This window comes from Arctopsyche grandis, chromosome 1, assembly GCF_051622035.1.
Source record: "Arctopsyche grandis isolate Sample6627 chromosome 1, ASM5162203v2, whole genome shotgun sequence".
NCBI lineage: Eukaryota > Metazoa > Arthropoda > Insecta > Trichoptera > Hydropsychidae > Arctopsyche > Arctopsyche grandis.
Window position 1 is genome coordinate 31408462 of NC_135355.1, and position 267200 is coordinate 31675661.

The 267200-nt window shown below is 32.7% G+C and overlaps 10 protein-coding genes across 11 annotated transcripts; 7 read left to right on the top strand and 3 right to left on the bottom strand.

The window, feature by feature from the left end:
- The first annotated feature begins 1322 nt into the window (after positions 1-1322).
- Positions 1323-4284, top strand: LOC143910676 (uncharacterized). The gene is made up of 5 exons (XM_077429260.1): positions 1323-1361; positions 3428-3615; positions 3720-3911; positions 3981-4163; positions 4250-4284. Exons 2-5 carry the CDS (start codon positions 3435-3437, stop codon positions 4282-4284), a joined length of 591 nt encoding a protein of 196 aa, XP_077285386.1. The 5' UTR covers positions 1323-1361; positions 3428-3434.
- LOC143910406 (uncharacterized) lies at positions 4219-5268 on the bottom strand. Its single transcript, XM_077428860.1, has 4 exons — positions 5020-5268; positions 4761-4946; positions 4510-4692; positions 4219-4433 (listed from the first exon to the last, which is right to left on the bottom strand). The coding sequence occupies exons 1-4, from the start codon at positions 5186-5188 to the stop codon at positions 4405-4407; spliced, it is 567 nt and encodes a 188-aa protein (XP_077284986.1). The 5' UTR covers positions 5189-5268; the 3' UTR covers positions 4219-4404.
- Positions 5269-14695: 9427 nt separating this feature from the next.
- Positions 14696-22340, top strand: LOC143910043 (L-dopachrome tautomerase yellow-f2-like). The gene is made up of 8 exons (XM_077428394.1): positions 14696-14821; positions 20177-20675; positions 21084-21205; positions 21280-21506; positions 21592-21706; positions 21789-21869; positions 21945-22055; positions 22126-22340. Exons 2-8 carry the CDS (start codon positions 20180-20182, stop codon positions 22261-22263), a joined length of 1290 nt encoding a protein of 429 aa, XP_077284520.1. The 5' UTR covers positions 14696-14821; positions 20177-20179; the 3' UTR covers positions 22264-22340.
- Positions 22341-22437: 97 nt separating this feature from the next.
- LOC143919686 (dopaminechrome tautomerase-like) lies at positions 22438-26468 on the top strand. Its single transcript, XM_077442127.1, has 7 exons — positions 22438-22518; positions 24473-25030; positions 25107-25333; positions 25411-25525; positions 25609-25689; positions 25776-25886; positions 25962-26468. The coding sequence occupies exons 2-7, from the start codon at positions 24476-24478 to the stop codon at positions 26097-26099; spliced, it is 1227 nt and encodes a 408-aa protein (XP_077298253.1). The 5' UTR covers positions 22438-22518; positions 24473-24475; the 3' UTR covers positions 26100-26468.
- Positions 26391-28671, top strand: LOC143910700 (protein yellow-like). The gene is made up of 8 exons (XM_077429293.1): positions 26391-26468; positions 26986-27430; positions 27497-27617; positions 27691-27918; positions 27999-28113; positions 28187-28267; positions 28351-28461; positions 28537-28671. Exons 2-8 carry the CDS (start codon positions 26989-26991, stop codon positions 28669-28671), a joined length of 1233 nt encoding a protein of 410 aa, XP_077285419.1. The 5' UTR covers positions 26391-26468; positions 26986-26988.
- A 1946-nt stretch (positions 28672-30617) lies between these two features.
- Positions 30618-31503, top strand: LOC143910508 (uncharacterized). Its single transcript, XM_077429403.1, has 2 exons — positions 30618-31000; positions 31089-31503. Exons 1-2 carry the CDS (start codon positions 30716-30718, stop codon positions 31269-31271), a joined length of 468 nt encoding a protein of 155 aa, XP_077285529.1. The 5' UTR covers positions 30618-30715; the 3' UTR covers positions 31272-31503.
- On the bottom strand, positions 31391-40545 carry LOC143909725 (pancreatic lipase-related protein 2). Its single transcript, XM_077428264.1, has 11 exons — positions 39992-40545; positions 36105-36222; positions 35526-35673; positions 35284-35445; positions 33761-33856; positions 33535-33682; positions 33218-33447; positions 32691-32859; positions 32464-32605; positions 32206-32391; positions 31391-32129 (listed from the first exon to the last, which is right to left on the bottom strand). Exons 1-11 carry the CDS (start codon positions 40086-40088, stop codon positions 32006-32008), a joined length of 1620 nt encoding a protein of 539 aa, XP_077284390.1. The 5' UTR covers positions 40089-40545; the 3' UTR covers positions 31391-32005.
- Positions 40546-43074: 2529 nt separating this feature from the next.
- bora (aurora kinase A activator-like protein bora) lies at positions 43075-51372 on the bottom strand. Its single transcript, XM_077429304.1, has 8 exons — positions 51212-51372; positions 50502-50660; positions 45696-45799; positions 45514-45599; positions 45310-45432; positions 45008-45226; positions 44576-44936; positions 43075-43978 (listed from the first exon to the last, which is right to left on the bottom strand). Exons 1-8 carry the CDS (start codon positions 51370-51372, stop codon positions 43149-43151), a joined length of 2043 nt encoding a protein of 680 aa, XP_077285430.1. The 3' UTR covers positions 43075-43148.
- Positions 51373-61153: 9781 nt separating this feature from the next.
- Positions 61154-121070, top strand: LOC143910249 (very long chain fatty acid elongase AAEL008004-like). 2 transcript variants are annotated; one of them, XM_077428642.1, is made up of 10 exons: positions 61154-61375; positions 76063-76124; positions 105541-105699; positions 105780-105887; positions 107781-107861; positions 107939-107995; positions 108070-108175; positions 111894-112030; positions 118595-118765; positions 119430-121070. In XM_077428642.1, exons 3-10 carry the CDS (start codon positions 105556-105558, stop codon positions 119574-119576), a joined length of 951 nt encoding a protein of 316 aa, XP_077284768.1. In that variant the 5' UTR covers positions 61154-61375; positions 76063-76124; positions 105541-105555; the 3' UTR covers positions 119577-121070. The 2 variants fall into 2 exon arrangements, with proteins under 2 accessions (XP_077284768.1, XP_077284776.1); XM_077428650.1 differs by lacking the exon at positions 76063-76124.
- Positions 121071-145612: 24542 nt separating this feature from the next.
- On the top strand, positions 145613-227388 carry LOC143910200 (very long chain fatty acid elongase 7-like). The gene is made up of 9 exons (XM_077428577.1): positions 145613-146013; positions 169034-169113; positions 214075-214159; positions 221728-221918; positions 226060-226140; positions 226211-226373; positions 226446-226582; positions 226693-226884; positions 227064-227388. Exons 3-9 carry the CDS (start codon positions 214099-214101, stop codon positions 227322-227324), a joined length of 1086 nt encoding a protein of 361 aa, XP_077284703.1. The 5' UTR covers positions 145613-146013; positions 169034-169113; positions 214075-214098; the 3' UTR covers positions 227325-227388.
- Positions 227389-267200: the final 39812 nt, after the last annotated feature.

The following is a 267200-nucleotide window of genomic DNA, read 5'->3' on the forward strand; positions in this document are numbered from 1 at the left end:
CTATACATACGTACATTTTGTATTAAATATTATCTTTTTCTCTATACATAATATTCTCCATAAAGTTCTCTATGTATAATAAAATGAATATTAAAAAAATACATCCAATTGTTTAATTTGATTTGCAACATAACGAATTTGATTTGCAAAATGACGAACTTGATTTGTAAAACGACGAATTTGATTTGTAAAACGACAAATTTGATTTGTAAAATGACGAATTTGAAGTGTAAAAACTGTATAAACCGCTTAATAGTTAACATGGCCAATATAATAGTCAACATTTTATTAAATTTATTCGAATAGTTCTATTTTATTTCAATGTATTTGAATATTTATTTGTTTTTCTAAGAACCAACAATAGTTTTAACTCTTTCGAAATTATATATTATATGGTTTTATGTTAGTATTAATATATTTGAAGGTTTTTAATCTTTCAATGAAACAATTAACACTTTTGCATTTAATCCCATTAGCAAAAAAAAATGGCTAAATGGGAAAAACCTTTGTTATTATTATCATTGGAAATAATTAAAGACCTTTTTCTAATATATATGTATATATGTATATATATGTATTTACATCTTGGGTAGAAATAATATAGCTTTATATAATAAACTTTCTTGGGGCGTCTGACAGCAGTGTGTTAACTATAGTTAAAACACAGCATTTTACGTACATCCATAACAAATATTACACGACAACGACGTGCTAATATGTACAAAAATCGGTGAGAACGATGAACTTGACGAACAACCATCTGTTTCGAAGATGGCTCATCTTGTCCTTGTCCAGCTTTTCAGTCTCATTTGAATATCGTGGGTCCGACTCGCCTTGGCATTAAAACCGTCCTCTCATCGGCAACATTTTACATACTTTTAAAGTGTGTGATTTGCTATAAGGTGGTCTGGTCACCACTCAGTGACCTCACACTGCGATTGCCCATCGAACCAGCTGTAACTCACCATTAGGTTTGTAATCCACTGATTATTCAAATCAAAATAGACCCTTAACATTCGATTCGAACTTCCAATTCGCGCCACACTGCGAAACCGACTGCAATTACGTACTCTGGTCAAATACGACTGGTTTAAAAATACGATATGGTTTTTATATTGAGAATCTATGATTTTTTTGTATTTGGATTAGCAATTTGGACACGGCTAGTTGAATTTGCATTTTAATGATTATTTTATTCAAAGTGTTTTTTATTTGTTGCATCAAAGTGCAATTTTATTTATATTATTAGGAAATTATAGAAACACGTTTTTCTTCTTTAAATTGTTAAAAAAAGCGAGTATTGTATGGAAAAATTTAGTGTTTATAGTGGCGTCTATCGTTACGGTTGAACTATACACCGTGTATGTATGCAATTTAATATATTATGTATTTAAATTAATTCTGACCTTTAAAGACGAATTCAAGCCAGATAACATATAATAATATATACTTACATAGTAAATGTACGCGAAATTCCATTTATAATATGTAGAATTGCTTTCTTTGTATTGAATCTATTTTGTTCTTTAAAGCTTTTCATTTGATTTTCATTAAAAACAACATTGGAGAACCAAATTGTGCATGAATATAACAATTAAATAGTGAGCAATCTATCTAATATATAATTTCAAAGAGACTTTGTATTTATATATGTTTATAAGTAACTTTGGTTGGGATTCGTAAATAAGGCAACATTTCTATGACGAGTCGATTTTCTTTTTTCGATTCAAATAAATTTAATAAAAAAACAAATGAACCATGTTTACGCTGTTTATATTACAAATACTGAGCGAAGCCGGGTAAAACAACTAGCGTTGAATAATTTTGATTAGTATATTTATTATATACTAGTCTTGTGCCCGTTGATATTTCAAAGGGTGGTTTCGGAAAAGTAATTGATACAGGAATTAAAATAAAGTTATATTACATTGCAATTGTAATATGACACCAATTCTGTATTTTTTTATTCATGTCCATCACTATCACTTTAACTGTGACGTACATATGTCGAATCGAAACAACTATTATACTACGACGAGCGTTATCGCAGACACATAGGATTTACCCGACTTCGCTCGGTATTTATAATATAAACAGCTTAAACATGGCTAATCTGATAGTAAACATTCATTTGTTTTTTTATTAAATTTATGTGAATCGGAAAAAAAATAATATTCAATGATATCAATAACATCGTCCTTTTAAATATATTTAATTTAAAATAATATTTATATTTAATTTTTTAATATGAAAAAAATGGTAAAAACTACCTACCTACCTACATACATATGTATAAAAAATATAAAACACCAATAGAAAAAATAATTAATTAATTAATTAAATAAATTTTCAATAGATGGTGCTAAATGCTTAGAGAATTAACGCCGTCTATTAGCCTAGAGAAAACATTGGTAGAAAACAGTATATATAGAAGTTTTTTATTTTGTTATTATATTCGTACGTTTTGTTGGCATCGTTTTAGCTGTGAAGTACATATATATGTATATATGTATGATCGATATATGTATATGTATCGAATCGAAACGACTATTATACATAGTACGGCAAGCATTATCGCAGACAGAAACACAAAATAGCGATATTATATAAATGTATATGTGTCACAGTGAAATTATATTTCAAGTGAAAATATATTTTCACTGACGTTTCGGTGAAACCATAACCAGTTACATTTTCTGAGTTGGTTTTATTCATTTAAGATTAGATTGTTAGGGTTGGTATTATTTAAGAGTTAGGGGTCTACCTCACGGCACCGAAAGTCTAAAGATCGAAAGAGCAAATATCGGAAGGCAAAGATCGGAAATCGAAAGATCCTAAGTCGAAAGATCAAAAAAAAGGGCGCATGGTAAACGGTACTATGTATATATATAATATATGTATATATGAAATTATCTCTCTTTTTGTCAAACAGCCTTGTTTAATGTGCGCGCGCAGGATACGGGAGGAAAAGCCTGTTCCTCTTGTTCCTGTTGTACCCTGCTCGCGCAAATTAAGTGAGGATGTACGACGGGGGAGAGAGAGAGTTTTACCGCACGCTATTGATATATCTGTATACTAACCGTTTTTCATATGTATGCATGGTAAACGAACATTTTCGATTTTTTAACATTCGGTGCGGTGACTGTCACCCGATTAGTAGATAAAGTCGCCAAATTTAGAACACAGCATTGGTTATGTTAAGAACATAATACAAACATAAAATTGTCAATTGGTAAATTTCTAGCATTCCGCTGAATCAGTCTGTTTGTAAAGGTGACAACACTTTTCATTTTTTAACATGTATATAAATGTGTACATGAACAAGATTCATTTGGTTTTTTTTTCACAAAAATACTACATTATATTATAAAAGATTCCGTGCACTTAAATCTTGATGATTTGATTACAGATAACTTTTCCATTTCAGATTAAAAATGAAAATTTTGTGTGCAGTTTGCATTTTTGTTGCAATAGTTTGCACGATTTTGCCGTCAGAGGCGCTAGAGTGCGGAGAAGTCGACTGTCCTCCAGAAGCGACAACTTGCTCAGTCAAATACACTATTGCCAATAAACCAAGAAGAAAAATTAACACTGTCAAGTGCTTTAATCCCTTTCGTGAGTAATAGTAAAATTATGAACCCCCGCTCGTCTTCACAGATTAAATTGTATATGTAATATAAAAACTAGATTTAAATTATTAGACATTTAACTGATTACAGATAAAAACGTATACACAAAAACGTACGAAACGCCATTGGACGTTTTGTCGACTGCAGCACCATTGCCAGTGGTAGAGTGTGGTGGATATCAATGTAAAGAAGGAGCGTACAATTGTACTACGATAACGACGCCATCTTTAAAAAAAAATCCTCCTCAAGAGACTACTCATCTGGTGTGTCGAGATGATGAAGGTAGTGCAATTTTCTCAAGTTTCATTTCAAAAAACTGACATGAATTTAATTTTAACGGCTTTTTTCTAGGTGAAATAATAGAGGAGAGGGATATAGTGCGCACTCTATCAGTACCAGAGGCGAATGGTTCAACCCCTCCAACTTGTGAAGGACATAAATGTCCTCCAGGATCAAGAAGTTGCACGTACGACACTAAGATTCATTTAGATCCGTTCAAAAAAACGTCGCATGTAACCTGTTTCGATATAAAAAGTAAGATGTCAAAAGTATCAAGCATCAAACAAAAAAAAAATTAAACAAAAAAAGTGTACTAAATTTATATATATTTTTTTTTATAGAAAAGAAAACATCAGAAGTAACATTGGTATTATAACGAGAACAAAATAACTCAATTACATCACATTTTTATAAATATTTATAATTATTATAATTTTATGACATATTTTGTTACCAAAAATAATTGCTTGTATGATTTTTTTACGATGCCAATAAATTATACTACTGTTTGAATGAGTGTTGCATCTGAAATTTTTTTTAAAAAATTAGTCACAATGTACGGAAAAATTCAACAATAAATAAAGAAAACAATACTACTCACTTTTAAAATCATAACAAGTCACTACTGTGGACTTTTTATATGGGTCCAGTTGAATAGTGGTATCGAATGTACATCTAAGAGAACCATGTGGACAGGTGTAACCTTCGCATATAAGTGGAGGAACTTCTATCGTCAAATTTGGTTCGATTTCATTTATAAAATTGCGTTCTTCAATAGTTGCACCTTTAAAAAACATTTTTTTTTTGGTTGATTTTGCACTTTTTTCGAACGAAAAAAATATTAAAACGTACCATCTGCGTCTTTGCACAGCAACTGCAAAGTTTCATTGGAGTGGAAGTTTTCAAATTGGAACTTTCGAAGAGACAAGCAACTGACCGACCCCTGCTTACACTTGTAGCCTCCGCATTCGATAATCGGCAAGGCAAATGGTAAATTGTCCAAAATAGTTTCGTAATTGTCTTGTAATATCTTTACATCTAAAACGATTCAAATCGGTAAGTACTTCCGGCTTGATACTTATAATACGTAAATTTTTCAAAATGTACTCACTGCTAAAATCGTAGCAAGCGACATTGGTGTACTTCTTTTTGAAATCTTTAATCGCAAAATTAACAGAACAGGTCGCCGTTTCTTTGGGACACTCCAATCTATCACATTTCAAAGCCTCCGAAATTATAAAGTTAGCACACAAAGTGAAAACAAGTGCAAAACACTTCATTTTGAAATTACAAAATGATGCTATTATAGAAAATAACACTAACAATACTGAAGATCGATCGACACTAAGTGAACGTTTTTCGCACTGCGTCAATTTATAATATTCATATTTTCCAGTTTTATATGTAAGCTAATTATAGCAATTCAAATTCGTCGTTAATTGAATGAAAAACTGGAAATGTCACTATGTAAATATCAAGTAATCCTTATTGTATATTCATACAATATGGTGAACGTTATCCAAGGCTAAGAAGAAGACGAATAAAAAAAATATTTCAGAGAATAAATGTTTTTGAATTCTCATTTATTTTATTTTATTTTATTCTAAACAGAACATTGTGGCATTACAGTAATTCCTAAAGCGCCACAATGGTCAATAAATATAACACAAAAAAAAAACAAAATAACAATAAAACATAAATTAATACATAACGAAAATAATATACTAATCAATTATACATAAAAAAAATACATTTGAACATAAACATAAATACATCCATACATAAACATAAAAAATAGCATTTAATAATAACAGATATTTAAATATCAAAAAAATATATATAGCATAAGGAATGCCTTGCACCTACAGCCAGTTCCAATAAATATGTAAGAAACAACTACAAATACAAAACAGTTAATCAAAATTTCACTCATAAATCATAATCAATCATGAAAACAATGATGAGCGCAGACTACCAGATAAATGGGTTAGAGTAATATCCGACAATTTACGCTCACTAAGATGGAAAATATATATGTACATACATATGTGTACCTATTGGTAACATTATGTTAAATTTCAAGCTGTCCTTTAATTTACCTTTAGAAAATATTGCAAATGGCTACCGATATGTCAATGTCAATTTTGGCCATAAACATAAAAAAGTAAAAAAAACAATTCAAATGCATGACTGGAAATTTTATTAATGCATATATGAAAAAAGTATCAATAGAGATTGTGAAGATAAAAATTAAATTGAGAAATATTGCCAAAAAATATATACTGTACATATAGTATAATATAATCAACGAGGCATGGATTAAAATAATAATAAATATATAGTTATTGACGCTCGACTGATCTATAGGTATATTGATATCTTATATTATTCTACAAAAAATACATATATTTCTTTAATGTTTATTATTTTTCGATCCGCACATTCTTTGTGTCCATATTAGTCTGGTAAAATTAGACCAAAAAATAATAGTGAAGGTACATAAATTTACAACAAGCTGAAATTGAGTAAAATTGTAAAACATAATTATAAATGACATTTCAAAACTTTGAAATGAACCAAGACTTGTTGTGAGTATTTGCAAGAAATTTCTGTTGACTGGTATGAACTGTCAGAAGTCCATCAAATAAAATATCAGAAGATGAAGATGTTGCTAAAGTTCGACGACGTTGTTCTGCAGCTTTAATATTTTATATTTTAAGTGTTTGTTACAATCACCGATGGAAAAATATTTTTACTTATATTACAGCTTCAGAGATGTATATACGTGGCGTACTTATGCATATTATGACGATAACTCTTACAACTTTTTGAATCTTTATAACTCAGAAACGGTGGCTCTTAGAAAAAAAGTATTGATACATTTTTTATAGATAATTTTATGATCTACAATTTTTGTCTGAAGTAATTTTATGATAAATCTTACCGTTTTGCTGAAAATCGTGAAAAACCCATATTTTTGTCCTTTGACCTCGAGTAAATTTTTTTCCAAGTTTCAGAACGATGAGTAGGTTTGACATGTCATTTATAATTAAGCTTAATGGTAGCGTATATAATAAGCACCACTGAGACCGAAGGTTCGAGTCATCGTCAAACTGCTGGTTAGGTTTGGGGGTTTTGTGACTCCAAATCGATCGCTTCTCTATTAGAGTTTGCCAATTTTATCTGATCATTGCTGAAACGGTTCCTGAAAAATTGGTATTAGATAATTTCCTGTTGTCACAAAAATCTGTCTGTGTATAATTTGTAAAAATTATGCACAGTAATCTGAAATCTATAGATATCTCTATAGACATCTCTATAATTTCGTATTTATTATATGTATAAAAATTGTATATAAAATCTAAAAATAATCCATAGATGTCTCTATGATTATTATTTCTGATTAATTGTTATATGCTATGTATTCTGATTGTATATGTATATTGTATTTCTGACCGTTAAACGTACACTCGTCGCATTTAAGCAATCTGTAATGACGAGTGTATATTGATTGTAACAATAAAATAAAAAAAATAATAATTATGTTTTGAACAATTTTACTCAGCTTGTTGTAAATTTATGTATCTTTGAATGTCTAAATTGACCGAACTATATGAAATCGTACATGTTATATCATACTTTCTTATTCGATTATTTCAAAAAATAGCATTCAACATATAAGTATTTTTCTTATAGTTCTGATAGATTTTTCGCATATTAAAAATATATCTATAAGACTATTTTTTTTTTTTTGGTTTTTCATATGGTATTGAAATAATTTTCTAGGGCTCGGGAATCCTCTCGGCGACCCTGCATGTATGTATTATAATACCTTTAATATACGAGACATATTGTGATCATTTATTTTTTATTTTATTTTAATCCAAATTTAATATATTTAAACTATAGAGTTTCCCCTATACAACGCAAATTATGATAATAATTGAATAATGCTATTGCCGATATTCGACCAAAGATGGCGCCATATTAACTAATTGAAAAACAAACGAATTTGAAAACGGTTGAAGTCATAATTAAAATAAAGCCAAAATGCAAACTGGAACATAAACATGCCTACCGTTATATTGACAATATCTCTATTGTCGCTTTCAACAGCTAATGGCGCCATTGAGCATCAAAATAAACAAAAGGTTAACGCTTTCCTCATTGTCGTTCCAATTGGAGACAGCTTTCGAAGGTCGATTATGCAATAATAACCCTTTGCGTTCCGCTGAAGCGTATCTCCACGTACACAAAATTGCCATATATGTAATAATAATAGTTTCTATACCATTTTTGTGTGTGTGTGAGTGTGTTTTTGTCCAATATACTTGAACCGTAAAAAACGGCACGGTTTTTACTCGCAAACGTGACACAACCGGTTCGTGTGAACCGGTCATTATTTATCACATCTCCTATGTACATACTAGCTAGGTATCCATTCAGTAATGTGTTTTATTTTTATTTTTTGTCGTCGTGATTTGACAACTTGTACGTGTGTGTGGTATTATACACATTTTTTTGTGATTCGATGGTTTTCAAATGTTTTTTTTATCGGAGTCGATGCGAAGTGCATCTTAAATGGAAACCGCTGTGCAATTCGTGCCGATTGCAAGAGTTCGTGATTGTGAGAAGAATTTGCAACTTGCAAACAATACGTTTCGCAATTTTCGATCGATCGCAAAAGGTTTTCTATGTTTGATACTTACTGTTTCGTGCGGAAGTTTTGTTCTATTGCCAGTGCACGTTCACTTTTTCATTGGAGGGTTAAATTTTTTCAAACATAGAGCGATCGTAATTTCCGTCAAAAATGACGGCAAGCAATATTTGATATTGGGCATGTCGAAAATATAGATAATATATATTATATACTAGTCGTTTTACCCGGCTTCGCTCGGTATTTGTAATATAAACTGCTTAAACATGGCTAATCCAATAGTAAACATTCTGAAACCAAACTGAAAAAGGAATTGGGATCCGCAATTGAAACAGGAATTTGGATCCGGAAATGAACAAAGAATCTGGAACCGCAACTGAAAAAGAAATCCTGAATCGGAATTGAAATCAGAAGAATCGGAATCGGAAATCGGAATCCAAATCGAAATCGGAATCGTAATCTGAATCGAAAACGTAATTGAAATCGATATCAATATCGTCGTCATATAAAATTTAATTTTTTCGATAACGTCACGGATTCTACGAACCAAAACTTACATACATACAAAGTATATATTAGATATATAAAAACAACAACATCAACGATACAAGAAATTAAATTTATATTACATTTCATAGGGACTTGAAATTGTGTTTGTATATTTTCTCTGTATTAATTTTATTATATCACATATTGATATTAAATTTTACATAAATGTATGCAGATGCTTTTCGAGTTTTTGTATTTGAAAGATTTTATAATTTTATTACTTGATAATTTACACTATTATTATTGTGATCATGGCAATGACAATTCACAATACACGTTCGAACAGTGTTGAATGCAATAGACCTAATACAAAAAGGTTTTCTACAATGTTAGCGATAACCATAACACTCCAAAAACATTTAACCCGAATCATCATCCGCTGTCTAGTTATTATATTAAACTAAATAAAAATAATTTATTACATTCTACATATTATTACTTTTAACGATTCGTTGAATTGTTTTTGTATTACATTGTGAGATTACTACATGTACCTATTTTCTTGGTATACATATGTATGTATGTACATATTATAGTAGTAGCATCATAGGGTTACCTTAGTCAAAATCAATGTGGCACAAAATAAAAATAAAATAAAATATACTCGCGCAATTTAAGCTGTTTCTTTTGAGAAATAAAAGAAAAATATATATATTTGCATTGAAATTTTCATTGTCTCAACTATAAAGTGCTTTTAAAGGTCTTTATATATATATATATATATATATATATATATATATATATATATATATATATATATATATATATATATATATATATATATATATATATATATATATATATATATATATATATATATATATATATATATACATATATACATATATATTAGAAAAAGGTCTTTAATTATTTCCAATGATAAAAATAACAAAGGTTTATACCATTTAGCCATTTTTTTTGCTAATGGGATTAAATGCAAAAGTGTTAATTGTTCCATTGAAAGATTAAAAACCTTCAAATATATTAATACTACCATAAAACCATATATATATGTATATATATATATATATATATATATATATATATATATATATATATATATATATATATATATATATAAATAAATATATATATATATATATATATAAATACATATATATATATATATATATATATATATATATATATATATATATATATATATATATATATGTATATATTATATAAAGTGCTAATTTGAATATATAGAACATTTAAGAATCACCGATATTTCAAGTTAATGACTGCAACAAACATCACGTTTTCATGGAAATATATGTAAATGCATTTATATGATGAAAGTTAGAAAATTTAGACTTTTAACTTTCAATGAAAATCAGTTTTTACAATGAAAAAATCTTCTCAAAAGTACAGATGTTGTAGAAGACGTGGTGATGAAATGTATGTATACTTTGAAAATGAATATATTTGCTAAATAAATTCATTTTCAAAACAGTCTATTTTGGTTTACTGAAATGTAAAATATCAATGCATGACTTATCTAGAAACTTCAACCGTACTTAAAAGTCAATGAATTCAATCTACGAACTATAAACTGTGAATCAATGAGCTAGAGGCTATCATTTCATATTACAAATTAAGCTAAAGAGATAAGCTGGAGCAACAGTACAGACTTTCAACCACTGAACTGTATTCCAATAATTTCAAACATAAAAAATATACATACCTTGATATAATTAAATCCTCCACGTCTCCACGTCTTAGTACAAATAGTTTTCTCTACAGCTCCAAATCACACTATACATATGTACATTTAAAGCAGTGGTTCTTAACCTTTTCAGTGAGCCGCACCCCTTTGAATCTGAAAATATGTTCCCGCACCCCCTTGAAAAATGAGTTTTGGAATCTTTAATTTAGAAAAATACATTTATTGCAAGATTTTTTCTTAGCGCACATATGTATGTATATTCCACTTGATAGGATACTTTTAACAAGGGCTTTTGAATTGATGCGCCCATAGATATATAATACACATAGATGGGCCCTGACGTGTGATTTTGGTCGGATATCTTGTCTTCACTAACTGAGGGGTGCGGGGGTTTAACTAGCGGGGAAGTTGGGAAAAAAAGGTTTTTTCCCTACGACGCAGCGGTACCTACCTACCTACTGAGAGAAACTGTGCATGCGCCATGTATTATGCATGCGCCAAAAGGGAGACCAGTATAAAGCGTGAGAGCGGATCTAGTGTATTATACATCAATGGTTGCGCCACATAATTTTGTGATTGTACCACTGGCATCAAATCGAGCCTTCTTTGACTTCAAGATGTTCAGACTATGAGCTGCACCTTCACCACCATGCACATTGTTGAAATGTTCTAATAACTTTGATGGTTTAATATTGGAGTTTGAAAACATCTTGGAACATAAGATGCATTGAGTTCGTTGTTCGCCATATTTTTCTGATGAACAAGTGAATCCGTAACCAACACAATCGTCTTTTCGTAACCAACATAATCGTCAGATAATAATTAATAAATAATAATTAGAAAGAATGTAAAACCAGCGGCGTGGTCTAGTGGTAAGTGTTGTATTCTGTCGTGAGGTGCTGATTTCGCTTCCCACTGGAGTCTCGTTGCTGGCCAGACCTTAGTTTGTCGAGGTCGGTCGTTTCATATCGGAATTTGTCAATTTTTCTGATTTGAAACGATTCCTGTAAAATTGGCTTTCTTACCCAATTTTCTATTACGAAAAACCTAGAGATATTATTATCTCTTAGGTTTCGCCTGATTTTCTCCTCAGATGTCTCTATGGATGATTGTTGAAATATATGTAAATATTTCGTATTGTTACAAAAACTTAATAATGTTATAATTCGTATTTGTTTACGACGTTTATATTAGTGTCTGACCATAGATGTCATATGTTATTTCGATTTGTTTGTATGTTGATTTGTATGTATAATAATATATGTATTGTATGATGTATCGATTCTTAATCTGTTTGACACATTCGCCGCTTTGGAGCGATCTGTAAGGTGAATGTGCATGATTAATTGAAAAATGAAAATAAAATAAAATAATAATGATGTATACTTCAAAATTTATATAATATCCTATTCGGGCTTTAATCACTGAACAATAAAGTATGTATTTGTTTCTGCTTTAAAATGGTAGATAATGTTTGCAATCGAACTTTCGTGTGTGTACACATGCTAGTCTCAAGAAGTTTTTTGCTATCTATGTATCTATCTATAGTTTTTTTGCTATCGCCACTGTCGTAAAAACAATTGTAAACAGTATACCAGTAGAGACGACGGTGTGCAAATTCTGAGAAAACTGTCGTTATTGTTTGCGAGAAATGAGGAGAGAGCTTGACGCGATATCCTGCTATAAATGAAATTATTTTAGTTAAAGCTACCAAAGCGTCACGAGAAAAATTGGCCGTCGAATATTAAAATAGTTTTCAAATACCACAACTAAATTTATATTGTTAAATACGCCTCCCGCACCCCCCGAGATGCCTTCTCGCACCCCATGGAGTGCACGCACTCCCCGTTAAGAACCAGTGATTTAAAGGAAATCATAAAAAATATTATCTTTATATTAGACTAAAGAATGTAATCGGGAAATTGTAGTTTTTCCAGCATCTCTTCGTGAGAAATGAAAGGCATTGCGGTGTCCTTGCGCATGCGCAAGACACGATCGAGTATAATTACCCCACGTTTCCTGTCGTCGTTTAGAACTTCATTTGACTGGTTTTGAATTTATTGTAAGTGCATTTTTTGTACTCGTTTCAGATCTACATAAAGACATACACACAAGCTTGGGTACCGAAGATCTTGATAACCTTCAACAGGTTTACAAAAAAAAATTACTACATCTAGTTATGCAATTTTTTTGACGATTGAAAAAAATGTTATGTTTGGGGGACTCTGGCGATGGTCAAATATGCGAATAGATTATCAATAACACTGATTGACAGGACATGATAAGACTATCTGAAAAACGATGTATTAAGCTTGACGTTTCTAGAAGACGATAGCGCTTTCGGCGACCGGTTCAGATATCATCGTATTAAAGAAGATGGTTTCAAAATTGGTTCAACCGGTTTATACGTGTATTATATTATATATTCAATTATTTATTTTTATTTTTTGCTCTTATCTACACAGTGATAAATGATCCTTTAAATATAATAGGTTTTATATATAACATTAAGTATCAGTGCAATATTATATGTATGTATAATATATTTTTTATAAGATTATATGTACATACACACATAAGAGTTCCCAATAAACTATTTAACTAATCGCAACCAAATTTGCAGAAGCAATCTCCATAAATTAGCAACTTTATTCTTCTGATTATGCATTTTTTATTGTGTTTATTTCTTTTGTTTTTTTTAAGTAAATTACTTGAAAGGAAAATCATCGTTTTAATACTATTTTTTTAGTTTTTAAATATTTTAAAAACTGTACTGAAATTTAAATATATACTATACAGGTGCTATGAATCTAAGTCCAAGGCCTTAAAGGGTTGATAGCTCATATAATTTAGAACATTTTGAGCCATACATACATTCCTCAGTCAAAAGTCTCATTTTTTTTTTTTTTGATTTTTAGTAAAAACACCAAAATCTCACAGTCAATTGCTAATACTAATACTAAGTTAAAAGTGGTATGTTGGTTAGTTAGTATTTTTTTTATTTTTCTAATGTTTATCAATCAAATAAAAACAAATGAAATCGTCAGAAAAAATAATAGGCGAAATAAGTTTGCAAAAATTTGTCAAGTAGGAAAAAACTGATACTTTTTTTGTATTTAAAAAAATACCAAAATTTTCATTAATAGGTAAAACTTATGCATAACCGTAGATTTAATAAAAACAAATATATATTAGTACATTGCTGCTGATTTTGATTTCATTACAAATATATTTCGAAAAATCATGAAAAATACAGTCAAAATTCATAAGAAAAATCGAACTTCATTTTTCATATGCAAATACAACAACTGGTGGAAAACGTGATTTTCCGCTACGTATTCTAGTTGTTTCCGTTTTCCATGTATTATTTTTACGGCATTACGGTTACTATAATAATATTTGACAGAATCGTCCAATAAAATCTATGAAAGAAAATTAAATTAAATGTCTGGAAACGTATTTTAGTTGATTTTTGAGTTGATGGAAACTTAGGTAGATTAGGTACTTGCCTTAAATGGTTTTAAAGTTTATGTAAATCTGGCCAACGCATGGTACACATAATCAATTGGGTATACAGTCTTATATTATAAACTAATTGAATTGAATTTGGTTAGTGTTTGAAATTAAATTGAAAAACTACAATATTTTGTCGTATAAAAAATATGGCAAAATATAAATGCAACTTGGAATGGTAATTGTTGTGGGTATTTTCAGTTTTAATCATTATTTTCAATTAAATTATTATTTTTCATACGTTTATATGATATTTCTACATATAATAATAAATATAATACCGAGAAAATTCTACAAACAGGAAGTGAATGTTTAACGTTTTCTAAAAAAAATTGGGGTTTTTGCCATGGACTCAATTATTTCTATATTTTTTTTTATAATTCTTAATTTTAATTATTTAACAACGACGCTGGTTCAAATATGAACGTGTTTATCACTTTGGAGAAGATAAAAGTTTATATAAACCTGACCGGTTGACCGATTCGCGCACAGTACCCGTCTGACCATCAAACTGCACACACTTCAGTAAGTTTTTTTTCACACGCTTTCATTAACTGAAAGTACTGTAATATCAATTGAAAATATTTTATAAACCAACTTGCTCGCATTTAAATTCCATTCTCGTACATATTTCATCGATCGCGTTGCAAAAAAACAATAAATAGCTTCATCATCGGCGTTGTTTCTGGTACCATTGTGTTGTATGCACTTTCTTCGAACAACCAACCATAAGTAAATATTATATGTAATACACAAGGCCATACTTTAAAATATTTACATATGCAGTAATTAATAGTTGATCGACTTTGTATCAATATTGAGCATTTTAAAATTAATTTAACATATTCGTAAATGCGATCCCCCAATAAATATGAAAAACTTTCATAAATTATACAAACCATAAATGAGGCAATATAATATAAAATTTATGAAATAATAGTGGCGCTACCCGGCATCGCTCGGTAAATCTTCATTTGATTTTTTATTAAATTTATTTGATTCGAAAAAAATTAATATTATTTAACGACTGGCCAATCACGAACGTCTTTGACCAATCTAGCCAGTCAGAAACGACTTTGACGACAGCCAATCAGAAACGGCTTTGACGACAGCCAATCAGAAATGAATTACAGACGCTGTTTCGGTTTTATATATAATTCTTATTACATACATATATGTACATATTATTTTTATCCACTAACTAATATTATATTTTGTAGTTTCATATTAAAAACATTCTCAATATTGAAACTTATATAAATACATATACCGTTTTTAATTATTTGAAAAATAATTTAACAATTAATAATTGTTAAAATTATACTTTTAATATCTCCTAAAGTTAATTAATATTTGTCTACTTTTTATATGCATTACAACAGGCTAAATATCGAAATAAAATGGTAGCTTTGTTTAAATGACTCATCTACTATATAATTTCGAAAGAGACTTTGTATCTACATATGTATGTAAGGTTTGGGTGGAAGCATCAAAAATAAATTGAAGTTTCTATGACGACGATATCGATATCGTTGAATGTTTTTTTCGATTCAAATAAATTTAATAAAAAAACAAATTAATGTTTACTCTTACGTTAGCCATGTTTAAGCGGTTTATATTACAAATACCGAGCGAAGCCGGGTAAAGCCACTAGTAATAAATAAAATTTAACACTAAAAACTTTCGACTATAATAAATAGCATTATAAAGGTCTTTATATTTAAAATATCTATAAAATCGAACTGACAATACTTTCTCTTTACATACAATATATTTTATGATTTATTTATGGTTGTGGCTATTTGCAACTACTATATCTGCAAATTATTGGCTATTTGCAGGTACTATATCTGCGAATTATTGGCTATTTGCAGGTACTATATATAAGACAGGCGAAAAGCCTTCTGCGCATGCGCGTGAACTGTCACTGTCAGCGTGTTTACTGTTAAAATTTGGTTTTAAACCTATTAATATTTAGTTCGAACTCGTAAAATGACGTAGAGTAAAAAATATAATTCAAATTAGTTAATATTATTAATTGTTAGAAAATTATTATCATATACAACGTATAATACCTACATACAAGTATTATACAAGCCGCGAACTAGCTAAAAGATATAAATCTATTATAATGACGTGCGAAATTTATTTGCCTCTTGTATAATTTTATTATTATTTTTTATTATTTTTATTTTACATATATACCAGGAAGGCCTTACAGGTAAATCCCAATGCGCCTTCCTGGCCAATTACAAATACAAATACAGCATTTTTATTATAAGTCGTTGAATTGCGAGACACTGAAAAAACTCGCAAATTAACGAGACATCTATGAATTGTACATAAATTTTTATTGTACATCAATCAAATTTTTCAAATAGTGGTGACATAGTAGGTAGGAAGGATTTTTAGCCAATTTTTTTTCCGGGAACCGTTTCAACAATGAAATCAGAGAAAATTGGCAAACTCTGATAGGAAACGATCAACCTGGAGTCACAAATCCAGGTCTGACCAACAGCATACTCTGAAAAATTCATTTTCATTCAGGGATAGAACCCGGCACCTTCTTGACGGTAAGCAGAAGCATAACGTCCGAGCTATGCTGCTGAACGATTGATTAAAAAAGTCTAGCATACATTAAATGTAAGAAATTATAATCGGATTATTCGAGTTCACGCGCATGCGCAGAAGGCTTTGCGCCTGTCGCAGAAATAGTACCTGCAAATAGCCAATAATTCGCAAATATAGTACCTCCAAATAGCCAATAATTCGCAGATATTGTACCTGCAAATAGCCACAACCTTTATTTATAGTCGATTTTGCATAGTTGAAATTTCACGTATTAGTCATGCGTATAACAGTTTTATTTAATTAAAAAAAAAACTTTTGACTGTGATAAATCGTATAATTGATATCTTGATATACTTTTACACTTCCTATATATTTAAATCACGCCCCATATTCGTCACTAATAGTCAGTTCCACAACGAGAAATATACTAAAAGTTTCTAATTTACAAATTTTCGCATTAGTCAAAATCGAAATCGCAAATAAAACTACTATCCCCAAACTTTCTCATTTTTTTTATGTTGTTGTTGTTATTGTGCCAAGTATTGCAAAGCCATCATCTTAGTATGCACCGGTTAAATGTTGCCCAACGATTCACTTACATACATACAATTAATCAACGTCTGTTGCACGCATAACCAATTTCTAGTGGCAGGTATGAAAAGGTTAAAGAGCTAACGAACGAAAATCGAGGATAATTGCACGTTATATTTTATTATTAAATGAACGACTTCGCCTCCATATTGCATAGTATCATGAGCTTTCACATTCTCGAGTTGAATTTGAACATTATAGAAAGGTGTATTTTGGCACAGGAGGCTTACACCGATATAGTATATGCATTATACATATCGAATGTTGATTTATACGCAAACTTTTTTAATTGAATTATTTAAATTACATCTCGAATACATTGTGAACGATTTCTAACCACACTGTGCTAAAAATTTCATACATATGTATGTCAATCAGGACTTTTTTGTCATTTTATTTTCACCAACGTTCAAGGGAAGCCAAAGAATGACATCTGAACGACCTCGCTTTAAAAAAAATACTTGCAAGGTCTACTTAGTCGTGCTGCATCCTTGCTATGCACGTTCAGATGCAATTTATAATTACACTGAATTTTATTTATCATCAATGGGTCAACGAAGCCTTCTATTCGATGGGAATTTATTTGTTATTATTATTTAAAGCGAAACTAATACGTACCAGTCATAGTTTGCTCGAATAATTAGTACTGTTTTTTTTTTAGTGAGTAAAACAAGTTTTCCGTGTAGTTTTTAGCTATTTTTTTGTGCTAAATATTTAAACAGTTATTTGTCGAAAAAAACAAATCAAGCTATACAATGAATATAATTCATATTGAAACTCTGTTTAAATAATCAATGAATTGAAGCGAAACATTTTTTTTTTGGATTTGGATAATATTTCAATTTTTTTTGGAAACGTTTTTTGGAAGCAGTTTTTCTACTTAATTGAAAAGTGTTGTACCCGATGAAATATCATCACATGGATGTTGGCATATTAAGTTATTAAATTAATAGAAATGTGTCGGTTCTGTGTTCGATCCGCACGCGGTCGAACTTTTTTCAAATACCTTTTAAATATGTATATTTAATTTAATATTTATATTTCATTTTAAAAAATGGTAAAAACTACCTACCTACCTATATGTAAACAATATAAAACACCAATAGAAAAATTAATTAATCAAATAAATTTTCAATAGATGGCGGTAGAAACTCAAAGACTTAGCACAGTCTATTTGCCTAGAGAAAACAGTATATATAGATTTTTTTTTCTTTTGTAATTATATTCGAATTATATTCGTACGTTTTGTTGGCATTGTTTTAGCTGTGACGTACATACATATGTATATAGGATCCACGAATGTGTGCGGGATGATATTCAAAGTCAAAATCTTTACGCAACTCGTTTAATGTCTTCGCTTCTGGCTCGACCCAGCGAGTGACGCGCAAAGCGACGCCACAGGCCTGCCAAATTAAAATATTCTCATTCATACCAACCTACATGCATTTCGAATCGAAAAGTTTTTTACATATGTACATATGTATGTCAAATCGAAGTTTTTTTTTCTTTTGTTATTATATTCGTATACGTTTGAGCAGTAGTTTAGCTGTGACATACATATGTATGTCGAATCGGAACGACTATTATAATACGTATTGTGTACATAAAACACTGATGCACTGAGCAAATTTGTATCCACTCATGCAAATATAATAATGGGGCTTGCAATTTGCTCTACAATCACGAATTTGATTTGCATTTCAATTATACTCGCTAATATATACAAACAAAAAAATCAAAGTCTTTCATCTACTTGTAAAGCTGAATGTTTATTTCTTCCCCTGTTATGTATATTTACAATTTTCAATTAGGAATCACCAAAACACTTGGTATTTTATCTCATGGTACTTGGAATTTTCACATTAAATTTTCTTATATTTGCAAATTTTGCCTACATACGCCGGGCAATTCGACTAAAATAATTAAATATTTTGTTTTTTAACTATTTCAACAAATACTGGATATTTTTTCCAGATCTTAAAAGGAATTTGCATATTTTTATTTATATTTTGACCATTAAAATTTAATTAAACGAAATAATAACCAGCAGCGTGGACTAGTGATTAGCATATATGCTTTCGAACATAGTGATCATGGTTCGAGTCCCACTGGTTGCTGCTGGCCAGACCAGGGTTTGTGACTCCAGGTCGATCGTTTCCTATCAGAGTTTGCCAATTTATCTGATTTTCATTGAAACGGTTCCAACAAATTAGCAACCTTTACCCATTCCTGGCGATTTCGAGTTTTCAGCGTCTCGAATTTCGCTGATTCGTATAAAAATGCTGCAAATTTTCCAAAATCATATATAAAAAAGCTCCGAAATGTAAGTTTATCAAAAATTTGTCAAAATTAATCCGTAGATGTCTATGATGCGTTGTTAAAATTATTCTAAAAATTGTATATCGATATTTGTAATTGGCCAGGTATTTGCATTGGGGTTACCTGTTAGGCCTTCCTGGTCTATATATGTGTGTATCTATGTATGTAAAATTATAAAACTATATACATAGGTACACACATTTCACAATAAGAATATCACAGCAGTTTTTTAAACCTTTCTCCATTGCTGCAACTTAAATTAGATCACTTATCCCTTCTGTATTGAAATATAAGTCTGTTGAGGAATCATTATTTTAAAATAGTTTATAAATATGTATGTTTATAAACACAAGATATACTACAATATATTATTTAAAATTATATTTAATTCTTCTTTAGATCATGTTGCACATAATATTATTATGTGCATTAGCTGCAACATCTCTTGGAGCAGAGCTCAAGGAAGCTTTTTCCTGGAAGGAGCTGGACTACAACTGGCCCAATGCCGAGTTTAAAGAAAATGCCCTCAAAACTGGAGCTTATGACCCAGAGAACAATCTTCCATTAGGATTAGCAGTCTGGAAGGATAAATTGTTCATCACTGTACCAAGATGGAAGGCCGGTGTAGCCTCTTCCCTCAACTACGTCAAGATCGGTTCAGACAAGTCACCTAAACTGACTCCGTATCCATCATGGGACTCAAATTACCTTCCTTCTGAAAAGGAAACTACCTCTCAAGACCCACAGGTCACAGCCAAGGGTAGAGACAACGCCCCCAAGGCTGAAGTAACCACTGAAACACTTAAGGATAATTCTACAGTAGTATCCGTCTTCAGGCTATGGGTCGACAAATGCGATAGACTTTGGGTTATGGATACTGGTCTCGCTGATATTCTCGGTAAGAGCCTCAAAGTAACTAATACTAAAAGGACATTTAGAATTAAAATATGCTCATACAGCTAGCCTTGATACATATGTACTTAACTATAGTTTGCTCTTATGGTCAGCAACAGCTCGCCATGTCTGTAAATTAATTAATTTAACAACATAACAAGCAAGATCTCTCATCCTCAAGCAAAATATTGTGCCCCAGATACAATTAAACAATATGTTATGAAATAAATATTGAAGTTTAATAAGAAATGTATTCCCTTACAATAAATCATTCAATAAAAATTAATATCCTATTTACTCTCAATTCAATTAAAATATTAATATTATTTTAAACAATTAAAATATAAGAAGTATATACATAGAAGTAAGTTTTAAGTATATTTAATTAATTTCATTTTCATATTTATAATAGGCTCTCCTAAAGTATACGCCAAGCCTTCTTTGGTGATATTCGATCTGATGACTGATAAACTCATCAGAAGGTACTTCTTCAAAGACTCGGATGTGAAAGAAAACTCATTTTTGGCCAATGTTGTAAGTGAATAAATATATTTTAATATTGTTTTATTTAATACATCGATGTATTAATTATATTAATATAATTTCAGGTGGTAGATGTCAATCCTCAATACTGCGACAATGCATACGCTTACGTGCCCGATCTAGGAGGATATGGTTTGGTCGTGTACAGCTTCAAAGACGACGACTCTTGGCGCATTAAGCATCACTACTTCCACTTTGACCCTCTTGCCGGACAATACAAAGTTGGTGGAGTTGACTTCCAATGGACTGATGGAGTATTCGGCATCGCCCTCTCCAAAATTGAATCTGACGGGTACACTTTTCTGCTAATCTGAAAGACTATTTTATAATATAATGAATTTCCAGACTAGTTTAATGCTTTTTTGTTTTAATTTTAGTTTGAGAAGAGTTTTCTTCCACGCACTTTCCAGTACTAAAGAATTTGAAGTGTCAAATAAGGTATTGCAAAACGAAACTTGGGCTACCAGCGCACATAATTTCCACGATTTCAAGGTATGTATTGTTCTGGTAATGAACTATATACTAATGACAGAGAATTGAAGTGACAGTTGAAATGAATTATATTGCATTGCAGCTGGTCGGTGAACGCGGACCCAACAGCCAAGCTTCGGCCAATTATTTCGATGAAAGAACTGGCGTATTATTCTACACACAAGTGAAAATTAAATAATTTAAACCATATTCGATAGGTTAATGAAACCGCTTATAAACAAATGTTCCAAAATTTTAGGTCAACCGTGATGGAATCGCTTGCTGGAACTCGGCTAAGCCTATGAATCCAGACAATACTGATTTAATTGCAAGCAGCAAAGATGTTCTCGAATTCCCCAATGATCTTAAGGTACTTATTTGCAGTTCTCTGTTGAATATTTATTAAAATAATTAATTAAAATTTGATATATGGTTCACAGATAGCCGATGATACACTATGGGTACTGTCCGATAAGCTTCCAAAGTTTATTTACAAATCGTTGAGCTCCAACGAGGTCAATTACAGAATTTTGAACATTCGCGTTGATGATGCTATCCGAGGAACCATCTGTGGTTAATTTTCCAGTGTGTTTGTACTAGATTTATACATTTTTTTTCATGATTAATAAACAATGTGATACAAAAGATGGAGGTTATTTGATTTTATTTTCTTCTGATTCCTTCTTCAATTGCTATGATAAAATAAGTGATCGAGTTTATATACATTGAGCTGGATATAAATGGTCAAATTATTTAGAATTGATGTGGTAGGTGGGCTTAAGCGTTCAGTCTCTTTGAGACGACCCAACCTTACACTCGTCTTGTGGATTTCAGTAAGTCTAGTTTATAATATGTAGATTGAATATTTTGATTAGAGTTGAATGTCTAATATCTATCAAAAGTCATATAAAGTTGTTATATTGAAAATATTTAAATGATTATCATTACCCACCTTTCTCCAGTCGTAAAAGGATTAAAAGTTTTCAATTCATTTTTGTTGCTATTAATTTAGCATAACTTTTATTTATTACATATTGCTTAATTTGTCAGTATAACTTTCCTTTGATGTTCTGAAGTTTTATTCAGGAACATTTCTTACCCATGTTTCTCACATACTAATTCTTCATTCGTTCTCAATAATTCCAAGCAAGCATATGCATATAAATATGAATGTTTTGTTTATTTGTCTTCTATACAAATTTCGTTTTCAATTTAAAACCACCTAATTTGGTACTCTAACGTACACTGTAGACTGTATAGTTATTATTATTTAAATTTTTTTCCAACTCTCTGATTTAAACGATATGAATTCAATTTAAATTTCTATATCAAATTTCATGTATTATGAGTAATTTACTGACAAATGTGTATAAACAGTATATATATATATATATATATATATATATATATATATATATATATATATATATATATATATATATATATATATATATGTATATATATATTTATTTACTTATTTATACGGTCAAAAAAATCACTATTTTACACAAAACAAAAGAAAACTAGATATGAAATTTCAGTTCAATAAACCAAAAGGTTTCTGAGAAAAACATAAAAAACCTTGATTCTCTAGAGTAAAAGTACTACTTTCAGTTCAGATAAAAATATTTAAAAAATATAAGGTTATAAAAATTATTATTTCTATTACATGTAAAAAAATTTCAGTCTAATTTAGTTAGCGGTTTGGGAGATAATGGAATTCAAAAACTTAAAAAAAAAAGAGGACACCTATAAGGGGAGGTACCATTTCCAGTCAACTTAAAAATTTGAAAAAAATTTACATCGTGTCGATTAGAATTTCATTAACCGATACTAAGTTTCAGTTCGATAAGACTAACGGTTTTCAAAAAATCCCTAAAATACACAGACACACACACACACACACACACACACATACATTTTTTTCTTGATCATGAAAACGTGATCAGTAATCGCAGTAAAAATCTCGAGTTCGAATTTTCGCATGATCAGAAAACTTCATCTATTGTTACTACGTACATAGATAAAGTAAAAATAAGATACAATACAAATAAAATTATTAATAAAAATTTAGAAAAATATAAAGAAAGACAAAAAAAAGAAACTACAACATGTTAAAAAAATGTTTGAATAAATCGCATTTTAGCTTACATCAACTGACATTACATAAATAAATCAAACATATACAGCTCATTACCCTGTCTATGCAATCTTGACATGGCCAAGTTCGATGAATTGGTGATAAACCTGGGCATATTAAGAATATGGTTACATGCAATTGATCTGCCCGGTACATGGAATCTGATTCAGCTCACCAATTAAGAGCAGTCGATGATGCCATTAAGAATACCAAATAAACATAAAATATCATGAATTATTCTTCTATTACACAATTCTGATAAATACATTTCTTTATAAATGTTAGTAATATATTTAAACTTAGCAAGTTTTGTAAACTTTTTTTATATTAGTATAATATGTATAAACAGCATAAAAGTAAGATCTTTCTATATGTTTGAGTCCAACTATTATTCTACTATACATACCTTATTATCTAACTGCAAAATTGCACTGAATTAAAATTGGGTAATGAATGTCAATGTCAAACACCAACAATAGAAAAGGTTAAACTAATCAAACCTGCGCCAAATATGAAATCATTATTCAATTCAGGCACTTGAACTATGAATGCCTTCAAATTACATAACAAAATTGCACACTCAATTAACTTAACCTAACCTAACTTGTTTTGTATGTAACCTATGTATAGTTCGAATTTTATAACAGATCATGTCAAGCACAATAGTGCTATGCATCATATCTTTGGTCTGCTCAACATTTGGTGCAGAACTCAAAGAAGTCTTCTCGTGGAAACAGTTGGAATACAATTGGCCCAGCTCTGAATTTAAAGAAGAAGCTTTGAAAACAGATGCTTACATCCCACAGAACAATCTAGCTCATGGTATATCCATATGGAAGGATAAATTGTTTGTAACAGTTCCACGATACAAACCTGGTGTTGCTTCTTCACTCAACTACATTAAACTAGGATCAGAAAAGTCAGCGAAATTAACACCGTACCCATCATGGGACTTTAATTTCATAAAGGAGGAAACCAATAATTCCTTAAAAGACGATTCTTCAGTAGTTTCCGCCTTTAGATCTTGGGTCGATGGATGCGATAGGCTTTGGGTGATGGATACCGGTGTCGCTAACATTACAGGTGCACGAAAAGCAATAGCCAAGCCATCTTTGGTGATATTTGATTTGAAAACAGATAAGCTAGTACGGCGATATTTTTTAAAGGATACCGATATAAAGAAGAGTTCTTACTTGATCAACATTGTAAGTTCAATTTATGATTAAATTACATTTAAATCAAACGAGAATCTTATTCAAGATAGAATATATTATTTTTTAGGTAGTTGATGTAAATCCCGATATGTGTGACAATGCATTTGCATACATGCCCGATCTTGGCAGCTTCGCTCTGATAGTTTACAGCTTCGCTGACGATAGTTCTTGGCGTCTAAAGCATCACTATTTTTATTTCGATCCTTTGGCTGGTCAGTACAACATCGGTGGAGTCGAGTTTCAATGGACAGATGGTATCTTTGGTATCGGCCTTTCCAAAGCTAACTCTGATGGGTACTATTTGAAGTTCTTCGATTATGATTTATTTTTCAATTTCACTCTTGTCATATGGTGTTGTCATTGGATTTTAGAATAAAAAGAGTTTTCTTCCATGCAATGTCGAGTACTAAGGAATTCGAAGTACCAAATAATATTCTTCAGAACGAAACGTGGGCCACTAATACACAAAATTTCAACGATTTTAAGGTACATTTTAACTAATTATTTATTTGAGTATTGAGTAAGTACATGATATTGTATTAAATATTTATATATGCTACATTTTACAGTTTGTCGGAGAACGTGGTGAAAATTCTCAAGCGTCAATTAGTATCTTCGATGAAAATACTGGTGTTTTGTTTTATACTCAGGTTAAATTTTATAGTTTTATAAAAATAATTACATGTTTACATATCTGAATTTGTGACTTAGAAATGATTATTTGAATTTTAAATAGGTTAAGAAGAACGGTGTTGCTTGTTGGAACTCAAAAATGTCGTTGAAACCTGAGCATACTGCTTTAATAGCCCACAATGCTGAAACTCTAGAATTCCCTAATGACTTGAAGGTAATATACTTAAAACGTTGATATATTTTTTATGAAATACATAGATAAGAGATATATTATTTTTTGTTTTTTTAGATTGTTGATAATACTCTGTGGATTCTTTCCAATAAACTTCCAAAATACATTTACAAATCTCTGGATTCAAACGATGTCAACTTCAGAATCTTTAGTGTACCCATTGAAAACGCTATCAAAGAAACTGTCTGCGCTTAATTTTATACAATATTGTAATCTATAAACAACAAACGTAAACTATAAATATGTTATGTTGAGTTTGATTATATCCTAACCCGACATTTTTCGCATTTACATAATATATAAGTAATAAAAATTTGTATGCCTTTATCAAATAATTTAAGTATTTTTAAATCAAATCTAATGGTGTCATTATTATGATAATTAAATTTGAAAACTAATTTGCCTAATAGCAAGTTATATAATATAAATATGTAATATGTATAAGCAATCATCGCACACTATCAACGCACGCTTAATAAAAGGTCAGTCTTCTTGCTACTTTCATAAGAAGTACATCTGTTTTGTACTTCATAACTGAATTACATATATTTGTATTATTATCAGGTGATGTGTTTTTTTTTCTTTCATTTACTGCTTATTTGTGTTTTTCATTATAAATTTATCATATGAATTAGTTTTATAATAACTGTGCCCAAGTGATTTTCTTTTAATTGAGCAAGTCTAAAAAATATATTAAATAAACCAATAATTAAAATAAATCATTTACATTTTATATTATATTTCAAATTCATAAAATACATTAGAATAATGTTGTGTCAGAAACCTTATACCGTGTTAGTTTACAAATTTGAAACTCAGATAAATATTCTCTTTGCTTAATTAAAAGCAATTAAGAAATCGATTTGTATCAATTTGAGTTTTGCTGATACTTCAATAATTAATGTAATCACTATTTGATAAATAAAATATTACTTAGTCATTGCTTTAGAAATCAAATACATATTAATGAATGATACAAATGCAATTGATTAATCATATCTAAAAACAAATGTAGGCAATACATTTCCAATCACACTAACAATGCTAGAAATAACCGTTAAGCATAACTGAACAATTACAGAAAATGTATGTCAAATTATGCATCTTATTGGCGCTAACCTCATATTGCGCCATCGCCGTCGAAATAAACGAAGTATTTGCTTGGAATCACATTGAATATAACTGGCCTAATGATTCCATCAAATCTGAAGCTCTGAGATTGCGCGAGTATATTCCCCAGAATAATGTGCCTCTCGGTCTGATGAGATGGAAGGATAAAATGTTCGTCACCGTGCCGAGATGGAAATCAGGTGTAGCTGCAACACTTAATTACGTCGAAATCGGGAAGAGCAAATCTCCCCTGTTGATTCCGTATCCTTCTTGGGACATGAACTTACTTCTAAATAGAGATATCTTAAGCGACAAGTCCACAGATGAGGCGTTGCCAATAGTCTCAGTCATGCGGGTGTGGGTTGACGCATGCGATAGATTATGGGTTTTAGACAATGCAAAAGATAACATGTTGGGTATGTTATAGTAAAAACATTATAAATTATGCATATATGGGTATTGATATTAAATTTCAACCGAAGGTGGTGGTCCAGTCGTTGTACAGAGATCAATTTTAATATACGACTTGAAAACGGACAAGCTGTTGAGACGCTACTTTTTGAAAAATACGGATTTGCAAGATACTTCATTTCTAGGCAGCATTGTAAGTGATTTATTTATATTGTATATATATAACAATACACATAATACTTAATAATATTTTTAATATCGTATATGTGGTGGATGTGACTCCGTCGACTTGTGACAATGCATATGCTTATATTGCTGATCTAGCCGGCTTTAGCATTATAGTGTATAATATGAAAGAAAATACTTCATCAAAGATAAAACATTTGTATTTCCATCCTGATCCACTCTCCGGCGAGTTCATAGTCGGTGGAATACGAACTCATTGGACTGATGGTGTGCTAGGACTGACGTTGAGTAATTTACATACTGATAAGTAAATATATTTGTTAACAATAATAGTGTTTGTATGTAAAAATTATATAATGATATTTATTGATAATTTTGATATTACAGTTATAGAACACTATATTTTCACGCTTTGACGAGTACTACTCAATTTGAAGTTTCTACGGGAGTGTTGCAAAATTCGACAAGGGCAAATGATTTGCGTTTCTTCGATGATTTCAGAGTAATGATATGAAATTCAGATGTTCAAAACTTTATATAAGATTGATAATCATATTAAATTGTAATCAAATTAGGTGACAGGTCAACGAGGAACTAAAACTCAATCGACTACAAGTTGTTTTGATGAAAAGACTGGAGTAATATTTTATGCTCAGGTTTTATTTTTTTAATATAATTATGAAATTTCATGCTAGAAAGAAATATTTTGATACTAATTTTTTTTTTTTTTTTTAAATAGGTTAATAAATATGGACTGGCAATGTGGAATACTAATACAGTGTTGAGCCAGTCTACTTTTGAATTGGTTGTACAGAATGAAACACTTTTAGAATTTCCTGCTGATATTAAGGTAAGAAAAAACCTTGTAAAAAATGAGCACGTTTAAATTTAATCTTTCATAATTACTTTGAATTTTTTTTTGTAGATTGACGAAGATCGTAATATTTGGATGCTTACAAATAAATTGCCAAAATTTTTCTATGGTGAATTCGACAAAGTTGGTGCAAATTTTCGCATTGTTTCAATCTCGGCAAAATCTATTTTAGGTGGTAATGAATGAAAAATTGATATGCTAAGTATTTAATCATATTTAAAACTGGAAAATGTGTACTATTGAAATTCAAAATTTTAATTTATATGAATATTTGTAAATGTAAAGACAATATTGTATTTTATTGGTTTTTAACAAATCAAAATTTTAAAAAACAAAGGTAAACATGCGTTTTATTCTCTCCCCTAACAATTTTTTTAATCATTGGCCGTTCTATAATAGTTGATAATTTCAATATTAAATCAAAAAGTAAAATTGTATGCTGTTTCTTATAAATTTAGTATTGAACAAGATCATTAATATGAACATGCAAAGCTCTACTTCTATTTATTTTAGTAAATTTCAAATTGTGGCGTCAACAAGAATTTTGATAGTTAACAAAAATCAAAAAAGTGTATCCCCCTCAAATTTTTAAATTAAAATTCTTACCCATAATATATTCATGCATGAAACAATGTGTTTTGTGAAAGAAAATCCTCCATTGCATTTTGTAGGTGATAAATAATATATAAAGAAAGGAATGACAGTAAAAGTTTGTACTATAGGGCGGATTAAAGATTTGGTCCGTTTCCCGGCCTATGGAAATTCAGTTGTATTTTGAAGAGGATCTTTATTACTCGATTGATACAGGTGTATTTGTATGTACAGCGAATTAGGTAGGTGATTCGCTGGAACGAGCCAGGTCGAGTTCCTGAAGCTCACTGGCATCTGGGGACGATGCGCTGGTTTATAAAGGTGTTGCTTGAGTAACGTGTAGCTGGGCTGGTGAGATCACGTTCTGGAAGATTCCAGCGGGGTCGAGGTCTTCCTTTGTGTTCTATGTTTGATGCGTAGTTGCGTAGCTCCTTGGGATTTCCTGTGTACTTGTGATTGCGTATCTGGAGCGAGTCGGATCGCCTTTATGGGTAAGCTGGACGAAGTATTTCGGCCACGGCTGACTTTCGTGTACGAGAACAGGACGCGAAGATGTCATTTGTACAGATTAAGTTCGATTAGGGAAATAGGTGATATTATCGACCAAGTTTCGTATGGTACAAGTCGTGCTATATCCCTACAGTACATACACGATAATGTCATTCATATTTCATAATCAAATAGAATCATAAATCTATCTAAAATTTAAACAATTATTCACTAAAATCTTGATCACAGAACATTTGGCACCCAAAAACTCCTTAAATTAAAAGCCACACACGCGAAATATTCCGTATTCACGATTTTTGTGGCAATGATTGTCGTGCGCGCGATCGCAATGTGCGAAATAATCCGTTACCATTTGAAACATACATAGCAGTTTGGCTTAATGGTAGCGTATATATTTAGCACCACTGAGGTCGAAGGCTCGAGTCCTCATCAAACTGCTGGTTAGGTTTGGGGGTTTTGTGACTCCAAATCGATCGTTTCTCTATCAGAGTTTGCCAATTTTATCTGATCATTGTTGAAACGGTTCCTGAAAATTGGTATTAGATCATTTCCTGTTGTCACAAAATCTGTGTATAATTTGTAAAAATTATGCACATTAATCTGAAATCTATAGATATCTCTATAGACATCTCTATAATTTCGTGTTTATTATATGTATAAAAATTGTACACAAAAATCTAAAAAGAATCCAAAGATGTCTCTATGATTATTATTTCTATACTGATTAATTGTTATATGCTATGTATTCTGATTGTATATATATTATTGTATTTCTGACCGTTATCGTACACTCGTCACATTGGAGTGATCTGTAATGATGAGTGTATATTGATTGTAACAATAAAATAAAATAAAATATGTATAATTGAGTTTTTTTTTATTTTATCAAAATTTTAAAATAGCATATTTCGATTTTAAATCAATGGCCTTATCAATCAATTTACCGTACTTGAATTGATTCGTTCAGATAAATACGAATTTTTCTCACCTTATATGTTCATTAAAATAACTGTTACGACCAAAGCTAGCGCGACCAGACGTCAAATCGTCGACCGATAACATTCATTAGCGTCGTAGCGACGCGACAGTACGCATCTGAGTGCTTATATACAAGCAACTTATATCCGAGATGACTGACCGAAGTCGAAGGCAATCTGAAGAGTCTTCCGACTTTATATCGTTCTCCGGGAGTCCGTCAGGGCCGGAGCCGCGATCTCAACACACTCCTCAACAGACCAGACCTTACTTTCGTTCGCCCAGAGGTTATAATAACTCCAACCGCAATTCCCAAGGATTCAGTGGCCGACCACACATGAACCATTCAACACCTTACAATAGAAACCAGCGAAGCTTTCATAATAACTTCAGACACTCCACGCCTCAGCACAACAGACGCCCCTTTAATAATGGACAGGTTAGGTTACCGTTACCGTTACCATTCAAAAAATCTTGATTTTGAAATACATATGTACGGTTAAACTTATTTTGTTTTTTAAACACAGGACAAGGATGCAAACTTTGATATCACTAAATACTTTCATCCATCAATGTTGGAAAATCCCTGGGCTCAATTGGAGGAGGAATTGAAAAATAGAGTCGATGATGATTCAAGTTCTGACAGCGAGCCCATGCAGAGCGATTCAGATGACTTTTCAAAGAACGAATCCATCAATACTACTAGATGATAATTTGATCGCTTTTCGTTTACATTGATATATAATGTATTTATGTAGATCATTTTTATTGATCAATTGTAAATAAATGTTTAGGATGTAAATATTTACTTGTAATAAAAATAGTGAATGAATAATGTTTAAATATTTTATTATGATTGCTATTTTAAAATTTATCTCACACACATTACAATAAATGAAAACAATCATTGAATATCAATGGTTCATTTCAACATTAAATATGAATTATTGAATTTTTTAATAATAATATCGCATAGTATTAAATAATGAATGAATACATTTATAATATTATCGAATTTGATAAATAAAACAGATCAAAATCGAATGTTTGATCTTTTAAAGGCGAGGATACAATGCAAATAATCCTGTCCAAAAGAATCAACATAGCTTTATGATTTAAACATAAAAATTTAGGCAGTTTAGTCTTGAAAAAAAGACCCAGCTTATAATTTATAGTTGAAAGCTTTACATGCGAGTATTTTTTTAAAAGTCAGCTTTAAGTAAGTCTCGTGTCAAAAAAATACTCTTAGCGGAACTGCATCCATTTTAGTATGGAAGGCAAAACCTAATAAAGTTGCTCGCTTTATCGATCGAGCGAAACACAAACATACGATTCGTTCAAATAAATACAATATAATCCTTAAACTAAATCATAAAATATCTTAACATACGCTTGTAATAATTTGTACTGTAGTAAATATGTAAATACTTGGATCGATTTATATTCAAAACACGAATCTCGACTTTGTGGAAATTTTAATTGGTGACAAGTTCCGACAATGATGCTGTTGAAAGTAACTGGGCGTGTTGACGATGACAGGAGATTCTTGCGGTGGACAAACTGTTATGCTGAAAATGATACACCAAACGTATTACAATCCGTACCCGTATTGACTTTATTACATTTATCGTAAGTAAGACGTACCCCGATCTATGTTCCAATGATTCGATGTGGATCCAGGCCACGTAAACACGTGGAGACATTAGGATTCTCCACGTGAGAGGGTTCAACAGATTCGTTTCATACTCCCATTCGACTTTTGCTGACTCCGGAATGCCGATATCTCTCGCAGACACTACTAGTGTTCTTTGCGTTGCTGGTTTGTGAAGTCTATATAATAAAATTCTATTGTAAAATGACGTTTTTTATTGTATTTGGGATTTTATATTCATTTATAATTACCCGGTATGTTCTTCGAGTGGAATTCTTTCTGAGAATGTTCCATTTCTGCTGATCAATACCATCCATAGTCTCCCGACGTCTCCACCGTGTGTTGAACTCTCTATCGATGCTGATATATTTACTGTTATTCTATAGTGCATGCCTGAAGAAAATTGAAAATGAATTATTTATTCACAAAAATTATGTAAAATAATAATAATAAAAAAAAATTAAACAAAAATACTCACTACAAAAGCTTTCTCTATCGGTAGTCATGAAAAAGACATTCAATGGCTTGGAAACATCAATTGTATTACTTTCTACGAGCCTTTTATATCCTCGATAAGAATGGAAGCCGAACGGCAAGCAATTATGATCTTCTTCCCCGCATTTGAAACAGGCTCCACGAGTAAAATCCTACACCAAAACAAATCATCAGATTAATACAATCAAAATAGTACAACCTCCATACCATAATATTTTTTACATGTAGTTTCATAAAAAGAATCCAACCCACACAAATTTTATTCTGATAATTGCAACTTCACGAACCTTTTTCGTACAATGTATCATAAATATGCACATATTCTGTTTTTCCGAAACTTTATCAGTGGAGCAAAAGAAATGATTGAATATACATATACATATATAAACTAAAAATAGTTTGTAGTGTATATAGTAAGCAATGGAAATTTGCTTTTATATTAGTTGGTTAAAACATTATTGATGCGTTGGAATCCTTTTTTGTAAAGCTAAGTTTTAATACAAAACATACTTGATACGATTCACATTGCATAGTGAGGAATGGGCACGACGGCGAAATGCTCTCCGTGAAGAATTCATACGCTCGAATGTGATTACAACCAAGGAACTGACGCAGAGTGCGGAATATGGATCCCTGTTGAGCATTGAGGTACTCCATCATTCCCTGATTGCAACCGGGCTGATTTGATCCGCCATTTGGGAAATAGTCAATGTGACCAATGCTTTCAAAAAGACCCAAACCTTGAAACAAAACATTAAACAATATAATTCAATACGTAATTTAAGTATACTGTAATACTTCTCGAGTATAGTGTAGTATCTATATACCTCCTTTGATGAAGAGGGACGCATCGGTGTGAACAATATCCACAAACTTGGCATCGCTCTTTTCGAGTCGCACTACGTTGGCGACTTTGTTGAAATACGGATCGGCAGGATCCAATCCTGTGATGCGACCCAACTTTAATCCGAAATCCTGCACATATAATTATAGTATTTAGAATCAATCATCCACACTCATATACTATAGAATGTTATTAATTTGAATTTATACCGTTTGTAAAACATTTCCTGCATAGCCGCCCAAATGTGCTCCAAGCGAATGACCGATGAAGTGGAAGTTGTCCAAGTTTTTCAAATTCAGATTTGACTGCGAAATAAATAAATTAATTTACGTTGATTATATAATATGTTGATAAATTTGTATGTGTGTGTGTCATATTTAATTGTAAGAGGCATAATGATAAGGCATTGTTTTTCTTTTTTTTAGTGCCCAACCCACTTGCATTGCTATCTTTCATTAGAGCTTATACTAAAAATTAAGATAAAGTTTAATGAAAACATTTCGATGTGTTATAAAAAAGAAACACAAATTAATCTTTATAATATGATAACATTTCAAACATTTTTCAGGAAATACTCAACTATTTTTAAAAATTATTGTGAGAAAGAATGGTAAAAAAATAGTCTCAGTCGAAAATACAAATATTTATGGAAAACACTAATAAAAGAATCCACATTAGGTAAAGAATAAGAAAGATAATTAATTAGTGCTTTCAAATTAGTCAATTTTGATTTTATTCCCAAACTTTACTGTCAGAATAGTTGCTATAGGAGCCAGCAAAATATTTATACTTATTGGAAAATCATAATGATAAATTAAAAATTATACGAAATAAGTACATATATGTATATGTCCCTATCCCGCACTAGAGGCATGATTAAAGTGACTATACGTCCCGTTCTGAACGGGACCATCCCGTTTTTAGGTAGCCTGTCCCGTTGTCCCCAAGCACAGCTTCGGGACGCTGAAATGTCCCATTTTCAAAAAGACAGTATATTTATTGAATTATTATATATGTATATATCGTATAATTATTGAATACATTTTATGCCAGCCCGGAACTAATGCACCCGTAGAAAGAGTCTTTTCACAGATGAACAAGTTGTGGACGACCGAAATAACACAATTTCAAGTCGCAATTCTTAAAACGATGTTGTTAAATAAAATCAATTTTAAGATATCCTGCCAAGAATTTCATTCCTATTTAAAAGCAAACCCAGTAATACTTAAGAAAATTTGTTCATCAGAAAAATATAAAACAACATATTTTTTTATATTTATATTATTCATTCCTGTTCTTTTCTCTTCTTCATCAACATTCCTGTTCTTTATATTAATAAATAAAACCTATGTAAAAATACGCGTTTTCTTGAATACACATACTATTACGTAAAAATGGGTAGATGTCCCGTTTTGAGGACAAAAATAAATGGTCACATTAGGCATGATCCAAGCAATTGGGAAGAATCAGCATTTCTTCAACACAAAAATCGTGGCCCAACAAGTTTGAAATTCGTTACGAAACGCTAACAGATAGGAATATGTTAACAATAAGTTTTAAAGCGCTAAGAACATACAAAAAAATGACATCTTATTGAAAAGGTCAAACCCATACAAGGCTAAGCCGCAAAAAAAGAAGATAGTACATATTCAAAACATTTTAAAAATTTAATCTTTGTATATCAAGAAAAAGGCTTGAATTATTTAAAATTTAACTTATCAAAATAACTTACATATATATCATATATGAGATGGGCAGTCATAGTACCGACAAGTCGTATATTAGCACAAGCTTGAACATACGGCGGGCTTGATCCAGCTCTCCAATCAACGCTTATGACCGTCGCATTGGCATTGATGTCCAATGATAAGAGTGTCGAAGTCATCTTTTCAATCTGGAGATGGAAAACATTAAAATCAAACTACACACTGAAATAATTACCATACAAAATTTCAGAACACTTTTATAACATACCCATAACTTATCTCCGCTTTCCAAATATCCATGAGATATGAAATAGAATGGACCTGCCGGATTTATCCGACTCGGCTTGATTCTTTCAGGCTCGTTGGTATCGAGGATATATGGAATCTTTGCCTTATGTCTGGAGAATGATGGATATCTAAAACATACATTCATATTTGAAGTAGATAATGGAATTTGTATAATTCTAAATATATACATATTAGTTTGGTGAAATGAATTCCTCGAGTATCAAGTATGTCAAATATTTATTTTTTTGAAATTTCTATGTATTGCATTCATTCAGATATTGAGTTTTATATCGGTGCAGTTCAAAAGGCCACAATGATTGGCCATTATTGACGATTTATCGCAGAACAATTCACGAAAATTACGTAAATAATTATAGTCTCTAGACGTTTCGGAGACGAAAACAATGTCATTTATCAAACATAATTATAATATTAAGGTTGATGACTTAAAAAAAAATCACATTCGATAAACAAATGATCTGGTATGTTTACTAGCCGTATCGACGTGCGTCGGGATAGCATGTGCAATGTGAGAATGTTGTAAATATTTAGTGTTTACCGTATTTTCAAGATTTCTGGTGACTTTGGAAAAAGGCTTATCGGTCTGTTGTCGGTTACCCATGGTTCAACGATTGAAAAACATCCATAGATTCCATAGCATTTCTCGGTTTCGATATCTGAAAATGAATATCATAAATATTATGAGTCAATTATAAAATTGTATATGCAGCTTGGTTTTTGAGTAGTAATTGTAAAATTAAAAGAGGAGTGGATGACATATATGCTTCAACAAATCAGAATTGCCTAAAACTGTAGTCTTATTAGTATTCAATTAGACCAGTGCTACTCAAACTTTTTTAGTTGGCGGACCAGCATATATGTATTTTTCAGTAATTTTCACGGACCAGCATCATATTTTTAAATAAAAAATGTTATATATGAATATGAGTGAAAATTTGTTCATATAACAAATAAAAATAATATAAAATATAAGTAGTAAAATTTATTTTATTGAATTCAAAGAAGTACTATAAAATCTATAAATCATATATGTATTTACTAAGACAAAGATGAAAAATTAAAATGAAAAAAAAAAAACTAATGAGACATGAGCTTGTTTGTTATTAGATAAATACGAATAAATACTAGTACGAGCTTTTAGCTCGCAATTTTACCGATTTAAAATTCAGCACACTTCCAATTAACCCTTTTAAACGAAAACAAAAAATATTGTGGCCAGAACGATATCCCAAAAAAGCATGTTTTAATAGAAAATATTCAATATGAAATAGTCTTAGCAGTGGAAAATTAACAGTGAAAAATTAAAAGTGAAAATACATACTTTTGACTTTTGATTTAAACTGGACAACTACTTAGAGAGATTTGAAAGCTGAAAAGTACTACAAATAAAAGATAAAATACCCGACTATAGAATCCAATCTTCATTTTGAACAGAGAATTGACAGATTTTGAGACATCGACCGAACAACACCAAGATATAGAAAAATCGCGCGATTTAAAAAACACATATACATATCTCCGAATCTCGAGCCAATCAACTTTTTTTATTACCAGATTCGTGTCACTGGGCATAGATCTATAGGAAAAGTCATATCTCGTCTCTAAACCAAAAAAAAAGTCGTCATTTGTCGAACAGTGTAGTCGTTTATAATCCGCGCCAATATCTTGGCATAGTATCCGGAATAATCTCGAGTTTGTAGGGCTTGGCTTTATATAATTTATTATATATAATGAATGAGATGATGCAACGTTATCATAAGATAATGTTTTAGTTTTTTATTTACTAATTATTTGTGCACGGACCGGCTACAGCCGGTACACGGACCAGTACTGGGCCGCGGACCATATTTTGAGTAGCACTGAACTACACTTCTTAAATACTAAGTAAACCACAATTTTGAATTAGATTTCAATAATCATATTAAATAAACATTTAAATTGTGCGTTTTTATTATAATGCACTGTTATATAATATTTAATTCAAGTATTGTTAAATTTAATATTAGCTAGTCAATATTCCATAAGTTGTTTAAATAAGTAGACGAGACTAAGATATGGATAAAATTTAGCCTAGCAATATCCAATATGCATTTTAGAAACCAAAAATAAAAATATTCTTTTCTCATAAGTATGTAGTTCAAAAATGAAGCACACACATGCATATGTACATGTACATATGTTTGCTTTATTATTGTACCAGTTAGTATGTTTAACTACTGTAAAAGATTACTTAGCTAAAGCTTTACTAAAACAGTATCAAATTTATTTAGTTCGTGTTAAGTTTATTTTTGCATTTTGCAAAAGTAATTAACCAATAATAACTCCAATGCTTATAGTGTACGCTCCCGGAAACTGAACGAAAGTCTTTCTTAGCAATTACCGCTCGAGTTAGTACGTTTAGATAAAAATAAAAAATATGGAGATAGAAAATCAATCCTTATAAACGTGGTGAAATAAAAAACTGACAAAAAAAATGCAAAATAGCACAGATAAAAAATCCGTAAAAATATATATATTTTTGACGTTTAAAATTCGCTAGAAAATTAATTATAAGTATTTTAAAACAATAAAAAATCACAATCAATATGAAAAAAACATCTGACTATTGATTCCAAGACTCACTTTGAGCCCAGCAATACTAGATTTTGAATTAAAGCCAAAAATCTGTAAAAAGTGCGCATTTTTTTAAACGCTCATATCTCGTAAAGGAGACCCAAACAACAAAAATCATTATCATATTCGAATTCAGTGGGTCAAACTTAGTAAAGAATGGTTAGTCTGTGCTCTGGTAACTTAAAAACGTGATTTTTTGTTGCTCAGTGTTATCAACGTGAACAAATACACTTTAGAATAAGCCTCAAAATAATTTAAATCCATAGTCCACATACATATTTTATCTGTGGATTATTTTAGTACATATCATATATGTCTATAATTATCCCATGTTTGATAAATTCCCATGACTTTTTATTCAAGTCTATTTTGACCTACAGATTAGGTACAAATCGATTACGACTTTTGACATCGAAAATGATAAAAATAACTAAAATGTATGCTTATATGATATTGATTGACAGTCAAATACATCAATTGCACTAAACTGAATATATGTACATACATAAATGTATCTAAGCGATTTTGATAGTAAAAAACTGACACAAACCAGTTTTTTTTTAATTCTACACAAAAAAAATAACAAGATTATCACTTTTATTCAAGGAATGTGGTATTTAGTTTTATCAATGCTAAATATTTATGATGAATTAATTTTAAGTTTAATACGTTTAAGCATGAATTAAGTTTAATATGCTTGAATTAATTTAAATACCTTAATGAATTAAGTTGAATACGTTAAAGCATGTCATTGAAATTATCTTCCCGCTCCGTTGATTTTGAAACCAGCAGTACAATATAAAATTGAGCAAAGTTTTCTTGCAAATCTGTTACATTTCAGTTGGCCTTTCAATATAATCAGATCGGCTTAAAAACGTTTAAATTAAAATAGACAAGCCAGCAGAATAGACTAGTGGTTAGCATATAATGCTTTGAACGGAGTGGTCACGGGTTCAAATCCCACTGGTTTCTGAGCTGTCAAAACGCTAAATATAATATTCAAAGGGGTAATCCTTTGGAATCTACATTACAACGTTGCTATTATTCGCTGAGTTTTCAATAATATGAAAAATATAGCAACCCCTGGTAAGCATTCAGAATAGACTAATGGTTAGAATATAATGCTTTGAACAGAGTGGTCACGGGTTCAAATCCCACTGGTTTCTGCTGGCCAGACCTTGGATTTGTGACTCCAGGTCGATCGTTTCCTATCAGAATTTACCAATTTATCTGACTTTCATTGAAACGGTTTCAACAAATTGGCAGCCTTACCCATTTTATCGCAAATCTCGAGTTTTCAGCAATCTCTAATTTCTCTGAATTGTATAAAATGCTGCAAATTTACAAATCTGATCATTAATGTATCTGTGATATGTATTTACTGATTTGTTTAAAAATGCTGCAAATTTACAAATTTGACCATATGTAGATGTCTCTGTGGGTCTTAATTGACATGTATTTACTTTGTATAATACGTGTATCAAATGTACAATGTCTCTGGACAGGAAGGCACATTGGGGTTACCTGTTAGGCCTTCCTGGTATAGATTAAAAATAAATAAATAAACTAAGCGTATGCATTTCAACATTTTTGCAATATGGAATGAAATCGTTGCATAATATATGTACTTGCTCTATACAATTCTAGATGAACCCTCTTCTTTAAATTAAACTCCTATGTAATGAATAGTTTGTATGGTGAAATTTATATTTGATTCATTTCCGACAGTAAGCTGATGATGATATATAATGTATGAAGCATTTTATATAACGCATGGAAATCCCCAAATCGAACATCTAAAAATAAACTCACCCGGTTGACTTTCTATGGAATTATCCTGTGAATTATTCTGATTTCGAAGGACCAGCAGCATCGTATTCAGCATGATTCCACTGGTAATATTTATCATGATTCTAGAAGTCTATTCAAGCACTATGATTTCAATAAGCCGACGCCGAAACGGCAAAACTACACTTCCTCTATGACGAGAATCGAATTTATTTACAGAGATATGTACGTCTGATTAGCTTCGCAGACGGGAACTATATGGACAGCTGAATCGATAGTCGTTTTTATCTGAACGCAACCAGTGACGCAAATGGCCAGCCATCGCATGTATAATTGTTGACCCCTTACACAAATAATGTACTTAAAGTTCATCAATTTAATTAATGTCAACATGTATAGTAACACATTAAGAACGAAAATTCACAAGGCGCACATTATCAATGAATAGTACTTGCACATCGAAAAAGTTCAAACAAATATCTATTTAAAACTCATATCATATTGAACTTCTCGTTAATTCGTTTCGTTCTCCAGCTACTGCGTGGTAATACGTCATGCCCGTTGTTGCTGCAACAGTTGGGACTTTATGTACCTAATAATTACATATGTGCGTGGTAGATATCATCATTTGATGGTTGTACCTCCTGCTCGCACAGTTCTTTTTCGAATGGCTCCTATACCAAGAGCTATTCGACTTCTCAATGAAATCGTTGCTGTCGTCCCTGAATGTGATATTTTCCACCTCGGTGAGCGTAGATTATCAGATATTATTTTAATATATTTATCTGGTAACCTGCGCTCATCATTACTTTCTTAATTTGAATGCGATGTATGAGTGGAGTCTTAATCTACTCTCTTCCATTTGGGCCTCGCAGAGATGTTTTGTATTTGTAGCTTGTTCTTATTTATCGGAACAGGCTGCAGGTGCAATACATTTATTTTATTTTACATATATACCAGGAAGGCCTTACAGGTAAACCCCAATGCGCCTTCCTGGCCAATTACAAATAATTACAATTCAGCATTTTTATATAAATCACTGAATTACGAGACACTGTGAATCTCGCAAATCAATGAGACATCTATCAATTAGTACACAAACTTATTATCGTACATTCATTAATAACAAATTATAGGTGACATATCGTATAGGAGGGATTTTTAGCCAATTTTTTTTCCGTTTCAACAATGAAATCAGAGAAAATTGGAAAACTTTGATAGGAAACGATCCACCTGAAGTCACAAATACAGGTCTAACCAACAGCATACTTAGAAAAATTATTTTCATTCGAGGCCCGGCGCCTCTCGATGCTAAGCAGAAGCTTAAGGACCGAGCTATGCTGCTGGTTAAATTTTTTTTAAATTTTAATTATTATAAAGTTTTTTATGATTGTGTTAAATGCTGTATTATTTTTTATACTTTTCTTTTTTTTAATTTTTTTGCTTTTGTTTTTTGTTGTATGTATTAATTTATTTTAATTTTTGTTTTCTCCCTCTCTTATTTTATTATGTAGGCCATTGTGGAGCATTAGGTTCTTCCTGTAATGCCATAATGGTCAAAAAAACGTTAAATAAATAAATAAATATTTTAATACATCTTCGAATTTAAAAGACGGGCATGGAGACGAGTGTGAAAATAGACTATGTTGTCTTTGAAACGGTTTCATTGTGTGGTCGGTGACGAACATGAAATTCAAAGTCCATTCGTACTTAGAGATGGTCACAGGTCAACCGGATACAAAATGTGTGGAAACATATTATGATGTCTGGATGAAAATCAGCATAACATATGTAAACAATCAATTAAAAAATATGCAAAATTTGATGAAAACAATATAAACAAAAAAAAAATATTGGAATAATAATATATACAATTTTATTGATTGATTTAAATTTACACAATGTATCAGTCTACAATCAAGATATACATATAAATGACAGTCGTCGGCTTTATTATTATACAATATCTGCCGTAGAGACTAATGTCGCTTAACTAATCGGTGGTAAAGTCATCCTTCAGTTTGTGACGAAATTGAGTTTAGAGATCACAATCGCATAAAAAATAAAGTAATAATAATCTATATAAAAATAGTAGTCTTTTACAATTAAATCTTTCTTTTGTGGTATATAATATAACGTTGACGCTTATATCACAGCAAAAAGAAGTACATAGTAGATAACATTGCATCGTTTCTTGACTCCGATATGTAAATGCACATCGCTTCATTGGGAAAAGCTGATTTAGAATTTCCCCACTAGACAACTTTTCCTAACCTACATTCAGCAAATTCAAATAAGATAACATTGATTTGCACGATAGAAGTTTTTTAAATACAATTCAATTGTTTTGAAAAATGTATAAATAATTTCGTACTAATTGCACGACATCAAAATTTCCATATATTAAAAATAATAATAATAAAACAAAAATGAACACAATAAAGTCATCTCAAACGTCACAGCATTCAAACAAATATCATAATAATATATTATACATATGTATGCTTTTAATTTAAGTTCGCATTTCAATTGATTGTATTGAAGAAAAAAAAACAAGTGAATATACATAAAATATATTATATGAAAAACAATAATTTACCTTTTGAAATTTTATATAATATAATATCTCTAATCAAAATTCTAAATTAATTCGGTATGATTTTTTTCGATGTCTATACATACTTTTATACTATTCATTATTTTTATATACCCAAATACACACACACCCCAATAAAGTAATTTTTTTATCTATTTGTATTTAAAATGGCTAAAAAAATAGACTATTATATAATATTTAATGGTAATATCACATATGTATATACCAAAAACATCTTTAAGTTTAAGTCTTTTTAAATAGGCAAAAAAATCCTTAAAATTATAAAAAAAATTGCATTATATGAAATTAAAATTATGAATTTCATATTGAATTTTGCCTTTAGCAGTCTTCCTATTAAGTTTAATATTGAACATTCTTAATACTATAAGCGAAAAATTTTCCAGTCCTTATATATTATATAATAATAATCAATTAAATTTTAATATTTATTCCATATGTATCAAAAATATGATATGATAATTAAAAAAATAATCAATTGACGTATGTATATGTAAAAGTGAAAACAGTCTAAATGCGACAAAGTAATATATAATATAATACAAGCGTAAGATAATAATATTGATATTATTTCGCACACTGTTTCTTAGACGGAGTCGAAGAGAATTTAATCAAAGATAACATATCATCGGCGAATGTCTCCGACACCGACATGGAGCTCTGAGCTCGCGTGCCGCATTCTAAAAATTTATTAAAATCGTCGAAATTGACTAATTCTTTGTGATCCTCCAAGTATTCGGCGATCGGAGTATACTTTTGTGAGAACGTTTTGATGGCATCGTGGCTGGCGGCCGGATGCACGAAATCCGAAGACGTCTCGTCGTGAAAACCGCTGTCGAAGCGTCTCCAACCCGACGAGTCTCCGCTGTTCTGAAGCGATTTGGTCACGTCGACGGTAGAATTACAGTTGGACGTGTGACAGACGGTCACATCGATCGAGCTCGTGAACTTTCCCAGCTGCATCGGCCTGTCAGCGAAGCCGCTGTCCGTCCGGCGAAAAGTCCTCTCCGAATCGGCGATCTTGGCGTCGTCGTTTCTATTGAATTTTGGACATTTTTCTGCATCCACGTTGTAGCTGGTATCGAACGACATTTGCATGGGACTGTTCCAGGTTTTCGTGATGGGAGATCGGTTGTTCACCGTCAGGTCTTTGGCACGCAGGTTTTTCGTCGGAGTCAGGTATTGGTACACTTCGGCAAATTTGTCACAGCTGTCGTAGTTTATAATCTCTTCGCTGCATAGCTGATGTTTGGATGTGCATATCAAGGCAGGTTTGTATATCGGGTTCAGAGCAGATGGTGTTATTTCGGTGAATTTCGGCAAGTCCGTCTCCACAAATTCCATGTCAAGGTTGTTCGAAGCTTGGGCCAGCAAATGTAGCGATTCTGTTGAATTTCCTGAAATGTTTTTTATCATACCATTAGTTTATAAATAATAAAATAATATGTATGTATATAAGAAAAGTTCAATTATTAAATAAATACGAGAAGGCGAGGAAAACTGCATATTATGGAATAATTACTTACTTAATATCTCACAAAAACATAAGACATCAACACTAAACAAAATATTTACTTCATATAAATAAGTATTTCCAATTAACTAGTAATTTATTTCATTACAATGTATTAACGTATTTTAGATTGTGGCTTGGCATTTAGATTGTGAGCATTACATTTTAACAACAATGAAGATGAAACTAGTTTTGGAAAAATACAATCATTAATGGACATCTTTCTTTTACTTTATATTGTTGCGGTAATTATCTAGGGTTTGTTTGGATTAGCTACAATTTTTATACCTGCTTTCTATTGATTTCTAAATAATTCTAGTTGGAAATGTTGGCGAAATTTTCAGCGTGGCGAGCTTTCAACAGAAAAGACGCCAGCACCAAAGGGTTAACAAACTAAAGATATGTAATTATGAGAATATACTCCAACTAGTTATATGCTTTATACTCTTCATTGCTCTCGACAGATACGCGAAATACTCACCTAAGGCAGAATGTCCGCGTAGAGATTGGTCTCTGCTGAAGTGCATAGACACGTCACTGCTTATATCCATATGACTATCATACTTGGCCGATGATACGCTACGCTTGAAATCGCTCAATGACGTCTCGGAACGCGAGCGTTGGTTGAACTTGAGACAGTTTTTACCGATGTGGTGAAAATCGTCGTGGAATTTGCTCTTGAACAATTTGGTTTCGGAAGTTTCAAACGCGTCAGGACTAGAATCGACATAATTAGAAAGGCGCGACTTTTCCGGAGTCGACTGCGAAAACAGAGACGCGTCCGAGTCGTGATGAGAATTATTCTTCTGAGACATTTCTAAAGAAATCTTTGAACCACACACCTTCAAAGAAAAAAAATTAATTAAAAAGAAATCATTATAAATACATATGTATGTATCGAATTAATATATACTTTATCTGATTTATTCATTCTGATTGGCGAAAGCGATGGTGATTTCAAATGTTGCGATATTTCGCCAGGTCGACAGCTTCTAAAATCGACTTCCAAAACTGGACTGATTGATTTGTGTCCCGATGAAATGGACGCCGATTCTAGATTCATGTCTAAATGACATGAAATGGATGATTCCGATGAATTCAACGTTCGTTTCACACCCCGTGTAACGCACGCCTGTTAAACAAAACTACAATAGTTACTTTGATCTTCGATATATATGCATGTAAGAGTGCGGAAATAAAATCTTTATGGTTTACATTCACATATGCAGCACATAGGGATTTGTTATCTTCGTTGTCGGAAGTCTCCTCTTCTTCGAAGCACAGTTTCCGTCTGAGCGATGCATTAGCCGACATATCCGCATCGTACATACTTTGGTCCTGAAACGAATCAATAGAAATGATGATTTTTTGATACATTCCTTTTAGCATCAGTGCAGAGAAATATAAATATGTATATACTTTTTTGAATGTATAAAATGGCTTCAATACATCTTCCATTTCTGGCGGTAAAATTGATGGAAACGTTAAACCAGTTTGAGTCCATACTAAAAATTCAAATGTTTAATAATAAAAATGCTCTTTTTAACAATTGATTATGAGTTACATATAATAAAATACAATACCATTGCACTTATTATTACTATCAGGCGTTGATATGAGATCTTTGACTTCTTTCGATAATAACCCAGGCCGTTTTGTCGCTCCATCGATAGGACTCGGTACTATCATCTTTTGAGAGAAAAATCTGAAAATTCAAATAGAATATTATGTAGAGCAGCATTTCTCAACCTTTTTTGGACCGTGGCCCCCTTTTGCGTTTAATACTTTTCTGTGTCTCCCCCATATTTTCTCAAAAAAAAAGGTATTAAATATATTATAGATTATATCAACTTTATTTTATAATTAAAAATTTGAACATACAAACGTAATATATTTTTTTAAACATAATAAATCGTGTGGCGAACAAAATAAGCCTAAGCCTACATGAGAAGAAATACTGTTCGGCTGCCTTCCTAGACATTAGCCAAGTTTTCAACAAGGTCTGGCACACTCGGTTGCAATACAAACTCAAAAAGAGTCTGCCATACAATATATATATATAATACTGAAGTCATACCTGAAAGAAAGATACTTTCAAGTAAAATATCAGGATGCTGAATCAACAGTATGCGCAATCAAATCCGGAGTGCCCCAAGGTAGTGTACTAGGCCCTTTTTTGTATCTTATATATACAGCAGATCTACCAATAACGAACAGAGTGACCACTGCGACCTTTGCTGACGACACAGTAGTGATGGCCTCACACGAAGACCCGGAAATCGCCTCATCCTACTTGCAAGAAAACCTCAACCGAATCCAAAAGTGGTTGCAGATATGGAGAGTGCGGGCAAATGAACAAAAGTCTGTCCATGTAACCTTCACAATGAGGAGGAAGACTTGTCCTCCAATAAAGTTGAACAACGCAGTGATCCCACAGGCAGAGGAGGCAAGATACCTAGGCGTGTACCTGGACCGCAGGTTGACATGGAGGAAGCACATCTGGACAAAAAGGAAGCAACTAAGCTTCAAGTTCCGGAAACACTACTGGCTAATTGGAAGGAATTCAAAACTGACCACGGAGAACAAACTCTTGGTTTATAAGGCCATCCTCATACCAATATGGATGTACGGGATACAGCTATGGGGGTCAGCGAGCAAAACGAACGTCGAAATAATCCAAAGGTTCCAGAACAAAATCCTGAGAATTACACTGGACGCCCCCTGGTTTGTCCCGAACGACATAATCCACCGAGATACAAGGATGACAACGGTCATTGAAGAGCCAAGTTCTGCGGTCTCAAAATATAAAGAAAGGAACCACCCCAACAGTCTGGCCAGGGAGTTATTAGATAACAAGCCAATAAGAATAAGACTCAAGAGAGGTGATCCCTCGGACCAGTAACAGAGAGTGAATTGCCAATGGGCATTTCACCCACAAGCTAGGGAATAAGAAAGGAAAGAAGAAATGCGCCGAATGTCACGAGGAGGACAGAAAGCTGCATGTAAATTGGAAGAAAAAAAAAAAATAATAAATTGAAAGTAATAAATTAACTTCGGCCAAATAATCCGTGGCCCCAAATATCGCCTTCTACAAACAATCATAGAGGGGCGAATAGAAGGCAAACGGTGGCTTGGGAGAAAGAAACTCTCTTGGCTCCGGAACATCAGGTCAAGGATGGGACTCGGACTCGAAAAATTGTTTCGGCTTGCCCATGATAGGGAGGAATTCACACGGGCCATAAATTATGTCTGTCCACGGTAGACGCCTATGTCCGAATACGGATTCGGCATTACAAGAAGCATAAATTGAAATATAATTTTATTTAGTGTGATCCTTGTGCCTGATGTAAACTAGCGAGTTTATTTATATCTGGCTCAAATGATGTTACCGATATACGGAGATCGCTTCTTTTTACAACATCAAGACAGTTACGAGCTTGTGAGAGGAGATGCATAACTCGACTAAATCCAGATTCGACGAGATAAGCTGTAGGAAATGCAGTGAAATATAAACTTGCACTGTGCCAAAGCTGTGGAAATATGCTCGCAATTTCAGTGCTGATCCAAAAATAATCTTTACTTTAGTTTATTCATATTACTTTGCAGATCTATCAGACTTTCTTGCAATTCGATATCAATATCAATTGCATTCACACTAAATGGATCAATCACCCAATCTGGAATATTTAGATTTATAATATCATCAAATCTAACTTGCATATCCTCATGAAGCTACTCCTGAGGATATGCTCTTGAAGTATCCTCATGAATTCAAATGTTCAATATATATGTAAAGATCGGTTCGGTGATTACTGGTCACAAATTACTCGTCACAAAGTCACTAAAATCTCTATAACGGAACATCTGGCAGCCGAAAAGTCCATCATACTAACGATAACTATCATAGTAACGAGAACTTGAGTGCTAAATATTGTGTATTCGCGATTTTCATGGCAAAAATTGTCTTTGTGACCACCCCAATGTGACGAATAGTCCAATTACCGTAAAGATCATCGTCTTGTATTTCATTAGAAATAGTATCCAATGATGGAAATTGTATTAACTCGTGTCGGCCAATATTGATTTCGAAAAGATTGAGCTTTCCAATAAAAGCAATAATTACATTTATACACGTTATGAGATTACAACCTTTTCAAACAAATAAAATTCCTCAAATATATCTCATTTTGCAACAACCATCTCTATTCCCCAAAATGGTTGTCACTCATAAAGGACACAATATTGTTCCAAAGTACATATAACAACACGATTAAGACAATTACCCTTCGATAACCAACGAACTTCTATGTGTAATAGAAGGCGCTCAAAATCCTTCTCGTTGTCCTCACATATTTGTCGAAAAAGCCGATCTCCCAGTGGACTTGATTTAATGAAATTGTTTGTATTATAATAATATATTAGATTAACCGTTTGCCCGCGGCCGTCTCCTATGGAAGCTTTGGGCGACAAGTTTGTAGCGCGGCTGTCTTCCATAGAATTTCTGAACTTTGCACGGGATTTTGAGGCTTATATGCGCCTATTTCAACTGTTTTAAGGTTCAAAATTGGTTGAATATATTACTGAGTTGAATGCCATCTATTCAATTTGCTTAACCCGTTGGGTACTCACGACGCGCCTGTCGTGTTCAGAAAATTTCCGTAGCCGCGCGCGACTCACCAAGCGCGTTTTGTCCCTTTCCAACAGAAAGGTTCAAAAAAAAAAAATACGCACTTGCTGTAGTAACGCGAGAAGCATTCAATTTTTTCGCCTAAAGGTCTCTATACACTCTCTATATTAAATTTTATATAAGCTTAGTAAATATTACTCTTAGTAAATGTAAGTGAATATACTAAAATGTCTAATGGGTGATCCAAATATGATGCTATCACTTTATATGTAAAAATGCCAATTTTTTTTTCGATTTACCTGCTTACGATTTACCTGGTGAGTCGATTCTTGGAAAACATCATGTAATACCTTTAAGCAATTGTGGACTTTTAAGCACGGGAACTAAATTGGGAAAAACCACAAGTTCCTTTTTTATGGGATATCATATGAAAAGTACATTCAGTCTTAGCTCAACTGTCGTTTGAGACTTCACGACTTGACTTACGTATCTACTTGATTTTCCGCTACTTATTTACAACCTGGACCGTCTTAGAGAGTGCGGATTCATCAAAAAATTGGGCATACATCTATTTCAGACAATGTTATTAAATTCTTATTACATGTATAATATACACAATACCAAGAAAATGTCTTTGTACGATTTTAGGCTGCAAATAATAGAAAAATTAGTAGGGCCTCCCCCCAAAACAAAATCTTCATCGCCATCATCTTCCCAGTTTTTGTGACAAAGACCAGCAGGGAAAAACGAAAAGAAGACGGTGCCACTATTGCTGGAGGGAACGAAAGGAGAGAAAATCCACTCTCTTTTATTGTATGGAATGTACAAACCAGCCGGGTTTGTGTCTAGACCCGTGCTTTAGATCTCATCATGACGAAAATTTTAATTATATATAAGTTTTTTATCATCATTTTATGCAATTTTTATTTAAATATATTTGTTAAAACATAAATTAAAGTGTTTTATTATTTTTAAATATCGTAATATTATTTGATATTTCTACGAACAAAAAATTACGAAAATAATGAATAAATATAGGTACTGTATAGCGTGCTTTATGCAAGATGCAGGTAGACGCGCCTTCCAAGAACTGTCTAGACCTCCACACTGTCAAAACATTTGTGAGACAGAGCTATTTTATAAAATATCAGCATAGCATGGATTCTAGCTCAGCATTGAAAGTGTTAAAATGAATATATATCAGTCAAAAATTAGTTTTTTATGGAAACATACTGAAACCTCGTTTATATGACGTCACGTCTTCATACAATTATGAAGAATGATTATTCGACAATTAATCCAAAACTACGAGATATATTATGTATTTCATTGTTTAAAGTAATACTTTGTGTTAATTAACATATCTGGTTACTTGAGTAAATATTAAAATCTGTATTTAAGGTCGAGAACTCGATTGCCAAATTCGCGAAAAAGGTACAGGGCTTGTTCGCTATATTTATTGCTGTGGGCAAAGGGTTGAGAGACCTTATTTAAAACATATTTGGCACATATTTTTTGCCAACCATTGAAGCAGCCCCATCGAAATGCAAACGTATATTCAGTTTGATGACAAATAAAACATTTAAGTTCTCCTTTCATTATTATTAAAATATATAAAAAAAAATAAAAATTAAAACCCCAAAAGTAGAATATCGGTTTGTGCCCCCTTGAAAGGGTCTGGGCCTCCCAAGAGGGCCATGTGGACCCACGTAGAGCACAAAATTAAAATGAGATAAATCATCAAAAGGAAATATGAAAGATTTAATGTTTGAATTAATACTTGTCTATAGCTGCCGTTGCCTTCTTCTCTAGAACGGGATCAGGCGAAGGTTGAAACTGACTATTGCAAGCTACGATATCGGCAGGTTTCAGAATGGACACTTGCTCTATATCCCACGTGAATGTGCCTGAAGATTCTTTAATCTTGAACATACTGGGGCTGAAAAATATATTCAAACAACAATTGAGTAAATCTTATTAATTCAATATAACTAAAATTTGCTAAAATGTGGCTGGAAACTGTTACTAAGGAATTGTTTTTGAGACGACGAAAAATATTTGATATACTAAAAATTCAGTTTGGCTGTGTAGGTACATCATATATATTTTATAAAATAAAAATTGATATAAAAACACCAAATAATTTTCATATCGTTCAACTATTGATCAACAAAAACGGATGTGAACTCACAATGAAGCATTATCATTAAAAAAATAAAGTAAAAATAATATTGCATATATAATAATATTTGACCATTTTTTGTCTATAATATGTAATTAGAGAAAAAAATAGATGGCGCTGCATCGATTAATCAAACAAAAGAATAATGAGTGAAATTTAAAACAACTGTTAATTGAGAATTTGAACAGTAAGCACTGAGCACTGATAAGCAGCGTGCGTAATATCGAAATGCGGAAAGTTTATATGCGATGAATATGATGGAAGGATGGTTTAGGTTTAGGTTTCGGTTCGAATGCGTATTCGAATACCTGCACATATGTGAGCTGAGGCTGTCGACGAGGGTTCTTTCGAAGGGGTTTTTGATTTTGTAGAGGGATCGGGGCGGAGTGCAGTTGTAGGCGGGGGCGGCGGGGGCGGCAGGGGCGGCAGGGGCTGGGGGCGCCCCCTGCTTCACTCTCGTTTGCGACATGTCGTCCACGGCTCGACGGCTCGACGTTCAATTCAAATTCAACGGCTGTGCCCGTGCGCGGTCGAGGCGCGACCCAAATGCGGGCATGTCGCGCGACGGTCGTTACGTCAACCAATTTCGTTTTATCGAATATTATATTGAATTAGCGCTTTCGGATATCAAAGCAGTCGTTTTGTATATATTTTATCAATGTGTAAACAATAAAACAAAATTATATGATTAAAACCAATAAAATTTATAAATTTTTCGCTGTCACCCTTAACAGGTTTTTAAGGAAAATTCACCATCAGTTACTTTAAACAGATTGTGCATTGCTTGCTAGTCGTCCAGATGAAACTATTACTGCACTTTGATATATAGGTACATATACCGATACGTAAAAAAGGTATAAATTATTAATTTGGAAAGTTATTTTGCTGTAAGTAAATAATATGAATATATGAAGGGGGGCCTTAAAATATTTTGCGGGGGGCACCAGGAATTTACGCTACGCAACTGGTTATATAGCGTCTTTTTTTACATTTTTAAGTTGACCGGATGTGGTATCCTCCTTTATAGGATTCCCCTTTTTTATTTCTTAAGCCGTTCAATGGATTAAGCTTAAGCTTTTGTCGATACATACATATGTACGTACATATATATAATAGTTATGGTAAATTTTATATATTAATATTAATATTAAAAAATTTTTCTTTTTCTAGTACTTTTACTCTGATTTACTAGGTTTTCAATTTTTTTTTCTCTGCAACCGTTCACTGCATCGAATTGAAATTTAATATCAATACCATAAAGTTTTTAGAAAATCTTGGCTGTGTTGTGGATGAAAAAAGATTATGGAGCATCGCCTTATAAAAAAATAGTTTTTCTATTAATTTTGCGCTCTGATCTCATTACTTAATAAGTTTTAATTATTAAACATAGAAATTTACTTATTTTTCACTTTTCCCTATTCATCATTTTTGCGTATTATGTATCATTGGATTCAACTGATTCTTACAAAAGCGATGGATTGAGTCTGCTATACCATATTTTTAAAATTTTCAGCAAATTGAAATATCTAATTCACAAATATTTTTCTAATACCTAAATATATTTCTCAACAATGTAATAATTTATGAAAACCTTAATATTTTTAAAAACAAACTACATGTCTTTCTTAAAATTAAAGGGTTTTCATAATTCCTCTTTTCCTATATCTTAAGTTCTTTCTATATTTTCGTTTTTTCTTAGTTATCATTTTACTGTTCTATTTTTTTTATCTCATTAATTATTGTATGTTGTATTTTTTTTTATTTCATTAATTATTTTTCTTGTTTAATTTTATTTTATATACGAACTTTCGGAAAAATAAACGTTACACATCTGTTTTTGAGACAAAATAGAGTAAAGGAGACCTTTCTAACGATTCGCTCCATATGATGAACAATTTCTAAAAATTTTACCCAAGGCATACCACTTAAAAACCAAAATATACTTGCTGCGAAATATTTTTTTTTTTTTCAAGGCACGTAGCAGCGATTATTTTATTGGTTACTAAGCTACCCAAAAGTAACATAAGAAATAAACGTAGCATTCATAGATCCATAGTATCTCATTAATCATTAAATTCATAATATTTTCTAAATTCACACTATTCCTAAATTTAGGGGGGGCGATTGCGCCCCCCCAAGCCCCCGCAAATGACGTCTCTGAAAAAATTGCACGTGTTTAATGCACGTGCAGATTAACAGTGGGAATACCATCGTTGACTAAATCTTCTTGCAGTTGTATTTTCGGTTCCGTTAATTCTACGAAGGGAAGTCATAAACAAACGACCATTTCAGTTGTAAATAAATTGAGGTGGACGTTTCTAAAAATTCGCTCCACAGGTTGAACAATTTCTAAGAATTTTACCCAAAGATTACCATTTAACAAAACAAAATATAACGTTTTTTCCAAAACTAAAGGGTGGCAACTACCCAAATGACGTCCCTGTTCCAATGGTTTTGAAACTTTGCCATTTTGCGCGGTTTGGTCAACGATAGATATTCAAATCAATTCCGCCAATGCGATGGTGAAAAATAATCGCAATAGACACGTTTAAGAAATACTACAATTTTGACCATCCTGTTTATACTTGATTTATTAGGTTTGTTCGTTGTGCTGATTAATTCTTCTTTGTCTACATATTGTCAGGAATGACACTCTTCAATGTCATTACAATATTTAAACTAAATTTTGTTTGTAGTTGTTTACTTTTTGCGGTATACAATTATTTCAATTATTCAAATTAAATTATAAATTATTTTGGTATTTCAATTTTAAAATAAAGTATACATGTATATAAAATAACTATGTATTTACGATCGTAACATAGCTCACGAAAACCATTCTTGACGAAAACCAACCGTTACAAGAGACAGAATTTAGGGCAGATGTCAAAAACGCCGACGAATACCACCAGCCTTTGTACTCGGACGTTGTACATACAATACTATGGTAAAGTATTTCGTAAATCAGAATGCTTTATTTAACATTCTACAAGTGGCAGAACTCTAACTTCCGTGGAGAGCTTGTGAAGTAGTGCTTGGACAGTTTAGTGCGATTTACAGGAACGCGGTTTGTCTTGGGCTCTACATAAAAAAATTCGGGTGTGACCAACCAATGACTTTATCTATGTATTTGAGGAATATAAGAAGGTTACAAAACAAAATTCGATATTGAACTAATAACTATGATAGCGATACAAATTGAGCGCAAATGTATGGAAACTTGCACAAGACAAAAGTTCTACTTCCGGTTATCGGATTTTGTTCAATTTTTTTTTATTATTTAAAATCAGTATAATTATTATACACATTAAATATCAAGAGGATAAAAATAATTTAAAAGGTCAAAATAAAATAATGAAATATTGTTTTAAAAAAATATACTACTTCCGGTTTACCAATTCTGACCAAAATGTTAGCAACTCTAAGTTAGTACATAAAGAATACAAATATAAATTTTCAGCTTAATACATTCAGGGGTGTGGACAGGATCCAGGTGACAACATTTTTGACCTTTCTAAGAGAAAATCCTACTTTCGGTTTATTAAATTTAGTGATTTTTTTTATTTTCATTACATTAATACAAGAATTATACTTGAATGTTTAAGTGGTCGAAAAAAATAGTGGAAGAAAAATCGAACAAGAGTAAACTGCCACTTCCGGTTGAGGGATGCTTACCAAATTTTATTCATAACTTGCTATTACGCTTAAACTTCTAGATATGAAATTTCAGTTCAATAAACCAAAAGATTTCTGAGAAAAATATAAAAAACCTCGATTCTCTAGAGTAAAACTGCTACTTCCAGTTCGGATAAAAATATTTAAAAAATGTAAGGTTATAAATATTATTATTTATATTACATGTAAAAAAAATTAATCCGATTTAGTCGGCGGCTTGGGAGATAATTGAATTCAAAAACTTAAAAAAAAGAGGACACCCATAAGCGGAGGTACCATTTCCGGTCATCTTAAAAATTTGAAAAAAATTAACGTCGTGTCGATAAGAATTTCAGTAACTGATACTAAGTTTCAGTTCGATAGGACTAACGGTGTTCAAAAAATCCCCAAAATACACAGACAAACAGACACACATTTTTTCTAGATCATGAAAACGTGATCAGTAATCGATTCTGAGTTCGAATCAGTCAAAATCTCGAGTTCGAATTTTCGCATGATAACAAAACTTCATCTATTGTTACTACGTACATAGATAAAGTAACTATTGTTACTACGTACATAGATAAAGTAAAAATATAATATGTACAAATCGATACAGCAAAATGTATTTAAAAACATAATTTGGAAGAATTTTGGTAAAAAATCAACGGTCGCCTTTTGAGACGTCTTTAGATTTCAGACAATATAATTTTAATTACCTCCGATCAAACTTGATCTACATATAATACATACTTAACAGATTAACACACCTGAACTGAAAAAGTGATGCGATTAATCGCATCGAAAAAAGATTCACCATCTTAGAGCAGTTACTGCGAAGCCCTACATACTCAACATCCCCTCCAGTTGTTGCTAGATGTGATGTCCCGCCTCATCCTGTCTCTTCTGTTGCTAATGTAGCTGGAATCGGTCACTCCAGGCGTAAGAAGAGGAAGGGACGTAAGACCGATCAGCAACTTGGTGATGGTGATTCCGGTCAACTGATTGCCCGTTCTTCTTCTTTAGCTGAGCAACCTCTACGTCGGCGTAATTTCGAAGTTGGGACTGCTGCTGCTGGTGTCATTACTGCAGTTAGACGACATGTTCATATTCATGTTTGGAATCTCTCTGTGGGTACATCGCGTGATGATGTTTAGGCACACGTTTCTGCAATTTGTGGAAGTAAGGAAGGCATCGTGGTTCTACCCCTTAATGCTCGTGGAACTTATGCTTCCTTTAAGGTCACAGTTCCTGCTTCTGTCGCTGGCCTTATATTTAAATCCTGCTCTTGGCCTGATGGTGTCCACTTCGGGAAATTCAGGGATTGGGGAAGAAGTAATGGGAATGATAGAACCAAATCTATGAAATCTTCAAATCTACTACCACCTCCACTTATATGTCTGCTATTGAAGATGTGTCAACGAATGTCCTGCGCCCTAACGTCACGTTCGCGGAGGCATGTTCTGGAGCCAGTTCCTTGACGCCTTCCACGGACACTTCAACTGTTGGTGATTCGACTATGGCAGCGGTTGCAGTGGCGTCGATCCATGTTGCTTCTCCTTCATCTTCATTTACTTGTTACAGTGCGCCTATTACTTGTTCTAGTGCACCTATTATATCAGATACCATAACTTCTGGTTCTCATAGTGATACTGCGTTGACTGTTGGGGCTTCTTCTTCTTCCCCTTCTGCTTTGTCTCCATTGGCTGGTCCTGTGACTGCTAAACAGTCATTTCTTAAATCAAAGAGACTCACGCGCCAGATGGAGAAAATTGGAAATTTATTACCAAAACGTACGCGGTCTCAGGACCAAAGTAGCCGCGTTTAGTGAGGCCATGCATAGTGTTTGTGATGATATGGTGGCGTTAACTGAAACATGGTTAGCCCTATCATTTTTTGATTCGGAGTTCTTTGACTCTTCGTGGACAGTGCATCGTCGGGACAGACTAGAACGACGTGGAGGGGGAGTGTTATTTGCTTCTCGAGTCTGGTTGCGGTCTGTCAGGTTGAAGAACTTCGAAACCCTTTCTGGCGAGGACTTATGGGTGAGAGTTGATTTTGTATTTGTGAAAATGTTTATATGTGTGGTTTACATTCCACCCGCTGCGAAAGATGATGTATATGAGTTATTGTTTGCGAATATGATGAATGTACATGATCTCATGAATGAACGTAACATATTGTTAATAATGGGTGATTTCAATTTGCCTAGTGCTAATATTCATGTCCGCAATAAATTTAATTTTGTTATTGCCTATTGCGACCTAGTACAAGTTGGTTCGCCCATTAGTCCAAATATGCTTGACATTGTGTTGGTAAATGAATCTAAAGTGTCAGCAACGATGATCCTATGCCCAAAAGGAACTGCGGTCATCCCTGAGGACCTTTATCATGATGCACTACATATTGAGCTTCTGTTTTTGTCTTCTGTGAGAGCTGTTTCAGCTTGTTCATCTGTTGGGGTTTCTTCATCACGGTGGAATTTCGCTCGTTTTGATTCTGAATTGGTTTAAAATGAGGTTCGTTCAATTGACTGGCGCCAAATGTACCTCATGAATACTGGTGATGCTGTTGAATTTTTGTATAATACACTTTATAATATTTTTGACAGTCATGTTCCTCGGTTCATCAGTTATCCTAATTCAGAACAACATCGACGGGTATTTCCACAGTGGTTTGGGTCCAAACTTATAGCTGTTGTTCGTGCAAAATGGTTGTCTCATAGAAAATCGAAACGTAGCCAATCATTTCGTTACTATGAGAAATTCCGGATTCTTAGGAAGATCGTGAAGCGTGGTGTTAGTGAGCGTTATACTCACGTTATACATAAAGAGATGGAGAGTGCTATCGCAAGTAATCCTCACCACTTTTTCAGATTTATTAAGAGTAAGCATATTTCACATGGCCTTGAGCATTCATTCTCATATAATAATAAAAGTTATGTCGGTCCTGAGATCGCTAATGCTTTTGCTAAATTTTTTAGCTCTGTTTTTGATCAGAGATCACCATCCCTTGATGTTAATTTGGCTTCCCAAATTGGTACTGAGGGTGTCAGTATAGACATTCCGCGGGTCTCGCTTGGAGATGTTAGGATGGCAATTTTTAAGCTGAAGGGGTCTGTTGGGCTTGACGGTGTGCCCCCTGACGTATTAAAGGCATGCTGTAATTCGCTCTTAGAGCCTCTTCAGTTTATTTTTAACCTTATTCTTGGTTCTGGTAATTATCCTGAAAAATGGAAATAATCTAGAGTCATTCCTATACATAAAAGTGGCTCTAAAAATGAGGTTGAAAATTACAGACCTATTGCTATCATCTCGGTTATTCCCAAAATTTTTGATAATATCCTTCACCGTTTGATACTTTTGCAGTTTAAAAGATTGTTGTGTGATGAGCAGCATGGTTTTTCACCATGTCGTTCCACTACCACTTATCTTGCCTGCTTTTCATATTATACCATGTCTAAAGTTGACGGTGGACAACAAGTTGATGTAGCCTACTTTGACATTCGTAAAGCATTTGATCTTGTCAATAATGACGCTCTTGTGATCAGATTAGCTGAAGTGGGCTTTTCTCCACGTCTTCTTAAACTCTTTGCTTCTTATCATAGTGATAGGAAGCAATTTGTTAGATATGGTATTTATGAATCTCCTTCATTTTTTACGCGACCAGGGGTCCACCTTAGGCCCTTTACTATTTACAATAGTCATTAATAACCTCCCTAAAGTACTACGCAATGCTTCATGTCTCTTGTTTGCAGACGACGTTAAATTCTGCAAACAAGAGACAGACGACGTCTCTTGTTTGCAGAAGCGTGTGGAATCTATGGTCGACTTGGGTATCACTTCTGATCCTCAATTCATCTTTCACAACCACATCAAGACAGTCGCTGACGTTTCCTTTCGTCGACTTGGATCTGTCTTGATATATGCTAGGTTATTCTCCAACCCAAGTGTCTTCTCGCTTGCTTTTCAACTCGCTTGTTAGAAGTAAGCTAGAGTATAATGCGATTGTGTGGAATACGCATGAAGCAAACTACTCTCTTATTATCGAAAAAGGGCAAAAAGCATTTCTTCGTTTTCTATATAAGAAAGAGTTTGGGTATTACCCATATCTAGTGCTTCCGATCCCGGAAGGTTACTTCAGCACCGGGATCGTGGTGCTGGGAATTTCTGATCCCGGGATCCCGGTGTATAAGAAAAAAAAGTTCAATTGCATGTTTTCATATTTCAAAAACGTTCAATTGCATTTTTCAAACTCTCCCGATGTTTCACGCAAAAAATACTCTCATATTGGCGTACTAATTTTGAGAGTTTGGCTACATTCTTTAAATTTTCGGTTCACATCCATAAATTTCTAAGATTAAATAAAACACATCCGAAAATGTAATAAAATAAAGTAAAAAATATCGCTTTGATTCATTGATTTGTTTTTTACAAATAGTTGAAAATCCACCTAATATAAAAAAAGCTCCAATTACATTTACTTTATGTAAAAAAATCGGATGTGACCAACCTACGACTTTATCTATGTATTTGAGGAATATATGTAAGTATACAAAATAAAATTCGATAATCGAACATATGTATGGTACATACACGTTCACACATACCGGCTATGATCATTTTCAATACAAATTGAACACAACTGTAGGAAAACTTACACAGATTAAAGTTCTTCTTCAGTCCGATTTGATGAGTGGTTTGGGAGATAATTTAAATCAAAAACTTAAAAAAAAAGAGAACATCTATAAGGGAAGGTACCATTTCCGATCAACTTAACAATTTGAAAAAAAATTAAGTTGTATCGATAAAAGTTTCAGTAACCAATACTAAGTTTCAGTTCGATAAAATGAACAGTGTTCAAAAAATCCCCAAATTACACTGACACACAATAAACATACAGACACTCACACAGAAACACAGACACACACATTTCGTAATAATAAAAAGCATTTAAATCAAATTCTTTTAACATATTTATCTGGTAACCTGCACTCATCATTACTTTCTTAATTTGAATGTGATGTATGAGTGGAATCTTAATCTACTGTCTTCCATTTGGGCCTCGCTGTGATTTTATTTTTTATTCATATTTTGTTTTATTTATTTTACTTTTTCTTTCTCCTTTGTACATTTTTATGTACTATTTTAATTGTATTAATATTTTCCTTTTGTTACTTTTTTAATATTATTTTATTTTACCATGTTTTCTGCTTTTTAATTTTTCTGTTTTTTACTAATTTTACTTGTATCATTATCTTTGTTAAATGTAGGCCATTATGGCGCATTAGGTTCTTCCTGTAATGCCACAATGGTCCAAAACTATTAATAAATAAATAATAATAAATAATAATAATCAGAGCCGTAGCAAGACATTGAAAACGGGACAGAGGTCAAGGGCGCCGGGAGAGAGACGGGATAGGGAATAAAGGGAGAGACTATTGTCTATTAAGTCGATTAAAAAACTCTGAGTCCACTCACGCCCAAAACTATTGATTTATGAATAAATCTGACATCTCTGAGAAAGATGAGAAAGCGAGAATAGAGATAATAGAGATAAACAGTCATCTCCGCCGCACGGTTATCAACTGTGCAATCGGATAATACCAGTTAGTAATCGGATAATTTGTGTTTTTTTCTTTGTTTTTTAATATTTGTGTTTTTTTCTTTGTAATTTTAATTACAAAATATTTAGAATTTTTCCATTATTTTTGAATTGTTGTTTTTGATTTTTAAATGCTTTTTATTATTACGAAATTATGTTCAAAATACATCTTATATCTATTTTAATAGCTACTGATCTACTGATCATTTTCTATTTTACAATTTAATTTAATTTGATTAGTAATCATAGTATTTTATTATTCTAATGTTAATCTACAGCATAATAGGAAAAAGAGCTCAAAAACCTATTTACAACCCTTATAAATGCTCATAATACATCTAATACATAATATTAATTAAAGACTCACTAAAGTCGATGACCTAAAGCAGATTGTGTTTAGGTAATCTGTGTTTATACCTGAAGGGTATAGACATTGAATTGTTGTGTTGTCTTTAAATTGTATATAAATTTTTTTTAAATTCAAAATTAAACTCTTCATAAAAATAGATGCCAAATAGACGCTAAAATTGAAAATTTTGAATACCCTAAAACGCTAAAATGCACAATGGAAAAATGCTAAAATTGGAAAAAAGTAAATGTCCAAAATAAGTGTCTCTAATAATCTATTTTAACATATAACACGTGCATTGATAATATGACTCGAAGTGCAAAGTAATTTATTTAAATGTCATCACAAAAAAGAGACGACAATCTCAAACGATTTAAATGCAAATAAGGAAAACTATCAATTGTATAAAATTTTGACATTTCACATTATATTTTTCCTGAAATCATGTATGTACATTCATCGGTGCATATTACACCACTAACCAACACCGAAAATCATCGCCATCACAGTCCAATTAACTGTCAATATTTAATCGACAGACAAATTCAAATGCCGACGATTTGAACATAAGAATAGTTCGATCGAAGGCCGCTAGGGGCGCTGCTGGCTGCCGTATAAAATTCATGGCGGACTTTTACAAGTTCACACTTGTTTTCGAGTCGCTGTCTCGGCTGGTCAGAGCCTGAAAGTCGCACCAAAAGCGAGTCCCTTAGCTTTTCGTACATCCCCTTAAGCACCCTCTGGGCCGTAGGGGGAGGGGAGCGCCCGTGATATTAAATCGCAAGTGAAGTTAATTGTTGTTTGATTCATCGAACATTTTTGTGAACAACGTGTCTTTGGTGTCCACAAGTTGAGCAGGCCATAGGTGAGTTAATCGTTCCAGCATGGAACATGTTGTGAATTCGATTGATTAGTTAATGAGCGTTAAACAATGGCCTTATTGTTGGAGAAAATTTTCCCATTGATAATTAATTAGTCCACCATACGCGACGATATATTATTTTTTGATTGCGAAATGGCTTATTAGTGGAAATTATGCCATTGCAAAGTGTCGGATTGGTTTTCTTTCGTCGTTTGAAATAATTAATACTATGTAGTTGTACTAGTTTGTAATTGTCAATTGAAAGCTGTTAAGTGAAAAATAATAAAACTTTTAAGTGCGGTACAATAATATTTAATAGAAAAATACTTTTTTTTTGTAATACTATAAAATTTATCAAACTACATACATATATAAAATTAATTTTGAAATATTATATATGTAAGTTGATTTGAAATAGTTTTTAAAAACTTTTAAATTTAGGAATAATTTTTATTGTTCGAGTTTTTGTTTTTTTATATCGAATATATATATTGAAAGAGGTTTAAATCAATACGTATAATAATCTAATTAGTATATCGAACAGTGGTTTATATTAATAATTTAATAGTATCTACATATATAGAATAATTCGATATACTAATTATTATATCGAATAATGGTCTAATTAGTATATCGAATAATGGTATTATAGTAGGAAAAGGCAACGAATTTACTATTTTATATACATACATACATATGTGTGTACATACCGAGGTAGTTGGTTAGCAATTGATTCTAGTATACGCTTGTTGATAACAATTCATTCATTCAATGTTGTTAATTCAAATGATATATGAAAATTCCCACGAACAGATTCGTATGTGGATTGAATGTTCAATAAAATATACATTGAGCTTTTGGCGTATTTTTTTATGTCACAATAGATAATAGCATACATGGTATATGTTATTTCAAAGACATTGATTTTATTTCTGTCTAGTTCAAAAGTTTCTAAGTGATTTTGAATCGGATTTCAACTTGAAACGCCTTCTATAGAGCAATAATCACAGTTGTATTATACTTAATAGGTATTATGTGCGGTAAATTTGCTTGTAATTTGCCGATAATCGGTATTAAATTATATTTTCTTCAACGACCCATTTTATATAATAAAACTGGTAATTATTAGAATGATAAATGACTCAAATTCTTAGTATACCAATCAAAGGATAATGGTTTACTATTAAAAACGATGTAAAATTTTACACGAATTTTCAATTACATCTTTAATTAATGTAAGACCATTCGAATCTATTTATATACTTATTTAAATTGTACATATATATGATTGGATTAAATGAAAACACTGCAAGAAGAGTTGGACGTAACATATAAGATTAACTTTTAAGAATGTTACAATTAAATTTGCATTTAATTGAATGATTAAATAGTTTTTAATTAAATTCATATGTATAGGTACATTGTATGTATAGGTATATAAATAAATCAACTAATGACTCTTTGTTAATATGTTTTTAAGTGGAGAGAAAGATTGATAAAATAGAAAAAATAATAATTAAAAATTTATCTACCGGTTATGTACATAAACTAGATGTAAAAAAATCTCACAAATTTAGGAATAAGCCCCTAATTCGGTATATGGATTAAAATAAAAAAGTATCTCACAGTCAAAATCACCACATCAATAGGCAAATTTGGCAAAATAAGCTTTGCAATGGTCAATATTTTTCATTTCAATTATCTAGATACTTCTCTAGAGAAGCAATTGAACCATTGGAAAATATCTAAAATGTCACTATTTATTGAACATTGAACATTGAATATTGCAATGAAATTGAACATTGCAATGAAAATATATAAATGATTTTTTGATAGCTTAAATGTAGTTAAAGGAAGTTAAATTTATTTTGTAAATTTTCTATAGATATAAAGATTGACGTATATAAAGAACTTTTGATGAATATACAAAAAGGCGAAAATGATAAAAACGAATCTGAAACACGAATCCAAAAATACCACACATACATACATACATACATACATACATATGTAGGTACATATATGTATGTATATGAGATGGAAAATAATGAATCATTACGTTTTGTAAGAATGAGAGGTGATCTAATTGAAGTCAACAAAATTATAAATTGTTGTTTGTGTATATATATGTATATACATATATATGTTTTGTTTTTGTCATATCTAATTTCTATAGTTATTATTTTGTTTCTTTTCTTTTATGTTATATTTTTGAACATTGTGGCGCATTAGGAATTCCTGTAATGCTACATACAATGGTCCAAACTTTAAATAAATAGTCATTACATTTGTCCTATGACAAACCTCGTAACGTTTAACAATAACACTCATCTGATAGGTCACATTCTATGGCTGCAAAAAGATATTTACTTCGAAATAATTAGAAAATTCGTCTTTTCAAATAGACTGGTTAAAATTTAAAATAGTCTATCCAATGAATAAGTAATTTCTAGTAACCTTTTTAAAAATAAACTTGATGATTTCCTTAAAATAAATGGGTTTTTTGTAGTTTTTCTTAGTTTATCTTTTATTTTCTCTTGTTTATATTATTTTCGTCTATTTCATATACCTATGCTATATTGAGTTGTTAATATTTTCTTTTCGGTTTTCTTTGTTTCCGATTTTTATCTTGATAATCCAAAGGGTTTGATAACATATACTACTGTATATATGTATTATCAAACCCTTTGGGTCTATTGGCTTCGCCACTTAATTAAAAGTATTCTTAAATAAATACATATATATATATATATATATATATATATATATATATATATATATATATATATATATATATATATATATATATATATATCTTAATTTGTATATACATAAATCAAGATAAACACCTCAATGTTTGTACAAACAAATCCAACATATGTACATAGATAAAGATGCCTCACACAAGTGGATCCTAAGCTCAAGGGTCAACAGTTTTCCTTATTCATATTATGCTTTTTATATGAACAATCATTGCTTTATAATAATTAACTATTTAACATTTGGTTTGGATCAGAACTTCAATTTATTATAAATACATTAAAGAAACAGTATACACTATTTTTAGATGTATTATTCATTGTGTTTTAATCATAAAAAATAGGTAATATATACGAAATTATTTCTTGTTTCATGATTTCGCCTGTCGGCCCTTAAAAGTAAAAAAAAAAACAGTTAAATAGCGACATCCTGCATACCATACATATATTATATTTGGCAAAGGTCAACTACAAGTTCAAGGCAAATCGTAAAAAATATAAACAATTCTTATCGCAAATCTGAAGTAGTTTTAAACCGTTATACATATGTACATATACATACATATACTCATATAACTAAGAGGAAACCTAAGACAATTTTTCACAGTAGATTTTCATGGCGCGTCTTCTGAAATCGGTCACGAATTTGAACACGCACGAATTGACATGCAACGATGCGTTTTTTCATCTTGGGCAAATCGCATGTAATAAATAATGCGATTGTGTCGAGACACACGAACGAAATTTATGTACGTAGCGGTGTGATGTTATTATTTATTATTTAATCAGACAGTTACACAAGACACGACCGTGAATCGTACGCAATTTTACGGTGGATGAACGCGTAACGTATTGTGTCTTCGTATATGTACATATATCTCATTTTCTCGTCTTCTGTGAGATCTTATCTTATGTGCAGGTGTATTATGATTATTCCTCAGATGAAAATTGAGATGCATCAAATTTTTATAATGAAATTGGAGCTATAGCTTAATGAGTTTCGCGTAATCCTAAGAATAGCTTCTCAGGGCATATTTAGAGCATCTTCATTTTACAGACACACAGATTGGTATGTGGCACTTTTTTTTCCCCATCAAATATAGTCAATTTGTCTGATTTCATTGAAACGGTTCCAACAAATTGGCGATATCATACTATTTCTCGCAAGATTCGAGTTTCAGCATCTAAATTTATCCATAGTCGTCTCTTTGACGCTGCGTAAAATTGCTCTATAAATTTTCTATCGATTTTTATAATTGGTCAGGAAGGCGCATTAGAGTTTACCTGTTGGCCCTTCCTGGTGTATCATATATGTATAAAATAAAATGATAAATAAACAATATGCAAAAAAATACCGCTGCTAGGTCAAATCTGTACCATTGGTTTCGGTGATATTTTCATTGTTATCGATCGCTGTCAAGCAAGGATAAATATAAGGATAAAATAACACCGAAAACACTCCAGGAGGTGATTTTTAGGACTGTGTACCATGTATATGGGCTAGAATTGCTGCGATTTTTTTGCATGTTAAAAGTATCTAAAAAAAACACGTAACAAATACCACTTAGTGGGTGGCACACTTTGGGGGTGGTAAATCATATACGATTTTTGTATCACATTCCTAGAGGGGGCGGCATTTAGAACATTGCCTAATGGTGGCAAATGGCCTTGGAACGTCACTGTATAGGGGGGATTGACCTGGAAATGTGACACATCTCGTTATTGTTCTCGAGGAAAAATAGAAAGATGTTATCGTGGTAGTTAACTGTAATTGAAACATAATTTTAATCGTTTCACCATATAAAAATATTTCCTATACTATAATAATTGTATCTTAATATGATAAATATAAGGAATTGTTGTCGTTTAGATAGATTTGTGTATTATATATATGTATATATATATATATATATATATATATATATATATATATATATATATATATATATATATATATATATATATGTATGTGTGTATGTAGCATGATGATAAATGGACGATACAATGGGTACAAATATAAAAAATGTTCTGCATCATTAAAAAATACATTTCACGGTAGAAAAATGAAATTAGTGGCTTAAAATAAAAATACGTTAACATGTATATTGTGTGCGATAATATCCGTCAATTTTGACGGATCGGTCCATCGGTTTTGCACACCTTGACGACACACCTGTTTTTTGCCATCGGTTTTTCTAAACGTCGAAATAAAACCTAAGGAATTCGCAGAGTTATCTACGATCTTATAATTTTAGGAATACCTGTAACGTGTTCACATAGTAGACGTTTGCCCTTTCATTTACATATAACGAAACGGATCTTAAGCATATTATATCTAGAAATTGTGTGAATGTTTTTTTTTATTTTATAAATTTGAATAGTGGAATATTGTATGCACGTAAACGGAAACTGTCATTCGAGAAAAATGCAACCGTGTTATGTTTCTATTACACGTGTTTCGAGTTTTAATGGAAAACTTCAAGGATATGAAGTCTTTGTAATGAAATTCATATATATTTATTATTATATGTATACTACATTAGTACACATCAGTTGATTTATTATGTCACATACGATTTTTTCATGCTAAATTATTTTCTGCACGTTTATATATGGAATTTTGCTATGCCTTGGTGACCTTTATGTTTAGAAGTTTTAAAATATTATTATATTAGATGATTGCATATTTTCGTGCCCGTTTACCGTTATAAAGCGTTTACCGCCGTGTGGCCGTTTGCAGATCTGCTTAGACATTCACCGTTTTAATATTTCACGAAAAACTATTAAAATATCATCGTTTTTTTATTGTTGAATATCTTCATTTTGATATATTGTTGATAAAATTTTATTTAGTCGAGTCAATAGTCCATCACACTAGATCAAACTTTGGACTGGTGAAATGCAACGAAATAAATTTGTACTGTTTGCATTTGTGACTTCCAGTTTGGAGTTAACTTGTGGTCTAATTGAAAGCTTTTTTGAATAAGTTTTTGGTTGAAAATTATTCAAAAAGGTATGTTCTAATATATTTGATTAAAATTTTACAAAAAATATAATTAATTTTAAAAGAATATCCACCCTCAAGTTTGATATTTTTTGTAAAAATCAAAAATTTTACAAAGGTTTTTAAAGTAAACTTCCGCTCGACTTCGTCATGATTTTAATGAATTATTAAATTTGAACTATTCATCTACAAGAGTGTTCACCACGCGAGCTACATTTGGGTATAATTAATTTTTCTAGTATTATCCTATTGGTCTTTTTTTTCTATATATGCAGTTGATAGGGGGTTTCAATGTAAAATATAATATATATTTTAATGAAATAAATCATAATAAATTAAATATATAGTCTTAATGAATGGGCATAGCAGGTACTAAAATTCCATAATTATTCATTGCAGTTATTTATTTTCAAAAGATGCGAGAACAATATTAGTTTCTTGACTGGCATTCCTTCTTCATTAGTCGAAAAAAGAGGTTCACGCTCAAAATATAAACAGTGCCCGAAAACAGCTCACTTGGCGAACACTGATGTACAAGAAACTGCAAAGATTTTCTACCACAAATTGCCACAAAGTCTTCTTTTTTTACGATAAACTAGTATCTTTATTTTGTCAATTGCTACACCGATAAACAAATTTTGACATTTTTTTGTATCATCAACTTAATTTTTCTAATACATTTTTGTCCCACAATCGTATAGTTTTTCTATGCAAAATGCAATGCTAACGCAAGTAAACTACTTCTTCCGGTCCATGGTTTTGTATTAAAATCACACAATATCTGAACCCTCATATTAATGCATCGAAAATAATTTCTCATCTTATTATGTGCAACAGTTTTTGAGATATACGGTTTTTTAATACAAAGTGAGCTTATGCAATCGTCAATTCTCATTGATATAAATTATATTGTTTTTATGTTTTGTTTTGTTTTGATGTTTTGTTCGTACTCGTACTTCGTTAGATGCATCATAATTTTGAATGATTAATGATCGTTGATTTAAGTTGTCGATGTTTGACCGGCTGAGTTTGATTTATATTACCGTTAAAACATTGCGATCGAATCTGTAATACATACATATGTACATATATCGTATGCACGTGTGCTTAATGTATTCCCTCGAGGTAGCTTTCAATGGATGCTTAAATTTCACCTATTATTTCATATATCATAAATATATAAAGTTTAGCGGATAGAATATTAACGGCGTATAAATAATATTAAGCGGAGATAAAATCACGAGAATTTCCCATCAATTTTAATATCATGCTGCATGATATTTTAGAATATGGTTAGAAGAATAATATGTATTTTCGTAATAAATATTAGGATGAGAATACAGATTTGAACAATTGAAATTATTTCGATAATTATTTATTTTACCAATTGTACGCCAAAGTCTCACGGGCGAGTCAAATTGATTTATCTCCTAAAAGGTACAATATTTAATATTTATAAAGGTTGTTTTCCAAGCACCATCTACGTATAGACGAACATGATTACAAAAATAAAATAAAAAAATAATTATTTAAATTTTTCGGGATTATTTTAAAATAAAAATTAGACAAATGTCATTAGGGCTGCTACTTGATCAATTATATCGAAAAATCCGAAACTTCTAATGAATCTGGTGCAAAATGCGTACGCATTCAAGGTCACACCAAACCTCTGGAAACCTCAAATTATGTGAGCCAAATCATTTTCTTTTCGTTGATATTTTTTTCAAATCATGTTCAACTAACTTGGCGCACAGGAAGAGATCAAATATGTATTTCATGATTGGCAGCTAACTGGTTAAATAGGCTTTATTTTATAAAAAAAAAAAAAATCCAATTCTACTCTTTATGTATATAAAAGCAATGTTGAGATAAATAGTTCACCTTCATCAATTTATTTAAAAGACAAAAAAATATTTCATTGAAATTAAAATCGAATCAATCACAATTCAAATCAAGAATTAAATAATCAAATTCGTTTAGTGTTATATATAAAATACGTTTAAAAGAGATAACTCTTTCCAATATACAGTCCACACTGCTTTAAATGGTACATGGTAAGTTCAAATCAGTTAAACTTGAACTGGATATTATTTGGAATATATGTATGTATGTATGTATTTATATGTACTGATCGTTACTGAGCTAAAAGTGATCAATAATCTTAAAGGCATGATATATTTAAGTCAATTAATAATTACATTCGCTCTCTTGAGATGATATTTTCTCGTTCTAAGGTGTGTGGCATGTGTCGTTTGAAAAATGGTATTGTTTTTTTCCATTCACGGATACTGAGACGTTTGTAAAAGTGGATTAATATGCTAATTCACAAGTGATGGCGAATGTTGCTAGCTTTCTAGATATGTTGTATATAAAATATATTCATATTCCAATTCGGCACGATTCAACCTTTTCGACCAAGAGAAGTATGTCACATCGGGCTAGGATTGTATCCGAGTTGATCGAGGAATATATGTATATAAAAAAAAATCGTATTATTTCGTACTGAACCGGTTGTGCTGTATTCGTTCTCGCGATGAATCTCTGTCTGAACGTGGTTTTCGGTATACTTAAATAAAAATTTAGCGGATTGGCCGAAACTAGTTTCTTCCTTATATGAGTTGTTTTTATCTGTGTAACCTAGAACTGATGGCGAATCTGCTTTTGGTTGGTGACCTCTGACTAAAGAGGCTGATCTATCACGTATCGGGGCATCCACAAAGCGAGGGTGTGCCCCTGTGATTAAAATACCGTTTTATTACAATATTAAGGCGAAAACTAAACATCTGGTGTGTACTATTGTAATAATGGTATAGGTATGTAAATTGAAAGCGATTTAAATAATTTATTGTGAAAAACCTTTTCTTCAATATTGAACGAAAATTATTGATATAGCTAGAATTTGTTTTGCTTGTATTATATAAATAATATTACGATATAAAAATATAACATAAGAATATGAAAACAATATAAATTTATTCATTTCGATAAATCAATGAAATACATTTTAAATTCGTTCGATGAAAATTGTGTGATATTATTAAAGTTATTATTTAATTTGATTTTATGTCAAATTTACAACATTTCTCGTAATAGACGTTACTCGTAAGTTAATAATGAGTCAAAACTACTTTCAAATTTTTTTCTTATCAATGCATAGTCACATTTAATTGGTGTTAATAGGCTTCTGTAAATAACGCTGCACTTAATACTAGACATTTTAAATATACACAATATTTTATAAATAAAATTTTTAGCAACATAGCGGTCTCCGTGACGGGCCCGAATGTTAAATTACAGAAAACACAAATATCGGAAGGCAAAGATCGAAAATCGAAAGATCTTAAGTCGAAAGATCAAAAAAAAAGGATGCATGGTAAACGGTACATACTCACGTATATACTCACTTAATTTGCGCGAGCAGGATACAACAGGAACAAGAGCAACAGGCTTTTCTTCCCGTATTAATGTGCGCGCGCAGAATACGGGAGGAAAAGCCTGTTCCTCTTGTTTCTGTTGTATCCTGCTCGCGCAAATTAAGTGAGTATGTACCGTTTACCATGCACCCTTTTTTTTGATCTTTCGACTTAAGATCTTTCGATTTTCGATCTTTGCCTTCCGATATTTGCGTTTTCGGGCGTTTCACATTCGGGCCCGTGATGTAGACCCGTTAATAGGCTTCTGTAAACAACGCTGCACTTAATACTAGACATTTTAAATATACACAATCTTTTATACATAAATATTTTATCAACATAGATATCTATTCTGTCAATCGAATGCTTTTGCTTTTATAATTAATTAGCTAGCTAACTAATTCTATCTGATTATATCTTAAAAACAGTATGAATGACGATTCAAGATGATTTTACAATAGTTTGGTTTTTTGTTGAAATTTTTCATGCTAGAAGTAATGTTTCACAACGACTGTTATTCCTATAATACTGAGCAAAAAAAAAAATCACATTTTTATTTAGCGGAGCAGAGTGTAATCAATCTTTACTTAGTTTGGTTTACTAAATTTGAATATGACAATGATTTTTCTCGTTTATGAGATATGAGCGTTTAAAAAAATGGGATTTTTTTTACAAATTTTTGACTTTTGCAGAATTTAATTCAAATTCTAGTATTGCTGTGACAAAAGTGAGTATTGAAATCGATAGTCAGATGTTTTTTCTATTGATTCAGATTTTTATTGCTTTAAAATACTAATAATGAATTATCTAGCGAATTTTAAATGTCAAAAATATATTTTTTACATTTATCCACGTTTATAAAGATTGGTTTTTAATCTCATTTTATTTACTGTCTAAACGTACTAATTTAAGCGGTAAATTATAGTAATTAGACCTTTCAATCAGAATTTTGTGCATTTTTGGTAGCGATATCTTAATAGTGAGCTCGTTATAATATAGCCGAGTGATTAAATGGAAAAACCAAATTATTTGTAAAAACCTGCAATCTCACTACAGGAGTTCCAACGTATCTGATAAAAAAAAATTAATTAAGTCATTAGATTTGTTTAAATAATAAAATTAATATTTTACAATTCCATTGTGTTTAGGATATCGATTCGATTTTAAATTACGTCTATGAACAACACGAAACGAAAGCGTGCATTGTTCTTTTTTTTTACGTCTCAATTTCAAAAAGCTTTCTCGACTGAATTAATTTATTATTGCACTCAAAATTTACCGCTATTCTCTAATTAGCGGTCTGCGAATTTCGCCCACGCGAAGCCAAGTCGACGTTTCCGGGGTGGTTCGTAAGTTGCGTCAATTAAACATTTCATAGCATCATAATTTCGTTCGAAAAATGTCGAACCGTTGCCCAACGTCCGAAAACAGAAACCTTGAAAATTTTATTTTTCTCTGAACGCGTGCCTAACAGTTGGGAAATCCTGACCCACGCCTCGCGCGCCACCGTTGCAAAATCAGGGCCCATTTCTCAATAAAACATTTACAGGAAAATATGTTTGTATTATAATTTATTCCGTATCAAGTTCACGCACAGACTTTTTTTCGGCGAATCCTTCAATTACGTTGAATAATAATTGAAAATGACTTTTATTTGCTCACAATCGAATAAATTACAATTTGAACTGATTTTGTTGATACATTTACATACTTTAATTTTGCGCGAGCAAATGTGGCGATCAATCACCAAACATATGTATTTTACGCAACTATAAAAAAATTACATACCTTGCGTGTATTTTTTTTTTTAAATTACTATCTTTGTCAATTTATCGAACGCAAGGTGAAAAAGCAATTACAGTTACGTTATATATTAAGTTATCGCATGTATAAATTGAGGAATTCGGCTACCTGTATTATTATAGATCACTCAATAATATTTTCAACGATGAGAATGTGTGTAAAATTTATTCGATTCGATTAAAATATTCCTACGATCGAAATTTTTTTGGAGTATTTGGTTCGAATTCGTTTGTATTTATTTGTATAATAAAATAATTCAATAATTTATGCACTCATATTAAAATAACGTAAATATAATTTCGGTGACATCGACGAGTAGGTTATAACAAAACCCAAAATATTGAAATATTCTTCATAATCGACATTTTATTGAGTAAAAATCTATTTTTAATACATGATAAAATTGATTACGCGATAAAATTTAATAGTACTTTCAATTTGTAACGGTTTTATGAGAAAAATGTAAAATTTTCATACATACAAATTGAAAATCAAAAAATATTGAATTACATAAGATAATGATAGATTATATTTATTAATAGTTCTGTGAGTCACACTATAGAATCTGTAAAAGTGTCCTCAAATATTTGCACTATATTGATTATGTTTTTGTGTTGATTTTAAAATTTTAGAACCAACGCAAAAATTTCTCTTCAATACACATAAATCTAACGGAAGTTGTAAAAGTCACATTTGTGTGCCTTTTTTTTATCAATAAAGGTTTTCGGGTCAATGTTTAAGAATATCACTCGGATGCTTTTCGCATTCACCCACGGATTATAATGATATACCTACGTGTATATTTTAAATTGATATTTCGGATCATCTTTTGAATTATTTTTATGTCTATACGTGTCTATATGTTTCTGGTTAATTTAATTGTAGAGGATTTTTGGCACGGATAAAGTCATGCGTTGGCCTCGAAATATTTAATACATCTGTTTCACGAAACAGGACGAGTTTTGTCGGCTTCGTATTTTCAATAACTTTCATTTTTTTATTTATTTGGTTACATTCTTATTGTATGCACAAAATTAATAATAAATGTATAAGAATTGTCTCTATTAAGTGATGATGTTTTCAGGGAAATACCGAATATGTAAATATTGGGTTTTTCATTGGCTTTTAAATGAAAATTAGAGGAATATTTTGAATTATTTTAAATTTTCAATCAAAATTCATATTGATTTGCAAATTTTATCCAATCTGCGGTCGAGCAGAGTGCACAAAAAAACATAAAAGAAATTAAGACAAATTGAGTTATTCACAATAAAACCGGATACTTCAACCGGTTTTTTTGCGTTCTTATTATATTAATTTTACAAAGTAGAGATACACTTACAAAAAATAAACTAAAAATCCTGCAATAAAAAAATAACAGAATATACATACGATTTAGAGAATTCATCACATTGCATATAATAATATGTCGAATTGTTAAATCCGTTATTTATTTAGAACACAAAAATGTAAATATTCATAAATATCAATCATGGATAGATATATGCTTTATACATTGTCTAGTAAATGCAAACACCAGCTTACATTTTTAGCTAAAGCTTACAACGATATATTTCAGAAATATTCTGATATTAAAGTTACATATGTATGTATATATGTCTGTAATAAAGGTTATATCTCCCGTGTACACTATACACTAAATGATTTTGACGATGCATACACATATGTACTAGACAATATATACATTAGCGAGCTCTACACTCTCAATGCAACATACACATATATTTATTTACATATTTTTCAAAATTAATATCTTCATACATAAGCACGCATCGTATATTATAAATTGCTAACATATTTTAATACATAATTTTCAATTGATATTACTTATCTATAACTACAATTAAATTATACTTACATTAATAGAATTATTTTCAAAATATTTACGTAGTTCTGAAATATCATATAGAGAAGTTCGACTTAAAATGTAGGTAACAGATATACGTATATAAAGACATAGATATACATATTTTTACTTTATTTTATGTGAGATTATTATATTTTAATCTTAATAATTTTATTTGGAAACGTCGCTTCTATATTTTTTGTTAGCAATAACACAAGGAAAAAAATGATTCTCCATTTTTCAAGATCTCTGTGTCTACATAGAAAAACCAATGGTGAATTTAGTATCAAATGTATATTACAATAAACCAATAGGTGAATTACAAAAATAGAATCGATCTAAAAATGAAATAAGCATGTATATATAAATCTCTTTAAATGTAAGCCTTCAAAATACTTCACAGGCAATATGATAGTCAACAGAAATTGGACATTTAAAAATATATATTTGATATACTAGTTATATTTATGTAATACGAATCTATTCTAGCATACAGTTTCAAACTGTATCGATTTATTAATCATACATTTGCATACATACATAAGTGTATGATTATATCAATACGAATGCAATGGAAAACTTACAAAGGTTTCATGTTTTTTTATACATATATACCCATATCTTTCAATTTTCGAAACGCGTAGGTGTGACCAATGCAACACGGCAATGAAAATCCCTTTTCCAAGAATGTAGTCGTACAGGTTTTATCGTTGGTTGATTCACGCAAAATTTTCCGGTACGATTTGCACAAGACTTTCAATTGTATCATCGAAATCATACAACTGAAATGAAAATTTGTAAAAAACGTATTTACACTATGGAATAATATCATACCGTGTTTGGATTTTAAATTGTTTTAAATTGATAGCTAATTATTTTTTGCCATTTACATAACTGTGAATTTCATATACAAGACATGCGTTCAAATTATAGCAATGTACCTTATTGAAGCTTTAAACGAGCTATTATTTTTTTGCTCAATCCATCAATTAATGGCGGCTAACTATTATACGTGTAATGAATGTTGTTAATGGTGAATTAACATTATTTTAATATGATAAAAAATTGTGTTTGTAAACAGCTCAAATCAGCACGATGAAAATTGAAAAACGCCGCTAATTTTAATACATTTTTAGTTTTATTACTTTTTTCGCTGTTTTGACTAGAATGCTGATGCACGTTTTAAATAAAAAAAAAGTTATAAGTGAATCGATGACTAATGAGAATACTTCATATTCATATGCATATTTGCATTAGAAATACTGTGATTTTTATGTATACAAAAATGTAGACAAGTCACTAAAATACATACGTATTATACCAATGCATTTTTAATACGACTCTCAAAATATTCTTATTCAATTATATATGTATGTGTTTTGAATCGTTTGTACTATCCTCTATGTATGTACATACATGTATGTTTGCCCTGGGTTGCAATATATTGTACATAAATGAGCGGAAATGGAAATTAAAGCAACGTCATAATGCGGTTTCCATAAGATTTCCCTTTTAAATACTTAAAAGGATTTGACAGCTAAAAGTTTTATAGACCTTATGAGGCTATTTGAAGATAGCTTTAGACTGTTAGCACTTAAACTAAAACCAATAGTTCGTGTATGAATACAGTAGTATATTCATGAATAATACCATATAATATTTGCTATATATTTATTTTATTTTTTAACAATGCAATATTGTATACAGCAATTGACTTTTTGCAATATTGTACACAGCAGAAATTTTTATTGTGCTTTGAAGTAAAATTGTACACATTGCACGATTTTTTTGCCATTTTCTATTCAAACTAGACTTTTTAAAAATATTTTGGTATTTTTTTTCAGGTGGTGCGGTGTATAAAAAAAGATTGTAGTGATTAAACAATTGCAAGTGGACACGTTTAAACGTGAGTATTTTCCCGTCATTATTGAAATATTGTTCAAAGTCACGATTTTTTTGCACAAAATACTGTGCGGTTTTAAGCTTATAGAAACTGCTTTTGAACAAACAACACAGATTACCTAGATATGCCTACCTACTTAACCTAGATAGAATCTCAATTTCCTGTTGACGGAAATATGCGATGATAATCATATTCGAAGGCGTTTTCATTTTTTATTTTGATTTTCCCTCTAACGTATGATACGATGAAAGTAGACGACTCTTGATATATTTAATTTAATATTGATACAACGGAGACAAATTACACAGTAAATCTGTTAATAATGTAAATAAACACTAACTACAAAGTAACGATACAAAGACTATGACGAGTCAATCGACACGTAAACGTGTCATTATGTTGTTTATTTACAATATAACACTCAATAATGCATAATTTTCCTTGGATTCTAATACAATATGATATATTCAGAAAAGTTATTGAAAACATTTTTTTTTTAAATTTAATAGGGCAATTCATGACTTAACTTAAATATACATATGTACATAGTTACAATGTATCCAATCAGTCGTACTCTTTGAACATAGATGATACGAATCGAGCTAACACGTTTTCATTGACCAACTTACTGGAGCTGAAAAACGTTTGGAAACGACTTTAAATGCACTTTGAGATATTTTTAGACTGAACTTGAGCAAGTTTCATTAATAAAATAAAGTGCATGTACATTGGAGTGAATGAACGCCAGCTCGACATTGCACATGCGTCACTACGATTCGTATTTTCCGACCAGAAATGAGATTGAAATATATTATTCTCAAACAACAACAATAACAATATATAAAAACAATAAAAGAAGTTGAAATTTTGTAAGTCACTGGCGTTCAAGGTTACAACATTGACATTTGAACCCGTGCATATTATTATCGTTATATACATATGTATAAGCATCTTCAGATCGTTCTGATTCATCGTTCATATTTCTTTCGCATAATATTTTATATAGAATTTTTACGTTTTGCATAAAATTCGGCATATGAAAGCGTAGTTATTTACTGTTGTATGGTAATTCCCTCTGATAGTAATATGTAAGACTATGGAAACTGTGTGATTTTACAATACGATATTTCGGTTTTACATACATAATTTACATTAATATATACTTTAGAATGAAAATTACGTCTGTTAAATTTATTTTATCACAGTGCTACGTAGTATCTATTGAAAATGAAAATTAATTCATATTTTGAATATGCATACATACATAAAAATTATACTTCCATATATATTATAATTTTTGTTGCCGGACATTTCGCCAAATTATTAAATAATATTAACACGTTATTTCATAATTGTTTATGTAATATATACATGTTGATTTGTTTTTGGTGTTTTAAACGTTTTTATTTTCACATACATATTTGCATTCAAAATGTGTACGAGTGGATAAGCTATTAATATATACACACACTCGAGTCTATAGCACTCGTTCGATTATTCGTCACTGAAATTTAAGCTAAATATCTTATAGACAAACACTTTTTTTATATTTATCTTTTCGCCCTTTTGTTAGTTCAATGTACGTAAAATAAATTCACAACATAAATCATTTTTTGAATACAACATAAAATGTTTGGCCTAGAAGGCCTTACATGTAACCCCAATGCGCCTTCCTGTCCAGAAACATTGTATTGTTATTAAAGTAAGTGTTATTAAAATTATACAAAGTAAATACATATCAATTAGCGTCCACGGAGATATCTATGGTCAAATTTGTAAATTTGCAGCATTTTATAAAAATCAGCAAAACTTGAGATTGTTGAAAATAAAAGGTTGCCAATTTGTTGGAACCGTTTCAATGAAAATCAGATAAACCGGCAAATTCTGATAGGAAACGATCGATCTGGAGTCACAAATTCAAGGTCTGGCTAGCAGAAACTAGTGGGATTTGAACCCGTGACCACTTTGCTCAAAGTATTACATATCTATATGGTAACCGCTAGTCTAGTGAGATTTTAAGAAACTCCTCCACCGAGAGAATTATAATATGAATCTAGATATTCATATTTATAAAAAAGTATATCAAAAATAAAATAATATTTATTATGTACAATATCCAGCAGTATGACTCGGTGGTTGCGTTTATGTTAAGCGCTGAGAGGATACCGGGTTCGATCCCGTGCTAATATTTTATACTGTTGGTCAGACTTGGATATTTGTGACTCCAAGTCGATCGTTTCCTATCAGAGTTTGCCAATTTATCTGACTTCATTGTTGAGACGGTTCCTCCATCAAATTGGCAAAAACCATCCTACCCACTATGTCACCAATATCTGAATTTGATTTATGTACAATTTGTAAAAATTTATGTACAAGTCTAAATCTATGGATGTTCTTATGGATTAATTCAATAATTAATTAATAGTTAATTTTGTGTTCTTCAGCATCTTGAAATTCAGCGATTTATTTAATAAAAATTCTGTAATGTTTGTAATTGGCTAGAAATACGCATTGGGGTTTACCTGTTAGACCTTCCTGGTGTAAATATGTAACCTTCCTGGTGTAAATCTATGTAAAATTAAGATATTGCATGTTTGCAAAAGTTCATGGCCAATTTTTATAACTGTTTAACGGTAAACAGGCATGAAATTATGCAACATCTAATATCAACAACGATGTATTGGTCTCTTGTTCACTTAACACATATGTACATATTAGGAATTCTAATTAAATATAATGATCTGTATATATATGTTTGTAATGATCATTTACTGTCTGGTTTGATTTAACATAAACACGTTTAAAGAATTTAATATGGAATACATATTTTTTTACTAATTATATAAATAAAAACGTCTACCAAATGATACACGTTTTCTTGAAATTCATCAATTGTTTTTCACAGTTTATAATATAATTTGTTAATTACCATAAAATATACCACATAATAATCGCAATACAACCTAAAACATTTCTCAATCGTATGAAAAAACAATTATATTTCTCAAGTGCAACGGTGCAATTTCAAGTCAATAAAGAAAATTGCACGCGATGCAGTCGTTCGCTTTTAAAATTGCAATTGCATCCATAATAAAATTATGACTCGCGAGCATAAAAATAATTAATACTTACCACGAAAAAATTAAGCAACGAAATTCACAACGCTTGCAAAAATTACATTATTACGTTAAACGGTATACTACTTCAATTAAGGGTCATTTTCACGGTTTTCATGTATGATATTTTAAAATTTATGATGACCATTATCATTATCAATGAATTAATACTAATTGGACGTAATTGGCGAATCGAAACACACGATATTCTCATGGTTACACTTGCATTTAAATGTTCGTCTATTCGATTGAAATAATCAATAAGCTTATTATAATCATTTTTCATAATCGGTTTGTTTTGAGCAACGAGGAAAACATTTACATTTATATGCAAATTTTAATTTCAATAATATATATATATATATATATATATATATATATATATATATATATATATATATATATATATATATATATATATATATATATATATATAGCTATTAACAACCAAATTTTCAAACACAAAAAATGCGCAACCAAATTTTAAATAAAATACAATGCAAAACAGAGCACAATATTGATGTGTTGTCAATATACATATATAATTTGAAACATATTGTAACGTGGGAAAATGGGAGATAGTATCCACTGTCTAAGTGCAATCGTGGGTGAAAAATAAAGACCCCGGATTAGGCTAACGGGACTCAGTAAGTGCCAGAACAAAGGATACGCTGGGGTTCTCACAGAAAGAGACGAGTGCGGGTAGACCTATGTTTAATAAATACTGTGAAGCGACTTTGGCCTTTCATTTGGATCCTGAACCCACCATTACGCAACAATATGTTCAATGTATTTAAAAATAATACACCAAATAAGCGAATCATTGAAATGCAATCTTAATCCAATAAGAAACTTTTCCGGAAAGAAAAGTGAGACGTATGTAGGTGCTAATGTGCATAGTACAATAGACTGGAGCGAAAAACGCGAATTTTGGATTTTAATCAATGGACCTAAAGGAAAACTTTCGTCTTTAAAAAAATTATATTGATTTTAAACAAATGTCCTGTGCTTCCTACCAATCGATTTATCTCGCCAAAAGTTTCTGAAAAGTAGGTTTTTTTCCCCGTTGCCTTTTTCGAAAATATATTTCATTTTTTTACTATTTTTAAATAAAATAAATGTTCAATATTCACCTATTGAAGTTTATTTGGATCGATTATGATGAGTTTTGACTGATCAACGGGAATTCAAAGTCCCCATACAAAACGCACTGCGCTCGGAATGGGTGCTTACATATAATATATGGAGGAAACGTTATTTTCAGATAATCCTCCGTTTTTCTGGTTCCCATTATTATTTTGAAAATAAAAGTCGTTGAGAGCTTCCTTGAGTATATCGATGAAATTTTTTATTGAACGTTTACTTGATACGACGAAAGTTTTCCACTAGGTCCATCAATTTAAATCCGAAATTCGCGTTTATCGCTTCGGCCTATTGTATGCACATATGTATATACATATTTAAAACCATTGTCAATGATATTTGAGAGCTGCAAACTGTAATGATGATTTGATGATCTGGTCATACGTGCAAGAACGCACGAAGAAATAAGTATACAAAATGTGCAATTTGATAATGAAATACATAATATATGCATATTTTGTATTTCAAGATTTTATCTAAAGAAGGTACCGACTTAATTTTTTTTACCTAGAATTTATCGGTCATGGACTATTGCAGTGTCATCATCATGCAGCAACGGATATTCGTTTGGTTTATTTATTTGTTTATAATGTATCGAATATATTATTATTGCGTCAAAACGTGCACGTGGATTCGACCTTTACGTTACAACACTAATATGCCAACTGTTCTATACTAGTTTCAACACTTGGCCAATCTTTCATTGTTAACAGTGTTATTTGAAACCAATAAAACGCGTCCATAAAAATAATTAAATACTTTTGCGTTTCGAATAGTATTAAGTTTTACGCCTCAACATATTATATATGTATATTTTCAATGCATATGTTACAGTCCCAGTGCTCTCTCCGGTTTGTTCATGAACTTACTACATACTTTTTTCATACACTGCATGATAAGATTAACGATATTAAAATTATTTCCAAATAATAACACACACAATTTTTCTAAACCATGAAAGCGTGATCAGAAATCGATTGTGAGTTCAATCAGTCAAAATATCCAGATCGCATTCTGACATGATCACAAAACTTCATATACATATTGTTGCCACGTAAATACCTAAATAAAGTAAAGCATAAATTCGTTGCTATGTACATACATAAATAAAGTAAAAATAATAAAGAGAAGAACGTTCGAATTAACTTAAATATTTAAATATATCGTTCATGAGTATACTAGTTTGTTCATTCGCGAACTATTGGTTTTAGTTTAAGGGCTAACAGTCTAAAGCTATCTTCAAATATACTCACCAGGTATTACATGAAACTTTTAGCTGTCAAAGCCTTCGCAATTTCAAAACGCCAAGTATTTAAAAGGGAAATTCTATAGAAACCACATTACAACGTTGTTATGATTCCCGTTCTCGGTAATTTTCAAGATATTGCAGCTCAACTTGACAAATGATTTAGAATATTTTGTTCTTTTGTGTACACTATAACCGGCCATATTAGTTCGTGTAGGAACTAACCAGTATTTTCGTAAAATAGTGAAATGTACACTTGTACTGTAACACATACACAAATGCTTATTCCTTATTTTCGATTAGAATTTGGTGTATCGTTGTTACACATTACCCACAGTAGTGAAAATATATTTTTTGGATTAATGTGTTTTAAATATTTTTCTATGCACATCTTTTCCGCTGAAAAAAATACCAAATGATTGATTACACTACGTCTAAAACATGAAAATACTAAAAAAAAAGGTGATCATCAATAAGCAAACTACATTACATATATTTGCGCTAAGAATAATTATGATCGAATGTTTATATCCACGTAATTAAGTCCAAAATACATTGTATGTACGATATCGATGCATGTTTGGTATACAATATAATTAAATAAAAGTTTTATAAATTGTTTCAAAAATATTACCAAAAAATTAACTCACATAGTTGTGGAGAACATTCCATACAAAATTGATATCCTAAAGCGTTTCATTGATTGTATCCTTTCACCTTCACAAAAACCAAAAAACGTCACTGCAAAACAGCATATGCTCGACCATTTCATTTTATTTTTCTCTAAAATCCTATAAGATGAAAATAAAGGAGCATTGGAAACGAGATAAACTACTCTCAAGTGTGTAAAAATCCTGCCCAAAATATGTTATATGCGATATCGATACATATTTAGCACACAACTTAGTACAATGTAATTAAATAAAAGTTTTATACATTATTTTAAAAATATTACCAAAAAATGGATTCAATCACATAGTTACTGAGATGGATCCTTTCATTGATTATATCCTAAATCCTTTCATTGATGATATTCTTTCACCTTCACTAAAAACTGTAAAAGTCACTGCAAAATAGCAAATGCTCGACCATTCCGTTTTATTTTTCTCTTGAATCCTATAAGATTAAGACCAGGAGCATTGGAACCCAGATAAACTACCCTCAAGATTCAACCCCTAAGACCCCCCCAACTTATCAAATTGCTGTAAAATTAAGAAAAGTTTAATCAATGGTTTCCTTGATTGTTCTGATTTACTGAATAAGGTTAATTTCAGAATCCCAGTTCGATATTCTAGACACGTTGCACTCTTCTCACTTGATCCTTTCAATACTAATTCCCAAAAATATTCTTATCTGCAGCGCGTTTATCGTATGTTTAACGGAGAGCTGATCGAAGTTGATCTATTTGGTATTTCCCTACATCAATTCAGGTCTAACATCAAGATAATCTTGACCGATTGATTCATTTCTTCTCCTATTCTATTTTATAACCATTTTCCAATATTTCCAATATTTTTATACTTTAGTTTAGTTATGTAATGTGCTATTTAATCATGTTATAGCTTTCATTCTTTTCCTTTTTCATTTATTTATTTTGTATTTACCTTTTTCATTTGTTTTATATTTGTAAATTTCAATTTCTTCTTATATTCTATTTTATAACCTTTTTTAAATATTTTAATACTATAGTTTAATTATGCAATGTTCTATTTTATCATGTTATATAGCCTTTATTCTTTTCTTTTTCATTTTTTTTATAATCTTTGTAAAAGTCTGTTATTGGACTCGGATGTTACATATATTATATATTTACTTTTTTGTTTTTTATACATATCTACATCCTGTTGTCTGTTGATTTTTCAATGAATAAAATAAAATAAAAATCAGAATTTTGTTGTTTACACTTGACTGTATTCTTAATTTTAAACCATCTTTAAAGTTGTCCGCAATTTAAGAAGACATTAAATCATTTTGAGGTGGTGCATCGTTATTTTTTCGGGGTAGTGTCATTAATAAAGGCCGGATAACCAAGGTGCCGTCTTGAAAAAAACGGACCCAGGGGGTGCTGTGTATTGTTCATTGCATTGTTAAAGGTTCGCCGAACGTTTTTTTTTTTTGACTCTAGCTTTGTAAATAGAACTAAACCGCCCCGATTCCTAGAAAAAGCACTGTGACTATCCGGTGTCTAGTCATTAATTTAAAGTTGCGAGAGCACCGGGTTCCCACTGTTCCGATTTTTTCCGATTTGTTCGAGACGTTGATTGTTAACCACTCGTGAGGTGTTATATTGCATATGTACACATGTTATGGCATGGTTATTGACCGTCAGTGGTAGTCTGAGTGGTGTCGCAAGTGTTATTGCCGTTGCGGCTGCCGATTCTGGCTGGTGCAAGATATTGGTCAGGGTCTCGGTTAGCCAGCCGACCTTAACATTTCTTCTCGGTTCTCGTACGGTGACACCATCACAATAATCGGATGCTGTCGGAAACATCCAAGGGACCTGAGGACCTGATCATGCATGCATACATGATAGCATCAATTACATTTTCATTAGATTGAAGTTTATTAATTAGAATAAAATAACTATATGTAATTTCGTTATGATTAAGATTATTTGTGTGGAAAACAATTGATTTAATTTTTTTTTATTCAAATTTTTTTGTTGTTTCAAGTTTCGAACAAATGAATGTTTATTTATTATCAAATTCATTTACCAATATATTTTTCCTCTTTTTAAATGTAGAAAACTAACATAGTAGCATTCATGTTATTCATGTCGGGTTATTTAATACTAATTTTATTATTTTCTCTCTGTATATAATACTATAATAATAAGGCGAGTGTTCTTTTTACATATTATTTTATTTCATATTACATGGATGCGGTGCATCCGCTCTAAAATCGCCAGACAAATTTAACGACAGATTAACGGACGGCTGCTTTAAATGTAATTCTCGTCTTCTCGAATGATAGATTCCACATCAGATGACGGGTAACCTTTCGATGTGCACAGATGCAATTATTAAAATGGTAATTATTAAAATTGAGTTGGATCGTTGGCAAGATTCGGAACTTATCGAATCTTGCCTTATTAAACTCGCCTGAAAGATCCAACTCAATTTTAATAATTACCATTTTAATAATTGCATTTGTGCACATCGAAAGGTTACCCGTCATCTGATGTGCAATCTATCATTCGAGAAGACGAGAATTACGTTTAAAGCTGCCGTTCGTTTGTATGGCGATTTTAGAGCGGATGCACCAAACCCATATTACATACATCCTGGTGAGATAATATTTGAATAATACTCAGTCAACCACTACTCATTTAAATTGTATGGTCTCTCAATTTTTAATATCAGTTGCGTTATTGATTTTTTCCCTTAGGAGGGCTGGACACCAGTGCTTTGTCCATACAAATGTATTACACTTCTCCCTTCCTCAATTATGGCACTAGAGAACTTATTTTTTAATATGCTATGGATATCTACCATAGGCATGTTTCTGTGGTTTTATTTTTTTGATTAGTTATTTTTTATAGGAGCTAGGAGCCGCCAAACATCTATAAAATCGCCTCTTTTTTACACACACGAAAAGAGTCCAGCGTGCTTATTTTACGGTTGATTTTTAAAAAAATATGAGCACACAAACATAGAAAATATCTTTCTCATACCGATGATGAAATTTTTTTTAAATTGGTCCAGTTTCGGAGGAGAAAACTGGAGAATACGAAACCTCAATTTTGATTCGATTTAAAATAGGTATTATCTGGTCGAAGCGCAACTGTCGCATTCACTCAATATATACATATATCGAAGAAAGGAACGCCAACAAAATTAAGGTTTCGGGTATACAGCCCTCTTAATAGGACTGGACCCTAGCGCCTTGTCCATACAAACGTATTTAACTTCTCCCTTCCTCAATTATGGCACTAGAGAACTTATTTTTTAATATGCTATGGATATCTGCCATATGCATGTTTCTATTTTTTTGATTAATTATTTTTTAGATTTTTTGATTAATCAAAAAAATAAAAAAGAGAAACATGCCATGATGGATATAAATAGCATATTAAAAATAATTTCTCTAGTGCCATAATTGAGGAAGGGAGAAATCTAATACGTTTGTATGGACAAAGCGCTGGGGTCCAGTCCCCTTAATTTAAATATTATTATTATACGAAATATGTATGTAGTTTCTCTCAAGACGTTTTAAAAAAAAGTTTTTAGATTGTTAGTTTCAATTTCAAGGAGCTTTAGACACTTTTTGAACTACATATGTAGATATTGAAACATGTGTATAATTCGTTTGAACTACATATTTAAACAATTTCAATTACCTTTAAATAAATATGTATGTACATATAAATGCATGCACTCTTTAAGACATAGTCAAATACTGATGAATGAGCCTTGAAAGAAACTAAAGTAGAAGTACTACTTCCAGTCGAGATGGAAAAAAACACGTGCGAAAGTGTACGAAATTGATCATATCTATTACATGAAAAAACCTGGAGAAAAAAATATAAGTCTCGGTCACAGTGCGGCGAGTGTTAAGGAGATAATTGAATCAAAATCATTTAAAAAAAAAAGGGAGACCAGCCACTACATCCAGTGATCAATGATCTATACTGAGTTCAAATCTGTTAAAATTGATCACAAAACGTCATCTCTACTACATATGTACATACATACAAACAGATGAAGTATAAACTGTAAAAAATGCATATTTTTTTAATAAACAGTGACAGGTTCTTCCGTGAAAAATACATAAAATTGTGTTGCTTTGTTAATTAAATCGTAGCTCGTAATGTTTGAAAACGTGAGGGTGTAAAGATACAGGTGTGAAAATTTCATGAAAATAAAAATAATTTTTAAAATGTTGCAAGCGGACGATTCTCATGTTGCTGTGAATTGCATTAAAATTCAACAAAATAAAACATATAAATAAATAACGCAAACCTAAACGAATTCAACGGTTAAGAAATCGACAGACTGAGGTCACACATCAAAAAATTAAATTCATTCTCAATAAACAACGAAAAAATTGCACAAGACCTTAAAATTTTCACGTCGACAATAATTGTCGAGACCGTCCCGTTTTGATCATACGATCCTTGAGGCGCGTTTAAACCGACGTAACCTTTCAATCGAAACATGTAGACATGCCAATGTTCAGTATGATGTTTTTCATATTCTCGCTGCCAGTTGTGAATTCTCCATTAGGATTATCCGATCGCACAAAGGCAATTTGTTGCATTCGGTAAAATTTGCGCAATCGTTTCACTATAGGAAGTTTCGGGTCACGCAATTCACGTGTCCATTTTGTAAATGTGGAAATTAATAAACAAGTTTTAAATTAGTTGTGAAATTTCGTGCGAAGGGCACTCGTCGATTTTAGATAGATTTTGTAAAAATTTCACACGTGATAGCCGTCAAATTTGACATCAAACATATGTAAGTATTATATTTTGTCGCTTCGTCTTCTCGATTTACACATATGTACATACTTACCGCAACATTTATACGAAACAATTAAAATATTCAAACGATAGTTTCAACCTCGTAGTTTGACGGTGAAAATAGTATCAATTTCGGAATGTGTGCACTTGTTAAATTTTTTTTAATGACTTGAGCTAAATTTATAGTGCCTAGTGTTTATCGAATATGCCCCTCGGCGAATATTATTTCATAAGCATGTCTAAAATACTATACTGTTTTGCCATGTCCATGTGTATGTTCATATGAAAATTCATACCCATTCATTTTAACTATTATTACATTGAGTGTGAACAGTAGTAGTACTTTCGCTATCGAAAACCCGTACTTGTTCAGGAAAAGTCAATAAAATTTGAATGTATAATGTGTTGCACAATTTAATGGTTGCAGCTTGTAATGTGATTCAAAACGGTTTTGCATATGCTATTTGAATAAAAAAATTTGTTACGTATGCAAAATTTTAGTTTTAATTCGTGATACGTAATTTGAATTTTAAACGGTCATTGTTTGGTTTCATTGAATTATTTTCTTTTGTATAATAATTTTCTTCGGATTGCAGCCGTATGATCAGTTACTAATTCCCCTTTTCGGTCAGTATATTAAAAAGCCAGCAGTATAGCTCGGTGGTTGCGTTAATGCTAACCATCGTGAGGTTCCATTGAAGAGAAATTATTCGACTTATTTCTGTAGTGCTGCTGGTCAGACTTTGATATTTAAGACTCCAAGTCGATCGTTTCGTATCAGAGTTTGCCAATTTATTTGAATTCATTGCTGAAACAGTTTCTTATCAAGTTGGCAAAAACCATCCTACAAGATAAAATATAAATAATAAAAAAAGGTGTCGGTGATATATCGAAATGATCATTATCCATTTCTCAGTATGTTTGTGGTCAGTTAATAAATAGAATTTCTGTAATATAATTTAAATACTAAGTAATTTATATAGAAAAAAAAGGGTAAGTATTCAAATTTATTGGTCAGTAATTCAAAAGAAGGACACATTCACATAAACAGTGCGATGATGTGTCTTTAAGATAATTAGAAAACATAAAAATAAAAATCAAATTTACTGATTTGAACATTTTTGTTAAATTAATACATTAAACATTGTAAGAAAGGAGATTCAAGCTAAAATATAAGATGCAAATATCTAATTATTTTACGGTGTCAAATAAAAAAAACATTCACTGAAATACCAATATTTGTCTTGTTCAAGTAGAACAGTGGTGTTTGGACCATACTGAGTTAACAGAGTCAGCATTTGTTGTGGCTCATAACGTAAAATTTATTATTTTTACTGTTTTTTTACCGTTTATTGTTTTTTTAGTGACTTTTTATTGTTTTTTACTGACCTTTAATTGTTTTTTACTAGCTGTTTATTATTTTTAATGACTGTTTATTGTTTTTTACTGATAGTTTATTGTTTTTGTTTTTTACTGACCAATTATTATTTTTTGCTGTCACTTTAATGTACATATGTACATCCATATGCTTAATAACTGAAATTTTTTTAATTTAGTTTCTGACCATTTTTGTATTTATTAACCGACCAAAAATATTGTTGCCATTTTATTTTTATTTTCATAGTATTATATTTCATTCAATAAAAACGTATGTATATAAACTACAAACAAATATAAACTTTTCAATATTAATTTATATGAGTCCGAGGAACGCTTATCACTAAAGCGCAAAGTAAAAACTTAGTTGATTTAAAAATTTACACTTATTAAAACACGCTAATATAAAAGTATCCATCGTTCGGACATACATTTACAATTTCAATACAAGAAAGTTTTTTCCAAATCCTACTCGATTTAACCTTGATAATATTTCTTTAAAAATTCATGAATTTCAATGTCAATCGTTCTCTATACATATTATAATTTTCTTTGCGAATTTTTATACGTCGAATGAAATTATTTCGCGTCGTTGCGTCAAGGTTTCCCCACCAAAAATTAACATACATACATACATATTTGTAAATGAAAAACCATAGAAAGCGCTTTCATCGATACAAAAACTATGAGAAATTTAAATTCAACAGGTCATTTTGGATTTATATCCTATTTAATCTGACTCATTCGCTCGTCAATTAAAACAAAGAAAAGAGGACACGTCACGGTGGGGTCAAACCCATAAAAAACAGGCTTTAAACTTTGAAACACATACTCAATACTGAACGCAGACTAGAGGTCAAACTATCGGGAAAAATCTCCGAATCGGATTCGTATAATTTTTTTGTATTCATACAATTATATTTATAACTTATTCTAGCGTAATATCTGTTTATTCAAAGTCAATGTTTACGCTCGTATTAAATAACCAAACCGAAATTAACACTCATTTCAAGTTTTCGCGTATCGGCCCATACAAATTGTATGCGCGATCTTTGAACGCAAATATTTAAAACGTAATACGGCTAAACGTTTTAATTATTGCGTCAGACGTACATACATATTTACATATATATGTACGTTACATATATGTATATATGTACGAAATGTAGACAAGATTTAAATATATTTGATGAAAATTCCACACCAAACACAATTGATTATTTCAATGCAAATAGGGCGTGACAACTTTTAAAGATCGATTTTTTTTAATTCAAATTTAGCCTAATAAAATCATAGATTTATTTCAAAAAATTCTCAACATATGTATGTACTTAAGTTTAATTTTACATAAACCTACAATTTTGAATTCTATAATTATATTTTAGAATTTTTGAGGACGTTCAAATTTGAAGAATAGGTTTTTGAGCTCTTTTTCCTATTACGCTGTTCATATTAACATTATTATAATATAATACTATGATGACTAACAAAATTAATTTAAAATTGTAAAATAGACAACGATCAGTTGATCTTTAGCTATTAAAATAGATATAAGATGTATTGTAAACATAATTTTGTAATAATAACAAGTATTTAAAAATCAAATCAAAAAAATTTGAACAATCTTAAGCATTGTACATTCAATACAAATAATACTATAAATATTATATTACAAATTGAAGATGAAAACATTAAAAAAGAATCTTAAGAGGGCTGTACACCTGAAACCTTAATTTTGTTACCGTTCCTTTCTTCGATATATATATTGAGTGTATGTATATATTGAGTGAATGCGACAGTATATATCAATATATATATATATTGAGTGAATGCGACAGTTGCGCTTCGACCAGATAAAACGTATTTTAAATTGACAAAATCAAGGTTTCGTATTCTACTATTTTCTCCTCCAAAACTGGACTCATCATCGGTATGAGAAAGATAATTTCTGTGCATCTATCGGCGTATTTTTTTTAAAATCGACCGTTAAATAAGCACGCTGGACTCGTTTCGTGGGTGTAAAAAAGAGGCGATTTTATAGATGTTTGGCGGCTCCTAGCTCATATAAAAAATAATTAATCAAAAAAATAAAACGATAGATGCACCCCAATGGTGGATGTCCATAGCATATTAAAAAATAATTTCTCTAGTGCCATAATTAAGGAAGGGAGAAGTATAGTACGTTTGTATGGATAAGGCGCTGCTATCCAGCCCTCTTAAATATACATCCATATACATATGTATATATATATATATATATATATATATATATATATATTTATAGTTGAGTACTATTTTACGTATCAATTTTTTCAATGTCAATTCTATAGTATAGTGTTTTAAGTCTACGTACTAGGTTCATCCAAAGCCACTTAAATTACTTATATTTTAGATTTTTTGTCGAAATTTTAGCTTCAGAATATCGCTATAGGCTTTTGATCTAAGTATTCGGAATTCGAAACATGTATATATTCTATTACAGAAATGTTCAAGTCATTTTAAAACTCGTTTTGAATTACATGCAAAAAATAAGTAACATCAACTTGAACTACTACAATAATAATAAAGTTTGTTGAACTCTCACTGCAACCCAAAACGATTTATAACAATGTAGTAAAATACAAAATGAAGTATAAACCAATACCCTTGACCGTTCAAAAGTCAAAATTGCAAAAATAAATCTAAAAAGGGGTTAAATCTTTATCTCAAGTCATCGCGTGGAAAGTGTATCGAAATTAATTTATGCATGTTTCAATTGATTTTTACACTTTGTACATTTTTACATTTTTACGCTCTGACATTTTACACTTTTTCAGTGTTAATTTAATTATTAAATACGATTTTTTTTGTTGTTGGCTTTTCATTATTGGCATACATACCTATTTGGCTAACGTTTTGCGTTGCAGTAGCAAATCACCGTATTTATATTCTCGGTCGCAGATATTTCGCGTTTGAAATCCATTTATTACTATATGTGGAGCCCGTATCATGTATGTAAATTGCCTTATTATCTTGGCGAAAACAAAAAATATTATGCTGTCTATTTATTTTTTGTGATGCGTGATTTACTGTCTTATCCTTGCGATCGCGCATCCTTATAGGAAGCGTACAATGCTTTTAATGCAAATTATATGATGTGTGGGTACCAGTGCAAAATCACCATAGCATGTATTGTAAATATTGAGGTGAGAAGTTGAAGAAGTGCTGGGATTTGTGTTGAAAGAATGTCTTCGGTAACTTTTAGAGTACAAGCGGTGCGCTTTGAATTGGCGTTAATTGAAACAGTGTGTTTTCACGGTGACGTATTTTTTTATTTTATTTATTATTTCAATTATGGATAAATAAAACTATTATAAATGAATGTACTTTTTCTAGCTAATGTTACGTTAAACTTGATTAAATGAAATACCTTGAAAACTTATGAAGGATTCATTTAATAAATATATGCACTGCACGCATTAAATAGGCATCAAATAAACAGTGGTTACTTTAAGTAAAGAACTTCCGACTAAAAAAAAATATTGAAATTATAATTGCCTTCAATTAAGAATGTTGTTTGGGTCAATGATACAAATATTGAAAAACTTAATAATAAAAAAACGCTCTTAATGCTTGCAGATTACAACTATACATTTATGTATATAATATGCACACTAGTGGTGCGACCAGGCTTCGCTCGGTAAACGGAATGCAACGAAAACCATGAAAAAATCTTTATTTGTTTATTTTATTAAATTTATTTCGATCGAAAAAATTAATATTATTTCACGATCGATCAAGCAATGACAAATGACTTTGACAAATCCAGCCAATCAAAAATGATTTGACGATAATCAATCAGAAACGAATTAAGGACGCCGTTTCGGTTTTATATATTAGACTAGTGTTGTGCCCGTTGATTTCAACGGGTGGTTTCGGAAAGGAATTGATACACGAATTAAAATAAAGCTATATGCTATATATAAATATAATGTAAGGTAATTAATAGGCGTGTGCGCGTATTAATGCACCGTTCGCCCGCGTCGAAATGATGCATGAATGTGTGTATGTGTGTGTGTGTCTTCGTAGATGTGTGTATGTGTGTACGCTCCCGCGGATGTCACCCGTTCCAAGTCAGGTGCTCAATATCAGGAGCACATGTCAGACGGTCAGGTCCCCACTTCCCCGCATCTCCTCGACGCGATCGGTCGTCACGCCACATCCCTATACATAGACAGCAGCATAGCTCGGTCGTTAAGCTTCTGCTTAGCGTCGAGAGGCGCCGGGCTCGATCCCATGAGCTGACCTCGATTGAAAAGAATTATCTGTAGTGCTGCTGGTCAGACCTGGATATTTGTGACTCCAGGTCGATTGTTTCCTATCAGAGTTTGCTAATTTTCTCTGATTTCATTGTTGAAACGGTTCCCGGTAAAATTGCCTAAATATCCTTACTACCTACTATGTCACCACTATTTGAGATTGATTAATGTACAATAAAATTTATGTACAATTCATAGATGTCTCGTTAATTTGCGAGTTTTTCAGTGTCTCGTAATTCAGCGGTTTAAAAAAAATGCTGCAATGTTTTTAATTGGCCAGAAAGGCGCATTGGGGCTACCTGTAATGCTTTCCTGGTATATATGTATGTAAAAAATAAATAAATAACGTACATATGTTCCTTGTTATTCAAATCTTTTTTTAAATCTCCATACTTGTCCACGCGTCCACCACATACCCGCACACATACATATGTACATACATCGCATCTGTTTATATATTTATATGTATATTTTTTATTTTTTTTATTTTACATATATGTATACCAGGAAGGTCTTACAGGTAAATCCCAATATATATTATATATTATATTATTGATTTAATTTCTGAATTTTAGAAATATGTACTTAAAGACGCATAATATTTTTTGCTACATTAATGCTAACCACCGAGAAGTGCCCAGGTTGAAGCCATGGCCTGACCTCAATTTACTCGAAGTACTATTTATGTAGTGCTGCTGGTCAGACTTGGATATTTGTGACTCCAAGTCAATCGTTTACTATCAGAGTTCGACAATTTTTTTTATTTAATTGTTGAGACGGTTCCTCTTCAAATTGGCAAAAACCATCCTACTCATTATTTGAATATGATTTCAAATTTATAATCTATAAATTTATATAAGTACAAGTTTAAAAACATATGTGTCGCTCACTGATAAAATCCTTAATGGAATCATAGGAAAATATTTATTTTATCAAAAGTATTCGATCGTCTACCTTTATCGTCTGCCGATAAATCTCGGAATATGAAATTTGTCGTAGCGAGAGATGCTACGAAAAACTCTACAAGAAATAAAGACGTAAATATCACGACTTCATGTCTCACTATTTTGTTCTTTTTTTTTTTCAAATGTATACAATGTTTACTTCATATTACATATGAATATAAAATATCGCAAAGGTTATTGTTGTAATAAATAGACTACGGATACTTCTTACCTATCGTTAGTTTCGTAGAAAAAACCCCTTTTTTACTTTTCTTGTTTGCTATTTGTTATAAATATTGTACATATTTATAACGTTCAGTATATTATTCAATAATATTTTGAGTCCTTGCTAGACTGCGACCATTGCATATAAAGATTTTCATTCAGCTGACTTTATTGTATTGTAATTTGTAAACAAAGCCTAATCTATTAGCAAACTGGTCGTCGCTGAGATCCAGCTATGACAAGTAAATTGCAGAAAAATTTCTTCATCGGTGGACTACTTTGTATGTACATATGTAGGTAACACTACCGCCATAGATTCTCGACATGAAATAATATACTGGTATTATATATGTATAAGGAATATACACATGACAAATTATATTCCGGTTAATTTGGTTATCGACTAATCTAGGTCACCGAAAATAGTTTTTAAAGAACAAATCAAGCCAGCGAAATGAGTTTCGCACATTTGAAACAGCTGCCTAATTGGTCCAAAGATTTCGATATGATGCGACCTCTTTAATCTGAATATGTTGTTTATTTAATAATAAAGCTTTGTGGCTATTTGCAGGTACTATATCTGCAAATTATTGGCTATTTGCAGGTACTGTATCTGCGAATTAATGGCTATTTGCAGGTACTATATCTGCGACAGGCGCAAAGCCTTCTGCGCATGCGCGTAAACTGTCACTGTCAGCGTGTTTACTGTTAAAATTTTTTTTTTAAACCTCTTAGAATTTAGTTCGAATTCGTTAAGTTACGTAGAGTGAAAAATATAATCCAAATTAGTTAATATTATTAATTGTTAGAAAATTATTATCATATACAACGTATACTACCTACATACAAGAACAAGCCTGCAAGTACCTGCAAATACCCAATAATTCACATATATAGTACCTGCAAATAGCCAATAATTCGCAGATATAGTACCTGCAAATAGCCAATCATTCGCAGATATAGTACCTGCAAATAGCCAATCATTCGCAGATATAGTACCTGCAAATAGCCACAACCAATAATAAAACCTTTAAAATTTTACTTCATTTTGATAAAAAGTACCTACATACATCTATATTTTGGGGTCTTCCTGTCAAGCCTTCCTGGTATATATCTATGTAAAAAAATAAAAAATCACTATAAAAAGGAATGGATAAATGTGAATATTTTCAAATGCAATTTTAATTGATCTAAAAATTTGACATTTATTACTCGCAATTAATAACCAATTGAATGGAAATATGGTGTCGGAACTTCCGCATCTTTCAATTTAGGGATATACATATATTTAGTACCTAATGAATGACTGCACACCTATTAAAAATGACACTTATCGCATAGCTGGTCAGGCGTTACTGATCAGATAATTACAAAGACGACCTTCGATGACCAAAGTGCGTACATATAAGTACGTATGTATGATGGATATCGAGGGATTAACTAATTATTGTAATTCTGGTCACCCAGTTGTAGTTATGTACTTTTATTTAATGGTTGTGATTTTCATTCAATAGTCACGGTCGTATTAGCGCAGACATTTCCTGTACACCGTGCTCTTAGTGGTTTGGTTCGTCACCGTGGAACTTTTCAATGTCACTAGTGCCTTTGCCCCCAAATGTACGAATTTTCTTTTTTTTCTTTTTTATGAGAAACCTTAAGATAAGCTTTAAGTTGTCTGGACTCATAAAATATAAATAAAGGTCGGAAATGAGGTGGTAAAAGTGATACAAGATAGAGGTCTGTGAATAAAGTATTATATTATATACATACGTCAGATTCTACCCCAACCAAACATTTTTTTTATTATTTCCATTGGTCATTTTAAGTATATTTTTAAGTGATTTTTTGCTATTGAAAAATATTTTAATAATACATACATATTTGAAATTATTATAAAGATTCAGTAAAATGACTTTATCTATGTATATATGTTTGAGGAATATAATAAGTACAAAAATACAAATGTCCAACCGACGATTTTATCGGTGTTTTTGAAGAATGTAAGAAGTATTAAAAACAAAATTGGATAATGAAACATACATAAATAAATAAACGCTCACAAATACTGGCTATGAGAACATTTTCGATTCAAGTTTGAGCGTTAATGTAGGAAAACTCACACAAGACAAAAGTTCTACTTCTGGTTGTCGGTTTTGATTCAATTTTTTTTATTACTTAAGAGGGCTGTACACCTGAAACCTTAATTTTGTTACCGTTCCTTTCTTCGATATATATATTGAGTGTATGTATATATTGAGTGAATGCGACAATATATATCAATATATATATATATATATATATATATATATATATATATATATTGAGTGAATGCGACAGTTGCGCTTCAACCAGATAAAACGTATTTTAAATTGACAAAATCGAGGTTTCGTATTCTCCTATTTTCTCCTCCAGAACTGGACCAATTTTTAAAAAAATTCATCATCGGTATGAGAAAGATACTTTCTGTGCATCTATCGGCGTATTTTTTTTTAAATCGACCGTTAAATAAGCACGCTGGACTCGTTTCATAGGTGTAAAAAAGAGGCGATTTTATAGATGTTTGGCGGCTCCTAGCTGCTATAAAAAACAATTAATCAAAGAAATAAAACGATAGATGCACCCCAATTGTGGATATTCATAGCATATTAAAAAATAATTTCTCTAGTGCCATAATTGAGGAAGGGAGAAGTATAGTACGTTTGTATGGACAAGGCGCTGCTGTCCAGCCCTCTTAATATCACTATATATATTATAAATATAAAATATCAAGAGGATAGAAATAATTTAAAAGGTCAAAATAAAATAATGAAATATGTATTGTTTTTAAGAAATTACTACTTTCGATTTAAAAGTGCTATCCCACTTCCAGTTTATCAAACTTGTTGATTTTTTTTTATTGCGGTTGATGGATCTTCTCAAAATTTTATATATTACTTGGTACTAAACTAAAAATTTCAGTCCGAGCTGTTTCGGAGATTTCATCATGAATAGCTAAGAGAAATAAATTTAAGAATTTTATGTAATTTTAATTTTATATACACGAGTATCTATTTATTTCACAGATTGAGAATCGTCGAGAAAAATTCACAAAATTAACATATTAGAAATACTTTATTTAAATAAAATGCTTTTTTTATATATATTGAATTATATTCCGATTTAATATGAGTTTTAGAGTCTCCTGATACATTTAAAAATCTTTTAATCTATAATATTGAGAACTAATTTTTAATTTTTATATAATTTCCAATAATCGTAATATATTTTTTCAATCATTAAATTTGAATTTGGCCTGGTTTTTGGAACTCTTAAAATATAATGGATCTGAAATATGAGTTATGCACATACAGACATATGTATAATAGAACCATTGAAATCTTAGAGAGAACAGTAAAATATAGAAATTGAGATGTAATTTTTGACAATACGAAGTCATATACGAAGTACATACTTGATCCATAACAATAATATTTACTGATATTTTAAAGCAAAATCAAAACGGTTTGAAGATTTCTTTATACTTTTAATGTTCCTAAAAGATTATGTGGTGTTGAGAGCCGCAAAGAACCGCATGCGGCTCTGAACCCGTCTATTCCCGACGACTGATATAAGCCGTGCATATCTGTGACACTTTTGAAGACATTTAATTTCAACATTTATCGTTTTTCAAGCTATTTATACATATGAATTTCGCTTTCAAATTGATTTAGTTTAAATCAATTTTATCTTTGTCTTTCTTGCTATTCTTAAAATGTAGTAAAATGGGTTTCAAACATTGCTTTTTCACTTTTCGTAATGAAAATTCATGAAAAATAAAAAATTTTATAGTGTTCCATGATTAAGTTGATAAATGTTCCATATTCAGAATTAACAAAAAGTAGGAGTTAGCATGTGTTCGTACGTACATATGTATGTATAACAATTAAATTCAACCTTAAGACATTTTCCACTCCGTTACATTAATAATAAAAATATATACTAATCACCATAAAATCACGGTCGAATCGCTTAGTGAAAGAACACGCAAATCATGAACCTGCGGCAATCTGTTATATACGGGTTCGCGAACTTTCAATGACTAATCAAATGTCAAACCACATCAAAAGGATAGTGTGACAGTGGCGAAACTGTCACGCATATGTCGATCTGTGAGTTCGATCGACCTTGTAGTTTGTTTTGCTACGCGTACAATTTTTTTGTACTATTTTTGGATAACATGTGTTTGTAAAATATGTAGATTAAATCGAAGCAGAGAAGTCGAAAAAAATTACGATAATCTATGCCAATCACCTTGGCGAATTTCTACGCAAATTTCACAACTGCTACGACCGGAAATTATGCAACGCATATACCTTTTTATTTTAATATAAATGAAATATTCAAATTAGTGTCCTTTAAAGTTCAACTATACTATGTATATCTAGATACCAGTTCATTGACATTTCACTACTACCAAATTAGTGTGTTGAATGTAATCGGGAAAAGAACTGAAGACTGTTTCCAAATGGGAAAAAAGCAATAAATTACAAAGACATGTCAATAAGCGAATGTAGTTGTACAAATCACGGATATGTATTTTTTTATGAAAACATAACAGTATTTTTTATAATTTAAATATCATCAAATATAAGCCCAAAGCTATGTACATATACGAGTATCCGCACATATGATTGTATGCTATAGTATTGTATTGATATGATTCATTATAATTTGTTAGATAGCATTTCACCACAGTAGCTTCTTTCAGTAAAAAATATATTTATTTATTTTAATACATGGGGAAGGCGGCAAAGACGATAAACCCAGGGGGTTTGACTTATAAAAATGAGAAAATAAACAGAAAAATATTCATAACAATAATAAGAAAAAAAAAAACGAAATAAGAAAATACCAAAAGAAGAAAAATAAAACTAGAATATCTGGAACGGTAACACAATAACTAAAAGAAAACAAAAATATTGAAAAGATATTGGAAAAGAAGAATTACAAAAATCTTTTAAACTTAAGAAAGACATCTGGTTTGTTTTTAAAATATATAAGAAAAAACTCATTATAATATTATTTTCTTACACAATGAAAACATCAATATCAAGTCTTGAAGAATTACCCTTTTGGTTCCTACTAATATTTACATATTTGTTTTATTAATATTTTAGTTTCAAAACTTATTCTCAGTAATTACATACAAATTTAATAAATGAGCATGTTTTTGAATTTTTTTTATTGTTTTATACATTAAATCAGGGTTTCCCTAACTATATTCCGCGAAACACTGGTGTTCCGCGGAGCCTAAATAGACATTTCAAAAAATTTGGAGTAAATAAAAAAAAATTTAACATACATATGTGTAACATATAACTTTAAAAAAAATTGAACATATTCTACTTCGTAACGAATTGGACGTTATCGTATTGCACTTTAATGATGAAGCTCATACAATTGGAGAGGCACTCATTAAGCCATGTGCGAAAGACATGGTGTCATGTGTTCTCTATTAGCAGGCCACTAAAAAAATAGATCCAATACAATTATCAAATAATACTATTTCACGACGCATAGAGAAAGCATAGAGAAAGAGTTAATTTATCGACTTGGACTTTGCAGTGAATATGCATTGCAAATGGATGAATCTACAGATGTCGCAGAACTAGCTGTGCTATTAGTATTTGTTCGTTACACATACATATGATAACAGTATTGAAGAAGATTTACTCACGTGTGCATAAAAACTACAGGAGAAGATATATTCAACTGTATTAATGATTACATTACAAAACAAGAGATAGGTTGGGAAAAGTGTATTGATATTTGTACAGATGGTGCTCGAGCAATGGTGGGAAAAATGAATCAGGTATCACGTATCCTGAAAGTAGCTACAAGAGCTACCAGCAGTCATTGTGTTTTGCATAGGCATGTACTGGTGGCTAAAAAAATCTCCACAAATTCAAAAAATGTTATGGATGAAGCCGTAAAAATGATAAACTATGTAAAATCTAGACCACTTCAATATACGTGGGATACACCGTTATCGTTCACTGTCAAGCAAGGATAAATACAAGGATAAAACTTTACCGAAAAAACTCCGTGCTGCCATGAATCTGTGCAAGGCACGCCACATTTTTTTCGCACGTTTAAAAATATCTAAAAAAAAACCATGTGCCACCTTCATCGCTGTATGTTTTCGACCTAATGGATCGGGGAAGCTGTGCTGAGCAGCTTGTCCTTTATAAGGAGGTACACACGGTAGATCAGATTATTCTGGAGTGAGCGGTGGTTCCGTGTGGACCTCTGAAATCGTTGAATAAATGCTGCGAAGCGACTTTTGCCTTTCATTTGGATCCCGAACCTGAAGCCTTTCATTTGGATCCGGAATACTATGTAAATAAAATATGAAAAACCCGATTTAAACAAATGCAAACATATATAATATTTAAAAAAAAAAAAACAAATGCAATCAAATTTCAAAAGACAGAAATGTACTTGATCAAATTTTATTATATTTATACGCATATTCTTAGGTTAGATTTGTTTTCAGTTCAATAAAATATAAATTGTCGATGTATGTATTATTATTACTTTCAAGATGATAATATTCTTTGAAAGAACATCTCGATAATCTCTTATCCATTAATATGCTAGCGTTTTTGCTTCCACTCGACTTTTTCGTAACAAGTGAGAGTAAAAGCAACAAAAGAAGTACAGCGTATATAATAAATTACAGTCTATTAAAATGTCGATATTTTTTTCCAAATGTCTATATATAGAGCTCTTTGCGTTCAAATAAGCCAACCTGCAGATTATCGATAATTGAAGGCGAAGCAGAAATGCAGTTATAATAGACCACTTTTATATTTTACAATTTTATGAATAATATCTTTAGATCTAACCCTTCACATGTCAAATAAAACCAATTGTATACCACAAAGTCATTCTTTTGGTGACCCGACAAAGGCGCGCATAATAATGTCGCGCCAACGAGGCTGTGCCAACAAATCAGCGCCAAAAAAACCACGCATAACAATGCCGCGCAAAATAGCCCCGTCAATGCCGCGCCGACAATGCCGCGCAAAAGAAAACTATAAATAATAGTTTCATTTAATAAAATAGAAGCTTGCTTCGGTTTCCTGTTAACGCGGGTCAAATTTATCTTTTTCGAATGATTTAATATTTTCATTAAAAACTATTTTTTTTAACTAACCTAACCTTATTTCGACAACTGGATTTGGAATTCCAGGAAACACGCAAACCATGGTAGAGCTTAATATCGCGACCGTTGCGACTAATCAACTTATTACTAGAGGTAGGACCGAAAGCGCGCCGTCTATTGTTCCATTATTGTAAATGCTTTGTAAAAAAGGTTCGGGAAACCTTTAACAATGCATTTACAACATGTGAACAATGAACAGCGCGCTCTGGGTCCACTCTTTACTTATTACGAAGGACGTTTCGTTGTTATAATAATTCCACAGCTTATTTTTCCTTATGAGGCAGATTCATTTTGACATTCATTTTGTCGAATGAAAAAAAAATAATTAAAACAACCAAGAAAAAATTATTTTCATTTGAAAATATTAAATCAAAAATTTGAACAATATAGTACTTTGTAGTTATTTTTATGAGATAGGAGGATAAGAGAAAAAAGGTCTATTTAAAAAAAAATTGAGAAGTACATACTCGTACCGAAGATACGTTATTTTTAACTTATTGCAACTTCATATTTTAAGGACTCAAAATATTGAACAAATCGAACTTTCTAGGCTAAAACAACAACCGTCATTATGGTTTTTGACTCTTTTTGGCACTTACTTTATATTTCGTTTAAAAAACATACACAAAACATTTTGTGAATAGTATGAAGTCCTCAATTAGGCTCTTGGAAAACTTTTTCGCTAACGTTGCGTTAGCGTGACTCATGTCTAATTATAAACATGTTTTAATTTTTATTGGATATAAAATATAATATATAGGATTTTTTGTCCTGCGTGGCTATATTGGCGCGGCTTTGTCGGGGTGCTCATTTATTAACTATACATAATATCATAGCCCATCCCTTTCCTCAGCATAATCTTAGACTTACCTAACAATGATACATACATACATGCACATGTTAATGTAATTGATATTTGAATAGCAATTTTACACCCACCATACAACATTTTCGTTACATAGTTGTAAAACGCAACGTTTGATTTGGATATATTATACGAGTATGCGCAATTTACGATATTATACATATGCGTTCGTAATTGCATTATTACTTATTGTGGATTGCGTGTGTCGATTGGGCAACAATTGCAACGAATGCGTGTCAATGTTAGGCGTTTTATTAACAATTTAATTCAGTGTCATTATTCGTGTTGCGACACTTCATCATTATTATAGCGGGTCGATTTCGGGCGACATTACTTTTGATTACACCCCTCTATAGAGTTATATTATATTTAAATCTGCACATTTAATGTCGGCCGTTTGACGATTGAACGGTGTGTAATTGTCTAATTGTCACGATTGTTGGCACATTGTTGTATTGTATATGTACTATTGAGTATAGTAAGATCAATCGTTATGACGAGGTCATTATTTTGTCAACTCTGGAAAGTCGTAGGTCATGTTGTTGAGTAAAATCATCAGAATTATACTTGGGCGATTGCAATAATCTAAGGAGTATTCTTTCAAACATAACAGTACAAAGAATACAATAAAGACATCTATGGACAATCAACAAATTTTTTGTACACAGAAAGATTGCAAGAAATACACTATGTAGATAGCATTTATAAGATTCAAAAAAATTCGAGATGCCAATAACTCGAATTTGCAAGAAACTGAAGGGGAGGATAATGATTTATTAGATCCGCTACAGCAATTAAGTTAGAAAAATCGGAAAACTCTAACCGGAAACGGTCAATATGTGTTTTTTTAATAGCCACAAGATCTCGCCAGTAGCATATTTGGTCGGGACTTGAACCCACAACCTATCTACTGGTATGCTCTAAGCTGCGGCTAATATTAATCTATTGATGCTAAAGAATGAAACGAAATGATCAAAATCATATAATTCAGTACGATTAATGGTAAGACGCAGATTCTGCGTCCTCCGCTTATTTGTAAATGTGTTATGAGAGGCGGATTCTGCATCTCCCGGAGCGAAATGTTGCGATTTGTTTTGAAACTAATTTCAACGATTTTTTTTTAACTAGGCTTTTTCTTCAAAGTATTTTTTCATTGATAAAATATTGAATAAAAAAACCCAAGTAATTTCATACAATAAAAAGTTATTACTATAATTAAAAATTAATATACATAATAAACACCTTCTAAACTGATTATTATTAATATTATTAGAATCGAAACGAGGGGTGTGTGTCTTATAAATCAAGCATCGAACTTGAAGATTGACATTGCTATACCAAAAACATAATAGCAGAAGGTCTATCATTGACCCCTACGCAACGAAATTTCGCAAGTAATTTATCTGTCGAGTTCATGGTCAAACCATTTTCTATTTTCGGGTTTGGATATTGTTCATTTCTTTGAAAATTTCGCATAAATATCCCAATTAGAATGTCGAGCGTAGGCATAGACACTTTATATATTTGTTATAACACTAGCCATTTCCTGGCTGATGATCTTGAGATCGTGTAAAATGTGAAATTCGTGGCAATGACTCGTAATTTGAAAAAAAAAATGATTAAAGGCACTTTAATTGTCGGTCAAGATCAAGCGACTAAGGAAATTGTATGTACCTAGAGGTTGTGATCGAGAATTCTCTAGAAAATTTGATTCTCGTTTCTCGAGAATATTTTATTGTAAAATTTCGAAATTCTCATTTCTCGAGAATATTTTATTATGAAAATTCGAGATTCTCGTATCTCGAGAAATCGTTTATTAGAATCTCGAGAATATTCTTAATTTATCACTACATGTTTTTGCTCAATAAACTGACTGATTTGTATACTTGTTAACTCGTAAGTAATTTTGTGAAGTATTGTAATGTGTAAAGATGGTCAGTATTTTTATTATTTGTCCGGTAAGTTATTATTCGGTCATCATATAAGTACATATACACATGTTACAACGAAATCGCACCATTTTTAAGTTACATATACATATGTATGTGCATGTAGGTACTAGTCACCAGTGCGAAAGTATTCGGTATGATATCACTAAAACGCTAGTGAAAATATATTTTCACTGACAATATGACCCCACTTAACACACATAAAACAAAGATTTTTGATTTATTATTTATTTATACGAGCATTTGTTCCTTAGATATTAATCAATTTATAGTCAGTATTTTAATATGCATAGATGGTCGGTATTTTTATTATTTGTCCGATCACAAAAACACGGGCAAAGCCGGGTAGCAACACTGGGAATTTTATAAAATTCTTTTGTACATTATTTTTACTATTTTAAATTACTTTTGTATATTTTTATTTTCTTTTCATGCCTTCTTTTATAATATATTTTTATATAATTTTACTTTTTTTTTATTTTGAATGTTCTATTATATCTCTCTATATCTTTCTTTCGTCATGTCTTTAATAAAATTGTAAACCCCTGATATAATATACATATTTATGTAGTGTTTGTGTCCTTTTGATTTTTGTATGTTGTCAAGTTTATATGCTAAAAAAATCAATTCACTATATTAAAAAAAAAATTATACTTTCTCAAGAATTCTCGAGAATCTCGAGAAACAAAAAAAGAAAATCTCGAATTCTCGAGATTCAAATATTTCGAGAAAATAAGATTCTCAAATCTCGAGATTCAAATATTCCGAGAAAAGGAGACTCTCGAATCTCGAGAATCAAAAAAAGTCGAGAAATCACAACCTCTATATGTACCTACATATATATAAATTTTTCATTTATCGTATCATACTTGATGATTCATAATTATGTATGTATGTATGTAGATATGATTTTCATAATACGTATTTTGACTGCAAAATACAATAACGTCAATCATCTGGTAGCTATTGAAAACTATTTCGCATTACATATATAAGGGCCAAAAAAAATTATAACATGATTAATTATAATAGTAATTATACTATACATTAATATTACGTACAAATCAAATAAGCTGCTTTCAATTCTGTTTTTTTTTCTATATACGTACATACATAGATATGTACGTGTGTATGTATATATATATATATATATATATATATATATATATATTTTTTTTTTTTTTTTTAATTGAATTTTATAGTTATTACAAAAGTGCAATTATTAAAAAATAATAGCATGTTAAGCAAAATCGATCGTTTTCAACATGCATTTTGAACAATGCACTATTGTGCTACATACATTTCACAATTGAAAATTGGATTTAAATGTCGCAATCTATGTACGTATGATGCAACGTTGCACTTTTTGTCATTTTTCATGTTCGTGAACGAAACCTTTAATAAGTGAAGATTGGTCGAAAAGTAAACACGTTCGCTTCCGGAACGTTCTCACGGGACTCGGGTTTCGAAAGTTCATCAGTTCAACTATAGGAGTAAACGCGATCTTCTATTCCGTGGGAAAAGATTAAAACGTGCAAAAACGATTGATTCAAACTATATACTGATTTTTTTTAAATGATTGTTGCAGAAATAACACATCAAGATGATTGAAATGATGTCTTCGCTGGTGGCCGGCTACCACGACCTTCTGGACAACAAAAGTGACCCAAGAGTGGCATCATGGTCAATGATGAATTCGCCATTCCCTACAATGATAATTTGCTTATCGTATGCATACTTTGCAAAGGTATGGCAGTGCATTAAATAATTTTTTTGATTTTTATATATGTACATATGTAACTAAAATATTACATTTTATTTCATCAGATATTAGGACCGAAAGTTATGGAAGATAGAAAACCATTCCAATTAAAAAACGTTTTAATAGTGTACAACTTTTTACAAGTGCTCTTCAGTTCTTGGCTATTTTATGAGGTTTGTATAACATATATATATATATTTTTAAGTATAATTTATATATAAGAGACGTATGAAATTAGGATGGAGTGCAATTGGGCGAATGAATTCCGTTTTCAAATCTAAAATGTGCCTAAAGAAAAGATCTTCCATCACTACGTCTTGCTAATGATGACGTATGGATGCGAAACTTATGCTAAGAACTCACTCAAAAATGCGGCACTGGATGCGTAGGTGGACTACAGCTGTGAGAGGTGTATCTTAATTTCATTATTAATTTGTGCGATCTTGTTATTTTGACAAGTTTCTTCGACATTTCTTCAAATATGGGGATCACTGTTAATTTCGGGTTATTCGTACGAGTGACTCGTACGTTACTCGCAGCGTGGCAACAGGTGATCCAACCGTCTTTAAACGATTTGGACGTCCAAGCTACTCGGATCGTCTCAACCCGTATAAATCTGTCAGTACAAGATTAAATATCAACGAAAACAGTCCAAGGCGCGACGGTACATGTTTGGCCTACCAACGTTTATTTTGCATATGCAAAACTACGCAAAATCACGTACTGCGTATCTCCATTAATGTGTCTTTACCTCAGTCATTGACCGCCAGAATTCTGTATGGTCGAGTGCACTCAAATAAGTATGGAACGCTGTATACCTGGCATAACCAGATACATAGATCAGTGGTTAGCGTGGAATGCTTTCAATTGTGTGGTAACGGGTTCAATCCATGACCCGATGCTACTGGCCAGACCTTGGATATGTGACTCCAGGTCAATCGTTTCCTATCCTTTTGCCAATTTATCTGACTTTCATTGAAACTTTTCCAACAAATTGGCACCCTTTATCATTTTTTCGCAAAATTTCGAGTTTTTCAACATGTCGAATTTCGCTGATTTGAAAAATTTGTCCATAGATGTCTCTGTGGATCGATGTTCAATGTTTAATCGATGTTTTGTATTTGCCTTGTATAGTACTTACAATACTTCTGTACAGCGTTCGACCGTAGATATCGTGTTTAATGTAAATATGTATATGGGTGTATATGTACCTGTACTACATATGTGTGTATGTAGATATGTATATTTTATATATATATATATATATATATATATATATATATATATATATATATATATATATATATATATATATACATATATATATATATATATATATATATATATATATATATATATATATATATATATATATATATATATACATATATATATATATATATATATATATATATATATATATATATATATATATATATATATATATATATATATATATATATATATATTTATTTATATATATATATATATATATATATATATATATATATATATATAAATATATATTTATTTATATATATATCTATATATATATATATATATATATATATTTTAAGTATTTTATTTTTTATTTTTCTGTTTTTCATAATCAAATGTAGGCCATTGTGGCGCATTAGGTTCTTCCTGTACAGCCACAATGGTCCAAAACTACTATAAATAAATAAATACATATATATATATATATATATATATATATATATATATATATATATATATATATATATATATATATATATATATATATATATATATATATATATATATATATATATATATATATATTTATATATATGTATATATATATATATATATATATATATATATATATATATATATATATATATATATATATATAATTAATATTTTTTAATCTGTATACCACATATGTAATTACGAGTGTGCATGATTGATTTAAATATTTAAAAAAAGAGTTGCTCAAAACAGAAGAATGGAAGAGTGTTGATCTAACAGTGGATGGAAAAAGGCTGTATATGCTGATGATGATGAATTTACATATATTTTAATTGTTAAAATTTTATTTTTAGTGTTGCATGTCCGGTTGGTTCACTCACTACAGCTTCAGATGTCAACCGGTTGATTATTCCGAAAGTCCAATGGCGATGAGGGTAAATATTTAATATGAATTTTGCATATAGATTGTGTTGAAATATTACAAAATACGTAATACGAATAAATCTTACAGATGGCCAGAGGATGCTGGTGGTATTACATATCAAAATTCACCGAATTTTTCGATACGGTAATATTATACTGAAATTAATCGTGTGTATCTGATCTTGCTTACATTTTCATTTATTTATTTATTTATTCTAGATATTCTTCATATTGAGAAAGAAAAACGATCAGGTGTCTACACTCCATGTCATTCACCATGGCGTTATGCCAATGTCAGTCTGGTTCGGTGTAAAATTCACACCAGGTCAGTTCAAATTGAATTTTATTATCCGCAAACTACAAGGAAAAACTCCAAAGTTCAATTGATGACAACTATGATTTACTTTGCATGAGCATTCTTGACGATATGTGGGTTCGACAACAACTCCGTTAACCAATTACGTATGATTGATCACTATCGAGTTGTCCACTATATCAAAACATGCGAAAAAAAATGATTTTGATTATATGCAAAAAAGCCGTTACTGAGATGTTAAATACTTTGCCATATAGACAAATATTGCGTTCGATTTTGACCTAAAAATGAGGAAAACTTTAATATTGAAATGGCACATCAACATCAATTGGCACATGTGAGTGTGTTTATTCGAGTACATACAATAATATTAAATATATACCAATTCATTGGTTTGTGCAATGTTATAAAATTTGACATTGAATAAGCAAATATGATACACGAGGATAAAAATTTGAATAAAACCATATATGTATAAATCATGATCAAAATCATATATAAATAGATAAGTGATAATTTATTCACACAGATTAGGCCGGAGCGAAAAATTCAAATATAGAATTTCCTGGACCTAAGACCTAGTTCTAAACTTGCATTGTATCAAGGACATGTTAAATTTTATACAATCATCGATTTTTAAGTGTCCTTTGCCTCCAAATAATCGATTTAAAGTGTCACGTTTAATATCAAAACAGGTCTTTTTGACCTGCTTATATTTAATAAAATTCATAAATTTTTCGATATTTTTTATGTTTAAAATAAAGAGAGATACCTAAAGAAGCTCTCAACAATATTTCCTTTCACAATAATGACGGAAACATTGAAAAATATGATGATTTTCTGATAAGACCACTTTCACTATGCAAAATGGTCGTTTTGATCGCGATGCGCTTTGTATGGCAGTTTCTGGCAAAACGGTGAGTTTAAATTCTCATTAATCAGTCAAAATAATCATTTAATTGACCCAATCAAACTTCAATAGGTGACTATTTATTTTTAAAAAATCGAAACAATTCTAAAGATGACATGCTTTACGTTAAAATAAGTCATTTTGGCCTTTTGCATTTTAATGACTTTTATATTCCAAATTCTCTCAATGACTTTTATTTTCAAAATAATGACGGAAACACGTAAAAAATGATTTTTTGAAAATAACGTGTTCCTTAAACAAACACCCATTGCAAGGGCCACGCACTTTGTATGGGAAATTTATAGCGAAACGGTGACTTTGAATTTTCGTTTATCAGTCAAAACTTATTATTTTCGATCCAAATAAACTTAAATCGGTGAATATTGATCGTTTCTTTAAAAAGCAAACTTTAAAGTATTGTATAAAAACCAAAAAAATCACTTTTTCGAAATTCTTGTCGAGATAAATCGATTGGTTGGAGCACAATACGGGATATTCCTTAAAATCGATGAAATTTTTTAATTAAAGTTTCCTTGATTCGACCCAAGTTTTTCAATTGGTCCATCTTGGGAAATCTAAAATTCGAATTTTCCTCACCAGCCTACTGTACATATTACATAGAAGATTTAATTTGAAGTATAATATGTGGTTTGTTTTCAATTTAAATCAAGTACTCATATTGCTATAATAAATTCAGTAGTTACTTTTTATAATTACAATTATAAGTTCAGCAGTCTAAGCAGTTAAACCTTTTGTAATTATTACTAATTTTTTAAAGGCGGAAGTGATTAGCTCAGTCTAAAGTTACACGTGTGTATTTATAAGTAGTAATTAAGTGTGTCCAACAATTTGGAGCGTTCTCATTCAAGCTGCACGTACATATATATTGCAATTTGCCTTAGGATATGTGTATGTACATATGTATATATGTATATAAATATGCCCGTGAAAGTGTGGGCCATGATTGATGTTCTGATGAAACTTTCAGACGGTCTTGATGACGGTAAAATAATCGGTTCATTTAAAGGATGTCAGATGCGGTTTCTAATTTGACTATAAATGCTCTCATTTTTTATGTGCACGTGTACTCGAAATATTTTCCTACCAATTGTGTCCAATGGAGGGGTTTTTTTAATATAATAGTTGTTTAAATATTATTTTGTACAAATAACGATGATGAAATTCATTCCATGATACCTAATTGCAAGTTTATTTTAATGGCGAATGTGTGTGTTCAATCCATTTATTTAAGGTTTACAGATCCAATTACTTTATGCATAATGGTATAATTTCAACATGTGAACAAAGCTTGTACTTTCATATTATATATGTATTCATACCTACACAATACCTAGATTTCATCAGTACAATATACACTAGGATTCTATTACTTCTAATTAAAATATACCGTGTATACATTGCAATTAGATGAAAGTATTTTAATGAGTTTTCAGAATCAAGGTTTTTTTAAGCAATGGTGGAATTTCATCAAGACAATATTTCTATGTAGAAATGTTTACTCGTATAAATCAGAGCAATAATTGCACTAGATGGAATTCTTGATTCAACTGTGTCTTTTTTTTATACAATAGTAATACATGTTTTATACAGTAGTAATGAATGTTTTATAAAATTTTGCATTGTAATATATTTTTTTAATAGGGATTTACTTACATATTTTATATTAAAAGCTTGCTGAATTTCTCAGCTTTGCTTGTGCAGGCTTAAATAGGAAAAAAATTTAAACTACTAAGGTTTTTCAGATCATTTTTAATCTACCATGTGAAAGTATACCCAATTTTATTATTCTTTATTAAAAAATGTAGATTTATTTAACAGACAGAATCATTTACAGCCATTAGCCATCTGCTACCTCTCTGTGTCTCTGTTTTGAGCAACTCTCATCCATATAATCTCACACATTTTTCGAATTTCATCCACCCATCTTCCCTGTTGCCTTCCTTGCACCCTTTTACATTCTCCCGAGCACCATTTGAGCACTTCTTTCGTCCATCTATCGACAGTTTTTCTAACTAAGTACGTGACCCACTCAATCTCTTTACTCTCACCAATATATCAACTTTTATTATACTTTTCATCCACATATTCCTTTCTCTATCTATTTTCGTTAATTATTTATTTATACAGGTATACACCCATTATTTTTTATTTTACACGACATCTATGGTCAAATATAGTACATACATAAGTATTATTCCAAGTTAATTACAAACATCGTTTAACAATCTTAGAGACATCTATGGGCAAATTTGCAGCATTTTGTACATCAGCAAATTCGAGCTGCTTAAATCTCGAATTTTGCGTTGCCTATTTGTTGAAACCGTTTCAATGAAATCGGATAAATTGCCAAACTCTGATAGGAAACGATCGACCTTGGGGTAACATATATAAGGTCTGGCCAGCAGTACATAGCCAATGATTGAACCCATGACCACACAATTAAAAGCATCACACGATAACCACTTCTCTCTTCCACCTACCGTTCGTTCTTCTACATAGCTACGAGACTCACTCATTGCCATTTTAATCTGTCTGTGCTATATCAACCACCATTGTCCTACTTCTAACCCACATATTCCGTATCCTATCTCTTCTCGTTATGTCATAGCATACAACGTTCCATACTTGTTTGAGTGCAATTGACTTTGTAACATTTTGGCGTCATGTCTAACTTTCACATCCACACGTCATCAAAATAATCTAAGTTTATTTGACGCTGCTTTACGAATCAAATAATATTTAAATTGCAGATGAAATCATTACAATGTAATAATAAATGACTTGTTAATCCATTAGGTGGTCACAGCACGTTCTTCGGCCTGCTGAACACTTTCGTCCACATCGTCATGTATTCGTACTACCTCTTCAGCGCCTTGGGACCTCAGTTCCAGAAGTACCTGTGGTGGAAGAAGTACTTGACAGCCCTCCAAATGGTAACGTTGAATTTTCACACCCACTCAAATATACTACAAATACGTTTGTGCCAAATAAATCGACACACTTTGCGGTCAAACTGGATTCTTTAAAATATTCTCCAAGAGACGACATAGCACAGATAAAATAGATCGCACGACAAGTCTGTGTCTAGTTTTTTTTATACACCGTTCCATTACGACGCGATACGTTCATATTGTTGTATAGTATGTATATTGCTGTATCATACTAAACTCATTCAGTTTGTTATTTACATTTTTTTTTCTAACTGTGGTTTTCAACGGGCAAGTTCAGGTCAGTTGCGCAAAAGTATGCGGAAGCTTTTTAGATCGTAAAGTTTACTATGTAAATTTTAGCTTTTAGATTTATAAAAAGTTACGTGAAATTTATGTGAAGACGATATATTAGAATTAATCTGATAAAAATTTCTGTTTTGTTTTTATTTTTCGTAGTAGTAAAAAAATTAAAAACAAAATAAATATTTTTTTATACTACATATCAAAACGTCATTCAAACTACTGATTAAAAATCAGCCAGCGGTTAATTAAAAAGCATCATTGCACACTCAGTTGAATCCATGTTAAAAAAGGGTGGTATAAATTTGAGTACAATAAAATGGAAGATGAATCATCAATCATCGGTTGGATATTGGATAGGTTAATATGTACATACATATGTACATATGTATGATGGTACTCGTATGTACATAGTTGTAGGTTTTCACGGTCACGAAATATATTTGATTTTCTTTTGTAAGATTCTCAAATATTTTCTTGTCAATATAATAAGTTTGCATTTTCATATGTAAGAAACAATCGTGTGCATTTTTTCAAATTGAATGAAAACGTGAGAAATTAATTCCGTTGCGGAATTTAAATAGTTTTTAAATGCACTTCGAAACGATTAATTACCTGTTGTATTATATGTATACATATTATGCAAGGTTAGTATGTTAATAAAATAAGATAAATGGCCAAAATTATATTTTAGATTAAAATAAACAACGTATTTTTATTTATTTTTAAACTTAAATGTCCATAGAATATTGAACAAGGAATTATTTTAAATTCAAGTTATATGATGATAATTAAATTACATTCAAATGTTGCAGTTGAATATAAAAATTTTAATGCGGAAACTGTTGCCAAAAATCATCAAAATTGCATGAGAAAAACTGAAACAACCTGATATTTCTTTTGGATACATATTATGAATGTAAACCGTGTATTATTTGACATTTTTAACGAAATTGTAACTATGAATGTAGATAGCCTTCATATTAAAATTAAATTATTCATCAAACAATAAGGAACTAACTATTTTTATATACTCTTATTTTTGAAATGTGATTGTTATAGCAAATTAATTTTCATTTTGATATTTATTTAATGAAAAAAAAGTTTATTCATAAATTATGGACATACTTACATATACATATATGTAAATTATGTCCGAATATTCCAGCGTTTTTTTGGAAGAAAAATTAGTCTATAATAAATTTAGATTATATATTTAAATATTCATCTTTATCATATATGTACATATGTAATAGCGCTATTCTGTGTGTCCGTGTAAGATAACTGTACTATGCTAGTCATTTCGATTCGATATACATATTTACGTCACAGCTTAAACATAAAATGTACAAATATAATAACAAAAGAAAAAACCTATATATATACTGTTTGCTATCAATGTTTCCTCTGTGGCAAGTCTCTGAGCATTTGGCGCCATTTATTGAAAATGTATTTATATTGTGTGTTTTATATTGTTTATATGTAGGTAGGTAGGCGTTTTCACCATTTTTTTTCATAATAAACAATTAAATATAAGAATTAAATTAAATATAAATAAAAGGTATTTGAAAAAAATTAGACCGACACATTTCTTTTAATATTTTTTTAATTAATAGCTTAATATGCCATAACCCATGCGATGATATTTCATCGGGCACAACACTGGTCTTTATATAGGCTTAAATGAATAAGATCAACACTGTTTATTCAAATACATTATGCTTATAAAATTACTAACATGTATGCAAATTTTGAATTTAATTCCTCTTATCTTATGAATGAATGAACACGAACAAAGTTTTGATTATCTCAGAATAAGTATATCTAATTACAAATATACTAAGTCAAATGTAGTAACAATGTAAAGCCGGACATGGAAAAATCAATATGATTGATTTCGCACTGATGTAGATAAATTACAGTACGCTATCAATTATGCTTTATCTCGCTGAATAAGTACAGATCATAACAAGCCAGTGGTGAATTTAATTATGTGAATTAAAGGAATCATACAAGTTTGTGACGTCAAACACTACTAATTATCATCTATACGTACGTATAAGCATCGAGTTTCCGAGAAACTGCTCGACGCAATGACTCGATTTACATTGTAATGAAAATTTCGATCAACACTGCAGGTTGGGTTGCATAAAGCACGATGACTTGCGTGCTAAGCGACAACACGAGTAACGGTTAACGGTAACTAAAACTTTGCTCGCTGTCGAAACTGGCTGTAATACCTAATTATGAATTATGACACTGATTGCTGATGGCTAGATGATCGAACGGAGCTTCTAATTTTTTTTTAGTACAATAGGTTGATTTTTCGGGTTGACTTACGCCACTGTTGGTGCGTAATTTGCGCAGTTTTTTTTATATAATATTATGATTAGTCAGTCGTGATCAATTTAATTAACTTCAGAAGTGTAATTAAAATGTAATGAATGCTACTGCGAAAAGTATTTGATGGCAGTCTTCTATTGTATTTTACATGTTTATTATTATTGATACGTCTATTTTCACATTCAGCGGTATAAATGCACCGTTAGTATTGTGAATTCAATTGAATACTTTTAACGATCCGTTTACTATATTCTTATGGCCTTTTTATGGTATGAAATTAGGGCTTCCAAACCGGTTTAAACCGAAACCGAAAAGCCGGCTTTTTGACCATTTTTCAAAAAACCGAAAACCGGCTTTTTGGCTCGATCAACCGGCTTTTTAAGGTTTTCTTAAATTTATGTTTTTTTCCTCAAAATTAACAATTATGAATTTTAAATTTCTATGAAAGATCAAAATAAATGTGTATAAACGCTCTTAGGTATAGGCGTATATTTCTTTGAACAAAAAAAAAGCTACACTACTTTCTTTCTTGAGCTGTTTCTTTGAGATTTAGTAATGGACCAGGTCATAAACCAATAAAAAATTATTGAAAGTATGTAGTTTCAATGGCCTACCCAACTTCAGGTATAGAGATCATCCTTATCTATCGCAAATCCTTGTACTTGAAAACATCAAAAAAAAGTAGTCAAATGATTTATGGCAAAATGCATAGGAATTTCCGAAATATAATTGATTTTTCTTCGAAGGAATTGCCCTTTAAATATTGAGGCCACATACCTACTTTTATTATGGATTTAAAATGTTCGTGATCAAATGAATTTGTCGTTTCAAATGAATTTGTTTCCGAAATTTGCAACGGTTGCTTTTGGATTTTTTAAGCTAAAACAGATGCGTAAAAACAACTTTGAAATCTTTTTATCTATAATATATCTAGCTTATTTAAATCATTTGATTATATGTGCGTATTTAGGATCTGCCATTTTACGACTGTGATATACGTACATATAATACAAATTTTATTATTTGAAATATTTGTAATAATAATATAAAGTAATGATCTTATGAAAGTTCATTATGTTTATAACTTAATTTAATTTATGAAAAACTATTTTTTTGCATAGTTTTTTGTCGTGAAGTGGGGGCTTCCAGAATTGGAGACAAAGACGCAGGAGCGTTGTAGTAGCGGTTTATTGGTCTGCTCTCGGCGGCGCTCCAGGTGGGAATGCTTTCCAGACCGAGAGCGCCCCATATTTATACCCGTTGGGCACAATACACATACATACATACACATGTAAACTATTGGTCGATGAGTGGGGTGATGCCATTGGCTGTTAGATACAGCTTATTCATTCGGCGAGGACATTTTGGCGCGAACGAGAGATCAGGTGATTAGCGCTCGTAAGCCATCGGTCCACGAGTGCCACCCACATAATCTCTACGTTACAATATTTTTTAATGCAACAAATTGATTGAACAAATATTTTATTTTTTTTAAATATTTTTCGTATTTAAATATTCAACTGTTTTTTTCAATATCTAGCCATTATGGTATTTTTTCCAAACTCATCCAGGAAAACAATATTTTTCTAATGGTATTTCTTGTCCATTGTTTCAAATAATCTGTGAATGTTTCATAAAACTTTGCTACTTCTTTATTAAATCCTTCAATTTGTCCCTTTGAAATTGCTTAAAAAGTATGCATAATAGAAAAATTTGAAAACTGGGACTTTTGGGCGTCCCGAAAGGTTCGTTCGAGACACTGGAACACGAGGCTTAAAACCGGTGACAATCCCGATTAATCGGGACGCTTGGGAACTCTAATTATGAATAAAAAAGGCTGTTTATTCAAAAAGTATATATTTCTATATTATTCATTTGTTTATGAATAAATACATAAACGCAATTTTTTTTTTTGAAGAAATACGCATTTGTTGCTCGGAGACTTCAATACATCTATAAGTATGAAACCCAATCACTTGTTTAATGTCTTAAATGGTTTTATGATAATTAGATGACATAGAAAGATATACATATACAGTGTAATAGATGTGAGAAAGAAGAAGGTATATATATGTACATATAGGCATCCTACAAAAGAAAAAATATATTTCAGAAAGTCATCAAATAAAATCCACTTATATACGTATGTACATACATATATATATGCACCCAGTGGCGGACTGGCCATACAAGCGAACATGCCCGATGGCATGTGGGCCCCACTATCTGTTAGAAAATATGGGCCCTCAGTAAAATTAAATAACTTTTTAACTATTTCACGTGTGTAAAAATGTATAGGATATTGCAACTTTAGGACCTAAAGTTTGGGTATTTCAACAAAACAAATTTCTTACGATATACACAAATAACTAATACCTGCTTTAACAGCCCAAGGATCGGTTAACTTTTTTATTAGGCTTGAAATGTAAGTTTCAACATTTGCGTGGGCCCTTTTGCCGGGCCTATTCCAACCTCAAGATTATGTATATACCAATACCTATGTAACAACTAACTACTGAAATAAAAATGGGAATAAACAAATTTTCTTAAAACAATTTTGATAGGATGATTCATCATCAACCAGCGATTTAAATTTACTTCATACTTTCAAAATAACATTTGATTATACTTCGATGATATAGTAAGATTTAAATACACAATTTTAAACAGTTTCCGAATATAAAATCTATTCCTAATCTAGACACATCCATGTAAATAAAAATATAGGATAGGGGCCCCCTCCCCAAAATCCTGATTTTCGATTAACATTAATTGAAAATATTATGCATTTTTTTCAGGGACGTAATTTGGGGGGGCCATAGGGGGGCACTCGCCTAAATTAAGGAATAGTGTGAATTTAGAAAATATTATGAATTTAATGATTAATGAGATACTATGGATCTATGAATGCTACGTGTATTTCTTATGTATGTTACTTTTGGGTAACTAATAAAATAATCGCTGCTATGTGCTTTGAAAAAAAACAAAACAAAACTTTATCTAATGTTATTACGTACATATGTACATAGATAAAGTGACAAGACAGTCGGTAGAAATTAAGTTAATTGATAGTTTTTTGGAGAATCAGTTTGATGGTCGATTAATGTTGACTATGTAAAGATTTGTGGAAAAAAATTTTCGCCTGCGGCGCTTTTTTTTCTTTTTACATAATATTTTTTTATAATTACTTTTTCAAAAATAAGCTTATTTTTTTCATATTTTATAACTCAATAAGGTAAAGAATATTTTCCATTTTTATTCCGATATAAAAAAGATTTTTTGAAAAAAAATTCTATTTGACTAATCTTTGCCTGCCCTGCCCCCCAAAGAAAAAGCTGAAATGACGTCCCTGATTGTTTTCTACCGAAAGTAAAAGCCGCTTTTATGCCGCATTCTTTTATGATGCATTATATTTACCTAGGACAAGGGTTAAAACGAAATATACAATATAATTTATGGATCTATTTTGCTTTTGCCATTTTTCTTGTACCTAAATTTGTTTATTCCCAATTTTGAAAAAAAAAAAAAATTTCCCTTGATTTTTAGCGTGATGGAAAGAAGAAAATTTTGTTATATGGGGGGGGGGGGGACAAATTATTTTAACCCTGGGTGGGGCCCCCTTTGACTCCTGGCATGCACTGATTTCAGTCCCAGTCCGCCACTGTATGCACCTACATGCAAAAAAAGATATTCAATTTTTTTTTGATTTTAAGGTGCTTGTGATTCAACTTTCTCCTTGAGATCCGTTGCAGATCAGTAGATTAATTGATGCAATATTCGAATAAATAAGGCATTCGCACAAAACTTGTATCAAACTACCTGTTAAGTTACTGGTAGACATTATGTGAAATGGTTGAATAATGCTCACACCAGTGTAGCTCTCTCTTTATATTTTTTAATCCATTACCTCATGATACTTTTCAGATCCAATTCGTCCTGGTAATGATTCACGCCTTCCAATTGCTCTTCATCGACTGCAATTATCCAAGAGCTTTCGTCTTGTTCATCGGACTTCACGCCGTCATGTTTTATTTCTTGTTCTCGGACTTCTACAAACAAACCTATTTGAAGAGGAAAGCTTCAGAGAAAAAACAAGTATGTTTTTACTATTAAAAAATAGTAATTGTAATATAATTTTATAAAAGTTTATATTGGAATCAGTTCTACAAAATTCAATCCCATACAATAACTTATAAAATTTGGTGACAATAGGTAACAGCAAACAATGTACCTATGTATGTAGTTTGTAGGCTACAGATTTTTGAACTATCTCCAGTTATGTTAAAAATAAAGATTAGACCTACTGTTATGAATTACAATTGACATTTTTCAATGAAACATGTTTGATATGATCAGTTAATTCAATCTTTTTCGAGTATTAAAGGATAAGATATATTTCAAATCATTACAATTTCTTTATTAATGTTTTTTTAAAATATAATAGTGCTTTTATAGAATTATTATATTTTCATACAAGTATTATGTTTCACAGCGATGATTTTTTTTCACCAATGAATCTTGAATAAATTTTGATACACATATCGTACGTGCTTAATTTGCATGCCAGTAATACACTTAAAATAATCAATAAAAGCGAGCAAAATCAATTGAACAAGGGCAAGCAATGCAACGCAAGGTCACCATCTGAACGTCCTTTTTGTCGAAGATTGCCTTGGTCTACTATAAGGCTTCCCATTCGAGTTTTTGCGGCGGAGTCAAACTAGTTTTACATACATTATAGTTAATTTCACATTTTCAGAGACTGATGAGAGAGGAGGAAGCGAAGAATGGCAACGTGTTGAAGAACGGCGTCTCCAACGGAGTGTCAACGATGAACAAGTTGGCCGACAGCTACACAACAACCAGACAAAGGGTCATCATCGATCACGGAACATCCGGACAATAGTCTAGACACAGTTGCGAGATAAAACATAGTCAATCGAATTTATATAGTGTGAACGAATGGGATGGGGTCCGGCGAACTTTATGCGAGTGAATGTTTTGAATTTATATTACATAATGGACGCCCGATAGTTTTTAACGATCCACTGATATTATTTGCTCAACGGGTAGTCAATATTAAGTTAAAATTAATTTGAAATCAGGTTAGGTGATGCAAGATTGTATTATTATTGATTTAAATCATAGCGCCGTTGTACGGTGCACTCAGTATAATATATGCGTTAACATTCAACTATATTTCCTGCAATAAGCCATTTTGTATATCCAAATGAATTATTTTATGAAGCAGACTTTTGATACTTAAGATAATTTATTTTTGATTTATTCTTAGCATAATGAACATGGTACATATTTAAACTTTTATGTAAAGATTCCCAAAATCAATTTATGATTTTTTTTTTTGTCAATTTTATAATCATTTTTGGTTAAATTTGGATTTAAGATCATATTAGAAAACCTGAAACAAATTATATATGCATCTATACATTGAATATTATTATATTTGTTAATTTATATGAAATGCGATATATTTATACTGTAACGATTATAATAAATGTAATAAGAATGTGATAATTACACTATAAAAAGTATTTTTCAAATCACAAAAATAAAAAAAAGGATAAAGTTTCTTGTTATATTTTGCAATGTGTATTTTAATAATAATCAATCATCATCATTATTAATTTGAGCCACTTTTTAATTAAAATGTATTGCAAAATATAATAAAAACAATGTACATAAATAGAAACATATGTAGATCATTTTTTGTAAGCAATTCATAATGCACTTATTATTTTGATAAACTGGCATATGTTTTATTGTTATTGCAAACATTGAAAATCTTTTAATTATTTACTACGTTTTCATTTAATTTAGAATTCAATGTTTTTAGAAAATTACATTTTTTCACACAACTTAACTCCGCATAACTTATTACTGTACAGAATATGAAATAAGCATGCTGTGAAGTAACATTATAGCACTGTATCCTTTTTATTGTTTCTATATCCAATTGGTCCGAGTTACATGCAAGTAATTTCACTTTAGGAAACTTAGTTGGATTTGTCTGATGTCATCTTCGTTTCAAATACATTTACTATGTACAATCAATATCTGCCTTTTTTAATTAACAGTGACATATTTTATTTTGTTCCCTAGTTTGGAGACTTAAAAATAATTTGAATAATAATACTTCTGGAAAATTATTATTTTTTAATGTGCATAATCCAAAACTAATTTAATAAGGTGCTAGTTATTATATGTATTATGATATATAGATGATAATTTCTCTGTAATTTATCAATGGGTATTTGAAACTTGTAGTCTGATTGTATATAATATTCTATTTTATTTAGTATAATATAGACCTCTGTAATTGCTCATACGTTCAACTGTAGATTTATCAAACATATTTTTACAATAAACCATTTTGTTATAGAAACAGTTTTTATTTATTTCATAGATGTCGCTAGTAAATATTTTTTGAAATCCTACATTTTTCCTCACTAGGCAATTTAAAATTTTTAGTTTTCTTTAGTGCGTAAGTATAATTAGAAATATTGTATAAAATAATAATTTTTTATTAATTAAGTTTTTATTTAATAAAATATGAATTGTTTCATAAGCCAATAGTTTCACTCAGATGAAATAATAAAAAATGAAATAATTTACTCAAAGCATGTTTTTTATCATTTAATAATAATACGATATACAAATATTTATAATAATATGTACATACAGACAGATCTTGCCGCCAAAAATTTACACTAACCATGAAAAAATCTCGACTTCCGTTCGGCGGAATTTCGCGAAAAATTTCACACCAAACATTTAATCTGCAAAGCTCAACTTTGGCATTAATATTTCTATCGATTTCTTCAAACATTTCGACGAAGTTATATTACACCAGTGATAGTTGAGAAATCAGTGAATGAAATCAAAACAATGACGTTAGAACAACAAAGATTAGATATCGTATTGAACCCTCCTAAAGTTCCCCCGATAATACATATTAATTTATCGACAATAAACAATGTAAGTATATTCCCTCGCAACTGATATAAACATGCATATAAAAAGAAAAAGTTTGCCGACTTATTTATGCAAAAATCCGATCAATAAATCTACGATTTCGAATTTAAGATCAAATGCAACAGAACACATTATCTCGAAACGAGAGATACGAATTTTAACTTTTATTACAAATAACAAATCATTCACTGTCGAAATGAATTATGTATATAAAAATGTGAATCCAAGCAGAGCTGAATAATTATCCAAGTACCTTGACAACCTATTTTTCTTTGAATTTCGTTGAAAAGTAAAACTGAATACATCTAAATAAAACACATCAGCTCTGTATATATATTTTTTTTTAATAAATTCATTCATAAAGAGTAAACTAAAGAACTGACCAGTTAACTAAGCTGAACTCTAAGTCAGGGTTTCTCAAACTATGTTCCGCTGAACCTGAATAGGTGTTCCGTAACAATTTGGAAAGGTTTTATACACTGCAACACATTTAACTAATACGTTGCAGTGAATATGCATTGCAAATGGACGAATCTACAGATGTCGCAGGACTAGCTGTACCACTAGTATTTTTTCGTCAAATAGGATACAAATATTGAAGAAGATTAAGGGCGAAATCACACAGGGAAGAATGGCACGTCGTGTGCATGGGTCCCCGCTGTGGGGGTCTCCTACATTTCATCAAATTTGGGATACACGGCTATCGATCACTGTTAAGCAAGGATAAATACAAGGATACAATTTTACCGAAAACACTCCAGGGAGTTATTTTGGGACGGTGCATGCTGGGCGTGCCATTAATCTGTGCAAGGCGCGCCAAATTTTTTTCGCACGTTTAAAACTATCTAAAAAAAACCATATGCCACCTTCATCACTGTGTGTTTTCGCCCTTACTCACGTGTGCATATTTAAATGGACAAACTACAGGAGAAGATACATTCAACAGCGTCGAAAGTCGAAAAATCGAAATCTTTATTTTTGTTCGTTTACCATGCATACATATGAAGGCGGGTAATATATATTATATATCAGTGGCGTGCGGTAAAATTCTCTCTCTTTTTGTCGTACAGCTTTACTTAATGTGCACGAGCAGGATACAAAAGGAACAGGATATTCCTCTTGTATTCTGCCCGTGCACTTTAAGTAAGGCTTGTGTCTTTTGTAAAAATTGTATCTCTTGATAAAAAAAATACAATTTTGGATTTCATCAGTTGAATCTACATGTTGATTGTTTCCCTGCCTTATATGAAAGTTTGAATACATTAATTATGTAGATGAAGAAGTTTCCAAAGTATTTTTAGGACACTTACATACATAACTACTCTTTTGTAATATTTTCCGAAAACTAGTAAGAACGATTCCTGTGTTCGGAATCCACTTTGCGTGACAGCTAAACCAGTAGGCGTAAGCGCAAGTGACTATGAAAACCTAATTGATTTGATCAGTGACTCTGATATGAAACAAAAATACAAAGCTTTTAAATGATTTCTGGGTGAGTTTGTCAGAAGAGTACCCCAATTTTTCAAAACAAGCTATCATTGTTTTACTTACGTTTTCTACAACCGACATATTTATACGAAGCGGGATTTTCTTATTATGCTGCAACGAAGTCAAAGTGCAGGAACAAGCTCGACGCCAAACCAGATATTAGAATGCAACTTACCAGTATTGTGCCTGATATAAAGAAGATCAAAGAAGATTCAAGGACTCAAAATCATCAAAGTCATTAAGTATTTATTTTATTCATATTTTTATGTTTATATTATATTATAGTTTTCTATAAGTGTTTTAATAACTTTTTTTTTATTTTTACTAGTAAGAATTACCCAACCTAAAAAATAAGCTAAGCGTTGAAATTTCCAGGTTTGAGAAGTTTTCCATTGCAGAAAAAGTTTGGGAAACCCTGCACTAAGCTAATCAGAATTAATTATCACTCAATGCCAGTGTCAAAATTGATGTACACTTAGTGAGTTTGACGTTTCAATTCAATCGAAAAAAAACTGTTGTAACTTATAAGTCAACGTTTTAAAACGATCATTTTCAGAGCACTAGTAACAATGATTTTTTTTGACAACTGTGAACTTAATATGTACAGATTAGTGCTTCCAATCCCGGAAGATTACTTCAGCACCGGGATTAGGGTGCTAGGAATATCCGATCCCGGGATCAAATGTGCATATAACAAAAAAATGTTGAATTGCATATTTTCATATGCAATTCAAATTTTTAAAGTAAAAGTACTACTAAAAAATATTGAGGTATAAAATTAATAATTTCTATTACATATAAAAAATTTTCAGTCCGATTCGATTAGCGGTTTTGGAGATAATTGAATTCAAAAACAAATAACATATAGAGGGAAAAAAGAAAAAGCTGTAGGCGTTAAAAAAAAGACAACGTTTTCAAGTTCATTCACGAATAGTGCTTTTACACTCAATCCCACATTAAGGACATTGTTCTTTCGATGACCAACCAACATTCAACATCCTTGAAGAAATATATCTGGCAGTAGCAAGTAAGTAATAAAAGACCTAGCTCTATGCGGACCGAAGCTATACCAGCTATTACTTTTTATTTATATACTTTTAGCTATTTAGCTAATTTAAAAAAAATAGATTCTTAAGTACTTAACTATAAAATTTTATGTTTAACTTATATGTATGTACTGTCCCTCACAGAGGTGTCTCCTCGTACCTCGTACTCAGGGAGGGCATTGTACATGAGCACACCCCTGTGAAAAATACCCCCAGTTGTCTTCTTTTTCTTACTCTACCTACAACTAAATTGTCCTTATTTCTCGTATAAAAACTATGTATATCTCTATTCCTTATTATATAATCCTTATTGTATAATCCTATCTAGTTATTTCCCCGAATTATAGTTCGGGTGTGTTACAAGTTGTAACAGAAATCCTCGAGTATACAACAATACAACACAATGAACTTTAAATACGATGTCTTGTTTCGTATTTTTTAAGGAATATAATTTTTCGACTCATTTCTTTCGGCCGCCTGTGTGTACACATTTGTACATATGGTAGGCGCGGCCCTGTCTATTTGATACATTAATTCACAACAATAATGTAGAAATAATAGCTTCACGAATACGTGTCATTAAACTGCTTTACATGTGTTATCACAGCTGTTGTAGTGTCTCAGAAGATGATCGTAACATTTTATTTATTTTCAGGACAATCAAAGAACATAAAAAAAAAATGAAAAAACATATTATTATTTTATAAACAAAAGAACACGTGACCCAGCAAAAAAGCATAAAAACCATCACTCGTATAAAAAACTGATGTTCCAAATCGCAAATGAGCGATTCCATTGTCTTTTTAACTGGAATATTAAATACAAAAAAAAATAAATATTAACATATTTTCCAAATTTCGAAACATTTGAATCTATTAAACCAAATATTACTATACAAAACAATTATTGTGTCATAGTTGTTGTTTTTTCTACTTCATTTACGTGCTATCATTATTTTTATTTTTTTATAGGTGTCAATTATTAAAATATGTATCGATACCGTGCACTTTGGCAACTTTTCGGTAACAAATGTTAAAGGTGTGAATAGGCTTGACACATATTTGACGCCATATATGAATATATGAATACTGGTCACTTATCAATTCTAAACGTTTTACTTAAAATATGCCTAGTACTGTGCGATATGAGAACTTCGGTGTGCATGGTTGCCAAATCATTGCTGATAAGTTTGCGGAACATTTCAGCAACATTGTGCAGGGTTGTCAATCTACACATGTTCAGTCTAATAGGGCATCAGACAAAGGGTAGTTTCCTTTTCTAAATCTGAACCGTTGCAATGACTTAATTTATGGTTTTAACAGACTGAAACCTAAGCTGTCGACTGGTCCAGATCTTATTCCTGCGTACGTGTTGAAAGCTTGCAAAGCTTCCTTACATCAACTGCCATGTTTTATCTTCAATTTGTCATTGAATCTGGTATTTTTTCCTAATTTATTGAAAATCATAAAAAGTGTGCCTATTTTTAAAAAAGCGAACAGTTTATCAATTATAAATTATAGACCGGTTGCGCTTCTTTTTGCTCCTGCCAGAGTCCTTTAGGCAATTTTGCATCGGTATATCCACAATCTGGAATCTGGAACCGGAACTGAAAAAGAAATTAGGATCCGGAAATGAAAAAAAGTAATCTGGAAACATGGGCGGCGGCAGAAAATTTTCTAAGGGGGGGCAAAATATTTTTATCTAAAATATTACAACATAAATTTAAAATAAAATTTATTCTTTAAACAAAAACTGTAGTCGTCTGTTATCGCTACCGTTCGTTCGGTGTGATGTGTAATGTGCATTTTCAGCAGCTGTATCAAAATGGTTTTTTAAAATACTGTCTCCTCCCTCAATTTGATACGCATAAAGTTGTTCGACATTTCCTTTGGTGCTATCTTTCCCACGAATTGCCAAATAATTTGTTCCGCAAAAAAAGATTGTTGAAATAATATGATACAGTTTCTTTCTGTTATATTTCTATATATTCTTATGTTATATTCCAAATAAGGATATTCAAATAATATCCTTATTTGGATCTCTAATGGTTGACGCGAAGTGTTCAGCATCTTGTTGAGACCCACGATGCCATGCTGAGCTGGTATGGTTTCTGGCACATTCATTAAAATCTTTGTACTTTGTACAAGGAGTAGTAATGAAGGCACCTTGAATTCCTCTTTGAACTGGTTGCGGAAATAAAACACAGAAAATGCAAAAAGCACCTTTTAACCTAGGTGCATATGATAACCATAGAGTATACTGGGTTAGCCAAGATTCCCTGAAACAACGTTTTCCACATCCTGACATGTCGCCTTTAAAATCATATGACGGGTGAGGCTTGTATGGATCAGATAGCAAACGATACTTAAGCCTAAGATTTTACATAGAGTCCAATGTCATAGGTTAACCTAGTATCTCCACTTTCAAGCTTGTCGGGGTCTGGTTCTGGTGATAGCATTGCTGCTGCAGATGAACAAGCAACAGCATCCGTTTTCCGTTTTTTACAGACAGGAGTTAACGTTATTTCTTAATTATTTTAAGTCACGCGAAGTGATTTAAAATAAAAGTAACGTTATTTGACTATTTTCAATCAATCCAGGGGGGCAAGTGCCCCCCCCCCTTGTCCCCCCCTGCGGTCGCCCATGTCTGGAAACAGAATCGAAATAGATATGGTCGTCATAGGAAATTAGATTGTTTCGATAATGTCACGGATTCTACCAACCAAACCTTACATTCAAAGTCTTTTTCGAAATTATATATAAGATATGTTATGAAAATATTTTGGATGATTTCTAAATGTATAGATTTACTCCTAGATTTTTTTTTAGAATATTTTATATTGTGATAAAATGTACATACATATATGTATGTATGTATGTATAAATTATAGGTATATTATATTTTTTCACAATTATGGTATTATTTTATCATGACAAAAGCGGATTTCGTCGAGTTTCTTCATTTCTATATATCAATATCTAATATATAATTTCGAAAGAGACTTTGTTTGTATGTAAGTTTTGGTTTGTAGAATCCGTGACATTCAATTTAATAAAAAAAACAAATGAATATTCAAATAAATTTAATAAAATGTTTACTGTTAGATTAGCCATGTTTAGGTGGTTTATATTACAAATACCGAGCGAAGCCGGGTAAAACCACTAGTTATATATAAATAATATAGCATACATCCAATTCCAATAAGCCACATTAAGAAAAAAAAAATAAAAACAAACGGCTTGCATATTAAAACCTTCATTTAGAAATAATATTTAAGAAATTGAATAATTACCCATCATCTTAAATTGGTATAAATTCAGCTTGTGGTGGAATCCCAAAACACTGAGGCACACCTGTATGAGTACATTATTACTTTCATGAATATTGATCTTTCTATTTATCACGGAAATTTTAAATGGAAATTATCTACAAGGAAAAAAGTGGTAATTGTCATATTTTCAAACTTTTGACTTTTCACACAGTCTTTCCCTGTTTGCTTGGTATATCAAAAATTGAACTTCGAAGCATCCTTTCAATGATCACGTATTTAATAGTGTCAACATTGACGCTGTGAAACTTGCCCAGAATAAACTTCATTTTAACATTTAATAATAAGCTATTAAAATCACCAATGTAAACTTCACCTTGGTAATTCGTCGCATATTTTCCTCGCGCTTTGTCACATTGTTTTCTCAGAATACAACATGAAAAAATATCATCGATTATTAAAAAAAAAAAAACACTAGTGTAAATAATTCGAGAATACTTGTTTATTGCCATTTCAATACGTACATATTGGTCATCGACACATTTCACCCCCACAACGTCAATGTGACATCTTGTCAACACAAAGCTATGTGTATAAAGAATTTTATTAAAGGTTGATTGTTTTTTTTCCTAATTGTTATACGCCATTGCATTTTTAACATTAAAGTGATACTTTATATCAGCGTTTCTCAACCTGGGTCCACATGGCTCCCTTGGGAGGCAATACAGGGAGAACCAAATGCGCCACAATGGCCTCCATAAGAAAATAAGAGAGAAAAATAAAAACCATAATAATAATAATTTATAGCCTAAAAATAAATAAAAGGTAAAAGCAGAAAAAAAATAAAACAAAAGAAAAACAGTACATAAAAATGTACATAAGGAAAAAAAATCACAGCGAGGCCCAAATGTAAGAGAGTATGTAGATTAAGATTCCACTCATACATCACATTCAAATTAAAAAAATAATGATGAGCGTAGCTTACCAGATAAATATGTTAAAATAATATCCGATAAAAATATTTGTCAAATCTATCCATGGATGTCTCTATAAATTGTTTATGTATTTTTAATGTTTATAATTGGTCAGGAAAGTGCAATGGGGCTTGCCTGTTATATATTTATCATATATATAAAGACGGTAATCTGTGTGTGTGTGTATGTGTGTGTCCTAACTCTCGCCGAACATAATGAATGAATCGATAAAAATCGATAAATTCATTTTTCGACGAGACGACTTTGTCGCGACTCGAACCGATCACCCCAAATAGCCTGAATATAGGTCTAAATTGAGCTAATGGTCACGAACATCACGCCAAATTCAATTCTTCATTTCGCCTTTTTTTTTAAACATTAATTGAAATATTCCTTCTCGCCATTTAAAAATACGTAAATTTAATAATTTAATTTAGCGAGGTTTTGAACCATTTTTTTATATATTTATTTTTAATTAAATTTAAATTATTTATATTTTGACGATATTCGAGAAAAAAATTGATTTCATTGACCGCGGGCGCCGGGAATCGAACCTCGGACCCTCCGATCCAAAAGCAATTCTCACGAGCCGGCGCCGCACGCCATATCCTCGCCCAGAATACGTGTTGTAAATACACATCATATGTATATGCACGTAATTTGTTATGTGTAATAATAATATTCAACGTTACGAGGTCAATGACCGTTTGAAATGAAAATATTACATTTTGTTAACTTTAATTAACATTTTCTTAACGTTAACTTTAAGAATTGAAAATTATTACAAATAAAGAATTGAAAACTATCTATGAGAGTCTACGAAAATAACGGTTCCGGTTCCGGATTTTTTTTTTAGTTTTATACGAGTATATAATAATTTTATACCCATGGTTTGATATTTCATCGGGCGTTTCACTAGTATTATAATAGTAACAGATAAAATAATAAAAAAATCAAGTAATAAAAGAGCAAGATATTCCATTCTTTGTAGTATGAAATGTCTTGCGACTATGTACAACTAATACAAATAAATAAGAACCAGCTGAAAATACAAAACATCCCTGCGAAGCCCAAATGGAAGAGAGAAGATTCACTCATACATCCAGTTATAAAAATAATGATGAGTGCAGGTTACCAGACAAATATTCACTCATACATTCAATTATGAAAATAAAGATGAGCGTAGCCTACCAGACATATGTCTACCGACAATCTACGCTCACTAAGGTGGAAAATATTGCATTCAGGCACAGCAGCTACGATTTCATTGAGAAGTCGAATAGCTCTTGGAATAGGAGCCATTCGAAAAAGAACTGTGCGAGCAGCAGGTACAACCATCAAATGATGATGTCTACCACGCACATTAATTATCCTTCAATTTATTACTTATTTTAAATGTATTATGTATAAAAATAAATATTACATACATATGTATATGTATGTATGTTCAAATTTGTAATTATAAAATAAAGTTTATACAATATATAATATTTTTAATATGTACAAACTTCTATTTTCGAGAAAAAATGGGGGGAGGCGCAGACAAATATTAAACGCAAAACGGTCTAAAAAAGATTGAAAAACGTTGCTTTATATTATATTATACTTTGCGTTCCGATTGTTGCTGCTGAAACCTTAACCTTAGGTATATCTTGGTTTCCTGTGGAACGATTTTAGCGAAATTTTTGACGTCTGTAGCACTTGGGGTACAGTTTAAATTTAAGCGACAGTGGTCGTCATTGAAGGGTCCGCACGCCCGATTCAGAGTCTATTACAAAACTCGTCGTTTGACTTTCACTGGCCGCTCGCTGCGAATGGTTTCGATTTCAAGAGATGCTCCGGCACTCACTGAAAATTACGACACTTTCGTCGTAAGTTACGCAACCTCGTTCGCCGGGCCGTCTGATTAGCCACGTAATAATCCGCGGCGATTTGTGGGTCACAAATGCCGACCACACGAAAAACCGATCGAAGTTAGAATCGATTACAATAAGTGCGCGATAACAAGCGCGAGATTTTATTTAGTAGGAAAAGTGAATGAGGAAAACCGTGAAAATTCCGATGACTATTTAAAATGCAGTGCGTAACATCTGTTTGCTTTAACGAAATGTAAATACTAGCTAGGTTTCATTGTTAAATGAATTGCGTAGGATTCAATGTGCCCTCTTAGAACCACTTACAGTTCAAATGTATTATTTTTATATTTAACTAGTGATTTTACCCGGCTTCGCTCGGTCTTTGTAAAATAAACCGCTTAAACATGATTAATCTAATAGTTTGAATAGTTTTATTTTATATAAATTTATTTGAATACTCATTTCTTTTTTTTTATTAAATTGACTGTCACGAACAAACAAACATATATAAGTCTCTTTCGAAATGATATGTATACCAGTGGCGGACGGTGGGTGTTAATACCGGGTGTGCTGTGTATGCCGTAGGGCATAGGGTATAAAATTAGCAATTAAAAAAAAATACTCGTTTTGCATTACAAAAATGTTTAATTTATTAGTTATTTATACATAAGTTCAATGCGACGTTTCTGAGACATAAACTTTTCAATCACGTCTGCATAGAATGTGTCTTTCTGTTTTAATTCCACCAATAACTTTTTTACTATTGAAATTAAGCTAAGGCCACATAATCTATCTTGACCTTGCGTACCTCTATAGCAAGTTTTTATTCTTTTCAGCGCCGAAAAAGAACGTTCTGCTGAAGCTGTACTGCTTGGTATCGTTAATATTAATTCTCCCAGCTTAAACACCTCTTTAAAACCAGATTCGAGGTTATTTTTTGTCATGAATTGTATTAATTCATGAACAGGTTTCTCTGAAAATTCAGAGCTGGAATATAGCACAATGAGTTCGTTTTTCAATCGAATATAATCAAACAGTGATCCATAAAAATCTTTTAATTTATTAATTAAAACATTTGGAAAATTTTCTTTATATTCGTCATATTTATCATTACAAAGAAGGTGAAAATATTCTAATTTGGAAAGTGAAGAATATCTACATTCGACTTGTGCGATTATGCTATCAACTATTTTGAAATATAATTGACGAAATGAAGTTTTATCTTCTACTTCTGAATAATTTTTTAATCTTTGTGGCCTACGATCATGATCATCATTTTTTTCATTTAAATAATTATTCCATAACATTTCAAAATTATTATCCCTTTCGTATTTCAGTTGCTGCAAAACATCATTAATTTTTTTACAACAATATAAAACGTCCGAAGATTTAGATTGAAGAATGTTATACAAAACATCAGTTATTCCAAACAGTTTTGAAAAAAATTGAAGAAGTTTAATTGTTTGAAAATCCTCTAAAAAGCCTAAAAACCCTCGTGCTTTTATAACAGTATCTGTGTCCCATAATTCACAATTTTCTATAACATGTCGAAAAAAATCTGTAAATTGACTTCTGTATTGTTGTACTGTGCTACTTAAACGAGATGTAAAATTCCACCTTGTGGGTGCTACAGAGGGAAGTCTTTTTGTCACAAATTCCTGTAAAGCGAATACTCTTTTGGAAGATTTTGAAAAGTATGTAGACAATCCATTTAAAGTTTGAAAAAATGATTTACTTTCTTTAATATCAGAAAGACCTTGCTGCAATACTAAATTCAATACATGAGCATAACAGTGTGTAAAAAGAGCAAAAGGATAAGCATTGAGGACTTTGGATTGCAAACCATTTACGTGTCCACTCATTACACTTGCTCCATCATAAGTCTGTCCAACCGATTTGTCTTGAATTTTAAATTCTTCAACTATGTTCACCACGTGACGGAATAGACCATTAGATGTTTTATCAGCACTAACGTCTGTAAAACTAATAAACCGTTCATGTACATTGCCTTTACATACAAAACGTAAAACTGTTGAGAGCTGTGATTTTGTCATTATATCTGAAGTTTCATCGAGAATAATAGCAACAAAACTTGCTGACTCTACTTCATTTTTTATATGAACTTTAATAACATGAGCGATTGCTTCGATTATGTCATTTTGTATACTTGGAGAAGTACCACGAAAGGTAGTAGCAGTATTTAAATGAGTATCTAAAACAGAATCATATTCTCGAAGAGCATTTAGATATTCAATGTAATTGCCTTTGTTTACGGAATTACATGACTCGTCGTGACCTCGCAGGGACAGTTCTTGTTTTCCTAGATAGATTATTGCGTTAATAATTCGTTTTAAAACATCTCTATTTTTATTTACTTGTTCATTATGTCGACTTATTTCGGCTTTACGTTGACTGTCAATTAATACGTCGATTCGTTGTTTGCCAAACATTTGTATGGAAAGAAATGATTGAACGTGTGCCTGCGATCCTTCGTGTTTCTTCAGTGCTGCTGTCAAATGGTTGAGATCAGCAAATCCTTCTTTGTTCCACACATTAATATCTTTGGAGAACAATAAACATGGCCAGCAGAAAAGTTTGGATCGAATTTCACAGCCTGTAATCCATTCGAATTTTTTATAATTTGAAACGCAAAAATGTCTAGTGTAAACTTTTGTTTTTTCTTTATGCAAACTGGATAAATTTGGAAGAGACGGACACGGTTTCCCATCTTTAATTATTTTTAATTTTATCTCAAAACTTCTATTTGAAAACGGAATAGTTAAAATGTCTTGAACACTGTTAGCCATTATTAGTTATTAGAGGTATGACTGAGATACGAATGACCATAAAAATACGAATGTGCGAAAAAGTACGAGACCACGTGTCGCATCGCATTGGTCAATTGCCGACTGTTGCGCGGTGCTCTGAAGTCGTAGCACACCGTACGTCTTAATATCGCGAACAAACCTATACAAGCGAATATCCGCCTGCACACTCCAACCAAACCCACCAATTTGCTGCACGGCATAGGTATTCTCTCGTCGCGGCGCACAAACTACATCTAACATCACACAACACGCTGCAGACTGCACACCACACCATACACCATACATTTAGCGCACGCGGTAAATACACCATACACATCAATGCCTGTTTATACAACAACACATTATTTTGTATTAAAATACTACTTTATGTGGTCTTTGGTTTTCACGGGTGTGCGCCGCACACCTAGCACACACCCAATATACGCCACTGATGTATACCAGAGTCCGAAGCCTTCGCCCCCGGGGACTTCGATAATAATAAATCGAATGTGTTGTCTATGAACCAACCAACCAAGGCTATATATATGCAAAGTCTCTTTCGACATTATGCTTCTCTTTCTATCGTGTGAAGTAAAACAGGGATGGAAGTATACGCATGTGACTAGTGTTGTAAAATTCTCGCTAATAATCTTTTGGAGAATATTCTCGGGAATATTCTCCAAGCCGAGAATTTTCCTTTTTAGAGCATCTGGAGGGCTTTTATACTATTCAGTTGTAATTTCAAAAAATGGATAAATTCATGTGAACGGTAAGATGAGGGAAGACACGAATAAAATTAATTAACTAATGCAAAATCCTAATTATTAATAATTTTTAACATTTTGCATTTCATATGTACAGAGAGAGGGTAAGTAAATTTGAATTTTGAGCAGTTGGCGAAACGCAACAGAAATGTTACGCGTATTATGTAGTTTGTGTTATGGTGCGTACGCACCAAGCCAACGAACGGCCCACAGGCCAACTTTTAAAACCAGTAGCGTACAAAATATCGAAATAAAAATTAAATTTAAAAATTGAAATTAAATATCAAAATTAAAACTATTATTATTATATTAAAATTAAATTCAAGTATCAAAATAAAATTATAATCATTATATTAAAATTAAAATTAAATATTGAAAGTTAAAACAGAACATGCACAATTTAAATAAATTTTCGAGATTGACCTAAAATTAGATCATCAACAATCACATACAGGTAATCCTCGACTTTTGTTTGTCGAAGATGTTTTGACTTACGAAGATACGCACTAAGATCGAAAAAAAATCAAAGAATTATTATTTTTACTTCCCCGTAATGCGCAGTTACTGAGAATATATCATGTATTAGTATGGGTGATCCAACGATTTTTGCTGACCCGGGGTGTTGTCGGTCAGATCAAACGGATTTTTTCATTCTTCAATTGTTTCTCTCGTCGAAATAAATCAAGTAGTTAAATCATTTCAGAGGTAAAATTTATCGGATAATGTGTGATTATTAATTTTATTTCGACGAAAGAAAAAAAACCCTTTGACAAATTACCGATATCCGACACCGCGTTTTTTTATGAATTGTTTTTTTTTTATCGATCATCCACGTGGAAATACAGTAACAACACGTGACGACTTTAACAATATTTTTTTTCGCTCGTAATCAGAGAAATTATAATATTTCTCTGGTTTTAAATGCGGTATCGTCGTAATTCAAAACATTGTTGTAATTCAAAACATCAACGATGATCTAATTTTAGCTCAATCTCGCTCTTTAGCTTGATTTTGATATTTAATTTCAATTTTAAAATTTAATTTTTATTTCGATATTTTGTACGCTACTGCTGGTTAAAAAGTTGGCCCAAAATCGTCGTTGGTTTAGTCCGTAAGCACCATTAAACGATTTAACGATTTCGGAGAAAAATTTATTTATAGATCTGGAAGCAAAAAAAACCAACTGACATTTTAGTGTTAATGGGAACATTGGTAACATCGCATTGTTTATTTACCAATTTTTATCGTTTCTGTTTAGGAATGTTATTAAAATTACGATTTCATATTATGTAATGTGTTTTAAAAGTACGCACTGATGTGAAATAACAATTAAAATATCCAAGCTCCTACAAAATTTAAGTTTAAAAAATGATTAAATTAGTAAGTTGGAACAATTACATTGGAATATATTCACCAAAGAAATAAAAATATGTATAATTTATTGCTTCCAGAGATAATAAGCATTGCAATCCTGTGAGAATTTCGCGGAAAACGTTCATGGTGATAGTGCGCGTATGTTAAAATGACGAAATGACACATTCAGTATCGTCAGAATGAAGAAATGTCATTCAAAATGCTCTCAGACATTCTGAAAAGTCCTATTACTCTTATTAGGTTCTGAAAATATTCTAGAATCATCTAAAAAGCTAATAAAATATCTAGAGATGTTTTATAACCAAGAAAAAAGAAAATTCTCGGCGAATAATCTTTTGGAGAATATTCTCTCGAGAATATTCTGTACTTACAACACTACATGTGACCCATGAATGGACCAATAGGAAGCGTTCGCGCAAAAATTGTAAACCAATCAGCGATTAGATCGATGTCTTTGATATTCATTAAAAAAAAGCTAATTAGAGTACAGTGTGTAATTTTTCATACTTCCGTCGAGAAATAATAGTTTCATTAAGTTTTTTTAATTAATATTGATTGATTGATATAGTAGACTTTTTTAATCATTAGAATCCGAGTTTTCGTGACATGTTAAACGGTACATTTATATTATTAGCGCTTTTTAATTGTTCTAGGTGCAATTAAAGTTGATTTGTTTAAATTATTATGCAAAAACTAATTATGTAGATAATTTCTTCTGGTATCATACACATTGGTCAAAATTAAAAATAGCAGCATATGTTATTTAAACTTAAAAAAGCTTATTTTGAAAGGTAAAACTATCATAATAGATATTATTATATTCATATAGCAAACAATATAAAAAAGTGGAACTTCTCTATACTGCGTATTTCTTTATAAAAAATTACAATATGTTTATGAGGTGCACAATTATTCATATGTCAATTTTTTATATAACAATCTAGGTATGTATATTTTTTGCTTAATTTAAACAAATATTCTTATCCTTTAACCCCTTTGTATTTGTCAATCAATCATTTCTTTGAAAATTTTCCTGGTATTTTGTTAAATATGCGCTGATTGAACGTATGTAGTTTTTTGCCACTTTTTTGCGTTATTTTATTTACTTTACAGTTTCATGTTTGTTTTTCTGTTTTATTTTTTGTTTCCATTGTAAACAGAGACGGTCCAAGTTCACAGAATTACGCGGAACAACGCAATTTAAAATCCATGATGATTTGATTGATTTGATTGATTTGATTAATACTTCTATGATTTAAATTTTATTTCAGACACAATTGATATCGGTTTTGCCGAAAGGAAATAAAAATGTTTTTTTCAATATATGAACAGTTGTGGTGAAGAAACAAAAAAAAAAAGACATAATGAAAAACCTTGTGGAGTTCGCGAACTTTTAATCGATAGTTTTCAAGGTCTGTTTTTGCCAAAAATAAATAGCTTTAAGTTTTTGGAAACGAGTTTTCTGCTATTTACAAAATATTTCAATACTTAAAACATATTTTCGCTGCTTTTGATATATTTTTTGTGTATATTCAAATTTAAATATTAGCCTAACTTTTGACAGAAAACATAAAATTTTCACGAAACATGACCATAAAAATTATAAAAAATAAAAACGGTTATATAAATGAGGCTTTGTGAAAAATATTTTAAGTGTATCAAGGCCTAGCCTCGAGCAAAATGCGACTGCTTCAAAATCGATCTAAATATCGTGCTAAATTTTTGATTGACATGTTTTAACATAATCCACTTTCATTATCAGTGCCAAAATAATCATGTGAAAAAAGCTACTAGTTTTATTTATTTACATCATTAAATAAAATTTTAACCGGGAAGGACACTTAATTTTTTTTATGTCGTTTTTCCATCATTTTATGCGCATAAATATGTAAGTATTATATTATACAATATACATACATACATACATATGTACTTCTACGTTTTTCCTAGGATGGTAGAGCATATGTACATATTTATGGGTGATCGTAAAAAAGTCGAAAATATTCGTTTATCATTCATACATATGTATGAATATATATATATATATATATATATATATATATATATATATATATATATATATATATAATATATATATATATATATATATATATATATATATATATATATATATATATATATATATATATATATATATATATATATTTAATAGTTTTGGACCATTGTGGCATTACAGGAAGAACCTAATGCGCCACAATGGCCTACATTTGAAAAAGATATAAAAACATGATATAAAAACAAGTAAACTGTAAATAAAGGAAAAAAGCAAAAGCAGAAAACATAAAATAATAAAAAAAAAGTAACAAAAGGAAAATAATACATCATTCAGAGAGAAAAAAAATAACAAAAGTGTAAAAATTAAAAATAAAATCCATAAATCCCATTCTTTGTTTACACTGAACAAAATTAAAATAGTATATAAAAATATACAAAGGAGAAAGAAAAAGTAAAATAAAATAAAACAAAATATAAATAAAAATAAAATCACAGCGAGGCCCAAATGGAAGAGAGTAGATTAAGATTCCACTCATTCATCACATTCAAATTAAGAAAGTAATGATGAGCGCAGGTTACCAGATAAATATTTTAAAATAATATCCGATAATCTACGCTCCCCAAGGTGGAAAATATCACATTCAGGGACAGCAGCAACGATTTCATTGAGAAGTCGAATAGCTCTTGGAATAGGAGCCATTCGAAAAAGAACTGTGCGAGCAGCAGGTACAACCATCAAATGATGATGTCTACCACGCACATAATTATTAGGGACATAAAGTCCCAACTGTTCCAGCAACAACGGGCATGACGTATTACCACGCAATAGCTGGAGAACGAAACGAATTAACGAGAAGTTTCTCCGAAGTTCAAGGGAATTATACCCAAGCATGCCCAAAAGGAAAGGAGTAGGATAGAGATATGGGTAGTACCCATACTCTTTCTTATAAAGAAAACGAAGAAATGCTTTTTGCACTTTTTCTATAATAAGAGAGTAGTTTGCTTCATGCGGATTCCACACAATTGCATTATACTCAAGCTTACTTCTAAGCTTAGCAATGGAATATCCGTGACAATAGAGCGAATTCGCACGTTCATAACTCATAATGGCACATTTACTAGTATTCAGTTCAAGCCCTAAACTGGAACTGAACTCTAAAACAGCGTTAATATCAGCTTGAAGGAGAGAGGCTTGCCTTTCATCCTTAACAACAAATAATAGTTTAACGTCGTCTGCAAACAAGAGACATGAAGCATTGCGTAGTACTTTAGGGAGGTTATTAATGACTATTGTAAATAGTAAAGGGCCTAAGGTGGACCCCTGAGTTACACCAGATCGCGTAAAAAATGAAGGAGATTCATAAATACCATATCTAACAAATTGCTTCCTATCACTAAGATAAGAAGCAAAGAGTTTAAGATAAGAAGCAAAGAGTTTATATATATATATATATATATATATATATATATATATATATATATATATATATATATATATATATATACATATATATATATATATATATATATATATATATATATATATATATATATATATATATACATATATATATATATATATATATATATATATATATATATATATATATATTTTTTTTTTTTAATTTATTTATTTATTTTATTTTATTCTAAACAGAGCATTGTGGCATAACAGGAATTCCTGAAGTGCCACAATGGTCAAAAACATAACACAAAAAAACAAAATAACAATTAAACACAAATCAATACACAACGAAAATAATACACCCATCAATTACATATATATAAAAAAATACATTTGAACATAAACATAAATACATCCATACATAAACATAAAAAACAGCATTTAATAATAACAGAGTAATATTATAGAGTAAAAATATCAAATAAAAAAAATATATAGCATAAGGAATGCCTTGCACCTACAGACAGTTTCAATAAATATGTAAGAAACAACTACAAATACAAAACATCCCTGTAGGCCCAAATGGAAGAGAGTTAATCAAAATTTCACTCATAAATCACAATCAATGATGAAAACAATGATGAGCGCAGACTACCAGATAAATGGGTTAGAGTAATTTCCGACAATTTACGCTCACTAAGGTTGAAAATATCACATTCAGTCTCGGCAGCAACGATTTCATTAAGAAGTCGAATAGCTCTTGGAATAGGAGCCATTCGAAAAAGGACTGTGCGGGCAGGAGGAACAGCCAGCAAATGATGATGTCTACCACGCACATTATATATATATATATATATATATATATATATATATATATATATATATATATATATATATATATATATATATAAATATATATATATATATATTATATATATGTACATAGTACCGTTTACCATGCACCCTTTTTTTGATTTTTCGACTTAAGATCTTTCGATTTTCGATCTTTGCCTTCCGATATTTGCTTTTTCGACCTTTTCACTTTCGGTGCCGTGAGGTAGACCCCATATTTATGTACCTACATATGTATATTTATTTGGTAGGTACTGCCTAAACGAAAATATAAAACTTTGAATCACAATTAGCATATATAAACAATTAACATATATAAATTAACATGTATAAATAACGTATATGTATTAATATTTTATACATACATACATATATGTATATGTATTATATAAACGGTATTATAATCGTTGAACAAACTATTTACATATTTGCTTTGCAATACCAATTTTCTATCGAGCGTTTGAGGAAAAACTATTAAATAAATTTTCTTTGTGGTTAATAATTACAGAAAATCGTTAAATAGACTAGGTATTAAGTATTTATGATAAACTAAATTGTTCGCAATAAAAAGGTAGATATATCTTGATTCGTGTAATATCTTTGCTTTTTTGTTAACGGATTATATGTAATAATCTAAATATGATTGATTTTGTTGAAAGTTATTGAATTATATAACTACTTACACCTAAATGTGCTAAATTTTAAAGTGCAGTAGCAACAGAAATGTATATATTTTTAACGGCATATATGGACGTAGACACAAGTTACTTTTTTACAGATTCTATTAGCAAATCCATCTAAATATTGATGATAATTGTTTGCCGCGATCACACATATTGTATATGTATGTACATATAATATCTATATATGTATGTATGTCCATAGACAAAATTTTTAATATAAATATTGTGAAATATGAATATGAAAATATGTATATATTTGAAATAAAATACGTAAATAATAATTTACGCTATCATTATGAAAAAAAAGTCATAGAAATAATTCTCATAAATCAATGAAAATTTTGTCTATTGAACAATTGTTTGAAATTAACAGTTCAGTGCCGGTTCATGGGGAAAATGTTACTTCGTTCTGATATGAATCTTGTTGCGATTGATTTGAATCCGTGTTATTCAATAATGAATTGTAGAAAAATATCATATCGTTATATTATTATAACTGAAATTAAAATTTTTCAGGCTTATAAGAAAATTATTATATTAATAAAAACAACAAAACTAAATATCTAACACTCGTTCGCAATAGAAAATTTGCATAACGTACACACAAGAAAGTTTTACCATCGCTAAACTGGTTTACAAAGTTTTCTCGACGATATTTAAAAATAGCATTTCCCGAAAATAAGTTAATTGTTATCGAGATAAAAATTTGACCCACTTTCTCTTTTTCATGTTAGATTCACATTAATTGACATTATTAATTCCCGATATAAAAGAACGTACCCTCCTGAATTATTAATGTAAACATTAATTTGCATCGACGGAGTTCGTCGTTTTGAATGAACAATAATTTGCTAGGTTCATTCAAGCGACTAATTGCGAATTAAAACGTTACACTTTCGATTACGTATTAGCATTGTTTCTTAACCTTTTTCTTGACCCGTATCGTTGAGAAACAACACGCCATTTAATTGTTTCCATTTTTATTATTAAAATATCTTTAAACGATATTTTCCAGTATCAAATTGTAAGATTGGATCTATTTTTGATATGAGGAATTTACGTACTCACTTTTATTGCAGTAAATCCACTAATAAATTAAAATTTAATAACTTGATTTTAAATTTTATTTTATTTAAATTTTTCGTATTTTAATGTGTTACCAACTAACTACCTATTACTTTTTTTTGTCATTTTTACTTATTTTATTAAATTGATTGTTTGTGTGTGAAATTCATACAGGTATACTATGAATGTATTTATTTTTTATTTATACCTATTTAATTACCAATAATTCAATAAATTGGGTTATATGTCAATTTTGTGTGATTTTTTATGTTTTGAAGATAGCTAAATTTTTATTAAAAAGTCGATCTTACTAAAACCGTTTCAGTTGGAGTCGGAGTTTAATCAATTGGATTCGATAAAATTTTGAGCCGACTCCACATCCCTGATTTTGAATATCGCTATTATTTTTATTATTTACAATTTTATACGTTGGAAAAATTGTCGATTTAACCAAAATCTTTCAAGTTGGAGTTGGAGTTGAATCGTAAATAAAGTCAGAGTCGATACATTTTGAACCGACTCCACGGCCCTGATTTTGAATATCGCTATTATTTTCATTACAAATAATTTTAAACGTCTGCAAGAAAATTCGATCTAACTAAAATCGTTTAAGTTAAGGTGACCATTTTTTCCAAATTCAAAACCAGGACATTTTTTTTTCAAAAACTTATTTCTATACAATTTAATTATTTAAAACGAAGATTAAAGAATCATGGATGTATATAATGAAAAATGAATTCTCTTATAAAATTCTACATAAGACTGGTTAAAATTATGCCATGTGATTAGCAAACATTTTAAGGATTCAAAATTTTCGGCTGGTGCAATCTTTCGGCTGATGCATTTGTTCCTGATTAATGGAAACAACATTTGATTGATTTAAACATAATTTTCGCCGAAGAATTCTTATGTATATTATATAGAAACAAATTCTTCGCCGATAATGATGCAGGGTCGCCGAAAGGGGGGGGGGGAAGCTGGGGTTAAAGTTCCAGGGCCCGAACTATTTGAGGGGCCCCGTGTTGGGACGTTCGACTGATCGATATTGATATTTTATACTATTCTACATAAAATACATATATTTCTTTAATGCTAAATGACTATTATTTTTCGATCAGCGCATTCTTTGAGTCCATGTGAAATCGTACCTGTTATATCATACTTTCGTATTCGATTATTTTTAAAAATACCATTTAATATATATGTATTTTTCTAATAGTTTTAATAGATTTTTTGCTTATTAAGAAAAATTAAACACATATATCTAATATATAATTTCGAAAGAGACTTTTCATATATGTATGTATGCAGTGGTGTAATGCTAAATAAAACCAGGGCGGTGTTTAAATTTTCCTCCACCCCCTCTTTATGTATCCTAATATTGGTAGTTCAAACATTTATAAAAAAAATCAAATGCTAATTAACAAATATTCTTGTTGAAATTATGATGTTTTTTATATTTTCTAAAAACTTCCTTCCATACATCCTCTTCAACGTCTTTGATTTTTCAAACCCGTGTATGTGAGTCGGCAGCAACACTTGCTTTTAGCAATTCGAAAAGCATATGTAGGTCAAAAGGTTGAAATTTTAACATGTGAATTTAGAGATGACTATTTATTTAAGCTGAGTTCCCATATTTTATCTATCCTCAAGTGCGTATAGTTAATAGTTTAAATAATGTTTTCTTTAGAAGCTTTGGGTCTATTAGATTAGTCATGTTTAAGCGGTTTATATTACAAATACCGAGCGAAGCCGGGTAAAACCACTAGTAATTACTAAATGTACGAATGTTGTGTCACTAAGTAAATGAATGGATTATTGTTTTTTCGTTTAATTGATTTTGGATAATGAGAAAGTACCAAAAATAAAAACATACATACAATTATGCGACTCATTTTTGGTGTTTTAAATTTGTACGATTAATTGTTTTTCTACATATCATAGAGATTGGCGGTGGTAAACAATTGTTTGTCCATAAACAGTAGTAAACACTCGAAATCTACCATTCCAGTATAAAAATAATTCAAATCAGAAATATTTCTTAGCAACTGTCCCCCCTTCCTTTTACTATTGCCATTGAATTTATGTACATATCATCGTCATCTACAGCTATTCGCCTTCCACTGCAGTATGAAATCCTCTCCAACACGTTTCTACATACTCGTCACTGTTTTGCGCAACTGTCATCCATCTCACTCCACAGCTACTCAAAAAACCAGTACTATCCTGGTAAAATCAGTACGAATGGTCACCTTAGTTAAAATATAGTCGGAGTTGGAGTCGAATCAAGGTCTGTTCATACCTATTCAGCACGACCCGTATCCTGCAGGTATCCGTATCCGTATTCATACTCCATTCGCGCATGCGCATTTACGCATTCATGCGCGTCCATATAGAATGTACCAAAGAATACTAACCGCACTTGCATGACACCTGCAGGATATAGGTCGTACTGAATAGGTATGAACAGTGCCGGTTTTAGGTGGGGGGCTGGGTCGGGCGGTGCCCGAGGGCGCCAAATAAGTTAGGGCGGCGCTCGATGCTCCAAAAGCACTTTAAAATTAAAATTAGAGCGCCAAAGGCCCTACATTTGTATTCGGCAAATTCTATTCAAACAATCTACTGGAAAAAGCCAATCTTCAAATTAAGATCACCGCGAATTCAAAATCTGATATTATTATCAATTTAAAAGCACAATTTACAAGAATAATACCCAAACATTTGGGTTTCTATGCTTTTGCTGATACTGCCTGAAACTGTAAGCAAGGTCCCAAGGCCGGGAAAAAGGAGGATGTTAATCCAGTTTTTTATAATTTTTTTCAAAGGGTGTTTAGAAAAAATTGCCCGAGGGCGCCATTAGCCCCCTTTACACAGTCGTTCTATCGCGCGTGAAACAGCTAATCGTGCGCGAAAGAGTGCGCGTGTAAAGATTTTGGACCGGGAAGGGATAAACCGCGCGATAAACTCAGCAGTCCTGCGCGCAATCGTGTGGCTCGACGTTATCTTTACACAGAAAATTCTTTCGGGCGCGCTTTTGTTACAAGATGGCGGACTTACGCACGTGGAGTAAAGAATTGATTGTGGAATTACTTTTAATGTACCAGTCTTTTCCGTGACTCTGGAAAATTAAGTCCGAGGAATATAAAAACAAAAATATGCTTATAAAAAAAATAGTTGACTTCGTTAAATAAAAAGGATTTTCTAATGCTAATCGAGATTTTGTTGTCAAAAAATTTCAAAGCTTAAGAGAAAAGCTTTATTTTTGATATCTCTTTTGATAATTTGCAAAAATAGCACCTGATAATACAATAACAATTGTGCTGAATTTAATTTATTTTTAGATATGATATACAATGGATTTTAGATTCTGGGACATACACTGCATCAGTGATGGCAATTATTCGTATTTGATTTATTTTTCATTATATTTTATTAAAATTTTCATTCAATGGATCGTTTCTTCTTCTTTTTGATTAAATCAACACCAACGAACATCATAACTTGCGCCACGATATTTCTTCTATCCATATTTCACCGCAACATTACTATAAAACTGCGTTACTTCAGTAAAACTGTGCGTTTCGCACACACTCCAACACGCGCCAGTTTCGCGCGGTCTATCACGCACGATTAACCTTTACAAGTTCGCTCTTTCCGTTTTAACAAAAAGTGGTAGGAGTAATCGCGCGCGAAAGAACGTCAGTGTTCACAACTGCGTAAAACATTATCGCGCACGATTGCGCGCACAAGCTTACCCGCGCGCAATCCTGTACGCTCCTGAGAACGCGCGATAGAACGACTGTGTAAAGTGGGTGTAAGGCCGGCACTGGGTATGAACAGACCTTCATAACAACAAAATCGAATTCAATTTGATAAGGGGCTAGTAAAAATGGCAGTTTGAAAACGATTGGAAGAGTGTGAATATAAAAGCCAAATTTTGTCGAAAAAGCGAAAACAACTTGATATGAGCTTGTAATAAAAAAAGTAGGAATCGTTAAAAGTAAATTTTAAATCGACTCTATAGACCTCGTTTGAATTGTATCATCCTTTCAACATCACAGCCTTCACAGATTCGACAACAACACGACAAAAATAGACTTGACAATTTGAATCAAATATGTGTTCAATTGTTTCAGCGAAAACACACGCCACGTCATACGACGGAAAACGACCCTTATCGACGCGCCGACTTCGCCACAACCGCAATCGATCTGCGTAACGGGACGCTAGGATCAAATTTCCAGGAAGCTCCGGCAACCGGCGAATGGCGAGCAACGTACGACGACGGAGTGTAATCGTAATCAGTAGTGCCAACGAACCGATAAACGGCAAACGGCAAACGGCGAACGGCTTCTGTCAGTCGGCGGTGGCGGCTGGCGGATCGGGTGGGACCGCGAGCTCGACCGCGTCTTCATATATATATTTCAAATCGACGATTGCGATTGCGATCGCGATCGCGATCGGGATTAGATATCTGGTCAGTAGTCAGTAGTCAGTAGTCAGTAGTCAGTAATTCCTGCGCCTCCGCCCCCGCCCCACCCGATTGTACCTGTCCGTAGTGTGCGACCGGCAGTCGAGTTCCGCGGCAGTCGAGTCTCGACTCTCGCGCATAACCTCAAAGTCGGCGCTGTCAGACGCGGCGCTCGGAGGCCGAGGAAGCGCGCGCCCCCTCCACCCCCCGCCCCGCCGGCCCCACCCCACCCCCGCCCCCAGCCCTCAGCTCCTGTCATCCGAGGACGCCGCCCACTCCAGGTACGTTTTTTCACACCATTCCACAGCCGTAACGCACTCCCTAACGGCCATGACATTTCCCCCCTACTATTTTTATTATAAGGTTTTTATTTTCAATTCAGTCCAAATATCGTCGATTCGTATTTTGTTTTGTAGATAACGATTTGAATCGGTGACGTGCCGGTGACTAATGAAACCAGTGGCGTGCACTCTACGATCTATTTTCAGATCAGTTTTTATTTAAATTAAACAAAATTTTCTTCATATATTATGTTCGCAATAAAATAAGTCTATTTTAATTCAATAGTTATTGATCCAACGATCGTTATCTATTGTTTACACATTATTATCGTGTTTTAATGTTAATCTTTACATCATAATAGGAAAAAAATGCCTAAAAAACCTATTAAAAATTCCTGTATGTAATTATAAACATTCATAATACATCATGTATGTATGTACAGGGGGTCTACGTGACGAGCCAGAATGTTAAATTACAGAAAACACAAATATCGGAAGGCAAAGATCGAAAATTCGAAAGATCTTAAGTCGAAATTAAAAAAAAAAAAAGGGTGCATGGTAAACGGTACATACTCACTTAATTTGCGCGAGCAGGATACAACAGGAACAAGAGGAACAGGCTTTTACTCCCGTATTAATGTGCACGCGCTGAATACGGGAGTAAAAGCCTGTTCCTCTTGTTCCTGTTGTATCCTGCTCGCGCAAATTAAGTGAGTATGTACCGTTTACCATGCACCCTTTTTTTATCTTTCGACTTAAGATCTTTCGATTTTCGATATTTGTGTTTTCTGTAATTTAACATTCTGGGTCGTCACGGAGACCGATGTACAGGGTATATACAACTTTTTGCAATCATTAAGACTTCACACGCTTATTGCTATTTGCATTGTTTAATATTTTTTTCAAATCTATAGAATCGCCTGGTTAATTTGTTAGTAATATCTAAGACTATTTTGTGACTGTTTCAATATAGTCTTCAGCAAAAATAATCTAAACCGTATGATAGTATACAACATGAATAATATGATAACATACAACAGTGAATTTAATATTTACTTTGATGTTATTTATCACTTAATTTAACTAGTTTTTTTTCTAAAAAATAAGACGTAATCATAATATTAGTCTTGGGCGGTGGATGGATTCTTTTTGCACAAAAAATGTTTATATATTGTTAATTTCTTATAAAAACCATGCTGTTTTACTCTCTTGCTTTGGACACTAATTGAGCGGTCAATTGTTTTTTTTGCAGAATCGTCTGCGACTAGCCGCCCTTTGCTTACAATATTACTAAAATGATTTAGATTTTAGTTCAGAACTAAGCTAATTCTTAAAACATTTCAATTGAAATACTTCTAATAAGTTAAATTGTAATTATATGTATTATTTTGTTACAAACCTAACAAGTTGTGACGAAATTTTTTGTTTGTATAAATTGACATCATTCAATGAGTATTTTTTTTGATTATCTTTAGGTGATTTGTGTACTTTACTCCTGTGCTTTTTTTTTTGATTGTCATCTAAAATTTCTTTTTTATTTCTAAAATTGTGAACATCAAATTTATGAAAATGCATTTTTGATGAATTTTCGATTATAACGAAAGCGTCAAACTGAATTTGTGCATTTTTATTCCAAAAATCATTTCAAATTTTTTTTTTTTTTAAGAAAATCAATCGAATTTTTTGTGTTACGTTTTTGTCCAATTTGTACAAGCGTATATGTAATTTATTCCAAAATACCCAGTCAATTATAGTTGACCACTCGCAACAAGTTGCCTCAAATTATTTTTTTTGGCTATTGCATTGTTGCAAGATACATTTCAGCTTTATCGCTCTCGTTGCATGCTGTAATGCAACTTGCACAAAATATACGTATGCGAAAGTGTACGTAGATTTCACGATGGAATTTATTATCTCCAATAAAAGTATCGTTCAATTATGTATGCGATCATAAACTGGAAATTTTTTATATGTCTTCAATTGCGTTTGAATTTTTTCCTCGTACATACATCTGAACGTATTCAATTTAAGTTTACAGGTGATATAGCAAACGGCATACCTATGCGTACATGATAATAATTACTCTGACACCTAACCCACTTTGCTGCAATTCGCCAATTGACGCATGTATGTATGTGTACTTTAGAGACGGCATATTGTATTCAAAATCACTAATATTATGTATTTATAAATTTAATAATAAATTTGTGAAGGGACACTCGGTAATAGTGGTCAATGAGACTTGAGACCTAAGCAAATATACATAGGTTGAAGTTGTTTGTGCATATTAGTCACAAATCGAAGTACATATATATACATATGTAAGGTTACACATGATAGAAGTGAAACTTCCTAGTACCGCTTCCGTATATATTACGAATTGGCTTTTTGCTAGTACTCAATGCAATTATTTGAACATTTTTACGATTTTCATCTGTCAAATTGAATTAATTGATATATGAGACCTACATTTATATTCATATTAGTCCAAGCGGAGTCGGGAACTTTCGCTTGTTATGTTGTTTCTGGTCGTTGACTCGAGGAAGTCTAGGTTTATTTCAAGTCAAACTGCTTTGATTTTCAAGTTGATATTGTGTTGGAAGTTTTTCCGTCGGTTCCTTTTCGGAATTCGCGCTATGCCCAAAATGTATACATATATTCCTTCTAATATAATACACATATTTCGTTGAATGGTTTTTTTTATCTCCCGATGTTTCGTCTATTATGTATGTGTGGTCGTTTTGTTCAAAGATTTTGCATCCATTAGATGTGTTTGTTTATGTGTGACGTTTCGTCTAATGTGTATACATTTCGTCCAATAATGAATAGATTTTCTCGAATTGAATAACTAAAAATTAGGAAAGTCGAAGGTCTTGCGGCGGGCGAAATGTCTATAACCTGCCAAATCTGTTTGTTGATTATTTGCTTCGAGTCGAATTGCGCAATTTGATTCTTAAAGGTCCAATGTTTGATGAAATTCAGATGTATAGTACATGTAAGAAATTCAGATCTATAGTATAGTATAAGAAATGGTTCAGATGCGATATGTGCGATGAAAAACTTTTGGCAAGTTTAGAATTTGTAATGGTGCTGGCCAGCATTTCCTGCTGACGAATCTTCACCGTTTATTTTATTACTACTTAATCTCTATTTATACTTTCAATTTGAACGGTTTGACATCAGGATCGATAATGGATACATTTTAGTTCAATCGTTTTTTTTTTTTTACGAAAACGATACTTTTATCTATTGGTACTATTACAAATACATACATGTAAAATAAAAAGTCAATGAATAGAATTTCGGTAATACTTAAATGTATGAGTAATTCAATGTTACTATTTTTAAGGAAACGTGTCAACAATTGAATACGATACTATCAGGAATATTTGACAGGAAGCAGCTCGAGTGCTTGAGTTGTTAGCTGAATGCGCTATTGTCAGACCTGTCACTGACATGTATGTATAGTTGAAGACTAAATATAAATTCATTGAGTGGCCATGCATGTATTTTTGCACGCACTGTATTGGAACGTCTCGAGTAAATGTTGGTTTCACACATGAGATATATACTAAATAAAAACTATATAAAAAATATATATAACCGTTAAAAAAGTCTATTCATACTATCCAGCACAGCACAGCAGCTCACGTAAACGACAGTTTCTATTTATACTATGCAGCATCTCACGGTTTCGGCACGTTCAGACAAATTTTGGCCGAGTGCAAGGCAAAATCGGCTTCCATATACATTACAGAGCGCGACGATACGGCGCAATATTGCTTGCGTCGTATCGTCGAGTCAATATTGACACAATTGACGTTTCCAAAAATATTCATATTTGCATGCGCACTTTCATTAGTACGCGTGCACTTGCTACTACGACGTCACGTCTTGCGTGATTTTTTTTTCAGGTCCCCGCTACCCCGCGTCTCCTCGACACGATCGGTCGTCACGCCACATGTCTTTGCATAGCGTATACTCCTGGTATTCTAAAATTTGTTTTTTTTTAAATCTCCATACTTGTCCACGCATCTGCCACATATATACCCACAAATCTACATAAATCGTGTCTGTTTTTATATTTTTTATTATATATTCGATTTGTACGAATTCTTACCCAGACAGAGCTGGCTGCGCTCGTCGGTCTATTTATATTTATATGCAAAAAGGAAAAATTAGGTCAAGCATATTGAGTGCGTTCGACGGGAATCAAGCGTAACATGGGCGCGTCGCTTCAGAGTTTCCCTCTACGCATTTTCCGCTGGGAAATCACAAATGAAAAACAGTAATTGACGACCTTCCAATATTGTTAACACATTGTCTACAAATATACAATACAGTGTGATTCGACATCTTGAATTGTGCAACGTGGGCTAAGTGGCGCTTCTGTCGTTCTGCCACTGAGACGCCCGCTTAAGATAGTAAGGCACAGGTGGTATGGCATTGTAAAACACTTCGAGATGAAAACCTGTCTTCGTGCCGGATGCTGGTCTTGATCTCCGACCGTTGGTGGCTATTTTCTATTTGCAAAATTCGTGTGCAACACCGTTTCAAAAACGTTAATAATACGGTATCGAGCAAACGAAAAAAGAACTAGGTCTCAGGTCACTATTGTGCCTCTGACGCCGACCCTAGCTGTGCACGTTGGAGTGTGACGTGTCGTAGGTTTAGAGGTGTGTCCGATCATCATATAGGATCTTGGCGGATATTAATCGTTAAAATACATGGGAAGTAACTAGCGCCCCCACGTTCTAAAATTACGGGCGTTTGTTTATAAAGGTCGTCCAGAATGGTACAAAATAAGTATGTTGATATTTTGGGTCGTTCGCTCTTGTTATTATGTATATACATGTAATAATGTGTACATATGTACGTGTTTGTGTACGTTTTGAAGGGGGTCGTGTAACTTTTCAGGAATATGTGATGAAAATAGGGTGACAAAAAACAGTTTTTTATATTTTTTTCTCTCCCACATAATAGTTGCTCGAGAAAAAAAATATTTGCATGTATTTTTTATAATCTAATATATAATTTCAAAAGAGACTTGGTAAGGTTTAATGTACGTATGCAACTATATACGTAGGGTTTGTTTCGTAGAATTTGTGACGTTTTATCGAAAAAATATAATTGTCTATGACGCCGATATCGATTTTTTTCTGTTCAGATTTCAATTCCGATTCATGTTTCAGTTCCGGATCCCGATTCCTTTTTCATTTCTGGTTCCGGATTTATTTTTCTGTTCTGGTTCCGGATTTCTTTTTTCAGTTCCGGATTCCGATTCCTTACTCAGTTCCGGATCCGGATTCCTGTTTGAGTTCCGGATCAGGATTTTTTTTCAGTTCCGGTTTTTTTTCAGTTTCTTATATATAAAAAAAAACATTCGTTGTGTGTGTAATATCTGATTTGGTGTCATTTCATTTTTTTCCAAAGCCGGGTAAAATCACTAGTTATTTATGTAGTAGAAAAACTTCACTTTCCTTCATTTCGAGAAATATTTCGCAAAACCTAAAATACAATGTTTTGCGTTTAACAATATTTAAAAATACTGGTGGCCTGTAATACGTTTATTCTGATTTTCCGAGAATCTGGACATATCGAGTTAAAAGAAGTCAAACAGAAAAAGTATTTTTGGAACTGAAAATTGGACTTTCGCTACTTTCAAATATAACGGCTTATACATATTTACATATATTGTTTTTAAAAAACTAAATATGTAATAAGTTGAAAGTTAACTTAATTTAGTGTTATACTTGTGCCTGATGTAAACTAGCAAGTTTATTAATATCTGGTTGTAATGTTGTTAAGGCGCTGATATACAGAATCGTACGGCACGGCATCTAGGTTGACTCCAGCTGTGAATGGGAGTGTCTTATTTCATTGTGAATTCGTACGATCTTATTATTTCGACATGTTTCTCCTACAATTCTTCAAATATAGAAATAACCGTTATGGATCACTGTCAAACATATGTCAATACAAGGATAAAATATCACTAAAAAACTCCAGGGGGTGAGCGTTTTTTTACATGTGCAAAAATATTTAAAAAACAAATACGTGCTGCGTACCACTCTGTGCGACAAACAAATATTACCTCTATTGACAATATCAATAATTTCGACAAAATTATTTAAATATGGGAATTTCGTTATCGATCACTCTCAATACAAGGATAAAATAGGGGACGTGACAATTGGTGCAAGTCCAAAAGGTTCAACGACAAAATTTACCCGAAAATTAGTGCACTGACAAAATGTACCCGCGACAAAATGTTCACGCGACAAAATGTACCCGCGAAAAAATGTCCACGGAAATAATGTTCAAGCGACAAAATGTTGTGTAACCATAACATATCACCGAAAACTAAGTGAAGGGACGCTGCGGATTCGCTTTAATCTGGCACAGGATTCCGATGTAATTTTCAATGAGTTTGAATTATTAAACTACTTCAATACTCCATTAAAAAAAAAACATTCGCATTTGATATTATCTAACCCACGTATGTCGGTAAAATATTAAAGCGATCAAAAGGGTGGAAGTGCTACAAAATCAGAGCACAATTTTTTGACCAGCAGGAATTTTATGGAACTAATAGAGTGAAGGTAATAAAAATCTTGTAAAAACACGTGTTCTCGCTTTTCTCTGTGTGTTACCTTAAATATAAACTTACCCTCTCCCAGAACTGTTGACATGTATTTGCCCCATTTCAGTGCGTATCCAGAAATTATCTTTATGTAGTTTAAATATAACTGGAGATTTCATATCGCTTACCCTTTGAATGCTGACCAACGCCGATCGGCCTTTTGCCAACAAGTCCATGAGCCTGAAATACGCCAATAGGCGTTGTTTTTTAGTATGTAAAAAATAAAAAAGAATACTACTCGCTAAGCCTTTCCAGGTCGCATTGAAAAAAAATACATTCACCATGGGTCGTGTAATCCGTGTTAATGTTTATAAAAACTGTGTTAACACCGGAATTTCTGAATTTATAACCATAGCTGAATTTATCGGTAGAAGTCCCTAACTGCTGGGTATTTTAGATTGTGGCTTGGCATTTTAGCAACAATGAAGAAGATGGAACTAATTTTAGGAAAATACATTCATTAATAGACTTTTTTTATTTTATATTGTTGCAAGATATATTAGACATTCTAAACACACCTTTACAAAACTCGAAATCCTCGGCGGTAGTTATCTAGGGTTTGTTTGGATTAGCTAAAAATTTTATACCTGTTTTCTATTGGATTTCTAAATAAATCTAGTTGGAAATGTTGGCGAAATCTTTAGCGTGGCGGGCTTTCAACAGAAAAGACGTCAGCACTGAAAGGGTCAACAGACCTTATTAATAAGATCTGTTTAGATAATATTTCATTTTATCTATTTTTAGTTTGCTATTTCTACCCAAAAGTTGATTTTTGGTTTTTGCCTCCCTTGAAATGTTTTGGGGTTACGTATGTAGATCCCAGTTGAGAAACTCTGGCCTATATAACGGCGCGAGAGTTTAATGGGGTTGAATTTTAGCAATCTAACCCTCTAAATGAGTTTTCCTAAAGTCGAGTTATTCAAAATTTAGTATGTAGTAGGCCTATTAACACATTTTTTTAGACCGAAAATGGTAATTTCATCAAAATCTTTGTGGATCGTTTAGGGTAAATTTGACGAACATGCAAGGTTTGCTCGTTTTCTATCATAGGTTTGGATATTATATGTATGTATGTACATATGTTTGTATGTATGTGGAGGCTGTTGAGATACATAGTACGGTACTGACAGCTAAGATAGACACGCTCCTGGAACTGTCAGTTCGCAGCTTTATAGAGTATCCATTTACGTATAATAGCTGATATAAGACAGCTTTGTTATATCATATAAGTTTTGTCTGATGAAACTAACACATATGTTATTTTTTATACCATATAACTTATATGGTATAAAAAATAACATGTGTTAGTTTCATCAGACAAAACAACGTCCAATTGTAAAATCAATAATCATTAAAGGTGTTGAATTTTCGGCCGTTTAACCCGACACTTTAGGTCAACTACATATGTATGTATTTCGATAGTCTTGAGATTCTCATTGAGACATTCATTACACGAGTTTGTTATTTTAAACAGTCTAAAAACTCAACATACTATGTAAATATACATATACATATTATACTTTCAAATGCACTCTATGATCGATTTGTCAAACTTACCTATCATTTCCGTCGTATATATGTACATACATACATACATATTTAAATATTGCTTTTAAATTAGATTAAATTATTTGGAACTCGATTGACTACTTTGTATTGAATGTTTGGAATTTCCTTGTTTTTTTTTATTAGAAATTTTCAAATAAATCTTTCATCCTGCTTGTTATCGCATAAAGGCGCAAACACATCGACTCGTACGGCATGTGCGTGCTCATGGTTTCCAATTTGGGAAGGGTGTTTCTTCGGGTCATTGTTAATTCGGACGATCTTATTATTTCGACAAGTTTCTCCTACATTAATTCAAATTTTGGAATTAACGTTATCGACCACTGTCAAACTTGTCAAAACAAAAAAATTTACAGTTTATTAAATTATTGGTCTTGAAGTAGGTATAAATAAACATTATGTACATATGTGTATGAATTTCATACACAAACAAATCAATACTATATATAAAAAAGGACGCTATGTATGTGTGTGGGAAGGTGGCGGACGCGTGGAAAAGTACGAAGATTTCAAAAAATCAAATTTTAGAATGCCAGGAGTATACGTTATGCATAGAAATGTGGCGTGAAAGCCGATTGTATCGAGGAGACGTGGGGAAGCGGGGTGGCGGGTAAGTCAGGGGATCTGAGCGTCTGACATGTGCTCCTGATATTGAGCGCCTGAATTGGAACGGGTGGCGTCTGCGTCAGATGCGCGGTAGCTCACACACACGCGTGTTTATCCCCGAAGCACACTCATATTCATCATTTCTACGCGGGCGAGCGTTTAATGAGCGCTCAACTTTTTACTATTAATATGCGCGCGCGCCTATAAATTACATTAAACTATTTATATATAACATGTAACTTTACTGTAATTCGTGTATCAATTCCTTTCCGAAGCCACGGGAATCGACGGGCACTAACACTAGTTTAATATGAAAAAATGAGATTATAAAAAGTATGAAACGGAGAAAACGATCAGTTTTGGCCACAATACAATACAATAGTGGATTTTCAATAAAATTGGAGACTAGTCGCCACATACCCTTATATTATTAATTATAGAAAATAATAAAACGGAGTCGAAGTCCGTTGTTTGTTTTAAGACTCGGACTCCACAGCCCTACCGAAAACACTCCAGGGAGTGAGGCTTGGGAAGATCGCGACGGCACAGACTAAGCATGCCAGCTTTTTTTCACATGTGTTAAACTTAAAAATCTAAAAAAAAACCACCTTTAGTAATTTTCGACTTGATTGGATTAAAGACAAGCGATCTGATCATAGACAGTTTCTCTTTAAATACCTGTCCTTGATTGGATAAAAGTGCGTGGGTCTAAAAAAAGTCTAAACCAAATACTTTTCTAAGCGGTCGTTTTCTTCCGTCAGTTTTGCAACATTTAAGAGCACCTCAGATTCGAGGTCTGATTTGATTTACTACTTTTTTCCGGTATTTGGAACGTTTCCATTGATAAATAATCAAACCGCTGATTATGAAGATAGTGCGTTTCAGATTATTCTGTATCACATTGTAGTATGTATTCAACGTTGTTCTATCTTCGGATAGTGTTTTTTTTTCATTCTATTTTGATCGATTATTCATAATATCGGTTATGTGTGTGGTTCAGACCTTTTAGCACTTGACCGCATTGGAACGTCTGGTGATTCAAATACTAATAGCAGTTTTAGTATTTTATATACATAATACAAATCGATGATATTCTCCGTGCCAATTGTGTATTGTGCTTGCCGTTTAATGGAGACAATCGATCTACGAGGCGATTGATTGATTGTTGGTCTCCCGTTTAAGTTGATTTAATCGTGTGTTGCTGATGCTGTTGTGAAGGTGATGGATAACTATTTCGTTTCCTTTCCCATGAAAGTTTATTATTATGGGCTTTGGCTGTGTCACAATGTGATTATGACCAATTGAAACGAGCAATGGTATTGCAAAAAATTGCCAATGTAATAGCAATTATCGTTTTGATGGATAATATGTCAAGGTTGGTCCATTCTGGTTTGGGGAAAAAATAGACCTAGTCCTCATCTGTGTATGTTAAATAGAGAATTTATGACACATGTGCATATGCTCTTGTATGAAATTAATTCTTCAAGGATGTCATGTATGCACATACATATGTAGGTTGTACTTTATTACGGTTATTATAAGTAAACAGAATTGTAATAAATATTAGTTTTATTTTTATATTTGAAATGTTTTCATATTAGTTAATACATATTTACTGAAAAGGTTTACTTAGTTCAGGTAGTTATTATGAAAAATTGTCTGTTTTCGCGGCAATAAATTTCACAGATAAACGCACCTTTACTACGCATTCTATTGTCAGTTCTCACATGAATTGTATATAGTGTTACGACGTAATCGATTTATTTCTCACTCGTATTAGTTTAAATTATGTATATATTTATCTAGGTGATACCGCGTGACTTCAATTATATCTGGAGAATTGCTAGGTTTATTCTCGCTGTGCATAACGTCACGTCTAAAGCGTTTGGGAAACTTTCAGCGTTTAGATATAGTGCTGTATTATATATAAAAAAATTGCAAACATACTGAATCGTACGGCACGGGCGCGTTCTTGGCCTCATGTGGTGAAAAAACATGTCTCACACCGCAGGGGCTGAAAACGCGAAGAAAATATCTATGTACATACATAGATACTAAATTATTCGAATAGCACAATTATTTGGTTATTGGTCCTTCTGCTTCTTTGATAAAACCCCGTTGTCCCCGTTGAACGGGTTACTTTTTGAAAGAAAATAACATATGAACCATTCCTAAGGCCATTGTCGCTAACGGTTTCGGCACGCACAGCCCTTGCGGTCAGTTCGCATCGTCCCTTCACTTACCCCCCCTTCGCTGTCACCTCATTCTATCCCCGCGCGCTCGCCTTGCCGTCCGCCTACAAAAGAGCATGTTTATGTGTCTTCATCAGTAGTTACAGCGCGCATTTTTACGTATTCCCGCAATTTGCCCAGCCGTCCACTTACAAATGAGTATATGTATGTGTGTGTGTTCTTCTCAGTATTCACGGTGTGATCTTCTTTCCGCCCTTCTTATGAAATTCTGATAGTTGTAATATTCATTTTTTGAAATCTCCATACTTGTCCAAGAAATGAAACATACATTTTTTTTCGTTTTTATATATGTACATATATTGTTGCGTAGGGGTTGTTTCAGATATCCGAATGATAGTTCAAAGGCGGTTCACAGCATTTATTCTAGGTCTCGGAAGGCCGAGTCCTAGAATAAATGTTAGATATAAAGATAGAAAAGGAGATACCATACGATCCGAGAGATAGGAGCTACCAATTTTTACAGGAACCGTTTCACTGAAAATCAGGAAAATGGCAAACTCTGATAAGAAACGATCAACCTGGAGTCACAAATCAAGGTTTGGCCAGCAGCGAGACTCTAGTGGGACTCTAACCCGTGACCAATCTGCTCAAAAGCATAATATGCCACGCTGCTGGTTGTCGTTCTTGGTCTCTCAATTTAACATCTTCTACTACGTACTTGATTAAATTTCTAAAAAAAAAGTAAAAAACAATCCGGCCACTTTTCAATGTGTGCACTATATTCGCCAACAAGTCCACGATGCCTACTCACGTATTCCTTATTCGACTACTTATAGTTACTGATTTTTTTTACGTAACTTGTAAATATTTAACTTCTAGCTATGGCTGAAGGCCAGCTATAAATTATAGGGTTTTTAGCCTTAAGCTTCCACATAGTGGGCGCTAGTTACGCCACACTCTATGCAATATTTATAGTTTATTTATTATCAGGATTTCGCCCGGCGCTTTCTCACGCTTGTTCATACAATTAATTAGCCAGAGTGTGTTGGCTACGCATCTGTCCTTCCGTACCGGTGAAAGTAGCCAGCGGTTGTGTCCGAGATTATGCAAAGTGCGTTCGGTGCTACACACTAGAATCTGTTACATTGTGTATCTGGTAACCCACAGGCTCCCAAACTGTCTTTCGGTGGCCCGTGTCTGTGTACAGCAGGTTATTTTCATCCCATTGTCAGATTCGAACCGGTTGTACATATGATACGTATGGAGATCGATCGCATTCTTCCGTGTGCTATCAGTTTGTTGAATGTCATTGATGTATTGGAGAAAGAAAGAATAAAAAAAAAAAACGGGTCACAAGTTCTGTGCCACTAGCTATACACTATTATACTGTCTGCTCAGAGTTGTATAAGTATAATATCTTCAACGGTTGTGGGTGTTGTATTTTTGGTCACTTGTATAACGATACTTTTTGTGCTGGCGGTCTTGAAATGTTTGTTGGGTTTTTGAATTTGTTTGAAGTTGTTTATCGATAGTCTTGCACGCGCTTGCATGATGTTTGTCAATCTTGAACTTTGTTTGATTCTAGTGTTTGTTAAGTGATTATTATAATAGTATAAAAATATGCAAATGTATTCGAGTAAAATGCTACGTACTTATAATTTCGAATAATATGTTTGCCATTAATTCGTACATACAAATGTATGTGGATAGTATTTTTGGGACGTCTTGTTTAGTCAGGTTACTTATCAGATGTTAGATCAGAAATTCAATCATTGTCGATGACATGGTAAGCGAATTTCAGCTGATGGAATGAGTCCAATTCACTATTTGATTGAAACCAGGTAGTATACATAAACATCATAAGTAGGGATTGCAATTTACCGGTAAAGGTAACATGATTTCTCGCATTACCGGTAAGTTTTGATTTTTATTTTGATTTAGTCAGTTCAATTAGTACGCTGGGGGAGTGCCTACTCCGACCCGCTTCTTTGAAGTGCGGTGTTAGACAGGGCTTATTCAACTTGTACATGGATGAACTTTCTTATCGCCTTCGACAGACTGGAGTTGGATGCCACATAAGAGGAAAATGCGGAAACCATTCTTAGGATGAGAGGGGCTTCCCTACGTCGTCGAGTATTTTTGTCTTCTCATTTGCGTTCTTCAGTGCATGTTCAGTGGATGGAACTACTCCACCGACTGTCTTCAATAGACATTAAATTATTATTATTTATTCAATATTTATTATCTATATATTATTTATATGGACGATGGGAATTGCAATATGCTCCCTATCGTCTGGAATAAAACAAATTATTATCATTATTATAAATACATTCAAAATGGACAAAGAAAAATAGCAACAAATTAATGACCACTGTGACCTGACAGGTTTCCCCAATGCATCACACCATTGTTATGCATTGGGTAAAAAAAAACAAAAAATTATAAACAGCATTGTAAAAATAAATAAATTATCAATCATTCATCTCATTCAAATATACTCGTGTTGAATGTCACGAAACTGACCAGTTCATCAACACGAAAATCAAAATTACGTGGATTAGATAACGGTTACACGACAATTGGTTCAAGTCCAAAAGGTTCAACGACAAAATGTACCCGAAAATTAGTGCACTGACAAAATGTTCACGCGACGAAATGTTCACGCGACAAAATGATCACACGACAAAATGTCCACGGAAATAACGTTCAAACGACAAAATGTTCAAAAGTCCTAAAATTATAATATTATAAAATTTTCCTATTTTAATGGAAAAAGTAACTTTTTATTGTATTATATACATATATATGTATTTATCCATGTATATGATAATTTTTATCGTGTAGATATATATATATATATATATATATATATATATATATATATATATATATATATATATATATATATATATATATATATATATATATCGAAAAACACCAACAATAAGTGGACTTGGGAGAGTCCTAAAGGAGACAGAAACGAGATCGATTTCATCCTAACAAATGCCCTGCACTCCGTTAAAGACGTTAGTGTTTTAAGTAAAGTAGATATAGGCAGCGATCACAGATTAGTCCGTGCCAAGATGGCCATTAATATAAATTGCGAACGTAGGAAATTAATAAAAGGATGCAGTAACTCTCCAGATTTCGCTCAACTAAGGTCTAGGAAAAAGGAATTCGAACTCGAACTTGGAAATCGATACGGGAAATTAAACCCAGAAGCAGACATCGAGGAATTGAACACTGTAATTAGTTCGGTTCTAACCTCAACAGGTAAGAAATTAGGTGGTTTCAGGAAACAGATTAAATTAAGCAAAATTTCAGCGGAAACAAAAAACCTAATTAAGCATAAAAGGAATTTAGATAGGGATAATAATAAGCAAGAATACAATCTAGTAAATAAGGAAATTAAGAAGAGAATAGTCAGGGATGTCAGGGATTTTAACAGCAAGCTAATAGAAAATACCATTAAGAATAACCGTAGCCTGAAAAAGTGCAAACAGGATCTTTTCTTAGGCAAAAACCAAATGATCGCAATCAGATCAGAGAGCGGAGTAATAATTAGGAATAGAGAAGAAATCATAGACAGAGTTTACACGTTCTATGCAAAACTATACGAGAACGACAACGGCCAATTCCCCACTCTGGAATCGACACACGGCCAAAGGGTTCCTGCAGTATTGCCTAGCGAAGTAGAGGCCGCGCTAAAAACTGCAAAGAATGGTAAAACCCCAGGGGAAGATAATATTCCCATCGACTTACTAAAATGTGGCGGCCCCCCCCTAATTAATATCTTAGCTAGGCTTTTCAGCAAATGCATCCAGAACCAAGCTATACCAGAAGGATGGAATAACGCAACTATCATTTTAATACACAAAAAAGGCGACAAAAGCGATATCAAGAACTACCGACCCATTAGTCTACTTTCAGCGGTCTACAAGCTCTTCACGAAGGTTATTACAGAAAGGCTGAAGAATATCCTCGACGAGAACCAACCTATAGAGCAGGCAGGGTTTAGGGCAAATTTCAGCACAATGGACCACCTCCAAGTAGTTGGCGAACTAATCGAGCGCGCCAACGAATATCAACGGCCACTGTGCCTAGGTTTCGTCGATTATGAGAAAGCCTTCGATACAGTTAGTCATAATGCAGTACTTAACGCTCTAAAAACACAGGGAGTGCCGGAACCCTATGTGGGACTGTTAGCTACAATATATAAGAATGCCACAGCTTCAGTTAAAAATTTTTCAGGTACAGATAGATTTAGCATAGGAAAAGGAGTAAGACAAGGAGATACAATCTCGCCCAAGTTATTCAACGCGGTGCTTGAGGGAGTTTTCAGGAAATTGGATTGGGATACAGCCGGAGTAAGCATCAATGGTCGCTTTTTGAGTCACCTTCGGTTCGCAGACGATATAGTTTTAGTAGCTCGTGATTCAGCTGACCTACTTATCAGACTAACACAGCTGGACAGGGAAAGTAGAAAAGTAGGATTAAAAATTAACATAGATAAGACTAAACTAATGTTCAATAGTTATTGCATGCCTGATAGCATCCCCTTAGATGATAAACCAGTAGAAGTAGTAAATAATTATTTATATTTAGGTCAAATAATTGACATGTCTGGTAGTAAAAATGAAGAGATAAAGAGACGTATGAAATTGGGGTGGAGTGCATTTGGACGGATGAATGCTGTTTTTAAATCAAAAATGCCACTCTGCCTGAAGAAAAGGATCTTTGATCAATGCGTTTTGCCAGTGATGACGTATGGATGTGAAACTTGGACACTGAACGCCAAGATGCAAAATAAAATCCAATGCACTCAAAGAAGTATGGAACGCTGTATGCTTGGCATAACGAGGAAAGACAGGAAGCGGAACACGTGGGTGAGAAATATGACAAGGGTAGTGGACATAGTGGATAGAGTGAAGAGATTGAAATGGCAATGGGCGGGTCACGTAGCTAGGAGGATGGACGAAAGGTGGACAAAAGAAGTGCTTGAATGGTACCCGAGAGAAGGCAAAAGAGTAAAAGGAAGACCGCAAGGAAGATGGGTGAACGAAATTAGGAAAATGTGCGGAATGAGATGGATGAGTGTTGCGCAAAACAGAGACGAGTGGAAGCGTGTTGGAGAGGCCTTCATCCAGCAGTGGATGGCGAATGGCTGTAAATGATGATGATGATGATATATATATATATATATATATATATATATATATACCAGCAGTCACATAAAACGGAACGCTTATGAATTTTACGACTTCGAGGCCATTAAAGGATTATCCCTTTATGTGTAGGGTTTTTAACGACCAAATATTCTAAATATGATTGTTTTCTAAGATTTGAGTTCAGTTTAGTGTGGGTTTTCGAGGAGAAAGCATCAAATTCGAATTTTAACACGTCAACATGAAAAAACGAGCTCAGTTATCATTGCAGAAGAGTGTAAAAATCGCGACATTGGCGAGTTCAGGATTTTCCTTTCGGTCAATTTCCAAGAAAATGGGATGTTCTATAACGACTGTTTCGATAATACTGGAAAAAAAAAAGAGAATCTGGAAGTTTTGATCGTAAGAAGGGGACCGGACTGAAAAGATGCACATCTGAGAGGCAAGACCGTGTAATAACCAGATTATCTTTACAGCAGCGATTCAAAACTGATATAGAAATAAGAACAGATGTATCTTCACAATTTTCCATGGAAATCAGCGACTCAACAGTAAGAAGGCGACTCAGAGAAGCTGGACTGTACGGTCGGAAAGCTGCAAAAAAACCACTACTAACCAAGAGAATGAAAAACAATCGATTGGAATGGGCGAAAGCACATGAAAATTGGAGTCCATCAGATTGGCAACGAGTGATACTTTCCGACGAATCAAAGTTTAACCTCTATAGTCCTGATGGTTTTCCGTATGTCCGAAGGAAAGTTGGCGAAAGGTATAGTGAAAATTGTACCCTTAAAACTGTTAAGGATCCTCCAAGTCAAAAGGTCTGGGGATGCTTTTCGTATCATAACATTGGAGAATTGGAGTTAATACAAGGTGTCATCGATTGAAAAAAATATAAAAAAAATTTAGAAGAAAGCTTTGTCCCATCGATGGAAAACCACCTTTCATATTCCGATGATATAATTTTTCAAGATGACTCTGCCCCTTGTCATCGAGCTAAATTGGTGAGTATTCATTTTATTTGATAGCATTGAATATAAATGACCGTTGTTGTTCTCGTAAAGTTTTGCATAGAACGTATAAACTCTGTCTACGATCTCTTCTCTATTCCTAATTATTACTCCGCTCTCTGATCTGATTGCGATCATTTGGTTTTTGCCTAAGAAAAGATCTTGTTTGCACTTTTTCAGGCTACGGTTATTCTTAATTGTATTTTCTATTATCTTGCTGTTAACCTTTCCTTACCGGTGATAGAAACATAGTCGACATTTACTCTAATTGTATGAATATCTCTTTAAATATACTAAATACAGAGTTCATATTTTGGGTATTCCTCAGCAATACATTAATGTATTAGATAGAATTATTATAATATACACGTATTTATCTGACGCAACAGAAAAAAATATTTTATCGAAGAATCGGGCATAATGCGCAAATGCAGTGTGTGTTATTACGTTTTTTCCTTCAGTCGTGTCCCGTTCTCGGTGCGCGCGTGTTGTTTTTTTCGTTTCGGAGCTTTTTTGTACCGTGTGGACCAGCACTTTATTTGTGTTTCTTGATTATTATATTGTAAATACGGTAATAATTATTTAATGTTATTTTTTTTTAATTTGCTATGCTACATTGTATATTATATTTATATTTTCAAAGACAATTTTAATATTTGAAAAAAATGGCTGAAAGAAATTTGATGAATGACGAGGAATATGATAGCGATCTCGATTTTGAAATAAATGATAATTTTACTGATACGGAAGATTTTATTGAAGATATGGAAGATACAGATTCGGAATTAGAGGCCAGTGAAAATGAAGACGAAGAAGTGTATACATCGAATCATGGATTTCAATGGAATTCATTACCACCATCATCCTCAAGACGTAGAGAGTGCAATATTGTTACCGAAAATTCAGGACTTATAAATGGTAGCACTACTGTAAATACTATTAGAGAAATGTTCTCTTTGTTTATAAATTCAAATATGGTGAGAGAAATATGTGAACAAACGAATCGTCAGCTACATCGTACATCCACGAAAATTATCGAGCCGATATTGGCAGAAGAATTGCTTGCATTCATTGGAATAATGCTTGCGTCTGGCAGAAATAGGTCCCGAAAATTAAGCTTAAATGAATTGTGGACTAATGACAGCGCTTTTTGCCAACCATTTTTTACGGCATCTATGTCTCGGGATAGGTTCATCACAATATTCAGTCAAATTCGTTTTGACGACAAAGAAACCAGACAAGAAAGAATACACGTGTCGTCTGATAAATTAGAACCTATCAGGACAATTTTTAATAAATTTGTAGAAGAATGTAAACGTAATAATTCTCCAAGTTGCAACATTACTGTGGATGAACGTTTGGCTACCTATAGAGGCAATTGCCCATTCCGCGTGTATATGAAGTCGAAACCCGGTAGATATGGAATAAAAATGTGGGTATCGGCTGACTCTTCAACAGCATATATATTAAATATACAGGTTTATACAGGTATGGTTAATAATTGCCGAGAGATAAATCAAGGGAATCGTGTAGTGATGGATTAAGTTCAACCGCAATATGGCACCAATAGAGGTGTAACAACGGACAACTTTTTTACTTCGGTGGCATTAGCTGATAACCTTTTAGATAAAGGGCTAACTCTAACTGGTACCCTACGTAAAAATAAACGGGAAATTCCTAAAGAATTTTTACCATCGAAACATAGACTTTTACACAGTAGCTTGTTTGGTTTTACATCAACCAAGACATTAGTTTCGTATGTGCCAAAAAAAAAATAAAGCAGTTTTGCTATTGTCTACTCAATTTCATGACAGTGAAGTGAGTAGTCATGAAGAAAAGAAGCCGGAAATAATAATGTTTTATAATAAAACAAAAGGTGCAGTAGATACCGGCGAAAAAATGTTTTTATGGAGATGCTGGATATAGCTGCGCTAAATGCATATTTGCTATGGGCGCAGAAATATCCAGAATGGAAGGCGAATAACAGAAGTCGACGAAAATTATTTATTAGAGAACTTAGTTTGGAATTAGCTATGCCCAATATTGTATTTTTTTTATTTACGTTTACTTCTCATTTTTTTTTATCAATTTATGTATTTGTGTATTAAAATTATTATTGTGAAAATAAATACATGAAAAGTACATATAAACATATTTTATTTTATTTGATGAAAAAATTGAATATATTTTTACGCATAGGTTTTGAATCTTCGCGTAATTCTGGCGGATGTGGCGTGATTTCTGATCAGCGAGTCGCGGAGTGGGGGCCTAGTGTTCGTCCTCACTTGGAGATGGGCGGCCTTCTGGGATTGTCGTTCACGCGTCTTCAATTTCATGCTTTTTAGATCGTTTTTAGCAGTATATTACCAATATTGATACATATATATTAATTTATATAGATACGGACTATTACTATAGTCATGAATAGAAGGAAAAATGGTTAAATATTCATATTTATCAGACTTTAAAATCACGAATTTCTAGAACGACTGAGTCGACATCACCGCTGCACGCGTAATTTTTTAGCACCGTAAGGGAAAGGTTAAAATCCCTGACATCCCTGACTATTCTCTTCTTAATTTCCTTATTTACTAGATTGTATTCTTGCTTATTATTATCGCTATCTAACTTCCTTTTATGCTTAATATATATATATATATATATATATATATATATATATATATATATATATATATATATATATATATATATATATTTATATATATATATATATATATATATATATATATATATATATATATATATATATATATATATATATATATATATATATATATATATATATATATATATATATATCGATTACTCAAAGATTTTGATAAATCAAATTAATAATATTACATGACTGTGACCTTAGAATATTCGTTATCGGAGAAAAATTCTCATTATCTATTATTTATTTTATTATTATTTATTTTATGACTATTTATTTTATGACTATTTAATTCGATTCTCGTAATAATCATAGATGCGTATGTACTTTATCATAACGGTAAGAATATTTCGCTCGGCAGATTAAAATAACAAATTGAATCTCTTATCAAATTAATTTATTTTGACCGTCACTTTGTGAATCATCGTCTATTTTTTTTTTGTGTTTAAATTATTCTCTTATCGAATTTCATTTACAAAACAATTACATTGTACATAATTATTCATTCGCAGATGGATAATTAATTATCTTTCGATGCGCGTGCCGGATGATGTTTTTCATGCTTTCATTATTTTTGTTAAGATATTTTTTTTAACTGTTGAGTTTTTATAAATGTTTGCTATTACGCGGTCATGTACCTTAAGTAACGGTCGTGGATTTTCCTCTCACAATTTTAATAAATTTTTGTTATTTGAAATTATATTTTTTACAAATTGTTTTGATTTATCAGAAATTGTTAATTTTTATTGTGTTTTATGTATTTCTTTTGTAATTCGAAAGAGTATTTCATTATTAATTATTGTTGCAACTTTTTCGTAATCAGTGCGTGTGCTAAATTTGTGGTTAAAATGAATTGAATTGCACTTATCTTGTCGTTGAACTTAATTTTTAAACGGAAATGATAATATCTCATTTATTATTTGCTGCATGCATGCTCCGATTACATTTTATTTCACGAAACTGTAAAAAAGTTTATCGTGCATGTTTGTGTGTGTGCATATGATGATTGTATAAACCTGTGTCATTAATCATGCTGAATGTTAAAATAAAGTAAAATTTTTCCCGCTTGGAAATTTGGTACTTTTTGTAACAAGTTGACATTTTTGAGCAGAAGACGAAGCGCATTCTTGGAATGCGTTATTCGTGGAAAGGTCAATAAAATGGGTATTGTCTTTCAAGTAATAAAATTGGATTCTTGCCGTGTAATGCGTGCATAATGTTTAAATTTTCATATATGTAATATATTTTCCTGGTCGGAGCCGAAGTTTTATTATGGGGGGCTAAAAATCGTCGGACTGAAAATTTTTAATTTTCAAAGGCTCCAATTCTTTTTAAATTCAATGTGTACTTAAAATATGGAAAATGTGTCAAAATTACAAATTCGATATGGATGCGATAGCAATTTTTATTAGTATTTCAGTAGGTTCAGGATCCAAATGAAAGCCCAAAGTCGCTTCACAGCATTTATTCAACGATTCAGGAGGTGCACACGTAACCACCGCTCACTCCAGAATAATCTGATCTACCGTGTGTACCTCATAAAGGACAAGTTGCACAGCGTAGCATCCCCGATCCGTTTTCCTGTCTATTGTCTAGGCACGTATGTAGGTCTTCCCGCACTCGCCGCGTTCTGTGAGAAACCCAGCGTATCTTTTGTTCGGGTACTTACTAAGTGCTGTTAGCTTAATCCGGGGTTTCTATTGTTCAACCGAGAATGCACTTAGACAGTGCATACTCTCTCCCATGTTCACACGTTACAGTATTACGTATAGCTGTTTTTATTCGGGTTATGTTTGATTATATTATAACATATGACTAATTTATCATAATCATCATTCAGAGTTAACCGAATCGTCATACATATACATATCGCATAAAAATCGTAAAAATATATTTACCATATGCTGAATGAAAAATATTATATTAAATTTACAATTCATAATTTGATTATCGTTTTTTAGGTGTTTATATGTAAGTTATGTCAGAATTTGGTATGCAAATTCGTATCAATTTTAAATTATAGATATGCATGTTGGTGTTTGTAAACATGCGTTTTTCGTTATCAAATTAAACCCATCATATTTTATTTAAAACTAAATAAATATGTATGTTCATACCTAACTATGTAATATTTTTACTTTATCTATGTACGTAATAACAATAGATAGAGTTTTTTTTTTATTGTATAACAAATATTTAAAATTCGTCCAGTAATGAAATTATATTGAGATTACTCCGTCGTAATAAAATATAGACAGTTATCATTAACTTACTATGCATACCAATTCGGGTCCAGCAGTGGGAATATGATAAATTAAATTGCATATATTACGTAAAATTAAAAAAAATCGCATTTTTGTTTATTTTTTTTTATTCATACACCCGGTTAAAATTATTATTTAAATATTAAAAAAAAGCCAATCATTAAATCATACGAAAAGGCTATTTTTTCACATTCATATTTATTCATTTTTTCTGACGCAGACTTGTCAGTTTAACAATTTAACAATTTAACATCCGGAATTTAAGCATTTCTGCTAATTGAATTGTATACATTCAGTGTTTTCCTTAGTATCATCATTTTTATTTTTTCATATCATTAACGATGATGTTTGAAAAATTGAGTGACGTATAAAAAATCGCTTGAGATCGTTGCGACACTGCTATTTAAAGCGGTGTCGAAAAGTCAAGTTCAAATTCCTTGGTAAAAAACCATGGATTATTTTAACCTTGTGTTATGGTGTGTGCATTGCGAGAAAATTACGATTGCTTATATGTATGTATGTACATACCATATGAGCCTTTTTATTTTACATTCGTAATCGATCAATCTTTTTTGATTTGTAAATTTTTTTGTAAATCGATTATTATGTAAATTTTTATAAATATATTATGTAAATTTTTATATTTTTGTAAATTTTTGTTAAGATTTGTAAAATTTTTGTAAATCGATTTGTAAATTTGCAAAATAAATATTATCCGTCTTCTCTTTAATTAAGTCACATCTAACATTAATTAAGTCATATTTACTCGACCGCGTTTTTTTTTAAATATTAATTGATCACCTCATAAAATTTTACGGTCTTTTGATATTTGTTTATTGAGTACTGTTTGTTTATATGCGAATGTATTATAATTATGTTTTCTTTTCATTTTTTCAGACTGAACGCGCTTTGGTTTTTTTAACTGCTTCAAGTGTACTTATTCGGATTAGTGCATAGTGTTTTCTATTTTAATTCAGGTAAGAACTATTTTTAAATTTGTACATTTTTGGATATATTCAACGAAACGCTAAAAATCTTTTAGTATTCGAGCAGTACATATGTATGTACATTTAACATTTTAAAAATTCAACATTTAACTGTAATCTGGACGTGATGTGTACGTGCTTGACTATATTTGTATAGGCTTTTAAGATGCGCATTCGATTTGGGGAATACTCTACTTGGCCACTAAATATGTACATAAGATTTCGTTCACGCAGTAAATTCATGAAATGGTTTAATCGCGTAAATGGAGGGATTATTGTATAGCCGAAGAATGTCGTACAATGGGGATAATATTTGTTTTATGTAAGGATAAGACGCCCGTTTGTACAATACAATAAATAAAATTCCTATTTCTCTTCCATATAAAAAGAAATTTCATTAAAAGAATTTGTCCTCTGAACGGTTCTATAGTATACATAGTAATATGAAAATAATAAATTCAATTTTATTGCTTGTCCATAAAGCTCACTACACATTGTACAGATATGCGTCCTTATTGTATAATGATTTCTTTTTTATTATTATTATGTAGTTTGAAGTGTTTTCAAAACTATTCCGTAGCCTACGAGTAGCAGCTGCCGTTTGGTTTTTTTTTACTTTCTGCTCATTCGTTACTGAGTAATAATATTTCCTATTGTACCGATCGCAAATGATATCCGGTCTTATTATGTAAGTGAAACTTGATCGTAAATTTGAGTGTAAGCTTTTAGTATTTTTTAAAAATGAAAACGAATATTGTGACGGAAACCTTTATGCGCGAAAAATGAGTCCCACGTTGGGACGCGCCAGTGAAAAATTACTTAATTTAATGAACCGGAAGTGGGATTTTTTTCCTCGTGGAAAGGTCAAAAATGTTGTGCCCACTACTCTGTCCGCACCCCTGAACGTATTAAGCTGAAAATTTATATTTCTATCCATTGTGTACTAACTTAGAGCTGGTAGGGTTTTGGTCAGAATTCGTAAACCGGAAGTAGTATTTTTTTTTAAAACAATATTTCATTATTTTTTCATTATTTTATTTTGACCTTTTAAATTGTTTTAAGCATCTTGATATTTAATATGTATAATAAAAATAGTGATTTTAAGTAAAAATAAAAAAAAATTACTTAAATTAATGAACCGGAAGTGGGATTTTTTTCCTCGTAGAAAGGTCAAAAATGTTGTGCCCACTATTCTGTCCGCGCCCCTGAACGTATTAAGCTGAAAATTTATATTTCTATCCTTTGTGTACTAACTTAGAGTTGGTAGGGTTTTGGTCAGAATTTGTAAACCGGAAGAAGTATTTTTTTTTAAAACAATATTTCATTATTTTATTTTGACCTTTAAAATTATTTTTATTTTCTTGATATTTAATGAGTATAATACTGATAGTGATTTTTAGTAATAAAAAAAATTTGAACAAAATCTGACAACCGGAAGTAGATCTTTTGTTTTGTGCAAGTTTCCATATATTTGCGCTCAATTTGTATCGCTATCATAGTCATCAGTTCAATATCGAATTTTGTTTTGTAATCTTCTTATATTCATCAAATACATAGATAAAGTCATGAGTTGGTCACACCCGAATTTTTTTTTTAACGTGAGTTAGTTTTTCTCACATTTTCGCTCGGAGCTCAAGCGTGACGCGTCTATTCAATTTTTTTTTCACTTGAGCTTTATCTTTATCTACTCTACATACATCGGGGTTGGGTTCGTGATTTTACTGTCTCGTAGTCACGTCTTTTATCCACGTGTTTCAGTGTTTAGATTGGCGTTGCATAACACGTCAAAGGAAAGTAAAAGTCAATCAACGTAAGTATGTATGTGGGATGTTTGCATTTTAATTAACGCCAGTGCACGGTTAAATAATCGCCGCTAAACGGTTTCGATTTATGGCTCTTTCACGATACATAACAATGGATTACGATTGCGTCACGGGTTGCCGTGTAACGTAACGAATGTAAAGGTAGGCAATGTCTTGTATCATCATCATAAATCAATGTCGGGCCCTTGAATCGTACGCGTCGCGAATGGGTCGACACCGTTCGGTAATTGACTTTGTGTTGAGATAACTGTACAACATTAAAAAAAATCTTTTGATATATGTACATACAAACATACATATATGTACCCATACTTGTTTTAATTTTTTTTTGTATTTTTTGAATTTCATAATGTTTTATTTTCTTCTCACGGTGATGCAGTATGGACGAGTGCTTCCGTTTTAGTGTTGTAGTTAGCCAGGGGTGAGGAGTCGTTAAAAGAAAATACGACCCGAATGGACCATTGCTCTAATCTCCATCCTATCCCTAGTTATAAGATACATGAATTTAAAAGCGATTTTTAAATCTGTAATTAGCTTAATGGTGCGAGCTGTCGGTGGGGGGGTTCACGGGTTCAAACTCACCACAGCGAATTTTTTTCATTTTTCGTACGAATTTCAATTTAAATTTTTTATTCCAATAATGCAACCGGTGATTTTTATCTGTCGTATAATAAAAAATCTAAACGTAAAATATACAATAAAAAAATCTAACCGTAATTCAATTGAAAAAATTATCGGGGATTCAAACCAATTAACTGAATTTTTCGCTTGAACTATGTATGTATGTACATTGCATTTTTCGATTTAATTTAAAGTTTCTTCATGTGAATATAAATTTTAAAATTTTGTTTTTATAATGCACCCGATGACATTTTATCGGACGTATCACCATAGTCCTTCCGCTGTAGGAAGACATTTAGGTAAAACGCACATGCTGTCTCTTACGCCCCATTTCGACCAATGTTCTACTGTCTGCACGAAATGCTATTGGTCGATAGGCGGTGTAAGTAGACAGCATGTACGTTTTTTTTCTAACTCTTCTTGTGTACAGTGGACCAAATATATATGTACATTATTGTGTAAAAATAAATAATAAAGGTGAAATCGGAGTCGCTCGATTTAAACGACTCTTGACTCCAGACATAAAGCCCTGCTAAGTTTACTGAATATTTCGTTGATTGATGATGTTCAATATGACTAATGACATGTCTTAAAAAATGTTGACAATCGCTGTTTACTCATGCAACAGTGATTTACGATTTGAATAATAGTCGTGTTTTGTCCTTGTTTTGTCCATTTTAGCGATGACGATTAACAATTAATGACGTTCTTAGGTTCCGTTTCCAGCAGCATAGACTAGTGTTAGCATACAATGCTTTGAACAAAGTAGCCACGGGTTCAAATCCCACTGGTTTCTGCCGGTCAGACTTTGGATTTGAGGTCGGTTTTTTCCTATCAGAGTTTGCCAATTTATCTGATTTTCATTGAAACGGTTCCACCAAATTGGCAACCGTATCCATTTTATTGCAAATCTCGAGTTTTCAGCAATTTCTTACCCATCTCTTTCCACCCATTACCACTATGACCAAGGGTACCATTCGAACATGTCTTTCGTCCGTTCTTCGAACCATGTGACACGCCCATTATCATTTCGATCTCTTTACCCTCACCATTACATCAACCACCTCATATTTCTAACCCACGTATTCTGTTTTCTATCACACCTCATTATGTCAAGCGTACAACGTCGTTGAGTGCACTGGACCTTATTATTTTATTATTATTTTATTTTATTAATTGAAAAATCAACAGACAGGATGTACAGAGATAGGTATAAAAAAAAAAACAAAAAGTAAATAAATAATATATGTAACATCCGAGTCCAATAATAGATTTTTACAAAAATTAAAAAGATAAATATAAGGAAAACAAAATTAAAAAGTAAAGAATAAAGGCATGACAAAATATGTAGTACATTGCATAATTAAACTATAGTATTAAAATATTTGGAAAAGGTTATAAGATAGAATATAAGAAGAAATTGAAATTTACAAATATAAAAAACAAATGAAAAAGGTAAATACAAAATAAACAAATGAAAAGGAAAAGAATGAAAGCTATAATATGATTAAATAGCACATTACATAACTAAACTAAAGTATAAAAATAATGGAAATATTGGAAAAATAGAATAGGAGAAAAAATGAATCAATCGGTCAAGATTCTCTTGATGTTAGACCTGAATTGATGTAGGGAAATACCAAACAGATCAACCTCATTCAGCTCTCCGTTAAACATACGATAAACGCGCTGCAGATAAAAATATTTTTGGGAATTAGTATTGAAAGGATCAAGTGAAAAGAGTGCAACGCGTCTAGAGTATCGAACTGGGATTCTGAAATTAACCTTATTCAGTAAATCAGAACAATCAAGAAAACCATTTATGAGCTTAAAGAAGAATATAGCATCAGAATGTCGTCGCCTGACAGAAAGATTGTTAAAAGAAAGGATTTTTAAAATGTCGGAAACAGTAGAATGGGTATAGGTAGGAAAAAGGTAGCGTAAGGATTTAATAAATTTAAGTTGAACTTTCTCAATACAATTAATATGGGATAAATAAAAAGGTGACCAGATAATTGAGGCAAATTCAAGGTGAGACCTTACAAAGGAAAAATAAAGTAATTTTAGTACATAAGGATCATTAAAGGGTTTTGTTGAGCGGAGTAGGAATCCAAGAGATTTAAATGCTTTGTTGGTAATAAAAGAAATATGTTCAGAGAAATCTAGTTTATTATTGAGTATTACACCAAGATCCTTAATAGAAGATGACGTGTTAAGGATTGAATGATTTAATTGATATTGATTAGTAATAATTGACTTATTTCTAGTGAAATTTAAAATAGAGCATTTTTCTAGATTAATAAAAAGATCATTATTTAAACAATATATAGAGAATCTATCTAGATCTTCTTGTATCTTATGACAATCGTCTATGGTGTATATAGGTTTGTAAATTTTTAAATCATCAGCGTAAAGAAGTATAAAGGAATGTTTGAAGATGTATGAGATATCATTAATATAGAGTAAAAAGAATAAGGGACCTAAATGCGACCCTTGTGGGACACCGGAAGGAATATGTCTAAGTGATGATCTAAAACCATTGAGAATTATGATTTGGTGACGATTTAGTATATACGAAGAGATCCAACGAAATAAATTTCCTCGGATTCCGAGGGACCAAAGTTTATTGAGTAAAAGGTTGTGATTGATTTTATCAAAAGCTTTAGAGAAATCCGTATAAACGACGTCTATTTGGATTCGTTTGTCCATATAAGATGTGAGAGTACTAGTGAAATTAAGCAGGTTAGTCTCTACCGATCTCCCCTTAAAAAAACCATGTTGTTCAGGTATAATGTAGTTTTTGAAATTGGAGAAAAGGAAATTATAGATAATTTTTTCAAAGATTTTACTAATGACAGATAGTTTAGATATAGGACGGTAATTCTCAATAAGATTCTTATCACCTTTTTTAAAAATAGGGGTGATGTAAGATAATTTCCAATAGTCAGGAAATTTACCGTTAGACATAGAAAGATTGAAAAGGATTGTTATGGGAAGAGATAATGGGACAGCACATTTAACAAGGAAAAAAGAAGGCAAACCATCACAACCCGCACCAAGATTAACATTGAGAGAGTTGATGTGACTGAGTACAGTAGATAAGTCAAAATGAAAAGTAGATAAGTTACAAGAAGAAGTATCTGTATTAGAGATAGAAAGGTTAATGGTAGAATCACTATTGAAAGTGGAGTCAAAATAGTCAGCAAAAATGGTACAGATTTCAGAACCATGTGAAGCCGACTTATTTCCATAATACATTACGGAAGGATATGAAGAGGAGGTATTTTTTTTTGAATTTATATATGACCAAAATGATTTGGGATTAGTTCTAATATTATTTTGAATAAGAGAAATATAATTTCTAAAGCAGATTAAAGAATATTTTTTAATTCGAGCTCTTAATAGTGAAAAACTTTGATAATCTAAGGGATTTGAATAAATTTTAAATTTTTTATGGAATTTGTTTTTTTCTTTTATTATTTTAATAAGAGACGATGTAAACCAAGGGGGATATTTGGTACGTTTAGATTTAAGAGTAAAAGGGACGTGGCATTCAATAATATTTTGTAAGGTATCGTAAAATTTTTTACAAGCTAAATCAATATTTAAATTGGACAAAAGTGAATTCCAATTGATATCGCTTAAAATTGGAATAATTGTAGCATATGCAGCATTATGCATTCAATATATACCTTATATATATACAATATATAATTATATACCTTATGCAGCATTATGGTATTCAATGCCTTAATTTCTCACGCATACGTCATACGTGTGTGTAAATAAAATCGTATGATATAGTTTTGAGCATTGATAGCGTCGATGTGACGTAAAACTTGATAACATTTTGATTGCCTGTGAATCAATATTTATATTGAAAGTTATGAATCGATTGTACATATGTAGATTAGAGCAACAATGACTTTCCAACGAAAATAATTAGTCAGTTTGATCGGTATCCCAGTTATTTTGTATTAAGATTATGTAGATTATGCGAAAAATGTATGTAGTTCCGTGAATTTAGATCATAATAAATGAAAATAATTATCGTTAATTTCAACGACTTTTCGCAAATCATTGGCAATGTGCATGCATTGACGTATTATTTTATTATATTTTATTTTTTCTTCTATTTTTGTAATTCTCTTCAACGCCATCATATGGAGCGGTTTGTTGTTCAAATTTATTCGCATATACGTCTCACCAGTGTTGAAATAAGAAGAGGACCGGCCATCATAATCAAGCTCGATAGTTAGCTTTTTCCACATCATGGATTTCAAAAATTAAATAGGCCACAAATTATGGAGATTTAAAAAAACAAATTTTAGAATACCAGAAGTATACGTTATGCTAAGAGGATGTGGCGTGAAGACCGATCGTGTTGAGGAGACGCGGGGAAATGAAGGGGGGGGGGGGGGTGAAGCGTCTGACATATGCTCCTAATATTGAGCACATGACTTGGAACGGGTAGTCAGCTCACACACATCCACGTACACATTCTTTCGTCATTTCGAACGGGTTGGCTCGGCGGGCGTGTAATGCACGCACTCGACTTTTTGTAATGCACGGAGCATGCTTTTTATGTACATAATGCATTTTATGTACATAATCTTATCTTATCACGGTTTATTTTATACTTATCACTTATCATGTATTATTTTTTTTAAATTTACGATTTTTTTTATTTTTCACGAGGGAGGGGCGCTCCGGTTCTTTTAGTGGGGGGGGGGGGGGGGGGGAGAATTGGATTCTCGGTGAATGGTCCCGGAAGGGAAGAGGCTAACGGGCGATCGAGCTCGTCCTGCGCGTCTCCAGGTGTTGTCGGGTGTTCGGTAGTTGGAATGCGGTCACGGGGTCAGGTGTCGGGGGTCCCCAAGCTCGGTCCGCGGCCGGCCTTGCCCGCCGCGCCCGCCAAGGTGACGTGACCACCACACCTGATGGCAATCGTCGTGGCGCAACTGGCCCCCGTGTCGTACCGGCCGTTCGCTCACTCAATCAGTGTATCGCGCGCCGCTCGACGGGACGTTCGCCGACTAAGCGCACGTCTCCGGACTGCGACTCTTTAACTTAATTAAATATTATACATACATACATCGCGTTTCTGCTACGGTTCAGATTATATTCCAATAAATACATATATTAATATAAATATATATATATATTCAATTTAATACTTTTTTTTATATATCGATCGGTGTTTTTTATTTATTTTTTCACTTTTGGTGATTTTGGTGTTTTTGTTTGAGGTATGTACTGATTTTGATTTCATTTTTCTTTAGTTTAATTTTTTTTTTTTATATAATATATTTTTATATTTTTTTATATTTTTTTATATATAATATAAATCAAATTTAATATATGTACGTCCAATTTTTTACACTCTCATTTTAAAACATAATTTAATTTTGATTTTTCGCGGTCCAATTTTTGCGCTTGTTCCAATGTGGTTTTAGCAAGGTTGTGGCGTTTTGGATTTTTGGCTGGAGTCAGACTTGTCTAAAATCGAACGACCCCGATTCAGTTTTCGCATTTATTTATTTTTTTTGCTCAATTGAATTATAACTTGAATGACTCAGAGCTTTTTACTTTATCTATGTACGTAGTAACAATATATTTTTTGATTTTTAAATTCTTTTTATTATTACTAAATTATGTTCACAATTTTAATCCACTGTTCATTTTCTATTTTACGATTTTGATTTAATTTTGATGTACAGCATAATTGGAAAAAGAGCTCGAAAACCTATTTACAGTAACAGTATATAAAGTTTTGTGATCATGCTAAAGTTAAACTTGAGATATTTACTGACTCGAACTTAGAATCGATCACTTATCACGTTTTTGTGATCTTTTTACTTTATTTAATATAATTTAATGGATTATTTATATTTTTCGAGGTCTAATTTAGCGAAATTTTCACGCTTGTTTCACTGTGGTTTTAGCATGGCATTGAAATTTTAGTTTTTTGGAGTCGGAGTTGGGGTCGTCAAAAATCGAGGAATTCCGATTCCAATTTCAGCTTTGGATCGCATTTATTTTATTGCTTAATAATATACACACGAATATTGAATTACTATCCAAGAATGTCTCAATATTTCATATCACTTGATTTAATATAATTAAACGGACTATTTTGATTTTTTACGTTTTAATCTAGCAAATTTTTGATGCTTGTTCCGATGTGGTTTTAGTCACTCAAAATTTACTTTTTTATATATATAATTGCGCATTTAATTTTCTTATTTGGCTAAGAAGCTATATATTTTTAAAATGAATGTTATTCATACTATAATTTGTCACGTGTATTCCCCACGCAACTAAAATTTTATAATTTTATAGATAATAAATATATTACGAATGTTGCTTTATTTTTTTACGAATGTCTTTATATCGATCGATAGTTAGTTTTATGATATTTAAAAATATTTTATATAATTTGTTTTGTGGGAAATCATCAATTCATCGTAATCCGGCCCCGTCAAACTGTCATTCGATTTTTCGAGTCAATATTACGACTGCGTTCATTCTAAAATTTTCGATTTAAAATTTATTTTATTATACATACATATGATGTATCGACCTGAATTAATTAAACATCCGTTGTTGTTTATTTTATCATTTAAACCAATTAAAATGCACAATTTGCTTTTTTTTCGATACGAAGTTATTTTTACTAATAATTTATGACAATTACGTACATAATTGAATAATAACGCTCAAAGCTATGTATGAGTATTAACATTAACACCTCATATCATTACAGCCGTGATTTATTTACCGTTTACATATAATAAAGTAATGGAGCTTAATTAATTTAAATACTCATTACAATACTCGTTTTGTTTAATTTGAATATTTTTTTTTTTGATTTGGAACTATGTGACACGATAGAAATAACCTTGTTTGCCAAACCGCTTTTACTTTTTTACGACTTTTACATTTTATTCTCTTTTTTAAAATTCGTCCACATTTATCATAAATTTAAATTATTTTAATATTCCTCGGAAGTCTGCACAAAATTGAAATTGTTTGTAGAGTGAGAATTTTGATTGTGAAACAGTGAATATTTTGACAGTACTCTATTTACAATATTATCAGTTGATATGATATATTTATTGCAATATATCTATGTATATATACCTTAAAATCTTACCCACAGTAAACATAGATTCTCCGTTATACATATCTAGAAAAGCGTCAAATCCCAAAAGTAAACATTTTCCTTCCCGTATCATGTCGTGATTGAGGCTACATATACGTACTGTATTACTCCATCGATTCTATAAATAGTATTCTAAATATGCATCTATTTTGTAGAATTTTATTATATTAAAATTTTAACGACATTTTATGAGTCTTATTCATTTTTATTCAATTTTTTTTAATCGATAAAATTTGACAAACATAAAAATTCACGTCGTCTCATTGGATGATGATTTTCAATTCGTTTTCTTATCCCGAATTATATTTATTCAATATTTTTTCAGTCGAAAATGCAATATATTAAAATTTACATAAATACAAAGCAATTTTTATTTTTTATTGCATTTTGCGAAAATATGTTATTCTCTTTGTCAACTTTTTTACAAAAACCCATTATTTTTTAAGCAAATTATTAAGTTTATTTTTCCAGAGTTTAGGTTACTACAATTCACTAATTCATTCACTTTATTTTAAAAGACAATCTCTTATTTATTTATTTTTGTAAGAAATATATTTTTAGAGTTTGAGAATACGACCTCTAAGATGAGTGTTTTCTTGGACGTTGAGAGGTTAATCATAGGACAATTTGTAGTGGCTATTTAAAATTTTGTGAACAATGATTAGATCGTCTCTCATACTTTTTAATCTCATATCTAAATTAGCCGAAGAAGATATTGTATTAAAACATGTGCAATTTTTTTTAAAAGCTTATATATTTAGTTTGGGCTTGTTTCGTATTTCGTTTGAAGCATATTGAGCTTTTTATCAAGAACAGGTGGTAATAAAAAGTATGTGAATGAATATACATACAAATGCACCTATATATTGATTTTGATTTTTAAATGCTTTCTATTATTACTAAATTATGTTCACAATACATCTTATATCTATTTTAATAGCTACTAATCTACTGATCATTTTCTATTTTACAATTTTAAATTAATTTTGTTAGTAATCATAGTATTATATTATTATAATGTTAATATGTACAGCGTAATAGGAAAAAAGGAGTTCAAAAACCTATTTACAATTCGCACCTATGTATATATGGGCCGAGCACTCACTACGTACAAGTAACTAATGTCATAATTGAATATTTTTTTATCCAATTAATTTGATATTTTATGAAGTGTCGCACCCGTCTATATTTAGACTGCTGGGCGCTGCCCGATGAATATTCATAAGCGAAAATTCATTTAGATCGAACGAACAGTACTAGCTGTACATTCTGCCGTCACAGTGATCCACTTTTAAACATTGTTGACGAAACAACCTGTTGCAGTCGATACACTTTTATAGATCTGTGATCTGATCTCGAAATGCGTTTTTCAATTCGGTTTCGCAAAGCGTCGCATGTTTGCTTCCTTATCGATAGGTGTACAGTATGGGTACCTGGCTCAGTGTCGCAAACTGATTTGCCTGCACACATGGCCCAATTTGGCCCAGGAATGCTGATTTTGGACGAATTATTCGCTGCGTAATCGCTTGGACGTTGGCCGGCTAGCGTCGAATACATATTATATACATGTGTAGGTACACGAATTTTATTGTATATAATTTTGACTGGTCGTTCGTGTGAGTTTCGACACTATGTAGTTTTGTACGCCGAATGGAGTAACTAGCGCCCCCGCAGTATGCAAGTTGTGAAAGATATGCAAAAGGGTCCATTAAAGGTCGTAAGTTTCTATTTGATTTTTGAACCAAAACCAATACCTATGTACATATGTATGTGCACTTGCGAAAGTGGTAGTTCCGGAAATCTTCTTTTTTTTTTTTTTTGATGACTATGTTTTGTAATATGCAAAAAGAATATTTAATTCGTGTGCAAATATGTATTTTATCGTGCGTGTCAAGTTTCAAGGTTTTGCGTACGATTTTAGAGGTTATAATGATCAGTTCATTGGCATTGAGTGACACACCTCCGCGTGTTGAGAAGCCCTGCAAAAATTGAAAATAGGATATCCTTATTGCTTTCTCCGTATGTGTAGGTATGTGTGTTAGTGTTGTGAAGTGAATTTAATTGGCGTCTGTCTGTCTGTTTGGATTTTTATAGCCTTTTAAAATTTCGTCTAAATTGTAAACCTTGAATTTTGTATAATTATGCGACTTGGAGAAGTGGTTTTTTTTATATATTATATGTATTGTGTGCTAGTATTTTCCTTGTAAAAATCATTGAAATTTATGTAAATATACAGAGTGTAACGCCCCTTTGAAAAATTGGCAAACGAGATTTGCTAAATTATTTTATTGACTGTTCGACAGATATTTTATATTTGTATATCCAATGGGATGAATAATCATTCTTAAACAAATAAATTTAAAGTATTTTTACCATAGGAATTTTTATTAATTAATTTTGCATAGAAGATGGGCAACAATTCAAACGATCAGTTTTTTCAGTAAATGGTCGGTAACTTTACGAAAATTTAATGATAACATACAAATATGTACATATTAGTTGAAAATGAAGTCACTAAATTTTTTGATGAACTCAGTCATTTTTTGGGCAGTATATATACTGACCAAATCAAATCAAGTCACTGACCAAATAAATACTGGCTAAATGTATTATATATTATTTTTTTCCAATACAATAGCAACCATTTTAGGAAAAAAATGGTTGCTATTGTATTGAAGTTTAAGTTCAATTTATACCTGAAGGCCAATGTCTAGTTCATAGAAATCACAGATATAAGATTTGCAATTGATGTTTAAATCAATACCTTTTGTCTTAATAATTGATCTTAACCAGGGGTTTTCAACCATATTGTACAATTGATCTATTATATCCATATACATACTAAATATTTAGTTTAAGTCCATGTTTCAGCAATATTTTATTAAATTACAATTCAGAGCAAACATTTTTACCGACGACAGTTTATTGTTTGACATATTTTATTCGTGAGTAGTTGATATTTGACAGTCAACTTCCTGCATTCTTCTTAAATCAAAATATTTTATATTCAGTATTGTCACTTCAAGTACAAAAATTAAATGTAATGTGCTGGCCCTGCATACATATGTACATATGTTCATATATTGGCTAAATACGGTATGTACATACATACAAAATTCTCCCCTTAACTTTCTGACCGTGGAAATATAAATTTCAAGACGTAAACTTTAAATTGAATATATTCTTCTACTTATATTAACTAACATAATACAAAAATACGAGCAACCTTTAGATGAAAATATTCTGGTTTAAACTTTTTATTAACACCATAAAAAAAACTCCAATTCAGACTGAATTTAACTTGAAATATAGGAACTGTACATATGTACTTTCTTCTAATGAAATACCTACTACTACTTTACTATAATATGCATTGACGGTACACTAGTGTTGTACTTGATGACATATCATCGCATGGGTGTTGGCATATTAAGTTATTATATAAAAAAATTAAAAGAAATGCGTCGGTTCGATCAACATATGGTCGAATTTGTTTCAAATACCTTTTTAATGTATTTAATTTAATATTTATATTTAATTGTTTAATATGAATTTTAAATGGTAAAAACAATATAAAACACTATAAACAATATAAAACAACGATAGAAAAATTAATTAATTAAATAAATTTTCAATAGATGGCGGTATATTCTCTGCCAAGAGAATATACATTGGTAGAAAATAGTGTACATACATATTTATGTTTATTTTTTTTTATTGTATTGTATATACGTTTTGGCAGAGGTTTAGCTGTGACGTACATATGGATGTCGAGTCGAAACGAAATAGTACTATTATAGTACGGCGAGCGTTATCTCAGACAGACAGACACATACAGAATAGCAATATTATATATATGATGATATGTTTGAACGATTCACTTCGTTTAATTAAATTAAACGTCACCCACAAAAAACTTGACTTTTAAAATTCCAAACACTTTTAATATGGGCTTCATCTTGAGTTGTTAATAGACCTTCGACCGACCTTCAACTTTCGTAATTACCTTTTCGTTTTTCAATTTAGCACTCTTCGAACGAACGTAGATCCATCCGGCTGCCACGTTTCCCTAACCCCTTCCGTGCCGCGCCACACCTGCCCCGCCATCTACATTAACCCCGAAACGCGTCGAAACTTAACTCACGCGAAATCGACAATCCCGCGTAATTGGAGGTCCGTTAAATTGCCTCGCTCGAGTAAAATCGAGTGAAATTTCGGCATTGTGTGTGCGCGTGTGTGTATCGTTGTTTGGCAATGTGTCGGTGTGTGACACACATGTATTTCGACGAAGCCACCCGCTTTCAGACTCTCCAATTGCGCAAAATTGTGGCCAGAGAGAGGCCCGCCGAAATTGCGAAATTGACAACACCTGACGACGTTCAAGTGCGCGCCGAAAACGAACGCAGAATGCGGACGTGTGACCCCGCGGGCCGCCTGTTGAGAAACTGTGATTTTTGTAGCTATCCTCTGCTATGGTCCTAGATTTAGTGCTTAGTCTATGTAGCCCATAAGATGAATTTTATACTACAATAAAATCTTGGCAGATTTATCTGTTGATAATATGCCATTTATTCATTGGCGAAGGGGGAGCTTCCACTCTCGAAAACTACCCCGTCCAGCAAAAAAATCGTAATAAACTCGTACTCATCTGAGAAGTGCTAGTTTTACTGTCGGGTCTCTTGATTTTAATCGTCGGTCGAGTAGTTTGGATTGAAATATTAATTCGGTCATAAATTATTTATGTATATATAAATTTTTTTAAAAGATAACTTAAGATTTATTGTGTGAATGTTTTTTTAATGATAATAAAAATCTCGTAAAAAATAGTTCGCGCAATATCATTTACGCAGTTTTCTGTACGCCGAATTTTCGTGCGCCGGAGATCTACGCACGCGATTTTCGTAGCGGCAATTATCAATTCAATTCAAGTAGCAATTCAATTTTGCGACGTAACCCGTTTACCGTTTATTTTATCCTGCGCGGCTTCGTCGAGATGCCGCTTTAACTGTATGTTTATTTCATACAATTTAAAACATAAATGAAAGTAATTTTTTTACAAATTAATCACCAACTTACCCTAAAAATATAATAAAGCTGTAGCAAAAGAAAAAATCACGGTGTTGTTAACGAAAAAATAAAAAATCTTCTCAGAAACGCTCGTATATGCTTTACGTAATTCAGGAGTAAACTCATTTCTATCATTTCACTTTTATTTTTGAAGACATTTTGCAGGATAATGTTGTATTATTTTTGTTGGTGAATAGAGTAGCAAATAAGGATGAGCGTACAAAAAAAACTAGCCCAAAATATCTTGTGAATTATTTATAACTGTTACAAATGGGCGCGAACGCGATTCAATCGGGGTGGCGTAATATTATGAGCAGGGACCGTAATAGGAAAAGGACCTCAAAAACCTACTTATGTACAGTTTTGATTATTATAATATTTAACAAAGCTACTGAATTTAACCAGTTTTAAAACTCTGTTTAACGTTTCGGCTTAACCTGTGTTCAACCTATTCACAATAACCAACAACGCCCTCAGTATATTTTGATATACATATGTGCATATTTGAAAGAACGTATTATGTATTTATATTATTGATTTAAATATTTGACTGCTGATAATAGGTGGGCGTCCATACAAAATAGAAAAGCTCTGTACACCCATGTACATATTATATTACGTACAACTTTATTACCGAAGATGCATACGAAATTAGAAAGGCGTAACACACGCCCTCTTGTCATCGACTTAAGACAGTTGTATCCTATGAAGATATTTCTAAAAAAAGTACTACACGTAAATAATGCTAATATTAATGAATTTGCCCATGGGGAAGGTTAATGCCCCAGTATGTACGAAATATACGTTCTTCTTAACCCATTAAACGCCGTGCGTAGCGACCGTTAGCTTAATTAAATTTTAATGAAAAGACACGCACACGATCTGAATTTATTTCTCACTTAACATCGGTTGATAGTTTGATACATATGCATTCTTCACATTCCCTACATATGTATATTGACGATTTGCATGACGTTATTGTATAGGTATAATAGTGTAATTTGTTTATTGTATGTAGGTATACACGTTTACTAGTAAATAAATCCTTAGAAGCATTGATAATTAGCTTACTATTATTGCAATTATTGCGTCTTTATTATGGGTGCAGTGTTTAATTGCCAATGGCCAATTCCATTGCGCGTAATTTTATAGTAATTATGTAAATATTTACGGAATGTAATATAATTTTTACTTATATTTTATTTTATTTTTACATATAGGTAAATATATCATATATTTATGCCTTGACTGGAATTACTCCAAGGGGAGTCACATTGTTAGATTAATTTATGTATCTATGTATGTATGTACATCTGTAAGTACTAACAATTTTTCCAACAACAGTACATATAATATAAATAGAGACATCTATGGACAATCAATACATTTTTGATACACAGCTAATTTACAAGAAATACATTATGTAGGTAGCATTTATAATAGTCGACAAATTCGAGATGCTAATAACTCGAATTTGCGATAAACTGAAGGGGAGGATACTGATTTATTGAATCTGCCACAACAATTGAGCTAGAAAAATCGGAAAACTCTTACAGTCGATCTGTGTTTTTTCAATAACCACAAGACCAATTGATCCCACGACCTATGTACATATGTATCTACTGGTATGCATTAACTCTACCAGTCATACCCTACTTTTCTAAGGTTATGCTTATCAATACGATTCTATTACAGATGTTTCATGACGTTTCGGAAGAATTTTGCACTGGCTGTTATTATCAATGTATGTAATTACGACACTTACTAGATGCAAGTGATTTGCAAAACATTATGTGATGTCGTGATGTAAAAGTGAATTCTTTGAAGGTTGTTTTTCTACTTTCCTCCGAATTTTTCATCTGATTAACTTTTACCATTGCATAGTTTCATGAAATAATGACGTTGCTCCTTTAGTTGCTTCATTATAATAATCTTCACATTAAATCCATCAACTCTTTGTCGTGCTAACTCTTTCCATAAAATACCTCTATATCAAACAATCCATGGTCGACCACTGTAATTCTATCCTAATCGCATTATCAACATAATCTGTTTTATATACAAAAACCCTCACGTGAGGCCATTACCCCTTTGTCGGATATATAATAAATATAGTAATGTAAAATAGAACATTAAATTGCCTTTTAATATTGCTCGGGTGGATGAAAGATCTTGGTTTTTGATCAGCTCCGAGTCATTCGAAATACCGTCTACGGTTTAAGTTACATTAAACAGTGTTGCACTAAATCTGATAATTCTTAATTAAAAACTGTAGATTTGCATAGCATACATACAAACTATCGTAGTAGATAAATCGTTAAAACTCAAGATGTGAACGAGTCTTTGCTTGACCTTCGACAGTGGGAATTCCTCCAGTCCTCGGTGGTCTCGAAGTTTCCGATGTGTCTGCGATTTCCGACTTGCGCAATTTCGCTGATTGTTGACGGACTCACGTTGTGGTAAAGTCGCAATTTGCGTCAAAGATTATTCTATTTATTTAGTAATTCTCACCGGTTCCCTCGGAGGATAACCGGTTATTGTGCCAGTCCGGCTTTTGCGAGCTGGTGCCAGTCCGGCATCTAGACACTCTTCCGGGAAATTGAGTGTTCAACTTCGTATGTAGTTCGCGTGAACCAATTGACGTCTGCTTGTGAATCGATCAACACATGTATATGCATATGTAGGTTCAGGAAATGCGCTGAAATTGAATTTTTCGAACTTGTACATACATACATATATGGAAAATCCTTTTGTAGTTGCATAGTATAGGTGCTAATTGGTGACGAACATTACTAATATTGTATGTTAGTCATTGTTGTCGCCTTACATCAAAGCAACCAAAATTCACAACATTGTATTGCGATAAGAAATTGCTAAGACAAAATTGCAGACATACAGAATCGTACGGCATGGCATGGCATGCCTAAGTAGACTCCAGCTGTGAATGGGCGTCTTATGACGTTGTTAATTCATACGATCTTATATTTTGACGTTTCTCCTACATTTCTTCAATTATAGAAATCATCGTTATCGATTACTGTCAAACAGGTAAAATATATCACTAAAAACCGTTCAAATGAGGAGTTTTGGCCTGGCATAGATTAGGCGTGCCAGGCGTAGTTTTTTAACGTGTGCAAAACTCTATTAAAAAAAAGTGCACCAATCTGTGTGTCTGCGCCTTTTTTCTCATTGATATCTATCTATATTGGCGAAAAAATCGCTAGTAAATTTGCGTAAAGATTTTTCCGTTTGAAATGACATGTCATATGAGATCGAATCTAAATCTACTTTTAAATATGAGTTTTACTTACGTGTACGTAATTACTTATAATAATTATCATAGAAAGCTGAAATATTATCAAAATCAAAAATAACTACATATTTATCAAATTGTAGCGTGGACGTATAAATGAGTTTCCGAAACGGAGTAAAATACGTAGGAGTAGAGGTAGTCTATTGTTCTTGATCCGTCGGCCTGCCAGCTCCGAATGAAACACGGACCAAAACCGCCGAATGTGTATACTCATCGGGTACTCACCACACCGAAAGATCATTGGTCGATGGATCGCGAGACCTTATTGGCTGTTGTATACGGCTTGTTCATATGTCGAGGAATTTGTGGCGCGAACATGAGATCAGGTGATCAGCGCTAGCAACAGTGGTCGACGACCCCCAGTCACCTAATCTCTACATTACATTAGTATCTAATTTTAATGTTAGTGTACAGCATAATGGCAAAAAAAGCTCAAAAATCTAATATACAGATTTACATTGTAATTTTTATTACATATTATGTAGACCTTTATTTTATATTAATTTAAATTTGATAATGATTTGGTGATTTATCTTGAATGTCTCAATTCGGATAACTAGTATAGTGCACTTTTACCGGATATAGTTATTTTTGTTATTGCAATATTGTATGATATTATTTTTGGCATATTGTATAATTATATGAAATAATTTCATATTTACTGAACTCTGACAAACATAGTCTCACTTCAATGATATATGTAGCTTGTTCATACGTAGAGGCTTTTTTGATGTGAACGCTAACGTTACGTTACAATATGATTTGTTTTCAATTATTATTTCCATACAAATCAGCATTTTTTCATACGAATTAAAGTTAGCCATCTCTTTAGTTATCGAAGTAGTAGCCAAGGGAATCTATTGAAGAGTAAATACCTACATACATACATAGTTTCATTTCAACATGTTAACGTTTGTTATTGAATCAACATGCTATACAACATGGTGTAAATTGCATTTTAAGGGGAAGGTAGTGAGCGGGTTGACGCGTTTCGATTTTTGCGTATCATCACGCCTTCGCAAATTCCGATGATCAGTCATCGGCGAATTTCACTTTTCTCTCGTGTTTACACACATTACATATTCATGACCTTAAGCGACGAATTCGCTTTGCGGATAAATTATCAGAAATGGTAATGAATAACCAAGGATTGGTTGCGTAACGCGAAACTACGATGGATTTGAAAAGTTATAGGCTTTTTTTTTTTACTATTGTTTCCATTATTGTTGAGTTGCTTAATTGTTTGTTTATTATATTATAACTAGTGTAGGGCCCGTTGATTTCAACGGGTGGTTTCGAAAAGAAATTGAAACTCGAATAAAATAAAATTAAAGATATGGAATCGACTGGTTTCGGAAAGACAAAGGCACAAAAAAATGAAAATTATGAAAAAAATGAAAAATATGAAAATAATGAAAAATATGAAAATAATGAAAAATATGAAAAAAATGAAAAAAAATTTTTTTTCGATTGTAAAGGGTAATCGAATATTATGTACGTAATTTAGAGCATTTTTACTATCGAGACCGTAGTCTAATGGTTAGCGTGAATGTTCTGAGCCCAGGGACCCCAGCACGACCCCGCGATCCGGAATTAATTTTATTTTTCAAATATCGCTAAAATATAAATTAATTTCAATAATTTCAATTAAAAATATATATTTAATTGTTTTATATGAAAAGAAAAAAAATGGTTCAAAACCTCGCTAAATAAAATTATTATAATTACGTATTTTTATATGGCGAGAAGGAATATTTCAATTTATGGTTAAAAAAAAAGGCAAAATGTAGAATTGAATTTGGCGTGATGCACGTGACCATTAGCTCAATTTAGACCCATATTCAGGCTATTTGGGGTGATCGGTTCGAGTCGCGACAAAGTCTCGTCGAAAAATTAATTTATCGATTCGTTCATTATGTTCGGCGAGAGTTAGGACACACACACACACACACACCCACACACACACAGATTACCGTCGTTATATATATGATATATGATCTCGCATGTTTCTTTGTGGAAATGTGGATAAAAAGCTACTGCCCGGGGTTGGGCTCTTATTGCATGCGAACATCGCGTGCGTTTTGTCTCTACAATGTACGTATGTACATATGTATGCATATGTGAATAAAGTCCCATTGCGCTTTGCTATATATATTTTGGGATTTAGGAGTGGCTTTTTTAATAGGAATTTTTGGCGCCGGTGTTTTTTATTAATTTTTTTAGCCGGAATATGGTTTTTTCATAAGTAAACTACGTGTATAGATAAATTAAAATAGGACTCCCTCTTCTTTTCGATTCTGAAATAATGCCGTTCATACTTTATAAAAACGTTCCCCCTTTTCCTTCAATTTCGAATTAGTTCAATATGAAGCCATTCACAATCCATTGCTATACGAAGGCCTCTCCAATACCTTCTGTTCGTATCTGTTTTGAGCTACTCCATCCATCTCATCCCACACATTTTTCTAACTTCATCCACTTGTGACTTTCTTTGAACCCTCTTACATTTCTGCGGGTACCATTCGAGCACTTGTTTCGTCCATTCTTCTAGTTACGTGACCCGATCATTGCCATTTCAATATCTCCACTACATAATATATCAACTACCCTTACCATACTTATGTATGTATATACTCCGTTTCCTATTTCTCCTCGTTATACACACGTTAACGTGCTACGTATAACACTTTATATGTATGTACTTCTTTGGATGAATTGAACTTTATGCCAAATTTCTCATCCATTCGTCATATCTTGCAAAACACATTAATCGCGAAGATCTTAAGGTATAATTGGCATTTTGAATTTGAAAACAATGTTCATTCGCCGAAATGCACGACATCCCAATTTCATGTCTTTTATTTCCTCTTAGCTACCAGAAATATCAATGATTTGAATAATTTCGTATATTTTATGTACATATGTACATACATATACATATATAAAAAAATATGGGCTGCATTTTTATAAGCTTTTTATTGTTAACATTAAATCCGGGTTGATACGATACGAGTATACCTAGACCGAGTCGCTCAGATGAGTCACTCGGACGTTACTCGTAATGTGGCAGCGTCCAAGTTCACTCCTATTGTGTCAACCTGGTATAAAGCTAGATTTCATATTTGAGCAATAATATATTCATTCCAAATCTTTACAAAATCCTACCTTTTATTTTAAATATAATTTATGTACAAGTCAGTATTTCAATTATATAATAATACATATGCAGGGCCATGTAGAGGGGGGGGGGGGGAGACGGTACAAATTCTTGGGACCGGGCAACTTTTAAGAGCCTGGTTCGAAATGGTAAGCGATGCAAGCAAAGCCTGCAAATTTCCGTCTGCTTAGCTTTGGCCACAAGTACTTATTTATACATAAGTACTTGTGTATACATATGTTATACGTACTTATTATGGTGCGTACACATTAAGCCAACAAAGGCAAACTTAGTTGGGACCAGTAGCGTACAAAATATTGAATTAAAATTAAAATTGAATCAATTAGAAATCAAATTTAAAGAGCGACTTTTAAAAAATAATTTTCGGAGAAGCTGGTTTTTTTTTCGATCGTAAGTGCGTATCGTCGTAAATCGAGGACTACCCGTATATGATTGTTGATGATCTAATTTTAGCTCAATCTCGAAAGTTTATTTAAATTGTGTATATTCTGTTTTAACTTTCAGTACGAAATTTTAATATAATAATTATACTTTTAATTTTGATATTTAATTTAAATTTTTGATTTAATTTTCGACTTATAATTTTTATTTCGGTATTTTGTACGCTACTGGTCCCAACTAAGTTTGCCTTCGTTGGCTTAATGTGTACGCACCATTAAACGTACAATTATTTTTAATCGGTTTTCTTTGTCATTAAATTAAATTTTCCTCCGGTCCCGAATTTTATCTCGGCGCCTATGTATGTGCATATGTACATATAGACCAAGTTTCCAATAAGAGTATTTGAGCAGTAACCGTTTAACACCATGGCGTTGTTTTTTTTGTTTTGTCAATGTCAATTGACATATGTATGTGGCATCCAATCAATCGATGCGTACACAATTTTTACTCCATACTGCTATTCAAATCATACGCAAGCGATTTTGAAAACATTTATCGATTGAATCGAATGGAAATCGAAAAATAAATCAATAGTGAATACATATAGCGATTAAAAGATACTTAAAAAAGACATTACATGCAGAGAAACGATCGATTGAGTCCAGGCCACAAATGGGCCATCCATACGTGACGAATTCGGAACGGTCGATTTTGTGACACCGTATGCCATTATCATATTGTGGCAGTTTAATCGGACGTCGTACCAGTGTGCGGCACGCGAGAGAGATGGAGATAGAGAGAACGGCCTCGAGAGGCTCGCCCGAAGAAAGTGAGTCGCGATCTCTGCCTCGGTTTCTACAATTACGTAACGCGACGCAATAACCCATTAACCGCAGCGGCAGCCGTACACAAAATCTTATTATTATTTATTATCTCCGCTGACGGTCGACGCACTTGGGCGACCTTCTCGATTTTCGGCCGAGTATCGTATCCCCTCGTTACGGCCCTGTTTTTGTTTCGCACGCGTTATCATCGCGTTCGCTTTCTCCCCGCATTGCCAAATTCGGCGATCGTCGTCGTCGCCGTTGGTCCTTGACGTTGTTGACTTTCATAATTGCATCGGTCGCAATAATGAATTATAAAGCGTCGAAATTCGCGAGTGCTTATCGCGTCCGGATTTTGCGTAATTGATTCGGTATTTCCTCTTTTGAATTCGTCGTCAAAATGTGTGCCGAAACACTACACAGTGAAATTAATTTTGTTCGGTTTAAATGTGCGAATTGACGGTTGATATAAATGGGCTCGGTTTATGAGGTTTTTTTTTTATTAATTTGTATGTCAAATTTCTACATATTTTTAACGATCTTAATCTTTAGCTTAGACATGTCAAAATTTGAAGAGGACATTGCTCTAGCCGCCAACTTACATATGTGCATGTGTATAGTAAAAGTCTTTTATGCACGTGGATCGTATTAGTATGAGTATGTACCCGTGAGCTGCCCTGACCAATGGTCATAGCTATGTCATCAACAACGATTAATGTTGCGCTTCTAGCGCATTACTTATACTGCCAGTGACGTCTCGAAGGCACAGGTGGGTAAGGCAATTCCTACAGGCGGCATATTCTGGCAGAATAAAATTTATTTTAAATACAATAAATAAAATTCTCCATCTGTTCAACGAGTCAAAGAGTAAGTTTTCAATGGATGTATAATAGTAGAGTCGCGTTTGCTACAAATGGCTGCAAACCACGCAAAAATACCAAAATAAACAAATTTATTGTCAGTCCGAAACCAAAAAATTACACCTTTTATAATGATGGTCAAAAAAAGCGCTCTGTTCTTCCTAGGAAGAAATCTCATTTAAAAATCATTTCTCTCTTATTACATAGTACATACATATGTACATATATGTAACATACATACATCTGCATATCATTTTATTTATTTATTTTATTTTATTTTTATTTTATTTTATTTTATTCTAAACAAACCATTGTGGCATAACAGGAATTCCTAAAGCGCCACAATATCTGTGTCACAATATCATAATATCGTATTACATCATAAATGACATAAAGTAATTTCATTTAACTATATTTTTCACAAAACGCCTATTTGATCAACTTTGCGCTTCATCTTAATTTAAACGTAAGCAAAAGATCGTGTTTTCCAAGGCTGGTTGTACATAGAATGAAAATTTAGTCGTCAAAAAGGGGATTTATGAAAAATCTTGAAGCGGTGTTTTGCCTTTGGGTAATCTTGTCTTAGGTCAGTTGTTAAAACGACGAGTTTTGATTTGGGTCAGTTTCTAATTTGGTAAGTCTAAATGTGGCGGTTTCTTGTGTGTGCGTGCGGTCAATTGTCAATTTGACGAATTGCGTAATTGGGCCAGTCCGTAATTCGCGAGTTGCAATCCGACGGATAATTGAATCTCCCCGAGCAGTGTAAATTTCTTTTGATCATTATTTAATCGTCAGGTAAACAAACCACTGCAACACATATTTAATGATTATTTCAACATCGAAAAGCGATCATGAATTCGGCCCTTTGACCCAAACCGAGTCAGGCGGACTGTTAAGGGCCAGGTACATGACTCGCGGCTTGGGTCAGTGTTTCCGAAACAATTTTTAGGGACTCTTCGTGAGCTGATGAAACTCTCGATTTTTGTACAATAAAGGAGTTGTGCAATTATTATTTATGCGTTTACGTGCCTCGTGTGTCTCGCGCTTAGCGTCTCTGTTCTAATGTAATTTAATTTTCGCTCCGTGAGGCAACGCTTTCATCGGCTATTTAACAACGGATCAGCAAACACGATGGTTTTATTCGTTTTTCTGTCGCCTTTGCTTGTGTTTTGTTGATTTTATACATAATTTCGTCCGATGCCGCAACTGGGTCGACGGGAGAAAGGAGGAGTGTTGCAAAATTTGCGTTTCTAGACTATTTTTTGCAACGCGTTTTCTTTCGTTTAACTAGCTATACCCGTTTTAAGATAAAAATATTTTAAAAGGCGTAGATTTGTAAAATGTAGGTGGGGGGGGGGGGGTCTCGTAATTAAAAGAGTGGTCAGAGCTCTATGGTGGAGCCATTAAGTATTTTGACATTTGAGACATTATATTTGAAAGTGGCGGAAGTCGAATTTTTAGTTCCTAAAACACAAATTCTGTATAACTTAATTCACAAATTGTTATCACTTCTATTAATTCGGTATGTCTAGAATCTCAGAAAAGCAGAATAAACGTATTACAGGCCACCAGTGTTTTTAAATATTGTTGAACGCAAAATATTATATTTAATGTTTTGCGAGATATTTCTCGAAATTAAGAAAAGTGGACCTACAAATGTATGCCACTTTCAAATATAAAGGCTCATTTAACGAATAGAGGTTTTAAATTATCATTTAAAATTAAAAGTGCATCTTTCGTTTATGTTGGTTCATCCCTTTTTTTTTGCTGCATTCTTCCCCTTCTTAACGCTGCATTAAAAATTTTGCTTTGTTTAATGAATATTGTCTGTCTTAAATTAACTCACTATGATATATTTTCCTCTGGAAACTTGTTGGGAAATATGTTCAGGCGAAGTTGTGTTCAAAAATAAAATCTTAGTGGGTAAATTAGATATCCTTTCGAGATACGAGCGATGTTCTTCCGATTACAATTTACCACGGCAAGAGCTCTCTCGCAATATCCCCTGGAGAACAATTTCGAACAGTTCCTGGAAGAGTCTATGTTCCCGATCAGTCCTTGCAATTCTAAAGCTAACGACTACACACTCATTTCCTGTTATATAAAGTTTGATTTGTATTGTTTTGCTATTTTTTATTTAATTTGGGATAAGGACTAAGAGCCGGGCCATACCGTGCGATTTGGTTGAGGGCGACGTGGTTGATCTTGGTCACTCAACTAGAGACCAAGAATCCGCTCAATATATGACGATAAAGCCACACTTGCTTATTGTTTTTACACTGTAGAGTTTTCAACATGTGACGATACACGTCACACGTGTTCGTAGCTTTTTCACTATGTAGTCGCCGACGATTAGTCGTCGAGTGTGGCGCTCTCCAATACAACACAATACATTTTGAGGGATCCCATAAGTCACTCAAGCCATATTGAGGCCAGATTGAATCAAATCGTTGAGGCCAGACTGAAAGCCTGCGTCAACGGACGTGATTACTTGAGAGACCGATGAGTTGCACGGTGTGGCATGCCACATACAGCTGCATACATTTTATCTGGTCGTACGACATAGGTCGCTCGCAAGTTGCACGGTGTGGCCCGTCTCTAACTCTTGATACTCTATGCAACTTGTAATATAATGTAGAAAAGTTTTTGAAAATACTACTTAGTCTAAAATAAATTGATTCCGGCAGTAGAATAAATCAGATCGAATAAGCATTAGCTATTTCATCATCTGGTTAATATTTAATTGTCAAAATTTCAATTTATATACACATGTAACCGTAAATCTGTATACGCCAGTAAAATAATATTTTACTAGTAGAAGTATACTTTCGCCAACTCAGTCTGTGAAAGCATGTCGAAAAAATCAGGACATGCTGTCAATTTGGATGCTGAATGTAAACAGCGCCAGTTAGTAGAAAGGACGGAGGACCGTGCAATTTATGAAAAATAGGGCATTCGATTCAGGAATCGAACGGTCCCCATATGAAGCTGTATTTGGACAAAGTGCAAAATTTGGTCTAACATCATCAAATTTGCCTTCTGTTGTAATTAAACATTTATACACTGAAGAAGTTATCGAAAGGATTTTGTTGAAGGTAAAAGAAGAAGACACAACATTAATCGAAGTATCAGAAGTAAATGTTAAGTATTCGAAACACGAATTCCTTAAAACGTCAGTGAAAGTATGCTTTCATTGCTAGTATAAATCGTATAACAATGTACAAAATACATAGGTCGATCATTTACTTTAATTTCTATTACCTCGTTGGTGTTCATCTCGTTGATGTTCTTCAACTATTATAATTATAATATGATTTGAAGTTTTTTTTTCTTTGACCGTTGAAATGTTTCATTGACTTTATTGACAAAATATCGCAATCGAGTGATTTGTTAATATCGAAGCACAACTATCTTGCGAGTACCGGCGCCTGGCTAGTGTGTTTGACATTGACGATTTGGTGTTGAAGTGGTGACAATGCAATCGATATAGTAAATATAAATAATGACGATGGTTCTTCCCGTCGTCATTGACGTTGGCATTTTCTATGCTGTGCTTGTTGCTCTAGGTCGCGAAACATTCGCTCGTTGATGAAAGATCACTCTCAAGGATTCTGCGGAAGCTTATTCAAGTTATCCAGCGGGCGTAAATTAATATTTACCAAGCTTATATGTATGTTTATAAAGATCACCGGTTTTCCGAGAAAGTTGCGATTTGACTACGGACAGTTATCTATGTACAATATAATTAAATATACATACATTTGTATAATATTTTAATAATATATTAAACTTGCAGTCACTTACATAAGGATCCTAAAAGTACATATTGTATATATGTATGTATTATATTATATATGTACATATTGGGTATATGTATGTAAATATATTATATTTGTAACATTTATTTATTAATTATATTATACATACATACATACATTTCTACTTAGAATCCATAGGATGGTGGCTAATTTGTGATGATGATTTGTTTGGAATTTTCAACTATTTTTGTGTACTTTTATGAGCCGTGATTCAGCATATTATTTATTATACACTAACATATGTACGAATATGTACATATATATGGTATTATGCACAGAAGCAACGTCATTTAAATTAAATAAAAAAAAAATTGATGATGCAAAAAAAGATGACAAATCTGCTGTATTATCTACGTATTGTGTAGCCGAGTATATGGGAATCACTCCATCTTTTTCATTTGCTTTTTGTTTTTTATATATTATATGTAATGACGTACTTAGTTTTTATGGTTTGAGATTATTCGGTGAGATTTCGATAATGGAAAATTATTGAAGGTTGTCAATTGTAAAAAGTTTTTCTAAATGAATTTCAAACAATTTTTAGCACTATTTTAATAACTTTAATAATTTTTAATAATTTTAGAATATTTTTTTCATCAATACATTAGGAATGCTAAATAAGAAAGGTTATTTGGATTCAAAAAGAGCACGAAACCGGATTGTTGCTGTTATCAAAATAACGTATGCATATAAAATTTTATCGTTATGAAGATTGAAATTTTTTTTAAACTTTTGTGAAGCTGTTCTTGAAGTGTACATCTTTCAATTTCATTTATTTGTAATGATAATTATATTTATAAACATACTTTTAAAGGTACTGTTACAGTGCTCGTTTGTGTATGTAGTTCGATTTTTAATTCCCAGCATTATTATGATAATAATTTATGCATATTGTGCTTTTGAGACAGTCACTCTGTTTCATTCGAAACGATAACATAAAACCGATATCGATTACATTAGCAAAATAACGTAATTACATTTATCGAGTATGATGTGAAGGACGTCTACTTTGTTGGAATTTTAATCGAAATTAACATATAAAAAAGTCTAACAGATATGTATAAGTTTTCAATACACATCTGTTCTGAACAGGAAATTTAATATTCTTAATAATTGTTATATGTTTATGAACTGAAGGCTTAGATATATTTCCGCAATGTTGAGTCAGCCAAAAGACCATACGATAAACGAGAAACGTCTCCAGATTAAGTCGATCTGCTTGGCGTTTTGCGTTCCCAACTTACATACATACATACATACATATATGTATATTATATATTTTACAGGCTTAGTTTATTTATGCTACTCGAACTGAAACATTTCATAAGGGAACTGTCGTAGTCTTCGTCACAGTTATTTTTAACCATTCACGGCCATTTCATCGTATTATTTTCACCATGTACATTTTTCACCGCGTGACCTATTCATCCTGAGAAAATTTGCCGTGCGATATTTTCACCTACCTTTTGAGTACTTTACACCGTGCGGTCCATTTAATTTTTGATATTACCTAATGCTTTCGCGTAATCAACCACAAAACTGATAATTAAAGGGATCCGATCTTTATGTTCATTAAATTCGCTTATTGGATTCGAATGTGAGATATTTGATTGTACTTCATTTAAAATCGTATTAATTTTATTTGCCGTAGATGGAGTTTATTTCGATTGAAAAATAAGTTTTTTTTTTATATTTAAATGTAGTTGTACCCAAATTTGCAGCATTGTCAAAAATATTATATAAGTATATAGTCACAGGAATGCTTGTGAATTTTGTCCACGCGCTAAAATGTCCGCAGGGTGAAAAGGTCGCATGGTGAAATATCCACGGTGAAATGTCCGGACACGATTCTCAACTATTCTTAAAAAAATCTAGCAATCTATTAATCTTAAAACATCTAAAGAAAATATCATATGCGATTTAGCTTAATTTGGAATGCTGTAATTTTTATTTTGCTGTCAAAAAACGTAGAAATATCCGTATTCCCTTTCCAAAAAACAAAAATAGTCTTACAGTATTTAGCGAAAATAATAATAATACCTGGAAATGCTACCAAAATACTTCTATTTGGATTATTTTCAGAAAATCTTTTCTTCGGAAAATTGAAAGCGTCAATTATTTCCACTACCTACTAATTATGCAATGTAGTTAGTTCCTTAGTTAGTTCCAAAGTGAAGCACTATAATATTGAATGTAATTGTAAACAAAAGTTGAGATGGAATAGTTTTTTTTCGCATTTGAAAGAACACGTGACAAGGACTGGTAAATACATATTTACGTACTTACGTTGATTATCTTTGAAGGCACTTCGAAGAAGGGTAATATTTTATATTGTTTATTATTCATGCATGCATTGCAAAATGCATACGGTTAGAAATGATAATTATTGCATGTAATGTCATCGAGATTATTATTATTTCGCATAAAATACGCGTTAAGATATAATTTTAATAATAAAATTCACTATTTATTTAAATAGCGTTTGTATAATATACAGATATTAATCCTTGCAACCGCTGCAATTAGAATACAATTGACCTATTTTCTTCGATGATGGAGAAAATGTTTTATTGGATAATTTCGTAATGGCGTTTCTAGAAATGACACTTGTCATTATTTTATGTTGTGTCATCGTCGTTCTATTATAACTGTCATTATAATCAAATTCGCTTTAGATCGGTGAATACTAGGAAATTAAAATCGATAACTCGTGACGAACTTGATGTCCCAATTGAATAATTCAACAATGATCTTATTGTTGGAGTTTAAATCGTTACATTTCGTGTTACGTTTGTCCTTATGCGTTATGTTGCACAAATTCCTCGCTAATATAATGTGTATAAACGGAATGTGTAATATTATCATAATTACATAATGTCTTTACACTTCTGGGTCACTGATTAGGTGATTTTCAATAAATGTCAAAATTTACATTATGTTTTTTCAAATCAAAGAAGCGTATTATGTATTACTCAATAATAAATAAACATCGTTGATTCTATCAATATGTTCGCCCGTCACTTCTAAGTCAAAAGTTCATAATTTATTATACGGCAGATTATTTTTGTTGTGAATATATTGTTAAAATAGTATATAGCCTATTCTAAACTTATTTTTACCTCGAAAACTTGCGAAAATTAACAAGTTTCAATGTCATATTCGTGATCCCCGACTCTGGATTAGTGAATATTGTGTTTTGTTCTCCAGTACTACGTATTTTTTAAACGATAGTTTTGACGCAAATTTTTAAATCATTTATTTTTTTAGTTGCGAAAAAAATTTACATTAATTATATATAGTAGAATGTATACAGTCGCAAATATATAACAAAAAGCAGAATTAATACATACAAAGTGCGTATTTTATGCAAATTTAATTCGCTTTAGTCAAGCGACGAGGCTAAAATATTGGCCCAAATCACCTTGTGTCACATTTGTGTCAAATCTTGTTACAATTTTCCGTACGAGGTAAGCCTATTCGATATAAACATTCTATATTGAAACCATGATTTTTGCCGTAATCAGATTTTATATAAATCTTCATACTTATGTATGTACACACTCAACGAATTATAGAACGCTGTACGATCGGTATAATGAGGAGAAATAGAAAATAGAATACGTGGGTGAGAAGTATGGCAAGGGTAGTGGATATTTATTTATTTGAAGTTTGAACCATTGTGGCATTAATATAATTCCTAATGCGCCACAATATATCTATACATAATAAAGTTCGAACAATAATTAAAGAGGTCACAAAACATATAATAATAGTTATATATAGGGAGAAAAACTGGGAATGTCTTACATCAACAGTCGGCACCAATATATGTATGTACATATGTACAAGAACTAGCACAAAACATCCTCGTGACGCCTAAATGGAAGAGAGAAGATTCACTCATACATCCAGTTATAAAAATAATGATGAGTGCAGGTTACCAGACAAATATGTTAACATAATCTCTGATGATCTACTATCACTGAGGTGGAAAATATCACATTCCGACATTGCAGCAACAATTTAATTAAGAAGTCGGATAGCTTGTGGAATAGGAGCCATCTGATAAAGAACTGTGCGGGCAGGAGGTACAACCATCAAATGATGATGTCTACCACGCACATAATCATGGGGGGACATAAAGTCCAACTGTCCCAGCGACGACGGGCATGACGTATTACCACATACATAGAAGCTGTAGAATAAAACTAATTAATGCGAGGTTTCTCCGAAGTTCAAGGGAAATAGCATGCCCAAAAGGAAAGGAGTAGGGCAGATATATGATTAATACCCATTGATATAATGGAGAGGGTGAATTGATTTAAATAGCAATGGGTGGGCCATGTAGCTAGAATTTCGGACGAAAGAAGTGCTGTAATTTTACCCGAGAGAATAAAAAATGGCGCAAGGCAAGCCACAGGGGAGATGAGTGGATGAACTCAGAAATATGTGCGGGATGGATAGATGAGTTGCTCAAAAAATACACGAATGTTGGAAAGGCCTTCATCCAGCAGTGGATGGTTGATGTCTATAAATGATAATGATGATTACACACGTACAGACACACGTATATACATATGTATGTATGTACATATAAATTTAGAGATTTTATCTAGCCTAACTGTTGAGACGGTTGAGCACAAATTGTACACATTAAAGCTACATTCAAATTAAAATACATACGTGTCATTGTTACACCGCAATTATAATTTAATTTTGTCCAGAGTACCATTTTATATTGATTAAATTTATTTATTTAAGAAGTCTGTCCATTTCTAATACATGTAATATGTATGAATCAAAAATGACAATGCATTTAATTCGACATATTACATTTGTATACGTAATATCTAATTTTGAAGTATATCTAAAGTTAATTAGGCTGTAAGATCATTAAATGGGCTTTTTTATTACTAATTTTACTACGTCATCTTATTTCGATTACGAGGCATGTACTTACTGTAATCGTCAGATTAGAAGGTCGCTCTCCCGAGGGTTTTCCACTCGTTTGACCGTCTCGTGTGAAAGTGACCCGACCGGTTTTCGACCGGAATTTCCTCAAACGCGCAAGAGATGCAGCGCGATGACGATGATGCAATCGTTGCACCGGCCCACATACTCTGCTCGCTGCATTTCACCACATGGCCGTATCGAGTACTTTGCACCCGGAGGTTTTGTTTTGAATTTCGGCTGTAACCTTGGCGTGCCGGGCTTCTTTGTAACACGTCATTATCAAATATTCATATATATTATATGGGTATTGTCGATGGATGCATTTATTATATGTACATATGTATGTAGTTGGACTAATGTCAAAATATGTAGTCACTCAAAATTTGACTAACCAAAATGTGTCATCTTAAATCGTTCCAGGTAACTTTGCGTCTCATATTGGATTTTGTGCATTTAGATGCTCATCGACCAATCGTATTCGATATTTAGAGTTATCTGGAATGAAGTTAGTGTTGGCACATATACGAATTTTGTAAGGCCCACCCTTCGGGCGAAAACACACTGAGTAGTACGGGACGCCACGTCATTTGACTCACCGCTGTGACTGTTTGACTCACAATGGGGGTTCCCCGAACCGAATTCGGGTGAAGTTGTACGTGCAGAGTGCATCCATATTAGACTTTGGCGCTCGGTTTCTATTTCCCAGGAAAGAGGGTTAATTACTACTGTCCTACAAAGCTAGAGAGCAAAAAAAGGTTGATCATAGAAATTGACAATGATGAGTAAACCCATTTTTTTGTCCAAATAGAGACCGGCCGCCGATCCTTAACCCTTTGAGTGCTGACGTCTTTTCTGTTGAAAGCTCGCCACGCTGAAAATTTCGCTAACATTTCCAACTAGAATTATTTAGAAATCCAATAGAAAACGGGTATAAAAATTGTAGCTAATCCAAACAAACTCTAGATCACTACGCTAGATAACTACCGCTGAGGATTTCGAGTTTTGTAACGGTGTGTTTAGACTCTCTAATATATCTTGCAACAATATTAAATAAGCAAAAGAAGTCTATTAATGAATGTATTTTTCCAAAACTAGTACCATCTTCTTCATTGTTGTTAAAATGTCATGCTCACAATTTAAATGCCAAGCCACGATCTAAAATACTCAGCAGTTAGAGATTTTCATCGAGGAATTCTGCTATAGTTATAAATTCAGAAATTCCGGTGTAAACCAGTCTTTATGAACATTGACACTGATTACGCGACCCATGTTTAATCCATTTTTTTTTTCAATGCTACCTGGAAAGACTTAGCGGGTAGTATTCTTGTTTACTTTGTGCATGCTCAAAATACAACGCCTATAGGCGTATTTCAGGCTCATGAACTTGCTGACTTAATCCACAAGCAAAGAGTTTTAAATGCAAATGCAAATGATTCGAAGGGTTAATCCATATGCAACCGAGATCAGACAAGTTTCTCCTACATTTATTCAAATATGGGATTCATCGTTATCGATCACTGTCAAGCAAGGATAAAATATCACCGAAAACACTCCAGGGGGTGATTTTTGGGAATGTGTACCATGTACATTTATGGGCTAGGGGTACTGCGCTATTTTCGCATGCTTCAAAGTATCTAAAAAAAAACACGCACATACCACTCGGTGTGTTTTCGCCTTTGGTAGCATTTTTCTCCGTACAGTACTTACATACATAGTTAACATTTTCAAATATCTATTCACACAAATGTATGTACGTAAGTTTTGAGCGTCATTCAACGGTTGACGTTTTATTATATTAAATAAAATAAAAAAGCTAATATTTTCGTTTGTTATTGTTTTTTGCAAATAAATCGATACAGTTCTCACTGTACTAACAATCGGTTAGGTAATTGATACCGGATGAATTATATTGTTTTCTGGTTGTTATATTTTTTTCTCGTTCTTAATTCTTTCACGCCCACTGCTTCTGTTCTGGTATTGCGGTCTGTCGCCGCGGGCTTTGGACCACACTGTTGTAACAGCCACGCCTTAATGGAGCGAATTATTTATTTGCAATTTTTTTCGCACACTCTTCGTCACTCGCGTACCGATACTGCACTCGACTGACTCTCTTGTTGCATTCGAATTCTCCTCTTACGAGCTAATGCAGTTTGCACCTAATCGTTGTTGTCTATGTAGTGGTGTTGTTGTTGTTGTGTCGCTTTTGCCAACACTTGCAAAATGTGCCAGCCTTTCACCGTTCGCCTATTTCCTGTTGTGTCTGTCTCAGAGTAAGGTAATTTCATCTACGTATGTACATATATATACGGTTTTCGTGAAAAATAAAATTTTCAGAATAGAACATCAATGGTCTAACCGCCTGCCTAGTATAGATACGTAATGATTTTTTAATTATAAGCTCAACCGTCAAACTTTAAATTTTACACGGCCTTTGATTATGTTAAATTACAATATTGTTGTGTTTATAGACATCTTCAAATAAATAAAAAAAATAATTGCAGCAAAAGATTATTATGACATAATAGTTCGATACAAAGTTCAACTTACCCAATCTTTTACAATTTTCCTGTTGGATCTCTAGTTTTTCACGTTTTTTATACGTTCATTATATAAGGAGTACATTTGTTTAATATTGTTCATTCCAACGCTGTCAATCTAGCTTAACGATATTCCGAACACCTTTTGAGTTTATCCGGCAACGTGATAGATACATCGGAAGCCACTTTCATGCAGAAATAAAAGGTAGAATTTTACAAAACCTGCATACATACATATTTATTTATGTGGTCTATCAGATTTGTGACTAATTGATCTACATACATACGCAAAATACGAAAAACAGATATTCATAAATCATGTTGAATTCCAATATTTAAATGAAAACTTGCTAACGCGATTTTTTCTTAGTAGTACATACCATAATATATGAGTTGTGCGCTTCGTATACGTATATAATCGAAATTAACGAGCTGTATTATCATTACTTCACTCGAAATTAACGGGGTTTTTTTGTTATAATCATTAGAAAAATTGTTTAATATATTTCTAGCAAAATTAACCCAGATATTTTGAAACCGAATCATTCAAAAATAACTTCTAAGAATTGAAACAACCTATCACTGTAAATGATAATGCTCGAATTTAAATCATTCCATTAAATCGACTTACATATATTTAGTAGAACGTATGTAATTTAATTGTATAATTCTCAATCTAGATTTAATCCTCTGTTGTCGGAATTTATTATTTATTTATCCCCCTCCTCATTGTTACATTGCAGTCATATTAAATTAATAACATCATATTGCAATTATATTCATCATATTGAATTACGAACTAACTAACTAACAACCAGCTCAGTGGTTAGGAGCTTGTATATTTTATACAAGATTTTTTTTTGTATACTTGTATGTAATATATGTATTTAATATACGAGACATATTGTGATCTTTCATAGATTTTCAAGCAATTAACACACCTTTAAAATATTTAAAAAAATGTTAAAAAATCAATTCTTACCTATATTTTAGTAGTTTATCTCGTAAATAAGTATTTCACTATGTGTTTTGCATATGAAAACGAGTCTTGAGATATTACAAGTTGGTGGAACGAGATAGACCATGTGACTCCAGTTCGATTTCTTGTCAGAGTTCTTGCCAATTTATCTGATTACATTCAACGGTTCCTCACCAAATCGGTCACCTACCCTCGATTTTTCACCTCTAGTTCATACGTTCATCTTTGGCCATGCTTCGCCTTGGGTGATCTTGGTAAAATATTAAAAAAAAAGTGACAACAATAACTGATGTATGCAGGTCTGATCCTACTCCAGGTCGATTTCTTCTGGTCAGAGTTTGCCAATTTATCTGATTTCATGCGACGGTTCCTCACTTTGGCCATATGTGTCGCCTTTGGTCATCGTGGTAAAATATTAAATAAAATAAGTGTGACTAAACAACAACCAATGTATGCAGGTGTGATCCTACTCTATGTAGATTTCTCGATTTCTTCTTGTCAGATTTTGCCAATTTATCTGATTTCATGCAACGGTTCCTCACTAAATCGGTCACCTACCCTCGATTTTTCACATGTAGTACATACATATGTACATATGCTCAACTTTGGCCATATGTGTCGCCTTGTGTCATCGTGGTAAACAACTATAAAAAAAGTGTGACAACAATAACACTGAGCAACAAAAAATCACGTTTTTGAGTTACCAGAGCGGAGACTAACCAATCTTTACTAACTTTGACACACTGAATTCAAATATGATAATGATTTTTGTTGGTTGGTGATCGTTTACGAGATATGAGCGCTTAAAAAAATATGCGATTTTTACAGTTTTTGTTGTGCTCAAAGTGAGTATTGGAATCAATAGTCAGATGTTTTTCCTATTGATTGCGATATTTCATTGCTTTAAAATACTTCTAATTAATTGTCTAGCGAATTTTAAAAGTCAAAAATATATTTTTTTTACGGATTTTTTCTCCGTAAAAAATTTTTTTATTTCACCTCATTTATAAGGATTGGTTTTCTATCTCTAGAAAATTAATTATAAGTATTTTAAAGCAATAAAATATCACAATCAATAGGAAAAACATCTGACTATTGATTTCAATACTCACAGCAATTTAACATTAGCACAGCAATACTAGATTTTGAGTTAAAGACCGCAAAAGCCAAAAACCTGTAAAAATCGCACATTTTTTTAAACGGTCATATCTCGTAAATGATCATTAACCAACAAAAATCAATATCATATTCGAATTCAGTGGGTCAAATTTAGTAAAGATTGGTTAGTCTCCGCTCTGGTATTTTTTTTTTGTTGCTCAGTGTAATCAATCTATGCAGGTCTGATCCTACTCCAGGTCGATGTCTTCATGTCAGAGTTTGCCTATTTATGTGATTTAATTCAACGGTTCCTCACAAAATCTACCCTTGATTTTTACATACCTCCTTCACATGTCTTTTTCACCTCTAGTACATACATATGTTCTACTTTGGCCATGTGTCGCTTTGGGTCATCGTAGTCAAATATTAATAAAAAAAAGTGTGACTCACCATAGCCAATGTATGCAGGTCTGATCCTCAGTGTTTCTATCTATGTATGTCTTTTTTTCGTGTTTAGGTCACATTGAGGAGAGACCTGACAATCTCTGAATTTCTCGAGAATTCTCGCCGTGCCTTTTGTTGCTTTCTTTCAAATATATTAGTTATTAGTGTGCGCGCTTGTTCCACTTGCGTGAGGACGATTTGTATTCCGGTATCGCGTGGCACACATCGCTTCCACACACATTTACCGCACACTACTACTCCACATTTACCGATCCGTTTTGCCACTATCGGCTACGCTCCTGGCCGAGTGCGATCTTCATGTTTTATTCAATCGCCTTATCCACTTTCGACGGATTCCTTCTACGCCGTTTCCCCCTCGTGTATCCGATTTTCCTTCTTCGTATGATCTATTTGTATAATATAATGCCACTTCTGCCTGTCATATGAGCACCATTTAGTACACTGATATCGTTATACTTGCACATTTCTTTTCACAATACAAATCCTTTTTACCGTATACATTGACGTATGTAAAAAATTATAACAAAACGTTTGAAAAACGAGTAGTGTGTTCATCAATGTAAAGGTGGTCATTCACGCAGATATCTGTCGGCCAGTTTGGTAAATCGAGACGTATTTCCGGTTCATTACTAAATAGTATTTTTGTGGCTTTGAAAAACAACTACATACAATCATAGAAATGTAATAATAATAGAAGGGCCCTTACGAATAAATAATTGTTGTCAATATTACGCGGTACGTCTCTATAAATACGCTATAACGCACGGAATACAAACGGATCAATTTACTTATAAAAATGTATCCCATGTTGTTTGTTGTGTGTTTTTGAATGCATTGTGAATTTTTTACCGATGCTTGCCCATCTTGCGATGACAATATAAACAAACAGAGAAGTTTTTATCGAACATATGTACGTCGAGCACCAAGCATCAAATACGACTGATGCTAAAATTATTTAGGATTGTCTGTGGACAATCGTCACTTGACAACAATATGACGCCTAAAGCCACTTCTATTAATATAACATTTCTCTGCATACAATAGGATCACTCGACTGAATGTATTTTATTGTGTTGTAATCTTATCTGTTGGTAGGCGAGTTGCAGGACGTTTCTAGATACATATTAAAAGATAAATCTCTCTTCGTTTCTGAAAACATGAAAAAATCTATTATAAAAACTTATGTCCATAGCTACATGCTATTTTTAAATCTGCAAGTTTTTCTCGGAGGAAGGAGCTGTGAACACCTTCCTAGCGTCCCACTCTGATTTTGTGCAATGTTTCAATGTCATTTATTCATTCCCAACTAATATGACATTACAGGTTGCTTTAAAATGGTTAAATTTATATTATATTAATCCTTTGTCCGCGGATGACCGCTATAAAAGTCATGCTAAAATTGTCAGTGGGGAGAATGGTGTGACTCACTGTGTAAACAAAATACTTAAGAGGGCTGTACACCCGAAACCTTAATTTTGTTGCCGTTCCTTTCTTCGATATATACATATATTGAGTGAATGTATATATTGACTGAATGCGACAATATATACTATATATTGAGTGAATGCGACAGTTGCGCTTCGACCAGATAATACGTCTTTTAAATCGACAAAATCGAGGTTTCGTATTCTCCAATTTTCTCCTCCGAAACTGGACCAATTTTTGAAAAAAAATTATCATCGGTATGAGAAAGATATTTTCTATGCAACTGTGCGCGTATTTTTTTTTTAAATCGACCGCTATATAAGCACGCTGGACTCTTTTCGTGGGTGTAAAAAAGAGGCGATTTTATAGATGTTTGGCGGCTCCTAGCTCCTATAAAAAATAACTAATTATCCATAGCATATTAAAAAATAATTTCTTTAGTGCCATAATTGAAAAAGGGAGAAGTGTAATACGTTTGTATGGACAAGGCGCTGTTGTCCAGCCCTCTTAAGGCTGATTCATTATTAAAAAAAAATACACTTCACGTTTTGATTGACATATTTGGTCACTTAAATAAATCTAACAATACATATTTACGGTCGAAAACTGGATTGACAAATTCGCTAAAAAAAAGTTGCTGCTGACAAAGGGCTAAATGATAAACGAAGATATATCGTTGCTTAGGAAAATGGCTGACAATGATCGTTTTTGACATCATAATGGTCGTATTTGAATACTTACTGTGTGCCAGCCAATAAATACAACAACAATAATAGCAATGATGGTGCGAGGCACGTGTTTTTTTTATGTAGATAGTTTGGTAAATGTTAAAAACGCTATCCCACCTGAACTATGCTATAGCAATTCATATCAAAATTCTCCCCCTGGAGTGTTTTCGGTGTCATTTTATCCTTGTATTGACACAGGTTTGACAGTGATCAATAATGGTGATTCCCATATTAGAAATGTAAGAGAAACTTGTCGTAATAATAAGAATTATCAATTACATGAAGATACCCCATCACAACTGGAGTCCACCTTGGAAATCCGTGCCGTATGATTCAGTATGTTTACGCCATAAAAGAATTACAAAAAGAAATGGACAGAATAGTGGAATTTCATTTTTATATACTTCATATTTACCATGATAGGTTTGCCCCAAAGTGACACCTATGACATATAAATATCAAACATGTTCTGCTGTAGGTATCTTTTAATGTTTCTCGACGAATTTGCGAGAAGCATAGGGGGAAGAATGCCAATTCTATTAGATTCGTTACAACAATTAAGTTAGATAAAATGATGAACTCTAAAAGGGAAAGGGTCGATGTGGATTTTATAACCCTCCAGATCTGCCAGTAGTGTATGTACATATATACCTTGAGTAATTACTCGCTTCCCACCTGGATTGTTCTGCATCCACAGAAAAGCACCAATGTTTGTATGAATTAATACGATAAAACAATTCAGTCGCTCGAAATCAATTTTAATTCAAAAAGTGTTGTAATTGAACATTGACAACAAATTTTCTGACACGTTATTGATCTCTAATGAATGCTATTGATTTCTCTGCCGATTTATCCGCAGACAAATAAGTCTCTTTGTGAATGGCCACCCTAATGAACGATAGATTACGTCCATATATTACACACGTTGGTTGACAACGGGTGAATCTGACATTTACATCAATACGAAAACATTCGTACTAAAAATACATAAAAATCAAAAATCAATCGTGTCCTCAATTTTATATATGAAAATTTGATTTCGTGAACGTTTTTACTCGTGCGCTCATTTCAAATCACACAAATACATATGTACATTCCTAATGACATTATAATAGCGTATTTTTTGTAGGAAATTGATACCGAATCTTATCGCGATCATTTCCAAATAATCCGTTATCTGTTAACCCTCGTTTTTGTTGTGTAAAAGATGAGTTTTAATGCATATCTTTACCATTTAAAATTACGTTCGTTTCGTATAATGTGCGCATAATATCAATTTTCCTATTGCGAAATCGATTTTTTCGCTCAATTACCCGAGTGTGCAATTTATATTTTTGTTCTTGTTGTTATCTCTTCCTTGGTTTTTTTTTCAACTTTATTATAATTGGTACGGTAGACGTGAAATGCGAGTAGTTTTTCGCAATTGATACCATTTACGACGGTGGTAATTATTGAGCTCTCGATTTCAATACTAGGAAACTTAGATGCAAATCAAATGCAGTTAAAAGAACGTTTATGCAATAATTTAGGGTCATATGCGTTAACTGCTTCGACAGGTGGAAGTTGATCCGATTCAATGTCTGCAACTTTTAATTATGATCGATCATATCACATACTTATTGAAAATACTTGGTTTTTTATATTACTTCTAAGAAATTCAAATATAAATTTTTCGTACTGTAAAATATGTGCTTAAAATAAAATAAATAATAAAATAATAAATAAATAAATAAAATAATAAAATAAAATATATGATATTCGATTCAATCAGTGATGTGTTTGAAAGATTCATTTTATACCTATAAAATGTATATATAATACGTATTTTTTCAATGATACTCGATTGAGTCCTAACGAAAGCTTACTATGTTTTTTTTTTTGCTTTTCTACACGTGTGGGATGCCACTCGAGCAATTTTATAAATTGGCGTTTTATATACATTGCGAAATATATGTAGAATAAAAACAAATGGCCGTAAAATTTTCTAGAAATGGAGGAATTCATTAAAAAAAAATTGGTGTGTATTTTCAATTGAACATGTCATAGATCGACAACGAAAAATCTCCGAGCCGTGTAATTATTAAACGGTTAAAAATTACAATAATTTTATTCAATGATATATCAATAATTTTTTTGTTTTATAAAATTGGCGACTCGTTTGCATCATTGTTCATAGAATTGAGAAATTTCAAATGAAAGAACAAACTGAGTAATAATTATCAATTCTACATAATCATTGCATGGAATCACAACAAATGTTGCTATAATTCCTTACAAAGTTCAATGAGCATTGTTTTACAAACGTTATAATTAACATCTGTAAAGTATTATATTTTATCAGCATATGCTCCTTCTGGTGACCCGACAAAGCCGCGCAGGGCAACCCCGTAAATATCGCACAAAACAAAAATAGAAAATTAAATAAGATTTAATAAAACAGATGTTCTTTTTATGAAATAGGAGGATAGGAAAAAAAATGGTCAAAAAAAATTGAGAAGCACTGATACGGAAGATTCGTTATCTTTGAATTTATGCAACCGAATGCAACTATTTTACGCATTTAAAGTATTGAACGAAGCATTGGACGTACTAGGCTAAAACTACAACCATCATACAGTTTTATGATGGCCTCAGTAAAGTTTTTTTTTTCAGCATTTACATTCCGTTATAGTTTGGCGTTTTAGTTTACATTTAAAAAATATATTTTCAATTATTTTCATTTTAATCGGAAATTTCTAAAAAACAAATATTATTTTATAATATTGTAAAAAGGTTGAAACTTGATAATGGGTATGTATTAATTTATATTGGATATAAAATATAATATTTAGGAATTTACGTGGCAATGTCGGCGCGGCTTTGTCAGGGTGCCGCTTCTTCTATATAAAAAAATCTGACTACATCTGAATTTCTTATATGTATGTACATACGCGCCACTCATTTTCATATAAAATGTTTTTTTTTTCAAATATTTACCTTTTTATAAAAGGGACGGAAATTTTCTGATGGAAATCATTTCTGATGTGGGTCCGTTCTTTGTTAACAAAAGGATAACTGAAAAGATTCGCTTCACGTCATTGGTCCATTCGATGGCGTCGCAAAACTTCCTACACACCTTCTTCTCGCAAACAAAATTGATTTTAGAAGGTATTGTGATGTTTATATGAAATTCAGTTAGAAAGGGATAAAATGAAAAAACTTTTTGTACTGAAACATTCTACCACATGTTTGAAAAAAAAATTACATTTGCATCGCCACGTACATATAATACAAGTTTCTGACATAAAACAACGCTTCCGACATAAAATTGTGTATAATAATAGTAATTGTTAATTCTAGATAATAATTGCACGGAATCGCAACAAATGTTGCTATAATTCCTTATAAAGTTCACTGAGCATTGTTTTACAAACGTTATAATTAACATCCGTAAAGTTTTTACTTTGTATGAGTTTCATAAGGAGAAGAATAGCGACTTTAGATCAACCTTGATCTTAGCATGCGTTTGTTTCATGGTAGTTCTTCCGATTTGAATGATGAAATAGTTTGTCAATAGGGAAGTAAAAAGTATTTATCGAGTTTCCTTTTCGCTCAGTTGACAACCCCTGTCATGTGCGGTCCCCTGCGACACATCGCGTTTCCGTCAGCTGTTGCCAAGCGTTTCCGTAACGGGGATCGCAAAAAATATTCAACACTACATACATACATGTACATATGTATATGAATTTAATATGCTAAACTCACGCAAAACTCATGGGAGTTATACTTGGCTTCACCCCATATGCATCGTAGCACAGTAACCGTCAAACCCAACGGCTAGAATTGCTTTAGAACGAATCAAATCTTATTTTAGGAGTGTTACAAGTCTGTTGGGAGTCCTTTAAGATTGCCGTCGTCTTCTGCAAATCTTTGCTTTTTTTTTAGTATATAAATGGAGTTTTAAAGCATTGCTTGCTTTAACGTTTGATGTTTTCAGTGTGTTTTTTTGGCGTCGAACAACATACACACCCCTGTTTCGTCGCCTTTAAAACCTGTCAATTATCTTTCGCATAGATATCTTAAATGGAGTATAATGATAATAATGAGTTGACTTTGTGAGTCATCCGCAGTGCTATATCAAAATTATGCGAAAAATGTATGAAGTTCCAGTAAATGACCGTAATAAAATACATTATTGTTGATTCTAATGATGTTTTCAAAGCGATTGTACTAGAATTAAATACAGTCAACCTTCCTATAACGAGCTGGATCTGGCCTAAATGGAAGAGATAAGATCAAAATTCCACTCATACATCATATTCAATTATACAAATAATGATGAGCGCAGGTTACCTGACAAATAGTACAAAAAAGTTCAAAAACTTAATATCCAGATTTACATAGTAATTTTTATTATTATGTAGACCTATTTTATATTAACTTAACTCTGGCAATGGTTGGGTGATTTCTCTAGAAAGCCTCGATTTGGATTACTAGTAAAGTGCAATTTTGCCGGAAAGCTATTTTTATTATTGCAATAGTTTATTTTTATATGGAAGGCCTATGTTTTATATGCCTACTATGCCTATGTAAGACCTTTTTTTTACTATGCCTATGTAAGACCTTTATTTTATATTTACTGAACTTACAAAGTTAAAGACTTTGGTTTTTTACTAACCTCTTCTTAATTCATAAACGATTTTGTCTTGTGACGAAGTTTAGGTTCTTATCCGATCGTTTTCAAACTTTGCCATTTTGCTCGGTTTGGTCATCAATATAAGTGGAAATGACGTCCGCCACTACGATGGTGAAAAAAATCGTAATAGACGCGTTTGAAAATACTGAATCTTCGTTCACGGTGACGTCTGTCATCCACTCTCGCATTTGTCCACACTGCTCTGATCGTTTTTCGCTTTTCGCCCCCCTCTCGCTATGGCAGATTGAGCACTTTGTCATACTCATGATCAAATTTTACGGAGTGAATTGGTGATTTCTGAATTAAGTTTTTTTATATACATTTATTTTTTATACTTTTATAATTTGATAAACAAAATATAGAAGAGGTTAGATTTAAAAATAAAAAACATTTTTTTTAAATACAGTTTTTTATTCAACGATCCTATGAATGAAAAAAATTACAAACAAACATATGATTGAGAATTATTTATGAAGATTACATACATACATACATACATACATACATACACACATAAATACACACATACACCAGTGAATAGTTTTCAATCGCAATAAGGCAGCTGTCCTTAACGATTGACGGCCGCTATTCGACTCCAAATATTTACCTACTACTTTTGAATAGTACACATTCTACGAGCGAGGTTACGTTTAACGACAATCGTGACGATCGTAACGAATTTCACGGCCATCATATTCAATTTCAATCAAATTGCGAAATAATAATAAATAATAAAAAAAAACATAACTCTCCAAACCGGAACATTACTGTGAAGATTACCCAGACGACGGAAGACGTTAACCGTTCCACTTCCGCACGATCTCTCCCCTCTATCGCCGAAAAGGCATTATATTCGTATGTATACATGTATTATATTATGAAAAAAATGAACGAGACTCGTCGAAATAGTGTTCCGTAGTCCGTTTTCAGTGTAAAGTGAGCGATTGTGCAGGAATTTCATTAGCGTGGGTGTCAAATGGACAGACGATTTTTGATGGAAATTAACACTGTTTTTAATATCTTGTTTGTTTTCTGTTCCCAGGAGCTGTGTATATAAACTTTCGCCATGGCACATCTCATCACCGGTATATATGATGGATATAGAGAACTCATGGACAATAAAAGCGGTGAGTTTATTTTTTTGTTGTTGTTGTTGTTTGGATGTATTAAAATACACAACTCACGTTGTTTGTCGTCCTCAATTTAATTTATCGAATTTTAGTAATACTATACAATATATGTACTAGTAGTATATGTACGATGAAAATCCATTATCTTCGTGAATCATAGTTTTGAGTGAATTTCTAGTCTAATGAAATGGTAATCTTGTTACTTCGTAAAATCCAATCTTCAACGTCGCTGTTGATAGATTTAAAGCACATGTATTATATATGTACATATGTACATATATGTATGATGTATAGAATATGAAAAATTGCTCTTAAACTCAATTCAGACCAATGGTTAGTATGTAATGCTTTCAATTGTGTGGTCACGTGTTCTATCCCGTATGCTGCTGGCCAGATCTTAGATTTGTGGATCTATGGTCGATCATATCCTTCCAGAGTTTCCCAATTTATCTAATTTCATTGAAACGGTTCCAACAAATCGGCATCCCTTCCCTGACCCTTTCGCAAAAATTCGAGTTATTCAGCATATCGATTTTCGCTGTCTTTGTGGCTGTCGTGTTTAATAAATGGTTGTACCTATACCTGTTTGAATCATTCTTAATTTTTAGAGCACACTCGTCAAGTAGGAGCAATCTGTTAGACGAGTGTGCATGATTTATTAAATAAATCAAAATAAAAATAATAAACGAATTTCAAGAAACATTTCAGATAACGGATTTTTGTTTTATGCATATAATATTGTTTTTTTACTATACAGAAATTTGGACGAGTTTTTCACTATCACAGGCTCCCAATATTTTTCGGGTGCTGAACCTTTTTTTATAAAAGTCAAGCTACTCGCGACTTCAATGCATTTTTATTGTATAATAAATATATAAAATACGGCCAGGAGTATAGCTCGGTGGTTTGCGTTAATGCTTACCATCGAGAGGTTCCCGGATTCAAGTCCTGGGTTGACCTCGATTGAATACAATTTAATCGGAATTATTTATGCAGTGCTTTCGGTCAGATTTAGTCTGTGACTCCAAGTCGATCGTTTCTTATTTCATTATTGAATCAGTTCCTCATTAAATATGCAAAACCATCTTACCCACTACATATGTATGTATGTATGTCACCACTATTTGAATATGATATCAAAAAATTATCATCTTCAAATACACATATGTAGGTACATATGTATATATGTATGAACAAGTTTAAAACTATAAGTGTCGCTTAGGGCAACTTTAATGGCACCGTGGTAAAATTTAAAAATACATACATATATTTAAACACTTAAATGTGGAAATAATTTCATAGCCAATATTATTTTGGTTTTTTGATTAAGTTAGCGACCCCACAGAAGACCATTCGTGACCCCATCTGGGGTCGCGACCCATAGGTTGAAAACCTGTGATATAAATCTTAACGTTTCGAAAGAAATTCATATTATCTATGAGAGCTAGTTCTATTCTGATCAACGATTTACATTTTTTCCAGTAATGCCAGTACCCTATACATATGTACATACTCATAATCATCGAAAAAATTGAATAAATTCGATATCGGTCGGGATCGAAGCCACAACCTTTCTAAATAATTGCTCAAAGGTGCAAACACACTGAATCGTACAGCATGCACCTACTCGTGGTTTCCAGCTGGGAAGGGCGTTTCTTCAGGTTAATTTGTACGATCTCATTATTTCGATAAGTTTCTTCTACATATCTTCAAATATGGGAATTAATGTTATCAATCAAATGTTTGTCAATACAAAGATAAAATATCACCGAAAACACTACAGGGGGGGGGGGGGGGGAGTTTTGGGAAGATCGTGGCGGCATAGACTAAGCATGCCAGCATTTTTTTTTTGCATTTGCAAAACTATCTAAAAGAAAAAACAAGCCGCACACGATTCTGCGTGTCTGATTTTAATACCGTACACCAGCAGTCACATAAAACGGAACGCTTGTGAATTTTGCGACATACGTGTTTGTTCTAATCATCACTTCGTTATTTGTAACTTTATCTTAGTTATTTCTTCTTCATATTGGTAAAAAAACGTAATTCTTTTAAACTATGTACAAAATACAGTTATCTTGTATATATGCAAAATAAAACAGACTTAGGTACAAAAAACCCGTAATATACCTGCTAAGGGTACGCCTTTGTTCATTGTGCGTCAAATGCTTTCAAACATTGAAAAGATCATGCTCAGCTGAGACCTTTTGCTGTATGATTGTTCTAAGGGTAATTAGGGGTTTAATAGTTTTTATTTTATAAAATTGATGGATTTAATATTTAATTTTGAATTTTTAAATTAACAATATCGATTCAGAAATTGGTCGCTGCAGGGATATTTCCGCCGAAAAAAAACTTTGATTGCTGCGTATTTGAAAGCGAAGAAGGTTTCCATGTGAAAAATTGCCAGAGAAGAGTGTTTCGGTAAACACAGTTTCGAGAATTTCGAAAAAAATGGAAAAGAATCTCTCCGAAACAACTAACCGTTGGAAGAATTATGGTAGAAATAAGGAAACTATCCCAAGGACCGACCCCAAAATTATTTCTCAAACAATGGAATACTGCATGAATCTGATCAAGCTTTAAAATTGAGATTCGAAGATAAAGATATCGAAATATCGGCGTCGACAGTTAAAAGTCGGTGCTACAAAGCAAGCTCATAAGCTATATAAGTCAATTTTAAACTTTCAATTTAGACATTGATTCATTGGTTAATTTATTCCTTATTTCATCTTGACTGTAAAACAGATGCATTATAAATGTATTGATTATCTCATGCATACTACGAACTGAGATTTGCATGACCACATTACATACATATATTATATGTCCATGCGTATAATAGGAACCAGTAGTTCGACATTGTCGGTGGACAATAATTTTATTAGCTGCATTAAAAGCTAAATTAGCACGATGTGACGTCAGTATCGTAAGTTGATGTTTTTTCGACGTTGATCGTTCGTTCGTCCATTGACGTATCGAACGGTAACCGTTGTTTGCCATAAAACGCAAAGTGTACAAGTTCATTCACAGACGGCCCAAAGCAAACGTTTGTCGCGCTTGACCCAATTGACACGTCCATTAGACGCGCAGATCTCCCTAGATAAATTGCCACCTCAAGGTAAACGAGCCATTCGATACGACTTAATTTCCCCATAAAATTTTCCGACGGGAGTGTCAATTATGGAAAATGTTCTGCTACTCTGACGCACCGTAGTCGTCCCCCTAAGGAATCCAACGAAAAAATAATCTCGAACAGTTCTAATTAAATTTCTCTTCCATTTTATTGAAAATCATTCCATAATATGTTCAAATTCATATTTTAAAGAAAAATTTAATATAGTATAATATTGACATATATGTATGTACATATGTAAAGGGGCAGCAGACTCGACACGTGCCTAGGGACTCCATAGCAAGACGCCCTCATTTTTTTTTTCTGTTTTTGATTATAAAATTGAAAAAAAAAAGACTTTCTTCGTACTTTTCCTTTTATATTCAACTTATTTTTTCCACCCGCCGTAACGATACTGACTATAAAATATAATAATTCTCGAGGAACGCATTAAGTCGACTGTCAAATATCAGTGATCCGCAAATAATAGGGAGGGGACGCTGAAAATCAATCTGCCTAGGGACGCCATATAATAGGTTTTGCAACAGGTCTCTTTTCAAGAGAACATATCCTCTTTTTTGACAAAATTCTTGTGTTTTTTCTTCTTTTATCAAATATTCTCTTTTTTGATTTATATAGTCGACTTTAAAGATTAAATAATTATTTTATAATTAAATATGCATTTACAATTATTCCATTAAGAAAAAGCATTTACGATTATTTTATAATAAAACAAGTAACCTACACATACGCCAGCGAATGTAAATAAAATTTTGCGTGCTTGCTTCGAAGAATTTTTGTGTAGAAGGGATGGTTTTAGCTTTTAAATATTGTATTTATACTAGCGCTGTGCCCTTTGATATTTGGTTGGTTTCAGAAAAATAATTGATACATGCATTAAAATAAAGTTATATGTATCGTTACGTACGCCGCGGATTGAGCGAATTGCACTTAGACCAACGGATATCTGTTATCGGGTTAACTAAGTGCTTGCACTTACTTCCAGGATTATATCTGGACTCTAAGTGCATTTAGGCTAAACAATGACCGTTATTAGGCTTTTCTCAGAATCGGTACGGGGAGACCCAATGTCGTGGAAATACATATCCGAATACGTGACTATACAACCGGTAAACAGATTAGACGTCCTGAGAGATCGACCCTTTATACGGCGGTACGTAGGCGATATCATGTCATTCTGGACTGAGCACTGCCAGTGCGTGTATCTCCTTAATCATCAATAAATGCTGTGAAACGACTGTTGGCCTTTTACTTGGATCCTCCACCCACCCCTACGCAACAGTATTATATTAATAACAAAAACAACAATTTTCGGAATCGGAATCGGGTATCGGAACTGTACATAGGAATAGGGAATCAGAACTGAAATTGAAACCGAAATCGGTAATTGGAATCATATACGGAATTGAAATCTACATATATCGTCGTCGTAGAAAATAAGATTTTTCAATCACAATTTTTTTTCGAAATGGCCAAATTTACCAACATCTAATATATAATCTTTTTCAAAATTATATATTAGATGTATGACTTCATATAAAATAGGCTTTCGATAAGAAATCGAAAGGAAACTCATTGTTAGCAGTCAGTTATAAATCAACATATGTATTCGGAAATAGTCAATAATGTTTTCGGCACACATTATCTTTAGTTTTAAATGTATGATACACGTAACTCTTTTGAATAGCAGGTCAAAAAGGATGTTGAACGTTGACTCATTATTCGACCAATCCATACAAACTCAACGATTTCTTCTAAATTCAAAACATTTCAACTAACATAAAATTGAAATTATACATATGTATATTACCGGAATTTCTTAAATCTATTATACATATTTCAAAGGAAACATTTTGCTGAATACACACATACATTGACAGCCCACTGTGCTTCGTGCAAAAATTTGCTCATACGAAAACATCACCTAACGGGTTCGATAGTAAAACTTCAACTGTTAAATCGATATGGTGCAGTAATTATACTTTTTTTTTTGGGGAGGGGGTGTTATTAAAGTGTTGCGTTTTTTTTCACTGCAAGTAAAGCATTTGCGTGGCTTAGGTTTTTGAACTCACTGCATGCATCCTTTGTTCGTTCAAGTATACATATATAGATATATTATATATACATACATGTAATAGGTTTAATGTCGCATCGGTTGCACTGATCAATTTATGATTCCTCTGATTGGAACCGATAGCGTGACATGCGCGTGCTTTATAATGATTTTTTCACGTGTCTCGTGTTTGGTGTCTAAATATGCGGTCATATTATAATTTCATATACTGATACAAATGTCGCGATCAAATTTTTTATATATATATTATGTATATTGTGTAGATTTATATGGTGTGGTCATGTGAGGTAGTATTTCATGCACACGCAATGCATATGGGTATAAATCTATCCTCAAATTATGTATGTATTAGTGTTATAATCCTAGATTATAACACTAGAAATAGATCTAGCCCGTTATATGTAGAAGGATTGACTTAACTAGGATAAATATACGTCAGCTGAAATTAAAAAAAGACGTATTTTTCCTGGCTTTTCAATATTTCCTTTTGTATAAGAATAATGTATGTATACTGATGTTGCATAGGGCTGGGTTTAGGCTCCAAATGAAAGACCAAAGTCGCTTCACAGCATTTATTCAACGATTCAGGAGGTCCACGCGGAACTGCCGCTCACTCCAGATTATCTGATCTACCTTGTGTACCTCCTTATAAAGGACAAGTTGTACAGCACAGCCTCCCCGATCCGTTAGTGTGTCTATTGTCTAGGCACGTAAAGGTTTACGCTGGTGAATCTATTGTTTACGCACGAACTCACCCAGGTCTGTGAGAAAACCAGCATATTCTTTGTTCGTATCATCAGCGTATCCTTATATAAAAATCAATGTTTGTCTGGCTGTTACGTATGCGTTTCTATACCATTCAACTGATTGCGATGAAACTTACATGAGTTATTGTGTGCATGTACGCGATGGTTTCTATAAAAAAAATCGCCTAAAAACGGGAACAGGAAAACAGGAATGAGTGGCATTGCAACGCAATAATTTCAAACGTGTTCGCCGCCTGCGTTTTTCCGACAAATTATCATTACTGTAATTTAATTTGATTACACTGTTCGACAAATGTCAATTTTTTTTTCAGACATAAACAACGCAACCCAATAATAAAAATTCGTTTATTTTATCGAGGTAAGCCAGTTATCAATAGAACTTTTGTTATTAATCCACAAGAATAGTCGAAATATGATTTTTCTAAGTGTAATTTTATTTAATTCTCATATAAAAAAATATAATATATTACCCCTATTAATTCAATTCAGATTCGTGTAAATACGAGTAAATACTAGTACGAGCTTTTTGCTCGCAATTTTACCGATTTAAAATTCAGCACACTTCCAATTAACCCTTTTATACGAAAACAAAAAATAGTGTGGCCAGAACACTATCCCAATTAACATGTTTCAATAGAAAAAACTCAATATAAAAGAATATTAACAGTGGGGAAAAATCCCAAGTAAAAATACATACTTTTGAATTTTGATTTGAACTGAACGACTACTTTGAGAGATTTGAAAGCAGAAAAGTACTTTAAATGAAAGATAAAATACCCGACTATAGATTCCAATATTCATTTTGAACAGGAATTTGACAGATTTTGAGACATCGACTGAACAACACCAAGATATAGAAAAATCGCTCGATTTCAAAAACACATATCTCCGAATCTCGAGCCAATCAACATTTTTTATTACCAGATTCGTGTTCACTGGGCATAGATCTATAAGAAAAGTCATATCTCGTCTCTGAACCATTTTCGTGTCGAACAGTGTTATTGAGTATCAATTTGAAACTGAAATATTCACTTATCGAAACACATCAAGAAACGGGAACAGGAATTGCATGCGTTATTGTGGCATTGCAACACATGCTGGGTTTTAGCTAGTTGTTAGATAAAAACACAACGTGTGTATAACGAAATTTTTATCAAATCTGCACGGCTTTGTCGAAGAGGACATATTTTTCATCTTGTCATCTTGAAAAATGAGTGAAACAGTATCTCTCTCACTTAGCTCGTAGACACTCCCCGGTCCTTACAATTCTGACACGTTTCAGAGCGTTCTGAAACGTGTCAGTCAGTCGACTCTTCGCCACTCCGTATTATCGAAGTTTTGGAAAACGCACTTGGAAAATCGCCTTTGTAAAGGCGGTTTAACGCCAAAAAGCACGTCGGCTCGCCGTCGAGAGCCTCCGTTAAAAGCTCTCCTCTCGCCGGCTTACCAAAAGCTCCTTACCGAGATACATTTGAGAAGCTTCTCCCAAGTGGCATTGTTTCGACGAGCCACTTTTATTCAATCAATATTTCTTGAATGTTTGCCGTCCACTCCGAAATCTAATTGTTTCTGTCTCTTGTGTTTTCAGATCCTCGCGTCAACGACTGGTACATGATGTCATCGCCGTTGCCGACGATAGCTTTGTGCGTGTCTTACGCTTACTTCTCCAGAAGTCTGGGTCCCAAACTGATGGCCAACAGGAAACCGTTCGACCTTCGTGAAGTCCTCATCGTCTACAACTTCCTCCAGACCGTCTTCAGTGCCTGGATTTTCTACGAGGTATCATCAATGATAATAGTCATACCTTTAACCCTTTGAATGAACACCGATCGGCGTTTTTCCAACAAGTCCATCAGCCTAAAATACGCCGATGGGCGTTGTTTTTTGAAAATGGGTCTACCTCACGGCATCGAAAGTGAAAAGGATGAAAAAGCAAATATCGGAGGCAAAGATCTTAAGTTGAAAGATAAAAAAAAGGGTGCATGGTAAACGGTACTATGTATATATAATATGGGTCTACCTCACGGGCCCGAATGTGAAACGCCCGAAAACGCAAATATCGGAAGGCAAAGATCGAAAATCGAAAGATCTTAAGTCGAAAGATAAAAAAGGGTGCATGGTTAACGGTACATACTCACTTAATTTGCGCGAGCAGGATACAACAGGAACAAGAGGAACAGGCTTTTCCTCCCGTATTCTGCGCGCGCACATTAATACGGGAGGAAAAGCCTGTTCCTCTTGTTCCTGTTGTATCCTGCTCGCGCAAATTAAGTGAGTATGTACCGTTTACCATGCACCCTTTTTTTTTGATCTTTCGACTTAAGATCTTCCGATTTTCGATCTTTGCCTTCCGATATTTGCGTTTTCGGTCGTTTCACATTCGGGCCCGTCACGGAGACCGATATAATATATATCAGTGGCATGCGGTGAAATTATCTCTCTTTTTGTCATACAGCCTTGTTTATTGTGCACGCGCAGGATACGGGAGGAAAAGCCTGTTCCTGTTGTATCCTGCTCGCGCAAATTAAGTGACGATGTACGACGGGGGGAGAGAGAGTTTTACTGCACGCCACTGATAAATATACTAACCGTTTTTCATATGTATACATGATAAACGAATATTTTCGACTTTTTCACGGTCACCCGTAAAAAATAAACAAGAATACTACCCGCTGAGCCTTTCCAGGTAGCATTGAAAAAAAAATGCATTGAAAATGGGTCGTGTAATCTGTGTCAATGTTTCTAAAGACTGATTTACCCCGGAATTTCTGAATTTACATATAACCATAGCAGATTTTTTTCATGGATGACCTAACTGTTGATTATTTTCGATTGTGGATTGGCATAACAACCATGAAGAGGATGAAACTAGTTTTGGAAAAATACATTCATTAATAGACTTCTTTTGTTTATTTTATATTGTTGCAAATATATTAGAGTATAAACGGTAAACGGACTACTAGTCATATGTGAACCAGTCACAGGACAACCGGTCGCTCTAGATCAGTCACACGTGATCACCCGTCACACTAAAACTGGTCACACCCTAAAATCGGTCACGAGAAAACTGGCGCCCGATTTTAGGGTGTGACCAGTTTTAGGGTGTGATCAGTTTTCTCGTGACCAGTTTTAGTGTGACGGGTGATCACATTTGACTAATAATCACCGAACCGTCTAAACACACCTTTACAAAACGCGAAATCCTCAGCGGTAGTTATCTAGGGTACTGATCTAAGGTTTGTTTGGATTAGCTACAATTTTTTTATACCGCTTATTTATTTTTCAAAATAAATAAGCTGGAAATGTTGGCGAAAGCTTTAAAGGATTTTGGTTTTTATTATTTTGAATATATTTATAGCATTTTTTTTAAAACAAAATATGAATTATCAGGATATATGTATGTAACATATTGAATTGTAAACTGGTTTCATTCTGTACTTGTGGCGGTACTCAGTTTTAATCAAAAGAATGCCTTTATTCTCAATTATTTTATAAATAATTAATAGCAAAAACCATGTGGTGTGATTAAAAAACACAGATTGTTCGTTTATTAGACATTTATTTTTCATTCTCAAAGTTTTGTATTGTATGTAATATAAATTGCTTCTGTATTATGGCCGACTTTGAACCGGACGCTCGTCTCGTTCCTTCAAAGTGTTTTCCACTTCATTATTTATGGTCGATTGCTTTATTAACGTCACCCACCTATCGAGGTGCCTGCGTATGTGTGCTTGTAATGCAAATAAATATTCACGCTCACCTTGCCCGATTCACTTCAGAGCATCGGGTCGTTTAGATTTTGACGTATGCTTATTCACTGTGAGAATTATTCGTATTTAGCATTGATTATTAGTTTATTCTCGAAGCCGGAATCATCGATATGGAGATGAATGTTGCTGTCTCACTGGCTTTTTTTATTTTGGACATGGACTTATAAATTAAATAAATCTACAAGGGGGAACGAATTTGTTGAGTCTTTTCAATTGGTCAATTGATTCATCGTGTCATTTTTTTTTCAAAGCTTTTTGTGTAGAAATGCTATGCGTTTGGTTGTGTTGTATTGAATATTTGAAGTATGCAAATAAATTTCAAGATAACAATTATCTTCGTTATTGCTTTTCAATATTTTTTATAGCATTTGCTATTTCTATATGTGTATGTACGTAGTATGTATGTACATACATGTTTGCATGCCTTTTTGATTTTTGTTTTGTTTTGATGTGCTTTTTTTGTTTTTATTTTATATTATCTTATTTATTTATTTTTAGTTTGTTATTCGTTATAAAGCCGGTCTGTGGAGTTGGAGTTGGGGTCACGTAGTCATAGCATTTGGAGGAGTCGGAATCGTAAAACGGAGTCGGACTCCTTTTTATTATTATGTTCTTTAACTAATAGTCTTACATTACATATTTATGTATGTGTCAACTAAAGTCAATTTTATTGAAATAAATCCACTAATAAATTTAAATTTAATATTTTCTTTATATATTAAAGTCATGAATTTAAATGACATTATAAATAAAATCGTTGAATTGCACGTATTGTGTGTTGTGGCCAAAACAGATTGTTTCCTCCTTGTTATTCTCATTTTTTTATTAAATTGATTTGTTTGTGTATGAAATTCATACACATACACAATTAATGTATTTACTTTTTATTTATACCCATTTCATTACCAATAATTCAATAAATTGACTTGCGTGTCAATTTTTAGTATTTTTTTTTAATTTCTTTATATTTTGAAAAGCGCCATTATTTCGCCACAATTTTATACGTTGGCAGGAAAAATCGATCTTACTTAAATCGCTGAAGTTGTAGTCGTAGCCAAGGTTGAATCATTAAATAAAGTTGAAGTTGGAGTCGGGAAATTTTGAAGCGACTGCACAGCCCTGTTATAAATATAAAATAACAGTGTTAAAACAGTGAAGGCAAAAAATATCAAAACTACAATAATATCATAAAGAAACAAGCACATCTTGTTATGATTTTGAAAGAGTTAGAAGTAAGGAAAGAATGATAGTACACATAATATTTGTGAGAAAGAGATAGCATACATAAGTCCACTACGAAGGAAGAAAGGATTTCCATTTATTCAATATTTATATCAAAATTTAATAAATATATTTTTTTTAATATAAACCGCTTAAACATGGCTCATCTAATAGTAAACATTAATTTATTTTTTTATTAAATTTATTTGAATATTTTACGACAGCAAATCAGAATCCAACCACACACACACAATGAAAGATCTTTTATATATAAGATAAACTTTTAAGGTGAAAATATTTATTTACATATATTCAAGATTTTTTACCGACTTTTTTTAATGTTCTTATGTATAATGAATAGATCTGTCATCTCTTACAGATACCGTTACCTAAACATTTCCATGGTTTTTCAAATCTATCGTGTACTGTAATTGTGTTGACTTTTTTGTCGTCTTTCTATACACAAACTTGTCCTTTGAACTGCCAGTCCCAATCTTAAAACTGCTCTCGTTTGCATGTCAAATGCTAAAATTCAATATTTGAAATGATTTTTAGCAAATCCACGCGAAGGAAATATTTTTCTGCGAAGCATGCATCATCGGTGTGACTTTGTCGATATTAATTAACACTGACATGCTATATAATTACTCTTTCAACATTCCAAAAGCCGCTGCAATAATAATAATTGAAGGAAATTTACACTCGATAAAGTTATATGTATTATAAAAGCTTCTATTCTATGCATGTATTACATATATTTTCATTGTTTGTATGATATGATATACTATGAGATGTTTTAAGCTTGCGCTATCCAAATCCAAATTAGACTATTATGAATGTTCATGTAATATCATACATATGTACCTTTAATTGGGCAACTAATCAAGATTAAATCTTAATTTTAAATTTATTTTACTTGTTAATTTCAGTACCTGCAAAGTGGATGGTGGGGTCACTATGATTTCCGGTGTCAACCTGTTGACTATTCGAGAAATCCCATCGCTATGAGAGTATGTATTATTTGTTTGTTATAAAAAATTGCTATTAAAACAATACTGATTGTCTGTAACTTATTTTCAGATGGCTGAGACGTGCTGGTGGTACTACTTTTCCAAATTCACGGAGTTCTTTGATACTCTCTTTTTCGTGTTGCGCAAAAAGAATAATCATGTATCGACGTTGCACGTTATTCACCACGGAGTTATGCCGTTCTCTGTATGGATGGGTTTGAAATTCGCTCCAGGTCAGTATTGATCAATAAATCGTTGTTCGCTTTTATCAACTCTTCTTTGACGGGCTTTGAACCTTCTTTCAGGTGGTCACAGTACTTTCTTCGCCCTGCTCAACACCTTCGTTCACATTGTGATGTATTTCTATTATATGATTGCGGCGATGGGACCCCGTTACCAAAAATACATCTGGTGGAAGAAATATTTGACAACATTCCAAATGGTAAGTTTATAAAATTTATATAATGTGTATATGTGCGAGCTACGACCCGCCTTTCACTTTCAATTATGTACGTTTTCTTTGTTTTTGATTGACGGTTTACGTTTTCGCAGGTACAATTCGTGTTGATTTTCTCGCATCAGCTTCAATTGCTGTTCAGGGAGTGCAACTATCCAAAGTCATTCATGGTGTGGATCGCCATTCACGGTTTCCTCTTCTTGTTCCTCTTCTCAGACTTCTACAAAAGCAAATACTCCAGACCAAAGTCGCCGTTGAAAGTAGAAGGAAATAAGGGAATATGCATGGTGAGTAAAGTCATTATATCATACGTACATATATGGAAATACATAATGCCAAAATATTTTATACGAGATTGTTTAATGCACTGAAAAATTTTTATTTAAATTCAAACGGTTTACGATGGTAGTACTTCTCGTACATAGTATAGAAAAAATATAATAATTTGGTTTTATTTTATTTTCAGGCTGTACTGGAAGACGAGAAGCCACTGAACGGCACCAATGGGTACAATAAACACCTGAACGGGTACACAAATGGTTACACTCATGCCAATGGTGGTACGAACAGAGTTGTCGCCAATGGCACAATCGTCATACCCAACTATGTGACGGCGAAGAACGAGCCGATCGACGCTTACTATTCTAATGGTGTCAACAACGGTTTTGTCAAAGACATCAGATTAAACGGACTGAAACATAGAGACAGAGGGCAGAAAGATCAATGAGAAAAATCGGTGATTTAGTCTTTAAATAGTTATTTTTTTTATATATATAAATATATATATATATATATATATATATATATATATATATATATATATATATATATATATATATATATTATATTATAAATAATACACTATTTTATTTGTAATCTATGTATAATTGATTTGAATAGGTGCGCTAATTATAAAACTAGGCTAGGTCATAAAATTGTTTTTAAAAAAAGTGCTATCTGCTCTGTATACTACATCTACTACTACCCAGCTGTATTATTGTTATGTTATTGAAGTGAAAATGTGTAAATGCTTGAAATATGTGTACGCAATCGTTCTCGGTGGAAAAAAAATTTGTACAATACATATATAGAAGATTTGAAAATGAATATATATATATAATACAAAAACTATAGATCTGAATTATTAGACGTGGAATGGGCATTAACATTGTAACTTTACATGACGAAATATTCGATTGTGTGAGCCTTTCAAAAGGGGCTTGTGTGATTAATCATCGTTGTGGAATGTGTGCAGGAATTTGTGGAATATTTAAAAATTTTGTGGTGATTATTTCGCTTTTATTGGTATTATTGTAAGTCGGAAAGTATACTTAGGATCAAAAAACGATGATCTTTTTAAGTGCTTCCATTTTTTTTTTCGTTGTATAAACTGGTGTAATGTGTAAGTTATTTATTATTTTTCTTTAGTTATTTGCTTAATGTGTATTTTGAGAACAATTAAATTAAATTTTTACACTATGATTCGAGTGCAATTTCTATTGTAAATAGCATAAACTTATTGTTGTATTATTTTTTTATTTTCCCAATTTCCTGCTGACAAATTATTGTTCTTCAAATTCATGATATCAAATTGAGAGTAAGCATCTCTCTTTGTAAAATAAAAGGTATTTTCACGCGCACTAGTCATAATGATATTCACACATTCAAATTATGTGTATTTTCATACCGAGTCCCAAAAATTAGACTTGTATACGTATTTTACTAATTTTTTTCTTGGACTCCATATTTATAAAGATAACAATTTGTGAATGTCATTATGAAATAGTACTTAAAAAAGTATAATATTTTCCAAAATAAAATTAAAACAATTGAGTATTTATTATTCGTGTGTTGTATATATATATATTAATGTTGTTAAAATCTTATTAGATAGAAATTTGATGGTGTAACAAATTTTTAGACACCTTTAATTTATTCAAAAATGCTCTAAAGTTTCTAAAAATATTTGAAAGTGTTAAACCGTCATTTTTTATTTAGAAAGATTGAATACTGTACATATAGTACAAGATATACATATAGTACAATTCTGTTTTTATTTACTTCTATTAAAAATATATATGAAAAACACTACAACATATTAACCTATGATATCAGAGTAATTTTTAATTAGAAATATTTCTTAACCCTTTGACTGCTACAACAACGATAAATCGTTGTTTTGAAATCGGCGAAGATTGCTACGACGATCGTTGTTGACGTCATTAATTGTCGTATTTCATTACTTTCTTTGCCAGCGCATCAGTGGCACGAAACATTTTTTTTATATACGTATTTATATTTATTTTTCAATCAAGCTTTATAAATATTTATCAATTTTTTAAAAGCTCTTTCAAATTTCGGGTTCATCATCAAAGTAAATTTCGGGTTCGTTGTCAAAGTCATATAAGGAGTTATTACTTGGGAATTGATTATTGTCAATAAATTCATTTTCAGAATCAGTAGAGCTGCTGATTTGTCGAGTTCCTCGGCGAGGAGCTATTATTTCGCTTTCGTCACTTTCACTGTCCGATATCATTTTGCAGAGTTAAAATAAATGGCAAAAAACAATAGAAATCCGCTTTCAATTATATAGGTCACGAGACGTCACGAATTCGTGCAATCAATCAAATGCAACTGAAATGCATACAAAATGTTTATGATACATGTTGAAAAATTATTTGATTATTAGAAACTTCGCATCCTTGTGTGTCTCGCTCACACATATACAATTAAAACCAAGAAAGAAAGAGAGAAAGACCGCTACCCTTTTCAAATGTATCGCATGTTTTAACAACGACAAATACATCGATGTCTAAAAATAGATTATTGAAAAAAATAATGCGTCGGAAACAATCGTCAAAACTTATTTAGTGTATATATGTAGGTATCTCTTTCGCACGCACGCATGTAAAAGCAAGACAGAAAGAGAGAGCGCGAGTCCACAACTGCTTCTTAAAAATGTATATAAAGTATTAAAAAAATTACGCGCGTTCGGCGAAGCAAGTATGTAAAAAAATATATTATATTTATTTTTTTATAAAGTAATTACAAATGTTAGCATTTTTCGCTTGGACATTGAAAAACCTCGTAGCAGCCAAAGGGTTAAGTGAATTTTTGAAATTTTTTTTTATTTTGGAATTATTTATTAATGTTTGTGTCAGTCACGTTGCCAATACATATACATATTGTAATGATGTTTTTATAATGCAACCGCTAGGTTTTGTCACCGATTCTTGAATATATGTACATATGTAGGTCTCTAGAGCAGTAGCGTATGGTTTGCTATATATGAATTAAAATAAGCTATATTTATTTATTTATATTAGTTTGATTATTTGCTCTTTAGACATGAATTTTTCAATTACGCTTTCGTAAAATGCGTTCTTCTGTTTTAACTCAATAACTATTTTTTTTTTCAAAATATAGAAAAAAGTCTATAAATTCATTTCAGTATTGTTGCCCTGTGCTACTTAAACGAGATGTATAATTCCATCTCATAGATGCTACAGAAGGAAGTCTTCTAGCTCTTGTAAAGCAATATATTCATGCAGAAAATCCACTAAAAGTTTGAATAAGCGATTTGCACTCTTCTATATTGTAAAGACTTTATTGTAATGTTAAATTCTATACATGGGCATAACAATGTGTAAAAATCGCGAATGGATACACTTCGAGTACTTTGGATTGCAAACCATGCTAATACGTTCATCATCAGAATGTCCTACCAATTTCTCTTGAATTTGAAAGTCTTCAACTATATTTACAATGCGGTAAAATAAACCATCAGCTGTTTATTAATCAGAGCAAAGGGCTAACCGCTCGTGAACTTTACTTTCATATACAAAACGTAAAACCACGGAGAGCTGTGATTTCATCATTATATCTGAAGTTTTATCAAGAATAACAGCAACAAATCTTACTGAATTCACTTATTTTTTAAAATGATTTTTAATAACATAGGCAATTGCATAATATATACATATATACACCCTGAATATACGCCCCTGCTCTAGAGATGTACAAAAAACAATAAATAATTGTATTTTTTGTACAAAAAACAAAAGCGATCGCATTTTTGTGCATCTGTAGTGAAATGTCGATACAATTTTGACCGAATTTAATTATTAGCTGTTAAAAATAAACATTTCCAACAACGTAACTAAATTATTAAATGCTATCATTGACCAATTTGTAAAAAAAAAATGAAATGGGCTAGTTTTATGTATGAGGAACCAAAAGTAAATGATCGATTTGTCATTTCAATAATAAATTCTTATTGCTGTTCTTCAGTGGAGCTTAAGAAAAACTTAAGAAGTCGTTGTTTCAAATGCTAGCATTCAGAAGTAGAACCGTAGTTATGTACGTTGTTGAGAATTTCAAGGAATGGATATGTAATGACGTTGTTATTAGCATGAAATGCACACCTATACACATTCGCATATGAATTTTAACATTTTCCATTAATTCATTATTTATTTTTTCATTTGAATTGCACAGTATTATTTTTTTATTTTTTTGTATGCACTTTTCGTATATGTATTAGTGTTTAAATTAAAAAAAAAACATATTTTCATTCGATTTTCGTGTATATTTTTTGACAGACTTATAAATATTGTAAAGAACTTGATAACGTAGAGTTTACTTGCATTTATTGTTACGAACGTATATGTATAATAGTTCTCAAACATTATTCCCGTTATCGACTTTTTATATATATTAAAAGATAGTTATTGATGTATTTATATTATTATGATTATTATTAAAAGAAAAACAAAGTAAATAATAATTTATTAAAAAAAGAAAAAAACAACAGCTATATTTACGTACCAAATGTTAATTGTATTATTTTGTTGAATATAATTAATTTTTAAACTTTCAAAACATATCTCTTTTTTGTGTAACGACACAATATACATATAAATCTTGCACACATTATTAATATATTTTTGTGTTCCAATATATTTGTATATAATTATACGACATGTGATGAATTATATGTCGCACTGAAAAAAAATCACGTGCCGTAGCTGTAATCGAATTTTTGTACGCTCTGTTTATATGGAAAAAAATTATGATTTAAATCATTTGAGCCATAATATGCCTTAGATGTAATTGATAATGTATTCTTGATATTTCGTATTAACGCGTCATACCTATTTGATGTTCGTAATTTTAGTGAAAAAAAATTTACATATGTATTCATATATAAAACTAGCGTTTTCAAAACCACAGCATCTCACTTTTACTATCACTTCACGTCATTGTCGTCGGCTTGTATGAACGCTTCGAAGTATCATTCGTTGTCGTATTAATTATTTTTCATATTCGTTACGGTAAATGTGCGAGCGGTGGTCGGTGAATGTGAAAAGAATCGAAACATATATCAAAGAGACTTCATAGTAAATAAAGGGTCAAGGGACTTATCACAAATCGAATAGTGATTCTGTTTTACATTCGCCGATCGTTAGACTCGCATTTACAATTTATATACCCTGTAATTATCATTGGAATATATTAATAGCGCCTGTAAGTCTAAAACAAAGTTTTGAAACGAGACACCGAACGTTCCGGTTGCGCTTTTGTCGTTGTATTTTGATTGTTAGTACTATTTTTTTTTGCCGTTTTTTTGACGTTTTGAGTGTATTGAAACGACTGCTGTTGAACTGTTCAATTTATTGATGATTAATATTGCCTCCAACTGGAATTTTCAAAACATTTTTTTTTTTTATTTGTAAACAATATATACATATTGTATGTAAAACCATTGAAATAAAAATTATTTTCATATCTGAAATAGACTTGGATTTGAATAAACAAATTTACAAATATAAATATATTTTATTTTTACTACACAAAATTTATATGCTAACCCTTTGAGTGCTAACGTCTTTTCTGTTGAAAGCCCGCCACGCTGAAAATCGCTGTGTTTTGTAAAGGTGTGCTTAGACTCTCTAATATATCTTGCAATAATATAAAATAAACGTAAGAAGTCTTAACGAATATATTTTTCCAAAACTAGTTTCATCTTCATTGTTCTTAAAATGTAATGCTCACAATCTAAATGCCAAGCCACAATCTAAAATACTCAGTAGTTAGGGATTTCCATCAGGAAATTCAGCTATTGTTATAAATTCAGAAATTCCGGTGTAAACCAGTCTTTATAAAGTTGACAAATGAATGACATGGATTACATGACCCATGTTCAATGTATTTTTTTTTAATGCTACCTGGAAAGGCTTAGCGGGTAATATTCTTGTTTACTTTGTACATATTCAAAATACAACGCCTATCGGCGTTTTTCAGGCCTGTGGACTTGTTGGCAAAACGCCGATCGGCGTTGTTCAGCATTCAAATGTATGTAAATGTAAACGGCGTTGGTCAGCATTAATGTAAAAAAGTAGGTGACACGACAACTCGTTCACAGATTTTCCGTAAACCGAGGATGCGCTCCAGGCATTACGTATACGGCCATCTCTTTCTCACACCGTCTGTTCACCAAGATCTCGTTTACTATGCCATTACGTATGCAGCCATCTCTTTCACAAACCGTCTGTTCACCAATAACAGACGGTCTGTGAAAGAGATGGCTGCATACGTAATGGCATAGTAAACGAGATCTTGGTGAACAGACGGGGTGAGAAAGAGATGGCCGTATACGTAATGCCTGGAGCGCATCCTCGGTTTACGGAAAATCTGTGAACGAGTTGTCAGGTAACCAAAAAAGTACATAGAAGCATTCGAAATGTGGATATACAGGCAGTGGTGTCACCCTAATGGTTTCCATGGGTTTCTGGAAACCCGTTGTTAAAAATCAAAAGTTTCCGGAAACCTGTTGTTAAAAATCAAAAGTTTCCGGAAATTAAAAATTCATATAATTTTTGTCAAAAATTATACAAATCTTGTAAATTTAATGAACTTTCATGTAATAGTGGCTTGGACGAAAAAAAATTTAAATATATTTTCAAAATAATTTTTTTTTAAAAAAAATTGGAAACCCTTTGTTCCAAAAATGGGGTGATACCACTGTCTACAGGTGAATGTTTCCACAGAGAGATAAGGTTTCAAATGAGTGTGTTTTGAATGAATGGACAAGATCTTGAAGAGACGACCTTGAATACATTAGTCACATAGTGTGGCATTCCAACTCTTGCATTTCATTATCCAAGGGAAGATCTGCGGAAGAAGAAGGACGTCCTGGTTGAAGAACCTGAGGCCTTAAAAATGATCATCGCATACATGATTACCGACGTCCGGTAACAGACAAGGCACTAAGAGAAGAAAAATCAGTTTTGTACAGTTCAAAAAGAAAACAAGGCTATAGTGAACATTAAAAAAAAGATCCTATCTTTTATATATCCAGTTTTATATATTATATACATATATACTTACACATATGGAATTGAAAATGTATTTGGATTTATGTATCTAACTTTATTTAAAAACTAGTGGCATGTATGCACATAATTGTGCACTCGGTAAAATATCGCAATTCGGATCAACGGAATTAATAATTTAAAATTTAATTAATTAAAAAAAATCGTATTTTTAATTTGTTCTTTTGTTTTTGGCGGCCGATCATGTGAACAAAGTGATATGCCGCGTCTATTTCCACGATATACGATTCCAAGGGGAGAAAGAGAGACGGAGCATGTAAACAAACATTCACACGTGCAGCATGTTGGCACGCATTAGGCTATTATTATAAAATGTATAAAAACGGACGCGGTGTGTGTATGTGGGTATGTACATATGTGGCAGACGCGTGGAGACACAACCAATCAAAGTCACAGAGGTGCACAGCCAATCAGAGTCAAGTGGTCGAGGAGACGTGGGGAAGGGGGGGGGGGGGGTGGAGCGTTTGACATGCATACACATTCATTCATCATTTCGAACGGGTGAACGGTTTGGATCGGTGAGCGTGGAATGCGCGCACTCAACTTTTTACGATTAAAGGTCTGTTCATACCTATCCAGCACGACCCGAATCCTGCAAGTACGGACAGTATTCTTTAGTACATTCTATATGGACGCGCATGAATGCGTAAATGCGCATGCGCGAATGGAGTATGAATACAACCATATAAGAATACTATCCGCACTTGCAGGACACCTGCAGGATACGGGTCGTGCTGGATAGGTATGAACAGACCTTAATACGTGCACGCGCGCGCCTATAAATTACCTTACATTATATTTATATATAACATATGACTTTATTTTAATTCCTTTATGAAACCACCCGTTCAAATCAACGGGCACAACACTAGTATACAATAATAAATTAAAGAAACAATCTTGGGTATTGATTATTTGATGAATTCTTTTGTTTATTTTTTTAAATAAATGATGATATCTGCCCTCTTTAGGCCATTCGAAACATTTTTTTTCTTCTTAGCTTGTGGTTGAAGTACCCATTAGCACTTTACATAATATTAGAGGAACAAATCCAGGGGGTCCTTTCTTTTAGCCTCTTCGTAGCTTTACTGGTTAAAAGCTCCCTGGCTGGCTTTTTGTAATTATTCTCCAATCTGTTTATAAATTTAAAGACTGTTGCTCTCGCCTTCTCTGTGACCTTGTATCCTTGTTACCTCTGTATCCTCGTGTCTGAAACGTAAGTATTATTATTATAATAATTAAAATTCGAGTGTAATTAAAACTTTATAGAAATTTATGACATTCAAATAATGTGTAAATAATTTATCAATCAAGAATGGATTGATATAGGTGAGTGTAAACTAACTACTTTCGTTGCAGCATATACATATGTATGTATTTCAAATTCATTTCAAGATACAGTACACTCTCGATTATCCGGACTAATTCTGGGGAGGAAGGGCACGGATAATTGGAAAACACGGATAATCCGAATCATCAAATTTTGACTTGGTTTCGAATATAATATCATATTTACAACTGAAATTTTTGTTTCATAATTTTAATACTCGTTATTTATTAAGAAAAACTCTTATAGTTAAGCAGATAAGTGGCCGTAAGTAGTTAGTACAAGTGTTAGGAAAAACTTGGCTGTTTCCATACACATTTGACCGCTAATTGGCATTCCTTCTGCTCATTTTTGATTAAACCATATGAGCATAGTTGCATCCAAATCTTCGTGTGTTGATATTTTCATACTTTTTCTTTTCGAAGGACCTGCAGAACTATTACAATATTTCGTGAACGACTAACTTATTTTTTTGTTTAACTATAGGTATATCTCGAACCGGTCTCCGTGACGAGCCAGAATGTTAAATTACAGAAAACGCAAATATCGGAAGGCAAAGATCGAAAATCGAAAGATCTTAAGTCGAAAGATCAAAAAAAGGGTGCATGGTAAACGGTACATACTCACTTAATTTGCGCGAGCAGGATACAACAGAAACAAGAGGAACAGGCTTTTCCTCCCGTATTAATGTGCGCGCGCAGAATACGGGACGAAAAGCCTGTTCCTCTTGTTCCTGTTGTACCCTGCTCGCGCAAATTAACGTAGACCCATCTCGAACAGGTAAGTAAATATGAAATATTTTCGAGTTTATAGCAAAGAAAATAATTTAACACAAAGTAATTGATAATCATTACACATATGTACGTATGTTACCAAAAAATCTGCTTTGAATACACGCACTTGTTACTTATTTGCTGATCAAAAGTGACTGAAAGAATTAACGCCAATAGTAAAAGACATTTAAAAAGTTGGAATTTTGAAACGCGTTGTATACGATATTTTATCTCTAACGTAATGGCAGACGATACATTAACGTATATTGATGACCAAAATGAGCAATATGGCAAACTATGAAAACGATCGGATAAGAGATAAGAGATATAAAAATGTCGTCTTAATGTGAAACGTAAAGGAGGTTTGTAAAAAGGGAACGAAAAACATTTCTGTGTGAAAACATTTGTTTCAAATAACACGCGTGTTTACAGTTGCAATCAATCGTGCGTCTCATAATCATATAAGAAAAAAAAAATATTAATATTTTTCAAGCACGGATAATCCGCGCCCGGATAATCGAGAGTTTACTGTAGTTGTGTTTCGGAGTAAATTTACGACGTAAAAATGTAATTTAAAAATCAAAAAAAAGGTTTATTCGAATCATATTTCTAGAGAAGGCAGCATTTTCAACTTGGCCTAATGGCGGCACATTGTCTCTTTTTCATGATCACAAAACTCCATGTGTGTAGTGTAAAACATCATGTGGTGGTCGAAACATTCTTCATGAGTTTTGGATCTTTATGGGCAAACACTTTAAATGTAGTAAAATCAAAACAATAACTTCGCCACTGACCCGTTTGAATTTGGGCCAAAAAAATAGAAAGGATCAAGAGAAAACGTATTTGCATACACGTATACGTAATAAATCACACATTGATAATTTCTCCATAGCAAAAAAACTCAAATTATTTGTACGCTACTTCTAACACTTTTTTGTCACCATTATATTAACTTGAATTACATTACACACATCCACAAGTATTATTTTCATTTGGGACAAACTGTACGTTGAGAGCTCTTACAGCAAATATTTAAATAGCTAAAGACGTGGAAGCAAATTTAATTTATATGGAAGTATCAACAACTTTTTTTCTTCTGCGCATACATACTATATTCATATTTACACACAAAATTTTCCTTTAAAACCACACGCGACTTTTATTATAGGTGAATTCAAAAGGAAACTTCAGACCGACTTCTTATCGCCGAAATATGGAAAATCCAAAAATGTCACTCGTATCCAAATTGTGACACACATTTTGCTGATTTCTAATGGTGATGATTCAAGGTCACGGCAAACGGGTGATCCTTACCCCTACCTACATAGAACCAGTGGCGTAACTACTATGTAGCGGGGGTAAGCAATGCTTACGGGTCCATGGAGATAAATCTATTATCTATTTCAGTTTTCTTGAATCTAAGAAAATTATTAATATGCCGGAAACAGATAATCCAGACCATTGTTTCAATCTCAGAAAAAATATCCAGAAATTTTCTCAGATCAATTCGAATCTCAATTTACTCATGTTTTATTAATAATGAAAGATCTTTCTGAAACAATAACCATAAGGCAATTCTCAGAATTACTTATTACAAAGTACAGTTGTTTGGAGAGTGATTTTTCAGAAATATATATATACCGCATTCATGTTATTTTTTACTCTTTCAGTAACTGTGGCTAGTGTAGAAAGAACATTCAATAAATTAAAAATTAAATTCGATCAGACTCAATGAACTATCTTTGCTTACAATTGAGCATAAAGAAGCAGCCAAAATGGACCTCAAACAACTAATTCATTATTTTGCAAACATGAAAGTTGAAATTATAAAATATGTAGAGTTAAATTAAGAAAATTATATGATGTACCTTTATATTAACAATAATTATATTTATATTAATACTGCGTTGCGAAACCAAAAATTTGGTATTTCGATTTAAAAATTCGAGGGGGGGGGGTCCCTTGATGATTGTTTGCTTACGGGCCCAAAATTCCTAATTACGCCGCTGCCTAGAACATCACGGTATGGTTCAGATCGATTCAAAATGGAGTAGGATACGATACAAAATGGTGGGTGGATGGGTAGATATAGGGGTTTATTTGCTGCCGTTGAATAATATATGTAGTTATTGTGTGGTAATGGTCCCCACCCACGCCACGGGCCGCAACAAAACGATTCGCAACGAACGCACCTTCTACAACTTTCGCTTGAAGAGCGCGTATCCTAAATACTAATCGACGGATAACAGTTTTCGTGGTTGCTCCTAATGGCGGCCGTTGCGCAACAGCGCCGCGGTGCGGTGAAAACAAGAATGCATCGCGCGATACAACCTTGGACCGTGCTGAAGAAACCGACTTGATTGATTGCACCGTCAAACATCGATAAATTCGGCTTGTCTATGTGTGTCGACCACTGGAGCAATTCTTCGTTGAGACGCCTATACTTAGATACATACATAAATGCGACGATCTGACGGGCAACCAATTGGCCAATTTGTCAATTGCAACGATTTATACAGAGTAGCAACAAATTAAGTAGCATGTTTTTCAAAGGCTCAAAGTGTTATTTAAACGCTTCAACTGTAATCAATTGTAATTATTTTGTTGAGTGCAGTTTATTTGTTTACAAAGTTGCATTTGACAAAAGTATTGTTACGTACGCCGTGGATTGAGCGAATTGTACTTAGACCAACGGATATCTGTTATCGGTTAACTAAATGCATGCACTTACTTCCAAAGATTATATCTGGACTCTAAGTGCATTTAGGCTAAACAATGACCGTTATTAGTTATTTCTCAGAATCGGTACGGGAAGACCCAATGTCTTGGAAATACATATCCGAATACGTGACTATACAACAGGTAAACAGATTAGGCGTCCTGAGAGATCTACCCTTTATAAGGCGGTACGTAGGCGATATAATTCATTCTGGACGGAGCACTGGCAATACGTGTATCTCCTGAATCATCAATAAATGCTGTGAAACGACTGTTGGCTTTTACTTGGATCCTCCACCCACCCCTACGCAACAGTATCCAACTGAAGTTGAACGAATGTATTTAGCCCTTTGAGTGCTGACGTCTTTTCTGTTGAAAATTTCGCCAACATTTCTAACTAGAATTATTTAGAAAGCAGGTATAAAAATTGTAGCTAATCCAAACAAACCCTAGATAACTACCGCCAAGGATTTCAAGTTTTGTAACGGTGTGTTTAGACTCTCTAATATATCTTGCAACAATATGAAATAAACAAAAGAAGTCTATTCAGTTTCAAAATCAGTTTCATCTTCTTCGTTGTTGTTAAATGTAATGCTCTCAAACTAAAATACTCGGCAGTTAGGGATTTCCATTAGGTAATTTTGCTATGGTTATAAATAGAGGTAGGATAGTCACAGTGCTATCCATTGTTCCATTGTTGTAAATCTTTGTAAAAAAGGTTCGGCAAACCTTTAACAATGCATTTACAACCTTTGAACAATACGCGGCACCTTCTGGGTCCGGTGACTAGTTATAAATCATAGATCTAGAATATACTAGATATGGCATTAAATACAAATTTCGTTGGATATCTTGTCGCCACTAACTGAGGGGTGCGGGGGGTTTAACTAGCGGGGGGAAGTTGGGAAAAAAAAAGGTTTTTTTCCCTACGACGCAGCGGTCGGCGTTTTTTTCACTTCCCCCCGCTAGTTAAGCCCTCCGCACCCCTCAGTTAGTGACGAAAAGTTTTTTTTTTTTGGTGCCATCTTATCGATTCCCGATAAATCATCACCAGCGATATCGTTGCTCTTCAGATCATGTACGGGCACTACGGAATCATCACTCCGTCCCCAAAATTGTGAATTGGGCTTCTGAATCTCTCACATTCAGAACACCAATTCGTGAGGCTTTTTTCGCTTTAAACGCCTCTGCTGGTGAGTTGTGTCCAATAGCTGCAACGCTTCTATGTTAGGGTGACGGTGCAGTCTCAACTCGTGCCTCCCGGCGCATTCTCGGATGACTTCTTTTACTTTTTTGATTTTAAGGTCCTTGTGGATCTCTTCATTTGTGACGAAGCGATATGCATCGGTGATAATCCTCAAAAACTGGTTTTGACATCTTTGCATTTTTTCGATATTGGATGGCTTACTGCATCCCCACAGTTGTATGCCATATGTCCATATTGGCTTCACGATTGCCTGGTATATCAGTTTTTTGCATTGTAGGTCTAATTTGGAGTGTCTTCCTATTAGCCAATGCATTTCTCTTTGTTTAATTCGAATCTGTTCTATTTTTTTTTAATGTGATGCCTCCACGTAAGCCTTGAGTCAAGATGCAGTCCTAAATATTTAGCTGACAAAGCTTGTGGAACTTGGATTCCGTTTATGAAAGTCTGAGTGCTGACACTATTTTGTCGCAGTGCAAATGTGACCTGCATTGATTTTAGCTCGTTGAGTTTCATTTTCCAGTCCTTGGTCCATTTGCTGATCTTGTCCAGTGCACGCTGCAGGCGTTCAAATGCTTCCTTCTGTGACTCGCTCGATGACATAATGACTGTGTCATCTGCAAATGTTCCAATGAATGTCTCTTCGCTTGTCGGGATGTCAGCAGTGTATATCAGGTACAGTATAGGCCCTATTACGCTTCCCTGTGGTACTCCTGCAGAGGCTGTGAAAAAGTTAGAGAATGCCTCCTCATGAGCAACTCTGAATTTGCGTCCGGATAAGTATGATTCCAGTAATTTGACATAATTTCCAGGTAATGACTTGCTGATTTTGTGGATAAGTCCTTCGTGCCATACCCTGTCGAAGGCCTGTGAGACATCAAGAAATACAGCTGGACAATACTTTTTTTCCTCTAGCGATTGCTCTATTTTTGAAATAACACGGTGCACTTGATCGATGGTAGAATGTTTCGACCTAAATCCAAATTGGAAGTCGGGAACATCGGTTAAGGGCTTGAGTCTTTTTAATAATAGTTTTTCGAATAGCTTAGAGATCGCAGGCAACGAAAGACGAAAAGATGAAAAGATCTCCGCATATCTATCGACAAGATCTCCGCAATCGACCTTTCTTACTTAGAAGCTACTAACCTACTGAGAGAAAAGTGTGCATGCGCCATGTATTTTGCATGCGCCTAAAATGGAAACCAGTATAAGCCGTGAGCGCGGATCTATGTATTATACATCTATGTTATAAATTCAGAAATTCCAGTGTAAACCAGTCTTTGTGAACGTTGACAAATGAATGACACGGATTACACGACCCCATGTTCAATACATTTTTTTTCACTGCTACATTTATAGACTCAGCAGGAAATATACTTGTTTACTTTATACATGCTCAATATACAACGCCTATCGGCGTTTTGCAGGCCCATGGACTTTTCAACAAAACGCCGATGGGAGTTGGTCAGCGTTCAAAGGGTTAGTAGAATAATTTGTTACAATTAAAAAGACGAAGCTTCATTAGAGCAAAATGGATTTTTGGCGGTATGGCTATTGTTATCTTCGTAGAAAACCTTTTTTTTACTCTCTTGATTTGAACGCGGTTGGAATGTGTATTATATTTTGATACTGCCCTAATAAGTATCCGTCCTCCGAATCCGAGTAAGCTACGATACAAAATGGTAGGGAGTGATTTTTACAATAGACAAATTGTTTCATTTATGTGGCCCATTAAGTGTCCATAATTATGTATGTACATATTTCGATTGATTTGTCACTCAATGATAGGTATTATTATGGTCGTTTTATTTTTTTTTAAACATAAATACATATGTATTTCATTTTGGGCATACTTATATCAGAAAAATTTCTCATTAATTCGTTTTGTTCTCCAGTTTCTACGTGGTAATACCCGTCGTTGTTGGAACAGTTGGAACTTTATATCCCTAGTAATTATTTACGTGGAAGACATAATCATTTGATGGTTGGACTCCTGCCCGCACAGTTTTTTGTCGGATGGCTCTTATTCCAAGAGCTATTCTACTTCTTAATTAAATCGATGCTGCAGTGCCTGAATGTGATATTTTTCACCTTAGTGAGCGTAGATTATCGGAGATTATTTTAACCTACATACATATCTGTCTGGTAGCCTACGCTTATCCTTATTTTCACAATTGAATGTGATGTATGAGTGGAATTTCGATCTTCTCTCTTCCATTTGGGCTTCGCAGGGATGTTTTGTATTTACAGCTGGTTATTATTTATTTGTACTGATCGTATTTTTGTACAAATAAATAAAAAAAATTTGGTTATTATTTATTTGTACTGGTGCAAGACATTTTTGTATTTTTTTACTTGATTTTTTATTTTATTTTATCTGCTACTATTATAATGTACATATATAACAGGCAAGCTCCATTACACTTTCCTGGCCAATTATAAACATTAAACATACATAAACAATTTATAGAGCATCATAGAAACATCCATGGATAAATTTGACAAATATTTTTGCAGCATTTTATTAATGCGAGAAATAGGACAAGGTTGCCAATTTGCAGGAACTGTTTCAATGAAATCTTCAAACTCCGATAGGAAGTGATTGACCTGGAGACATAAATCCAAGGTATGTCTAGCTAGCAGCACCGGGCCAGGGATAGAACCCGTGAGCACTCAGTTGAAAGCATTACACCGCTGATCTATGTTAGGATTAGAGCAGAATGTTTCAAAATGATTTTAAACTAAAAAATAATATATATTAATACAAGAAATTTTTCGGATGACCTTTGACCCATATTGATCATTTTACCTAAATTGTTCAATTTTATAAATAGGTTTTTGAGCTCTTTTTCTTATTATGCTGTACATTAACATTAGAATAATATAATACTATGATTACTAACCAAATTAAATTAAATTGTAAAGTAGAAAATGATCAGTAGATCAGTAGCTATTAAAATAGATGTAAGATGTAGTGTGAACATAATTTCGTAATAATAAAAAGCATTTAAAAATCAAATTTTTCAATCCTCATTGGAGAATAAAAATCCTCAAAAATCTTTTTACATATGTAGATAGACATATTTTAATACATACATAGGTATATTATATTGAGAAACGATGGTGTTAATATTGCCTTACTATTTATATATATATATATATATATATATATATATATATATATATATATATATATATATATATATATATATATATATATATATATATATATATATATATTTACAATGCTTGGGGAAAGGAAATGTTTATTTCCAGTATCTGACGTTTCTAGGCAAGTTTATAGATTTACGAACCACATGGATTATGAGACATTAAATATGTACTATCAAATTCTTTCTATAATATTCTTTCAACAGTTAAGAAAAGATAAGAAAATGTGAAATCAATATCTAATAGCATTCGTACGTCCAGTATGCAAAGTTTCTCATTAGCAATACATAATTTAGTCATAAAATATACTATATTATTACATACCTACAATACTTACCTTTGCAAACTACGGCCACCATATCTACCGTTGGTATATCGGATCGACCCATTTACTCGAAGGGCTTGAGCAATATATACAGCTCGTTCGACGCAACACTGCGTCTCTCGAAAGCAATCATCAAACTTTTTCTTTCACTCAATTCATTTTTTTTTTTTTGTTTTGTTTCGAGTCTCACTAAGCGAAAAAGTTCACTGGATGGACGTTCGGGCACGCAATCGCATCACCTTTCGATTACGAAAGTTGCGATAATACCATCGTAACACATTCACCGACAAAAGTAGGCCCCCGCGGCATTGGTTCACTTTTACACACGCGTCTCGGGAGTTTTAATTAGCTCGAAGCTCAAAACTAACCACAAACATCCTCAAAACAATGCGCGAAATTAATATACGACGCCAATTAATTTCTTTGACATTGGCAATCGGCGAATTCGGTATATGTGTACGTGACTTTATGAGAGACCTCAACGAGCGGGTCGACGAACAACCTTAGCATTTTCTTAGATTCGTGCTTTTATTTTATATTGTCAATCATATTAAACGGCGGCTGGTTTATCTCATTCAATAAAGATTCACGAATAGCGATGAGAGTGTGATCTTTTGACATATGACGAATTTATGAATGGGTGAGAGCGGCATCCGAATGTGACGTGTCAAAATTTAATTTAATTTTTACGTATAGAAGAACTATATACTACCTATGTATATACATATATTATTTGAATATTGAAAAAATGTACATGTTATATGTATTTATGTAAAGACAGTACAAGAAATGCTATATTGAACATAATTCTTTGCGTGTAAAATATCAAAGGGAAAAATTTATGTTAAAATCAATTAAAACTGAAAACATTGTTTTTTTTATGTAAATATCAAAATAATAATAAAGATAATGAAGTTTGATGAAAACAAAATAATAAAATTGATAATTATGTGAGGATGCGAAGTTGACGATAGCAAATATGATGACTTTCTCATGTTAATATTATATTTGGCCTTTATTCAGGTTCAACAATCGCGAATAATCTTACAAGTTACTTACGCAACACTGTCTAATATTATATTATAAAGCACGCTATAGGCAATTCTGGTAGAAAATAAGGTTTTTTGGACCGTTTACCGTTAAACCGGTATTGCAGGCTAGTACATAGATACAAAAACCCTGCTAGTTAAATGAATGTACCGTTGATATACATACCTACCTATATAAAACAACACCTACTTCTTTTGGGAATAATCGAGTTGCAAGAAATAGTCATCATATCCGACCTATGTATATACATATGTATGTACATATATACATACAGTACAATATACCTTTCATCATTATTTACAGCCATTCACCATCCACTGCTGGATGAAAGTTTCTCCAATACGATTCCATTCGTCTTTGTTTTGCGCAACTCTCATCCATCTTATCTTTCTAATTTCGTCCACTCATCTTTCTTGCGACCTACCTTTCACCCTTTAACATTCTCTCGGTTACCATTTTAGCACTTCCTTTGTCCACCTTTGGTCCATTCTTCTAACAACGTAACTCGTCCATTGCCACTTTAATCCATTTATTCTCTCTACTACATATAGTACCATATGAGCCGTTATATTTGAAGTGGCGGAAGTCCAATTTTCAGTTCTTTTTTTTCCGTGAGAGGGGAAAAACTTGCATAGGCCCCCCCGGCCCGAATTCCAAGGGGAGTGTGAGATTCTTACTCACTAAAAACCCCTCTCTATTTCAGCTGGTGCCGGACCCGCACTTAAGCATTACCAGCAGCTGGCCTTGCGCAATGCGCTCGCACAGGAGACAGCAGGGACCCACCTCAGGTCGCGGTGCTCTTATCGCGTCCTACGACTCAGAAGCGGGCCCCTGGCGTCTCCTTTCCCTTTCGGACTGCAACTTCTCCCCGATCACGGAGGCAGGAAAGGCCTCCCAAGCCGACCATCCCCCTTTGTCGCGGAGCATCGAACCCATCACTATCCCCGTCCACAGCGTTTCCTCCCCGATCGCGGCTTTGAGGGTCGTCTCGGCGTACCACGGGTCGTCTCCGCCTCTGCACTCCAGCCATTTTCCGCCTAGTGCGCTCCACTTTAAGGGAAAGTCACACCAGACGGTAGCGCCGTACAAGAGTATGGAGTGGACCACCGAGTTCAGGAGTTTCCTCCTTACAATCTTAGGCCCACCCACATTTGGCATGAGGCAGGCAAACTGACAGGCCGTCACGTCCACCCTGGCGGATGCCCGCTCCACATACTCCTTGAACCTGAGCTTTCGGTCGAGCTGTATTCCGAGGTTTCGCACCGAATCGCGGAACGGCACCTCAAAACCCTCCAGCTCCAATTTCGGCGGGCCGAAACCTCTTCGTCTGGTGAAGAACACTGCCTCCGTCTTCTGGACTGCTAATTCCTGCCCATCGCGATCTAGCCATGTCTTCACCCGATAGAGCGCGTCATTGCCGCAGATCTCCACGCCTCTGAGGGATTTTGCAACCACCATGATTGCGACATCGTCAGCAAAAGCAACGGCGCTGGCACCCTCCGGGAGCTCCACCCTCAGTTACCCGTCATACATAGCGTTCCACAGGACTGGTCCGAGGACAGAGCCCTGCGGGACGCCCGACGAGAGTCGCCGCGAGGAGAGATCACCGGTAGTGCCGCACCGGTACTCCAGCAGTCGGTCTTCAAAGTAACTCTCCAGCAGTCTCGTCAGGTAGCGGGGCACCCGATAGTGCTCCCCGACGGCTCTTAGGATATTATCCCATCGAGCCGAGTTGAAGGCGTTTCGGATGTCCTGCGCCACCAGAGCGACATGCTTGCTCCACTTCACAGATCCTTCCCATGCCGATCGTACTGTTCCGACGACATGGTTGATCGGCCCCGCCTGAATCCGTATTGAAGCGGGGAGAGTCCCGGGGAGCGTCATCTTCGGGGAAGTCTCTGGAGAGTCAGTCTCTCCAGGAGCTTTCCGAATCCATCGAGCATACACAGGGGCCTGTAAGAGGACGATCCCACCGCAGGGCTCTTCTTAGGTTTTAGCACAAGCTTTTGCCTCTTCCAAGCCCCGCCGAAGGTCCCCTCCCTACTACCGAGACTATTTCGTTCGGAACTCCATCCGGGCCCGGAGCTTTGTGTGCCTTAAGGCCCTTCAGTGCCCGCTCCAGTTTGCCCTTTTGGAACAGCGGGCACTCCTCACCATCAATTGGGACGTCGAGCGCTCACGTTCCGGGTGTTCCGGAAAGAGCCCATCGACGACAGTTTTCAGATTCTCCGAGTCGTCGAGATAGGGATCGGCCGACCGACCTCGCAGCTTCTGTCGCACTATTTTGTACGGCAGTCCCCACGGATCGGTGTCGACCATCTCACACAGCTCCCGCCAGCACTTCTTTTTACTGTCCTTGATGGCACCCTTGAGTGCCTTCCGCGCATTTCGATACAGTTCATCCGCCTCCGGGGTATGGCCCACTCTCTGCGCAAGCCTTCTGAGGGCGAGGCAATTCTTACGGAGCCCAGCTATGGTGTTATTCCACCAATACACCGGCCTCCTCATAGTGCCCCTCCCCCTTCGAGTCATTGCAGAGTCACACGCGCGTTTGGTTAGCACGCCGAGTGCCTCTACCATTGCCTCGGCCCCGGAAGCAGAGTAAACTGTGCCACCGCCAGCAGAGAACGTCTCTTCGAGTGCCAGGACATCGAGACTGCGGATGTACCAGCCAAACTCGTTGGCGATTGGGCCCCCACGACCAGCCGGGGCACCCACGATCTCATACCAGATGTGAGTAGTCATCCAAGACCTTCCATTTGTTTATTCTACCCACAATGCCGTCGTCAACGAAGGTGACGTCAATGACGGAGCCACCGGCTCCCTTGCGAAACGTGAGCTAATTGCCCACGTTAGCCGGGGTCATCTGGAGGTTAACGGCCAACTCACTGACGAGGATTCCCCTTCGATCCGTGATCGAAGACCACCAACTTGCCGATTTGGCGTCGAAGTCTCCGGACACTACGATAGAGGCTCCTCTCTTGACTCCTCTGAGATCAAATTCAAGACGACCCAAATCGTCTTCAAACTGCGGTAGGTCCGAGTTCGGGGAGAAGTAGCAGCTGTAGATCCGCAGTCCCGCCAGCTCAACCCAGACAAACCCACTCACCGCCGGATCAGATGAGCCGATCACTTGATGCTGGGTTGAGGAAACGTAAATCACTGCCGTGGCCGAAGCATCGGAGTACCAGGAACTAGCCCTGTTCCTCCACTGCTCCGACACAACAACAATGTCCGCCGCCAACTCGACCTACTTCTGCAGCAGAAGACCCTGAGCAGCACGGCAGTGTTCTAAGTTAATTTGGAGGACTCTAGCCATTTTTGTTTAGACTTACTCGCTTTTTTCGCAGTAACGCCTGCCTAAATGCCTCACACCGTCCGCTTCCGAGACGATGGGTAGCACTCCGCCCCGTGTGCCTCGCGCCCCGTTTTGCCGCAGCAGTGGCAGAGCAAAGACTTATCTTCGCCCATAAGCGTACCTCCGGAGGCTGGGCGCAGCTTCTGCACTCGCACCTGCTCACGACACTTGGTGCCAAGGACCCGTATGAGGGCATCATCCACGTCGCGAGATTCGAGACCCTCATAGAGGTCCCTGACGAAACACTGACGGGTGGGGAGCGACCGTCGGACCTCCGCTGCCATTCCTGCAGCCTTCCGAATGACGTCCTCCAGGGCGCCGCCGCGGCTCTGTCTTCCTGTCAAGCGCAGGATGAGAGTGTCCTTCGCGCCTCTTCGAATGGAGCGGATCTCCGGGGGGTTTATCTCTCCATGCACAGTTTTATGATTTGTAATACAATCACACAATTCTTTAATATCGTTTCCAACTTCATCGATTACTTTTTTATTTTTATTTTTTTCGTCATGTTTGATCCCACGAGTAGCTAGGGAACAGCTGTCCAGCCGACCAGAGCCCCGCTTGGCTGGCTAAGCCTAAATACACTCAGGGGGTCGGCATGCCCACTGAGGCCTCGTTAATGACCTTTTATTTAACGTCTTCAGACCATCCATCCCTCAGAACGATTACATACACCTTGGATTAAAGACGTGGTTCGCTTTGGTTCAGTCCGCCGACGCCTATCCTACATCCCACCCGAATACGCGCCTATATAGCATATCCCCCCCACTAGATGTTACGGCGGATTGTAAGCACCCTAGTCACGACAAGGCCCGTTCTAAAAACACTATTTCTGTTTGACTTAATTCACAAATTGTTATCACTTATTTTAATTCGATATGTCCAGAATCTCGAAAAATCAGAGGAAACGTATTACAGGCCACCAGTATTTTTAAATATTGTTAAACAAAAAATATTATACTTAATATTTTGCGAGATATTTCTCGAAATGAAGAAAAGTGGACTTATGCCATTTTCAATTATAACGGCTCATATATCTACATTAAAAATATCCTTTAAAAAAATCAACGACCCATTTTTAAATACGTATTTACTAAAATCAAAGCTCAGAGCTTCACATTTGATTTTGATGTTGATATTTTGCTAAAAAGTCTCAACAATATGCATGAATAATAAATAATGATTAAAACTAAAACAGAAAAGAGTCAATGAATGAATAAAAAATGTCAAGGCAAAAACATATATTATAATATTAAACATATATTATTATAATATATTAAACATATATTATAATAAAAACATATATTATATAATACGTGTAATTATAATATAATACAGTAGTCAAAAAAATATCACAATAATAATCGACATCACATGATTTCAGATAATAATTGTATCTATAATACAAAGTTCAATCTTAATAAATCAAAGAACGTGGTAGTTTTTATGGAACAAGGTTTGTTTGTTTTATGGAACAAATAAATGTTTGTCTGTCTGGCTGTCTGTCTGTCTGTCTATCTCGAATGGGCTCATAAACAAAAGAACCGATTACAATGGAAATTTCAGGATTTGTTGTATGCATGTCCGGAATGATTACTGTGAAAAAACCTCTTAATAATAATATTTGTAATTACGATTTTATCGACGCGAAAGTATGAAGTGCAAGTGCGTAGTTAAGGAAATGTTTACGTTAGTAACCAACTTGTGTGCACGCATGCCAACGCTTAAATTACGTACCACTCATACCAACCTTACATTACGTACCACTCATAACAATCCTACATATGTATATAAATCATTGTTTGTCTGTCTGTCACGTATGCGTTCCTATACTTTACTATAATTTAATTTGATTATTAAGTATTAATTTGAAACTGAAAAATTCACTTATCGAAACGCATCGAGAAACGGAAACGGGAACGGGAATTGCATGCGTTATTGTACGATGGAACTTTCAGGATTTATCGTATGCATGTCCGCGAAGCTTACTGCGAAAAAAAATCAGCCAAAAACAGGAACGGAAACGGGTAAAACGGGAACGAGAACGGGAACGGGAACGGAAACGGGAACGGGAACGGGAATCTGATACCAATCAAGTTGAATCAATGTCTAGTACCGCCTTAAATTTTCGTTACATGTCAAATTAAAATAAATAGGTAAATATACAATGTAACCTTTAATATTTGCACTCCCGGAAATACACGTATACCAATACTCTTCCCATAGCTTCGCCAGCATATGCAGAATTTGCGGTAACGAAAAAATAATTTTCTCTTGTCAACGCACTGTGATCGAATGACAAAATGTTCGTTTTGCCTAGTGACTCGATGTCTTTGCCTATGATGTGACTTGATGACTTGATGTCGGACATGCAACAAATCCTGAAAATTCCATCGTAATCGGTTGAATGTTTTAGGAGCCTTTTTTATATAAATATGAAATTACCGAGCGCGAAGCCGCCTTCGCGCCGGGGGTACAGGCGTCGGATTCTGGTATACATATATTTTTTTATAAGAGACTTACTATATATGTTTTTTTTTTCGTGACAGTCAATTTAATAAAAAAAAACAAATGAGTATTCAAATAAATTTCTATAAAATAAAACTATTCAAATAAATTTAATAAAATGTTTACTATTAGATTAGTCATGTTTAATCGGTTTATATTATAAATACCGAGCGAAGCCGGGTAATACAGCTAATATTATATAATATTAGAATATGATATTTGTACTTGACATTTTTCGGCAATAGATACGTAAATTTACCATTTATAAACACAGGTGTTTGACCATCAGGGAGACCCAATTATACCTATAATAATATAAAATATCGACTAAAATTACATCAAATCTAATATAATTTTGACGTAATATTTTAAAAAGGGGACCAAACCACTTAACTATTTGTTTGGCATCCTTGAATTCATGTATCTTTATATTATACGTATATAGTATGCAGGTACTTATTTGTAAAATCTTTAAAAATATTTAAAACTTAAAAAAGTTAATTATACTGTCCGACACGAAAAATGGTTCAGAGACAAGATATGACTTTTCTTATAGATCTATGCCCAGTAAATATGAATCTGGTAATAAAAAATGTTGATTGGCTAGAGATTCGGAGATATGTATGTGTGTTTTTTAAATCGCGAGATTTTTCTATATCTTGATGTTGTTCGGTCGATGTCTCAAAATCTGTCAATTTCCTGTTCAAAATGAATATTGGAATCTATAATTGGGTATTTTATCTGTCATTTGTACTACTTTTCAGCTTTCAAATATCTCTAAGTAGTCGTCCAGTTCAAATCATAAGTCAAAAGTACGTATCTCGAGACAATCAACATTTTTTATTACCAGATTCGTGTTCACTGGGCATAGATCTATAAGAAAAGTCATATCTCGTCTTTGAACCAAAAAAAGTCGTCATTTGTCGAACAGTGTTATTTGTAAAATCAATAAGTTGTTTACAATCATTAATTTTATGATTGCTTTGTACAAAAATGTCATGGATGCCAATACAAAAAACGCATGTGGGTTATTTCCATTGAACAAATTACATTCGTTTGTTCTGTTCAATACGTAAACTAACTTAACCTAACACGCTACCTTTCACGTAGGAAAACGTTCTAATGCGCACCAGTTGGCTCATCATTATGACGAACAGAAAATAAAATTTACTATTTGTAATAGTATTGCGCGCCTTTCGGTCGACGTTTCGTATATTGCCATTTAATTGCATAAAAAATATTAAATGTCGAACGTTAAATTATGACTAGATAGGCATACGAAATACGAAACGACTAGTCATCATGATTTTCATGATGGATTGTATTCAGTCTCAACATACACGGTTTAATTAAAAAAGAACGTGCTTTTATTACGTTTTGGAAATATTTTGACATTGATATTGTTCAATTTTAAAGGTCAGTAAACAAACTTATTAAGATCTATTCATACCATCCAGCACAGCAAGGCAGCAGCCTGGCACAGCAGCGCAAGGAAAATACTACTTCTATTCACAATGAAGCGTAGGGACGAGTTCAGGATCCAAATGAAAGGCCAGAGTCACTTCATATAATTTATTCAAAGATTCAAGAGGTCCACAAGGATCCACCGCTCACTCCAGAATAATCTGATCTACCGTATGTACATACCTCCTTATAAAGGACAAGTTGCTCAGCGCAATTTCTCCAATCCAATAATGTGTCTATTGTCTAGGTACTTAAGAGGGCTGGACAGCAGCGCCTTGTCCATACAAACGTACTATACTTCTCCTTTCCTCAATTATGGCACTAGAGAAATTATTTTTTAATATGCTATGGATATTTACCGTAGGCATGCATCTGTGCTTTTATTTTTTTGATTAATTATTTTTTATAGGAGCTAGGAGCCGCCAAACATCTATAAAATCGCCTATTTTTTATACCCACGAAAAGAGTCCAGCGTGCTTATTTAACGGTCGATTTAAAAAAAAATACGCACATAGTTGCACAGAAAATATCTTTCTCATGCCGATGATGAATTTTTTTTTTAAATTGGTCCAGTTTCGGAGGAGAAAATAGGAGAATACGAAACATTGATTTTGTCAATTTAAAATACGTTTTATCTGGTCGAAGCGCAACTGTCGCATTCACTCAATATATATATATATATATATATATATATATATATATATATATATATATATATATATATATATATATATATATATATATATATATATATATATATTGTCGCATTCACTCAATATATATATCGAAGAAAGGAACGGTAACAAAATTAAGGTTTCGGGTGTACAGCCCTCTTAAAGGTCTACCCTGGCGAATCTATTGATTACGCACGCACTCGCGCAGGTCTGTGAGAACTCCAGCGTATCCTTTGTTCGGGAAATTACTGAGTCGCGTTAGCTTAATCCGGTGTCTCTATTGTTCACCCACAAATGCACTTAAATAGTGGATACTCCCTCTCATGTCCCCACGTTACAATATACAACAATGTACGTTCAGACAAATTTTGGCCGAATGCACGGCAAAATCGGCTTACATATATATTACAGAGAGTGGCAATACGGCGCAATATTACTTGCGTCGTATCGTCAAGTCAATATGACGTCACATCGTACGTGACAGCTTTTTTGCTTTGCTACGTGGGCACTTGCTGCGTTCGTGACAGCACTTGCTACTATGACATCACATTGAATATCTCCACTGTGGCCAAAGACAACCGTTTTTGCCTGATACGTTACGATAACATGTACATATGTACATATGTAGGTACGGCTCTATAATATGTGTAGATCGTATCGGCTACTGTTGTAAAGCCTACACCACGTATACATTACGGAGCATATTGAACCAGCAGCATAGAGTAGTGGTTATCATATAATGGTTTTGAACAAATTAGCCACGGGACGGGTTCAATCCCCCCGATTGCCGCTGGCCTGATCTTGAATATATTATATGATTTCGGGTCGATCATTTCCTATCAAGGAATACTTTTCCTACTGCTGCTTTTGGCACGTATGCCGTTGACGGTCTGTGCTGTGCCAGTATGAATAGACCGTTACGTGGAAACAGAACTGCAAAATTTATTTTCTATTAGTGGCCTATACTTGACTGGTTACTGTCGAGTATTTTTCGTAGAAATATATCTATAAATATATATATTTATATTTATGAAATCAGTGCTTTTTGAACTTTGCTATTGTAGTTCGACCCAATTGATTTTTTTGTCGGCGTACTCAAAAAACCGTTACGAATTTGATAAATGAATTTCATATACAAGAAAATTGAAGTACGATTACTTCATTAGCGTTTACCGTTCTGTTGCACACTTCATATGCCATTTTTCTTAGATTTTTTAATTCTTTCGAAGCAAAATACTAATCGAACGTAATGGAAATGTTTCATGAACACGTAAATATTTTCTATTATGCAAAAAATTTCATATGAATACATGTAAGTATTAAAAAAATAAACATTACACAGTCAAAAATATGTAATTAGCACCATAGTACAATTTCAATGACAGCGAGTACAAGAACGAAAATATTGTCGAAAAACCATCGAGTCAGGAAGTAAATAATCAAGAATGGTTAACGCATTATATACGCACTATCCTTCATAAATTTATGGATAATTGCTACTGCTTTGAATAGAAAATGGGTAAGAAATACATTAATATCCGATAAATTCAATTATTATTCAAAATTGCTTACATACGTACTTCTACGCACGATTTTTTCTATAGTACAATTTGCGACAAGGTTCCAATATTCATATTTCACAAAAGACCAATCAAATACATATTATATTTCACGGTTGAATTGAGACGTTGAATTCTGCAGCATATGAGGATAAAAAGTCTTCAAGGTATACGACAGTGAATTATATTGTATCGAGTTTTATGAAATTTTTTGCTGTCCTAAAAGGTCTATCAATGGGTTGATCTTGAAGATTAATAACACAAAGGATAACAGTATACATACTGCCAGTATACTTCACTTTTTTGTATCTACATACATATATACACACTAAATCAAAACGGACAAACCTTCAAAAAACGTTCAAGTGAGGATAGCGTTTGAAATATTACATTATCAATGCTTCATCCAAGTATAGACATGAATTTTTACAAGAGCTTCTTCTAAGAATGAATGACGTATTTATATAGTAATAATTTATTGAAAAGTTTCATATTTTTACAAGAGTTTATATAAATACATCATTAGAATGAAACTTGAGGGATTGAGGAGGAGAATAATATTGTAATGTGGGAATATGAGAGAGAGTATCCACTGTCTAAGTGCATTCGTGGGTGAACAATAGAGACCCCGGATTAGGCCGACGGGTCTTAGTAAGTGCCCGAACAAAGGATACGCTGAAGTTCTCACAGACCTGGGCGATTGCGTGCATAAACAATACTCGCCAGGGTATAACTCTAAGTGCCTAGGCAATAGACACATTAATAGATCGGGGAAGCTGAGCTGGGCAACTTGTCATGTATAAGGAGGTACACACGGTAGATCAGATTATTCTGAAGTGAATGGTGGATCCGTGTGGACTTTTTGAATCGTTAAAGAAATGCTGTGAAGTGACTTTGGCCTTTCATTTGGATCCGGAACCCACCCCTACGCAACGATATTCTCAATTCCAGAAGGTGTTGGAAGTTACTATAATTTATATTCATCTAAAATATTCTTCTGACTTATCAAAATATTATTCCTTTCTTAATCCCTTGAAATGTACAAGTAGTGGCGTACATAGATACCTCATAGTCAGAGATCGGCGGACAAGTTGCTGTCACCTAAAAACATTGGTTCACTATTTTCAATTGCTATAGTCAACCATTTTTTTTGCTCTCTTGTTTTGTAAGACAATAGTGAACCATTTTTCGTGGGCAAAAGAAACTTGTCCGCTGATCTCTGACCATGATTAATGTAGCCAATCACTTGGAGATTGTCAGCAGGAAACTTAAAAGACTAGTCAATAGTCTCTATGACTTCTACATTACGTATTAAAATTTATAAAAGATCACAAATGAAACTTAATCGGACAATCCAGACTAAATAATCTCGCATTGCTGGCCATTGAACACAAACAAGCATCGAAAATACAGCTTAAAGTACTCATTGATTTTTCAAACCTTAGATTGATTGGCTTTTCTTCCCGTATTCTGCGCGCGCACATTAATACGGGAGGAAAAGCCTGTTCCTCTTGTTCCTGTTGTATCCTGCTCGCGCAAATTAAGTGAGTTTGTACCGTTTACCATGCACCCTTTTTTTTTGATCTTTCGACTTAAGATCTTTCGATTTTCGATCTTTGCCTTCCGATATTTGTGTTTTCTGTAATTTAACATTCTGGCTCGTCACGGAAACAGATTTCATTTAATATATCAGTATTTATTTATTAACAGTTTTGGACCATTGTGGCATTACAGGAAGAACCTAATGCGCCACAATGGCCTACATTTGATAAAGATATAAAAACAAGTAAAATATAAAATAAAGGAAAAAAGCAGAAAACATGGTAAAATAAAATTAAAAAAAAGTAACAAAAGGAAAATAATACATCAGAAAAAAAAATTAACAAAAGTGTAAAAATCAAAAATAAAATCCATAAATCCAATCATTCTTTGTTTACATTGAACAAAATTAAAATAGTACATAAAAATCTACAAAGTATAAAATAAAATAAAACAAAATATGAATAAATAATAAAATCACAGCGAGGCCCGAATGGAAGAGAGTAGATTAAGATTCCACTCATACATCACATTCAAATTAAGAAAGTAATGATGAGCGCAAGTTACCAGAGAAATATGTTAAAATAATATCCGATAATCTACGCTCACCGAGGTGGAAAATATCACATTCAGGGACGTATGTATGTATATTGAATTATCAAATAAATTCAAACGATTTGTCTTTCGTATTATATTATGCATATATAATTCTGGTAAAGTGCACAAAAAATTAACAGATCGTTGCAAAAAGAAATGCGTAAAGTTTTATTTAGATTTTCAGATCTTTCCAAACTAAACATTGAACTTTCGATTACAACTTTCGACTTCTGCATCAAGACAATCATCTCATGATATTTTGCACAGCTCAAAGTCTAAAGTCTACAATTCGCATAAATTAAAGACAAGCAATGTAAAAAAATTGTCAACATTGGGATGATGTTAAAATTCGAAGAAAATTACTCATGATTATAGTTCAAAATTCACATATCTGATAGGTTGATAACCATCTTTATAAAATAACAGTTCAGAAGAGGATGCTAATGGAACTAGATTTCAACAAATCAATTAGCACGATCAATGGTCACAATATAATGCTTTGAATTATCATAATTATTTCTACAATCATTTCCTATATTATACACAAGTATGTGTAATGTTTTGCAACTTCTATAAAAACAACTATTTATCGTAAATGATCACAATGCACTGATTTATATAAAATGTGAATATGTACGAATATTATTTAAAAAAAATTCTATCGTCCGATTTGAATGAATAAAATTTGACGGTTGCTTGAGAAGACTTCATATGTGTTCTGTATTTAGTTTAACAATGATTTGGTGGGAAAAAATTATATTTAACGCCAGAAAAATCGACGCATACTAAATCTTTGACGACTTGTGTGTGAAATGGAATTATTGAAATCAATATTTGACCCACTTACGCACAGCCAATTTTCTTGTGTTCCTTAAATATAGGACGATCAGTGCATGCCACCTAATCAACGCGTAGCACTCATCGTCCAATCGGAGAGCCCGACTAATCGACCAATCGGAGAGCTCGGCTCATCGACCAATGAGTGAGCTCGACTGAAAGACCAAACTCTTTCGGTCTTTCAAACGGCTTACACACATGTATATAAACCGTCGGGATTGATTCAGTATTCATTCGGAGCCCGGCTTCCACCAGAGGAGTATCTATTAAAGATTTGAAACCTACTGATTGTTTTCGTGTACCTCGACTTGACTTCCCTTCCCTATGAATACTGTACGCTTGAAATTTTGCAAATACAACATCACATCAAAGTTTGGGTTGACCCCAGTTCTCTTCAAACCTATTTCCCAAGTTTTTAAAGTGCTAGCGAGAGTTATTAGAAGCTATCTTGGATAGACAGTATCTATTTACTTGGTTACCAATACCTATTAATCAACATTCAGTGCTTGCACGTATATGTATGAAAAGGTCGATATATGAGCCGTTATATCTGAAAGTGGCGGAAGTTCAATTTTAAGTTTTAAAAACACTACGTCTGTTTGACTTAATTCATAAATTGTTATCACTTCTTTTATTTAGATATGTATGTATGTATATCCAGTATTTTTAATATTTTTTAATATTGTTAAACGCGAAACATTATATTTAATGTTTTGCGAAATATTGGACTTACGCCACTTTCAAATATGCAAAAAGAAAGCCAAAAAATGTTTTTTACACGTATATACATACATACATATGTATGTTTTTAATAATCATCAAACCTTCTTTTATAAAATAAAAAAAACTTACACTTCAGATCGATTATATTATAAAATAATACTACCAAACTCCAAGCAGGTTTAAAAACATTTAACCGGTATGGATATTTATCTACTTTACCAGTTTTATCATAAAAATAACAGGCTTAGGTTGTATAAAAAGTGGAAGCTGGTGAACATCCCAATCGACGGGTAACATTTCAGCCCACGGTCATAATTTATGCGCGGAGAAGAATGAGTCGGAAGAACTGATGAAATGATCAATATTGATTATTGAAACAACTAATTTGCCATTCATATTGCAAACTTCTTATACATATATTATGTACATGCCAAAGACGGGGTCTTTGGCATGAGGAAAATTACGAGCATACAGATATGATGTATCCGGAACGAATCACGTTTCCACAAAACTTGAGGATCCTATTGCGTCTTGGAGTCGATTAGAACCCTCGAATTTTAATTGAGAGGCCAATTTTTGACTGTCAAGTGTCCCGGGACAGGTCACACACTCCAATCCAACACCTGTGACGTGATGTCGTCATCACGATGACGACGAGGAGCGCTTCAAGTTCACATCGGCATAGCACCGTGGCCAAATTCCTCTTCACAAACCAGTTATGTGTTTTTTTTCATCAGAATGATTGTTGTTCTATTTTATTCGCTCTTTCTCTCGGTCTATGGATCGGAACGACCACAAAGGCTGAAGGAGGACACTGCCAACGAGGAAGAAGGCACTCGAGGCCGGACGTGCTCGCCTTTCGCCGATCGACAGACTTCCGGATGATGATGATGACGATTGATATGACGCCTATCCCCATAATAATCGCTCATGGAAAATATTTTTCATTGGTCATAAATTTTAGTATAATAATTGAATTTTAGACGCACCGCTCGACTGTTTGCATATTTAATTGCGCATTAAGGACAATGTTCATTTTGGAACAGGCATTGATGGAAATTTAAATTTTTGTAAAATGTTAAAAGTAGCTAATGGTATGCATTTTTATATTATTTAAAAATAAAACGTGTTTTTTTTTTTTTTTGATGAAAAGTTTATTCAACTTTTTAAGTCGCGCTCAAAAGATACAATGCAAATTTGAAAATTTATTTTAATTTTAAACAATATTAAAAGCATCATATTATATATATAAATATATATATATATATATATATATATATATATATAAATATAAATATAAATATATATATATATATATATATATATATATATATATATATATATATATATATATATATATATATATATATATATATTTATATTTTTATATATATATATATATATATATATATATATATATATATATATATATATATATATATATATATATATATATATATATATATATATATATATATATTTATATTTATATTTATATATATATATATATATATATATATATATATATATATATATATATATATATATATATATATATATATATATATATATATATAAAAATATATATATATATATATATATATATATATATATATATATATATATATATATATAAATATATATATATATATATATATATATATATATATATATCATCATCATCATCATCATCATTTACAGCCATTCGCCATCCACTGCTGGATGAAGGCCTCTCCAACACGCTTCCACTCGTCTCTGTTTTGCGCAACACTCATCCATCTCATTCCGCACATTTTCCTAATTTCGTTCACCCATCTTCCTTGCGGTCTTCCTTTTACTCTTTTGCCTTCTCTCGGGTACCATTCAAGCACTTCTTTTGTCCACCTTTCGTCCATCCTCCTAGCTACGTGACCCGCCCATTGCCATTTCAATCTCTTCACTCTATCCACTATGTCCACTACCCTTGTCATATTTCTCACCCACGTGTTCCGCTTCCTGTCTTTCCTCGTTATGCCAAGCATACAGCGTTCCATACTTCTTTGAGTGCATTGGATTTTATTTTGCATCTTGGCGTTCAGTGTCCAAGTTTCACATCCATACGTCATCACTGGCAAAACGCATTGATCAAAGATCCTTTTCTTCAGGCAGAGTGGCATTTTTGATTTAAAAACAGCATTCATCCGTCCAAATGCACTCCACCCCAATTTCATACGTCTCTTTATCTCTTCATTTTTACTACCAGACATGTCAATTATTTGACCTAAATATAAATAATTATTTACTACTTCTACTGGTTTATCATCTAAGGGGATGCTATCAGGCATGCAATAACTATTGAACATTAGTTTAGTCTTATCTACGTTAATTTTTAATCCTACTTTTCTACTTTCCCTGTCCAGCTGTGTTAGTCTGATAAGTAGGTCAGCTGAATCACGAGCTACTAAAACTATATCGTCTGCGAACCGAAGGTGACTCAAAAAGCGACCATTGATGCTTACTCCGGCTGTATCCCAATCCAATTTCCTGAAAACTCCCTCAAGCACCGCATTGAATAACTTGGGCGAGATTGTATCTCCTTGTCTTACTCCTTTTCCTATGCTAAATCTATCTGTACCTGAAAAAATTTTAACTGAAGCTGTGGCATTCTTATATATTGTAGCTAACAGTCCCACATAGGGTTCCGGCACTCCCTGTGTTTTTAGAGCGTTAAGTACTGCATTATGACTAACTGTATCGAAGGCTTTCTCATAATCGACGAAACCTAGGCACAGTGGCCGTTGATATTCGTTGGCGCGCTCGATTAGTTCGCCAACTACTTGGAGGTGGTCCATTGTGCTGAAATTTGCCCTAAACCCTGCCTGCTCTATAGGTTGGTTCTCGTCGAGGATATTCTTCAGCCTTTCTGTAATAACCTTCGTGAAGAGCTTGTAGACCGCTGAAAGTAGACTAATGGGTCGGTAGTTCTTGATATCGCTTTTGTCGCCTTTTTTGTGTATTAAAATGATAGTTGCGTTATTCCATCCTTTTGGTATAGCTTGGTTCTGGATGCATTTGCTGAAAAGCCTAGCTAAGATATTAATTAGGGGGGGGCCGCCACATTTTAGTAAGTCGATGGGAATATTATCTTCCCCTGGGGTTTTACCATTCTTTGCAGTTTTTAGCGCGGCCTCTACTTCGCTAGGCAATACTGCAGGAACCCTTTGGCCGTGTGTCGATTCCAGAGTGGGGAATTGTCCGTTGTCGTTCTCGTATAGTTTTGCATAGAACGTGTAAACTCTGTCTATGATTTCTTCTCTATTCCTAATTATTACTCCGCTCTCTGATCTGATTGCGATCATTTGGTTTTTGCCTAAGAAAAGATCCTGTTTGCACTTTTTCAGGCTACGGTTATTCTTAATGGTATTTTCTATTAGCTTGCTGTTAAAATCCCTGACATCCCTGACTATTCTCTTCTTAATTTCCTTATTTACTAGATTGTATTCTTGCTTATTATTATCCCTATCTAAATTCCTTTTATGCTTAATTAGGTTTTTTGTTTCCGCTGAAATTTTGCTTAATTTAATCTGTTTCCTGAAACCACCTAATTTCTTACCTGTTGAGGTTAGAACCGAACTAATTACAGTGTTCAATTCCTCGATGTCTGCTTCTGGGTTTAATTTCCCGTATCGATTTCCAAGTTCGAGTTCGAATTCCTTTTTCCTAGACCTTAGTTGAGCGAAATCTGGAGAGTTACTGCATCCTTTTATTAATTTCCTACGTTCGCAATTTATATTAATGGCCATCTTGGCACGGACTAATCTGTGATCGCTGCCTATATCTACTTTACTTAAAACACTAACGTCCTTAACGGAGTGCAGGGCATTTGTTAGGATGAAATCGATCTCGTTTCTGTCTCCTTTAGGACTCTCCCAAGTCCACTTATTGTTGGTGTTTTTCCTGAAAAATGAATTAGTGATGAAGAGCCTGTTGTGTTCTGCGAATTCTATGAGGCGATCGCCTCTGTCGTTTCTTTGGCCGGTACCAAAATTGCCTACTGCTCTTTCTGTGTTTGCCTTTTGTCCTATTTTTGCGTTAAAGTCGCCCATGATTATTTTAAAGTGGTGGCGGCTATTATCGTATGCGCCCTGTAGTTTTTCGTAGAAGTCTTCTATTTCCTCGTCTGGGTGGCTAGATGTGGGGGCGTACACTTGGAAGATTTGACAAGTGTACCTGCTCGAGATTCTTAATACTACATAGCATATACGTTCCGATATGTCGTTTATTTCTATAATATTTCTTTCTATTCTCTTATTGATAAGAAACCCTACTCCTCCTATTCTACCATTTGGTAGCCCTCTCCAGTAGAGACAGTTACCACTTTTTAGGATTATTTGGTTTTCCTGTTTTCGTCTTACTTCGCTAAGTCCTACTAAATCCCATTTGATACTTTCTAGTTCATTCTCTAATGCAAGCACACTTCCTTCACTCGATAACGTTCTTACATTGTACGTGGCTAAATACAGGTTTCTATTAGCTAAGCTTTCATCCATCGTCACTCTTACCTTGTTGGAGGTTTGGATATTATTTTTCTCGCATTTATCCAAGATGTGTTGAGAAAAAGGCGGTACTTGAGAGAGATTTCCATTCAAGGAGTGAGTTCTTACCGCCATAAACTCTTCTCTGTGGTCAGCTTTGACATATAGTCATCCTAGGTATCACTTGGATCACTTATGAGTTATTACATGCCATTTAACAGGGTTACTTTGTAAGTGAAAGTAGTTAGTTATGATAATAATAGATTAGCAATTGTTATACTACTTTTTTACAGATCTTTATCGTGAGACGCCTCTTTGGAGACAACGGATTTATATATGTGAGTGCGGTTTGCAATTTAATATTTTAATAATAACTTTAGTAAAGTATATAAAATTACACGAATTACTTTAATATAATTTAAATATGAAAAAGAACTGATAGACAGTTGGGAAACACCGTTTCTGTTTGCTATTATTCTATTAAGTAAAGTTCGTTAAAGATTTTTGGCTGGAAGCAATTATGTGGAAGATTTATTGCTTCTGTGGGACCGACTTGGCTGGCGAAGGACCCTTTTTTTGTATTCAGGTAGGGAGATGTATCTCGTTTGACACCGATTTGACACAAAAATTAGCACAAAATTTTTCGAAATAACTGATATAAAACCGCTTTTTACGACCGATTTGCTGTTTATTTTTACACTTAAATTATACTAGGATGCAATTAGTAAAATAAGTGATTAGATGGTTAAGTTAAATTTCGTGCAATAGCCGGGTTTAAGCGAGTAATAGCGGGAGGAACGCAGAAGCACGTCCTCCTCACATGACACGAAAGACCGAACTCATATATATATATATATATATATATAAATAAGCGTTTATTCAATATTTCTATTGTGCATTTGTCGATATTTATAAAGTTTTATTAAAAAAGTATAAAAAAGCAATATCTTTAAATGTTTTACAAAACATCTACATATGTATGTACATATGCACAAAGTATGTTTACGAAGTTATTATATAAAAGAGCTAGGATGACTTAATTGACTGTAAAAACTGCGAGCGAATTGTTTGCAACCCATTAGTGAATCATTAAGACGAATATTAACATTAAATATGGCCAAAAATTAATGAAAATAAATGACCATAAATAAATATCAATAAAAAAGTGATCAAATAGATTGTTGAATGCAAATATTGTCGCTTAGTGTAAAAAAATATATGTATATAAAATGCATGAGGATAATGAATTAAACACAAATTAAATTTCGGCTACATGGTATTTAGAAAGCAATGTATGTATGCACGTATATACAAATAAAGTAATTGTAATATAATTCATTCTTGCAAAAAAAAAAAAATTATAAAAATCATGTGTAAATATCATAATGGTATTTTTTGTGCAACGTTTCGTAAAAATGTGTTACAAAAATGTGAATCGAGAACAACCGTATAAAGAAAAAACATTAATGAATTTTCATTTGGTAACCGATGAAAATTATGTTCACATAATAATTCCTTATCATATCACTTTCGGCCACTTGCAAAACTGCAAATTGTGCGTATTCATTGTAAATATAAACTGCAAAGATTTATATATAATATACATAAGGAAAATTTACAGACGAATTAAGGAAAATACCAGACAGGATTGTACTCAAGCGTTTCAGGCGTTTTTCCGTTTATGTCAAAATACGTGTTTCGATTCAATTTGTCATAAGCCTCACTTATACTTCATTTGAGATGAAACCATCGATGCATACTTAAATTTATACGCAGTAAAAAATTTGTATCAGATTTATACAGTATATGCATATATTATATATGTACATACATACTTTTTGTGAAGTGACTTTTAATCACACTCACGCTTGATCACGTTATAATGATGATAAGGGCACTATTTTTGAGTGCATTAAATTATAGTTTGAAAGAAATGCATTTGTCATTGTCTCTAATGAACTTTTGTATACTGTACGTGTACGCTAAATGCCTCACATGGAGGTCGCATAAAGAACACAATTACAATGTAATTCATATATAAATTAAATGTAAGGTTCATTGCTTTGAAACAAATTTCTTAATATATAATTTCGGAAGAGACTTTGCATATACATATGTATGTATGTAACCTTCGTTCGTTGGTTCGTAGACGACACAATCAATTTTTTTTTCGATTCATAGGTGCCGATTCGATTTTTTTCGATTCAAAGGATTTGAAGTCCCCGGGGGGTGTAGCCCTAGGGGGTGAAGGCTCCGGGGGCACCGGTGGTTACTTCAGCACCGGGATTGCGGTGCTGGGAATTTCCGATCCCGGGATCCCGGTGCTAGCACCGGGATTTCAAATGTATTATATAAGAAAAAAAGTTCAATTGTTTGTTTTCATATTTCAAAAACGTTGAATTGCATTTTGCAAACTCTCCCGATGTTTCACGCAAAAAATACTCCCATATTGGCGTACTAATTTTGAGAGTTCGGCTACATTCCTTAAATTTTCGGTTCGCATCCATGCATTTCTAAGATTAAATAAAACACATCCGAAAATGTAATTAAATAAAGTAAAACAATTTCAACAATTTGTTTCGTAGGATAAGGGAGTTTTACAAATACATATCTTTCAAAGCAAGACAAATAACAAAATATATTTGAGAGTTAACATTTTTTTTCTGGCTGTCTTCTAAAGAATTCAATATTGTATTTTTGTTGGTTAAATGACACTCCTGATTGGTTAACGAGTTTCATTTTATTTTTACTACAGTTTACAACAAATTGACAATTGTGAAATGGTGCGTACGCACCAAGCCAACGAACGGCCCACAGGCCAACTTTAAAAACCAGTAGCGTACAAAATATCGAAATAAAAATTAAATTTAAAAATTGAAATTAAATATCAAAATTAAAACTATTATTATTATATTAAAATTAAATTCAAGTATCAAAATAAAATTATAATCATTATATTAAAATTAAAATTAAATATTGAAAGATAAAACAGAACATGCACAATTTAAATAAATTTTCGAGATTGACCTAAAATTAGATCATCAACAATCACATACAGGTAATCCTCGACTTTTGTTTGTCGAAGATGTTTTGACTTACGAAGATACGCACTAAGATCGAAAAAAAATCAAAGAATTATTATTTTTACTTCCCCGTAATGCGCAGTTACTGAGAATATATCATGTATTAGTATGGGTGATCCAACGATTTTTGCTAACCCGGGGTGTTGTCGGTCACATCAAACGGATTTTTTTATTCTTCAATTGTTTCTCTCGTCGAAATAAATCAAGTAATTAAATCATTTCAGAGGTAAAATTTATCGGATAATGTGTGATTATTAATTTTATTTCGACGAAAGAAAAAAAACCCTTTGACAAATCACCGACATCCGACACCGCGTTTTTTTATGAATTGTTTTTTTTTTATCGATCATCCAAGTGGAAATACAGTAACATCTCGTGACGACTTTAACAATATTTTTTTTCGCTCGTACGCAGAGAAATTATAATATTTCTCTGGTTTTAAATGTGGTATCGTCGTAATTCAAAACATCAACGATGATCTTATTTTAGCTCAATCTCGCTCTTTAGCTTGATTTTGATATTTAATTTCAATTTTAAAATTTAATTTTTATTTCGATATTTTGTACGCTACTGCTAGTTAAAAAGTTGGCCCAAAATCGTCGTTGGTTTAGTCCGTAAGCACCAAAAGACAATTGTGAGACAGTGGTGAAAAATATAGGGTAGGTTAGCAAATTGACATTTGTGAGGAACCATTTCAACAATTGAATCACATAAACTCTCACAGGAAACGATCGACTTTGAGTCAAAAATATCCAAATCTGACTGCAGAAACACGTTTTCAATCGAGGTCTAGCCAAGGCTCAATCCTGGGACGTCTCAATCGCTAATAGCACATGCGAATGATGTTAATGATTTTTGAGAAATCACCAACAGATACATTAATGACCAACTTTGGCAGTATTCCTCTTCAATTTCGCATCAAACGGAAGCTGCAAAACGGACAAGACGCTTCTATTCCTAACAGTACTGAATCACTAGATGAATCCATTCGCATACAAATGAATGGCAAACAATGAATCGTTCAAAACGATCGAATTCAACCTATGTCAACCTATGTAACCTATGGACCGGGGCACTTGACACTGGACACCGGTTTTGAAGAAAGGATAAAAAGCCGAAGTTGAATCCGTCTACGTCCAGTGTCGAGAGCGATCCGGTCACGGTCGAACGGACAAAACAAACCCTCCTTGCGGTGCGGGAAATTCGGAGAAACTGTGACCTTTCCGCAAGTGCGAAAAGCGGAAAAGCCGCGTGAACGATATTGTGTCCGTTAGTGGGTCAAGCGCAACACACCACCGGAAAAAGGTTCGTAGGTCGAGTCGAGTTCAAAAAACAGTGACCCATTTTCGGCCATTCATATTTGGAAGACATTTGCATTCATGTATATGTAATATACATATGTAGTCATTGTTTTGCGTGCGCGTTGCTTGTGTCAACACTATTGCGGCAGGTCGCTCCGTTTCATTGCAAATCGTCATCTGCACATTTGACGCATTTTTTATTAATATGAAACAGTGAAATTTTAGAATATATTATATTTAGACACTTAAAATTAGTGTATGTATAATTTTCAAAACTTTTTAAATTAAACAGTACGCTTTTATTTAGCCAGCAGCATGGCTCAGTGGTTGGGCTTTTGCCTAGCACCAAGAGACAACAATTTCTCGATAGATGTCAGTGGTTTTTTTTTTGCATGTGCAAAGGGGTAAAAGGAGTATTTCGCACATTGCAATCGCGCGCACGACAATCTGTGTATCTAAAAAAATCTAAAGTATCTAACAAAAAAAA

Bases quoted from the DNA above. Each gene is read 5' to 3' on its own strand.
- LOC143910676 (XM_077429260.1), top strand. From the start codon at position 3,435: ATGAAAATTTTGTGTGCAGTTTGCATTTTTGTTGCAATAGTTTGCACG. The intron at 3,616-3,719 runs GTGAGTAATAGT...AACTGATTACAG, and splicing joins CAAGTGCTTTAATCCCTTTC to ATAAAAACGTATACACAAAA. The intron at 3,912-3,980 runs GTAGTGCAATTT...GCTTTTTTCTAG, and splicing joins GGTGTGTCGAGATGATGAAG to GTGAAATAATAGAGGAGAGG.
- LOC143910406 (XM_077428860.1), bottom strand. From the start codon at position 5,188: ATGAAGTGTTTTGCACTTGTTTTCACTTTGTGTGCTAACTTTATAATT. The intron at 4,947-5,019 runs GTGAGTACATTT...GAATCGTTTTAG, and splicing joins CGCTTGCTACGATTTTAGCA to ATGTAAAGATATTACAAGAC. The intron at 4,434-4,509 runs GTGAGTAGTATT...AAAAAATTTCAG, and splicing joins GACTTGTTATGATTTTAAAA to ATGCAACACTCATTCAAACA.
- LOC143910043 (XM_077428394.1), top strand. From the start codon at position 20,180: ATGTTGCACATAATATTATTATGTGCATTAGCTGCAACATCTCTTGGA. The intron at 20,676-21,083 runs GTAAGAGCCTCA...TATTTATAATAG, and splicing joins TGGTCTCGCTGATATTCTCG to GCTCTCCTAAAGTATACGCC. The intron at 22,056-22,125 runs GTACTTATTTGC...TATGGTTCACAG, and splicing joins AATTCCCCAATGATCTTAAG to ATAGCCGATGATACACTATG.
- LOC143919686 (XM_077442127.1), top strand. From the start codon at position 24,476: ATGTCAAGCACAATAGTGCTATGCATCATATCTTTGGTCTGCTCAACA. The intron at 25,690-25,775 runs GTTAAATTTTAT...AATTTTAAATAG, and splicing joins GTGTTTTGTTTTATACTCAG to GTTAAGAAGAACGGTGTTGC. The intron at 25,887-25,961 runs GTAATATACTTA...TTGTTTTTTTAG, and splicing joins AATTCCCTAATGACTTGAAG to ATTGTTGATAATACTCTGTG.
- LOC143910700 (XM_077429293.1), top strand. From the start codon at position 26,989: ATGTATGTCAAATTATGCATCTTATTGGCGCTAACCTCATATTGCGCC. The intron at 27,431-27,496 runs GTATGTTATAGT...TTTCAACCGAAG, and splicing joins TGCAAAAGATAACATGTTGG to GTGGTGGTCCAGTCGTTGTA. The intron at 28,462-28,536 runs GTAAGAAAAAAC...TTTTTTTTGTAG, and splicing joins AATTTCCTGCTGATATTAAG to ATTGACGAAGATCGTAATAT.
- LOC143910508 (XM_077429403.1), top strand. From the start codon at position 30,716: ATGACTGACCGAAGTCGAAGGCAATCTGAAGAGTCTTCCGACTTTATA. The intron at 31,001-31,088 runs GTTAGGTTACCG...TTTTAAACACAG, and splicing joins GCCCCTTTAATAATGGACAG to GACAAGGATGCAAACTTTGA.
- LOC143909725 (XM_077428264.1), bottom strand. From the start codon at position 40,088: ATGATAAATATTACCAGTGGAATCATGCTGAATACGATGCTGCTGGTC. The intron at 36,223-39,991 runs GTGAGTTTATTT...ATTCATTTTCAG, and splicing joins TTCCATAGAAAGTCAACCGG to ATATCGAAACCGAGAAATGC. The intron at 32,606-32,690 runs GTGAGTATTTTT...AATTTTCTTCAG, and splicing joins CGATAGAGAAAGCTTTTGTA to GCATGCACTATAGAATAACA.
- bora (XM_077429304.1), bottom strand. From the start codon at position 51,372: ATGTCGCAAACGAGAGTGAAGCAGGGGGCGCCCCCAGCCCCTGCCGCC. The intron at 45,600-45,695 runs GTAATAATAAGT...TTGAATTTTTAG, and splicing joins TCTCATATCAACGCCTGATA to TATGGACTCAAACTGGTTTA. The intron at 44,937-45,007 runs GTATATATTAAT...TTTTCTTTGAAG, and splicing joins GAATGAATAAATCAGATAAA to GTGTGTGGTTCAAAGATTTC.
- LOC143910249 (XM_077428642.1), top strand. From the start codon at position 105,556: ATGATTGAAATGATGTCTTCGCTGGTGGCCGGCTACCACGACCTTCTG. The intron at 105,700-105,779 runs GTATGGCAGTGC...TTATTTCATCAG, and splicing joins CGTATGCATACTTTGCAAAG to ATATTAGGACCGAAAGTTAT. The intron at 108,176-111,893 runs GTCAGTTCAAAT...TTAATCCATTAG, and splicing joins CGGTGTAAAATTCACACCAG to GTGGTCACAGCACGTTCTTC.
- LOC143910200 (XM_077428577.1), top strand. From the start codon at position 214,099: ATGGCACATCTCATCACCGGTATATATGATGGATATAGAGAACTCATG. The intron at 226,583-226,692 runs GTAAGTTTATAA...ACGTTTTCGCAG, and splicing joins ATTTGACAACATTCCAAATG to GTACAATTCGTGTTGATTTT. The intron at 226,885-227,063 runs GTGAGTAAAGTC...TTTTATTTTCAG, and splicing joins GAAATAAGGGAATATGCATG to GCTGTACTGGAAGACGAGAA.